The sequence below is a fragment of the Dermacentor andersoni genome, chromosome 10, assembly GCF_023375885.2.
Source record: "Dermacentor andersoni chromosome 10, qqDerAnde1_hic_scaffold, whole genome shotgun sequence".
NCBI classification, from domain to species: Eukaryota; Metazoa; Arthropoda; class Arachnida; order Ixodida; family Ixodidae; genus Dermacentor; species Dermacentor andersoni.
In genome coordinates, this window is record NC_092823.1 from 114,679,078 (window position 1) to 114,962,872 (window position 283,795).

General features: G+C 46.9%; 11 protein-coding genes and 1 long non-coding RNA gene across 12 annotated transcripts; 1 reads left to right on the forward strand and 11 right to left on the reverse strand.

Moving 5' to 3' along the window:
- Positions 1-18,216: 18,216 nt before the first annotated feature.
- LOC126543644 (uncharacterized) lies at positions 18,217-20,880 on the reverse strand. Its single transcript, XM_055078129.2, has 2 exons — positions 20,874-20,880; positions 18,217-19,590 (listed from the first exon to the last, which is right to left on the reverse strand). Exons 1-2 carry the CDS (start codon positions 20,878-20,880, stop codon positions 18,281-18,283), a joined length of 1,317 nt encoding a protein of 438 aa, XP_054934104.1. The 3' UTR covers positions 18,217-18,280.
- A 38,947-nt stretch (positions 20,881-59,827) lies between these two features.
- LOC126543645 (anoctamin-1-like) lies at positions 59,828-68,099 on the reverse strand. Its single transcript, XM_055078130.2, has 6 exons — positions 67,983-68,099; positions 66,873-67,025; positions 65,869-65,921; positions 63,612-63,796; positions 61,741-61,846; positions 59,828-60,911 (listed from the first exon to the last, which is right to left on the reverse strand). Exons 1-6 carry the CDS (start codon positions 67,984-67,986, stop codon positions 60,732-60,734), a joined length of 681 nt encoding a protein of 226 aa, XP_054934105.2. The 5' UTR covers positions 67,987-68,099; the 3' UTR covers positions 59,828-60,731.
- LOC140212815 (anoctamin-4-like) lies at positions 68,045-79,884 on the reverse strand. The gene is made up of 9 exons (XM_072285010.1): positions 79,829-79,884; positions 78,553-78,635; positions 77,210-77,272; positions 76,326-76,400; positions 75,772-75,927; positions 73,368-73,404; positions 72,715-72,826; positions 71,368-71,422; positions 68,045-68,128 (listed from the first exon to the last, which is right to left on the reverse strand). The coding sequence occupies exons 1-9, from the start codon at positions 79,839-79,841 to the stop codon at positions 68,096-68,098; spliced, it is 627 nt and encodes a 208-aa protein (XP_072141111.1). The 5' UTR covers positions 79,842-79,884; the 3' UTR covers positions 68,045-68,095.
- Positions 79,885-83,047: 3,163 nt separating this feature from the next.
- On the reverse strand, positions 83,048-87,021 carry LOC126543646 (anoctamin-1-like). Its single transcript, XM_072284733.1, has 5 exons — positions 87,008-87,021; positions 86,765-86,858; positions 85,928-85,984; positions 85,038-85,102; positions 83,048-83,409 (listed from the first exon to the last, which is right to left on the reverse strand). Exons 1-5 carry the CDS (start codon positions 87,019-87,021, stop codon positions 83,214-83,216), a joined length of 426 nt encoding a protein of 141 aa, XP_072140834.1. The 3' UTR covers positions 83,048-83,213.
- LOC126543647 (uncharacterized) lies at positions 86,923-113,219 on the reverse strand. The gene is made up of 13 exons (XM_055078132.2): positions 112,859-113,219; positions 106,781-106,841; positions 102,645-102,748; positions 100,981-101,204; positions 99,599-100,045; positions 96,130-96,228; positions 94,807-94,941; positions 92,465-92,551; positions 90,831-91,043; positions 89,141-89,239; positions 88,957-89,034; positions 87,885-88,039; positions 86,923-87,222 (listed from the first exon to the last, which is right to left on the reverse strand). Exons 1-13 carry the CDS (start codon positions 113,217-113,219, stop codon positions 87,075-87,077), a joined length of 2,211 nt encoding a protein of 736 aa, XP_054934107.1. The 3' UTR covers positions 86,923-87,074.
- A 7,466-nt stretch (positions 113,220-120,685) lies between these two features.
- LOC126544766 (uncharacterized) lies at positions 120,686-130,255 on the forward strand. The gene is made up of 3 exons (XM_050192236.3): positions 120,686-121,295; positions 122,774-122,938; positions 128,026-130,255. Exons 1-3 carry the CDS (start codon positions 121,211-121,213, stop codon positions 129,318-129,320), a joined length of 1,545 nt encoding a protein of 514 aa, XP_050048193.1. The 5' UTR covers positions 120,686-121,210; the 3' UTR covers positions 129,321-130,255.
- Positions 130,256-135,844: 5,589 nt separating this feature from the next.
- On the reverse strand, positions 135,845-141,879 carry LOC126544771 (uncharacterized). Its single transcript, XM_050192242.3, has 2 exons — positions 141,395-141,879; positions 135,845-137,282 (listed from the first exon to the last, which is right to left on the reverse strand). The coding sequence occupies exons 1-2, from the start codon at positions 141,698-141,700 to the stop codon at positions 136,158-136,160; spliced, it is 1,431 nt and encodes a 476-aa protein (XP_050048199.1). The 5' UTR covers positions 141,701-141,879; the 3' UTR covers positions 135,845-136,157.
- Positions 141,880-143,706: 1,827 nt separating this feature from the next.
- On the reverse strand, positions 143,707-156,605 carry LOC126544773 (uncharacterized). The gene is made up of 4 exons (XM_055077833.1): positions 156,233-156,605; positions 148,799-149,375; positions 145,997-146,215; positions 143,707-145,289 (listed from the first exon to the last, which is right to left on the reverse strand). Exons 2-4 carry the CDS (start codon positions 149,345-149,347, stop codon positions 144,564-144,566), a joined length of 1,494 nt encoding a protein of 497 aa, XP_054933808.1. The 5' UTR covers positions 149,348-149,375; positions 156,233-156,605; the 3' UTR covers positions 143,707-144,563.
- Positions 156,606-157,761: 1,156 nt separating this feature from the next.
- On the reverse strand, positions 157,762-160,327 carry LOC129380310 (uncharacterized). The gene is made up of 2 exons (XR_011890480.1): positions 160,127-160,327; positions 157,762-159,902 (listed from the first exon to the last, which is right to left on the reverse strand). It is a non-coding gene; the product is annotated as an uncharacterized lncRNA (long non-coding RNA).
- Positions 160,328-175,658: 15,331 nt separating this feature from the next.
- Positions 175,659-181,890, reverse strand: LOC126544768 (uncharacterized). Its single transcript, XM_050192239.2, has 3 exons — positions 180,295-181,890; positions 177,792-178,007; positions 175,659-177,041 (listed from the first exon to the last, which is right to left on the reverse strand). The coding sequence occupies exons 1-3, from the start codon at positions 180,853-180,855 to the stop codon at positions 176,316-176,318; spliced, it is 1,503 nt and encodes a 500-aa protein (XP_050048196.1). The 5' UTR covers positions 180,856-181,890; the 3' UTR covers positions 175,659-176,315.
- An 11,669-nt stretch (positions 181,891-193,559) lies between these two features.
- Positions 193,560-198,620, reverse strand: LOC126544769 (uncharacterized). Its single transcript, XM_050192240.3, has 3 exons — positions 198,052-198,620; positions 195,728-195,937; positions 193,560-195,426 (listed from the first exon to the last, which is right to left on the reverse strand). The coding sequence occupies exons 1-3, from the start codon at positions 198,616-198,618 to the stop codon at positions 194,704-194,706; spliced, it is 1,500 nt and encodes a 499-aa protein (XP_050048197.1). The 5' UTR covers positions 198,619-198,620; the 3' UTR covers positions 193,560-194,703.
- Positions 198,621-212,409: 13,789 nt separating this feature from the next.
- Positions 212,410-243,396, reverse strand: LOC126544767 (uncharacterized). The gene is made up of 4 exons (XM_055077834.2): positions 243,277-243,396; positions 228,167-228,741; positions 219,892-220,101; positions 212,410-215,658 (listed from the first exon to the last, which is right to left on the reverse strand). Exons 2-4 carry the CDS (start codon positions 228,713-228,715, stop codon positions 214,936-214,938), a joined length of 1,482 nt encoding a protein of 493 aa, XP_054933809.1. The 5' UTR covers positions 228,716-228,741; positions 243,277-243,396; the 3' UTR covers positions 212,410-214,935.
- Positions 243,397-283,795: the final 40,399 nt, after the last annotated feature.

The window sequence follows — 283,795 nt, forward strand, 5'->3', positions numbered from 1 at the left end:
AGAAAGCATGTGGTCCGGACAATATGCCCAACCGATTTCTTAAAAGGTACGCAGAGTGGTGCGGCAGATACCTTTGCCTTATTTTCCGTAAATCCCTTTCAACAGCAAAACTACCCAAAGATTAGAAAATATCTAAAATTATTTCGATCTACAAATCGGGAGATAAATACATTGAATCAAGTTTGAGACCAATATCGTTAACGGGCACAGCATGCAAACTACTCGAACGTATAATTTTAAAATATTTAACTTTTTTTTTTTAAATGAAGGCATCCTGTCCCCTAACCAGCATGGTTTTCGCAGGGACTTATCGACCATAACTCAATTAACCGAAGTCGTACACGATCTCGCGCTGGGTATTGACAATCACAGCCAAACGGGCATAATCCTACTTGATTTTTCTAAAGCGTTTGACTGTGTTTGTCACAACAAGCTAATAACTAAACTAAAAAACAATATTGAAGACGTAAAAATTGTGGCTTGAGTTCGTGGGTTTTTGTTTAATAGGCATCAGTTTGGTATTTTCGAACATATCACATCAGGTATAGTACCAGTTACGTCAGGAGTGCCCCAGGATTCCGTGCTCGGGCCCTTGTTATTTCTCGTGTATATTAATGATATAGCTACTAACATAGCTTCTAATATGAAGTTTTTCGCGGATGACCATCATTTATAGAAAAATTAAAAATGACCAAGATCCCTACTTCCTTAACAAATCACTTAGTACTATTACAGAAAGGTGCTCAGACTGGCAGATGATAATAAATGTGAAAAATCAACATGACTATAACGAAGAAAAAAGAAGCTTCAGACTTTTGCTACACCATAAGTGGCACAGCTTTGACTAAAGTACAGAAATATGAATAACTAGGCTTAACAATAACGTGAGACCTAAGGTGGGACGAGCATATTCACCACATTACTTCACCTGCTATGCAAAAGTTAATTTTTCTTCGCAAATCACTTCAACTGGCACCCTTATCAACAAAACTCCTAGCATACAAAACATTCGTCAGGCCGATCCTCGAATACGGAAACACTGTATGGTTTCCTCATACCCAGACTAACATAAGGAAAATAGAAACAGTACAAAGGTAGGCCATTCGATTTATCCATAACAAATTTACACGAGAAGGCTCTCCCTCTAACTTTCTAGCTATTTCTGGGCTCCTTACGCTCGAAGCAAGAGCGAGACAGGCACGTTTAAAATTTATTTTTCAAGTCCTGCATAATTATTTCAAAATTGACATTTCAAATTGCATTTCTTATTCACAAAACGACCTACCAGGCACAAACATACAAATACGTTAGTAGAGTATAAATGTAATAATGATGTGTTTAAATATTCCTTTTTTTTTTCCAGTTACCATCCGTGAGTGGAATATGTTAACACCTCTCACAACTAACGCTGAATCACTGTCTCAGTTTGAAATCAAAATTGAGAAAATTTCCTAGCAGGGTAAAATTGCTAGTGCTATTAGCAGATCATACAAACCAGCATGTACTTGTAACCTGTGCAAGTAGTCATGTATGCAGCGTAGAATACCTAAATTGCCATTTTATTCCATCTTGAAAATTAGCAATGTACTTGTATTTGGTGTATACATTGTGTAGTGTAAATTGTCCATGTGTAAAGTGCAAAGCTGATGTCATACATGTATTGCTTGATCCTTAACATGAGCGTTCTTTGTGTATGTACATATATAAAGTGCCCATCTGCTATGGTATCAGCAGAGATTGGCAGTATTGTATATATATATATATCCTCTCCTCGCGTAGGACATCGGTGGCACGTCGTGTCTCAGCAATATAGTCCAAACGATTCCAGTCTGCAGCCAACTTGCTAACGTATACACGGTTAAAACATAACCGCGCACCAATTTATTCGCAGAACTCCATAACATACCCCGCAGCGAAACTGTAACAGCCGCAGGGCCAAACTCGAAGTACGCCTCGGTTGCGTTCAGTTGGACATTAATACTTTCACAGTCACAATTCATAAAAATTGCTTAGGTGTCCTCGAATTTCTTGTCGTTCCGCTGATACCAATGTATGTTAATGTACGCAAGCAAGGGGAACTTCACTGCGAAAGCGAAGCTGTGCCAATTCATTCTTTTAATGGCAGCGCTTAATCAAATACTATGCACAAATATTAAAAAAAAGTGGCCCAGCAGATGCGCAGTGCATGAACAACCAGATCTGTACTTACTGCGCGAAACACCGGACGTCGCCTCACGCGGCGCCGGCCCCTTTAAGTCACAGGCCGACTTCTGGGCGGTGGCCGCGAAGGTCATACTGAGGTCCAGCCCGGAGAGCGCGGCGCTTGTGTTGAAGGCGCTCGTCGATAAGGGCTTTTCGTGGTAGGCTGCTGCGCCCTGTATCTAGAAGCAGAGAATATCCACTGCAAGAACCCTCGGCGACAAGTTTGTAGATGTCGATTCTCGTGATACACTGGCCACAAATTCTTGAACTGGAACTGCACGCCATCGCTGCATCTTCTTCTTCGAGTCGAATACTAACTATATGGGAACTGGTCGCGAGATACACGTGTCGTAGTCGTAAACGGAAGACGACAAAGACACTAGCGTGCGAGAGAGAGAGAGAGAGAGAGAGAAACAACCTTATTCGGTCCACTATAGACGTAAGCAAGCTCCACGTCACCTGGCTAGGCCCACTCGGGGACCATCAGGTGAAACCTGACGGCCCTCTCGCGAGCCCTCTGGACGGCCAGGATTTGAGAGGTGCGATCCTGGGCTTTAATTAACCTCATCATTTCCTCTTGAGTTAAAGGGGGACCGGCAGAGGCGCAGCCCCACAGGACATGTTCGAAGTCCGCATAATCAACACACAGAGGGCAGTCCGGGCTTGGGAACCGTTCGGGGTACATTGTGTGCAGCGCCGCGGGGCTCGGGTAAGTGCTTGTTTGCAGAAGCCTTAGAGTGACTGCCTGGGCGAAGAAATAAAAAGGAAAGGACAGAAGAAAAAATCATCTATCGCTACGATGCTTCCTAATGCGAAATTTGAGCGCAGCTCTATGCGTGCTCCCGTTTCGTGATATATTGAGGCAAAGAAATTGACAGAGGCTTGTGACGGAGGCGGCAATCGTCGAAAATCTGACCTGCGGGTGAAGTACTGTCTTGGTCAAAAAACTTCGACCCGCTGTGGACGGCCGGGGAGCGGCTGCGGTCCGCTATCACGGCGCTGCCACCGTGGGCGTGCGCCGCTGCTGGCTTGTCTGCGGTAAGCATGTCTCTTACTCTCAAGCATCCTCTGATAAGAGGCCTCGTGAAGAACAATTGCGACATTCTTTTCGCCAGCTGCGAGGTCGTCTTGTGGCCGCCATGGTCGGCACTTCGTGCGAGTAAATGCGGTGGCCTGGGCGAAACTGCCCGGCTTCCATGCAGCGCATTATAGTATAAAAAAATTCCTAATAATCGAAATTACCTATTAGAATTTTATCCTACACCTTCAAAGGCGAGAGCCTTCGCATTATGCTTTTAGATAATGTGTTTTTGAGTGCGGTGAAAACAAAAGATAAAAAATCAATTGACATGTGTCAGTGCTCTCTAGCGTTGTTCCAGGTTTTATTGTAGTATGCGGGCAATCTAATCATCGTTCGTTTAGAAAAGAACACAAGCAGTAATTTCGACTACAAAGGCTCTCTTCGGAAAGGGCCTGTGATCACCGTTGTAATATTTCAAATACGTTGACCGCACTTCTCCGTTAAGGACCGACCAAACGCGTGCGTTTGGCGGCGTTGAAGTTCTTTATTTAAATCCACAGTGAGATTATGAAAACTTTTCTGTACTAGAAAACGTTTGCCCTGCCTGGGTAGCCGATCGAGTTAGACCCATTCCCTCGGCATTCTGGAACGTGCCCACTAGCTCGCCTTTCTTGATATCTTCGTGCACACTGCCTCGTTGTCGTTAGGGCCCACTTTCATGCATACATGAGATCAGTGTGAGTTCATCCCGTTTGCATTGGGCATCACGCGTTTGAATCTCGTAATGTAGACCAGCGCCACGAGATTATAGAATTCTCGCATAGTGAAGGCGTGCACACCGGCGCTGCTGTCGCTGTCACGGGTTCACTGGAAGAAGTATTTTGGATATAGTTTACTGAGGTATTGTTCGTCTCTACGAGAGAGGACTTCACAGGCAGTTTAAAAGGAAAGGGTTATACGTAGCGTCCTATCAACCAGAGACCCTGGCTAGTTTACAGTCAAGCACATGGGCAAGCTGCAACTGTTCGGGGCAACCACACACCAAGCCACACACATCGCCTTGAAGGTATGCTCCCCCCTGGGATTTCGTCGAGAGACGCAGGTGCCACCCTGAAGCTTATGCTTTCTCGATTAATTTGCTACTTGTGACATTCATGATTACAAATACGAGATGCTATTGCAGGACGTTATTTAATGCGTCATTAAGCTGCTGAAGTCAGAACTTCGCTACGATCCTCGCAAAGTGCCCGTGTTCGAGCATGCGCAGGACTATTCGTAGCGCTGTTTCTTTAATTTGGGTCTCTGAAAACAATAACTAATGATTACGATACTCGGAATTGTGAAACTTGAACCTATCGCGTTTGACAGCGGTCGCCAGAGACCCCCGCCCGCTCATCCAGCATACGCTGCAAACGGCATGCTAGCCGGTCGTGTGGCTGCCGTTTCGCCACCGTCGCGCTCGCCGCACTAGCATAGAGAAAGAAATTTCAACAAGAGCGGACACTCCCATAGAGCCCAGCCAAGGTAAATACACCTGGTAGCGAAGCTTCCATAGGAGCCCATACGTTAAATCCATGGCGGTCCATCGGTGGTTCATGGGGCTTAGCGCCGTCTGTATGTGTTGGGAACACTTCCGGCGAAAGAAAAAATAATGTGACGCCATGTCCGTTAAACGCAGAAGTGACGTCATATTGTTTTCGAAGGCGCGAAATTTGTTTTGTTGGCCTGCTTTTGGAACTATGTATTCAAATGCCCCGCCATTCGACTTGATCGGCGTTTCGAGCTTTCAGAGCGGAAAGCGATGCAGGAAAATCCAGCAGTATGGTTGTCGAAATCGCACCCCTGCACAGAACATACTTTCTTTGGAGGCCGACGAAAGCTTTAGGTGTAGAGTGGTGATCCTATCGTCGGACGCCAAGCTCGTCGGCCGGCGCAGTCGCACGAAAACAACTACACAATTATCTGGCGGTCGTAACTCACTACTTTTGCCTGAACAGATTAAGAAGCGATGAAGCTACCCGCGTCACCAAATTCAGGCAAACTTCGACAAACAAGATAGCACAAACTGTGAGGGGGGCGTATTTCAACAGGTGAACTTTACGAGTGCAGCTTTCTGCCCATTTAAAGACGTGCATTGCATTGCGAGTGATAGTGGCCTCAACGACCCCTGTAACGATGGGCGCCGAAAATAAATGCATTTATTAATAATAATAAAACTTAATAAACTTGTATTTTCTTAACTCGTCACGAATATATAAAATTGACCAGGAATTTTATTTTCGTTGAATGAACCTAACTGTGTCTCACTTGAATTGAAAAACGCTTTTTACTTTCCCGATGTTTGTTCCCTCCAAACATAGTCGCGCTTCAATCGCTGCTCCCATAACCCCCTTGCTGATGTCGGTGACAATCTGTACTGAACCGCTTTTCACCCGAAGCTTCGCGACTTATTTGGATCGACCTTGGCCCAGTGGCCGAATTGACTGTAGCACACCAAGCGGATGGTATTGACACCTTCCGGTTTCGGTTCTGGGCGCGCGGGTTTTGAACACCAGTTGGTACACGCCGCGCCGGCTATGCTGTAAGGCGCGCCATTTTTTTTTTCGCTTCTGCTGAACCCCGCGTGGCCTTGGCGTGGAATCGTTTCATTATTTAGTAAAAATTATTGCGAACGACCTTTACAAGACTCCACCGAATCCGTCAGGTGCAATTTCATAAAGAAAACGCAAGTCATCTTCTGAAATGATGAAATGTTTATTTTGCTGTATATAAATACTCGTTCCAGGCTTCTACATTCATCCAATGTTAGGGCACCAGGTAAGCAGCAGTCGTTGCCGCACGAAGCTCCACCGGATGCCATCAGCTGAAAGAAAGTAAATTACAAGCATGTATCATTTCGGTATATTGACGTAACAGGAGTATTGCGTGTAGAGGCGAAACGTGCGCAAGTGGTGAATGAGCGGCATTACAGATAAATTCACTTTTACGTACATTTCGCAGCAAAGACTCCTCCCAAACAATGCCATAAAATCTGAACAATACATCCGATTTTCAAGCACCCCTCCCTTCGCGGGCATTATTTCCGGCACTTTAAGTGCACAAATACACGGGTGACTGCGCGTTTCCAAAACAACTTGGCCTCAGTCGACGCGATGGTACGCCAAGTACAGCCGCGGCCACGTCTGTGTAGAGCGCGCGAACAGACGGCCTTGCTCTGCGGGGCGACACCGTGCGGCAGTTGCGGGATCTGACGCAACGTGCCCAGGAGCATGCGCGGCCTAATATACATGCAGAACTGTATTGCACGAGTGGCAACGTTGAAACGGGCAGTTGTTTAACCGAATATGTACGCTTCCTCAGGGCGCTCTCAGTATCGCCATGCCAAAAGATTACGTGTTTCAGCTGATAACACGCGCCCGCCTCTGTCGCTCTTTGGGTCATTGTGCGCCCCATAATAGATATTGCGTGTCGCTCATCCGCTGTGAGTCGGCGAGCCATTGCGAATAAATTCTACGAAAAGGTTTGACTTCTATGTCTAATATAGGCAGCACGCATGCGATGTTGTCATTTCATTGGCCGATAACATTATCTGGGATAGGTGAAGACATAGCTTTTCATGTCAAGTGCCCTGACAGAATCGCACAAGCTATCACTCACGTGCGCAATTCCCTTGTCAACGCGAGTAGTAACATGGCGCCCTCGGGTAATGCGCACAACCGGCAAAACACGTGCGCTTACCAACATAATTTCTGGTTTAAAGCAGCGTGCGCCCACCTGCATGTATATTAGGCCGCGCATGCTCCTGTGCACAGTGCGTCAGATCCCTCAACTGCCGCACGGTGTCGCCCCGCAGAGCAAGGCCGTCTGCTCGCGCGCTCTACACAGACGTGGCCGCGGCTGTACACAAAGGTGGCTACAACACAGGCTCAGCCAGACCATGTTACACGCTCGCAGAATGCCTTCTAGTCGCACTCAAGACAGATTCGTGGGTGCAAAGCCTGTTTTCAGTCGCTCAGAAGACATAAGTGTCATGTTCTTGAGCTCCTCCGTGTTATCTTTTACGCGTCCTGCCGGCGCATGCAACACTCCTGTGTTATCACTCTCGGCAATCGCTCATCGCGTTTTCGACAAGCGTGAGTACTGAAATAAGGTATATGTTGTTGCAGCGCTATAAAATTAGTCACAAACTTGTCCCACTAAAATTCAGTACACGCAAAACTAACTATCGCCAGCTTGCTTTTTTGCCAACAGCTTCACAACCCCAGGCGCGGTGAGCAAGCCTCAAGATATCCCGAAAAGTTACCAAATAAATTACAATACTTTTTCGGGTCATAGAATGCGTCACGAACTTCTACCAGTAAGATACAGTAAACGCGAAACTAACTGCGACACACAGCCCAGCTGCTTTTCCCTAACTGCGCCAGTACGCCGAGCGCGGCCACTGTGCTTGAAAAGTACCCCCAAAAGTAGCGAAATTAGTTACAATAATGTCTTGGGTCAGAGAAAGCGCCAAAACTTGTCCCAGTAAGATTCAGTACACGCGAAACTGCTTCACACGGCCAAGGTGCTTTTCGTCAGAAAGCCAGGTGCGGCGAGCGTGCCCAAAAACTACAGAAATAAGTTTTAATTATGCTTGGGCTCATAGAAAGCGTCGCAAACATATCCCAGTATGAGTAATTAACTCATATTAACTAGGCCTGGACTGCGGAGCTATTTTTCGATAACTGCGTCACTATATAGGTTCAGTTTTGTGCAGTAAGCCTAAATTGGCTTCAAGTGCGTCGCAGACTGTCAAACAAAATTCCTCACCTTGCTGTAGTGCAGTAGAGCAGCGGTGCCGTGTCGAAATGCAGACGGAACACAAGAGAACGCCGGGAGCCCAAAAAACGGGCTACATCCAAAAGCGACGGGTCGCCGAGCCGAACAGGCGAGCTTCACATGCACAGTCGGCCTCGCTCGCTCCTGCGGCTTGTCTGGCGTATGACGTATGCACGCGCGTCTGGCGTGCCGCTAGCTTGTTGCTAGGCAACGCAACAAAAATAAGTTGCAAAGTGTAAATTCATTTACACGCAAGACTTTTTCACTTTTAGTGGGAAAGAATAAAACAAAATAAAACGTTGTTCTGATGCTCGCGTCAACTAACGGATGGAGTTGAAACTAGGCGCGACGTGTTTCCTGTTGCCAGTTTTTGAAGAGTGTCCCCTCTTGTTGAATTTTCTCTATGGCACTAGTTTTTCACGAGCGCTGTTGTCAAACGACGCTTGAGAGTAAGAGACAAGCTTCCCTCGCCCTCTTTATCCTCGACGCAAGCGAGCAGCGGCGCGCGCAGACGGTGGCAGCGCCGCGTAGCGGAGCGCAGCCGTTCCCCGGCCGTTCACAGCGGGTTCAAGTTTTTTGACCAAGGCTGTACGTCATCTTTTACACATGACTTCTCCAAGGTTCCAGTGTAATCACTGGCGCCGCTTCGCTTCCAGAAAGTACCACACAATTCGCGTCGCGCACACAATCAGATCACAAAACAATCGTAAGCCATGACAATCGAAACACGAGCGAACGAGACCAAACCAAGCAAACCAAACAAGCGCAAGCGAGAGCTGAAGCGAGCAGACGATAGTAGGAAACTAGCGATCCGGCTGAAACAAGATGAGAGTACCCATAGAGTGGTCCGGCGGGTCCGCATGAAACTAGTTTCGCCAGGGGCCGCTGTCATTGGTGTCTGCCATTCGCGGCTCCCGTCATCTGCCGCTGCGCGCTCGTTCTTTCATACTTTCATACTTTCAACGCCCGCGTTGCCGCCAATGCGCGAGCACCGGTACGAAAACAAGAAGCGGCGCTGTCGGTCGCGCCGCGTTTTCCGGTTTGCCAGACAACATAACTCTCAACGGCATGCATTGTCTGTTACCGCAAACATAATATGCCCTTAAACTTACAGAAAACTACAATAAAAATGATCTTAGTGTAACTAGACAGCGACATTTTTTCCGAAGTGTATTTATCAAGCTCAACTTCAAGCAGCAATATTGTGTGCGAAACTGCGACTATGTACCTTCCGCATGCTGAGAGGCCGCTGCTTGTTTACAACTTCACATATAAAAACGAGTGTCGGCCGCTTGCTACCGAGCAAAAGAGGCGATTGCTACTATTAAGGGGGACGCTCATACTGAAGCAAGAAAAAATGCGGGGTCAGGAGGTCTATGTGGGTGAGCCTGCATGGTTGACAAGAGAGCGAGCACCATAGACTAGTAATATTATTTCAAATTGTCTTGCTAGAATTAGCGATGAGACGCGATGCTTCTCCACTTCAGTTATTAGGGCCTCGTTCAAGGTTGCTTTGTCAATTTTAGGTAAACACGATGCGCAAACCAACACGATGCGCGAACGAAATCACGGTAGCCCGTGTTCCGTCGAGATGCGCAGAGAGCAGGGCCATCTGGTGGCGAAAAAAAAACCAAAATGCCACGTGACCAAATGCCACGTGACTTGCCTGAACTCTGATTGGCGGACCCGCCGCGCAACGCGTTTCTTTTTTTTCTACTCCGGGCAGCAGCACGCGGCGGCGCGATTTCGTGACGTATAATGCTGGGCACGCGTCAAAATGACGCGCGCGTCCCACCATACGCGCGTCAATCGCGCCTGAAATCGCGCCATGCGGTTCCGCCTTAAGAGGCTGCGTTCTAAAACATGTGATGAAAAAGACGAGAAACCACAAAGCGTCCCATGCTGTGAGCCTGCAACTGGGAAGCGGTTCAATTAGCGGACTACAGGCAAAAGAACCATTTAGACACAAATTAACGAAGACATACACAATTTTGACGTCAAGACCAAATCTGACGTCATCCATGGAACTGCAGCACTTACAATTCCCTCGGAGCAGAAAATTTTGCAAGGTAGGACTGCCAGAAGGGACACCAACAAGACTGCGATGACGATTCCCACCCCTCAACATATACATGCAGCAATCTATCCTGGCAGTTTTCATTTTGTGCCATTTCCGCAGCACATTAAGAACATTGAAACATTACTTACTGGACTCCCGGTGTTTCTACTCCCTGAGAAAGAAATTCGCAGTTTCGCCCCAAAGGCGAAGCATCGATTGCGTAGTCAATTAGCTGACAACCATACGAAGTAGTGACAGTACATTTATCGGCCGTGTCAACTTCTAAACAATCGCTTGCTGAATAAATTATCCCGCCTATGACGGCGGCATTTCGATGGGGGCGAAATGTGCAAACACCCGTGTACTTATATTTAGGTGCACGTTAAAGAAACGCAGGTCGTCCAAATTTCCGGAGTTCCCACTACGGCGTGCCTCATACTCAGATCGGGGTTTTGGCACTTAAAACCACGTAATTTTATTTTATTTTTGTTAATTATTCTACGAGCACGTTGTGAGCGCGCACAGCAAACCTGAACATACCGCAATAGATGACCGCGGACACTCGCTGTGGAAACTCTGCCGTGAGGAAACACGGCAGCAGCAGCGAGCGAAGTACCTTCGTGCTGTCTACATATCAGTTTCAGTTTATTACTTCTTGAAATACAATGAATTGGTCAGATACGACATACAGTAGAGGATCCCAATGTCAAAGACTGCAACGGGACCCTCGTCGGTTAATAATAACAATGTAGAGATGTATTAAAGAAGAGCAAGCTAACTAAAAGAAACAAACAGAATCGCGAAAATAGAACACAGAAAAATAAAATCAACAAAACAAATTGTATGCATACAAGCCTATAGCGCATAAAAAAACTTTCAGTACATGCAAATGGCAAGTGTAGTGTAATGAATGACGTAAACTTAGTTACACATATAAAGCAGCTTAAGGGTATGACTAAATATATGAAAGCATGAAGATTTAATCTTGCCGGGTAAAGCATTCGACACTTTTATAGCAGCGAATGATGGTGTCATCTTTCCATAGTTGCAATGAACCATAGGTAGCAGAAAATTGAAGTTACATGCAAACCTGGTATTATGGTTATTGATGAAGTGCCTGGAATCAATGAATTGGTATGGGGGCTGTTTAGTAAGTAATTTATAAAATGTAATTATTAGATGATAGTTGAACAAGTACGTTACAACAAGGATGTTATTTTCATGAAGTAGTAGAAAAATTAAATTAAATTGTGGGGTTTTACGTGCCAAAACCACTTTCTGATTATGAGGCACGCCGTAGTGGGGGACTCCGGGAATTTCGACCACCAGGGGTTCTTTAACGTGCACCTAAATCTAAGTACACGGGTGTTTTCGCATTTCGTCCCCATCGAAATGCGGCCGCCGTGGCCGGGATTCGATCCCGCGACCTCGTGCTCAGCAGCCTAACACCATAGCCACTGAGCAACCACGGCGGGTATGAAGTAGTAGAGTAGCACTCGTGAAAAACCCACTGTTAGTTATAATGCGTATTGCTTGGCTTTGTAAGTGCTGAATAGACGAGATATGACACTTATATGTGTTTCCCCAGGAAACAATGCCATAATTAACGCGATTGTGAATGAAGGCAAAGTATAATGCTAACAATGCGTCTTTAGAGAAATATGTTCTTGATTTGAATAATGCTCTAATACCGAAGGTACACTTTTGCTTAATAAAGGCAATGTGTTGACAAAACTTATGATTAGAATCTAATTTTATGGCCAAAAATGATACACAGTCGGAGAAGGGAATGTGATGACCATCTAGAGTTATCTCAGGCAAGCCAGGTAGTATTCTTTGGTTAGAAAGGAAAATCATGAATTGAGATTTTGAAGCATTCATAATTAAATTATTGGACCAACACCAAGCAACAATATGGTCAAGCTCATTGTTTAGTCTAAGGATTAAGGTTGTCAAAGAATTGTCACGCAGCGAGGTAGTAGTATTATCGTCTGCGTATAGTACACAATGTGCCGACTTAAGACACCTGGGTAAATCATTAATATAAATAGGTAATTGTAATAACTTTATTATCAGAATAAGCACGTCCCCCCCAAAAAAACTGTTCTCTGTCATGTAGGTAACTCTTTAATGGCTTTAGTACTGGACTGGTAATTCCCAGGGCTTCTAGCTTAGTAAAAAGTATGTTATGATTAATTGTGTCAAAAGCTTTAGTGAAGTCCAAGAATACCGAACCAACGAAGTTACCCGTATCAATCGAGTGACGAATGTAGTCGGTTAGGGATATCAAAGCTAAGTTAGTCGGACTGCCAGCGCAAAAACGAACTTAAGAAGATTGCAACAAATTAATTTTTTTAAATAATTATTTAGGCGCTTACAAAATAACTTCTCAACAACTTTACTAATCGACGATAGAATAGAAATAGGACGATAGTTAAACACCTGCGTTTTATCATCTTTCTTATGTACAAGAAAAACCTAGGCCCGTTTAAGCAAACTGGGAAAAATACCACATTTAAAAATATTATTAATTGTAATACAAAGTGTATCAGAATTAATCGGAGGAACAAGTCTTAGATGAAATACAGAAATATTATCTAAGCCAGGGCTAGTATTCTTCAGAGCTAATACCATGGAACATACCTCATCTGCAGCTACGGGAAAGAGAAAAAAAAGAATTATTGCAGTGATAAGTGGGATAAGTAGTAGTCATATGAGGACTGCTATGTATGTTATAGAAGTAGTCCCTGAAACTATTTGCTATGCTAGAAGAATCAGCATGAGTTTTATTGATGTAGTTTATTTTATCAGCAGTATTACCGGACTTACGTAAGTTCATGAAAGCATTAAAGTTACCATTGTTTTTTGGGATTCGTCTTGTGTTTTGCAAATTGATTTTCGTAATACTGTTATTTAGACTTATTTAGCAAGTTATTCAGAATGTTACAATAAATTTTATAGCGTGCAACTGAGCCTACATTAAAAGGTTTCCTTTTCGTATTTTTGCATAGGTTTTCTTTTTTTCTCATGCTAGTCAGTAAACCACTCGTTACCCAAGGGCTACCGGGAAACTTGGAATGTTTCTTGCATCTGACGGTAGGGGTGATAGCGTGAATGGCTTGTAGAAAGATGAAACAAAAGAGAGCTAGCAAAGAGAGGAAAGGCAGGGAGGTCAACCAGACGAGCGCCCGGTTTGCTACCCTACACTGGGGGAAGGGAAAGGGGGAACAGAAAGAGGAAAGCGGGATAGAGGGAACACTATCTGTGCACGCAGCAAAGCGCTTGGAAATCAGTCAAGTCAAAGCAAGTGCTCCGTCGATACGTTAGGCTGCCGTCATTCTGCGGTCTAAAGCTAATCTTGGTGCTTCATAGCTGTTGATGCACGTTGAAGTCACCAGTAAAGACCAAGGAGCCGTTGGGCGTCAGCTGTACGTTGCAGTGCGTGGCAGTATATTTTTTAAGCTAAACCCCAGCTGTTCTGAGTTCAGTGCGAATATAATGATGCGGATGAGCCGTGATGCTTTGCAAGTACTGAATTGAGAGCATCCAGCACTTGCATTGCACTTCGCGCTGACGGAGTGTGCAGGTTATTTAAGAGCATTCGAAAGGTATTCATCAGAGACCGGAGCATCATAACCACTTGCCGGTCTTCTTCGGGCAATTTGTCATGAACCCGCGCTGTTCGCTCTACAGCCGTGCGCAGCTTTATCACTTGACGTGGCTCCGACTCCGGCTGTGGCATCGGCTGCGGCATCACCTCCAGCTGCGGCATCGGTGGTGGCATCGGCTGTACCACCGACAATGGCATCTGCTTTGGCATCAGCTGTGACTTCGGTTGTGACTTTCGCTGTTGTTCTGGCTTTGGTTGTTGCTTTAGTAGTGAGGACTAAGTTGTATTGTTCTCCGCCATGACCTTGTCTGATTTAGATTGAATCGCCTCAAGCCTAAGGGGCAGAAGAGGCGGTGTTGTCGGATACGGCATACTCTGCATAGAGGCATCAGGATTCTTTGAAATCCGGCGGCGTCGATAGCGTGGCTTTCTAACGGGCGCAACAGCTTCCCGACGAGACGAATGGTCTCTCGCCAACTGCTTCAAGATCGTCTTTTCCATCTTCATTTTGGGGCAGTCCTTCGAGGAAACATCATGGGACCTGAGGCAATTGGTGCATTTGAGAACCGTGGCTGCACAAGAGTGTGCAGCGTGGGGCTCGCTGCAGCGTCAGCAAACTCTCGTGTTCTCGAACGCGGCAGTCACGTGTCCCAGCCTCATATAAGTGCGGCATTGCAGTGGCCTTGGGATGAATGGTCGCACAGGGTGTCTAAAGTGGCCCACCTTGACGTGCGAAGGGAGAGTCTCGCCCTTGAATATAATTTTCACACAGCGGGATGTGCCGAGGCGATACACATGTGTTATGGCGACGCCATCAACGGCAGGCTTCACTAGAATCGGCAAGTCAGCGCTGGAGATGGAGACGTCCAGGTCGTAGATGACACCAGTAGTTGAACCACTGTTCAGGGCTTAACGCCACCTAGTTCGAGCAGAGCTTAACGCCACCTAGTTCTGCAACTTTAGTCAAATTTCTCCGCGCAGTCCCATGTGTGACGTCGATAGCAAGCACATTTCTTCCTGTGTTGACTCTAACGTCTGTTATCTGATTTGGCGCCACCGCTTCAAGTTGCACCGATACGAACTGTCTGTTGAGTCACCTCAGGTTGTCGGTAGCGAGAATAGAATAGAATAGAAATAGAATCGTACTGACTGCAGTATTCTGAATTAGTAATACCGTTGGCGTGGTCGAAGACATGGACGCCGTGGTCATGTGTCTTCGTTTCGCTTTGCGGCTCAGCACAAGCTCGAAGGCGTCATTGGAGAAGTCCTCACTGCTGAGTGAGTAGACGCTGGTGTCATCGCCGTCGGTGTCGGTCTGGAGGCCGGTCCGCTTCCTAGACGCAGCCGCCGCTGAAGTCGCCATTCCCGGCAGAGGCACGGGGACGTGAACTTGTATCCGCGCCACGAACCGTCCCGGCTCTCCAAATATATACACAGAAATAAGGAAAATACAGCTCAGCTAGAAAAATAGCGTCCTGGCTCGCAGACACTTCGTCTTCGTCTCATGAAATAAAAATTTTCAAGAGCTTGATCGGGATCGTGCAGGGAGTTAATAACAGACCAATGAGTATTTTTTTATAGTCTTAACAAAACTATCTCGGTCAAAATTGGAGAGAAAGTAGCAAGGCTCGAACTGAGGTATTTGGGCCTGAAAGGAGACGAATATTGGGAAATGGTTTGTGATCTGAGTATCTATGACCCAATTTAGACCGAGATAGTTTTGTTAACACTATAAAGGTACTCTGTGATCTGGTCTGTCCTCTGAGTATCTATGACACAGGAAGATATCCTCTTCCCCTGTCGTAATTACCTACCAGCCTTCCTAAGTGTTGTCGAGTACCTCGACTCGTCGGGGCTCTCGGCAAGACTATAGGATATTTTTACGAAGACGCATGGCCTAACGACCATCCCACCACTTCGGGCTTCCTGATCCGCCACTACTTCGCTTTGGCTGGGTCACCTCCTATACGGTCTACCTCCAGCCTACTCCTCCGGTCGAACCCACTGGGCCCTCCCGGCCGGGCTGCTCTGATGCTGCTGGGACGACCCTCTAACTTTCTCCCTCCTACCCTCTCTCTCTTTTAATCTCATCTCCCCCAACCTGCTTGCGCTCAGCCGTGCTCCCGCATGGGTTGCAGAAGATAGTGCTACCCTTTCCTCCTTCCTTCCCCACAAGAACCGCTTCTCTCTATGACACCAGAGTTTGGAGTTGTCGCTATGCTACTTAGAGCGTGGTCAAGAAGCGTGTTGGTACCATGAGTAGAACACCTAGTAGGAGAGATAATTAATTATTCTAGTCCGAAACCAGCAAGACAGTCTGTATAAGCTGTTACACTTCCGCTGTCCACGTCAAGTAAGTTGATGTTAATGTCACCGACAATTACGACTTGCTCATTTTCACGCGAATTTTTTTTCAGTACTATTGAGAGTTCACCCAGAAAATCAGGAATAGATGAAGAAGGGGAGCGTTATAGACAACTAAGAATAAAACTGTTACGATTATGAAAATTCAACTGTAAGTCAGTTTCAATTCATACCGATTCACAATGATTTACATTAAGAAAAAAAAGGAAGCCTACGCTTATATTTAATATGAGGTCAAACAGATATAGCGGAACCACCGTATCGATCCGAAATACGATGGCCGTATTCAGCTTGGTATGGACAAAAATCGTACAAATTGCTGTCCGCATTATAAGGCCATGTTTCCGAAACGCAAATAAATGAAAACTAATGATTAAGTAAGTCAGTAAATGCAGAAATGGTATTATGGTTCTTGCGCAAACTTCGCGAATTGATATGAAGAATAGAGATATTAGAACTTGTAAGCAATGGTTTGGCTTCGGCTGGCGATAGCAAAGACACGATGAAAAGTATTCAAGGACGGGCGTGCAATCAGTCCGCAGGACAAGAAATGTCCGCAAACACTCCGCAGGACCGGCGTAGCGCCTGGGCAAAGATGCGAAAATTAGTCTCCGAGTTTATTTGAAAGACCTTGCTATTGGTTGATTTACGGGATTAATCTGGCAATTTTCTGTCCATAAAAACTGCCAACTGTTCTCTTTTTTCAGTGCAAGGGCCTTGCTGAATAAACGTTTGTTGTCGACTGTGAGGTGTACGTTAATGTAAATGGGACTATCTGTACTACCAGAAAAGCCAATCTGGCAGCATCGCATCCGAGCTTTGCGACCGTTGCGAAGAAATTCATTCTTCTTGTTACATAAAAAAAAATTCACAATGATGTTCCTGTCCGACATCTTGCTGGCCACACGATGAACTATGTCAATGTCTCCAGAAGAAATTACAGAATAGCTTATAAATAGCTTAAGAAAGAATAGCTTATACAAGTGTGGCAACTAACAATATGGGAAATTTCCATCCGTGAGCGATTTCCTCCACGAGAGTGGCAGTGACGTCACAAAGAAGAGGAAACCGAATAGCGGTAAAGGTGCAGCCCGAAACGGCGAGCCGGCGTCCCGGCCCGAGACTTCCCTACAACCGTATTAAAGCAGTGTTGAATCCCCATCAACGTCATCACCGTGCTGCCAAAAAATGAACCTGTTTGTACTGCTAATTTCTATATTCACTGAAAACCTTGAAACAAATTGAAACGAAGTGTTCATTTATCTCAATGTATCAATTCTACAATACCCGGGGGAAGAATCTTCTTGCACTTTATACCTCACGCCTCCCATTTTCTCCAAATAAACTCTTCCATTATTATTATAGGCTTACTTGCGCGCCAGATTCAGTAATAGCGATGTTCGGTCAGTCGAGCCTCACAAGTCCACATCTGGCTTATGTTCACAACGACTTGTATTACCGCACTTCAAGGAAATAGTGCTATAAAAATTGTTATGACGGGCAGAATCATGCATGTGGCTACGGGAATAAGAGCGCTGTTGAAAAGCGTGTTCAGAGAAAGTTTGTAGAGCTTACACTGATTCAAATTTTGCTATGGTGTTGGGCTGCTAAGCACAAGGTCGCGGTATCGAATCCCGGCCAAGGCGGCCACATTTCGATGGGGGCGAAATGCGAAAACACCCGTGTACTTAGATTTAGGTGCAGTTAAACATCCCCAGGTGGTCGAAATTTCCGGAGTCCTCCACTACGGCGTGCCTCATAATCAGAAAGTGGTTTTGGCATGTAAAACCCCATAATTCATTTTTTGCCCGAAATTTTGTTTTCGCTTACCTATAGCAACAGTTTAGAGTACGCCATCCGACAATATCACACCACCGTGGTGTGCGCGAGACATGCAAGTAGCCGTCATTTCTTTCTCCAAACTCAGACGCGTCAAAAGAATGTTGTAAATTTTAGATTCCATCGAACGAAAACAATTCTGCATGCTTCCGGCCTTCCTGGCAGCTCTGGGACGTACAGATGTTCGCGTTCTACTGTCTGTCACAATAGCTTGTTGGCATTTTCATCATACGGCAAGAAATAAATGGATCCGATATAATTAGGTTTAAAACATATAGCAGAACGATTCAACATTCCAACATCAAAATATTAGTCTTTATTATTCTTCGTGCTGTTAAACTCCTTAGTAGCATTGAGGGAAACAACGTCAGTGACACGATGAATTCATATTTACACGCATTAGTGTCCTCACTAAAGGATCGCGTTCAATACGCGCAGATAACTCCATAAATGATGTATCAGCAGACAGGCTAGTAACGTTCCAGAAGTGGCCGAGCCTGGCAGCATGGCTCGACTCAGCGAAACGACAGCACTGCCTGTAATGCCTGATGTAGGGCTTGTAGCTATCTAAAAATGACCAAGTATTTCTCGCACAGTGCCTCAGGACTTCGTGAACCGCCGCCTCGCACACTGTTCTCGAGCGAGCGATGTATTTCGTGAACCCCGAGTCTTTTATGTCCCCGGGATGATAGACAGACAGCCTCGTTTGAAGAGGCAAGAGTCCGCGGCTCGCGTATTGCGTGTTTTGAGGGTATTCGAGGCAATGATACCTGCTAGGCACCCGAACGCTTCCCAAAGAACGATTGCTAATGCGCTCCGCCTCTTCGACCATGGCCGGCATGCTGAAATTCGGCATCGGAACCATGAGCTCGTCGATGTCGACGTGCACGTGGTAGTCCATTTTGGACAAGGACCGGAATATGCAGTCGTACAGAGCGGGCATCTGGCCATGAGCGTGGACGTGGGCGTGTTCGACAGTAGTGTCCATAATAAGCTTGAAAGGGATGAAGGTCAGGTCGAGTCCCAAGGATTGCATCCTGGAGACAAGAAGTTTCAGGTCCGAGGTCACATTCAGGTCGTAAAAGTAGAAACTTGTCGCTCCCACGGCCCGGTAATGCGCAATGAATTCAACGACCTTCCACAGGCTTATGGCACCGAATAGAGGCCTAACACATACGGCGCAACACTTCTCTGGGGATTTCTGTGGCGGCCGTTGCAGTCGGAGCCACCGCAATGAACGCGCACGGGAATGTTGTGCCGCGACTGCCACGCTTATGTCCTCATCCTGGAGAAATTCTTTCTTCGGTGGTGGGCACAGAATCAGCGCGTTCCTAAAGCTCGGATTATAATAGGTCCACACCAGCCGGATGTGGGCTCTGAACGTGATGGTCTTCTTGGAGGTTCGAATGATGCACACCAGAGGTGGGTGTAGGATGGGAGCACCATTTCCTTTTGTGTCGTGGCTTCGCACGAGGCTGGTGATGTGAATGGCGTGCTCGTTAGTGGTGACCAGGAACGCGGAAAAGACGTGGATGTGGTCTGTGATGGCGTGCCACGACTCTTGCTCCGTCTTCGGAGATCCTTGAACACGACGACGAAGCCCTTGCGCGAGGTTTTCGTCCCACAAACGGAAGTTTCCCTCCGCTGGAATGTCGTGCTCGCTTGGACAAGCTGTCCCTGCGTGTAATAACACGTTCAGTAAGCGATTGACTTGAATGCGTCAGTGACGCATCGCTGTGAATGCGTGCTCGTGATTGTGTGAGCGAAGAATCATCATTTTTGTGGAAGACCACGCATGAATTCTTACGTAGAGGCCAGACGACGATATGAAATAGGCGGAATAATGGAAATGATGGCCGTGTAATGTTTTTGGAAGCGGGCAGAAGAAAGCTGCAATTAACCTACCCTTCGCGCAGGAAAATTACGTATTGAATTCCCCTATGTACCGAACCTGAAATGCTGAAAATCGGAAACGTCTAGCGAACTTCGTTTAGTTGTGTGGAGCAGGGGAGCGCTGTCGACCCCGGCATGGGTTACCTTCATTAGTGAGAGAACTGTACCTATAAATGTTCATGGACAGTTGAAACATGAACGAGGATATTCTAATGAACCTAGCGATATATTTGAATTAGTTAACACAAGGTCTGGGAATATTCCGGGCGGCGTGACTGCTGACAATACAAGAACGCGTCTTTCAAGAAAGCGTTGATGTTTGAAAATAAAATTTTATTGCATTTGATATTGAAACAATGCTGGAAGAATTTCATTAAGCTAGCGTCAGGACTAGGCAATATCGAAAGTGCATCGATTTCAGGTACTGTCTTAATTTACCTTTTAGTATCTTGTATATGTATGATGATACATTCGGAAAGACGTGTATCAGTGTACGTGTCTTAAATACATCAGTAGATGTATCGTGGATCTTAAGATACAAGATACATCTATCGCAAGACCCACGCAGATGCCCAGGGACTCTGCAGACTAATAGCTTATAGCAAATAAAGCTCCTCCCAATGGTCGACAGTTTTATGTATTCACATATTTCAGACAACCAAACGCTACCAGGAACATAAAATACTTGTCCACCTAGGGACTTGGCTTGATCCAACTTAAATAATGGCGAGTTTCAGGTCGCCTCGTTCTACACGAGCAAATAGATCGTTCTGCAGCGCCGCACAGAATATAAAAAACAAACGTGCTTACCCAAGGTTAAGAGTCGTCATTATTATTCGCCAAACGATCAATCAGCCTTACCTTGTGAACAACATAAAACTAATATCATTAATGTTTGACAATTTTAACTAACTTTTTAGGAAGCGCGTTATTAATTGTAGAATTAAGCCGGCGAGCTATCTAAACGCACTCTTCTGCTAGAAACTCAGTTGAACCAGCTTCGAGGTATATAGACTGAAAATGCGTCATGAATTGCATTCATGTTCAAGTTAAGTGTTTTTTTTTACACTTCATGTTCCACGTTCTGCAAAGACACTACATGGAGCAGCAAAGCATTTTTGGAGCACTGTAATTGGGGGTGAACGTTAGCGACGGCGATTCAGTCAAGGCTAATTGCCTCAGCAAATGCTCTGTAATAAAATACGAAGGGGCGAAATCAGTAAAGCCGAGAATGATACTTTCTTCAGAACTTAGCCCACTAGCGGCGGTTACCCTGTCACCGCTGTTGCAGATGTCCCTGCGCTCGTGTTTTAAGTCACGTGTTCTTGTTCGAAGTCATTAAACTGAACGGACATTTTCTGCGTGATTATTTAACGGTAGCTGCATCGCACTTCGTCATCGCTTTGCCAACAATGTATCTTCGTCCAGCCAAGGCCAGCGCCGTATACTGTTCACATCTCTTTCTTTTTTCCTACTCAGTTTTTCGCAATAGTTAAGACGTATAGGCTAAATTCGGGGTCTAGGTTGCCCCGCGATGGAAGTTCTCGACGTACAGTTCAGGTGGTCCGGTAGCGGGTCGGCGGATGGGGTTGGCGGAGTGGGGCACTTCGTAGTTCCAAATTGCCTCAACGGTTGCGCCACCGGAGACGTCACGTGGGGCGTCAGGTACATTGTAGCTAGCAGGGCAGCAGCGCCAAACAGGACCAGTCGTATCAGCCATCGCACTGCGTCGTGGAGTAGCAAAGAGATTTCGCACATGTTATATGCCAGTCTGTATGCGAAAATTTTCGAGTGCCACTTTTACAGCATATTGTGCGCTCGGGCAGATTTCCAGTGTGAAAGATTACTACGGAGATTCCTTAGTGGGACTTTTCAGATAATGCGGAACTTTTATTTCCGGTCTCGCAATTTTCACTCATGCAGCGAATGATTGATTCATCGAATGGCTGATTTACGCGCACCGCAGCTCACTGTGCCAACGATGACGCAATGCGATGCAAGCATTGCAATGACCTATCCCAATTACCGAACTGGTGAAGCTAATTAGTCGCAATAATTCGTGTTGAGTGAAACTAATTTAACTGCATTTATTCTGAACTAGGGTTAAGTGATGTAGGCGAATTACATTTTTAGTATGCGCAAGTGTGCGCTTAGGCGAGAAGAATGCTATATTTTGTGTGCCTGTTATCGTTCGCCTAATTCCCCATCCAACTGTTGCGACGCCCTACACTATGCCGTACAAAATGGTTAGGTACCCACCTCTCCTATCGCTCTCGTTGGCGATTTCAATTTCCGAGATATCTCTTGGCGCAAAAGCAGTGGTTTCATCGATTTCTCTAGTCACACGCAGTGCTAATGTTCACTTCCTTAAATATACTACCATTACGCTACATGCTCCAGCTCAAATTGGTCTTACTAATATACCGCACCCTAAAACATGAAATCATTTTAGATACATCCAATATACCTGCTTTTACCAACACTAACTATAAGAGATTTTCCTGTAACAACTGTGTACACCCTAAAATAAACACTAATTATGGAATCTTGACTGGCCTTTTTACAGCCATTAAATACTGGAATAAAATACCACCCCATATCTACCCCCCCCCCCCCCCCCCAAATACCACCTCAAATACCGCCTGCCTCCCAACATTAACATTGAAGAGAGATACAAAGAATTATTTACTAACGACACTACTAGCTGAAGACTCATTACCATGAACATATATTGGATACAAATTTGTTTTACAGTTTTCGTTGCTTCTGTATTTGCCCACTGTATGGCTTTTATTATCTATCTCCCATTGCCTTCCTCATAGTTTTTTCTGAGAGATCTTAAGTTTTTCGTTGCATAGCATATATTCGACTTGTACTTCGCATGTTGTAAGCATATTTCTGTTTCTAAGTATCTGCTAGAATAAACGTGTGTTCTTTGATATATGTTGTTCCTATCTTTCATTAATGGGTCAATTACTACATTTTTATTTACCGATAAGCAGCATCTATTTCATTTGCTTGTTTGATTTGAACTTCATTTATTGTGAGCGCTTTTGTTGTATTTGATTATATACTTGACTAACTTCGTGTAATATGGTGTCTATCACTGCTATGTGGCCATAATGTATTAATTACTATATTTTTAAATTACTAATAGGAGGTCCCCTGACAGTACTTTGTAACTCAGGGACCTCCTCCTGTACTAATGATGAGTGATGAAATAAATAAAATCTTTTCTCACAAATGAGATTTTGGCGATGATTGTGTAATGTTTCGTGAGATAACTACACTAGGCGACACACTGCTGATCCACGCTAACCTTAACAACGTCCCAGCATGGTGTACTAAATGCCCAGTGAAACTAAGTGTAAGTAAATTTAAAGTAGTGAAGGTACATCGTAAGAGTAACGCTCCTACCGCTTATCCGTACTTTCTCAATGATGCCTTCCTAGAGGCTGTTGATTAGCTCATATAAATACCTCGGCGTTCATTTATCTACGTTATTATTACTTACAGCGAGCAGTAATAACAAAAACTAAAAAGAGAGACGGAACTTGTTCGAGCACGGACTCACGACTAAAAGTTTATTGCATTTAAACAGCCATATAAATAGGAAAACTCACACAGCCCTATTAGTGCGTGCTGCAAGAAATAATAATGCAGATATACCGACTGGCCCAGCTAGCTACCGTGATACAGTTCATTTATCTAGTACCTTGATATGATAAACTCGTTGACTTCGTGGCTAACAATATTCATCGCATGTTGGGTTTTCTCCGCCGAAAGCTTTCATTAGCTCCTGTTTCTTTAAACTTTTTCGCTTTCCTCTGACATTTCGAATTAACGAAATCGCTGCATTTCTTAAGAGGTTGCATACATAAATAGCCAGATCCCAGATACGCAAAACTCGTATGACGTCAGCAATGAAGGCCTTCAAAAAACCCATATGCGGAGAAAATTTGTATAAATGCACGAAAAGTTCTCAAACGTGTGTAATTGTGTTATTGCAACGTCAGTGCAAGGTCATGCCCGAGGACCTCTCCGAGACATCATCGTCCAAGGTAAAAGCTGCACAAATGCATCCTTCGCATCTGCTGAGGCGCATCCTTATGTGACGTCGCGCACCCGTCCTACTCAACGCAATATGACACACGCGAAGATTATCTCAAAGAGCTATACCAGGCGACAATTTTCTGTGGCAGCCCAACCAAAGCCACGAAGCCAAAGCACAATGTGCTTCCTAAGCGCCTGCATGTAGTGCGCAAAGTAAATATTTTTTGACTACGTAGCGTACACGAATATTGCGCAGTTATTTCTACTTAAAGGTGTTCTTTTTATCATGTAGAATAAAGAACTTCCTTAGAAAACTTAATTTGTCTCTTGCAGTTTCTGGTTTTCTAGTTTTCTAGATTTCTTGTGCCCATTTCTGGTTTCCTGCCGTTGTAAATGAAGATGGCATCCCTGGGTTGCAACAACTCTGCGGCTTCAGCGGCGGAAACTCCGCCGTGTTCGGCGACTGCAGCTGCTATGTCACCACAGGTAATTTCGAAGAAGCTTTAGAACCAGAAGCTCTCCGGACAGACCAAGCAAATGGTGTGTAACGCCTACGCAAAAAAAAAGCCACCCGAAACTCTCTGTCCGAGGACAGTGTCAATAGCATAGATTAGCGTTCAATCGCACAGTGTTTTAACAATTACGCGTAAGCGACATGTCGCGACGCAGGACGCGAAACTACGCGTAGCAGGTACAGTTCCCTTCTCGATACACGGCTTATCGCAACGATTGCGCCATGATGAACGCTGGCGGCGGCGTCAGGCGCGCCGCACCTCAATGGTGCAGGAAATTAAACCCATAGAAAACCGTCGGTGTTGGTCAGTGTTCAAAAAATGTTTGGCTAGAGGTGCCTTAACGTTCAAGAAATCGATGAAATCGATGAAATCAAGAAAAAGGAATGGGCACGGGCAGGACAGGTAATGAGGAGGGAAGCTAACCCATGGTCATTAAGGGTTACGGACTGATTTCCAAGAGAAGGGAAGCGTAGCAGGGGACGGCAGAAAGTTAGGTGGGCGGATGAGATTAGGAAGTTTGCAGGGACAACATGGCCACAATTAGCACATGACCGGGGTGCTTGGAGAAGTATGGGAGAGGCCTTTTTCCTGCAGTGGGCGTAACCAGGCTGATGTTGATGATGATGATGACCTTGACGTTTATTGTTGATCAAATGGCCCACTGAGCGAAAAGCCGGCCTCTGTAGCAGTGAAAGGGCACCCAAGTTTCCATTGGCTGTGACACCACGTCATGAACACCGCTGGACAGAGCAGGGCGGGCGACTAGGAACACCTGCTGAAGCGATAGTGCGCCAGGTGTTCCGTGAGGGGAGAGGGAATCGCTGCGATGCCACGCCACCCGCGCGCCTCGACGGAGGAGATCTGTCGACTCGATGTTTCGGGGTAAGAGAAGTCGTCGTCGGCGAGGGAGACGGGTGACGCGGCGCCGCCGTCTGGCTCAAGAATTCGGCGCGCAGTCCATATATATATATATATATATATATATATATATATATATATATATATATATATATATTACTTCCGCTAGGCTTAGCTGCTGCACGCTCCTGCCGGACTTGGTGGTTGCTACTGCTTCCTCGGTCTCTCCTCAGTTAGGGTATCGGTTGGCACGCGGTGTCCTTCATTTCTCAGCAATACAGCCGAAACGATTCCGGTATGCAGCCAACATGCTGACGAACAAACGGTTAAAACATAACCGCGCACTAATTTAATCGCAGAACTCCATAACACACCCGGCAGCGAAACTAGAAAACAATACTCCCAGCGCCAAGCTCGAAGGACCCCTCAGGGGCGTTGAATTGGACACTAATGCTTTCACAGTCACAACTCATACAAAGTGCTTAGGTGTGCTCGGATTTTTTGTCCGTTCCGCTGAGACCAATGCATGCCAATGTATGAGATCGATCATACCAACGTGAGACCAATGCTTTTTCCTGTTCGCAGCAGTTCAGGAGCGCTGACAAGCCTGAGAAGAACACTCGTGTCAGCAGAGGAGGCTCAACGAGGCCTTCGGTTTAGCACAGCCGATTCAGCGGAGCATCAGGGTGCGTTCGCTTGGCTTCGTCGTTTTTCCATCGAAAGACGATCTGCGTCTCTGAAGGCCTGTGTAACTGTTACGCGGTGGACGCGCTCGTGCCAGGAGAGCACGACGATGATGAGATCACGCCTCGAACGTCCCTGAACTTGCTATTGCAATGAAAAATTGCGGCAGCAATCACCTGGGACGACCATCCATTAGACGAATAGCATCCTTCTCAGAAGAACGCTATTAATTTCAAGAACGTATAAAGCATATTCTTTTACTTAGGAGTGCTCTGAGCCCCCCAACCCCCACCCCCGCGCGGGGGACGCCACATTTTCAGACTGCGGTATCTCCGGTATCGGCCCGGCGAAAAGGGTTGAGATAGACGGAAAGAAAACCAGCCTGATAGTTTCAAAAAACCATTCGCTAAAATATGCACCTGCGAAGACCAGCACTATTGGCCCGATACGTTGTAATTACTTACTGAGCGCACATCCGCGCAAGCAAGGGGAACTTCACTATGAAAGCGAAACTGTGACAATCCATTCTGCTTATGGCAGCGCTTAGTGAAATACGATGCACAAATATAAAAAAAGTGGCCTAGCAGATGCGCAGTGCATGAACTTTTCTGTACTTACTGTGCGAAACACCGGACGCTGTCTCAGGCGGCGCCGGCCCGTTTAAGACAGAGGCCGACTTTTGGGCCGTGGAGGGGAGGGTCATACTTAGGTCCAGTCCGGGTAGCGCTGGCCTTGTGCTGAAGGCGCTCGTCGATAAGGGCTTTTCGTGGTAGGCTGCTGCACCCTCTATCTAGAAGCACAGAATATACACGGGAAGAACCCCCGGCGACAAATTTGTAGACGTAGATTCCTGTGATACACTAGGGACAAATTCTTGGAACTCGAACTGCACGCTGCCACTGCATCTTCTTCATCGAATACTAAGCAGATTGGAACTGGTCGCGAGGCGCACGTGCCCTAGTCGCAAACGAAAGACGACAAAGGCACTAACGTGCGAGAAAAAAAAACAGGGAACGACAGATGAAAAGTTCACCGATCATTACGATGCTTCCTAATGTGAAATTTGAACACAGCTCTGTGCGTGTTTTCGTTTCGCGATATATTGAGGCAAATAATTTGAGAGAGCCTTAATTGTAGCAGAGGCGGCAGTCGTCGGAAATCTGACCTGCGGGCAATCGCGCCGGCTTTTACGCATGACGTCTCGAAGGATCCAGTGTAATCAATGGTGCCGCTTCGCTTGAAGAAAGTACAACACACTTCGCAGCGCGTACACAATGAAATCACAAAACAATCGTAAACCTTGACAATCTATACAAGAGCGAACCACACCAAACAAAGCAAACTGAACCAGCGCAAGCGAGAGCTCAAGGGAGTAGACGATAGTAGGAAACTAGCGGTCCGGCTGAAACAAGATAAGAGTACCCATACAGCGCTCGGGCGGGTCCGCATGAAACCAGTTTCCTGAGCGCACGTCAGTGAAGGGGCCGCTGTCATTGGTGTCTGTCGTTCGCAGCTCCCATCTTTATTCATCTGCCGCTGCGCGCTCGCTCTTTCATACTTTGCTGTTGTGTTGCGCTCGGCTATGCCGAGACTGACGCCCACGCTCGCCGTAGGAGCGGGTGCTTAAGAGCTGCGTTCTAAAACGTGAACATAAAGACGAGAAACAACGGAGCTTCTGATGCTGTGAGTCTGCAACTGGGAAGCTGTTTAATTAGTGTGAAGAAGAGGCATAATAACCATTTAGACGCGAAATAACGAAGACATACACACTTTTGACATCAAGGTCAAATCTGACGTCATCCACAGAAGTGCAGCACTTACAATTCCCTTGGAACAGAAAATTTTGTAAGGCAGGACTGCCAGAAGGGACACCAACAAGACTGCGATGTCGATTCCCACCCCTCAGCATACACATGCAGCAATCTATCCTGGCACTTTTCATTTTGTGCCATTTCTGCAGCACATTAAAAGCAATGAGAAGTTACTTACTGTACTCTCGGTGTTTCTCCTCCCTGAGAAAAAATTCGCAGTTTCGCCAAGGTGAAGCATCGATTGCGATAGTCAATTTGCTTACAGCCATACGAAGTAATGATAGTACATTTAGCGGCCGTGTAAACTTCTAAACAATCGCTTGCTAACTAAATTATCCCGGCGACGGCGGCCGCATTTCCATGGGGGCGAAATGTGAAAACAACTGTGTTCTTAGATTTAGGTGCACGTTAAAGAACCCCTACGTAGTCCAAATTTCCGAAGTTGTCACTACGGCGTGCTTCATAATCAGATCGTCGTTTTGGCCCGGAAGACCACATAACTTATTTTTATATTATTTTGCTCATTAAATTAACATGCACGGTGAGAGCGCGCTGTTACGTTTCGCCTACGACGCGCGGTATAGCCGGCGCGGATGCAACGGACGCCGGGGCTTCGTTCAAAGCGGCGGACCTTTTGGCCCGTTCGGAGCTCCCGCAAAGCCTCCCCGCCAAGCGCGTCCAGGCGTGTTTCAGTGCCACGTGTCTTCGTGTGTGCGTGTGTGTGTGTGTGCCCACGCTTGTCAAAGCGCGGCAGGCGGGGAGAGGAGCTCCCCAAGTGTGAAGCGAGGAGGACTGACAGGCGCCGGCTTGGCGGATGCGTCACTACACTCGTCTCAACGTGTCTCTCAGCCTGTCCGTGCCCGCCGTCACGTGGTCTCGTCACGAGGCCTTCCTCTTGCCCTCAACTCCGAGAGTATAAGAGCAGCTGCCCCCGGACGCCAAGAGAGAGGCTCCGATTTCTTCTGTTGAGTAACGTGCTCTCCCGTCTCTCACTTCGGTCGACCTGACCGCCCGCTCTTTTGCGATGCTAGAATAAACAAGTTGTTCTGTTACCAGTCGACTCATGCTTTGCCGGGACCTTCGGATGCTTCCAGTTGTGCCCCAGGCCGCCAGGCCAACGCTACCCTTGGGGCTTGCGACCCATTTGCAACAACGGGTGTCAGCGCTGAGATTACAACAGCGCACAGCAAACCTGAACACACACACTCGATGACCGCGGACACTCGCTGTCGAAACGCTTGCGTGAGGAAGCACGGCGGCAGCAGCGAGCGAAGTGTACTTCGTACTACCTACTTATCTATGCCGTCTATCGCTTCAACGCGAAGTAAGCGCCGAGAACACACAGCATGCACATAGGTAGGAGCCGCCGGCGCACTTAGAATATGCCCCCAAAGCAGATTGCTCCCAGAATACCGCCATGCGACCACGCGCATTCGCGGCATGCGCAGTTGCATCCGGAGCAGTTGCAGTGCAGTTGCAGCCGTCGCCACATGCGCAGTTGCAGCCGCAGTTGCAGCCCTCGGATCCGCGCTCCACGCGCTTCCTCTCCCGTTTTGTTCCTTTCACGCGGGCGAGAATAAGCTGCGATCGTCGGCCCCCCTCGCACTTTTCACTCGCACATACAGCGTAGGGCCAAAGCCACCTAGAAAAAACTATTTTTTTTCTAGGTGGCTTCGGTAGGGGCGCGGCGACGGCTTTATCGCCCTTACACAAAGCCACCTTGAGGCTTTGCCTTACAGCACGTTCACGCAGGGGAATCCGGCGTCTACAGTGAACGGAATTCTCTTGTTGCCAAAATTTGCGGCGTGCACACTGCTTGCCCACCACGCCGCCGGAACGCGATACAGATCCATCTGCCGTGTAGGACGCTCACCTCCAAGCAAGCGCGGAATATCCCGGATGTTCCCACGACACGAAACTAGAGGGTACTGGAATGGGGGAGTGGGTCCAGCGGACAGCTTAGCAAGCGCGAAAGAACGCTGAAATGGCGGCGGTGCTGCCTCGCCTTCTCCTGAAGTTCCGCCTGGTTCGGCCGCGCCCATTGGCTGAATCTAGCTCACGGGCTGAGTGGCTGTCGTCTGCTCGACGCGCCATCGTTGTCGTGTCGTTAGCATTGTTTCCGCCGCTCTTTCTCAATTTGATTCACTGCAGATCGGCCGGGAAGAAAATCACTGTTTCCGCCACCGATTATCAAAACTAGATGCAACAGAGGGAAACGCCTGCCAAAGCTCCCTGCAGCTGCGGTAGGGTCTCCGACGCGACAAGCATCCGACGGGCGTGCGGAGCCGCTCATTCAGGTGAAGGCGACGGTGGCGCCACTAATTTTTCGATAGAAAACATCCTCAACAGAGAGTCCCCCTTTCCACTCCCCCTTTCTAGTACACCCTATCGAAACTGCCCAGTTATCTCCGCTCGCGTAGAGTTCGCGTGTTTTTATTTTGGCCGCTTCATCACTGCTTACAACCACAATAATAAACCCTGAGCAAGAAGAGGCAGCACTGCTTGGTCTGCCGGCAAGCACCTTTCTGGCGATGCATGACGCGCAGAAGCATTCGACGAAGAGACGACGCCACCGGCGTTTGCGGGTTCGTCCTGCTTTGCAAGAGCGCGCGAAGCTTGGTCACGCCACCTTGTCACGCCACCTTAGTTCTTGTCCTTCACGTGGTACTTGTCGAAAAGGACGGGCTGGTTACGCACCAATTCGATGAGCATTTCCGATGTCGCGACGCGTTCGAAGACTGCCATATGATGAGCGCGTCGGACTTGGCCGCCATCTTTCGAATTGCTTTGTCGCGCTCCGATTGGTCCGCGGTGAGAGAACCCGGTGGCAGCGGCCGCAAAGAAATGCCTGTGGTTTAGCTCTGGTTAACCCTAGTTGAATTTCGAAAGCAAGTGCTGCATGGCTATGCATGTGCTCTCGAGTCTTCTTGCACGTTCTTCCTCCGTTTCCTCGGCACGTCGTCTACGCTGCGTCTCATTCCGACGCTCTCGAGAACTCAAAGCAAGCGGTCTCTTCCGCAGTTGAAGAGTCACTCTGGGACGTGGCACGACTTCTAGCCGCATCTTCGTTACGACGGTTCTCGAGTCGTGCGGCGTGTTCTTCTGGCGTCACTTGAGAGCGTTGTCTCTTGCTCGCTTCGTTCTGTCGTTGTTGCGTCTCTTTCGCGCTCTGCATATCGACTAAATACACTGAGGCGAAGCGCATATATATATATATATATATATATATATATATATATATATACCCCCCCCGCGAGGCGACGCCTCCTCTCCCCCTACCACAGCGCAGCACATCTGGTGGAGCGAGCAGCGACGGCAGCGCCATCTATTGGAGCGCGGCTGCGGCGTTGCTAGGCAACGGCGGCTCAAGGTCGATCGTCGGCCACGGCATATGGCATACGGCATACGGCTGCCTGCATACGACATACGGCGTGACGAGCCGAAATGGCTCACTGGCTGTCGTAGTAAAGCTTTCGCTTTAAAATCGGTCCGGGAGCGATCGGCGCGGAAGGGGCGATTGCGGCGGATTTTGCCGCCGCCGAACTGAGTTCCGCGCCGCTCCAGACGCCGAATGTCTTTGTATGAACAGAACATTAATCTTAAAACGGAACCTCACGGAGACGCCGACTACTGAAATACGCTTGGAGTGTCCGTATAATTGCTATCGCAATAAAAATACATCGCAAATTACAATGGGGCAGCTCGGCCTGCGATTGAACTCTCCGTTGCTTCTGTCCTTGGGAGCTTCTGTGCTTTAACACTCACAGAGGAATGTATGCATCGCCACAAGTAAATTCAATGCTGAAACTGATTTCATTCTTAATGGTAATTTTCATTTCATTCTTCCCTTAGTGCCTCAGTTACGAATATATATATACTTTTTTTCTTTCTTGTGTTCTGTTATAATGACAGTTTACTGAATCGTCTTGAATGTTACTCGTTTTAATTTATTGATCTACATTGTGAATTTGTAAATTTATTCACTAAACGCCTATGTAAAATCTGTCAGACTCTTGGCCAATTCCCATGTCTGGGTATGTGCAAGCGTTTAAGGTCACCATTATCATCATATTTACGTCCGCCCCATTCTTGAGTTAGGCTGTGTACTTGTGTTTATTATGGGCAGCGTACACCCTAAGACATTCTATACTACTGCAAAGGCAATCGACGACTCTTTGTCTTGAACTGCCATGTTTTGTGGCTAATAAAATGCTTTACCTGGAGGCTGACATTATTGCGCTTGAGTCCAGATTGAGGCAACTTACTGTCTTGACTTTCCTGAAGCTTTACGACAAATTTTTCTCCCGTTTGCGATCCGTTTTCATGAATTCTGAATCATTTTGATGCGAAATGGCAAAATAGCCAATTGAGCGAAAAGCGTCTATGGCGTCTATCGCAGTAAAACGGCACGCAAATTCCCAGTGGCTGCGAGGCCACGCTACGAGCGCGCGAGGTGCCATCGTGACGCTGGCTCGCGTTTGCTCGCTGGGTCCTCGACGGTGCGACGGAGAAGAGCGGTCGAAATGGAACACCTGCTACCGCGATAGCGTGCCAGGTGTTGCGGGAGAGGAGAGGCCATCGCTGCGACGCCGCATCACCAGCGCACCTTGACGAAGCAGATACGGCAATGCGACGCCACGGGGCGCCACGTGGATGTCAGTTGACGGCCGCTGCTGCTTCCTCGGTCTCTCGTCGCGTAGGACGCCAGTTGTGCATTCGGCGCCCTTGATTGCTCAGCAATGTCGTCCAAATGATTCCGGTCTATAGCCAACATGCTAACGTACAAACTATACGAAAAAATTAAGCCGCAGCAATTTATTCGCAAAACTCGGTAACATAAGCTCCGACCATAATCAAAATTATTACTCGTAGCGCAGATCTGGAATGAGCACTCTGCGGCGTTCAGTTGAGCGTTAGTGTTTTCACATTAAATGCTCATAAAAGGTGCTTATGCGTCCTGGGATCTTTTTAGGACATGTTGGCGGTGCTACTGAGAGCCACATGTTGCTTTATTGCGATAGCAATTATATAGAAACTCCAGGCGCATTTGGCTCGTCGGCGTCGCCTTGAGGTTCCGTAGAAAGTGCAAGACTGATCGTTGCCGCGCGCCATATGCTGTGCGTGCGAGCGAAAGAGTGCGAGGGTGAGCCGGCGATCGCGGTTCAATCTCACGCACGACAGGGAGGAAAGTTGGGAGGAAGTGCGCCGGCTTTCGTCGCGCTCAAGGCTCTTACGGTAGGGTAAGGAGAGGGGGGGGGCTCATTCTACTCGGGTGGAGCGCGCATCTACCCGGGCCGCTGTATTTTGAAAGCCATCAGCGACGGGGAAATGGCCCGCCGTAGCTAGGGAAGGGGACTTCCGTCCAAAGCTCAGTCATACAAGATGAAAAGGCCCACAACAATGGCGGAATAAGCACTGCTTAGAGACTGCGTGAAGTCGTTTCCATTGATTATGAAGTACTGGCCCTATTCTGGTTTTATGTGCCCCAAGCGTAGATGCCCCGTCTGTCAAATCGGCGAGATAATGTTTGTATAAGAGAGGGAGGCGAACGCCAGAGGAGGAAGGAGCCTGGAGGATGAGACGAGAATAGCCGCGTTCGCGCTCTTAACGTTGGGCTTCGACGCCGCGGTGCTCGCTGTGCATGTACGCGACGGCTGTTCTTTGCATGTGTAGTAATAATGTGCTTCACCTGTGGCACACCAGGCGCCGCACCATCGAGATCAGCGTAGCGTCTGCGACCGCGTTCGCGCCTTTTCCGTTTGTGCTTCGACGTCGTGGTTATCGTGGCTGGAGGAGTAGGTGTGCTGACCGATTCTTCTGGAGCGTAGTTCACCCCGTCTCCACGTCATGGTACAAAAGTGGCACTGCGCTCAGCGCAACGGGTGATTGATTGATTGATTGATTGATTGATTGATTGATTGATTGATTGATTGATTGATTGATTGATTGATTGATTGATTGATTGATTGATTGATTGATTGATTGATAGGGTTTCATGGCGCAAGAGCCAGATGTGGCCAAGGAGAGCCATGCATATGGTGATGGTTTTAGCATGAATCGTTTATGAAACGGAGAATTGTACTTGAATGGTCGAAGTACTATGGCTGTAAGTGGGCCTAAAATCAGTCGTTTTAAATTGCGTGAAATTTACAAGTATTAAAACAATGACAATAACGAGAAATGTGAACCATGACCCTAAATGTTTTGTTCAGCAGGGATGGCGTAATAAAACGTCTAGGTAAACGTAGCAGTGCTGGCTCATCAGGGCCCCTGAATGCAAGGGCCTGGACACACGTGCTGCAGGTACTAGCTATGCCTAAAGCAGCAGTAACCATTGGTGAGAGACCATATTATGTAAATTCTGGACTGATGACGTGCAGTGAAGGAGTGTCGTTTCAAAAAATTAAAACAGATTTGGTGTCGAATAATGGCTTTGTTGCACTGCCGGATGTAAAGGGTACGCTGTCGATGAGCGAAAGGAAAATGCTTTTTACTCTCGATTTGTATTTCCCGACGCTCCACAAGGACGTAGATGACGGTCAGTATTTCACCACATCTGCTACATGTAGGAGGTTCACCACCAGCCAGCAAAAAGTTGTGTGCATCGTTCCTTTCCTGTCAGACAGAGAAGCCACCCTTAAGATCGGGGACCTGACTTCAGACATGATCAAGCTGGGGTCTAAGGGGACGCCACAAGGGGCCGTCAACCCTCTTTAACATGGGCATGATTGGTCTATCCAGGACACTCTCTGCTATCGACGGTATCAGTCATACCATATACGCAGACGACGTTACCATCTGGTGTACAGGAGGTAGTGACGGTCAGGTAGAGACGGCCCTGCAAGAGGCGATTGATGCTACCGAGAGATACCTTGAGTCCACGGGCCTTCGGTGCTCACCGCACAAGTCGGAACTGCTACTTTATTGACCCAAGCGCAGAGGCCCGAAACCAAAGGGATGCAAGCCACTCGCCGAATGCGACATAAAACTGCGCACAAACGACGGAGGCTATATTACGAGAGTGGATGCTATCCGGATTCTCGGCATGATGGTAGAGTCGAGTGGTTCAAACAACCAGACAGTACTGCGACTCACTAAGAAGACGGGCAATGCCATCAGACTAATCAGAAGAGTGGCCAACAGGCAGCAAGGCCTCGGAGAAGATAACCTCGTGAGATCGGTACATGCGTTCGTAATGTGTCATTTCACTTACGTCGCGGCCATGCACAACTGGCAAAGATCGGAGCGGGATAAGCTCAACGCATTAATCAGGAAGACAATCAAGAGAGCTCTCGGCCTCCCCATATACACTCACACGGAACGCTTACTTCAACTTGGCATGCATAACACGCTATAGGAAATAGCGGAAGCACAGGAGAGGGCCCAGTTCGTCAGGCTATCTACCACACAAGCTGGAAGACACATCTTACACGAGCTGGCCGTTCCTCCTACAGTTATCAAAACAAAGTTCTGCAGCATCTCTCCAGAGCAGCGGAACTGCATCACTGTCTTCACGATCCCACGAAACGTCCATCCGGAACACAACGCGGGAAGACGTCGGGCGCGTGCGAAGGCTCTCCTCGAAAAGGCTCGTGAACGGGCTTCGGAGAACAGTTTCGTAGACGCAGCGCGCTACGCCGACGGACAGACCTTCGCTGTAGTTAGCGTAGATCATGAAAGGCAAATAACGAACGCAATCTCCATTCGGATGATGTCCTCTGAGATCGCAGAGCAGGCTGCAAAGGCGATGGCCTTATTGGACGACAAGAGGACATCAATATACAGTGACTCGATATCAGCGGTTAGGGCATTTGCCAAAAGAACCATATCCGAGCTGGCCCTAGGGATACTAGGAAGCAAGAAGATCAAGCCACACACATTGATCTGGTTTCCAGCCCACATGGGACAGATCGAGGGTGCCCCACCCAATCTCAATGAGTCGGCACACGGAGCTGTGCGAGGTATCATCAACCGCGCAGCTACCGGGCAGAGTGACGCTGGGGATACTGACAATCGGGACTATCCTTCCTCGTACACCGAAATTACTAAGCACTTTTACTTGGCTCGGAGGATTTATCTCCTCCCACATTACAAACTCAGTAGACCTCATTCCACGCACTATGTCTTATTCTGTGTATGTTAATGATATGCAGATAGATTTCTAATCATGTAACATTGCTATCTGCGAACGACAAGTGGAGCTTTAATTAAAGAGGTTGTCTAAATGGGCGGGTGTATATGGTTTTAAAATAAACGCCTAGAAAAGTACGTGTATACTCTTTTCAAAGAAAAGAGGTGTGGCACCAGCGCCAAATCTCACGATCATTCGAGAGGAACTATCTGTGCGCAGTGAACACACACTTCTGGGAATAATTCTAGGCTCTAAGCTTACCTTCAGCCCCGAACTTAAATATCTGAAGGAAGAATGTCTCAAGATGATGAACCTTTTAAAAGTTCCGTCGCGCATAATGTGGGGTAGTGATCGAAAATACGTCCTGAACTTTTACAGGAGCCTTGTTCCCTCTCGGCTTGACTATGGTATTATAATCTATCATTCTGCAATGCCAAGCGCGCAAAAATCCTAGACCATGTGTACCATGTGGGTATGCGTCTAGCAACCGGTGCTTTCAAGACAAGCCCTGTAGAAAGCCTCTATGTAGAAAATGTAGAATCAAACGACTGATCACCCCGCCTACAAAGGTCATATTCCAGCTTCACAGATTGTCTGAAAGTAAATTCGAACCCTAAGCATCCTTTTTACGCAACTGAAAACGATGTGTCATGTGCCCTATATTTTAATAATCGGCCCACAGTCAGGGAGCCGTTCTCACCGCGTGTTAGGAACTTCAGTGGAGAAACGTGCTTCCTACTTGTGGAACCGACGAGGAAGCACTCCAGTCTGGGAACAGCCCTGAACATTGAGTTTCGCAATGATGTCTTTTACACCTACTTCGTTATGTGCAAATCTATAATGGCTTTAAATAGCAAAGACGCCGTCTCATTCAGCAGTGAGACGGATTGAAGAAATCCCAGTAACGTTGAATGCACACAAGTGAATTTTTTATTGTTAAGTACCACTGTAGTAAAGACGGGTTTAGCAGTCAAAATAGATGTGGTTTTCTGGTTGACGTTCTTAACAAATATCTTGCATCACTTATTTAAAACGGTGTATCGTTTCTGCGTGCTCGCTATAATAGTAATCACCTGATGTTGCAATAAAACGAAAGAGATATCGCTTTACATGTTTATGTCTGGAAGTTGCACTCGACACGCACATTAAATTTTGATTCATTATTAGATGTAGCTTTCAACAACACAGTGAGTCTGCAGCTCCCGTTGAACAGAGAGAGGGAGTGAGAGTAGGCTCGCAGTGCCACCTGAGAGTTTCAGTGATACGCAGCAGCCCCCAGCTGCGTGAAGCGACGTTTGGGTAGGGGGGCGATAAGCCAGAAAGAACCAGGAATGCCTACACCAAATTCGTGCTGGAGCTTACTGGAAGGAACGGCAGAAAAAGTGAATGGTAAGGGAGGTAATGCAACGAGCTAGGCTAACGTGACTTTGGCCAATTACATAAAGGCAATAAAGTTCCAACCTCATGTTGCATCTTGGCTTGTCATGACAACCGATGGTTGCCAGAGGCAGTAAACAAAAAAACAGAGATGCATTTGTAATGTAACCGAAAAGCTTACAAATTCACAAAATCAGAGGCTGCAACTGAGTGCCACTACTCATTTGATTCAGATTCGTAGCATGAAAACACACCAAGGTAGAAAGTGATTCGAATACGGTAATCGTAGCGCTGGGCTGTGATATAGACGTGTACCTAAGGTGTAGAAATCGGCGGGTTGCGATCTCTCCCTTCTGGTCGTGCTCGTTCGTCCGCGCCTCTATTGGCTTAAATGGGTGTTCAGTACTTTAAAGATCCTATAATTTTTCAGTGATGCAGAGGTGCTATAGTGAACAGCCAGCACCTACTCAAGTGCATGTAACATTTACTTTACCGAGTTATACTTACATGATCTATTACTAATGTATAACGTTCGCTATATTGGACACTAACAACTTGATCACGTGACCTAGCAAAGACTCACAGGTTCCAACAGACGCAGCTTGTAGGCGCACAATGACAGATTCATTCGGAATCGACCTTGCAGGCTGTCTCTTGGGCACGAAAAGACTTTGAATAACACGTGTTTAGGACGTACTAGAACACACATACACCAACTGGGACGCGCAGGAGCTCACTCAGACTCAGACTCACCGATGCATTAGAGTCTCAAGGAGTGGACTCTCAAGTTTCGCGACCTATGTATACTCTAATGTAGTAGATTCTTCAACGACCTCACAAGCGGATCACTTTCAATACGCGCTGAAAGCTCCATGAACGAGTAGTGAATACCAAGCTGACTAATGTTTCGCAGAGGCAGGTTCGACTCGTACGCAGCGCTTTCTGGTGGGAACTCGCAGCAGCGTCTGTAATGGTTAATGAAGGCTACCGAACTTTGCAGATTGACCGATCTGTATCCTGCACAGTGAAGTCTTACACCATGTACACCTGCCTCGCAGACAGTTTTGGAGCGAGCGATGTATTTGCTGAAGCCCCACTCATACAGATCCATAGATTGGTAGGGGAATAGTCTTGTCTGAAGGGGCAGATACTCGTGTTGGGAGTATTCCAAGTTTACGGGGTATTCCGCGCAGTGGTACCGGCTAGATACCACTAGGCTTCCTATAAAACCTTTACTATTTTGTGCCGCCTTGTGGACCAGAGCCGGGATGTTGGAATCCTGCAGCGGAACCAGCAGCTCGTCAATGTCAACGTGGATGTAGTACTCGGTCCTAAACATTGACCGGAAGATGCAGTCGTAGAGACCCGGCATCTGGCCGTGAGCGTGGACGTCGCCAGTGTCGGCGATGAGCTTGAACGGGACAAGAGTAAGGTCGACTCCTGTGGATTGCAGCCTGGCCAGAAGGAGCTTCGCATCAGTGGACATGTCGAGGTCGTAAAAGTAGAATCTGCTCGCTCCCATAAGTTTGTAGTGAGTGATGAATTCGATTATCTTCCAGAGGCTAATGGAAGATCCGAAGGGTGGCCTGACGCATACAGCGCAACACTTCTCTTCGACTCTTTCTGGTGGGCGATGCAGCTGGAGCCATTTCAAAGAATCCTCGCCATAACCTCGAACCGCGACTGCCACTCGGATGTCTTCATCTGCAGGAATCGTTACGTTGGGCGGCGGACACAGGATCAAGGCGTTTTTGAAGCTCGGATTAAGCCAGGTAAAGACCAGTCGGATACGGGCTTCACGCGTTATTGTCCAGTTACGGCTTCGAATTATGCACACAAGAGGGGGGTGTCGGATCGGAGTGCCATCTATCGTCGGCTCGTGGTTTCGCACAAGGCTCGTGATGTGGATCGCGCGGTTCTCTGTGGTGACGAGAAAAGCGGAGAAAACGTGGATATTGTCTGTGACAGCATGCCATGACTCTCGTTCGGTTCGGGGAGGCTTTTGAGCCGAAATGCGCAGTGCTTGGGCAAGCCTTTCATCCCAGAGTCTGAAGTGGCCCGCTGATTGGAGTTCGTTCTTGCTTGAACAGACAGTCCCTGCGAGCAGCAAAACAACCTCCACTCAGGAACGCAGATATAGTAAAGGTCAATTTGTTAGCCGCATCGTGCTATAGATAACCGAGGCATAAGAAACACTGCGCCGTTGTTGGTTGCTCTAAAGAAAATGCGTATTGGGGTTATATACCTTCTGGCTTTACAGTGCCTTTCTGCTAGGCCGTATGGGTACAGCGTTGCGTTAAGTAACGCGTATTGTTTATTACAATGGCTCACTATCTTGCCTGTGACATGTGCGAGTATAGTGAGACGCCATTTTCTCACTTGCAGTGCGTGGAAGCAAACGCACTATCGTATCGCACCTAAGACTATCGTATCGCACCTATCGCAGTATCGCACCTAAGAGCCCATCTTCTTATCAGAATGGCGCACTACCCTGCCTGTGACACCTGCGGCTATGGTGAGACAATATTTTCGCACGCTAGAGCGCTTAGAGGCAAGTGCGACGTTACCATCCACGACAGGCTGCACAGGCACCTACTCTCGGGACAACATATATTAAGAGTTTGGTAAGAACCAATCGGCGCGTCAGAGCTATAGTCAGCTAGTGCGTCATGACTTGTTTACTGCTGTATACTTGGCTAGGGAGATATGCTCTTACAGGGATGTGTTTGGCGTTTTATATTAGTGTACGGGTCAACGTTTCATTGCCCATCTCGTTTGCTTTTTGTCACTCGAAATCCATAGATTTGGCGCATAAAGGTGAAGCTTACACAGAGATCTTATACGCGTGAAGTCTACAAATGTAAAAATTATTCAGTATTTATAAAATAATTGATCACGCTACTGATTTTTGCAGAGGAAAATGCATTTCGAAAACGCAATAAAGAAAGACGCGTGACGCGCATTAGCTAGCACGCGTTGGCCGGGACTACAGATGTGCACATGACCCAGTTTGGTGGCGGAGCCGGGATGTCACGTGGATTGGCTCATTGCTCAACCAAACGAACTGGCTGGAAGCAAGAAATGCCACTATCTTTCAGCAATTATTTCATCACGCATTCATCAACGCTGCGGAGATGCGCGACTTAGGCGTCACATTTACTTTCACTAATGGCCGCTTGTGGATCGCTTGTCGACGTGGGCGTTTTATTGGAGTGTGGCAAGGCATAGCCTTAGCTTCTGCTGTTCTTCCACTCAGACATTATATGCTTTTCACTTCAACATACTCCCTACGTTAAAAAATCTGACGTCAACTAACCTAACATTCAAGTTTGCTGAACTGATCCAACTTTGCACATGGAGTCAATATCGCTTGCTTCTCACAACACCACCGGCGCCTTAGTGTCTCGCTTGCTTGGCATTGGCCATAGGTGTGAAAGGGAGAGCTTCCCTCCGACGATCAGTGCTCGCCACCGGGACTTCCAACCTTCCTTTAGATGCCGCGGAGTCGGGAAGAGCGGACGGAGTGTTAAAAAGAAGACGAGAAGCAAAAAAAAAAGGGGGGGGGGGGGGGCGTTGGTTGAAGGGAGCAAGATTCAACCACGAACTGCAAGGATATACAGAAGCGCTTACTTTGGCAGCGTTGCAAAAGGTTAACACGTGGCTCTATGCTTGCGCTAGAAAATGTGGGCGTGTGGATGAGTGTTGAGGGAGGATTGACATGGTTCCGAGGAATATCATATGGTGTTCTAGGTTATGCAGCCATCACCCGCGCGGCCTGTTCTAACGCTGCACTTAGTGTTTTTTTTTTTATTTGATCATTTATGCAGCAGCAAAAAAGCGCAGGTGGTTGCATATAGATATATATGCAAATGCTCGCCCGGCAAACGGCGCAAAAGCAAGAAATGCTTCAGCAATATCAAGTGTAAATGAGCAGGCAGGAAGATGGCGAGAATCGCTGAACCAAAGTAATAAAGCTTGATTCTTAATGTTATGCTTGAAGAGGGGTAGTAATCAATTACCTCATAAAAAGCGCTTTATTTTAAGTCTGCTTCCGAACATAGTTGGTTCAATCAAACTTGTATCCTCCTAATTTCATGCCGAAGAAAGCATCACAAGTGCGTAAAACGTGGCGTCAGTTACCCCCCGCCTTTAATAATCGGCTACCCTTCACAGCGACTTCACAGCGACTCTTTCTTGAGAAGAGCTATAAATATGCGAAAAAAATTATGTTCTTGCATTTTTAGTTCAGATTTCTAGCTTTTTCTTAACTGATGTTAACATTTGCGCCTTTTAACATTTACCAAATATGGCATTGCTGATAGAAGGCGGCAGGGCTGCACTTTGTGCATCCGCGATGTCGATCATCGTGGCGGCTTGGGCTAGTCGGTATATAGTCAGTGTCGCCAGGTCGAACAAGGCGGCATAGCCTAAAGCTAGAAAAATTGCAGCCCAAATGTAGCTAACACAAAAAGGAGCAAGAAAAATTTATGGTCATCTATAGGTATCTTTATTTACAGTTTTATTTGTTTATACACTTTCACATTCGACTGCGGCAATCCCTATTTGCGCAACCCGTCGTAACAAAATGTCCGTGATACCGTGGCCGTCGACCCTTGACATCAACTACAGCGACATCATGCTTGCCAACAGAACTCTTTGGTTGGCCCCGGAAACTCAGGTTCTGGCAAATCGCTGCACAGGGCGAACCTATCGAAATGAATCTCGAATGTAAGCACGAACAAAAAACTTGAAGGACGCTTCGCCTTTAAGAATGGAATTCGATATCATTAAACGATCCCCCGAGTGCTGCTCGCGCTTCCCGGCAACTCTGCCTCATACAACCGCAATGTTTACCTGCAAACGCTGGCGGCTAACGCTACGCACAAGGGCGAGCAAACTTTGATTTTTCTTTTGCCTTTCCCCCGCAAGACGGGCGCCACCGCTGCCCCGCATGCGAGCGCAATCCGAATGGTGCTGCAAGTATCGAACGCACCCACTAATGGCGAATTCGGTAAGTCGCACTGCTGCACCCCGGAGCTCCCCAATGCGCCGTTTCATGCACTCGTCGTTGCCCCAGGCCAAACAGGTGAGCACTGGTGCGATTTGCCGAATTCGCCATAAGACAGACCTGAAACGGCAGCTGGAAAAGGGGTCTGGGTTTGAATCCCACGCTATCATGTCTGCAGGTTGTGTGTCGGTCGAACTTTAAGAGTTTTCTGGCGCATATTACTTTGAGAAATTCAATTATTGCAGTAACGCCTGTGCGCCAGGCATAAGGCCTGCGTGGTTCGGGATCATTTTTCTCATACGCACAGCGACGCCGACAGTGGGCGCTGACGTCGAATTTTCGGCAACATGAGGCCCTCAACACTGTCGCGTTAAAATTAATCTCGCAAGTAAAGTAAAATGGCAGTAAAGTTTACTGTGAGAAACGTCGAGCAAGTCGCAAGCGGTAGCTGGTGCGATACTACACCAAGGAATGATAGCCATAACACAATGGAGAGTGTCATCTATCCGTGCTTCCCTCCTTTCATGCCAGCGCCATGATTGCCCGACCCTTATTTCTCGCCCTTTCTTAGCATAGCCATGTTAGTACAGTGTACGGTGAAAGACCCTCCACGCCCAGGTTCATTCCGATGCTCGGTGATCGGGTTAGACTGATTAGACGAAGATGATACGATGTTTCTGGCGCAGATGTTAGCATAGTGAAGCGCGGTGTAACTTTAGGTGAATCAAAGATCAAAGCCAACGGCTCAGACAAGAGTGCACTGTGGGGGCATTTCGTGCGCGCTCACACCCACAGCCGCGCTGCCGGCTCAGCCATCTAAAACATGGCCTTCGAGATTTGGTTCTACTCGATGAGAGCCACCTCAAAAGCGTGGGTTAGGGAGCCACGTATAGCCCAAGCAAAGCCAAGCCGCAGATTTTCAGTAGCCCAAATACAGCCACATAGCCAACTCGCCCAAGTCGACGCCACAAATTTTTTTCTGTAGTCAAATTTGGCTATATATAGCCAAACTTGGCAACACTGGTTCAGCGCCGCCCGTATGGTTTGGCTACGGTGCCTCGATGCCAGCGCCGCTTTCGGGAGCGGGCACAGCTTTTGAACCGCCCACCGCAGCTGCTCTGGCTTTTCGGCGCCATGTTGGTCATTTCACGCCGGCTGTCGAGCTCAACGGACGCGCGCTCCCGTTGCTTCCTTTGTGGCGTTGCGGTGCGGGAGCTCGTGTTTTGTGTAGTCCCTTGTGGTGTTCGTGCTTGTTCACGGCACGTGAAGGGCTGTTGAGTCCCTGTGTGCACTGAATACAGCGCAAAAGGGCAGCGGGTATTTCGGCTCCCCCGCAACGTTGAACGAAGGAAGAAATGGGTAGCGCGAGTAAAACGCGATAACTGAGCACTGACGAACATAACGAAGATGTGCGAGGTGAACGTCATGATTTTGTTGAGAATAATGGCCCTTTGTAATCGTTTTGATTTGAGCAGGGTAGCTGCATGTGTATGTTAGCGTGCCTTATGCAGTGATTATAAGACTGCAATGTGGTGTGATCGCCGTGTTTTGCGTGTTGCAACGGTATAGGTTTATTTTATACGTGTGTGAATCGACCTTTTTTTGTAGCGAGAAATGCTGGGGTGCTTGTAAACTCGTTTCCTTTTTGAGTTTGGGTAATGATCTCTTTGTAAGCATGAGGGGTTTATTTATTTCTGGACTCGGGTGTGCGCGAGGAAAGTGCCTTACGATTTCCTTTGCCAGCTCGTCTTTCAATAACATACTGCCCCTAGTTTTTTCATTACTACAGCTCCACTTTGGTCCGGATCAATTTGAATTATATCATCAGGATGGACGACGCCCCCTCAAGGGGAATGCGTTGCCTACTCCACTACAGGCGTACGTGAACGTGCGTATGATGTTTTTTTCTTATATTTGGCATTGTGCAAAGTCTTCTAAAAGGTGCAGTCATGTGCCGCGTGCGTTTTTTCTTTACTTGCTTCTCCTACCGATTCAATACAGTACATGGTTCATGCCTCCATTTAACGCTTTTATTTTCCGCAGACTGCGCTTGCATAAGCTTCGCTCATGAAATGTGCATGTGTTGTATGCATTGCTTATTATAAATACTTTTTACAAAACTTCCACGCGGGTTTGGGCAATGGAAGCGTATATTTGCTTACTCTATTTCATTAACTCAATATTGAACTTTTAGGTCATAAGTACTGCAAAACGTTAGCAAGGGTTCTTGTTCTTGTTTATAAAGTCATGACATACATTCATCATGTCCAATTCCTCAGGAATTTCTATGAGTCCCTTCTGCTTTTGTGGTGCATTCATTGTTGCTTGTATGTATTGATTTTACTAGTTGGTTAGCTAACGGTTTCTTTTTTTCATAGGCGCTGTCCTCTATTTTTTCACCATCAATTCGTGTATTAGATACTGAGGCTGCACAAGCTTCCAAGCTAGGTTGATTTTAGATGTACGTGATAAGACATAGGTGCTGATATGTATATTATACGTTTTCAGCCTTCTCTGGAGCAAACGTCGTCGAGCCAAGGTGGAATGCACTGGAAAATATTGCGTGCTTCAAGCTATGAAACTTCATGTAGATCTGATACGTACTTGTGCACGAAAATGCTTCTTCCTAGTATGTGAATGCATAAGCCTGCTCAAGCTACTGGTGCAACGCAGTATGAAAGGAAGTTCGTGTGTGCATTGTAAAAATAACATGCTCTTTGTGGGGGGACAAATACTAGGGGACGCCACCGTTTGTATACCTGATATGTACATTTCAGGCAAGTTTCCTTCATACCCAAATACTTTCGTAGCATTTTCGTAATTATTACTATTTGTAATTTTTGCAGCTCGGCCCCGCCAAAGAAAGCCTCCACGTCAGCCGAAACTGCCTACAACCTTTGATGTGATGGAAGATGTTTTTGGTAAACTTCTTGAGAGATTTGTGTCCACACGTCTGGGCATGCGTCTGCGATGGCTTAACACTCCTGAAAAGCCAGCTGAGTGTTATGGTAGCAAGGCTGTAGCAGGTACGAGCCTATACTAGGGCAACCACATTAATTTACCCGAGAGCTTATAAAGTGAATTATTTAGTGCTTCTTTTGTAAATAAATTGTTTGCTGAAAACTGTTCTCAGTGCATTTTTTTTCAGCAGGCACCTGAACTGCTGCAGGCCTACTCACGTGTCGTCTCTTAATTTTTCTCCTACTTTCACAAATATGACGGAAAAACCGCAAGAAACAAGATTACTATTAAAAGAGCTTCAAACTGAAAATTTTAGCAGAGTGTGGAATTCTAATAGTATTTCTAGGACGTTTACGAGTGCAATGAGTAAATAAAGAAGGGGGTAACCTCGCTAACAAATAATGCTACTTTCAGGTTGCGATACTCGCAAAAAGTGTCGAACAACATCTTCTGAAACGCGCAATTGATGCAGGCAAACTGCTTATCAGATGGTAAAGCAGAAAATCTGCATTTCAATCGCGGTGGCATTGCTATTAGCATGCCCTCACGCCGTTTCTTTCTGCCCGATAGTTATTCTGCAGCCGCTACAAGCCCAGCGCCTCCGAATCGGAAAGAACCAAGATGGCGCCGAAAAGCGTGGCTGTCCCCACCCTGAAAGCGGCGCTGGGCATCGAGGCACTCTAAGTTTGGCATGTCGGCGGCGTCAAAACCGTAAGTAGTGGCGTCAACGCTAACATCCAAAAGTAAGTTTATAATGCACGCCATTGTGGCGTTCAGTGGGCCGAGCGTTGTGGGCACCGCCCCGTTTTCGCTGCAGCGCTGCAGTGAATGCCGTTGAAGAAGGAGCGGGCACACCGAGAAGGAGAGAACGGGCTATCTCGGGTTGTCGGTAACTGCACCTTCATCGAACACATTGAAGGACTATTTCCTGAAAAATATTTTTCTTTAAGTGCACTTCATGACAAATGCATTTCACGACATGAGGAAAAAGGGTTGCAGCGGCCATTCCTTACGCAGTCTGACGGTACTCCCACTCCCCTCACGCGAGGTGTGACGCCATAGAGTGCTAGGAAGACATCGTCTGTGATAGACTTTACCTAAAGGTTGAATCACCTCCTAAGAATTTTTAACGATTACATCTTTCCTTGAGAAGTAAGAAATAGCAAAGCCAGAAGCACAGGTATACAGTAGGAAGAAGTGAATAACATTTCGGCTGAATGAGCAGCTGGCGAGTAAATTATGTTGATATGGATAATTATTTTTAATGAGGTGAAATAATTCATATTTCCGCGTGGTGCCAGCGTAGCCTCTACCCATCGCTGCACTGACAGCAGCATATGCTGCTACCTTTTTTTTTTGCATCAGGTTATTCCCGCCAAGCCTGCTGGTAAGTTAACAGCAGCACGTGTATTATGCTGTCCAAGCCAATGCAAATCGACGGTGTAAGAAGCGAGCATTTCATATATCGCCGACTTTGTAGGGTTTGGAAATATAAGGTACAGTGACCCAGGCTTCCGACCAATTAGAAAAAAAAAAGAACGGTACTTACCGAAGGGCACGCTCATCTCTCATACAGTTGCGGCTTGTGCAGAGTCTTTCGATCGTTAAAAAACCCGGCGGAAAAGTTGGAATCTCACTCGCAGTGTTTTTTGTAGAAGTCTATGGCGTTATGCGCTCCTTGGAGGCAAGCATGCACGCGTTCAACTAGATCATTTACCAGCTCAGCGATCAACCGCGCACTGGCAGTTGCGGCATTCATTTGCATCAACGGCGGCGTGTTTCTGCAAGAATGTGTTACCGTCTTTTTTCGTTTCATAATAACGCTATTTTGAACCCTCCCCTCCCCCCCCGCATACTGACGTACGTGTTTAAGCATTATCTGGTTCTCCTTTCCACCTCCTTTCGGCTAACGTGCTAGTCGGGTCACGAAGCTGAAGGAAACCGTCATGAATTTTAATTCGGTATTTCTACATTTCGAAATGTAAAATTAAGCTGAAATAACTGCCGTCTAATTATTCGTTCGGTTGACCTGATCTATTCGACCAGCATGCAGCACTTCTCATGAGGTGGCAGAATTTTCGAGGGCCGTAATGTCACTGCGTGGGAGTATCTACTCACGTGGTACCTCCTTTTCTTTTTCGATTCTCGCACGCTTTATTTGGAGCGTAGAGAAAAGGTTGCAGAAGCTAGCATATTGCTGAAGTTAGTTGGAAGATTCTTTATAGGGTCTAGAAATTAGGCATTGAATATCATACGTTTAGAGAAATACTTTTGAAGTTCGTTAATTGTTGTTAGTTAATTATCCAAGCTAAGACTAACAAATACTTCGGGTTTCTCTAGAGGACAGTGAACAAAATGAAGTTATTTGCGTTGTCGATACGCCTACGTGGATTTTTTTAAGACGTGGCACAAGTTAGCTTGAGCATATCCTTGGATTGTAGCGCGAAGTGACACACACAGAGACTAGAAGCAGACAGGACTTCGCGTCACTTCCTGTTACTTCGCGCCACAATCCAAGAATATGTTACCGTAACATTATCTCCCAGCTTTATACCATTTTGCGTTAGCTTGAGCACCCTGTACATACTTCAAACGACAGGCTTTCGGTTGCGCGATGAAAGAGAGGGCCCTTGAATATAAAATTTTATTCCACGTGTCTAGAATTGACACACCGAAGCCGGAGAACGACTCGTACGACAAGTTACACGCTATTGTTCTTATTGCATATGCGACGCTCGCTGACATTATGGAAACTTGTCACAAGGAAGCTTTCAGGCTCTTGAAAGTCAGCATAAAAACGGATTGTAAAGCGAAAACGAAAAAAAAAGAACCCATGTGCTGATGATCAGCTTAGTGCTCTTCGGAGAACTGCATAACTATAAAAGAAAACAACCAAATAAATGCAAGAGAAATCTAGATGTTCGCAATCGTATCAGCCAAATGTTGTCAGTATTGGCAAAAAAAGCTTCTTTTTTTATCTGAGGAGGAGAAGGATAAAGAGGAGGAGGAAAAGAAGGAAGGAAAGGTAAGAAGGTCAGTCAGACGCACGTCCGGTTTGCTACCCTTAAGGGGGAAGGAGTTTAAGGGAATAAAATAAATAATGGAGAGGGAGGAAAGAAGGTGCCCTCCGTGCGAACACAAGCGGCTGTCCATCACTTCACGCCTATACTCGGTCACCGAGGCCAATCGATTTCATAAACCGTTGCAATGGCCACATCGCTTTGTAAGCCTGTGACGCATGGCGCCATGGTCCGAGAATCTTAGTCTCTGAAAATGGTCAGTTGTCTAATCGATCTAACACTCTGAAGAACGTCGCGTTCGATGTCATAAGGATTACAAAAACACAACACGTGCTCGATTGCCTACTCGCAGTTGGTCGGTGCCTCACAAAGGTCAAAGGAGATGGAAACGGGCGGTAGAATATGTTTAGTGTTAATTGATCTCGATATTTCTGTCACCATAAATTATGGGAACACTGCGCGCCCATATTTACTAAAACTGTATATGTAGGTTGACACAGCGGTTTGAAAAAAAAAAGCCCTGACCACGGAGGCCTCTTGCAAAAACGCAAATGGTTCTTCGTGCTCCAGTGCAGCTCACTGACACTGTGCGAGTTTGTCGCAAGGAAGGTTTTACTCATTTGAATGTCCAAATACCGAACAGATTGTAGAACGACGAAAAAAAGAAACACTGCAATGCGGGCTCACAATTAAAGTGACAACCTCCGTAGAATGACAGCCTCACTATAGAAAAAAAACACCAAATAAATAAAAAATAACAGTATCCGCATCCGAAGCAGCCAGATGTTGTGGCTGTTAGCAAGCAAAAAGAAAGAAAATAAAGCTTCGCTGAGGCAAGAAGAACCATTGTCGCTTTTGCAAGAAGCCTCCGCGATCACTGTTCGCTTTCAAACCGCTGTGTCAGCCTTAAGCATACAGTACTAATAAATGTGGACGCGCACTGTTCCTGTTCTTCATAGCACCTGAAATATCTAGATCAATTAACAATAAACATCCCACCCTCCAATTCTATCACCTCCCGTTTCGATCTTCTTTGGCCTTTCTGGGACCCCGACGAACAAAAAATAAAGAAAAAACGCATTTTTTTTCGGTTACAGTTCGTATGGAGTCTCACAAAGGTCAAGGCGACGATAACCTAGAGATAAACAAATGCTAGCGTGGGCTGTTTAGTGTCAAGTTTATCTTCATATTTCAGAGCAATAAAGAAAACGGACAATGCGAGCCCTTATTTATAACTCTATATGTTTATACAAGACACAGCAACCGGAATAAAAGCTTGATCTCAGAGGCCTATTACATAAGCAAATAATAATAATAATAATAATAATAATAATAATAAGGCAGACGTAACGGGCTTGTTCGCACAGTGTAAATGAAAATTTCTTGAACAGTTTCATATAATGCAACAGCGCGACAAGAACTAAGAAAGAGAATGGTACGCCACAGGATACCCACTGACAACCGAAGTTTAAAGAAAACGACGAATAGGTAAAGAATAAGTCTCACACGTTCTTACGATCCTCGTCAAACACAAAAGATTGCTGTAAATGCTCGCCACGTGTTTCTACTTCAAAATAAAAAGAAGATCAAGATTACAAATCCCAATATCTTAACTTGGAAAAAATACGAATAGTAGTATACGGCGGTATAATCTTAAAAAAATCTCATTCTATGTCCGACTACTCCATAAAACCGTATAGCAATAGGTACACTAGAGAACTGTAATTAGAGAACACTTAAAATACAACATGACAGGTGGCACGGAGAGCGGAACCAGATGGCGTACTCTGAAAGATCAAAAGTGAAAACAACGAAATCAGCGAGACCTCCACATCAATCCCTGCTGGCGCGAAATTATGTTGTAACGTCGCTACGCCAGTAACTGCGGAGGCAAATGACTTTGTCGAAAGCATCCTCCGTGCCTCCAAGCAAAGCACTGCGATGGCAGCGTTTTACAAAACACGGCGAGCGTGCTGCGGACATTCACATGTGCCCTCAGCAGTCGCAGTACTCCGCGCCAACTGCACCTGTGTGACAAGGCGAACGTGGCGTTTGACACTTGCCGCCTATCGTTATCGTTCGGAGTCATCAATGCCCGCCCGAACTGTACGTCCAAAAAGCTGAAATTGAGAGATATATCAAATGCTCGGTTCCCACTTTCTCACAGACCGTATAGTTTCGAAGTGTAACTTTTGTAGCAATTACGAATTTGCGATGGCTTGGACGCAACAAATCGTACGCTGCAGTTAGAAACAGTGAATAACCTGATGCAAAGAGAAAAATCAACTGTCTATGAACTGCTGCCAGTGGAATTACGGCGTTTGGATTCGGCCTTTGGCTTCGACGAGTCGGCAAAGCCTAGTATTTGGGTTAGGTTGGTGCATAATAAATCGGCTTTCCATTTAGCACCAGTGAGCGAAAAAAAGAAAAAGAGATCCTAGTTGGAATTCGATTAGATAACGTATTCTCGTAAGGGACACTTCAAGCTTTGTAAGTCAAACACCATTTAGTGTTCCAAAAGAATGGTCGATGAGAATATTCAGAGGCGGACAATGAAGATTTTTGAAAGTTATTCTTAGTCGCAATATTCCTAAATCGTGCCCCTGTTGCAAACGCAGATCGTGGTAAAATAAAGATTACCGTACCACCATGTTATGCTACTGCCGGATAGTCAGCAGATTCATTTAGTATTAGACCTTTGTGACCGGACACCAACACCAAATTAACGAAGCGTATGTCTTCAGACGAAGAAATTTAACACTTGTAATGCGTTTGATAAAGTAAAAGGGGTTACAAAAGAAAAAAGCCTGAGACAAACCTGTTCAACTGACGGCTAGTGGCAAAAATGAATGTAATTTACGTAAAGCTAAAACAATTACCAATAATTCAACTTGAACAATACGTGTCAAGTGAGATAGGTGGTGAGGTAGTCGTATTGAATAAAACCAATTAAGAGATGGCGATACAGTGCCCACACCTTCTTCTCTTCACAGATGGAAGTATCAGTCGTGTCTATTTCTAGTTGTGCAATGTGATCTTCCTCAATAATATCTTGGTATTGATAGGGAAAATGTTACGTCTATTTGGAAAAAAAATATCATGGAGCTCAATCTTAGCGATAGGAGCAGAGCTGCTTAATAAGCTTATCTCAGAAAGGTGAAATTGCAATGGCTCCAATATAGTTGAGATGTGCGCGGGAGAGAACGCGAACTTCGTCTCGGCTTCGATTCCTTGGCCTATCCGCAATGAACCGCTTAAAGGATCTGCCACTGTAACACGCTGAAACCATCACACATTTTCATAACTTACTCGTGTTTTTTTAAAGGACAACGAACACAAAACTTCGAAGCCGAGAAAACTCGTGCGACCGATTTCTCTGGATACACACGAATCATCTTCAAAATACCAACTCTGAATGTGGCTTCAAAAGTATTCAAAATCACTTTTGAAGTGCATGCACGTACCAAACCGCAAGCCGAAATGCCTCGCGAGATTGACGCCAACAAATCGGTGTGTAATCATTCCACAGCATAACATTCACAGCACAATGTCACGAGTTTGTGTTTACGATATCCTCTGTTGCCGGACCCATCATAAGACGCTCTCAAGAAAAGTGTGTGCCCTGGTACACGGGTATCGTGTCCTTCGAAATTAATGCGAAGCTCAACTACAAATACACGACCTCTTGCACAGCGTGCAGTTCATACTCTATGAAAGCCGTCTACATTCACCGGGATGCTTGATCCAATATCGAGATAACAGTAGAAGGCTCTCGCAAATCGACGAAGGCGAAAACCATCACTTTATATAAAACGAAGATGAGCGGAGCATCATCGAGTGTGCGACCTATCCACCATGTTGTTCAGCTCCAGGTCGCTTAGTGTAAACGCATTCTATTAACAGCGAAGTTGTGCTGTAAAGGTGAAAATAATGTGGATTTCTCATGATTGCTCAAGTTTACAACGTACATTGTCATTTCCTCAAATGACCTTCCGCATCCATGATAAGACTTTTCTAAATCCTCGTTTCACTATGTGGGCAATTCGAAATTTATCACTTTGACTTGAAGTGTTACCTGTCACTATTTTTCTACTTAGTTATACTTAGTTATTTTTCGTGTCTCTTTGCTATTAGCGCAATTGACAGATGACTGGAAGTCAGCCCGAGTTCTGCCTACATTCAAGAAAGGCGACCGTCTATTACTACGCAATTATCACCCGATATCCTTAACACCTTCGTGTTGTAAACTTATTGAACGCATAATAGCTCACAAATTACACGAATTCTTAGAAGAAATCTCAGTTTTATCGAATTGTCAACATGGATGTCGAAAATGATTTTCTACTACAACAAAATTGGTTACTATGGTTCACACCTTTGCAGCTTGTCTATATACGAACAGTCAAATTGATGTAATATTCCTAGATTACAGCAAATAATTCGATACAGTTCCACACGATAAACTAATTGCTAAGCTTCGGTTGATTGGCATACCAGAATTCTTCATTTCCTGGATTTCAGCCTATCTAAACAAACGCAACCAATACGTTCAGGTGGGAGAGCAACACTCTGGCTGCCTTCCGGTAACTTCTGGCGTTCCGCAGGAGAGCGTACTTGGCCCTCTACTTTTTTTGCTATATATTGCCACCTGGTGTTATGAGCCAGCGACCATTCAGCATTGCGTGCCCAGCAAAACGGCGAAGAAGACGACGAGGTCAAGGATCCCGCGCCAGCTGGAGAACCGTCGCTTAGTGCTTGGCATTTTTCGTCTCTGGCTGCTCGTACTGTCACTTATTCCTGTGTTAGCACGTGACAAACTGGTGGAGGTGCTGGGTAATCTAATCTATGCACAACACCCCTCCGAGCAGCAGGAGCTCCAGCCCCGTACCGGTGGTTACGCCTGTACACCGCGCCAGCAGAAGGATCCGTGGACAAGCCCCTGAGTTTGGACTCCTCGCAGAGAAAATGGCAGCTCCGACCACGCCAACAGGTATGGAAGGCCCAACGCCGATTCAGTGCACGCTACTGAATCCGCGAACGCCAAATCCCTTCCACGGCGCCATACATGAGGATGTTGAAGACTGGCTGGTCCACTATGAACGTGTTGCCGCGTTCAACAAGTGGGATGACGCAGAGAAACTGAAAAACGTATATTTCAGCCTGAACGATGGTGCACGTGTTTGGTACGAGAACCGCGCAGATGCCCTAAATTCATGGGCAGAATTCAAACGCCGGATTCTTGAGACGTATGCGAGCCCTGATCGCCGGGAGCGAGCTGAGCGTGATCTCCAGTCCCGTATACAAATGCCGAACGAAGGTGTCGCAATGTATGTCGAGGACATGACGCGTCTCTTTCGACGAGCCGACCCCAGCATGTCGGAAGAAAAGAAGGTGCGGTACCTGATGCGCGGAGTGAAAGAGCAGCTGTTCGGCGGTCTCGTGCGCAGTCCTCCCAAGACTGTGTCAGAATTTCTTTCCGAGGCCGTCACCATGGAACAGACGCTTCGGCAGCGGGCACCATCATACGAACGCCAAGTGAACGCTGCCTCACCTACGGACTTCTTCGGAGCTCTCGGGGGCCACGTCGATTTCTTTCGAGAGCTTATTCGCTCCGTAATCCGCGAAGAGCTCCAGAAGCTGTCCGTACCCTCACAGCCGACGCTCAACTCCTTGTCCAGCGTTCTCCGTGACGAAGTCCAGCAAGCGCTAAGAGAACCACCCTTCAACACAGAAGCTCGACCGCTAAGATCTGACAGCTCCCGTATGTCGTATGCGCAAGCTTTGAGGCAACCTGCCCCACCTCCCTCCCCGCTTCGCACCGCGTGCCCGGCCATGCTACAGCCCGTCCAAGCGGCCTCGTATTACCAGGACCACCGACAGGCCCCAAGGAAATCAGACGTGTGGCGGGCACCTGATCGCCGTCCCCTTTGTTTTCACTGTGGCGAAGCTGGGCACGTCTACCGACAGTGCTCCTATCGAGAGCTCGGACTACGCGGATTTTCAGCAAACTCGCCGCGACCTAGGTTCGGCCAGCGTCCTCCTGAAATTGAACAATACGTTGCCCAGCAGTGCGGATCCCCATCAACTCGACACCAGTCACGCTCCCCTTCGCCGCGGCGGTTTTCTCCGACTCGCCGTACGTATTCGAGCGTGGTGCGGGGTCGGTCGCCCAGCCCGCGCCGGGAAAACTAACCACAGCGGCCTTCGGGGGCGAGGCCGCTCAGTCAGGACGTACTCAAGGACCCCTACTGACGCGTACACGGACCGACGATACACCGACGACGACAGTACCCGCTGATTACAGAAAAAGAATTTCCTTGGACATTCCTGTACTGCTCGACGGTCGTGAATTGACTGCTTTAGTGGACACTGGAGCGGATTATTCTATAATCAGCGAAAAACTGGCCACCCTTCTGAAGAAAGTGACGACGCCTTGGAATCAAACGCCAGTTCGTACAGCTGGCGGGCACATCATCACCCCACTCGGCATGTGCACGGCAAGAATACAGATTCGCGGCTCCACGTTTGTTGCCAGCTTAAGCATTCTCCCTCAGTGTTCTCGAGACCTAATCATCGGTATGGACTTTCTCAGGGAGCACGGAGCTATCATCGACATTCGAGAACGCCTCGTCACTTTCTCGACAAAGAGCGCCGCAGCGACGACCAACACCATCCACCCTCGAGCACCTCTTCGTGTCATCGACGACGCTGTCACGTTACCACCACGTGCAAGTGTCGTGGTTCAGGTGGCATGTGACAGACTCTTATACGGTGAAGCGGTCGCAGAAAGCAATCGCTCTCTCCTGCTTTCTCAAGGTGTTTGCGTAGCAAGAAGCCTTATTGATCTCCATGATGGCCACTGTGAGCTTCTTGTCACGAACTTCAGCTACGAACACCGGCACCTTTTCCCCGGTACTGTCATCGCCTACGCCGACCCGATCGCCGATGTCACTGAGTGTTTTGTTTCCGAGGCAATCGACAATGCTGAACCACCTATACGCAACGTCGACATTAGTCCAACGCTTCCTGAAGAGAACAAACAACCCCTACGCGAGCTGTTGCTCGAGTTCCACTCTTGCTTTGCACGGTCGTCGAAGATACGTCAAACGTCGATAACGAAACACCGTATCATCACCTATGACGACGCGCCCCCCATACGGCAACAGCCTTATCGTGTTTCCCCGACAGAACGACATGCGATTCAAACGCAGGTGAAGGAAATGCTTCAAGACGGCGTAATACAGCCTTCCTGCAGTCCCTGGTCATCGCCAGTCGTTCTCGTTAAAAAGAAAGATGGCACGCTTCGGTTTTGTGTGGACTACCGGAAGCTAAACAACGTCACAAAGAAAGACGTGTACCCGTTGCCTCGTGTCGACGATTCTCTGGATAGATTGAGGCGCGCGAAGTATTTCTCCTCTATCGATCTGAAAAGTGGCTACTGGCAAATTGAAGTAGATGAGCGGGACCGCGAGAAAACTGCGTTTGTGACTCCGGACGGCCTTTACGAATTTAGAGTACTCCCTTTCGGCCTCTGTTCCGCGCCAGCCACGTTCCAGCGAATGATGGATACCGTTCTCGCTGACCTCAAATGGAAAAGCTGCCTCGTCTATCTCGATGATGTCGTTATCTTTTCGGAGACTTTTGACGAGCACCTTCGACGCCTTCGGAATGTACTCGAAGCCATTCGATTGGCTGACCTTACACTCAAGCCAGAGAAATGCCATTTTGGTTACGAGGAACTGAAGTTCCTTGGTCACGTCGTGAGCGCGGCAGGTGTTCGGCCCGATCCCGAGAAGACTGATGCCGTAGCTGCTTTTCCCACTCCAACCGACAAGAAAAGTGTCCGACGGTTTTTGGGGTTGTGTGCCTATTATCGACGTTTCATTGAAAATTTTTCGAAGATTGCAGAGCCGCTATTTCGCCTTACACGTGACGACGTGCCATTCCTCTGGACTGATGAACAACAGACTGCCTTTGCGGAGCTACAACATCGATTGTCTTCTCCTCCTGTGCTCGGTCATTTTGATGAGGATGCTGACACAGAAGTACGCACTGACGCCAGCAATATCGGTCTTGGAGCTATCCTGGTGCAACGGCAAGACGGAACTGAACGAGTTATCGCCTACGCGAGCCGCACTCTGTCACGGGCAGAGTCCAATTATTCCACCACAGAGAAGGAGTGCCTCGCGGTTATTTGGGCTACTACAAAGTTTAGGCCGTATCTCTACGGGCGGCCATTTAAAGTTGTGACCGATCATCACGCTTTGTGCTGGTTGACCAACCTCCGAGACCCTTCTGGACGATTGGCACGTTGGAGTCTGCGACTCCAGGAATTTAACATCACCATCGTATACAAGTCAGGTAGGAAACATGAAGATGCTGACACGCTATCAAGAGCACCTGTTGAATCTCCGAATCCTGACGAGGAAGACGACAGCGCCTTCCTGGGAGCCCTCAGCAGACCGGACCTGCTCGCTACACAACGATCGGACGCTGAATTAAGGCCCATAATTGATCACTTAGAAGGCAGCATCGCGTCCATTCCTCGCCCACTTTCGCGACGGTTGTCATCATTTTGCCTTCGAGAGGGCATCTTATACAAAAGAAACACAGGTGCCGGCGACAAACCACATCTTCTAGTAGTGCCTCAAGCCCTTCGCGACGACATTCTATTAGCCTGCCACGACGAGCCGACATCTGGTCACTTGGGTTCCTCAAGGACTCTGGACAGGGTACGGCAACTGTACTACTGGCCTAGACTGACTGCTTGCGTCAAACGCTACGTGAAAGGATGCCGTGAATGCCAGCGCCGAAAGTCACCACCCTTCAAGCCTGCAGGCCTTCTACGACCCATCGACCCTCCGCGTACGCCGTTTGATCAAGTTGGAATGGACCTTCTTGGACCATTTCCCTTGTCTTCCTCCGGCAATGAGTGGATCATTGTCGCAACTGACTACTTGACGCGTTACGCTGAGACGAAGGCACTACCACGCGGGACAGCATCTGAAGTTGCCCAGTTTTTTTATGCATCACATTGTGCTTCGGCATGGCGCACCATCATTCATCATCACTGACCGAGGGACGGCATTTACGGCGAAGCTTCTGGACGACATCTTCAAGTTGAGTTACACGAGTCATCGAAAGACCACTGCATACCACCCTCAGACTAATGGTTTGACAGAAAGACTAAACAAAACACTGGCAGACATGCTCTCTATGTACGTCGATGTGCAGCACAAAACGTGGGACGAAATCCTGCCGTACGTAACGTTTGCGTACAACACTGCCACACAGGAAACTACACGATTTACGCCGTTTCGCCTCGTTTATGGTCGAGATGTTCAAACTATGCTCGACGCCATGATTCCATATGAAGACATCGATCAGCTCGACCAGTTAGCTCCTGACGTCGAGGAGTACATTCAGCGTGCCGAGGAAACCCGTCAACTGGCCCGTGTCCACATACGACAGCAGCAGTGTACCGATGCCATAAGGTACAATCTTCACCATCGACAAGTTACCTATGAGCCTGGTGACCAAGTTTGGGTTTGGACCCCCATTAGACGGCGAGGCCTCAGCGAGAAACTCCTGAGCAAGTACTTCGGGCCATACACGGTACTAAGGCGTGTAAGCGACGTGAATTATGAAGTGGTTCCGGACGGAGACCTACCATCGCCCAAGCGCCGTTTACCACGCGCAGAGACTGTACATGTCGTCCGCCTCAAGCCGTATTTTACACGGTGATGTTAAGTCTACCGGTGAAACAAACTTGTGTTTTTTTGCTGTCGTCGCGTCGTCCTCCAAAGAACTGCGAAGTGTTTTTTTTTTCTTCTTTTTTTGTTCCCGATGACAGAACCCATTTTTTTTTTGCCTCGTGTGCATGCCCGTATGTGTGCTAGCGCGTTTTCCCCTTTTTTAATGTCTTACCTAATGTGCGTACTTTCCGTGTACGTCTTGTGTTCGAGCATCGAGTCGATGCTTCATAGGGAGGGGGAATAATGCCACCTGGTGTTATGAGCCAGCGACCATTCAGCATTGCGTGCCCAGCAAAACGGCGAAGAAGACGACGAGGTCAAGGATCCCGCGCCAGCTGGAGAACCGTCGCTTAGTGCTTGGCATTTTTCGTCTCTGGCTGCTCGTACTGTCACTTATTCCTGTGTTAGCACGTGACAATATTAATGATATTGTCAATGTGGTTAACACACCAGTTCAATTTCGTCTATTTTCTAATGATTGTGTTGTGTTTAGAGAAGTTACCTACCTTTCCGACCAATGTGACCTTAACTCTAACTTAGGCAATGTGTTGAAATCGTGTGAGCAATGGGGAATGCTTGTTAATGCAACTAAGTGTGCCTATCCCCCATAACGTACAAAAAAGTCCCCTTAGCTTACATTTGCAATCTGGCTGCAGCACCTTTACTGAAAGTAGCCTGCTATAAATATTTAGGCTTAAGATTAACGAGTGACTTGTCATGGAAGTTGTAAATAAATACCATCTGCTCTGCCGCTTTCTGGAAACTATGCCTTCTGCACCACAAACTCAAGACTGCTCAGCTTAGTGTTAAACTACTCTCTTACTTTTCCTTAATTAGGCCAAAACTTGAGTATGCTTCCATAGTTTGGGAGCCTCACACAGAAATTAACATTAAGAATCTAGAAAGTATTCGAAGAAAAGCAGTACGATTTATTTACAGTAAATTTAGGGCTACTGACTCCCCCACTGCATTACTAACGCAAACGGCGTTTAACTATTACAAATTCGAAGAAAGAAAAGTCGGCTAGAGTTTCTTTCAAACATAATTATTCATAGGCTAGCCTTAGACACCGCAAAGCACGTATTCCCCTTGATAAGCAGACCAACTCGACACCACTACCTTCATTCTCTAACACCAATTTTCGCAGACTCACACGTTTCAGCACTCTTTCTTCCACAAATAATAGCTGCCGTGAATAAACTAACTGAAGTATACTCCCAGCGTCCGTGAGCTGTATACCATTTGTGCAAATAATCGTGTTATTTCGAGTATTAATTACAGTTCAATTGTAATCAAGCTAAAATTTTTCTTAATCTTCTACCTTATGACCAAACAGTTTGAGTGAAAAACGTGTTACACACTTGTTTTATGTTCTTCCATATTGTATATAATCATTTTGTATTTTGCTCAGCGTGCTTGGACTTCCGCAGTATTGTATAAATAAAATAAATAAATAATAAATTAGTGTGACTTGACCCCAACGGGCTGAAGGGGTGTAAGCCAGAGAAACATCGAGAAGAGAGAGACGTTCTTGCCGTGGGCCGCAGCATCCGGTTTGCTGCCGGCCGTAATCACGACTTTTTAACACTATTTCGCTTTGTTCATAATGTAAATAAACCTTCATTTCTCTAAGTCCCCTTCAACGTCGGCCAGCTCCCTACTACGTATACTTTCTGCTACTACTACATACTACGTAGACTTTCTCTGATGCTGGTCAGAAACGCAACACACCCTCAGATAAACAAGAAATTCAGTTTTTCCTTTTTCCTTGGTAACGCCAAAGCGCTTGAACCTCGTAGGCGCAGAGAATTGTGCGCCGTTTATTTACCGACGATAGCAGAACAATCTTCAAATATCAGCCACGCAAACAGGAAATGCAAACAGATACAAATGCAATATTTTGCAAAACATCACGTCGGCGTGGTTGAACCAAAGCAAGTAAAACGTTGAACAATAAAACATCGTATAAGCACGCGTACGAGCACTACGGCGTCGCACGTACTACTGTCACCGTCACACACTGTAGTACCAGCGTGCGGGAGCGTCAAGGGGAGCCGTGAGCTCTGCGCAGTCAGTCCTCAACACTGCCGCGACCAGCGAGAGCGCGAAAGTCAGAAAATAAATGTTACACCGCGAGCACTTAACTCGCTGGTTCGTTGTTGACACGGTGGTTGGTGCACATGGAACCACGTGACACACAACGTCGTCCACTGTCGATACCATGCTGCCCACTGCAGTTGAGACCCGTAGAAACGAGTTATTGCGGGTGGCCTCGAGTGCTGTTGTCAGTGATTAAACTCAAACAAAAAGCGTGGCATGTTTACAAATGTTGTGGCACGCACCACTAATCAACGCTTAAATCACTCTGTTCAGTTGTCCAGTCTTAGTAATAACAAAAAAAAACTCTTATTGCTGCATTGGGCGTCAACAAAATGGTGCTACGGAGCAGCTAGAAATGTAGGCGAACATGCCAACTTCTTGGACTAACAATTACTTGCGATCTTGCCAGCACATTTGTCAGAAAATACATTTTGACTAGCAAAAGGCATAACACCTTCGAGGCGCAGCGAGATCACCTTAGTATGGATGATAACATTATAAGAAAGGAAACAGGGAAATCACGGTTCTTACACGATCAAAAAGTCATGCGAGGGTCTCGAATCAATGGCTAACGACTACGGCATACGATGACGAGTTTGGAAAAGTTGAGCAAAGGGGATACCACACGACACATAAGAAGTCGTTAGCACTGTCACATCGACATAAGGCGTGCCCGATTGGCTATTGCAGCGGCGGCGGCCGTGTCGATGTCTTGCAGCTTGGCGATGAGGTCCTGAACGACAATCTGCTCTCGCTTCATTCGCTGGGCCACCGACTTGGGCATGGCCGGAATCATGCCAGCTACGACACCAGTGATGAAGAACACCACATGCTGCGAGAAAGCAAACAACAAGAAGGACGCAGCATGGTTGTGAACGCGGAGAAAACAAAACCCGCCGGGTGTTTTCAGCATTAACACAGTCGCCTAAAATGCAGTGATTGCGATTACCTTGCCGTAAGACAGAGGCCTCTCCTGGTGGCTGCTAGCTAGCCCTGTAGTTTGTCAACGTATTTAATGTGCTTCCCTTGAGTGGGCGTGTCCATTACTTTCAGGCCCATTATGTTACACTGTGAGACTGACGGCTATATGCCGAAGGCACAATGCGCGTAATAGTACGGTTCAAATGTTCGCTATATCTCCTCCTCAATTAGGCGGCAGGTTTGTTTCTTCTTTGAGGGTAGTTCGCAGTCAGGCAAAATTTGTTGTATATGTTGCTTTTATAAATTATATATATTCCTTAATTAGGTTAGCGGGTTTACGGCTAATCACAAGTCTGACTACATGTCGATGTCACTACTTCGCACTCGGGTTAAGACCTTTCTTTGGCCATCCTAGACGTGTTGCACGCAGAGTCAACTTGTCGTGAATGCGCGCTTTTGTCATCGCCTCAATTCATGCTACACGTTATAAGATTTCCACCACTCAAATTAAAGGTATCGTATTTGCTGCTTCGCAAGACGAAACATTTACTGTATGTTTATTGTTACATTTCTCGTAGTTTTCTCAGCCACCTCTAGTAACGAGTCTCACTAAGCATTATCGCGTCTCGAAGCTTAGCTATATCGGAGTAACGGCTTCGCACTTTGGCCCAAACTGTTCTGTTAGGACGTCCTATAGAGGTGTGGCACAGTCGTAGACGGAATGAGCGAGCGAATGTCACCTCGAAGATGATGACGAAGCATAGCTGGGCGGTGGTGATGACCCAGAAGGTGCCGGACAACTGGTACTCGTTCTCAGTGCCCGATGGTTCGCGAAACCCCACGTACCTGCACAACAAAGAATTTCGCACCAACACCCAAATTGTCTAGCAGTGACATCAGTAGCTTGTGAAACTCCGAATACCATCCTCTGTCAACCTTCATCTTAATACGACTTGATTCCGTATTTCGCCCCAATGCCATTCAGAGCTTCTGACTCGTAAACAAAAAGCTGCGTAGTAGGCAAACTCTAAGCAATTAGCTATATGATGGCTAGGATGGTTATGGAACGTGGATTGATAGTTTATGTGGGGGCTTAGATTCCTGCTTCTACGCAATTTGATTACACTGCGCAGGCTTTGTAAGTCACGTGTGCACCAAAGGACGCATATATCGAGCAAACGTTAGGCAGCTAGGCGCTCATTGTAAACACAGCGGTGTGTTTGGTTCCAACGAATGAGGCCTGTATCAGCCTCCGCTGCTCAGCATCACTGCTACATGACCGATAGACGCTGCATACATATATGTGTCCAGCAATATCAGTAACCGCTGAGTGATTTCAGGCAGTAAAACCGCCTGTCGGTAATAAAACAATACTGCTGCATCTTATGGCCACCCTGCGCAGGTAGTTTGTTCGCACGACGTCTTCGTCTCTTAGTGTGCACCTATCTTTAGGCGATAACATTCTGCGTATGCGATACCGGATATGGCTTTAAAGCTCCAGGTACGACTATCTCCGGTAACCGCGGATACCCGTTGCACGCGAATCATTCGGAACAGTCAACGCCCGCATCTGCTTTTTTCCCTGTACGCTCTAAGAAACGCTGCTATCCCGTATATTTGAACATAAACGAGTATTTGACAGCACCAAATACTGAATTTCGAACACATACACAAATATTAATACCAAAGACCATTGTGTTTGCACTCGAAATCGCATTCGCACAAGCCCATTGGTGACATTGATAATACCGTATTCTGTATCGAATCACGGTCGCTTAAATACGTAGCATGTAGACGGCTAAAATCAATCAATGTTGTCATCAATCAAACTCTATGTACACACCACACAGCATGTAGGGTATTCAAATAAACTATTGATGTGGTCCGTGGTGCGCGCGCCTAATTGCACCATATCTATGCAGCGTCGCCTTAATATAGACTATGTGACTACATATAGGCACACGGGCACCAGCGATTACTCTGGAACCGTCAATAACTCATGCACAAAGCCGATGCGCTTGACCCACAGTTCACTCTTTCGACGATCGCCAACTGTGCTCGCCGCTATCGTTGTGCCCGGGTGTTGCTTGTCTCGCTGGGCACAAGTTCGCCCAATGAAGATATAAATCTTGTAACTCCCAGTTCTGACATTGTTTCGTTCACCACCGTCACTACAACGTGACAATATAGACAACACGTAGCCTGCCAAACTCGCAGTTTCGACTGTCTTTCGTTCACCACCGTCACAAGTGACAATATAGACAACGCGTAGCCTGCCAAACTCGCAGTTTCGACTGTCTTTCATTCACCACCGTCACTACAACGTGACAATATAAACAACACGTAGCCTGCCAAACTCGCAGTTTCGACTGTCTTTCATTCACCACCGTCACTGCAACGTGAAAATATAGACAGCACGTAGCCTGCCAAACTCGCAGTTTCGACTGTCTTTCATTCACCACCGTCACTACAAAGTGACGATATAGACAACACGTAGCCTGCCAAACTCGCCGTTTCGACTGTCTTTCATTCACCACCGTCACTACGACGTGACAGTATAGAGAACACGTAGACCGTCAAAAACGGTTACGACAAGGGAAAAGTGTCGCACCTGCACTCCCGCACGAGTTCCCCGTTGAGCGTGCTTTTGTTTGGCCGGTGGACGTCGTCGAAGTCGCTGGTGTCGAACGTGGCCAGCGTGAAGTTGACGTAGCCGCTGAGGCTGAGGCCCTTGCTGTGGCGCACCTGGTACACCAGTCGCGGGATGAACTCGCTCGTGAAGGCGATCAGGAACGCCTGCTTTGCGTTAGGTGGGTCGGGGCGTACGAAACAGATTGTTTCAGGGGGGTTAGTGCACTTGCGAATTGCAGCGACATAAATGCAACGAATTGCTGTTGCAGCAACAACATTTAACGTATAGACGTAGAGCATAATATAGATATGGACCTTACTCAAATTCCTTGGGATGCAGTTAGCTACTCTGAAGGAAAATCGCTTATTTCTACGCACCATGAATTACATAGCCTGTTTAGCTGTACTTCTGGCAAAGTTTTGAGATAAAGAAGGCAGCTCCACCATTTTAACCTTGCATTCCTAATTATATACTCCTAATCGCTCGCGATGTATATGTCTATAAACTTTCCTTGCCGGCTATAGTTGCTCTTTCGCAGGTAATGCGAGATATTATTTTCCAGGAATGCATTTTCCAATAGGCCACTTGGCCCAAATTAATACAATGTCTTGAAACATTTGCTATGACAGTGTTTTCCCAACGAAGTACCGTCCAGTGAGCAGTGTTTTCCCAACGAAGTACCGTCCAGTGAGCAGAAATTCTTATTCTTGTCCTTTCCACCAATATTGTAGAACTAGGAGCTAACTTCATCACAGTTAAGTTGTATTCAAGGTCAAGAAGTCTCCTCATTGCCACCTTGTAAAGCTTTCGTCGCGCGTGTAAGGAAAATGTATCTCCGCCAGATACACAAGGCGACTCCGCCAGTTTATTATTGTGTTCCTAATCGAGCTTCTTGTTCATCTCCTCATGGTGTCCACTGGTCGCTAGTCATGTGAAGCGCCAGACTTCTTCCTCTTAATTATGAACAAGATTATTAGCTATGCCGCATGGCTCCGAAAACTATGCTGCTGATTTTTTTCTTTCTTTTTTTGTGTCGCCTACCGATGAACCTGTAATGTTCCATTGCATCGCTTGTTGTGCGGTCCATATCTTTTCCGCAATAAGTGCGTAAGCTGTAGCACCGACCTTTTTCCGGCGCTTGCTTGTGTCGTAGTAGAGCTCGCGGGGCTGACAAACAAATTTTTGCCGTTTTTAGCATGAGTATGAATACAACGTCAAATGCGCTTTTTCGCTAGTAATGAACATATGAAAGTGACGAAGACAAAGCCCGAAATAGCATAGAGCGCATGGTTTTCACAGGTAAGTAATAAAGGAAGAAATAACTTAGGATCTACTTTAGAACCAATAATGTGCACATAATGTGCTGCGACTTCCTCTCGATCCTGCAGAAAGGGTATTGTGTAAGTGGCCACCTAGTCAATTGTCCTTTCCGGCCACCGATGGTTGGATGATTGGCTGGAGCTAAACGAGCTAGAAAGAAACCAACTGTGGATGCCTTTCTTTTTTTGTCTTTCTGGAAGGTATCCAGCCCAACCAATCAGCACTTCAGCAGCAGCCGAAGTGTACATGTCGACTAAGTGGACCAAGCTCAACAGAACACCCTCCTTAGCAAGTGGTTTTGCCGAGAAACATTTCATCAAACATAATACCGTACATTTTGATGCGTTACCACACATGGTATAGTTAGTGGCCGCATAAGTTGCGCTATATTAACTCAAGGTGGCGGTTTCGATCCGGACCGCTGAAGCCTCATTTCCACGAGGACGATTTGCAAAAATGTTGTGTACCTAAAATTTAGGGGCACGCTAACGTACCCCAGGTGGTCACAATTATTCCGGAATGTGCCTGTACAGCGTGCCACGTAATCTGACCGTAGTTCGGGCACGTAAAACACGAGCAGGTTCTCTCTCTCTCTCTCTCTCTCTCTCTCTCTCTCTCTCTCGCTCTCTCTATTTTTTTTTATTTTTTTTTTTGCAGTCTGTCACTTTAACAAGAGTACACTGACGGCAGCCCACGTAAATGGCGCCGACGCAAAAAGAAAAAAGCAGGCTGGTTCTGGACGCTGCGTGGTGGGTAGGCCACTCTCGACACCATTGCACGATATCTGTCCTCGCCAATGTTTCAATGCGAATTCGACGCAGGTCAAGATCCCTGAAGTGACTGGTCCAATAACGCTATTGTAGTAATATTGCTTAGGTGTGTCGCAGGTTTTTTCTTTCTTTTTTCAGGAACTCACATTGCAAATGACGGCACAGCGGGCGAGGAGCCTCAGAATGGCTTGCCACGCACCTACGAGAAACGGGGAACAAACGCAAGAGGTTAGCGTGCGAAATGTAAGCGCCACATATAAACGCATCAGGCGCTGTATAACAGCGCAAGCTTAAGCTGTTCTAAGAATGCACGAGATGAAAGAAACAGCGCAAGCACGGTACAACAAGTAAAAGACAGGTCACAGTGCTACTGTTTTTGTGTTCTCCTGTATTCACGCTGTTTCTTCACCATTTTAAGTGCTTAAAGAATATGTATACCTGAGGAAACAATTCAAGTGTGTTGAATATAAACATCCTTAACATTGCGTAAATATAACTGCTAGTGCAAAGCACCCCAACCAGTGACAGATTCTTTACTTGCAACAGGTCACCTTTACTTGCGCCAAATATTTTAATGCAACTTGTGCACAAACAAAAACTCGATACAAAAGATATTACAATACACAGATCTCTAATAGGAAAGCACAGCAGAAAAGAAGCGCGCAACAGAAAGTTAGCACAAACGCAAAAACAAAGGAACATACATGCGAGTATATTTTCTTTGTTTTGCGTAATACTGCGTTGGCCTTTTTTTTTTTTGCATGATCGCTCTCAGTCAACTTCCTCAACCTTGTCTCTTAGTGAACAACGTTGACTGACATGAATGAAAACGCACGAACAGAGGAAGTGTGCGAGGATTAAGCTTGTCTTTGGGTTCAGGGCGACAGTACTCTAGTGAAAGCTACATTTCTTTTTTTTTTTTTGCTTACGATAGCAGGTTACGCTTAATGTTCACGCAGGCTCTTGTTGCCTCTTTTCAGAAGCCTGTTGTATGTCCTGCGTGCCTCCAAGATCCGTAATCATGGAACATTTCAGTCGTGTTCGGCGACGGATGAGCAAGAACCCCGCGCAGGCTATCCTGTTCTACTGTATTACCTGCACCAATAGTTGTGCGGATGAAGTTTCCGCAACGTAGACAAAATTTCCGTACCGATGTTTGGCGCCCTCTCGGCGACTGGCCGACGTAACCGCTTGCTGTACCGGTACGCGTCGAGCCTGATCTCGCAGACATTGTTGATGAGTGCGAACAGGGGCGCCAGGGGAAACGCGGCCACGAACAGTGTAACGAAGCCGAACTGGATCGCTGCGACGACAGAACGAAACGTTCTTTATAAAGAGATGCCTGAAAGCCGGGTTTGGGTACGGCCTAGTTGGTATTCCATTGCAAATATCACTTACCGTGCATATAGAGGCAGGGACCAAAAGAACGACGAAGACAAGCGCTGTATAGCGCTTGTCTACGTTGTTCTATTGGTCCATGTCTATATATGCGCTGTAAGTGACGTTTGCTTGAAATGCCCCCTCCGAAGGTTTGACCTATGTGACGAAAGGTTTGGGAGCATGAAGGAAAGCTAAACGCTCGGTTATGTTACCTCTGCTATGTTATAAGCTGCTCTATGTGTAGGACGACTTTTTCTAGCATGTAATTTTGTAGCTTTGCGCGATTAAGTTTTTATCCTGCACAGTTACGAGTGTAGTTTGATTTGTTCGCCTTGAAATTGGTGTCCATGCTTAGATGTCTACGTCTAAACCACCACGGTGGTTCATTCGTGGCAGTGGCGTTCTGCTCTGCTGCTGATTGCAGAGCACGCGGTCGCAGGTTCGAATCCCGTATTGACGGCCACATTTGGATTATATACTGCGAAATGCCAATACAGCTGGTGGGTTTATAAGTAGGCACACGTTAAAGGCCTCAAGCCGGCTGAAATGAATCCCTTGACCCTGAATACGGCGTATCTCGTAGCACCGTTTGTTGTTGCTGACCGTTAAACCCGCGACAATTGCGTATTTTGGATAATAAGATGCTTCTATACAAGAAATTGTGCCGATTCAGCCCATCATCTCTCGTGCCACGTCGAACGTAAGCATGTGACGGTCCCCTTATTAGTGTGCGCTAATCACATACGTCAAGTATCTTGGGTGATCAATGCTCGAATACGTCCGTAAGCAAATTACGTAGGTCATGTATTACCACTACACTGCCCTCTCAATCGTTGTTCAGGATGTTAAAACGAAGTCGGCACAATCGCACCGCACTCACACATTTGCAGGTACTCGTCGAAAGGTGCGAGCTTGGGGCACTCCTCGAGGTTGTAGTCTTCCTCCCAACGCGCGAGCTTGGATTTCTGCTCGGCGGCTTCCTTGCCGAGTCGCCTACGACGCTGCCGCCACCACGCCTTGACGATGCTGGATCAGACGCAGGGTTTGAAAGGTTGCACCGAGCCACAAGCTTCGCTGAAAGCTCGTACACGTGTGGGAGGGGTGAAGTTATTGTCATTGAGTGTCCAGGACTTCTCGATGTCCTTAGAGCGGGTGGTTTTCCAAGTAGAAAATCTGCCGATTGCTTGAAGCCGACAGCGCAATTCAAATTCCCAAACACGTTTTCTCGTAGTTGCGTCTACAACTTCCACAATAAATCGAATTGCGTGATTGTATTACAAAGTTTCACTAATTCACTAATTAAGTTTGAACTAATTACGTGACAGTGAATATTGCGAAGTAAGAATTATAGCCAGTGAGCCTGTTAAGCCATATCCGATTGCAAAGAATCATGATTCTCTATGCTATGTGTTAATGGCGAACGTTAGCGATGCGCTGTGCATGGCCGCTAGAAGGAGACGTCACTCCTCTCAATTGGTGATATATAGGTTCAGATGTGCGACACCTTGGATGTAGTAATTACGTGATTCCTTGCGATTTAAATGTATGACATTTACTGTTACAACAAATTAAATGACACATACATATTTATCTCATGTGAGGCGCCACACCATTTTGGTCGTGAATGCAAGCCGTGAGAAGTGTCTCTAGCACTTGTAACGTTCCCTGCTATGTCTGTAACGCGAGTAAAGATGAGCCTTGCTCTATTTGACGGTCCTTTCCTCAATATTGTTAGTAGTGGTACCGCTAACGATTCCCTCTTTGGTGATAACCACATGGAGCGCATTTGAGGCGTATTTCACGCGCTGAGCAGCGTAAAAGTGCCTCCGCGCTGCGTGTAACCCACGCTGTATTCATGGGTCAGTGGTATCCCGTATGATTCCAAGACAGAGGCAGCAACACCTTGCTCTATTTGACGGTCCTTTCCTCAATATTGTTAGTAGCGGTACCGCTAACGATTCCCGCTTTGGTGATAACCACATGGAGCGTATTTGAGGCTTATTTCACGCGCTGAGCAGCGTAAAAGCGCCTCCGCGCTGCGTGTAACTAACGCTGTATTCATGGGTCAGCGGTATCCCGTATGATTCCAAGGCAGAGGCAGCAACACTATAGAGCACATTTCGACCCTTTCGATACAAAAGTGAAGTCATGATGTTTTTTTTTTAGGTAACAGGATGTGGTTGTGAAGAAGCCGCGGAACGCCTGTATCAGAGACGTAAGCTTCTTGATTTGTATCCGAATTATCTGCTATTACTTTGCACTGACAAAGCTTTAAGGCCAGATATGCAGGTCCCATTCAGAAAACTTGGTAGTGATAGCAAAAAAATTCTATAGCATTTAAAAGCGAAGATATCTGTTCCTTTGTTGCTGCTTTATTTTTCAGAACGGAACATATTAGGTAGAACATACGAATGACGAAAGGCGTAAGTGCTAGAACTTACGGTAACACAATGCTGTTCCCGGTCCTAATTGCTTGCTGGCCCAACATGATGGTAGCGAGCTGGACGAAGACTTCGTATAGGCAACCGCCTTCGCACTGTGGCGTGGACCGGTAATTCGGGTGTCGGTGTGACCACCAAATAATACGGAAATCATTAGCAATACGAATAACTAACGTATATGTCTATAAAGTAGCTTTTACAAGGCGCTGAACCAAGACCAACATAGCTTTGCGAGGTTTGTTCCGTAATTGTCAAACCACATATAGTGGAACCACCATTCAGTGGCTTCGCTTCGGGACCTCTAAAAAATACATATGAACAAGCATGGCAATATGACAAAGTTGAAAAATACATTTACCGAGAAAGACAGGTTACTGAAGCGTGAAAAACAGGAACGTGGTAGCGATGCCGTTAAGGCATACTTCAGTAAACAACCAGAGCACCACAGTACGTTACAAATCAACATGTGTGTGTGTTTTTTCATGTGGTGTTTGCGTTGGCCAGCCGACCGTGGCACCTGTACATGTCATCCTTAGTTTTTTGTCAGTATGATTTGCATCTGATATGTAAAAAGTTCTTGCCGCAATTACCACGAAAAGGTCATTCTGAAATGTAAATGGCAGCCTCGGCGAATGCAGAAGTTCTCCTGGGAAGAGTTAGTTCCTGTTGCTAAGACACATGCGCTTGTTTCCACGATACCTCCGAGAACAGTGACCTCATATTCCTGTTTACGTCCCCATGCCACGCTGTACCGTCCTATACGCACATAGGATGATTTCAGACGACTCAAGACAGTGGTAAGTGGAGATTGCAGGAAGAGGCGTTTGTTGACTGCGCAATATTCAAACGTAATGGTGACAGTAACCATGAGAATGTTAAGAAGGATGATAATGGCGGCAGATACATCGTCTTACCGACTTTGAGTGTTGTGGTTGTTCTTGTAGATTAGAGTGGCATCATTTTACATGACCTCACCACTTCACCATCTACATATTTATTTATTTATTTATTTATTTATTTATTTATTTATTTATTTATTTATTTATTTATTTATTTATTTATTTATTTATTTATCCATTTATTTATTTATACCGAGTACAGCCCAGTACGAGGGATATTGCAGGATTTGGTTAATACGGTGGTGAACCAAAAATAAAAGGAATTATACAATGATTATTACAACATTACCAACTCTAAATATTAGTACAACAGTTAAAGCACTGGAAAAAAGAAACTTTTTCTTCCGTACTAAAAGCAGAGAAACAGTGAAATACACTTACATAAAGCTTTCACTAAGCGCAATATAAGCAGTTACACAAACTAGCTTTCAAAAAAGAGCCCTTTCGAATTCGCTTATCGGCAGCGAAAGAAAGCAACCAGGTGAGGAATTCCATAGCTCTATAGTGGAGGCGAAGAATGCGTTCTTGAAATATCTGTACGGGCGTAAAAAGGGATAAGATTAAGCTCCTGGAAGTTACACGTCGAAGGGGCCTTCGCGAAACATAAGCAAGCTGTGTTCGAAGTATGATAGGACTTGTTAATTATGCTGTGCAAACATTTTAATGATTCCACGTCACGAAGTACGGTAAGTGATAAGTTCAGTCCAGTGAGCGCATACATCGGTGAAAGATAGCGGTCATACGGGTGAAAAATTAAGGGGCCAGCTTTTTTTTTTCTTTGTAACTGCTGCTAGTCTCATTACCTAGTGATACGATGTGATGTAGCGTATACAAAAAAAAATTTGACAAGATCCTATAGCCTCCTACAACCGTACAAGGTGTACCAAAGTAAGCTCGACTCTAAGCGACGTAAAGAAGTACTAACCTTATCGAGAGTGTAGCCTCCCCAATGCGCCTCGCGTCCCGGATCGCCTGAGAACCTGAAACGTTGAGCGTACAAAGAACAGTTTACAAAGATGAGGCGAAATTTTACGGTCGTATGATGCAATATGCATGTGCGCATTGTAGAGACAATTCGTAAGAGCTGCAAAATGCAGCAAGTTTCCGTGCAACATTAGTAAGGGTAGCTAGCTGGAAAAACCAATTTTTGCAGGTCCATTATTTACGTAGCCTCATCCTTTAGGGTCGTACTTAGAATCGGAAATTTGATATTGTCTGGGCAATTTCGAAATTAGCTCGCTGCGTCCCTTCTTTATATTACGTCGCCTATGACATCACCGTCCAATAGTTGTCATGTGGTAACCTCCTCGTCCTCATCTTCAACCTCGCCTCAGCGCTATGATTTCTCGTGACCTGAGGCCATGTGCCCTTAAGTCCTCGACAGGCACGCGAATCATTGTGATATTTCGAAGTTTTCTTGCTTGTTAACTTATTCCACAACCAAGGAGCTTGATAAGAAGCTAAGAAGCGTGCAATAGCCGCTAAAGGAGAAAAATGATATGCGTAGCTTACGAAGACAGCGGTGTAGATCAGAGAGCAAAAGGGGTCGCCCACATTCTCATTGACATTCGGAGGAAGGAACTGAGCTGGGCAGGTGATCTAAGCACTACCGCGGGTAACCGATCGTCCGATGAAGTTCCAGAATGGTTACAGGGGAAAGGAAGCGCAGTTCATGAACGCAGATTAACATAGGTGGCGCGATGAAATTCGCAAATATGCGGACAAAGGATTGTGTCACGTGGCTCGAGACAGGGGTAATTGGAGATAGCTTGGAGATTGGAGAATTGGAGATACATTTCGTTCTGCAGTGGGCGTAGTCTGATGATGCTGGTGATGATAATAATGATGATTACGATGAATTCGTGCGGGCTTTTTCTCCACACGCAAGCTATAGAGCGATGGCTTCTGTGCGCGAATTTACAGGAATTCACAAGAGGCAGTATTCTAGCACACCAACTCAACGTAAAGTCATTCTCGAGATTATTAGCGGGTCCTCCAGTGCGAGCAGGCAGTAAATTAAGTTCAGAGCCACAGTAATCGGTGAGGTCCGCTGAAGTCTGCCGCGTACCACTAAGGAGTATGTATATGAACGAATTCAGAACCCTGCCGTCTTGCGTTGCTTGGTTATAAATGGCTTCTCTGGATTATTAAGTTCGGTCCAAATTGACTCAGTGGTCGCCAATAGGGCTAATTATAAGTTTCTAGTCGCACATGTCATTTCTACGGGGTATTGCTGAATTACGATGAGACGGCGGTGTCAACGTTCTCTGACCTTCCTTTGAAGAAGGCGATGTATATGAGGGACGAGTAGTTGTTGAGGAACGTGAAGAGGAACATCTTGAATGCGAAGCTGTACTCGTAATCGCGCTGTGTCCGAGGCCGTTCTGGAAAGTAAGGAGAAAGAAACGGCCTAAGCGAGTGGAGAAGAAAGGAGGCTGGTTAGTCTACAATATCTACAAGTGCCGCAACTTTTCTGCGAATGATTACCTTTTACTAGTACTATATGAAAACTTCCCAAGGATAAAGGCGCCCTACTCTGAGTATCAGGTATTGTAGGCATGTAGACATTGTATAACTGTCAGGTAATCATCATAGAGAAGCGATTTATGATGATGCCAACTAGGAAGAACGAAACAGCTTCTTGCGTCACCAGGAAAGGCCGTCAAGGTCTCAGAAACATGTGAGCTTTGGAAGGGCCTCAATTATATCAGCGTGCGCAACGCTAGACTGTGTTCACTGTTGAGTATAGTGTTGTACTCAGCCGCTCAACACATAATCTCGCCCTTCATATTCCTTTGAGCAATCCATCAAAAGAAGCGTGCTAATTAAGTTCCGTGGCTACCTTTGCACAAACTTTCAACGCTGCCACTGCGCGCACACTGGCGGGGTCACTCAGAATAGCGACAACCAGCACTGCAGACTCACCCAAATCTGTCAGGCGTGTGGCGACCCAGCCGTAAACCTGGAAAGGAAGAAGTGATTCCTTGTGTGGTCTCATCAAAATTGCGTGTGCCAAAGAAGCAACTGCTCGTTGTTGTCCGGTCACAACTGGGTTAGGCTTTGCTCAGTGTCCTCGATGTTTGCGTGTGTGTTTCTTTCTTTGTTTAAATAAATGAGCGTTGTGCTGATGTAAAATTTAAAAGTTGAAATATCCGGTTGACGCGCGGAACTGAGAGAAAAGAACACACGGGCGCCAACTCGCAACTGAAAGTTTATTTACATCCCTCTACCTCGGTGTATTGTGGTGCATGCGCAAAGCCAACCAGAACGACTCCGCCGTTCTCTCGCAAAATATTCTCGCCCCGCTTATTTTACGTCATTTCAATGTCGCGTCGACTGTCGCACTTTAGCACTATAGGCACTGAAACTTTTATACTCCTTGATAGTGGTTACGGGTGACTCTTGGGCATATGGCGTGGTGCTCAGACTAACGCAATGCGGAGATAAGTAAATGAATTACTAAACCGCACGCGCTGCCAAGAGATAACAGGTATTACCATAACTAACAAGAAATGCTTGGTATTGAACTCGCTAAAATATGTCATCTTTTTTTGCTAATTTGATGCACAGCTCTCACTTTCCTGAAGCGGCAGATAGGATAAAAAGAAACGTCAATAGTTTTTTTAGAGCCAACATGTGAATGCGAGGTCCGCAATGTACATATATCGTTGAATAAGAGCTTTACTGGGGACTTTAATAGCATTGAAGTAATACCTGTTACATATGTGACACATATTACTTACCAATAACTAACACATTTACGTAAGCTAGCCCTTTCAACGGGCTCGTTTCGCAGACTTACGCGAGTATGAGTTTATGTATGGGTTTAAAATGTATCTTATGCACTAATTATGAATACGAAATGATTCGGCACTCTCCTACAGTTTTACTAAACCGACTGTACTACAGTTTTACCAAACCGGCAGTGCTTACACGCCACGTGCTGCTTCGCTTACGATGGCACCAACTGAGAAAACTGCTGGGCTAACAGTACGTTCAAGTAAAACTCTTGCTTGGGCTAGTTGCTTCATGCTTGAATTAGTAAAGGCAAGGCGCACAAGACCAGGCCTCAAGAAGAACACAAACGACAGGGCCGGCGCCGGTCCTGTCGCTTGTGTTCTTCGCACGAGCGAGTAAACGGCACGGGAATGCGCATAAAGCGGCGCAGAAAGCCAACGGCGTCCACAGGCGAATCTCACTCTGGTCCGGCCAGAGACTCGCCAACGTGAATCAGAATGCCTTCGCACATTCGCGGCGCACGCTATGAACTCTACCGCTCGCATTCCTGAAGATGAGCGCGTTGCAACTCAACTGGCTGCCCAAGACACTACTCAGCCGGACCAAAACGCTCGCACCTATGGCGAAGCGATTCGGCAGCGGTACCTCGCTAGCCTACAGGAGGTCGCGGGCCAAGCAAATCTGCGACACCGTCGCCGACCCGCTAATCGTGCCCCTCTCGCAAAAAAACGGACCGCAAGTTTACGAAGCAAACATGTTTGTTCCAATCGGGTTGTGCAATTTACTCCTTCGTGTGTAACGATCTGTATATGATGCATTGTCTCCATTTCTGTTTTATTATGTAGTGCATATATGCGATCAAACACATGTGGGATTACATTGTTCTAAACCGTCTGTCACATCAAATGGTTTGTGTATAAGCAACCCGTTAATTGCGTGTTCTGTCTATTATAACTGTCATGTTAAGAGGGGCTGAACGCCTGTCAAGCGACTTTATTTCCCTTTTGGTTCGAGGCTTCCTCTATTTTCTCGAACGGAGAAAACTGTCATCGTTGCTCGTGGGTGGATTAAACCTTTAGTTGTAAGTTAGCTCTCGTGAGTCCTGTTCTCTTTTCCCATTCCTATTCCTTTCGCGCAATTTTCACTTTTTAACGATCCGCCAATTCACTGCAGCGCACAACCTTCTGAAGAACAATGCTTGTTTGACTTCTCGTATGCAGAACAAAGCTATTGCTAAATCGAGAATAGCGGCCCCTTATGAACGCGGTGTTGATGTACCTCGTGCGCTACGCTTCTTAGATGACCTTTTAAACAATAACTAGATGGCTACTTAGCGCACGTGTCCACAGCAGCTGCACGCACGGCGGCTCGAGCCAGCAAGAGATTGATGAGCAGTGCATGGATGTGCTTAGGCTAATAAATAACGTCATCATTTCCATGTAGAAAAGCAATCGCTACAGCCACAGTTCTCGACAATGCATTTGAGCAGGAAACATTTTAGGTTAGGTTAGGTTAGGTTCGATTAGGTTGGCTTCGGTTAGGTTAGGTTAGGTTAGGTATTGTGCGGTTTTATGCGCAGAGTCTCACGCACCTTGTTCATGCCCAGAATGACCGCCAGGTTAATCATGGACGCACTGGCGGTGGTGCCGACGTGAGCCACGAGCCGAGAGAACTTGCTCGACAGTAAGGTCACCATGATGATGCGGTAGCCGATCACGGCCGTCACCGTGCACAGCACCAGCACGAGCTGCGTCGAGAAAGCACGCGCGAGCCGTCCAGTTTTTGTGACGCCACGTTTACGTATGCGTGTACGCAACTCGCGCGATGGTAAAGCTCCCCCACCCCTCCCTCCTAAACGTTCATGAGAGACTGTCTCTGTGAATAACGCTATTTTAAATGCTATACCTTGAGTCTGACATCGGCAATGAAGCCTCTTAAGCTGGTTTGTTTGATGAGGCGGACACTATGCTTACAAGGCAGAGCAGAGCGACGAACGATTTGAGTCACGAACTACAACATCAGCACTTCAGGGCGCATGCAGCAAACTTCAGAATCTAGAGTATGCAGTTCAGTCGTGCACTCGCGGATTGCTTGTTATCGTTTAGTATAGCTGAATAGCTGAAAGCGGAGAACGCAATGACGCACCATGAACAGGAGAATAATATTGGCAGCGGCGACCCGACCGATCCTCTCCCAGAAAGGCACGTGGGGCTCGTACCTCTGCAAGAGAACGTCCGGTTAAATTCAACATTGTAGCGAGAAACAGCGAAGTAGAAAGCTTTTTTGACGGAATAGTTTATTTCAAACTCCGGAAAGAAATCTTGCCTTTGATGAGAATACGTTTAGTAGACAAAGGAACTCTTTCTAGGTTTACGACTGCGCTATGCGCCAGTAAATTATGGTGATCGCTTGGCAACGGGAGGTTAATTCTATCAGTTATCACAATGGCTCACGTTTTGCATGAATGTATACTCACGAGCGTACGTGCAAGTGCTGAGGGTACTTTCGCGTGATGCGACCAAAGTAGTTCCTTCACTCATTATGTTGAGGTTATTTGGTCTCCCTGAGAATTTATGTTACCAATTTTCTTAGTTCGACATCGCTCTGAAATAATATTTTTATCAATATTGATTGTCCGGTCATTTATGGCGATTCGCAATCAAGCTTTCAACTAGCGGTATTTGCTCCATAAGACACCGATGTGGACTATCGGTTGTACCTTTTTGAAATGAAACTAAAGGTGAAGAACAAATGAAAAAGAAATGCGAACAAGAGAACAAAATTTGAACGAACTTTCAAGGTATCGTCAATGTGTCCATGCACGAAACAGTTCCATGGGGTATAAGACCATAGTATTTGATGAAACAGTGAATTTGCTTTTGCGTTTGTGTATACTATTCTTAAATGAAAAGTTTTTCAAGATGTATTCTGATACACCGCTTTTTGTGTGTGTGTGTCTCGGGAGGTTGAACTAACACTTGTGTTTGTCTAAGAAAGATTAAAGGAAAGAGAAACTAGTATTTGCTTACGAGGGTGACGGGGTTAAGCTTATAAACCCGCGCCTTGGCCTCGTATTCCGGATTCACAACCTCCTACACAGCAGAAAAAGAAAAGTAAACGAACGATGAGTAAGCATAAATCCATATCCTTGTCGAGATGTGCTAACTTGAATGACCAGCAGATATACACTGACACTAATAAATACGTGACGGAAACTCCGATACCAGTCAAGCACTTCAAGATGAACATGAAGTACATGCCTTCTTTATATTTAGTTATAGTAAAACGATAGACACCGATGCATTTACTATATTGGGAGGATGATTGCAAGCGAGACCACTCTGAACTTTTTTTTTTTGGCCAACAAGTACGCCACAGTCAAAATTAGTGCATTTGTGAAAGTTACAATGGCGCGAAACAACAGCTCAGGTATCGATCCCAATCAGTCATGCTACAGGTGCATTTCCAATTACAAGAAGAACGCCGCAAACGTAGAGGTAGTGCAGTAGCTAACACGTGTCTCTCAAATGTATAGTTACTGCCGTTTTTCTAAGAGAGCCCCTCTCTGATCAGAGACTGCGCAGTCGCAGTCGCCACCGCACAATAAGCGTGCCTGGCGGACAAAACCGTTCTGCGAAGTGGCCTGATATTCGTGGGAGCTAACGCCCTCTCCATTGGCGATTGCCAGTTCCCCTGCCCACTTCCCCTCGCAACTCACGAGCGTTGGCAAAACGACATGTATTGTGCACAGCACCAAAGCAGACACTCGAATGGTCCTTGGGTAATGAACGGCAATGATGCGCAAGGTGTATCGTAAAGCACACTGCTCACTTGCAGTAGACGACTGGCAGTAGACGCTATAGATATACAGTTGCAAAGCTATCAGTGTTGCAATACAACTTCCGATCGGCACGTCCGTGGGTCTAATAAAATCAATGCACCGTGATGTGACAGATGCTGATGATGACTGAGGACATAATGGAGCCAACGGATCTTGCGGAGCATCAGGATGAACCAAACTAAAAATTGTCGGGGGGACTTAGAGCAAACAAATAATCAATATGTACAGGAATCAGTTACGGCACGATCATCATAAAAGATGCCGCCTGTAAAAGACATGGAAAACAAACAAAACATAATGGATGCCTTAATACATCTATAATGGTAAAAGTTAATATTTAAGTAATTTAACTGTAACGCAGAAGTGCCCCGTAAAAAAGACGACGAAAACGAGAAGCGTTAGGAGCCTTTCACAACTCGGTACAAAACAATCGAACTGCCACTGAAGCAACCCAGACTGAAGGGAGGTGGCTACGTGGCCGGCAGGTAACCTGTGATATCACAGCTATGCATCGCCCCTTCGAAGGCTCACCGTGAGGGTGTCGACGTTGCTCAGATTCCACTCCCAAGCGAGGACGACTTGTTGGCGCTTCCAGAACTCGATGAATATGGTAGCTGAAAGCACGAGAGCATTGGCGAGATGGAACAGTAGATGGAAGAGTACAAAGACTACTACTGACTACGGCACTGCTCTCGTGAGCTCTCGAAGTCTTGAGGTCGATCCCGTACACGGCGGTGGCACTTCCATGGGGCCGAAATGCAAAACCAGTCACGTCCTTAAATTTGGGAACGCGTTAAGCAAACCCAGGTCGTAAAAACTAACCCGGACTCCCCCACTACGACATGGCTAATAATGAGATTGCGTCTTTAGCACGTAAAACACAGGAATTTACTGCGTCAGGATAATGTCACCATGCAATAGAGCTATGAGATGCGTACTCTGGAATTCTAAGGCTAAGACGGTGCTTTCAAATGAACGGACCCAATTGCACGTCGGGTATGGGGATTGGTATAGCCACACAGAGGCCACCGGAGAAGCCGTTTCAGAGAGCTGCGCAATAGCTTTGACCACGAGATGTTCTTTTACGTGCTTACAATGCGTGGTATATGAACTTTTCATTTTTTTTGCATTCCCCACTTATCTGAATGCGACCATGGGAGCCTGAGCTCGCAATGGCGACCTCGCGCTCAAAATTTAAAAAAAAAGCTTGTCGTATCCATTGCGGCGAGCAATGACACGTGCCCCTATATGTGCGACTACTTGGAAAACCTACAAACACAGCAGGCAGAGTTCGCGTCGGGATACGGCGATCTTTTTTTAACCTTTTCACAGTGCAAATGTGGTTCAAGCATTATTTCTCTCAGCACAGAAAACTGCGCAAGCTGTTGTCCTGACTATGGAGTAATTACACGGTACTTGCACTGTGTTGCGTCTAAATTATTGTCCAATGTCACAATAAAAAAAACTAAAAAATTATAAGCCCCATAACCACAATATTGAATATTCTCTTATTAAACATATCGAATCCCATAAGAGGGAATATGTTCCCATATTTCATATGGGATTATCAATTATGAGTGATACGGGGCATATCGCTTATTTCAAAAGGTGGGACATATTGTTCGGTTTATATGTTCAATATTTATCGAAACAATACTTGTCATAGACCAGAGGTGTCTACTCTGTAGAAGCAATATTACTACAAATCAGTATGCGGTATGGCTTGTGGCAGTGCATTTGACGGTTGGTGGAAACGGACATGGAACACAACTTGCAATCGTTAAGATGGAACACGACTTGCACTCACCCCATAGCGACATAAATACCGAGAATCCGACTGTGCCCGAGTTGTCAAATATTGACACAATCTGTGTGCAAGGAAGATCAGAGGAAGTGCAGTTAGAATTCTGTAGGTTCGCTAGCTAGTTTTCAGCGCTGGGACGTTCTTTGTCGTCCCAACAAATTCCTATAACCCACTTAACTCAAGCCCTTTCACACGAAAGCGTCTCCAAATGGTAGCTGTAAGTGAAACAGGGTGTTGATAATCTTCGCAGGGATGTCACAAATATTTCAATAAAAACTTGAGATGTATCACGAGAACTTCCACTGTCGACAGCTCAGTAAAAAGAAAACTCCAAAGCGTGCCACAGTTTCATACATAATTCTGCAATGAAAGTGTCAGAATGAAATGCATGCTTTGCCGAAGATGGCGTCAATATTGCAAACGTGGATTCAAAACACATTTGTTCAGTTAACAAAAGAGTGTAAATTTCATCTCATGTTGTTATAATGCACGTTTCCCTAAACAAGGCCTAGCTGGACTTTCATATTCATCCCGTAGACGTCACGCTCTGAATTTGAATACTTGTGTTGTCTGCGGCAAAAATATTGATATGAACGTCGCCCTTCCGTGGAATACCTTACAACCTGCTCCAGAGACCTGGCACCGCTATCACACATGCAGTTTTCACTACCGTGATACGACTACGATTCCGATAAAGGTATTGGAGGATGATGTAAATGTGCCGCACACTCGCTTAGCGTCGCACTTTGCAGTGTCCTCACCGTTTGGAAAGTTTGTGAAGATAGCTTTCGAGCAAATGCACTATTGAGCGAAATTCAATGGCTGATGGATTTCTAATGCTCAGACTTGCCTGCGGTTGCTGCATGACTTATTTCCGGTCGCATTTATCGACCCCCGTCTTCCCCCAGTTTTATGTGTGACAGCCTCAGTCTGGACCATGCAACTTGAAGCCAACGTTCATGCAAGGTTACTTGAGAGGAACCAGTTGACTTGCCCGAACGCTGGCTTCACGTTAAACGCTCCAGGCTGAGGCTCATATTTTTTGCCCACAGTGTTATTGAATTGAAGTACCTTTCCAAATTGTATGAGCCCTTTAATTTATCTGTGTTGTACCACGGAGTTCGTTTCGGATCTTAGTGACACGATGAATACACGAACTTCGATAAGACAGGCCTAAAACGAGTTCACTAAGCTCACTGAGCCTGTTCCCTGTGATATGAAGTATGAAATGTAAACATCTCGCGCAGTAGTTACGTTTTTTATCTTCGTGTTTACCGAAGTTTATTTTAAGTTACATTAAACTGGGGGGCGAAGCCAGATGACGAGGCGAATATCAGGAATATTTTGTTTCATGACCCTTGGTTTGAAATATTCGTGTTTAATCTTACACAAAAGCGAAAGATTGGTTCTTGTGCCTGTCCACTGAATTCTTAAGACTATGCCAGCACCACTGCTCGAAGAAGCAAGTTTCTTCAGCAAGGTGTACGGCTGACTTCATTTAGGTCCGAACAATCGGATATAATCTATTAAATTCCTACCTCTGAAATGAAGCTTTATTCTGAACTATAAAGGTAAGAACCAAACCCAAACTGCACGGAATTCGTCGCTTTTCCAATGTAGTGGCAGCCATATTTGAGTCTATAAAGAGAGTTTTGGAAAGTCAGCCTGACAATGTTTGAAATACGACCTATTGTCCCTGACGTACGTACAGTTACAAAGAGCTGATCAGGCTTTGTCGTTTGCTCTTCGTTTAGACGCATTCAAGCCTGCCTGCATATATATATATATATATATATATATATATATATATATATATATATATATATATATATATATATATGCCGTAGATTCATCGCGTCACTAGTAGTCAAAAGGAACTCGATGGGACAACAGAAATCATTTCGAGGAACATCGGAATTTCGAAAGGTACTTGAACTGTGCGAAAGGCTGTCGTGCCCAGCCCTTCTCAGAGGAGTCGCACGTGCAGCGTACCCTCGTGATGGTGCATTTGTTCTTCAGCATGTCATAGGGACAATGCTTCATGCAGCTTGGGCACAGCGTGAAGTTCCCGAAGGTGTTGGGGTCACACGCCTCCTCCCTGCAAGACAAGAAGTTTGCAGGGAAGCCGGTGGGCAAGATACTTTTAGCCAAAGCAGTGTCCGTATCTGTAAGCGTGTGACTTATGTCAGTGTTGGCTATTGCACTGTCAGTCATCATCTATGAGGCTCCTGCGTAGCTCTGCAAGCACGAACGCGGTACGCATGCAGCAGGCTTGAGAAGATAGCTGAATGTATTGTTCATGATTTCGCGTAAAAACACAAAACTCTTCTCAGAATCATACATAAGCATTCGCTCACACCACAAGTCCTCGTATTTCTGCTGCTGGAACTGGGGACATTTTTTTTTAAATATCGCTGGACCGCAGTGCTCTGTCGCTTTGTCGGATCATGAAGAGAAGCGCTACCACGAACACCATCAAGTAAACGAACTCTTTTTAAAGTTTCTTTGTTGTAAGGCTGGCGCAGGATTTCTGTTCAAATGTAGTAGCCTAGCGACCGTTGTGTGATGACATGAGAGTAAAGAGCTTTAGGTGGTACACAAGAGATTGAGAGTACAAGACATCTTACCATCGATTTCTTGAATGTTCAGTTACTGCTCTAGCTGCTAGAACCTATATAACCGTAGGTCAGCCAGCTTAATTTTTTTATGAATCAGTTCAACTGTTTTTGACGCTGCTAAGCATCTCAATACCTTTTAGAATAACCGCAAGCGTCTGTACCGCGTTACACGCGCAAGCATATCCCCCCTGCTTGGTCTTCAGATTGCAGTATGCACTAAATAAAGATGTCTAAATTTGCAGCCGAACCGTGCCAGCTGGCTGACAAAGGTGAAAAAGCAGCGTCCGTACAGGCGGAGTGATGGGTCAAGAAAAGTTTAATTAGTCGTTCAAACTTTGGCAAAGAGTGGCGCTAGGGTAGCCTTGCCAGGCAGTTCAATATTTAGACAGGTTAAAACACCCGACACGTCCCCCCCTCCCCCCAGCGGAGACTACGTGGACAAACAATCGTCATTGAAGAAAGCTTTCTTTTTCTAGAAAGCAGATTGTCACAATTGTAAATGTTTATTCCAATTGACGTAAGACGAAAGAGTGCAACACCTGCTGCGTATAATGTAGCTTGAGATATCACGTCACCACTTCGTATTATCGGCGAAAGCGCAACTTGATTTCCTTTTTTTTTGCACACTCAATCGAGAAGAAATAGAAAATTTCGCTCGAAATTGACATTTATTTGCCACAAAGGCACAAAGCTCACCGAGCAATGCACGTGCCCGTATTGCCTTTATTATTCAAAATATCGAGCTGTTTGCGTAATCAGCCGTGTGAATTCTAGTCTATCAGAATTGTGCTCGCTGATTGCATCGATCCCGCCGCAGGTCCTCGTACGCACGTGGGTTTATTGGTGAGCATGTACGCGATCCCGTAGAGTGACGTGAAGATCCCGACGAAAGAAGGCAAGATAAGCATGGTGGTGTAGAAGCCGACCCAGGCGAAGTAGAGGCCAACCTTCTCGCCGAAGTAGCGCCTGCTCAGACCAAAATGTTTGTTATCGCGTGAGTTTTTGTGGGAAAGTCCTCTTCACGAAATAGCGATAGTGAAATTTTGTGTGCACTATAAGTCATTGCAAGTGCTGTTTGGCAGCATTGATACAGCTTCATTCATCGATCAGTTTAGTAACTGTGTTGAAATTTTTTTGATCACACTGTCAGGAATACGTAGATGAGAGCAGCGTCTTTTTTTCTCTCTTTTTGTCTTGCAGCATGTCCGATTCGCGGATTGAAATGTTACAACTTGACATTGTCTATATACGTAAGAGAACTTGCGGATTACACATAGACTACAATCGCAAAGCTGGTCGTACCCTCCCCCCCCCCCCATCTTGCGATATTGATTTCAACTAAAGCACATGAAGCTATTGCCGTGACTGTTTGAATGAATCTTAGGCTGCTGGCGCAAAGGTGCCGGCATCAACGTACTATGAATATACGGTAGGCCCTTTTTCATTACTCTAGAACAGCACGAAACGGTGTTTCCGACTATTCGCAGTTCAGCAAACCGCTTCAAGTTGTCGCTACCGTCGCCGCTGCTGCTGCCGCCCGGGTATCCGGTGTTGCGGTTTCTAGTAAACTGCTTTACGTTCTACGAGTAGTCGCACCCAGTACGAGCTGCAACATGGTACCCGCGTACAAATGGGTCCCAAAGTCGCACAGCGGTGTCCACATAAGAAAGAAGTTCATGTAATAAATACGCATAATTGTAACGGCGTTTAACTATAAAATTATTTGTACCTTGGCCCCACCGTGCATTGTTCGAGCCATATTGAACACGGGCACCGTGTTGGAGCTCATATTCCACGTGGCTGCACTTGCTAAAACTTTATTTTTAACTGTGCGTACCAGCCAACGATGACCACAATTTCACAAAAGGAAAGAACATTTCCTTCCACGAGAACCAAGCAAACCCTTGGTGTTTTTTTTTCGTGATTTTTTGTAGCTTCGTGCTACTTCACTTTGCGGCTTTCCAAAGGACGCATTTGCGATACTGAGTGCTCTTGCGGTTGTAGTTGAGAACACATTCGCCCTGTTCCTGCAATCTGCCAGCGTCCTGGTTTGTTCATGTGATAGAGCGAGCACCCCAGAAACACGTTGGTACCGGGTTCTATTCGCGTACAAGGACGATATTTTTTTATTGCGAAGCTTTCTTTTAGAGAAAGCTACAGTCTTTCTTGGTAGCCTGGTGTTAATTTCGGGAGGATAAGCTTGTTTTTTGTTTTTCTTTCGTAAAATTTCCTCGAGCTTGCGGATTTCTGGAAGACTCACTTGCTCCTAGCTCAAGTTGCTTGGTTTGTTTCTTTTTCTTGAAATAAGGTGTCCACCCGATATGGGGTATTTGGCCAACACATTTTACACTGCCTAAAACAAATAAGAAGAATAAAATAATATAACGAGTTTCGGAAAAAAATGAAATAAAATAAATTCGTACTCTGTACTTTATCAGAAAAAACACGTGCATAAGGATTTGCTTTGCATCGCTTTTTTGTTGCCAAGGTTTTCCTTCGAAGCTTGCAATCCTCTACTCCCCACCATGTGCGTGAGTACTCCAGAACAACTTTTATACAATAATGTTTAGCCCTAATTGAAAAGTAACCCTCACCGGATGAGAAAGAGAGGCTGCTCTTTGTACCAGCAACGGGCTCTACCCCACTCCGCGTACAGCACCTGCGCATGACGGGCACGAAGTGGTGCTTTTAGCACAATTACCTTCTCTCGTGACCCCGAGAAACTTGAACTGCGTCATAGGGAGCTAGAAAGCGATCTCCAAAAGGAAATAAATTCCGAAAATTAGAAGGATGTGGCACGTGACAGACCATGCACAGCATTCCACAAGGCTAAGTGTCTATTTACAGCATTTACTCGCGTACTCACTATACACTTCCCCTACTCATTCATTCGCTTTCTCCATCACCATGAAAGTTACCAGCTCTCGCATTCGGTCACTCGCTTCTTCGCTCACGCAGTACCTCGCTCCTCTGCTCGCTCGATGGTAAACTGATTGTGGCGTTCGCCAGTTTGCTTTCACTCTATCCTGAGTTACTGGTTGACTCCCAGGCCAAACTGCAATGAACTGAGTTCCCTATTATCACTAGCTCGCTCACTTACTAGTCACCTATTAACACATTTATCACTTCTTGAACCATTTGCTCACTCGCTCACTCACTTTCTCACTCGTGAACTATTTGTTCACAAATTCATTTACAAGTTAGCTTACTCAGTCAAACAGCGACAAAATTGTGTATTCGCTCCCGTGTTGAATCTCTTAGTCACTCGTTAATTCGTCAATTATTTATTTACTCCCTCCCATGCTAAACTTATGACGATAATGTACAATAGTTTCTTTTTTGGTGCGAAAGATCCTTTCAGCAGTATGTTGGTTTTCCAAATTGCTAGAGTGTGCGTGCGTGCGTGCGTGCGTGCGCGTGCGTGTGTGTGTGTGCATTATTTAGCGACACTTATTTAGCCGGCTTCAGTTGATGTGAAACGTACCCTGCGCTCCGAGTAGGTCTCCGTGGCCTTGTTGTAACGTCCTTTGCCGAAAGGCCCCTAATTAAATGGAAACACAAAATGAGATACTGAATGCAGTAAAGAAAGAAAGAAAGAAAGAGAAAAATAATCTGGCCTAAAGGAAACTGGACGTGGGCGCAATTGAGGATGCGAAGCGAGGGTCACTGTGCGCTGATAATCCTACCACCATCATCACGATGATAATTTTCTTCACTGTTGCCATCATGTGCACGGCAGACCGAGGTCTCTTACAACAATTCCCAGTTGGCACCACTCATCCGATGTCATACCTCGTAACCGGAAGCCTTCTTGGGGCCTCATGATGTAAGTATTTTGTTCAACCACTTAATACTCTTTTCTTATCATACACAGTAACGAGTGGCCCATATCGGCCATGACATAAGCCTGGGACCCTGCAAGACAGTTGCAAAAGGCAGAACACAACAGAAAAGTGAAAAGAACCGTACATAATCAGCCCCTTCGAGGGATTGAGCTTCCTTTCCTTGATTTCCCTTTTCTTATTGCAATAACGCGCCTATTATACTTTCTGTGCAATACACGAGCTATGCAGATCTGCTTCACCCTGTTATTTGAAATGGAAGAGCATGAGCTGGTATTATGAGGAACAAATGGAGTTTGGCAATCGTGGTGTCACTTTCTTATGTCTCTAGCAATTCCAGCTAAGAACACAGCCACTGACTTTTGTGCACCAGTGCCGGGTCCATTGTTTAATTCCCCACTCCCACAAATTGTCGTGTCGTTCGTGGCAGGAAGCCGCTGAATCAGGAATGTTGGTTGATGGAGAATTGGCGAACTCACGTCGTGCAGTGGGTAAGCTCCTAGGTAGGCCCCGATGCTCAGCAGGTTGTATATTCCTAGAAGGAACCATAGGTTGTGTAAACGCTTCGAAAATCTTTGAATAGAAGCACGTTTTTCCTTTTTTTTGGAGCCACTGGACTCCAAAGTAGTCGTTTTCTCACCTTTGCGCTGGCTATCGCCCGACTCTCGCAAACTAAGTCCCCCGTAAACGTTTTTGCGATGCACGAAAATGAGCTACGTTACCTCGTGTGGATCATTTGGTTAGAAAACGGCTCCGGTAAAACAAATGATGCGGGGAGATCTGGCACTTTCACAAATCCGCCTGCAACATCGTGGGCCTAAGTGACTCGCCTCTCTGGTGCTCCGCCTCGTCGTACTTGGCACGAGTGAGAACCTCCCACGTCATGCGGCTGCGCATGGCTTGAGAGAAGAAGGTCTCCTTGCTAGATATGAGGTACCTGCGAAGAACGGAAAAAAGCTAATTGTTTTGTAACAGCTTTAACTTCCGTGCCTTTGTTGACGCTGGTGGACATTGCCATGATATGCAAAATAATCGACTACGCCTTAAAGCTTGTGGTTCATTCACCCTAATAAACTTTGTTACGCTGTGTATCGGGGCAAAGAACAGAAATAAAATCATAAACCGAGCAGTGAGAAGCGCCAGGCAATATATGTAGCTGCCACATTTCCCAACTCCCTGCCAGAGAGTCCTCCCAGAAACAGTTTGTTTCTAGAAAAGTTAGTAAACAGCCACATAATTACCGGATGAAGTTTAATAAAGACACACTCACACATATCAAAAGAGAAATACAGTCTACTTTTCTGATGCTAGCTCCGATGTGCGCAGCTGCATGATTTATGGTTGCACTACATTGAACTGATATTTTGTACAAGAAAGGAATGGGAAATGAACGCACATTCATATTTTGTTATTCTTTATTCATTTTACTACAATCACACGTAGGTCACTGGTGCATTTCGGTTTATCACAGATCGTATTCTCTTATGCACGTTCGGTACATGGACAAGCACTCAAACAATACATTGTAGCAGAAAAAAAATACAAATTCAAATACTCCGATGACGGTGACAGGACATACAGAGCCCCTCGCCCACTCACATGCGCTCTCGCTGCCGCACGAATTCCGCATTGTAGAATTCGTTCTCGTCGGGAATGAGCTTCTTGTCGTAGGGAAAGGGAGACTTGAGCCGAGACAGCTTCTTCTTGCTCGGCGCTTTGCCCACCACCTCGATCTCCACGGAGTCGCTCTCGAACTGTGATTCGATTTAGAAAGAGAAAGGGGGGCAGCTAGAGAAGTAAGCACTGATAGCCACAATTGTGTTTGGTTCTCTTAACCACAGTGAGTCAGAGAGAAATGGGGACAAAGGGAGGGGCAGGACACGGATATTAAAAGGGAAAAAACACCTAACATGTTGGTCGTGACAATTTTCCGGCACCTTCCGGCCTTCGAAATTGGCTTAGGTAACTTTGATGGAGGCCAAGGGGTGCTATGTGGGCATCATCTGTTGTCTCATTTGAAGTTGGGCACCTCAACAACGGTACGCAGGAAATGAAGTTGGTGAGAAAAGAGGAGGAGACTGATATATGGTGAAACACTGTTAGCCAAATTAGGCGCATAGAAATAACTAATAAGAGCAAGGGTATGATAGATGATATCGTACGCGCTAAATGCATCAGAGTTCACTTTGATGGTGCATTTACTTATAAAGCGGATGCTTACAACTTCTGTGGGGATTCCGTATTTGGCTAACGTTCTTTGCAAATGCAAGCCAGGCTTGTTTTGACTAATGCGTCGGATGAAAATTCTGGCTAGGGCTCCGCCATCTCACGCCTATTCTCGCAAGCTTGGAAAAGGCGCCGCCACTACGACTGACCGTAACTGCAGCACCGCAAGTACGGTGAATCACAATTATCATATGAGCGTGTTCACTTTCGTCCGACAACTTTCAAATTTTTCTTACTTTAAAGGTTTCGCTATCATGGCAGTTATTATTATCGCAACATGAAAAAATGAAATAGGACAGATATTTAGTTACACGACGGAACGCGTTGCAATTTTATGGTCGTATCAATCGGCAGCGTTAGTCTTGGATCCTTATTATTGCCTCCCGCAGTAGCATTCGCGTAAACTGACACGAGCACTGTCATGCAATAATGGGCAAAGACTCACGGCTTTCATGTCTGGAAAGACAGGCTTCTCGCCAGGCTTGATCTTAATCTTGGGGAACGCCATGGCTGGACCTTTTTTCTGCGTCAGAAAAGTGTAAGAAATCGTGTTAAGAATGATGTATTTCACAGCTTGGCAAGCGAGTATGGGGCCCGAAGTTTGACCTTTCTCTTTGAGCGTCACAAACCTTGACGGGCATTCGAAGGTGCAGCTGCTCGGCGTACTTGCTAAGCACGGCCCACGGCGCATGGACCTTCACGAAGTACGTGTACCCGTCCCACGAGTCCTGCAACCAGAGGGCGCAAAACAGCCAACAGCAAAACAGCCAACTAGGTGAAAAATGTTAAGTGTAAGAAGCTTTGGGTGTTTCAGTAACTGGCGCAGAAGCATGGCTTGAGTTCACCTCTCGGATAAGCTAGCATGAATTCGTGCTGGTCGCTACTGTTGTGTGTCTGAGTTTGTTGTGCGCTTTGTTTTTCCTTGTTCTGAACGCTCAGGATTGGAACAACTATTTAGAAAGGGGCTATTGCGAATACACGCAAAATTGCCGCGCGACTGGCCTCTCGAGGGACTTTGCGTGTATTCGCGGGCTTCTTTGGCGCTCGGAAAAAAAAATCACTTTTATGTAGCACCTATTGAACAACAGAAAGCTGTATCAGGAGCTTTTCATGTCCCTCTATAATTTTCTCATTGACACTTTTGATCCAATTTAATTTGAGAAGTTCAATCATTAATTAGGACTAATTATTTAATTAGGCGGAATGAAAAAACTGGAGTACCTTCATGCTGCGGCAAAGAACATTACCTTGGTTGTATCCAGCTACGTGGCATTCGCATATTTTTAAATCTTGGTGCCTGATTGTTTGGACACCCGCCGCGGTTGCTTAGTGGCGATGGTGTTGGACTGCTAAGCACCAGGTGCCGGGATCGAACTCAGGCCACGGAGGCGGCATTTCGATGGAGGCGAAATGCGAAAACACTCGTGTACTTAGATTTAGGTGCCCGTTAAAGAACCCCAGGTGGTCGAAATTTTTGGAATCCCTCCCTATGGCATGCCTCATAATTAGATTAGATCAAATTAGACAGATCGCAAAACCAATTTTCTCATTTTTTTTATAGCTCGCACACACCGTATAATATATATACAAGACAAGTATATCATGTGTATGCGGATCTTGAGCGTTTGCTGTCTTTAGCTAACCTCAATTATATTTTTCATGCCTATGGCATTTCGTCTTATTGTAACACATTTATTATAATAATTATTAACATTACTGTTATTGTTCTTCAAAAGTTATGTAACAAGCAGTCTACCTGTAATGAAATATTTCAGAGTTCATTTCTTGTGCTCTGTACAAGTGTAAATAATCATGTTGTGCGTTTAGCATCTCTTCGCGCACGCATCCTCGTTTTCTTTCTCTCTATTCCTTTCTCTGCCCCGCATTGTTTGGTTTAGCACATTTGTATTTTCTGTAAATTGCGTCTCGCGCATTTCTTTTTGGATGTACTTGTAGAAAGACTCCACAACCCTTTCTTGGGAACTATAATCAGGACTTCATTGATTGATTATTATAATATCCTTATCATAATCCTTATGTGAACACTTGTAACAGCCAGCATTATGGGGCGATTAAATCTCCCATCTTTGGTCTCCTTAAAATAAAGTGCATGGGATAGAACTGGGTCGGAACTCCGGCTTTCTGGCCCCGGCTAGAGTCCCGAGCCGCACTTCAGCGTCTTTCTTGGTGGCACTGTCGCTGCCATGGTCCTCTAGTGTGCCTCTTGGTAACGGTTCCCACAAGATTGTGCTGTTGTCTAGCGAACAAAAAAAAACAAAAAAAAAACGGGGTGGGTCGATTACACGCCTGTCCACTGACCTCTGCGTTCTCAATCTCTATCTCGAGGCCCTCGGCGACGATGTTCTCGTGGAAGATGCGCCTGTAGCGTTCGTGCATCTTGTTGCCCGTCTCCTCGTAGGCGAGCACGATGTCGATGCGCCGTCGGCCGTCGTGGAAGAACAGCGTGCGCTGCTCCTCCGTCAGCACGGGGGGAGTGCCTTCCTCCTCCTCCCCTTCGGTTTTGGCAAAGTCCTGCAAGCGCCGAAACAGCAACAGAGGTGGCACGTCGTGGAAAAACGTTTTGAGCGAACACGAGAGTTTCTGGGCGACCGCGAACGTTGGAAGGGAACCGAGCAGAAGTAAACTTGTGAATTCTTTGTCTCCTTCGCACTTTGCGTGGCAAGAAACCGTCGTTATCGTATTACACAGTCACTTTTTCCGGAGGGAGGCAAGATCGAAGATAATGAGTTCTAGATGAATGAAGACAATGAACCAAGGCCTCATAAATTATGGACACCTGGTGGTACACCATATTCGGGGCGTTTTCTTTAGTCACATCAAGCTTTCAAGAACTGCCTGTGGCAGATATCTCATTTCTAACCCCTTATCTATAGTAGTTGACGAGGCAGCCATTGTATATATATATATATATATATATATATATATATATATATATATATATATATATATATATGCTTTAGTCACCTAGAGAAATCCTGATAGAGGTGGGACTTCTATGTTAATATTGCAGGTTTATTGTCACTGTGTCCTAGAATGATGATCACAAATTACAAGTGCACTTTGTTCAACCCTGTGGGCTCACTACATTTTCTATAGGAAACACTACGTCATACTGAAACGCCTGGTGCACTCCTCAAAAGTAATGTACCGGGTGCGCTGCATTCTGGAAATGCGCGCAAAGTCGATAACGGCCATCATTGTTGGAGGAGACACAGATATACGAACAAAGTGGACTGTAAAACTTTTATAGGTTGTGATAGTCTTACAGTGGGAGATGGGCCAAACGTCTCTAGAGAACACGACGGACAACAAAAGGCAATCGGTACAGTCACAAGGCGCCTAAATCTCATATATTGCGCACAATTCAATGCTATTCTGTCTGGAAGAGCATCAGGAAGGGAATATAGGGGGCACTGTGTTAAAGAAATTAAGTGCTACATGGGTGGCCAGCATTGTGCTTCATTTGTACCCTAAAGGCACTGGACAAAACAATCAGTTTGTGCAGAAACCACCGGAGATGACCAACGTTGTTAGCGACAGCTTGTGTTGACCAGACGCGGTCACGCGCATTGCATGGTGCTCAAATGGGTTCTCAGTGAAACGTTTGGCAATACTTTATCTGCAGCCGCTGTCAAACGTCTTCCTAAAGCCCGTTCATGAGAGCCTGATGTTGCCGTTGCAGCCTGGTCGCTTCCGCGAGCGTCATGGGGACGCCCTGCCGTTTGTCGGTTTCCGTCGCTCTCTCATTGCGGCTTGTTTGGCAGGGCGCTTTCTGATTCAGCACGGAGTGAATTCCTCTCTTCGATTTCCCTGGACTTAGGTGGGTTCCCTAGGGTACCATTTCAAACGCCTGTTTTGCTATGAAGGACAAGTGAGATGTACTCTCCAGCCATCTAACATTTTTTTTTTCGGAAGACTAATAACGCTCTTACCTCCGGTAATGCGTCGCCAGCCGATGCTGTGGTCAATTCCCTGACACTTGTCTCCTCGGCGAACCGGGTCTCCTGTCCACGTATGCTCTGAATGTAGGGCGTAAAAAAGCAGAAAAGTAGTTACCATGAATTAATTTTTCAAAAAAAAGGTGCAATGCATGCTCGTCGGATCGCGTCAAATCTTCAATCTACACTTACGTCTAACCATTAGTTGCTGGGCCTCTACGTTTAGCATCTTCTGTGTATTTAGTACTTACATCCCTTCGGTTTCAACTTCACACAGGGAGCACACGTTGCGCACTCCCAATACGTGGTCCTTCTGATTTCAACAATGCGTCCTTTGTGGATTGCCTGTTCAGCGCATCTCTGACCCCCACAGGACGTCTCTAATGGATGGCACGTCGTGTGGTATCTAATGCTTTATGGGTACTAGCTCGAACAAACGCTTTGCTCTAATGCACGAGTTTGTGTTTAGGGTTTGGTTTCAGGAATGTAGTACAGTATACCTAGCACCGAATAATGCCAGGCATGCTGTGCTTACGATTCATCTTGCGTTGCAATGTTTTACTTCGGTGTAATCACTAATTGAAACAAAAAAGCAAAATATTGAGTAGCGAATCCCACTCTGAATACCTACCTTTTTGTTTAAAGGTTGTATGTTAAATATATAAACTGACAGTTAATGTTTTCTTTCATTATCCGGAAAGAGAACTAAGGAGACAACGTAACAGCATTATGTGACGGCGAGATTTGTGAATACGGGCCGTGATGTCATAGATTCCCTTTTAAAACTGCTCCCTGTACAACGAGAATATGCTAAAATCATCGCCGGTTATCATAGCCGAATTACCGCTAGCATGTGCGGATATCTGCGCGTTATCCGGGTCCACTGATGTCCAGCTATTCTCCAGCGACGTCTTACAGGCTATGAATAAGCGCATCAATATGGCATCCATGACCTCACTAGAGAATTCCCCGTATTGTTCGGTGCCTGCGTGTCACCAGCTCCGTTACAGGCATAGGCAGTGGCACAGGGTAGACGGAGAAGCTTTGAGAAAGAGAAAACATATTAAGGAGACGTATACAAAAATGGCAGAGTGAAAAGCATGTATAGCATAACTGTATAATTCAGGCAGGTTAGGTGACTATTTGTCACCGCCACGTTTCCAAGAGTAAGGCTATAAATAATCATAATCAGCATTGTCGTCGTCGTCGTGTACCTAGCGGAGCACCGAGGTTTTCTTTGAATTTTTTTTTTTACGATCGTACAACAAATTTGGTTTCTTAGTAGGTTGAGTTGTACTTTGTTGCCTGTTGTCTATGCACGACAGCCTAGCCAGTGGCACCGATTGAGCACCAGGAAGAGTAGTGTGCCCAGTTCATCTTGTTCTGTGAGGTGCACGTTAAAGAACCCCAGGTGGTCGAAATTTCCGGAGCCCTCCACTACGGCGTGCCTCATAATGAGAAAGTGGTTTTGGCACGTAAAACCCCCTTAATTTTTTATCTTGTTCTGTGCAGGCATCCGGGTATATAACGCTTTCAGTCCTTGGATCCCAAACCGTGCCACAGAAAGCCATGACAAGCCAATCCGCTCAGTAATGCGTTCTTATCGGCGTTCGGGATCCTCGTCTACACATTTTCAAATCCTGCCATTTTGTCAAATTAAACTATGAAAAAGTTTTGAGCCAATCAGAGAACCGTAGCGAGACTGTGGGCTCATGAAAGCTGAACACACGGCGGATAGGACCGAATGCTGGCATTTGACAACTTTCAGATTAGCATCCTCGGTACACTTTGCAGTCTGCTCTTTGGACCTGCTATATATTGATGCGACGGAACGAAATATCTTAAGCGTAACATTAAGAGACGGGAAGTGAGCGGTGTGGATCAGGGAGCAAAAGGCCACAGCCGATATGCTAGTTGACGCCAGGAGAAAGAAAATGGAGGCGGGCAGGCCAAGTAATGCGTAGGATAAATAACCGGTGGATCGTTATAGTTACAGAATGGGTGTAAAGGGAACGGAAGCGCAGTCGAAGACGGCAGAAAATTGGATGAGTTGATGAAAATAGGAAATTTGCCGGTGCAAGTTGGAATCGGCATACACCTGCATCGGTTGGAAGCGCCAGAAAGGGGTAATTGGAGATCGCCGGGAGAGGCATTCCTACTGCAGTGGACATAAGAATGGGCTGATGATAATAGTGATGATGATGATGATGTTGATGCGCATGAGGCCAGGACTCCACGCGTATCACTCTTCACGTAAAATTTCGGACCCATCGTCGCCCTGTCCTCGGCCATGCGCCTGGCTACGCCGCAAGGAATATCCTTGCGGGCCTCCTCACCAAACGCGCTTGTGATTGCTCCCGTCCTCTCGACTTCGCAGACGGAATCACAGGCGGCTTCATCTCTGGAGGCTTCTCTGGAGGCTTCTTCGGCGGTAGTAGCCTCTTCGGCGGTGGTGGCTTTCTGGGCTCTTCCTGCGCCGCCCAGTTCATAAGAGGCCGAGGTCAGGTAGTTAGTACAAGCTTACCGCTAAACACAAGAGCAGCTTTCCGCGCGTACCAGCAAGCGGTAGCCGCACGGCTTACACATTTTGACCAATGTAATTATCAGTTCAATAAATTCTACGCCAGGAAAAGGATATTTGTCACATTATGCATCGTGTCCCTTTTTTACGGCGCTCTTCAATCCTATGATAGGAACAACTTGCCCATAGTTTATTCCTTTTTTTAAAGCAAGCTTCACCTCGCGACAAACTCACATTTACCTATTGAAATACATTTAAGACACAGATATGCTCTAACTACACAACCACTGGACCAATATGAATGAAATATGTTGCATTTAGATGAGATGAGGGCGTTCTACTGACTACACGATGAAGGATGTGAAAATAGCACTTCGAGTTATTACGAAAATTGCTGAATATCACTACGTTACCAAATCTCGAGGCCCAAAGTTTGCAAATCCATAACTCTGCATCAATACGTACGTCCCAGTTCTGTACTGCATCTCTTGCAGCATCTACACCGAACAAGAGTAACGTATAAACGCACACCTTACGTGAAGCTGTTATTCTACACAAAAGTGTCGCAAAGGTACTACTTACAAATTATGTTGCTAATTTTCTTCGCTGTGTGGAACACATCGTTTTTGTCCTGTTTGTATGGCTCAATAGAGGCACTTTGCGGAACTGCGACATCACTTTTAATTGGTTTGCTAGAGACTGAATTTGACGCTTGTTTTTTTTAACTTGCGAAATTAAATACATTCTTTTCACACGACCTTCATTGAATATATGCTCCCTACAGTTGGTAGATACGAATTCTGTAGTTTATATCCAATAAACTTTGTCTAAACTGATGCAGTGCGTTTCGAGAAAAACGATTCCTTCGTTTCTGTGCATTTGAATAGAATCTCCTGATGTAAAGCTTCCTCTTAACGCAATTCATTCATGTAGGATATACATGGACGTCATCGATGCCGTTATATTGTTCTAGAGCCGGCACGGTTAAAAGCTGCGCTTTATGTCTATCCGCTTATCTCCAGCTGCATGGGGGAAGTTATGAAGAGGACAAGAAAATGTCGTTCATATGTCATATAAATCCTCCCTGTTAATTCATTCGTTCATTCATTCATTTCAATACGACGTGTTAGACACACACCTCCCTTCCAGACTTGCTTGAGGCGTGCTCAGATACTTCTTCGGTCGCTTGTTCTTCCTCCGACTTTTTCGCCTTCGCTGGAGACCTGCTGACCAATTTCTGGAGCATAATGAAGAAAATGAGATTGGAATTTACAACTGCCTGGCCACACTTGCCACCTTCGCTAAAAACAGAACCCCACTAAACCGCATCGCACCTACCCCGTGTGATTTAGCTCTCTACAGCGTAGTTCCTCACAGATGCCGATATTCAAAGAACTTCGCCTTTGCCAACCCCACTAAACCGCATCGCACCTACCCCGTGTGATTTAGCTCTCTACAGCGTAGTTCCTCACAGATGCCGATATTCAAAGAACTTCGCCTTTGCCATTACGTTACGGCTCCTGTATACAGATTGCATTTGATTTGCGTAACGCCGTATTTGAAAACAACCTTCTTATAGATTGTCACCGACTATTGTATCTTTTCCTTCTGTTATTGTTTTTGTGTTTTTTGCTATAAGCACTCTGGGAAAAGTAATAAAAAATAATCGAGTAAAGGAGGCAAATCAGAAGGTGATCGCAGCAGAAACTTAAATGTTTCAAGTCCGTCGGGGCGCATAGAACAAATGTGGCATGACGGCACGGACGAAGCTCTACTGCTAAAAACAGGAATAAGTCTTGTCCAAAACTTGGCGTACGTGACTTGCGATAGCTTCCGTACAAAGCATGGCCTTCGAGATTTGTTTCTCTCATTTGGAGAGAACCGTCGCTGGGGCGTCGATTAGGACACCACCTCTTTTGCTTACACTACACTCATTAAGTTGGCCGTATTATGCCAAGCGGTTACAAACGAGCAACGGTGTGCGCCCAAGACATTTCTTGCTCAACCGCGGCGATCACTTTAGGCGTCTTGCTCTTGTCGACTATTGCTCGTTTGGAGAACGATGCAAAAGCAATTTGGTGATACGAGTAGTCCCAACATAAGCAGAGGCGCATGAAAAAGAACGATAGCTCACATGAAAGTAAGTGCTGTACAAGCGGCCGCGTCAATAATCGCTCGCTGTAGGCGGTGTGACTTTATGTACGCGCTTTAACCAACATTGAAGCTTTAAATTGACATTCAAGGCCAACAAATCTGGTTAGACTTGTAAAACCCTGTTTCCAAACTATCTTCATTAGTTAACTTAGGCGGAAGAAATGTTTATTAGTAATTATCTCTGAAAAGATTAACGTCCAATTTCTTGAATATTTCGTACCGGAAGGAAGGAAATCAACTTTATTCGAGGTCCTGCAGGCCACGAGCTCAATGCCACTACGTCACTTTGACGTCATAGGTGTTATAGCCCGTCACAGTGTTCTAGACGTTGTCGTACAGTAAATCATCATCATCATCATCATCATCATCATCACTTTGTGTCCTTTAAGGACCCCTTTCAGGGTATTACATAATGGGGGGGGGGGGGGGGCCAAAAGCATCAAGAAACACTATGGTCATTATTGTACAACGGTAAACAAAACTTAGTATACATGCTAGTATACTATGGGCAAGAAAAATTAAAAACAAAACAAAGTAAGTTACCAGCCGGCAGTAGAAATGGGAACACAACCGGCAATATATCAGAGAAGTGAAAAAAAAAGTTAGACGTTAGAGTAACAGCATAGTAGTGGTAGGTTAAGGGTTTAAAAAACGTGACAATAGGTGTCTAAATTTATCTGGATTACTTTCATTTACTATGCTGCTGGGTAGCGCATTCTACAATTCAATAGCACTAGGTAAGAAAGAGTTGTTGAAGGCATTACAGGAACCATGAAGACGTTGTAGACTCAGGCTGTTAAAGAGACGCTTAGAAAAGCGGTTGGGCGGAAGTAAAAGAGTGTTCCTGAGATGTGGGAAATTATAATAGAGTTTCTGGAAAAGGGAAAGTTGTGAAATCTTCCTACGAAGTGTTAGGCTAGGGATGCTGAGGGATGATTTAATGCCGCTCATACTTGTATGACAGTCATAGTTTGAAGCGATAAAACGTGCTGCGCGATTCTGCACTGCTTCGAGCGAGTTAATAAGATAAGAGTGGTGAGGGTTGTAAATTGCTGAGGCATACTCAAGTTTAGTCCGAATGAACGTTTCATAGGCGAGCTTGCGTACGAGAACAGGAGACAGAAAAATCGATCTTTTGAGTAGGCCAAGTGATTTAAAACAGTCGTTTATAAGTTATGTGTGCAGACCACGCAAGCTGATGACTGATAGGAACGCCTAGATAACGGTACCAGTCAACTTTAGTCAGGGCTGTGGAAGTAAGAGAGTACTGGTGGTTAATGATGTCCCGCTGGCGAATTACATACATCTACTTGCACTTGGAAACGTTGAGGGACATGAGCCAAATAGAGCACCAATTTCCTATTTTGCTTAGGTCTTCCTGGAGTATTAGTTGGTCATTATGGGAGGATATGCGTCGATACAGAACGCAGCCATCAGCGAATAAACGAATTGTGGAAAGAATGCTGTCAGTGAGGTCATTTATAAAAATTAGAAACAAAAGAGGCCCGAGCACAGAGCCCTGTAGTACAGCTGAGAAGGCTGGACTACTTTACGTTATCGATGACAGTGTGCTGTGAGCGGTTTGTGAGAAAACATTCAATCCAGGACAATACAAGTGGGTCGAGATTAAGACAAGCAAGTTTCGCGGTAAGACGTAGATGGGCAACACGATCAAACGCCTTTGCAAAGTCAAGATAGATAACATCGGTTATTTCCTGAAATCATCCTGAAACATTATAGGTTCAGTTTCCTGTTCGCCTAGAATCCATTGGAGTCCTTTCTTAGCGATCCGATAAGCAATGAGCTAAACCTGAGCTCACGCCGCCTAAAATTCATGACGTGAATTACTGGCGCGAGAACTTGAGGGCGGTGTCACCACCCGCGGTTTCTTATTGCTTCTGGGGGGCTATTCTGTAAGAGTCCACCTAGTGGACTGTCCATTTCGGCCACTGCTGATTGGATGCAGCTGTACGGGAGATGGGGAGACGGGCGGCCCTAGCCAATCAGCAGCGGCCGAAATGGACAGTCCACTAGGTGGACTCTTACAGAATAGCACCCCTGGTCTGGTTTAACATTTCTTTTATCATAACAAAGGCTACTTTGATGTTTAATGCAAATTAATTGCTTTTTCGTGTAATTTGCATGTCGGACCCCACAACGAAAGGCCGCATAGCAGATGACCGAGTGGACAAGTGCGGAAACGCGGCGATGCTTAGTCACATTTGACCACCTTATGATGACTTCATGACCAACTGATGATGTCATGTGACATACACCTCCTGTCGAAACGAGTTCGTAGGAAGGCTATTACAGCACATATAAGGCTCAGTAGGGCTATCTGCGTTTGTTTTGTTGTATTTTTTGGTTTCGAGGTCGATAACTACTTAGTACAAGAAAGAAAACTTGAAAACATCACTTCTCTGCACCTTTAAGGTCGTGTACCAGCTTCTCACCTTGAGCTTAGCCAACGTGCTCGTCTCCGAGCGCGCCTCGGCATCCTTGCCCTTCTTGACTTTCTTGCCTTTAGTTGTCTCTTCCTTGGGCTCAGCTTTTGCCTTGTCTTTCTTAGTAGCTTCGAGCTCGCCGTCTATCTTCGCCTGAGGCAACTGAACCTCATCGGCCTCGTCCTTGCTTGCTTTCTGCTGAGTCACTTTCCCCCAGTTCAGTTTACCCATGAGTGCTTGGTATTTCGTTGGCTTTCCTATGTCATTGTCGGCTGCCGCCTTGTCGGGTTTTTCTTTACCCGCCTTGTCCATATCTAGGATGTCCTTGCCCACATTGGCCTCCTTAGCCACGACCTTGCGAGTTTTTCCTTTTTCTATTTTCTCCTCATCCTGCTCCAGTTCCTTCTTGGTTGCCGACGCAGGTTTATCTGGCTTTTTGTGAACGGTCGGTAACACCTGCGAACGTAACTATAATAATTACTAGTTTCGCGCTAAATGTTACAAAAAGAGCAAAAACTATAGGGTATCCGAATATAGAAGACGAATGGAAATAAATAACGCGACTCTTGTCCGCTTTTGCAAGTTTAATATTGTACACATTCACATATTTGCGAACGCCGCATTGTATGGTATAGCTTAACTTATCGGGAGTACTTGGCGGAGAACCTTACGCAACGATAGGCTAGACGCTTGAAATGTCAATGCTTGACCAATAGGCACCAAAACACTACCCTTAGTTCGGCAATCTCTTCTTAGACGACTCTTGTACGCAGAGTTTCGGAAAAGATGTTGCCTAGAAGCACGCGCTACTCAGTTGGCATACGAAACAGCTAACATATCGCACGAACGCTCGCGCTTACGGAATTCAATCGTGCCTCACTTTCACTATCTATCGTTTCACGCTGTCGTAAGAAATGTTGTGTCGGCGTTTATGAAATAATGTCTTGCCTCGTAGCGTATTAAGTCCCTCAGTGTACTCCAGTAAGGTAAGGCGAACTCGTTCCAGTAGACTTACAAACTACGCTGAAGCGCAGTTCTTGACTTATAAAGAAGATGACCACATGATACGCCACCGGGCTACTGCATTTTACTCCTGTTGTGCCACGAAATGCACATTGGGGATGTAATACATTATCGCGGATGTACTTGCAGTTGTCTCCGATGAACAATTAACGACGATAATAAGCGGTTGTGTGCACGTTTGGTAGTTCTTGACCTACGATGCGAAGTTGCAGAGCATAGTTCTAGCAAGACACACATACATCATCACCTTAAGTATTATTGTTCTTGCGCTGACTGTGTTTATTTCGTGTGTCCTGTAAAAAATTTGCACAAGAGCCTTTATTTATGCCATGATACGGAGAAACAATAAATAGAATGTGATTTCTCACCTTCTCCTTGTTCACAGCGTCAGGCTTGGGCACCTGCTTGGGCACAGGCTTGGAAACAGGTTTGGAAACAGGCTTGGGCACAAGCTTTGGCTGAGGCTTGGACAGAGGCTTTGGCAAAGGCTTTGGCAGAGACTTTCCTAAAACCCTTGGCGGATACTTGGGCTTAGGCTCAGATGCAAGCGGACCTTCGGCACCACCATCGTCAGCTTCCTCTGGAGGTTTTTCTGCGAAGTGTATCGAACGCGGCCAGCTTATTTATGATGTCAATGACGTCACTAGCGCAGGTGAACGTGAGATTGTTCCTATATATGAATGAACATAGGCAAAATATTACACACACGATATATTTGCGGAGTTATTTCTGAAGGAAACATAATGACGACCATAGAACCATTGGCATTTTCATCGAGCGACGGGACAGTTCCTCGCTCGACTGCTGGGCATGAGTACAAATCATACATGCTGCCGCTGTCCCCAACGTTTTCGAGGGCTGGCTAACAATACCTCACAACAGACCAGCGGGCATTAAGGTGACACCGAGGAGGTTCTTAATTTAAATGTCGACAGGGTCCCATAATAACAGACCTGAGTGATCAGATAGACATCCAAACGTTCGGCCCCGCTGAGAGAAAGCACAACGCACGTTCAAGAGAGAGCAAAACTAGACAATATGCCTGGGCACTAAAGATGAAGGGACAAACTTCATGTGTAGAAGCAACGTCACTGCAGACTAATCACGCTTCAGAGCGATTTGCACCATTAACTGGATTGCTAAGACATTCCGAAGGCGATGATTACGCAATTCAATAGTATACTTGGGATAAAACCGAGCGTAGAAAGTAATTTCACCGCAAGTGAGGCCCCGCATCGGATACCACTCGCCTCACAAAGATGCAATTTGACGCAGACCGTGTCGAAGAAAGTTAATGTGGTCTTCGCCACGTCTTCGTAACAGGTCGGCGCTGCCGACAGCTTCCAGGTGCCGCCACTCCCAACCGCGGTGTCCTTTCCCGTTCTGCTGAACCTTAGCAACATTATTATCATTCGATCATCACACACCATCTTCTTGCTTAAGGTTTAGGCACTAGTTATACAATAGGCCAAGTGATTTCCTAAGAAAGGCCTACGATATAAACGCAGCAGGAGCCAGTGATGATGTTCCAGCGCAAAAAAAAATTCTGAGAATTTTCATGTGTACAATGCCATGTGCACAACCCATGATTAAGAACCGAACCAGTGCGGCACAGTTAACTGCTAGGAGCACACGGATAATTTGGTCCTCAATGCTTTCCATCTATCCCTTTCGTGTAAATTACAAAGTATGCCGGATTGATAGTGCCTGTATTTGAATAACTGCCTGGACTGGTAAAAGCAATGAAAGACTAATGCATTCCGTGTGGAATAAAACTTCTCAGTGGCATTCTATATGATAAGCTTGAACGAATTTGGTAGGATACTAATGTTGACAAACGTGAAAGTAGTAAAAGCCTGTAGAGGTAAATCAAGTTTCTAGAATCCGCTCGTGCAGTTGCTTCTAGCTTAACGCTATAGTAGAGTCGGCATATCCGAAACGGCATATTGGATTGGGTTTGACCTTGAGTAATCCGATACCTTTTCCACAAGGATCATATAACCGAGAGCCAAGAAAAAAAAACATCACCCACCAAAACGTGCCGCTGGTCTTGACAAGCGTAACAGGACTTGCGCGGAGTTTGAACCTCTGTTGAACGGGCACGGGAACTTTTTCGTGACTCTCGATGCCGTCCGCCTCCATAAAAAAAGCGCCTTGATTCCAACTAAGCACCATGGAGTCCGCTTCGTTGTAACGCGATATAATTGGCTTTCGAACGCGGTTCCGGTGATGAACAAGCACAAGTTGAGTGGTGACCAAGCGGCGGCTCTGGCGAGGCCTCTCGTGGTGTCCATCGCCGTAAGCGATGCCACGTCTAGGTCACCAGACGTCCCGGTTCTGTGACACGTATTCACTGTGCTTCGGGAGATGGCCAAATTTTGCCCCTTGTCTGGTGCGATCCGTTTATAGTTCGGCCTCGGGTGGTTCAGAACGCGGCCCGCTACAGTCTTCTTCTTCCTATCACGTATGTGGCTCCTGCCCACTACGGGAGATTGGCTAAAACATGGATGAATTATTCCAATTTCTAATGAACGGATTTCCGAATATCTATGGGCTTAGGGCTGTACAATGTAGAATTATCTGTTAAAATAAATTTAGTAAAGCCCGATCGAATTATTAACAGTTAAAAGTACAAAAAGGAAAAGACAGAATTTAGCAGGGCATTCCGTTGGATCCTGCAAGAAATTCTGAGCAGTAGAGCAAGCGTCCCTGTGGCCGAATGCCAAAGCAGTGGCCGCAAAACAAATAATGACAGGCTCTGTCAAGTCCAGGCCAGGTCTTCGAAAACGTATTTCCGATATTCTTTTTCTTGCCGCAGAAAAACGACGATAAAATAGAAGGAACTAATGGATTGTCTCTTCCTCAATACAAAAGAAACATAGAGAGGAGGGAACCAAAACCGACTTGTGTAAGTAGAAATTCAGGGAGACAATGTGGCAACGTAATTTTGTGAGAGAGACCTCAAGCATCGTTGTGTTGCAGGATTCTCTACGCCAGGGAAATGCCAGGTGCTTATAATCTGGAGAAGTCACAACAGGTTTTGATAAGGCTTTAATAATTGATTGTATCCGAAATCTAGCCGCCGTGTTATGTGCTGTCACTGGTAGAACAGCAAGAACCAGGCCGAAAGGTGATGTCTGTGCTAGTGAATCGTCAGTTTCTTTAACAAAGCCAAACCTTTATTACCGAGTGCTCAAATAAAATAAACACAGTGCATATGTGGAGGAACTAGCAAGTGAAATAGCTTTAGCATGGGCGAATGGCTATTAGCGGTAACGGAAGAGCACACAAATAATGAGTCAGTAATAATGGAAGCTGTTGTAGTCTGTTGGACTAATTTACGTAAGGCTAGAATCATTGTTATAAACTCTGCCAGAAAAACAAGACCACAGTCAAGCAACCTTAAGGAAAAAAGACCAATCGAATGCAGGGAAAAATATTCCAGTGCCAGTTTTTTTTTTCTCGCACTGCGATGCATCTGTCGCAATGATAATGCTTGCTGCTTGGGTGCTTGAATGGTCCTGTAATATGCCGTTTAAGATGCCGCAAGGAAGTAGTTTTGCGTGGCTTGGGCAGATGTCATCGAACCTAACTTCCCGGGAATTGGAATGTGTATTACTGGCAATCACATAGCAAATTTGTCCATAAAATGGCTCAACCAATGTTCGCACAAAATATAACCTGTGGTCTATGAAACCTGGGCCAATGAATGGGAAATAATAATTGTTTATCGGAGATAAATATTATTTGCGGACGGCTTAATGGCACTTTATAATTTCTTGAGAAAGTCTAAATGGTCCGCAAGTGAAATCAGCATAAAATGGGTGGCATTCTCGCTTCCAGGTGCAATACTGCATTTGGAACGTATTCCGGAAGCCCTAAGCACAGTCGTAGTGCGTCTCCTTCTGATCAAACTAGTGGCTGAATCTTGTATCGTGGCACACCTGAGAATAAAACACCGCCAACTTCTAATACGGGTGGTGAACGTGCATTTTGTATACCATCAAAAGGGATTCTCTTCGCATACCTAATCTTCGATTGCTCAACTTTCCCCAAATACTCATTGCGCAAGCTTCTTTTGTAGCAATATTCAACGTGAGGCCGCCATTTAAGGGATCCATTATAATAGACTCGGAGGACCAGGTTTCGATCACTGTCGCCTTCTTCGGCTTCTCATGGTCTTCCTCTTGCCCTTGGTGGATTGATTTTCCGTTTTGTAGCGTATATCATGATTTCTGATGGCAAGTTAGGAGCACGTCCGGATAAACAAGTACGGCTGCTGCTTTTGGTACAGGCCATTGTATTGCAGACTGGAAGCGCTTGCCGTGTGTTCTAATGGTGGACCGATATCAATGGTCGAGCACAGTCGATTCCGTGAAGCAGTGCAAAGACGCTGCAGTAAGAGTGGCAGAGTCCGTCACTCCCCGACACCTTGCTTATTCCGGATCCTGTTTTAACACATGTATTGACTTTTCCTCTCAACTAGACAGCGTGCCTTTCGGTACAATCCAGCATTTCGATATCTTGCTTTACACTAGAAGGAGATTGTTGAGTTGATCGCTATGGTTAAACATCCAATTGCAACCTGCCATTGAAATTCCACATTGTTCTATGTCATGTGCGTCCTTGACTATGCGTGAAACGAAATCGTTGAGTTCATGCTTGCAAATTTGCGAGAAATCACACAGTTGTACTTCCACTCAGAAAATTTTTCTGAAATGCTCAGTTTGTTTTCGTTTCCTTTTTTTATATCAGAAGTCGCTAATTTGCTTCAAGCGCACACGAATTAGCGTGGTCACATCATGCAATTTTGATATGCTAGAGTTTATTTTCTGGACAAAAGCTTTCCATTTCGCAATTTTTACAGGAACGCAGCACGTATTTCAGTACAGATGTGATCGCATTTTTTTTTTACTTTCCCACCCTTGTTTTTGTTTCGGATTCGGCTGGCCTTAGTAGGCACTCAGTTTAACATAGGTAATTTTCCTCCACAGAAATTCGCACTTTCAGCAATGCAGTTTTATATCCATTAGCAATGCTTATTAAGTTCTTCTTATGCTTTTTTGTCTTCTAAAGCGTTCTTTCGCGGTCCGCATGTTCTCCGGTCCTGCGGTCGCAATATCACGCTTCCTCAGTTTTTATTAAAGGTCGAATCCTCTCCATTAGGTCAGTAGTTCCTTTTGCGTTTTGTTTTCAGAGTAACCACGTTTTGTATACAGCTTTTTTATCAGTGCGGTCAACATTGGTGACGTTCCTCGCACCTTGTGGTCTTAGCCAGTATGGAACACGAATTGCACAGGCTCCGCCATTGTCAATTAGGAGACATTGCTGCAATTGTATCGCCATCGTACACTCAATCAAATGGAGCAAAAATAATTCATGAAGCACTGTCGTCCAGTCCTTGGCAACATAACCTGTTTCGGGCTAACGCCTGAAATCGATCAGTCAACAATAACTTTTTTGGACACCCAGGCGCAGCTGGATGCGTTGTTTTCAGTAGATCAGATCGCTTCGCGAAGCGCATAGCATTTGGCATAAGACGCCAAGCGGCCAAAATTAGATCCACAGAAATACATTTGCTAGTCCGAGGCCTTGCGAGAACTGGGTAAACATGGCGCTCATTAGAGCTGGCAGACCCATTCCGGGGGGATCATAAGGAGACTTGGCATTTGCAGTCGGTGTTGTCGGTGAACCACACGGCATCAAAGTAGACGCGAGTTAATTGGCTTCAGCGGCCGTATGCCGGCAGGAAGTGAAGTTCTTCACCGTTGAACTGTAGTTCGAGAGCTCGCACAGCGTCCAACCCAAGCAGAGACGTTCCTTTCGGGGCAACATAGAAAGTAACCTGGGATGGCTCTGCGCTGTAAATCACGCGAGCACGCCAGCCAAGAATTGCGACCTTCTGCGTTGAAAACTCAAGCAGCATCCCACTGGACTGCCGAGCCGCATTTTGTCTTGAAAAATGTTCCGAAAGTGTTCTCTGAAAATTGACACGGCAGAACCGGTACCGATGAGAATCGTTGTGCTAGGTGTCGATTCATGGCCGCTCGAAGTCAGAGCAGTGACTTACACATCAATGCAGATGCTTGGGCTCCGAGTAGGTGGGCTGAGGACTTCGTCAGCCAGAGCCACCGTAGCTTTGGCTTCGGTAGTCAAGACGTTGATTACATTTGCTGCATGTTGCTCTTGGACGACTTGCCGCACTCGGGATGGGCCCCCACGGTGTGAGCTACAAACAATGCGGAAGTGGCCCAACGTCCGCAACCGCAACAGGTACGGCCCTGTGCTGGGCACCGAGCATGTTCGCGACACGCTCCTCCAGTTATCGCAGACCGGCAGTTTCCCGCAATGCGGGCCGACGCCGGTATCAATCGGCATTAAAGATGGCCGGAAAGAGCGTGAACGCGACGGTGGATATCGGGAAGCGCCTCTATCGTGAGCGAATGCGTGATAACTCACGCGGGAGGCGTGTCTGTGTGCACCGCGCTCATTTTGCTGTTGCGCAATGACGCTTCGCGTTGAGTTTCTAAGAGATGCGGACTGGCGAGCGACCAGCTCCCGTAACAACGATATCTCGATTGCTCGTTCAATCGTCAACTTGTCACCCTCAAGCGAGTCTCTTACGCAACTACGGAGACGCGATGCCGGTGATAAACTCGTCGCCCAACTTCTCGCCAGCTTGATCGGCGAAATTGCAGGACTTGGCTGATTCGCGGAGAGCGACCAACAAAATCAGCTGTCGCTTCACCCCGGAAGTTGCCGTCTCTCTCAACAACGGTGCCATTCCACGCGAGCGTTGCTGGCAGCAGTGAAATGGCTGCCTAACGCTGCGGTTGTAACCTTGCATACGTTCGTGCAGCCACCCTTGTCTCTGCTAACTTCAGCCGTTGCCGTGCTCGCTGTTCTCGAGGAAAGAGCTTCGAAGACGCGTTCGCCTTCAGATCCAAGGCAGTGGATCAAAAGCGCTCGGTGCTGTTCTGTTCATAAATCATCGGAGCCGCTAGCGTGAAAACAATTCTCGAACGACCTCAGTCAACGGGACTAAGGAATAGACAGGCGCACGTGGCGTAGCCATGAACGGTGGCGGTGGCTTAAGTGCGGTAGCCATCCTCATCTCAAAGTTCTTGCGTCGCGTAGTACATGCTCACACCAAGACAGTCCCAACCAATAACCGTCTTTACAAGGTATATGTAAACTGGTAGCGAAGCTTCCATAGAAGCCGACATGTCAAGAAAATGGGGCTCGTTGTAACCGTCGCCATCTACGTATCGTTGGGACAACAGCAAGCAAAAATGAAAAATAAGAAAGTGACGTTCCAACCGGAAATGGCAGTGACGTCATGATTTTACGCTGCTTGGCGCGAATGTTTGAATTTTTTTAGCGTCCGGCATTACGGCCGCTACGACAACAATTACTTTTCTTTTGAGGCTGAGGCGAGCTTGAGACTCGCTTTAGCTGAAACTCCAGCGTGTCCTTTAACTATTAGGAATGGCGCATGTCTTAATGTGAACGTAGTAAGGCTGTTATTGGCGGCAATTGCTCCAGTAGCTTACGCAGGAAGGTGAGCGAATCCGGTGGAAATAAATGACACTGCCAAAGAAGTTTCAAAATCAAGTTCACTTTTATTAGTCTAGAATAACACAATCACTATAGCTGACCGAACAAAACATGTTTCGATGGATGAAAAGTAGTACGGCCAGAACACAGCCGTAATGCATAGCAACCTGTGCGAATCCTTTTCACAGAATCATTCGTAATTCCTTGCAACACCAGTTATTCATATCCCACAATTATCACACAAGACGACATTACCCCACATTATCAGTAAGAAAACATTCGACTCACGAATTTTGCTGCCCATCAAACACTCAGAGCCCGTGTTACGAGAGTAAACAACCATGGCGCGACGTTTCTTCGCGGGGCGTTCCGCATTTATCGTAACGACGAGACACCGCGCGTCGGATGCCCAACGTGAACTTGCACGATAAAAAAAAACCTGCACTCACACCTTTCCCCAATGAATACCGTGCGCCATGTCAAGCAAACCTTGAAGTGAAGCGCACGCCAAATTCTGAACAAACATGCAAGGAAATAAAAAAAAAAAAAACTTGCACCAAACCACCACATGCGACTGGCTTGCACAGCCTTGCCAAGTCTTGCGCCAGGATCACTGGTTCATAGGGGTCGCCAAGATATAACTACAAATTGTGAAATAGAAAAGAATTGAACATATGTTCTTTTAGCGCAGGAAAAATATCTGAAATGGAAAATTTACTCGTATGCCAGTATTCTGATTAAACATTTTAGAGCATTTTTTTACACATAGGTTTTCTAGTTTCAGCCTTCGTCCCCACCTCACCTAGTCGCGCTTCAATCGTGCACCACCAACTGATATCATTGCCGATAGGTTTTGGCGCGCTTTTCGTTCCGAGGTTCACCACCTTTTTAGATGGACCTTGGTCTTTATCCGAAGAGACGCGCATGTATACATGTGCGCTGGTGACGCCATCTCTTGACGGAAACGTAATGAATAACACACTGAAGACACGTGTTGTCGATGTTCGACATCACAGCCATCAAGGAAGACCAGAATACCGCCCTTTCTATAAAAAAGAATACAAAGCAAATTCTGTTTTTCACAAAAAAACGAAGCAATGCAAAGTTTGTCTACTAAACAAAAGTGTCCGTGCACTGAAGAAGATAGGCTGTGATTTTAGAAAACTGCTTTCTATCTCAGAGAAATGTTAATTCATGAAATAATAGATATCTATATAAGTGTCTATATCGCGCAAGTTAAGCGGTGAAACGTGGTCTCCCGAGAAAGATAAACATGTACACGTGTCAATATGTATATGTGGTGGAGTTTTTCTTCTAAATTTGCACAATTTCATCATGAAGTATTGGTCAAAAAATTTGAATACCGGCCCAGTTCTCGTTTTAATTGCTCGTTACACTCGATAGCCCGTAAAAACCACCGCAAGAAACGGCGATGAGTGCTGCACACGTGCTTGGCCGGTCTTTTCTTACGCCTACCAAGACAGCAGCCGCCGGCTTCACCAGCCCTGCCGGTAGGCAGAGGCCCTCCCCTCAGGAGCTTTCTTTTTAATCTCCTTAGAGGCAACCATGTTTTGTGAAGCGGTGGGAGCTGAAAGCTGGGCGGTTGGCGAAGAGTACGACGACACAGAAGCGGGGAGCGAGGGGTCATCCCAGCAAGGGTGGGTGATTGCGCGAGGAAGTTAGAAAGAGGGCGGAACGAAAGGACGCGCCCGCCACGCCGATGTCACTGGCTTTTCACCCGAACGGTCGCCTTCACCAGAGACATGCCACTCATACGCGCACTCGTTCCCAGAGTGAAATACAGGGTACTTTTGGTGGAGAATCTTGTTTCGAAATGTATTTGTGCCTAAGTACTACGAGTATAACGACACGCTGGGCTGCACCCCCCCCCCCCCCCCCCGCTATGTTTAACGGCCACCAAAAGTTTCGTCAAAACGAAATCATGCCGGCTGATACAGAGTCTTTACGGTTATTCGTCAGTGGTTTTCCGTAGTCGTTGCGGCGCAAGTAACATAAGGTCTGCCGCTTCGCAGTCGCAGTGCGTCTTCGGCACTCTTCCAGTGGTGCTGTCGCCGGCAACACGAGGATCACGAGGCACGTGCGCATGCTTTGCGTATGCACACCATCCAGCCATGTAGAAAAACGTCAGTTTAACTTGAAGATTAATTTTGATCCCTAAAACGAACTCGAATTAACAACGTGTCATTATTAATTAGTCTGCGGTTGCCTTCCAACCCTTCGCTTCCTCTATTTTCCCTCTTACCGCTAACTCATTGATCGGCTTCTTATGTACCAGTTTCTTCCGTTCCCTCCTCAGGTCTAGGCTAGTTCGAGTTCTTAGCATCCTGTGGTCACTGCAGCGCACCTTGCCGAGCACGTCCACATCTTGTATGATGCCAGGGTTAGCGCAGAGTATGAAGTCTATTTCATTTCTAGTCTCGCCGTTCGGGCTCCTCCACGTCCACTTTCGGCTATCCCGCTTGCGGAAGAAAGTATTCATTATCCTCATATTATTCTGTTCCGCAAACTCGACTAATAACTCCCCCCTGCTATTCCTAGTGCCTATGCCATATTCCCCCACTGCCTTGTCTCCAGCCTGCTTCTTGCCTACCTTGGCATTAAAGTCGCCCATTAGTATAGTGTATAGCTTACTGCTAAGTATCTATCTGCTGTCGTATAGTGTAGCTCGGCTAGGGACAAACAGAGCAAAGCACGATCTCCTCCGTAGTACTGTAATATCTAGAGAAAGGATTTTGGGAAGCAGAAGTCCCAAGATGCCTGTCGAGCAATTCACGCATGCGCGCAACGGTGGGAAGAACGCGAGAAAGAAGGTCTCGTCCCTTGCTGAACCAACACCTCCTAGACAAGAGAAGGCCTGAGCGCCCGGCCTGTGACGTCACGGAGAAGGGGCCGGCGGCGTGCTCGGGGATACGGGTTGAATGAAGGGATTGCACCTTTCTGGGCAACGTTAAACAGGGCGCAGTTATTGCTTATTTTAAGGCATGGTTGAGCAGATGGCTCGCGGAGAACAGAGGGTGTTCCAAGATTATGTTATTTATGCAAAACTATTTACGCGCTGCATTATTAAAAAGCCCGTCGATAACAAAATTAAATGGTCCAACCTTAGGATTGAGAACAAATTCCGGGTAAATGATGACATGGAGCATGGCTTATATTGAAAAGAAACAGCGCCGCCCTCTTCTTCAGAGTAGCTTCTTTGTCTTCATCGCCAGCGTCAAAGAGTTTGACGTTCATGCGACCACAAAGTTCAACAAAATGCACTGCACCATAATACATACTTCATGGCAACTTCACTGGTGTGCCCTTCTTCACATTCGGGACACATGTATTTATTCCAGTCTAGATTAGGCTCTAAACGAATAATTTCGCTTTCGAGGCATTATTACATACAGTACCGCAATCCACATATTTACAACACCTCAAATGAGATACAAAACGTTCGTGCAAATATTTACAAAGAAACAGTTGCCTTATTCCGCAGAATTCCAGCTTTTCTCTTCTTTGCCTTAGCATTGGCACCCAATATCCTGTCATTTATCTTACGGAAACATGAACGCATGATTTTTTTACCCGGATTTGTAATTGCTCCAGCAATTGGGCCCGCAGCACTTCTTGGGAATATCATGGCATGAACGTAATCCACATTCCGCGGCAATGAAACCTTGCCGGACACGCAACCTCAATCGCAGAACAAGCGCATGAGACTACATGCACGGTTCACGTCCAGAAAAAGAAAAGTGCGCTCGGAAGCATGTCGCAGCATTCCAGGACTTTTCTAACCGCGAAGCTATCCAAGGAGCGGCAGGGTTCCCGGAACTAATCGAATTGTTATCGCCGCCGTCACCCGCTCGATCTTCCGCGTCTCATTTTCAACACAGGTGCGCCGTTCGTAGCTTCGTAGTGCGCTGCATGGAACTTCTATGTGGGCCTCTTTTGCGTGAGGTAGCTCAAGGGGAGAGGGTACAGCCAGAAGGCCTTAAGTTCTCTAGAGGGTGTTGGCTGAACACGTGTCTGCTCACCATTGAACTCGTCTCTAGGCCCGAGCGCGCGACGCTTCCGGAGCTCTAACGACGCAGTTTCGCCACATAAGCAATTGTAGCAAGTATGTGACGCCCACTCGGACATAATCTTGGTTAGCCCGCCAAGCTCGGCAGGCAACATTGGTCGCCGAGCTTGGCGGGCTAACCAAGATTATGTCCGAGGGGGCGTCACATACTTGCTACAGCAATCACCGTCGCGTCGGATGTAGCTATGGCGCCTGGTGTCCTCCGGGGTGCTGTTTACGCTGCGCGGAAGCAGAGGCCTCGCGTGCTTGGTATGCAGTCATTGCTTCGCCCTTCGAGCAAAATTGTCATTAAATGCTGCGCACATTTATGCCCTCGTATTTGTGAATGTGCAAGAAAGCTGTCACTGCTTCTTCGAATAAACGTTTCCCATTTCGAATTACGACCAATTCTTCTGAAACAGGAATGATCCAACAGGAATCAACCAACTCGTAGTAACGACAGTGCCCTCGAATAGCCGGTGTGCGAGCTAAGAGTTATATGGCAACTATTGGTCTAGATGACCCTAAAAAAAACTACATTGCTTTTTAAAGGGATCTGTTGGGGACGCGCTTGGTGCTTAAGAATTCGCGATGTAGAACCACGGTAAAAGATTGCGGCTTACTTGTCCATAGACTGGCTGGTCTCTCGGCTTTCTTCTTGCTCGTTGACCCCGGCAACGGTTTAGACAGCGGCAGTTGCTTGTCGGCTGCCTTGAAGGAGGGTTTGAGCGAGGCTTTGGGTTTCTCGGACGCGCTCGGAGCCTGCGGATCCTTGCTGCCGTCTTCCGCTTCCCGTTTCTTGGCCTCTTGGAGTTCAGTGAGGAGCGCTTCACTGGGCTTGTTTCGCTTTTGCTCTCCTTTGATCCATTCGTCCAGCTCGCGCCCTTTGTATCCCAGCCGAGTGCCCAACTTGTAGAGCCGATCGAGGTCCTTTTCTAGAAGTTTCTCCAGTTCCTTGCGACCTGACGGCTGTTTGTCCGCCATCTCGGCAGTTACTCGAGACGGTAGACGCAAGCTTGTCGGCTCGTTTGTGAGGCTTGCGAAACTAAAACACTGGCGTCGCGCTTTTAGCTTGTGACCTCTCCTTTTGCTTCTTCTTCTTCTTCTTCTCCTTCTTCTTCTTCTCTTGTCTTGCCTGCAGATACTGGCTCATATCCACGACGGGGGATTGACCAAGAACGAGGCGGTTTCAAGTGCGTTTGTTAGAATTAAAACAAGAACTAAATTTGCACAGCAGAGCGTAGGTTCAAAAAAATATATACTTTACAAATGAGGAGAAAATCCTGTTAAGAATTTTGACATAAAATAATTTAACACAAAGAGGTGCAATAATAGGAAGAAGCAATAATTTTAGAAATTCAGCGAGGTACTTTCTTATGTGTGTGAAATGAAATTGCAAAGTGCGAAAAAAAAAGCATCCCTGCGGCTGAAACCTGCTGAAGTCACCTCAAACGCGAGAATGGTCGACGAAGGTTTCACGGCTAACTTCGGGGACCGGTTTCGCTCTAGACTTCTATAATGTCATTGTCACTGGATGCAGTATACTAGACTCCGCGACCGGCGCAGCGCGGGAGGCACTACATTCAGTACATTGTGCATGTAAGCACCAAGCTGTCGCCCCAGCACAACATAGACGGTGCAATGACAGCCCGCTTAAATGCTTACAGCTGGATAGAATACGTAAAATTCCTTGTAAACGCATCTATGAAGCTTATATTTGTATTGCATAGCCATTACCAAGGGGTAATGGAATATATATATATATATATATATATATATATATATATATATATATATATATATATATATATATATATATAATGAAGCTTTACACTGTTCACCTGTTCACATTTGTTTCTAGCCGTAACTTTCCTGGCAACGAAGCCTGCAATATATGGAGCCATCCAATCTCACAGGCTCTCTGGGTAGCTAACCCTGTGAATGTAGTCATGGTCTTCTGACTGGAGTATTGATGACTTTCTGGTAACTGTGGCCACTCCAGATCCATTCTCCTTAGGAACAATTTCACAAGTGCCCATCGCCGACCCGAAGTCTTGCGAGTGGTTTCCAGATGCTGAGGATTTGTCCTCCATCTGCACAAAGAGACTCTTGTAGGAGGCCGTAAAGTAGGCTGCTGTGAGCGCACCAAGAGGTTATTGAACGAACTTCATCCTCTCAGGGATCCACAAAATGTCTCAGCGTGGTTGGCAAGGGACAAACCGTGGGCATCTTGTTACTTTCAACTGTTTCGACGAACAGCACGTTCCTACCAAAAAAGGTGTCCCGGTATACTTCATAAACCTATACAAAGAAATAAAGATAGTGAATAAAGAAATCTGTGTGCTTTGACGCCGGCAAAACAAACCATGCTAAACCTCCATGAAAAGTGCGAACTCACCATGGCATTGGAATAAATCGTGCATACTTGCTTTCACACGGTTCATATAGCCGTACGCTACGCATGAACCAACCATATCCAGTTTTTTTTTTCTTTTTCACGCGAGAAAGGCGTGCATGCAATTTAAGAAACCCCCGGTCGGCGCCTGTACAGAAGGCGTACGCTGCGACGGGACCGAGGCTTTTTGCCCCTGACAAGATGGTGGCGCGGCACGTGATGCGGCTTAAGTTTCCCGGCGCCACTTCCACTCCAGCGCTTTTAAATGCGAATATCATATCTTTAGCCAGCAAAACGGGTGAGACGGATTCCAAATCGGTGGACAACCTAACCTATGGTGCGACGTCACGCCCTATCTGCCCTTTTCGTTTGTGCAGAAGGTGTCGGCACAGGTGCGCTAGGAGCATGTCTGATGCCACCATACATCATCGTTACTGTCATCGGAGGCATTGCTTAAACTGAGTTTGCAGTGACACTACGGGAACAACACTATATAAAACGGACAGTTGCTGTCTCTGTGGCAGCGTAGGTGGCCTTCCGACTAGTTTTCAAAAAATGGATCCCGCTCGCCGTATCTCTGTACCGAGGACACACGAGCATGCTGTTGCCACGTAGAAGCAGGAAGAGTCACCATGCAGAGTCCCAGAGGCGTTGTTACGCTTAACGGGGCGAGGCCGCAAGGACGTGTCCGCTTGAAAAGACGACGCCGACGATAGTGTAGGGTGACTTTAACGTTGACGTCTCTAAACCGGAAAGCCAGTGGTTCCCACATTTAGCGGAAAAGTCAATAAGCTTCAATATGTGTACCACTCACCGCATACATACGAAGAAACAGGAATGCGTCATTGACGAAGTCTTTGGTCGAGGTTTTGAGGACTTGAAAACGTCTAAGTACGTTTCATACTTCAGTATGCACCAGTCCGTAAATCGGAATCCAGTCCGTAACCCTTAATGACCATCGGTTATCTTCCTTCCTCATTACATGTCCTGCCCATGCCCATTTCTTTTTCTTGATTTGAACTAAGATGTCATTAACTCGTGTTTGTTCCCTCGCCCAATGTGCTCTTTTCTTATCCCTTAACGTTACACCCATCATTCTTATTTCCATTGCTCGCTGCGTCGTCCTCAATTTTAGTAGAACCCTTTTCTTAAGCTTCCAGGTTTCTGCCCCGTACGTGACTAGTGCTAGGACACAGCTGTTATACACTTTTCTCTTGAGGGATAATGGCAACCTGCTGTTCATGATCTGAAAATGCCTGCCAAATGCACTCCAGCCCATTCTTATTCTTCTGATTATTTCAGTCTCATGATCCGGATCCGCAGTCACTACCTACCCCAAGCAGATGTATTCTCTTTCCACTTCCAGTGCCTCGCTACTTATCGTAAACTGCTGTTCTCTTCCGAGAGCGTTAAACATTACTTTAGTTTTCTGCAGATTAATTTTAGACCTACCCTTCTGCTTTTCCTCTCCAGGTCAGTGAGCATGCCTTGCAATTGGTCCCCTGAGTTACTAAGCAAGGCAATATCACCAGCGAATCTCAAGTTACTAAAGTATTCAACAGTAACTCTTATTCCCCAATTCTTCCCAATCCAGGTCTCTCAATACCTACTGGAAACACGCTGTGAATAGCATTGGAGAAATTGCATCTCGCTGCCTGACGCCTTTCTCTATTGGGATTTTGTTGCTTTCTTTATGGAGGACTACGGTGGCTGTGAAACCGCTATAGATATCTTTCAGTATTTTTACATACGGCTCGTCTACACCCTGATTCCGTAATGTCTCCATGAGTGCTGATGTTTCGACTGAATCAAACGCTTTCTCGTAATCAATGAAAGCTACATATAAGGGTTGGTTATATTCCGCACATTTCTCTATCACCTGATTGATAGTGTGAACATGGTCTATTGTTGAGTAGCCTTTACGGAATCCTGCCTTGCTCCTTGGTTGACAGAAGTCTAAGGTGTTCCTGATTCTATTTGCGATTACCTTAGTAAATTCTTTGTAGGCAACGGACAGTAAGCTGATCGGTCTATAATTTTTCAAGTCCTTGGCGTCCCCTTTCTTATGGACTAGGATTATGTTAGCGTTCTTCCAAGATTCCGGTACGCTCGAGGTCATGAGGCATTGCGTACTCAAAATAGAAAACCTATGTGTAAAAACATTCTCAAAAATTTTTAATCAGAATACTGGCATACAAGTAAATTTTCCGTTTCAAATATTTTTTCTGCGCTAAGAGAACAAATGTAATTTTTTTCTATAACACAATTTGTTAGTTATACATTGGCGACCCCTATCAACCAGTGATACTGGCGCAAGACTTGGCAAGGCTGTGAAAGCCAGTCGCATGTGGCGGCTTCGTCCAAGTTCTTTTTATTTCCTTGCGTGTACAGGATACTGTAATAACTGTACTATACTGTACTGTACAGCTTTGAACAAGTGCACCTCAGATGTCACCAACGAATAAAAAGGTGCGAAATTGTGCACCTATAATAATCATAGGTTCCCTGTCGCAGGCTCTATGAGAAATGTTTAAGGATGCATGATAATTACGATTTTCTTACGCGGCGACCCCAACGGGGTTCTCTGTGACCTCTGTGACCCTGCAGCAGCAAAATAAAATCTTATGCCCACTTATTTCATCTCGTCAGTTCTTGAAATGCTCTGCACTCATGAACTTCGTTTCCTTCAATGCATGTATTCCGCTACCTCACCTGGCCAACCGAACTTCCTCTTATCAGCCAGCCGCGTCCGATATCCACTTCGCCGTGCACTTCGTTTCTCTTACTGACACACCTATCATTTTTCCTTTCTCTCATCGCTGAACAGTCCTTAGCTTGCCATCTAACACCTATCTTTTCTACCCGCGTTATTCTGGTCCTATATACGTGAGTTGTGGCAATACAATGGGACGCTTTTCAACAAAAACAAGTTGCTATTCATCACATGGCAGTTTCTTCCATGGGCACAGGAGCCCCCCTTTTTTTAGAGCGCAGCTCTTTGGCGTCCGTTCCTGGGTTTCGCGTCGCCGTCGGCGTTGTCGTCGGCCTCGTAACCAGCTCCGCCCCCCTTTCATCCCCCCAGCGCTAGTGCGACCGACTGATACCGCTGGATGCCGCTGACGCCGCTAGAGAGTCAAGATAACGTGACTGCATAGAACACCGTCGCCGCCATGCAGAAAGAGGAGGAAAGGGTCCCCCCCCCCCTGTTCTTGTGTGGCGGATAGGGTGCTCTTCAGTTGCCGACGCGCCGGTTATTTCACGTAGGCCCCGGCACGTCGACGAATACGTGACCACCTTCCCACGGCTAGACCTGGTTCTTAGCGCTGCGGAAGCGAGGGTATCATATTGTTTGTGTCGGCATCGGCGGCGTTGTCCCTGAAACCAACTCCGCAGCTGGGGTTGACTCACTATCGGCGTCAGCGGCATCAGTCAGTCGCTGCTATCTCTTCCCTCCTCCCTTTATCGTGTTGTCCGCTTGCTGCGCGCGCTTCTGCCCCCATCGTTTGCCGCTGGGTGTACACGCCGCCCCCCTCCCCCCTCTTCCTGCGAGTCTCCGGTTGTCAAAGCGCCGGCTCGAACTTAATTCCTTTCTTCGCTCCTCCTCCAATGCAACCCCTGTGCGGTGGCAATCAGAGAGCCAGATCGGTGGCGGCGGATCTGTATATGTGCACCGCCCGAGCCGAAATTGCCGCTGCCGTTCGCCACTGCGAAATTATCTGCCAGTTCTTTCTGAGCCATGAGCGAGACGACCGATGGAAGTCCTCCGTCTGCTGCTGCTGCTGCTGCTGCTGCTAAACGAGCTGCCAGAGCAGAGGCCCAGCGCCGTCGCCGTCAGAATCCAGAGGTGCGTGCCGCCGAAGCAGAAGCTTACCGTCGCCGCCGTCGAGATGATCCAGGAGTACGCGTCGCCGAAGCAGAGGCTAAGCGCCGCCGCCGAGAAGACCCTGCCGTTCGCGCCGCCGAAGCGGAGGCTCATCGCCGCCGTCGAGAGCAACCAGCAGTAAGCGAGGCTGAAGCAGAAGCTCATCGCCGCCGCCGAGAAGACCCTGCAGTTCGCGCCGCCGAAGCGGAGGCTCATCGCCGCCGTCGAGAGCAACCAGCAGTAAGCGAGGCTGAAGCAGAAGCTCATCGCCGCCGCCGAGAAGAACCTGCAGTTCGCGCCGCCGAAGCGGAGGCTCATCGCCGCCGTCGAGACTTATTTGCTGCGCTCAAATTTCGCATTAGGAAGTAACGTAATCGTCGGTAATTTTTTTGTACTTCTGCAGGCTTTCTACAAAAAACCTCCGAAGGGGCACCAGTACGGACTATTGGAGTCGCGAAACGTACAATAATTTCGTGTTTAGAATGAAAGCTTGCAACAAACACGAAGTTTGCGAAGCAATTTTAAGATATTTCAATTTCGCTCTGAGGTGGTGTCGAAGTGCTGGACCTGACTTCATCATTTAAGTGTGACGCCACGACACAGAGCAAGAGTTTTCTGACATCAATTAGCAATGAGGCTAAGTACGACGACGTTGAAGAAAGAAAGTAAACGAGTACTGAGCGCCTGTCTTCTGCCTATCCCCGCGTGTGGCTGATGCAGTTACCGCGAGAATGAAGCCAACCATACTGGCGTATCATGAAGTATCCATCTCTGGGAACCTAAAAGAACTCTAATTCTCAAAAGCTATTATTTTAATAAATCAGTTAGCCTGCTCCATGACTTTCCAGAGTATTATGTAATGCCCATACAGCATGAACGCTTGATGAACAGGGCAGGGGGACAATAAATTGCGTCAGATGTCCAGTGTAAGTACTCCTTTATTGTGCGGGTAAGCAGACGCGGATTCCGGTATACATGCCGACCGTCAGTTTCGTTCCTGCAGGCCCGGTGCTGGAACGCCAAGAACGGATGCCCCGTGGTGACCGAGGCATGGGACATGGCCGAGCACTGCTACGGCGGCTGCCAGTACTACAACGTCGCCTGCACGCGGTGCCAGAAGAAAGTACTGCAGAAGGACGTCGTGCAACACTTGAGGGACGGCTGCAGTTCCAACATACTCCGGCAGACTCTGGACAACGCGCCAGATGACGAGCCACACAACGACGCAGACGACAGCTTCGGAGAAGCCCATGGTGCCTGGCTAAACGGCAACTGTGATGACGTCACTTCCGCCATGCCTGAGCTGCTGCGGACGCTCCGAAGGCTACTCAACGAGAACGCCTCGCTGCGAGACGAAATCCACTCTCTTCAGGAACACGTGACTCACGAGCGCAAGCTATGCCAAGCGGTGCTCGCTAAGTGCCTCGAAGGCGTGAAGCTGGAAACTCTGAGTGCCATGAAGGACCACGGGACCAAAGCCAACAATTGGCACAACGACACCTACTACCGCGTCAAAGAGGACATGGCCAAAATGTCGCCGGACCTGGGACAGCACTGCGGTTGGACTTCATTGAAAGAGGGAACGTTGAGTACCAGGATCGGCTTCGAGAGCACGTGGCCCTAGAGTCTTCGAGCTTATTGAAGGTTGCCACGAAGACCTTGAAATTTGGGTCGAGCGTTCAAGACTTCCAGAAGTGGGTGGTGCGCGGATGGGCCGCTCTTAAGGGCATGGCGACCGCGCATGGTCAGCGCACGTAGTCGGTGATGAAGTCACAATCTCCGTTTGTCTCGTCTGAGCGCGTCCGCCACTTCTGTATAAACCAACAACTGCCATGGCGTACGTTCGCGTCGAACGACCGCCGTAGAAACCATGCCATTGTCTCCACGCATTCATCTTCAACGCGGCCGTCGTCGTGCTGATGTCGTCACAAAAGGGCACGCTCGCGATCCCCGCACACAACTGCTCAATTTAGACAGACATGTTGGTGCACCTGCTATCGCTCTGCGGAACCAGAAAAAAAAATGCTAGATAGCCAAGTACCTGCAAAATGCTTCGCTTAACCTTGATTGCCACAGTGCTTGGGATGTGCTAAATGCCTGTGTTTAGTTTATTTCGTAATTACGTTTTGTGCGGCTAGCTCTAGTCAGCGGCTGTGTGCCAGAAGAAAGATTGCAAGAAGGCACTTTGTAACCAGCACTGTTACGAATTATCTGCTGTTGGCAATAAAGTATCCGTCCCTTTCGAAGAAGCACTGTGTGTACTACTTCCGCTCAGCCTCTCGGTAAATGGAACTGCTGAAAAACAGAACTTCTTTACTTCGTCACTTGAGTTCCGTTTAACGAAAGTCCGCTGCATCTTTTTTATTCTTTACTGTATATATGTCCTTATCACTGCGAAATTCTACGTCTGACAGCTTCAAGTTTACCTTGTTTGATAGACTTCTCGCGGATTTATTTTGAGATACTTCGAACATACTTTTTTACGTCATCTTATGTTGGTCAATACCCCGCAGTGGGTATGCGTCATAGTTTTCAGGCCATCATCATCAGCAGCAGCGGCATTCGCCGACGAAGATCTGACAGTCTGTGAAACCGACCAACCTGTGATCTCTGCTTCTGGATCGAGTGATGCAGGTACGATCAACATTGTGCGCGCTCTGTACATGATTTCGAAGCTTCTTTTGCGTCGAGCGTCTTCAACATCAAGGGAACCGCAGAATGACCCCAGGGGGGAAGCCGTGCGACCCGGCCCTCGGCTTCGACGCAGCTACAAAGCTACACGGACATATCTGTCTACCGAATAGTAAGCACCCATACATATTCCAACCTATGGTTAATCAAGTAGGCTTATTGGGCGGTCCTTGGGCTAGCGCGTTCTTGGAAACGTATTAGGAAGCACCGACAGAAGCAGAACGCATGGTGGCAGCAACGCGTTCACACTGGCGTTCTCCGTGTTCGCAGCTACGTTGACATACGTAGGTGCAAGTTGTCGTCAGCAGTGGTGCAACTAATTGATAAGGCTTCTTGTATTCTTTTATATAAAATATTTCTATAGTGAATCAATCTCATTTGGCCTGTGCAATGAAGATAGGAAAGCTTTCGTTGCAAAGGGAATCTTTCTTTGCCCACCCACCTGTGATTTTGTCTAAGTACATGAGTACACTAAAATTGTTTACACCCTTAACGGTGTTTGCTTGTTTCATGCGTAACAACCCTAACCTCAGGGCTCTGAAAATTTTATAACACGCGACAACGAGCTCTAACTATAGACGTGCGACGAGAAATAGCGTGTTTCAAAATTGCGTAATAATTTTGACGGTGTTGGACGCACAGAAGTATTCGACAAGATAATTTGGCAGCGAAAGCTTCGAAAGGTCATTCATTGCAATTTTTGTGCCATCTGCGCAGGTATCATCGTTTCTATTTGCTAGAAAAATTCGGCAGACATGATGCTATCTTTGGTCGACGCCAACGATTCGATCTTTCTCCTTCATCATGAGTACGTTAGCCATATAGGACAACCGAGCACCCTTTACACGCACATGAAGGTGTAAACATGTGTAGATGGTATGATTCTCGCCAAGTAGAAGCTTGTTGGCATTGCAATAAACGACTGCCGACGAAAAGTGCTAGCGCGTGCACTTCTAAGACAGTTTCCTTAACACATAAGTGCACTGGTGTACCCCTGCGGCGGGGATCGCAGCATAAAAAGAACGTAAGAGTTTTATCCATAATGTGCACTACGAAGAAACAAAAATCCAGTCCCAATCTTGTAGGCTCTCGATCGTGAGCACTGTACATTTCAGGTAATGCATGAGCTCTGTGATAATGCTGTATTTATAGTTGATACGATAATAGCAGTACTGCCGTATACAAAAATAGCTGAACTCCGAAGGTATTGCCACGTGCAAAAGTGCTGATAGCGGCATTTTCTCATGTTTTGTTCAAAGGAAATGTCATAGAAACCTTATTTTGTCCCGCGAGTGAGTTCGACGAAGGAAATAAAAAAATATGAACGACTCCTGCCCAATAGCCAATATTGGCGCCTTCACGGCATGGGCTTAGCGAAACGTATTCCGCCATTGTTGCACTTAACTGAGCATCACAAGACATCGCCACCAGCTCAGCTGCTCATTTGTACAGCTTAGAATTCCGTTTTTTTTTTTTTTTTTACTTCAGTAGCCTTCCTTAACGCTTCTTTTTTTAAATGCTCCATGAATATTGTCTCATATGCGTACATCTATAAAATTTGTGCTAATACTCTGTTAACTCACGGTGCAGTGCGACGGCTGATACTAGTGGTCCTGTTTGGCGCTGCGGGCTTGCTAGCCACATTGTACACCACGTCTACCGTGGAGCGCCTGGTGACACCGCTGACGCCTAACGGATTTCCGGAATCATCTGCTCCTGCAACGCCACCTGCCGAAGCTTTGTCGGACCTGAACTGTACGTGGAGGGCTGCGAAACTTCAGTCCTAATCGATATTCAGCTGAAACACATTTCTGAGCACGAAAAAACTACGAGAGGATATTCTGGTCGAAAGAATTCGAGAAAAAACTATCAAAGTCAGCGATACGTTTCTGAACGTTCGTCTCGTTAGCGTGGCGGTTTGTTTTTTAAATGCTTAATGCCATCATAATGCAGTGGAATTACAGAAAACTATCACTGACTTTGATGATTAACACGAACAATCTCCCCGGGAATTTTTATGTCCACGTTGACTACATGGGTCCTCAAGTCATCGGACACGTTCGGCGGCAGCCTTCTCACCCATGTGGAACCTCTCTCATGAGAGAATCCATCTAATGATGAATGCCGAAATTGATTTCCTTTTTCAATGCAGCTAGCGTTGAAGCGATTTCGTGACACAACTTATTGCCAAATTCCTCACCTCTATGTGGCCGACAGCTTCACCGACAGCTTCTTCACTTCTGTACAGTTCAACGCTCCTCGCACAGTACACGCTCTGTTTCCATATTGCTTCACTTTACTTCTTGCTGCACGCTGGTCTATTTTTATGCCTACCTCTAAATTCTCTGCATCTGACTTCAACAATTTTCGGTTGTCGACTTCTTTACTTCTTCTTGCCTTTTGTGCTGCTTGTCTGTCGGGGCATCTACATAGCGGCCCATGCCAATTCTTGAGAATGTTACATACCTCTTGTCATACGCCCAGTTACACATACCAAAAAGCCCAAGTTCTCCATTCGGATGCACTCGATTGCTCAAGTTGTCTACTCTGCACGTACTTTTTGGCCACACCCAGTGGCCCAAGCGGGCGGGAAAGAGCTGAGATACGGAAGGGTATACCGAAAAATGCTTGAAGTTCCCAAGCAATGCTAATTGCATACAATAGTCAAAAGGTTTAGGATAGAAGATATGCGCTGTGAATGACATGTTTCACAAATTTTGCTTGCACACTGCAATTCTAAAAAAATTATGATCAATTATTTTGTCAGGAGCATAAAGTTGGTTTGATGTGGGCAACGTCGTGACACTCCACCCGCTTTCACGGCAAAACGAAAATCTGCTGGGATTCTCCCGACTTTGTCACAACTTCAAAAAAAAAAAAAGAATAGTCATGTGTTCTGACGTGAAGGTACTGTGGCCTTCACACGATGAGCTGCTGGGACTGTGTCGCCTTCACTATGCCCTCTCTTTCCGTAATTCATAGTTCTGAAAAAAGCTTCACGGGACCAAGTTTTTCGACTGCGCGGAGCACGTTAGTTATCGCATACTCTTCATCATGTGGTCGGACAATGTGGCTGGGGTCAAATGAGTAGATGCGTTGCCGACCGACTCAGGCAACTTTGTTACAACGTTGAAAACAAAAATAGAGGGTTTCTTGACCTTCACGGCACAGTGAAGGGCTGTGAAATATGTTCTTTTTCTCATAACACAATGGTTGTAGACAAGAGCCGGAACCAACTAACTACAGAGATTATTGAAGGCTTGGTGAAGTTTGGGTTCAAAAGCCATAAATCGCGCTATCGAAAAAAAAAAGAACTGAGTGTGTGAGAGGAGACGTGTAAGCGCCGAGCATACACTCGACGTTTCTCGCGGAATCTGTCAGCTGAAAATTAGGGCTACGTGAACTTCCGCGTAGCTCGCGCGTCTATATATATATATATATATATATATATATATATATATATATATATATATATATATATATATATGTCTGTATATAAAAGCCATATTGGCGCAACATGACCTGCTACGTTTATCCTCTTCAATAAGAGATGCGTGACCACAGTGATCATGTCGACGGCGTAGATATTGCTGATATTGCGCACATTGTCGGGTTGCCCTAACCGTGCTTAGCTTCATCCATCATGGCAGTATAAGTAAGATGATGTGCTTCCGCATCAACTTTCATTTCTTTCTTTTTATTTAGGCATGTCTACATAGGTCTTGAGAACGCATTTTTATACCGACGACATCAGGACGAGGGATGTAAAAGCGCGCGACACACCTGGGAAGCACGCGGCGTGTTAGCGAGCGACAGACCTCAGCTGAATCTTGAGAACGCCAGCGTTGGGCGCGCACGCGTCAATGAAAGGATGTGATGGCCTTGCAGCTTGTGTTGTCGTCCCATTCCAGCCATGCCTGTACTATTGGCCTCGAGCTCCACCACTGGAAAAGCTGGCGCCACTGTCGGCGTGACGTGCTAGGAGGGATCACGTGGACATAGCGGCCGCGTCGGCTGCTTCGGTCGCGCCGAAGCGAGCTGAAAACGAGTTTAAATTCCCTCGTACGCTGCGGTCCTCATTTAGTGGCGAAATTTTCCCGCTTCGAGTGTCTCCTTTACAACGCTTGAAAGCACTACAATGGGTAGTGGCTCCTTTGAAAGCGCGCAACATGGTAGGCTACTGCTCGGTGCCGCAGGGCCGGACGTACGTAACGGAGGCCGGTGTCAGCCTTATTCACACGTAGCCGCAGGACAAGAAGCTGCGTGAAGCTTGGCTGGCGAAACATAAAACCGGCAAACAGTCATCGGCTACAACTCGGGTATGCAGCAAGCACAGACGCGAGGAAGATTTCTGCTACGCCGCCCGGTCTGCAATGTTCGAAAAACACGCACTGAGACGCTCGCCCGAGTCCGCTGCCCGGCTAATGTCATGACAGTTTGGTCTATGAACTTGTCGATGCTATAGATACTGGCAAGTTCAGTGGAGTGGAAAGGCAGCGGTAAGAAGCACATTTAAGGAAAGCATGGCATATGGTCATGTTTGTGTTATGAATTAATGCGCTAAATTACAAAAAAGGAGCAGCGGGAAATTGCACGCTGAGAACACCGATAAACATACAGTGCGACGCAACTCGAGAAATACTATTGAAAGGTCAAAGAATTTAGAAGAAAAAAAAGATTGAATCGTCGCGACGGCACATCACAGTCCCCGTAGGCGTCGAAGTCTCTACAATGAAATTATTTTTGAACAGCTGTGATAGCGCCCACGCAACAATGGTTGCTTGTATACTGTCAAATGCTCATATTCTGCTGCCTAAATCTCATGGCACGGTGCGAAAACGCGCGCGCGGTGAAAACGAAACAGTGCGCGGACAAGCATGCAGACGCGCAGTCGGTCGCTGCGAATCTGCGCGATCGCTGCATTGAGGTTTCGTTCTATTACACTCCATTTAGTTATACAAACACTATAAGAACATATTTCACATACTTTGCTCTCAGCGTTTACCTACCTTTCACGCAAGAAGCCAGTTCGGGAGACTCCATCGCGGCGACCGCGCGCAGTGGCGTTCACTGTACGTATTCGGTAAAGAGATAGCGTCTGTAAACGTTTGTGTGCTTTCAGTTTGCCCAAGATTATTATTTAGACAGTAATGAACTTCTCTCGTTTCGAAAGTACTTACAGAAATGTCCGGAAGAGCTCGCGCATGGTGTTTTCAGTGAGCGCTGACAGCAAAACCTATGAGGAGCGCGCCACGTGATCCCTCATAATACGCCAGCGAGGCGCTTCCGATAGATGGCGACTCCGTAACTCCTCGCCGCCAATACTTGCGAAATGTATACGGCACTACGCCCCGTCAATGCCAGCCCAGCGGCGCACACGCGTTCTGTCTTGGTAATGCCTCTCAGTTCCCGCTGTGCGTTTTCCTTACTCCTGCTCCGCCACTACTCTTGTATTCTGTCCCTCATTTCCGCCTCCCCGGCACCCTGTTCAGATTGCGCCAATACCTCAACGCCTTTCATGTGACGCGTTGCTTGCGAAAGGAGTCTAAGGGGTTTAAAAAGTTCACCCAGGATTACGATACTGCCTAATGCGAAGGTCGAGCGCCGCTGTATACGCGTTTTTATTTCGCGATATTATTCGTTGGCGCGGACAATCTGTCTCGTGCGGCACGTTCCAAACGGAGCGAAGTGTGGCGTGACCGACTCGCTAATCGGGAGATCGCGAGAGGCAGCGCGTGGTTGACGTGTGGGCGCGATTCGCAGCAGCCGCCGCAGACAGACCTGCGCTCATGCAGCGCTTTGTTTCCACACAGACGATGCGCGCTACTCTGACGCCATCTCGTAGCCCTCGCCGCGGCAAAGCCGCCTTGCGCCGCACTGCGCTTTCCTTCTCACGCTTTCGCCAGGCTCTCCTCCTCTGCTTTCCGTCTCATGGTTCCACTGCACTCTCCTCCTCCGATTTCCTCCTCGTGCTCTCTTCGCTATTGCCGAATTTTACCTTCCACTGCGCTCCGCGCTCGCTTTGATCCTTCGCTGTGTTCGTTCCCTCGGTTACGAGGGACAACGCCGACGCTCGCCGCAGGAGCGGCCGCCTAAGAGCTCCGCTTAACGCTTGCGAAAATGCCGGAGAAGAGCCAACGAAATTTACCGCTTCGAAAAAGGAGAGGCGCACAGTACAGTGTGCTAGTTAAATGATCCAATGGCGGCCTCACTACGGCAGCCACAACATTTACCGGAAAAGATTCTGATTTGAAACTTTTGGTACCACATGTACTTCTGTTCGTTGACAGTTATGTCGACCACAATATTCCTAGATGAAGTGATGACTGATGACTTATTCGGGCTGCATTCATTAGAATGTCCTCGTTCATTTTGCAGCTCTTCATGAACGTTTATTGATACAGTTACATGACCAACAAGGGTCACCTATTCTTCAATCGCATGAACTGCTTCCATACTCGGCACTACTCAGCGAAAGTATAAATCCACTGCAGGCAATGAAAATTTGTCAAGTTTGGTAAACCTTCCGAGTAATTTATGGTCCTAGTTACCTATTGGCAGTCATCCCACAGTTTGATTCAACTTAGTGAACTGCTAGGACTGCACCTTCAGCCCCTCCCCCACTTCCAACTTTATTACGTGACATCTGAATTTCAATCGTTTTCATCATTGCGCGTCATTTAAATAATCGTATGGACGCCGTATAAGCTGGCGACATGTAGTCTTCAGCGAATATCGCTTTGTAAGTCAGGCACCGCAAGCACGCAGTTGCAATGAGAGCTCACCGATTCAGACGAATATTCTTATATACTCATTTACTGCATGCTGTTCATTACTCGCAGGGACAGCCTGTCCAGCCGGGAAAGACATTACAGCGGAGCGCCACTTCAGACTGTGGGACGAAAAGCTCGCCCACGCGCTCCGCCTTTCGGCGAAAGGACTTCCGAGGACAGAGAACGAGTCGTGGCACGCCGTCACCGAACACATCCACGTCTTCTCCGCCTTCGTCGCCACCGACAAGAGGCGCAAAATCATAGTCAGCAGCCTCGTGCGGAGCCATGAGCCGAAATCTAACGGCACTCCCGTCCAACACCCACCTCTGCAGTGCATTATTCGGACCTCGAACGAGACAATCACACACAAAGCCCACATTCGAATAATGTGGACCTACTTTAACCCGAGCTTCAAGAATGCCTTGATCACGTGCCGGTCACCTAACGGTACAAGGCCAGCCGATGACTACATCCAGGTTGCAATCGCGGCTAGAGTTTCAAACGCGACATCGTTCCACTGGCTGAAGCTGCATTATCTACCGAAGGAATCTAATGGAACGTGTTGCGCCGTATGTGTTAGGCCGCTTTTCGGTGCTGTAAGCCTCTGGAAGATAGTTGAATTCATTGCACATTACAGGGTTGCGGGGGCGAGAACGTTCTACTTTTACGACCTCAATATGAACTCAAACTTGAAGCTCCTTCTCGCCTGGATGCAATCCATGGGAGTCGACCTGACCTTAGTCCCTTTCAAGCTTATTGTCGACACCACTGCCGAACACCAGCACGTCCATGCGCACGGCCAGATGCCTGCCCTGTACGACTGTATTTTCAGGTCCCTGTCCAAAATGGAGTACTACGTCCACGTGGACATCGACGAGCTAATGGTTGCACTGCCGAATTTCAGCATCCAGGCCTTTGTCCAGAATGCACAGCGCAAAAGCAAGGTTTCTTTCGGAAGCTTCGTGCTACCAAGCAGGTTCCATTGCGCTGAATACCCTCGAAACTTGCGCTACTCCAGCTACAAATTATTGCCCCTTCAGACGCGGCTGTTTGCCTACCACACCGTCTACATGAACGACGAGGGTGTCACTAAGTACATCGCTCGCTCCAGGACTGTCTGTGAGCCGGCTGTTCATCAAGTGAAAAAACACTGTGGACGAGCCACTGAGTACTTAATCGACAGTTCCCAGGCCTTCATCAAGCACTACAGACAGTGCTGCGATTTAGCGCCCTCGAGCCACCATGCCAAGGTCTCGAAAATGTGGACTGTTACTTTGGTGTCTGCTGACTCTTCGTTTACGGAGCTTTCCGCGCGTATTGAAGACGAAACGATAACGAAGGCGCTAAGAAGGCTGATGGCTTAAAGCAACAGTGTCTGGCTGAAGAGATTTACGCGACAGGCAAGCGCTAGAAGCACACCAATAGCAACAAACAAGATTACGTTCCTGTTTTTACCTTGTCAACATAAAATTCTGGTCACCTAAATGCAATGAATCTGCTATAGGTTAGTTACATCGCCTAATAGTCATTTAGTTCATGCGCCGAATCACCCATAGGACAATAAAATACAAAATGTGCCCAAACGCCCGTGGCAGACCGGAAGCATGACGAGGCGTGATTCGGATCTCTAGTTAAACAACTACACTTCATATGAGATTGGAGCAATAAATGTCACGTGCGTACATATTCCCCATGAACGTCATTATTTGAGGGGCTTGAAACAGTTTTTTAATTAATCATACATTGACCTCACTAACAGAGCGCTCCGTCTTACGAATCTCACGCCCAGAAAGTTTTTCGAATACTCCAACACTAAGCACATATAGCATCTACACCCGGCTTTCTCTTTTCGTCTCTGCTTGCGCGCTGGAAGAAACACAACGGAGAAGCCAAGAGGGTAAAGCACAGGCCGTCAGCGCACGGTAACCGGGGAACTAAACGGCCTAGTTTAACGCATGCTTCCTGCTTCCAAGGGGAGCCCAACACTGGTGTATTTGCACAAAAGACGGCGAGCACGTTTCTAACATTTGCGTCTGCTCTTAGCTCTCGAAAGAATTTGCACTAGCTGCAGCTACATCAGAGATGAACGTGGCGTTTGGCACGTGTCGTATTTTTAAACCTCAATATTAACGGCTGCAAAGTGAGTGACACATGGAATGCTCGCTTTTCCTTTGCGGCAGACAGGATGCTTCTAAATCGTTTTAGCTCTTTCGTTATTTTTACAGTACAACGCTATTTTGCAACGGCTCGGATAGCGTTAACCATATGCTGCTGCGATTTCACCAGCAGTACAGCAGTAAATAGCCTGATGCAAAGAAAAAAAACTGCCTATGCTGCTGTCAGTGTATCGATGCGTACAGGCTACGGGACACACTACGCGGAAATATGGATTAATTCTCTCGCTATAATAATTTCCCATATCTATCTAATTTATGCGCAAGCTGCTCATTATAGAGAGAACTTATTTCGCTGATTCCATACAAGCTGGCGTTCTTTATTTCCCGAATGTCCTAATTTTCAAAAAAGATACCACAGCGCCAACTGAAAAGGAAAGGCGACTCAACCTCTAGTTAAAGTCGACCTGGCACGTTGTCATGCTGCGTTCTCGCCGCTTAGTAAGCGTTGAAGCGACAGATGCACGAAGGCCACCTCCCTCGTTGCTTCCGCCGCGCTTCCTGACGCCAGCCTATTGACAGAGACAGCCCGCGGTGATCGAGTGTATTGCTTTCATGTTTGTCTGTGTGTGCTGACACCATGATTGTTCGTTTAGTTAGTAGGCGATTGTTCCCAAGTTTATCCGGCCGATAAAGCTACTAACCTTACTTCGCATAGCCCTCTACTAATTTGCGATTGCAAGCTATGCTTCGCCTTTCCGGTGAAACTGCCTCTTTTTGTAGAAGTCGTGAAATGAATTTCTCAATAAAGTACAGTCTTTTTCAAAACATGTGAAGCGAAAAGTATTTCAATGCGCTCAGTGAAAGCAGAGTTTTCGGCAATCAGAGACCGCACCTTACCTCCTCCTCGGTGCTTCCGATCCTTCTCCAACGGCTTTCATTGCGGGCGCTACAACGGAGCAGAGCTCACAAAGCTCCGCCCACTGAATGTCACCACGGTGCGCCGCATAAAATTTTGATTAGATGTTGACGTGGATGGTCGCTGCTTTCCGTTTCCGCAGCTACGACACGCCAAACAAGGAGGTTGTGCCTCTACTTGCATTTTAGTTTCCGCAGAGTTATGCGCTACACCGGCGTGCACTATTGTTGCGGCATTAAAAGACGACAAATATGACTTGCAGGAAACTCAATCTACTTACTTTTCTATGGTTCCGATACGCAATGCGCCACGCTACGGGTCGTGCAGGATCGGAAGTGTTCCTGACGCAAAGATAGATCCCGCTTTGCGACGGCGGCTAAAAGCGCTTGACGGCGGACTTCGAGTTAAGCGCACCACGGCGCTAAGCAACGCCGACGCGTGACGACTGCGCGTGCCCACGGAAAGACCCGTTTTTAGACTCCACAACTTTCGGGAGTGGCCCAGATGTTTAGAATGCACGCAGCCACGGGAACGGCCCGCACTATGACATTGATACCTTCGGGATCGGCCCCCATTATCAGACAGCATTCGAGATTGGCGCGCTAAAGACCCTAGAAACGCCTACATGCGATACGGACCGCTCAACAGCTGGGTGCACACAAAACCTGGTGCACGCGTTTGTCCGGGTGGAACGGACAACAGCGTGCACGAAACTATGAAAGCTAACGGACTTCCTTCCACGTCTTCTTGTCCGAAATAGAGGCGTTGCACCTGCAGCGACGCTGGCGGCGCCGCTCATTGCGCCCCTGTCGTGAGATGCCAGTTAGTTGACGTGGTGCTGTTTCTCCTGCGTAGCAGCATTTACCTTACGTGCTGCGTCAGTCAAACCAACATGTTGCCCGCAAAATGTTATTGAACACCGTTGGAGGAGCTTCTCTCCAACACTGAACCTTGGAATCCTCTTGAATGCTTCGGATGAAACTACTCCTTTAATTGCGATCGCGATCATATGGACACTACAGGCGCATTCCTGTCATCGCCAGGATGTTGCAAAGGCGATGGCATCGTCATCGCGCACCGTATGCTGTACCTGCAAGTGAAAGCGTGCAAGCGTGAACCGACTATGGCGGCTAAGTATCGTGAGCGCAAAGGGGGAAAGGCGGGTAGGAAGCGCGCCGTCTTCCGTCGCGCCCGAGGTCCCGGTGGGATGTGAGGGTGTCAGTCACTGCACACGGCATTCTGTTGCGTCAGCCTTCACGTGATGGACGAGGAGGAAGAGTAAAAATACGCTTCTTGTTTTTAAGAAGCGTATTATTTAAACCGATTAGAAATCGTAGTTCTCTCTTTTGTCTGCCGGTCCCTCGTGGCTGCAATTCATGAGCCATTGCACTCCATGAAAATGGGTGGCCGGCGAAGCTGTTTAGCACAGGGCACGAAGGTGATACAGAATTTTGAACGAAGGTACTGACATATTTATTGTCCTGATATGTGGTCATCGTGACGATATAGGTACGTAGGCACACCACATTCGCGTATCACCTCTCTTATTAAATGCCTCCGTCACGTAGGACAATGAATGGCTCATATCACCTTAAACAAAGACTCATACCCCTGTAGTAAACGCGGCCTCTCCATTACGACGGCAGAGGAGAAATGAAATTCAACGCTAGAATGATGAGCGGCAACAACACGTTTCAACTGCTTCAAATATTCAGTTTTTCCTAGAACTATAGTATATTGGAATAATCTGGCCGTTAAAACTATAACGCATGACCCATTATCACTTTTCGAGACATATCATTAACAAAAAAAATTTTTTTTGCACTTGCTGAGATTGTTAGTGATAGCACTGTTTGACTGTATGATTGGGAAAGATCGCTGAAGTAACGTTGAAGCGCTTGTTTCTGCGCCAGGTTTTTGCGCTTGTGTGAAGAAAATTTTGAGTGCAGTTCCCTATTTTTTGTGTTTATTTGTTTTGTAAACTTACTCGTGTGCCACGCCTCTAAGATCTTGTTTAAGAACGCAGTATCTATAAATACAGAAAGCATATATATATATAGTATTACGATATCATCGAGCGATACTCAAGAGGGGGGCAGCAGCGAGAACGAAGACGAAGTTGGTCGCAGCTCTTATCGCGAGCGAGGGTCGGCCTGCCTGTCGGGCTCCAGTGTAAATAACCTGTAAATAGGCTCTGTAGTCTGTGTCTTTTCACGCGTAACAATATATATATATATATATTGCGTTCGAAAACCACGGTAATCGAAGTCTGGCATGCCCATGCCCATTTCATTTTCTTGATTTCAACTAAGATGTCATTAACTCGCGTTTGTTCCCTCACCCAATCTGCTCTTTTCTTATCCCTTAACATTACACCCATCATTCTTCTTTACATAGCTCGTTGCGTCGTCCTCAATTTAAGAAGAACCCTTCTCGTAAGCCTCCAGGTTTCTGCCCCGTAGGCGAGTACTGGTTACACTTTTCACTTTTCTTATACACTTTATACACTTTTCTCTTGAGGCCTAATGGGAACCTGCTGTTCATGATCTGAGAATGCCTGCCAAGCCCACCCCAGCCCATTCTTATTCTTCTGATTGTTTCCGTCTCATGATCCGGATCCGCCGTGACTACCTGCCCTATATAGATGTATTCCCTTACCACTTCCAGTGCATCGCTACTTATCGTAAACTGCTGTTCTCTTCCGAGAGTGTTAAACATTAATTTAGTTTTCTGCAGATTAATTTTTAGACCTACCCTTCTGCTTTGCCTCTCCAGGTCAGTGAGCATGCATTGCAATTGGTCCCCTGAGTTACTAAGCAAGGCAATATCACCAGCGAATCGCAAGTTACTAAGGTATTCTCCATTAACTTTTATCCCCAATTTTTCCCAATCCAAGTCTCTGAATACCTCCTGTAAACACGTTGTGAATAGCATTGGAGAGATCGTATCTCCCTGCCTGACGCCTTTCTTTATTGGGATTTTGCTGCGTTCTTTATGGAGGACTACGGTGGCTGTGGAACCGCTATAGATATCTTTCAATATCCTTACATAGGGCTCGTCTACACTCTGATTCCGTAATGCCTCCCTGACTGCTGAGGGTTCGACAGAATCAATCGCTTTCTCGTAATCAATGAAAGTTATATATAAGGGTTGGTTATATTTCGCACATTTCTCTATCACCTGATTGACAGTGTGAATGTGGCCTGTCTGTGGCGACATCAGCACGACGACGACGACGACGACCGCGTTGAAGATGACTGCGTGGAGACAATGGCATGGTTTCTACGCCGGTCGTTCGACGCGAACGTACGCCATGGCAATTGTTGATTTATACAGAAGTGGCGGACGCACTCAAACGAGAGAAACGGAGATTGTGACTTCATCAGCGACTACGTATTATGCGATAGTACGTATCTCCGGTTATTTTGTGCGGCCTATGTAAAACGACGATCACGTTTGTGCGCTGCCCAGTAAATGCTAGAGAAGGAGCAACTTGGGTCATCATAAAGTCGCAACGACATCGCGCGATTTCTACGTTGCGCGCTAGGAGGGAAATGCCGGGGAAAGTGGGCCGGTGCCGCAAATAGTGGACTCTAACAGGACGCCTCAGAGCACCAACTACCACAAAGAAGGAAGACAAAGAAACGAGGTGGGTTGCATGCACCGAGCGTTTTAAAGTGCTTGCTTGCTTTGGAGCGAGCACTACATTGAAAAGTACCGTGTACACAGTGCAGCGTACTTCGTGCATGTTATCATCCTGGTAGAATTGTGCTCCGATTGTGAGTCAGTGTTCGTATCATCCCTTGTTGAAATAAACTTTTTTCTGAACAAGAGATAATGTGTGCGATGCCTATGCCTACTGGGCTAAAGACCTTCCTCTTCAAGCTTCGCAGTGGTGCCTTAATCAAGACGCGGATGTACAGAGAGATAGGAGCAAGAAACGTAGCTGTTTTAAAGTACACGCCAAGCCGTACACAAAGTGTGCTACTAGAGTGGTGTATGAGTTCCCACAGTCTTGCGCTAAGACATATGTCCGCCAAACTGGGCGATGCGTAAATGAGGGGGCGCGGGAACATGAGCTGACACTGAAAGACAAAGACGGAGCACATTTGTCTAAGCACTGCAATTCACATCAGTGTGAGCCACGACTGTACCAGATACGAATTCTTGAAAGAAGTAGGGACACCACCGCACGTGAACTGTTAGAGGCGTTTCATATTAAAGAGCGAGGTTGGTCTTGTATTAGCGGCGCATCAGTTTTACTTTCGTATGCAGAAAGAAGGTTTTTTTGATAGCCGGATGTGATTAGTGTGTTTCCCGACTTAAGCTGCTTTTGTATGTCGCACATTCGGCTGCGTGTATACATTGCATGTTATACAATATAGATTACGCAGTCGAAAGTTGGCGCTCCCCTTGTGCCCTTCCGTATTTTCTCGTTTCCGCCACAGCGCTCATATGTATGGTCTACTCAGCAATATGAACCGACTAGCCCAGCAACATGTACTTGCGTGACAAGATCACGAGAAAATAAAGAGAAAACAAAGGATTGTACATTTGTTCGTTTTTTCGGTGAATTACATATACATAATATTATGTCTATTTACAAGCAACAAAACTCTATAGCAACATAATTTATACCACCAAAGCAGCTTCGCTGGTCAGCCACCTTCACAGGGCAGAATGGCTCCACAACGTTTTTTTAATTTTATTTCATGGTTCCACCGTTAGACAAAGTGCAGAATGTTATTCAAATTAACCACCAGACAATTTGTCTGAGAATTGCAAAGCGCTTGCTTTAGTAACAGCTCAAGCCTGGTGAGGAAGCAACGCGCGCTGCAGTATTAATGATACACGATTTAACCCGTGGCCATTTTAAATCATAGCGCAACGTCGCTCCAGTAACCGCGCATCTCTCGAAGCGGACTTAATCGCTCGCAATGAACAGTTCCAGGACCACTCACAAGTTCGGAACGGTTGCGCCAGTTGTCCTTCGCGCGTTGATACAAGCCGCAGCTTACCGAGCGAGTGATTCGAGAGCAATCACTTGCAGACAATTATGCACAGCGGCACACAAACAATCAGTTCCTGAAACGTTTCGAGCTTTGGCCTCGGGGCCGTGCATGTGCTCCTGGCACTGCATTCTCCTGACCGTCCGTAGTCGCCTTCGCTCAGAATATAACCTCGAACCGGACGCGAATTTCGTCCGCGCTGACATAGCCCTCGTTTTCGAGATCATGCGCGTGGCAAAAGTTCCCCAGCGAGTAGAGCGGTCCCCCAGGCACCCCTGCGTCAGGCCTGGCGAGCTTCGAGGCGAACGCTTCCAGATCGGGCGTCAGCGTCAAGGAGCGCACCCGAGATTTTTCCCATGGATGGATAAAAGTGATCCTGCAACTCCTGCGAAACGGCCACTCGAGATGAGCGTCGTTGGTTCCTTCCTTGAGTTCTAGACCCGCATGAACTTTCAACCCATTGTCCTCGCCTTCTCTGCTGACCAGGAGTGCCGGCAACAGCTGGTAGCCCAGAAAGTACCGCGGTTCGCTGTAGCTCCAGGCTTTACCATGCGCCGTCGCCATGCCCTTAAAAGCGGCCCATCCGCGCACCACCCACTCCTGGAAGTTGGGAACGCTCGACGCGAATTGCAACGTCTTCGTGGCAACCTTCAATAATCTCGCAGACTCCATGGCCACGTGCTCTTTAAGTCGGTCATGGTACTCAACGTTCTCTTTTGCAATAAAGTCCAACTGCTGCCCCAGGTCCAGCGACATTTTGCCCATGTCCTCTCTGATGCGGTAGTAGGTGTCGTTGTGCCAATTGTTGGCTTCGGTCGCGTAGTCCTTCATGGCACTCAGAGTTTCCAGCTTCACGCCTTCCAGGCACTGCGTGAGCACCGCTTGGCAGTGCTTGCGCTCGTGAGTCACGTGTTCCTGAACGGAGCGGATCTCGTCTCGCAGCGAGGCGTTCTCGTTGAGTAGCCTTCGGAGCGTCCGCAAAAGCTCAGGCATGGCGGAAGTGACGTCATCACAGTTGCCGTTTAGCCATGCACCACGGGCTTCTTCGAAGCTGTCGTCTGCTTCGTCGTGTGGCTCGTCGTCTGGCGCGGTGTCCAGAGTCTGCCGGAGTATGTTGGAACTGCAGCCGTCCCTCAAGTGTTGCACGACGTCCTTCTGCAGTACTTTCTTCTGGCACCGCGTGCAGGCGACGTTGTAGTACTGGCAGCCGCCGTAGCAGTGCTCGGCCATGTCCCATGCCTCGGTCACCACGGGGCAGCCGTTCTTGGCGTTCCAGCACCGGGCCTGCAGGAACGAAATGGACGGTAGGCATGTATACGGGAATCCGCGTCTGCTTACCCGCACAATAAAGGAGTACTTACACTGGACATCTGACTCAATTTATTGCCCCCTCCCTTGTTCATCAAACGTTCAAGCTCTATCGGCATTACATAAAACTCTGAAAAGTCATGCAGCAGCCTAACAGATTTTTTGAAATAGTTGCTTTTAAGAATTAGAGTTCTTTTCGGTGCCCAGAGATGGATACTTCATGATACGTCAATATGGTTGTCTTCATTGTCGCGGTTTCTGCGTCAGCCACACGCGAGAATAGGCAGTAGAAAGGCGCTCAGCACTCGTTTACTTTCTGTATTCAACGTCGTCGTACTTAGCCTGATTGTTAATTGATGTCTGAAAAATATTGCTCTTTGTCGTGGCGTCGCGCTTAAATGACGAAGTCAGGTCCGGCACCTCCACGCCACATTAGAGCGAAATTAATGTATCTTAAAATTGCTTCGCAAACTTCGTTTTTGTTGCAAGCCGTCCTTTTGAATACGAAATTAATGTACGTTGCACAACTCCAATAGTCTGTACCGGTGCCCCTTCAAAGGTTTTTGTAGAAAGCCTGCGGAAGTACAAAAAGGGGGGGGGGGCTCCTTCACACGTGGAAGGCACTGCCATGTCATAAATAACAAGTTGTTTTCTTTGAAAAGAACAGTGTGCCATACGTTTGCGACAACTCACCTATATAGGACCAGAATTACGCGGGTAGCAAAATGCTAGATGGCGAGCTGAGGACCGAGGACCGTTCAGCGATGACAGAAAGAAAACAATGATAGGCGTGCCAGTACGAGAAACGAAGTGTACTGCGAAATGGAGATCGAACGCGGCTGGCTGATAAGAGGAAGTCCGATTGGCCAGATAAGATAGCGGAATGCACGCATTAGATTATCGAGTTGGTAGCTGCGGGAACGGAAACGAAGTCGATGAGTGCAGAGCATTTCATGAACTGACGAGAGGAACTGAGTCGGCATAAGATTTTATTTTGCTTCTGCAGGACAAAGCCAACTGGAGATCGCAGAAAGCCCCACTGGGATCGCCCCGTAAGAAAATCTTAATTATCACGTATGCTTAAACATTTCTCATAGAGCCTGCGACAACGAACCTGTGATTGTTATCGGTGCCCAACTTCGCACCATTTTATTCTTCGGTAACATCTGTGGTGCACTTGTTCAAAGCTATCTGTGTGGTTGTTGCACTTGTGTTTATTTGTTCGAGCGTTCGGTGATACAAGTGACGCCCATGCACATTGTCTTTACTATGAGTAGAGTAGGACACTATGAAGGTGAATACTATGAAACGCTTGTGCGGAGTTGTGACAGAGTATATCGTACTTGATCCTCGATAGAGAACTTTGTACTTGTATGCCTATATGTACGCTATATGTTTATACTTGTATGCGCTTGTTGGTCCACATGAATAATTTTGCAGGCGCCGTCCCATTCCTGTCGCCATCGGCTATGCTATGCGGAATGATGCCGTTCTCGTCCGATCACAAAAAGCTACTATGGGCCGGAATAATGCAGCGATTCTCTTCCGAAGCCTTTCCTTCTCACGCTTCGCCGGCGGGCTGAGCTGCGGTTCGCCAACCTTTTCACCGTATCAGGCGGCCATGAATGGCGGATGATGAGAATGGTACAGAATCGAGCAATAAGAAGTATCATAGCATGGTACCGGTTCAGCAGTAGCATCTCTCACAGCTGGGTTTGCAAATTATTCATTTAAAATACGGTACCTAATTTTTCCAAAACTTCTCAGTGTTATGAAACACGACGTTGCCGAGAGTTTCAGGATTATTTTGATCACCTAGAGGTTAATTAACGAGCACCCATAGCACAGGGTGCGAGCATTTCTCACCCCTTCCCCTCCCCCCTCCCGTCGCTCCCTTGGGAATGTGGCCACTATGGTCTAGAGTCCAAACCGCTATCTCGTGCTCGGCAGCAGTACGCCATAAGCACTGAGCTAGTGCGGTGGGTTCAAGCTGGAAATACCGAACGCTGATATTTGCACGTCCGCCGCGGTGAATCGTCCGAATAAGATTTAACGGGGGGGAGGGGCTTATCAGGCACCACTGCGAGCTCTCTATGCGATAGCCTGCTTTCTACACGAGACTTTTGCACATACATCTCAACTTTTCAGGAATAGACACCGACCTTATCTTGTTTTGAGCCACAGCGGCTTCGACCGATGGGCGCACTTGAAGTGCAGGAAAAGTGGCGGAGCCGTACGATGCCCCCGCGCGCTGTCCTGCAAATATTGACAAAGACGCTGAGCCGGCAGTCAGGAGCATGCGTGCGGTGCCTTAGCCCCTTGCGCTGCGATCGCAAAAAAAAATTGCAGCGGACTGTTTTTGGCCTGAATTTAGTCGGTACCGAAGCGTGATAGACGGGGCCTAGACAGATACGAGATAGATAGACGTGGTAAAGCTTTCAGAAGTCACAGGAACAGTTCCCTGCATATGTGTGATTCTCCGGTTCACCTAACTTTTTTTTTCGTTTTGCTTACGTTTTGTTGCTTCCGGAGCTGGTTTTCATTCACTTTTGCAATTTGATTTTTTTACACTTTTGTAACGTATTATCTAACTCGTCTTTTTTTTCTGATTTCTGCCCTCTCGGTTTACAAACGTGCAGGCTTGTTATAAATTCCCAATTGGATCGCCAGAGGGGAAATCAACTATTGTTACTGCGGACAGCATAGTAAATGAATTGCTCTGTAAACTTCCTGCTTTTAGTTTCAGTCTCCTTGTGCCTTATCATATTCAGCTTAGATTGCTTTCGAAAATGAATCACATGTAAATAATTGTATGATTTGGACGCTAGTTGATACAATTCAATGGTTTTGACAACACTGCAGAGAAAATGAATGGTTTAGAATATCAGCTCGAGCAGTCTACAATTCTGGAGGACAGAGGTCGGCACACTTCCTAATGAATTGACAACCTCATACTTACTCAGACTTGGATCATCAACTCGGCAGTCTGAGTGCGACTGGGTAAAATTTGGTCCAGTCTGAGGCGGAGAGAGCCTTAAGCTCAATATATATTTTGTGAGCAAGTCTGAGTGACTTCCTTTAAGTTGGCAGACGCATGCTCGGGGACAACACCACAGATGACGTGGCAACGCTTTCCCAAGTCCCTTTGGCCTCAGTTTGCGGCTGCCCTTGTTCGCCCACAGTTGATCAATTCAAGACTCCCTGTGATCCTCTTTCTTCTCATAATTAGATAAAATGTTAACCCTGCTTTTCGAGACACCTTGCATAAAGGTCTTCGTGCAAAATTCACGCAATATTAGGGCACGAGGTCACTCCCAATGAGAACGTTTGCTTATAATGATCGCGCCGGTTTGTGTTACCATGCATGAACTCTCTCTTGCATGTCTTATGACAAACATTATTTAAACATAAAAAGTCTGAAAGGTGTCAACTAAAATGGACTAACGAGGCCAAAAGTGCACGGACTTCACGGTCCCGGCGTAGAAGAGAGAAGGGAACATGTTATAGTCAAGTCCTTTTTTAGTCAGAATTTTGAAGAACCAAGATTTTTCTTTCTTTTTTCCAGTCACCACGCAATGTTACGTTCTTGTGTACGGAAACCAAGTAAATCCAGATCTTTCCAACCGTCGAATCTGATACTATCACCGGCAGATGAAAATCTGGCGCGGCTGTCATTCCACCACATCAGTAACCGTGCGTAGTCCACAAATGTTACTAGAATTTGGCATGAAATACACAGAGAAAGTGAAATTGCATTTGTATGCTCCTGTTGCGCTTAATGATGTCCTAAACAGTGTGGCTGAGACACACTTTGTGACTTCCCAAGGGTGGAACACACACACTACAACGATCCAGATTCGCTTTGTTTTCTTTATAAAACAGGCACGTAACAGTGTCAAACTTTAAACTGAACAATATGGCACACAAAATGCAAACGAGCAAGAACAGCACAGCGTCAAGAAAACTATTTTTTGTAATAGTTTCTACGACCAAAACGCAGGCCGCTGTACAAGGCCTCCTTGTTTACACAGAAAAAATTCAACTCGTTATTTATGTTAGTTTACGTCTGAACGTGATTGACGGTCTACCTTTCGCTTGGACACGTCGGAAAGCGGGAGGACCCTCCACTCGATGTCGTCGGGGTTGATCCGCATGGAAGTGTGGAGCGGGCAGGCGCCGACGTCCATCTCGCGGCATCTATCGTAGCACGTACGGCAGACCACGTCCCGACACGGCAGCAGCGCCGTCTGCTCTGGCACCACGGCACACAGGCTGCACACGCGAGATGCCGAGAACGGCTCGAGGAAGACAATGGGACGCCGGTCCAAGTCGCGGCCGAAGCCGTTTAGCGTGTACGTGAAGCGGCCGGCGCTACACCCAGACGTCGACGCCATGTTCCGCGAATATTTTTCATGCAGCGCTCCAGACACAGGCTCCGCAGTGCCGTTCGTACGCGAGCTGCCCACGGCTGTCCAGTCGTCTGCTTAAGCGCATCAGCCACGAACAGCTGTTTCAACAAGGAGGCTGGCGTTGCTTGGGGTTCACTTTCAAAGAGTAGCAATGTTCTCGCCCTCTATAGCAGGAAAATAGTTGTATCTGCACGCGAAGCGCGGCTTGTCGGATTGTGGCGCACTGTAGTTCTTTATTCAATTCAATGATGGCGCGACAATCTGCACTGCGGTAAACTTACCTTATCAGAGGGTCCACCATTGAAGCGAGATAAGGTTTGCTGCGGAGAACTTCGCCACTAGTGGGAATCAGGACGGCCGATAATACTGTGTTTGCTTGCTTTGGCGGATGGGCAGATATGGCTACTAAGGAATGCATCTGTCTGTTCCAGTCTTCTAGATAAAACAGAAATAACGAACCTTTCGACGCCCTTCAGGCATGATGAAATGATGCAGTCTTCGTTAGGTTTGAACAAACAGCTTATATGAGGGAAAAATGGAGGTCTTCCTCCGTTCTCTTCCCCTTTCTCCGGCAGCTCTGAAGAGGTAACGGCAAGATAAGAGGTAGTTGATTACGGCGTAGTAGAGCTGCCGCTTTCGCAGGAACAGCGCATTTTGCCAAGGTGTACGAACGTACGCGCACACACGCCCACGTACAGAATCAAAAACTATTCCTCATTTTATGGTATCTAATAAAAAAAAACTGCGAATTACAGTTAGAACGCATCAACTGTAATTGAATTAACGGGGTTTGACGTGCCAAAACCACGATTTGATTATGAGGCACGCCGTAGTGGGGGACTCCGGCAGTTTAGACCAACTAAGGGTTCTTTAACGTGCACCTAAATCTACGTACACGGGTGTTTTCGCATTTCGCCCCCATCGACATGCGGCCGCCGTGGTCGGGATTCGCTTCCGCGACCTCGTGCTTAGCAGCCCGACACCATGGCCACTAAGCAACTACGGCGGGTAACATAAACTGTAATTGACTAAACGCATCAGTTACACTCACCTGGAAATCGTCAACCATTTACAATTATGCAACCAAGCGATGCTTCAGACAAGCTAGCTTCCAACGCATGTAAGGCTTCACGGTTTTGCAAAAAAAAAAAAATTGAGACGCATGATATGAGAGTTGCATCGTATTTGTACGAGCGCTGTCCGATTGTATTGCCAAGAGAAAACGCAGAACACGTGCGCGCGAGCTATCTCACCGCGTTCTTTGCAGAGCACCAACTGAGGTGCTGTCGCTTGCGCGACAACTATGTCGCGTCTGAAGAGAGTGTGAAAATGTTAACGATACGAAATGCAGAGAGGTACATTCTGTGGCTTCTTGCTGCGTAGCATCGATCAAACAAGTGTACCGCATCATTCAAGTATTGCGCATGATCCAGAAAGTGTATAAGAGCTACGCGTCGTATAGGCATTTAAAGCCTATACGTGTTGGGCTCAGTTATGGACGTCCCGCCATTTTCTTTGTGGCGTGACCCATTGGCGGCGCTAAGAAAATAGCGCTGATGATTTCGCACAATAATTACTGAAGGGAAGTCTGGCGCTAGTGTCTACGGGAGCTGCATCGGGGAAATTCTGCCAGCATATGAGTTATAGGAAGTACATATATTGGAAGTACACAATGGGAAACACAATTATCATTGAATGGAAAGTGGATGAAAAAACAAGTGGCCGCAGGTAGGATATGAACCCGCGTCTTCGCATACGCGTAGGGAAAAAAAACTGGCCGCAGGTAGCATACGAACCTACGTCTTCGCATTACGCGTAATGCGAAGACGTGGGTTCGTATCCCACCTGAGGCCTGTTGGTTTTCATCCACTTTCATTTCCATTGATTTAACATTTTTTTTAAATCAATCAATAGAAGTAAGCTCCCTTAGTCTTCGTGTCTTTGTCGGCTCCTTATGACTAATATAAATCATATCTACACCGATACATATCGACACCGATACGAATAACTTTATTAAAATGATCCTGGGAAGCAACCCCTATAGGGAATGTGCCTTCAATTTAGTTATACACATTTCAAACATTCGTATCACACAACAGGCTAACTCACCAAGACTTTTACGATAAAACACGTTTCTGGAGCGAAACCTAGCGGGAACCGTAACGGAACCCACTTATTGGGCAGGCACGTCCAGTTTGTGCCAGTGAGACATAACTTTCTGAAAAGGAACGCCAGGGCACGATGAAACATGGACGCACAGACTTTTTGAGCGCAGTCCCTTTGGCATTCAGCCTCAACGGAGAAGCTGACGAGTCCCGTCACCAGAGTTACATACGCCGATGCTCGTCCTACGCGCGTTTGCAAAGCACTCGCGTGCTGAAGAGTGACTACCTGGCGAATACGGAGAATTGCTTACTGTGATCGTCCTCAGAAGCCAACATGCCGCAATTTAGTGAAATTTTCTAAGATGTGGCTTCTGCACCACAGAGTAGACCCATCCCGCCATGACAAAGACACCCCACCACGAGGAGCACGGTAGTACTCGAAGAACAGCCGCGGGTCATAACTGTCCGACTCCAGGTAGCGAAGCACGAGCAAGGCCGTTAGCACGTGGTGCAAGTCCCCGGGCTTGAGTTGCGACACACGCAGTGACTGTTTTGGGTCGAATAGCACTCCTTTGAGACGCGGGAATGATAGGCGCCGGCCGTGCCACGCACAATACTGCAGGAACTCTTAACACATAGTATCGCCACCGAATCGCGCTGTTCGAAGCTTGTCGCTGTCCTTTACCCGTTTGCGGAAGGCTCACACGCCAAAAACAGCGCACCGCACAACTGTGGAGTATTTCCTACTCGCGAGGGAGCCTACTGTCATTGAGGAATGCCGCAATTTTCTCGCACAACGCTAAATCCGGTTTGTGGACGTTACAGTGGACACATCCACTCCAGGACAGGGACACCCGGCCACGTGGAACGCAGTAGTTCTCCGTGAACAGTCGCAAGTCGTAGCTGTCCGTTTCTAGGTGTCGAAGAGCGGGCAGGGCCTTCATTACGTCGTGCAAGTCTTCCGGATGGACTTCCAACTCCCGTAGCGACAGTTTGGTGTTCAAGGTCAGGTGTTCGAGAAGCGTAAATGGCTGGTTCCGACCGTAGCGGACGCAGTATTGCAGGAACTCCAAACACATGCCGTCGTGGCCGAAGCGCGCGGTGCGCAGCGTGTCGCGAGTGGCAGACAAGAATGCTCTCCATGCGGCCTTCAAGATGCTCACACTCATATTGACGTGCCCGAGATTAGGGAAGGCACCGCCGTCAACAGGAGCGTCTTCCGTCGCTCCCACGCACCTTTCCAGACTCAAGAGTTTGAGCTTGGGACACAGCCTCGAGATAGTGGAGAGTCGCAGACCTCCGCAACTTTCGAGAGCCAGCTCTTCCAGACCCGGCAGTCTTGCGAGCATATTCCGCAGTTGCGAATCCACGTCGCCATACGCTATGCCGGGACTGAGTTCCACCGTGAGACTGCTGAGGTTACGGAACGCCGATATCTTGACGAGTGCGTCCAGCGATTCCACAACCACCTGCAATGTTGACGTGTGTCACCATATTTTTCGAGTTACACTGCGGCTATTCAACACGATTCTATCCGTGTATGACTGTTTGTAATAGGTAACGAATAATCCAAGTAAGGACAATATGGTAGGTCACAATTCACAAAAAGGACAAAGATTGTTACCATTGCCATTGGATTATTCTCTAGTGGACTCGAAACGCTGCCTCAGCATTGATGTGAAGAGCCTGAGGAAATCCTTCCTGGCCAGCTTAAATCATGTTAACCGGAAACTTAACCTACTGATCGATTGAAAGGTGAACGTTATGTTTCAAGTTCTCTACGGAATCCTTACTCATAATATTACCGGTATCAAAGGAAGCTTCTTATATACGTTTCACCATGCGATTAAGTGAACTGTCATAAACGCTGTTTGAATTTTATGGAGGCGATATCTACTGGAACGAAATTGATACTGTGGCCACAGGGATAAACTTATGTGCCAGATTCAGCCATGAATTGGCTGCTACGCAGACTTCCCCGAGCGCTCTTAACCTGACAGTGCGAATGTTAAATAGCACTTGTGCAAATTCACTTCCTAGCATGGTTAAAAGATGTAGTTCGCAGAACGTCATAGAGAAGACATAGCGCGAAGATGGCACAGCAGCTTGAACACATAGGACATTTAGTGCACTCCTTTATTGTTAACAATATATATTGCCAAAGATACCCACTTACCTGCAAATTCTGGACGAACGGAAATTTTCTTGCAGCAAGCGTAACGTCGACTCCTATCAACGGGCTCGTTGGATCCTTCGCCTGTCCACCTGACATGTTGTCAAGCAAGCCGAGCCAGAGATGGGTTAAACTCCTTGCTCTTCGATGCTCCGACGAGGTGGCCAAGCCATACGGAACGATGTAGCATTTTGCGACCCACAAGGAGTCGATGCGACGCAACTAAAGAGAAATAAGACCAACACGATCATAATTGTCATCATCGTCATTACCTATTCCAGTCCATCACTGAAGATTTTCAGACGTCCGTGAACGGGCGTATTCTCAGCCCATGCTAAGACCATGCTAATCTTTCTAATCCAATCGCTGCTGCTAATCAGCTACCGCTGTCGAATGTCTTTTGTTGCAATGTCACTCATCATGTTGCTGTAACAGAACACCAAGGACCTTCCTTACGTGCTGCATAACCTGCGTTCGAACTGCACCTACTACACCCAAATCGCGACAAGCTTTAGGTTATACCGTATATTGGCATACCTAGTACGGATAAATGACATAATATTCAGCACGGCTAACATACAAACAAGAACAGAGGGCGCCGACTGAGGCTTTAATAGAGGAAGAAGGTTAAATATGCGACACCAATACGCATGCGCTTTCACGTAATTACAAAGCCAAAAGGCAAAAAGAAACGGTAACAAAGCACAGAAACGGTGCAACATTCAACTACATGTAGCGTTTGCAACTGTTCTTTACGCAACTTATTTTTCGATTTTTTTCGCTGTATTTTTTTCAGCTTTGTTGTCATTACATCCACGCAAATATATAGAAGTGATAACAAGCTTTTCATGAAAAAAAAAAAAACAGGAACTACGCCCTGGCTGATACCAGGCCTTACCATATTCCCGTGCTATGAGAAGCATCCAGCGGTGTTAAAGATGCCGCACATTGATGGTGCATGCACTAGACGAGACCGACGGAAAACCACCGACGCTTCTCAGCGCCCTGCCAAAGTGCTAGATAGATTAAGCTTGACGATTCCTATCCGTTTAACTAAGGCCAGTGTGTGCACCATGGTGTGACATGTGCAAAGATAGTCGGCAGGAACGCTATCGCGCGTTCGCAAAACGCTCGTGCCAGCAGCTGAAGCCAGAACGCTGCCCTGGTTTCGTCAGAGCTGACTGAGTGCAGCGTGAAGGTGGGTCTACATGGCTTCGTAGCTTCCGCAGCCAAATGTACAGCGCAACTTTCGAAGTCTTCTAAGCCTACACGCGCCGTCCGCGTACGTGCTGTCGATACTGAAAAGTTATCGCTGAGCAGGTCTACGGGCCAGCGGGCGAGCGGAGACGGCAGCGGAGTGCCGCACGAAGAGCTTTAGCTCAGCGATCCCTCGCTCGGTCGAGCCAGAGAGCCTCGCTGCGCTACCTGTTGAACAACGCTAGAGTTACTGTGACGAGATCAGTACACTCGCTTCAGGGTCTCGATCGCGCTCATGCACTCGAAATCGTCGCCAAACGGCCTCGCTGCTGAACCCTCTAACAGGATACAGTGGTCCTCTTCAGTGTGCAAACAGCTCCGAGGATTTTTTGCCTGCAGGCGAGCCAGCGCCGCGCTTGAAGACGACGTCGACGACGTGCCGCTGTTTGTGCGGGCGGTCGCCATGTTCGTTTCGCAAAATCGCTGGTCCGTTGCGCGCGCTCCGCCGGGGAGACTATCAGCGAGCGAGCGGCCCGCTCCGTAAGAACGCTGGCCACCCCAGCGTACCACGCATGCGCATGCACGTCTCCGCTCTCCCTCTGGGCCCACTGGCCCGCAAACCCGCTCAGCTATAAATCTAATACGACATGCACGACCGCGCGAACGCTCCTCAAGTGACCATGTAAATGATAACGCTAAAAAAGCTGTTAGTGTTTCGTCAGCCCCAGTGGGCCCGAGCACCTTTCATGGTGTTCTTGACTAGACTATGGGGTTTTACGTGCCAAAACCACTTTCTGATTATGAGGCACGCCGTAGTGGAGGACTCCGGAAATTTCGACCGCCTGGGGTTCTTTAACGTGCACCTAAATTTAAGTACACGGGTGTTTTCGCATTTCGCCCCCATCGAAATGCGGCCGCCGTGGCCGGGATTCGATCCCGCGACCTCGTGCTCAGCAGCCCAACACCATAGCCACTGAGCAACCACGGTGGGTATGGTGTTCTTGTGTTGGCCATGCTATATTTTCAACATCAACATCGCGCATGCGCAGATTATTGCAAATCCACACTGATGTATGTCCGTATCTTAACGTCAGGGCATTAAGAGACAGGATGAAAGGCAACCCTTTACATGTAATGTCTCGTACTTTGACGTTTAGCTTACCTTAAAGTTCCATCCTATGTGTATTTCCGAGTTCCTGGCCCCATACGTTCGAGAGGCGCAGATCGAAAACTCCGCAATAAATATATATAGGCTGAGCCACGGGACCTGGGTATTGCCATAAGTTTGACGTATTGGAGAATACATTTAATGGCTGATTTTCGGGTTCGAGCTCACGCGATTTCAACAATAACCATTCGTACAACACCGACGTCTATGGTAGTAAGTGCGTATGCTAGAACGTGTATAATGTAACCGCTTCCCTACAAGAATTTGGAAAACAGCTGGAGCCAAGCCTATACCCTACACACCACTCACGAGTCGCACTAATTACTGGTCAACAACAAGCTCTTGCCCCGCCGTCCTGTCTTATTCATACAAGCATACTGCTGTTAAGCGCAGTACTGGGAAGTTTTGAGACGTCGTTCGCCCATGACCACGTTACTTACGCCAGGGCACGTGCGCATAAGAGCCAGAGTAGTCTCGGGGCTCAAGGCGAGGAGACCTCTGCGCAGGCCTCCAAAGTTTCCCATCAGCTGGGTCAGTTGGCATCGCTCGACCAGCGGTGCGGAGCGGTCCCTGCACGGCTCATCAAATTCTATTACGTGTGTGCAGAGATCGTGCGGCAGGGCGAGCACCCTGACGTTCGGAAGCATGCGAACGAGCGTGTACACCTTGTCCCTGTTGTGCAGGATGCATATCTGCTGCGTATTTCGAAGCAGCTCTCTGGCGGCGGTAGCGTAGCGCTCTGAGGAGTCAAAAGACGCGCAACCGCAGAACAGGGCCTTCGAGACCCTCGCGTCACGTAGCAGCGAGCTCTTCACCGCGGAAACCAGAGATTTCTGGTTCGAAACGAGGAGAAGACTGTCATCGTCGGCGAGCGACAGCCCTCCTGGAACCGTCACGTCCGGTGGCCAAGCGGTTTCCAGTTTTAGGACGATATGATCTTCGGCGAGCAGCAGGACTTGAGGATCTCCGAACTCTCTCAACAGCTCCATTATACGGTACACGTGCTGTCTGTAATACCTGGAAGTAACGAGAAACATTAGCTGGTATGTTACGCGCAGCAGATATAAGCCCACTAAACCTCGCTGTAGCGCCTTATATATTGCGCTATATTATCTACAAATAAGCTAAGTGGCAAAACTGGCAAAGCAGGAAGGTCAGTTAGTTGCTGAAGAGGTGAGGTGGATAAGGTCGATGGATAAGCAGAAAGGCAGAAATCGTGATTGATATATTGTACTGCGTCAGTACTGTGCATAAAGAAAAATAGAAGAAAATGAAAGAAACGGAGTAATAAAGCCACCCTGCAAGAAAGCGCTGGAATATTACAGTCATTTAAATAATTCGCTGGAACATAGGAAGCACAGCAGGGCCTCCAACGCTTTCTGGCGAAACGACCATAAAGCCAGTATACGATTCTGCGGTCCGGGATCACCTGCTCCATAAATTACCTGTAATCTGGAAGGGCTACCATGCTCGCGTGACCATCTCTGAGTTCTGTAGCTAGGTCAATGGTCAATACTGAGAGACAGCTTTCTTGCTGACGCAGTTGACAGAAAGCACTGTCGATCTTTCCGATGGGAAGAGCGAAAAAGTTCATAAAGGCTAAACCAAGCCACTGTCTGCTAAGAATTCTTTTAGTCTCGGATAATCCAGGCGGGAGGCGAGGTTGGAGAAGAAGATCCACACAATGTAGGCAGTGAGCTGGAATATTGGTTTTGTTGTACGTCAACCATGTGACATCGTGTACGAGAATGCTGAGAACCGGAGCAAAATTACTGCACAAAGCATAAAATATGACTGTCAAAGTAAACGAATAGCTTTCGTTGACCGCAGAAATCAAATGATGACGGTCACATAATTCCGAGGTACAATCTAACGCTTCTACAACGAACGCCTCCACAGCGACAACATATGGATAGCAAAGGATTAATTACCTCCCGGCCGTTTTCCAATCCTTTATGAGTTCAGTTGAAAGCCTTCATAACAAATTTCTTGGGGCTTCCAAAATCATTCGCTATTAGCGGCGAGAATTAGGAGTGGCGCCCTCTCGCGTATGACGTCACGGCCAGGATGCCGCTCGCTCCGTCTCGCTCGGCGGCCGCGCGCGCTCGTCCCCTTCGTGTATGCTTGGGGTATGGGTGGCTCGAGCCGCACTTACTGAAGGGTATGTCGACTTCTTTCTGCTGCCATGCCTGAACCACAGTTCCTTCTCCTAAAGCACGTGAGTCAATAAAATTTGGGGCTTGGATATCGCAAGCTATGTAGCGTTGAACGGGGCTACTGGTTTTACAATGCATATATGCGCCGTGTTTGTCCATAAATTTTGCGTAAAAAGAATGTCTGCAAATTCAATACGCGAAGTTGTGTACGATGCTTGGCTAAACACTTAACATTCCCTAAGAATTTAGCTATGAGAGACATTGCATTTTACATGAAAGAAAAATCTTGGTAATTAGCTCCAGCACGTTATCCGTGTTAGAAAGACACTGCCCAGCGAAGCTGTCATCATGATTCTTATTACTCTGGTGAGTTGTTCTAGCTAAATATGGCCATTTATTAATACGTAAAAGAAAGAGTTAGGCGTCCATTCTTTATGAAAAAGTTTGCTGCTAGTTTCACCCCTCTCTGAAACAGGCCTCCAAAAAACGAATCGCTCATGGCTGCTAACACGACGGCGCGTCATGTAAAGTATTTACATAGTTAATTCACAAATACCATAGTAGCAATCACCTGAGAGAAAAGTTTCGTTGTTAAGATCGAGAGCCAATAAATTGCAAGCGATGAAATGTTTCATAGTGGCCCTCAGTACCCTTTATCGACAATATGGCACACCCATCACGCAACGGTAGCAACCGACTGTCGGTATGGCGAGGTACGCTTTGTTCGTGAAACCCATCAGTTCACTACAATTTCGAATTGAAACCATAAAGCATTTTTTTACAGCTCCAATTGGAATGGCTAAAATATTCTCGAGCTACTACAGCGCAGCTTAGATTGCCCATAAAAGCAAAATTCAAGCACTTTCTGTCTCACCATGTCTCGATCCAGCGTTGTTTAATTGTGCAAACGGAGAACTATTCGCTTCGTCGGTACATAAAAGAGAACCTCGCCCAACTGCAGGCAAAATAAGGTTTACTCCAATCCAATCGCAAACATTCATAAAGAAAACACCACGAGACTTACATATATATTCACTTGATTTTTGACCCTCCACAGGGGAATTATATCTTCAATATGTCCCATACCACTAATGATTGACGCCTCGACTTCTTTCTGGCTGCAGCATGCGGTCCAACAGGCATATTTCACAAAAAAATTTAGGCCGAGTAGCCTGTGTCAGTTCGCCAAACAAATTCGCCATGCATATTCCTCAAGCAACAAGCACCAGTAAATTTCTCAAGTGAGTTGAACGTGTAGCACAGAAAAGGGAATATATATTGGTACATTCCATATTGTATTCTGTAAACAGACGTAAGCCTTCATTAGCTTTACTTCAAATTGCCGCCGCTTAAGATAAACACGTGAAGAACCGCCTAATTTTAAGAAGCAGTCAAAGAAGCAAGTTGTACTTGTAGAACCTAAATGCAGTATTAGTTAAGTCCTCGTGTTACAGCCGAGCGTTTCTGTGAAGAAACGCAAAAATTCGATATTGCACCATGAACTACTCGTCGTGAGCAAACCAGTTTTAGCGAATTGTAACTGTTGTAGAAGTCATATATAGCCAGCGTCTGGGACATACTTGTTGCACCGCGGCAGGTATGGTATCATAAGTGGATTCTTATTTTCTATATTTTTGTGGTTGTCGATTGAAAAACCCGCAATGGGCTGGTCCGCGCTCCTTCGGCTGGCACTGTAGCGTTGCCTTCGAGAGCTGCATTGTTGTCTAAGAAATAAGCTCTTTGAATAAATTTTCCCAAATGAAGACGTCGTAAAAATATATTTGAGACGACCGCCATAAGTATACAAGCAAAGAGAACGAGGGCGCGCAAACGAAAACACCGCCGAAAGCGCCCGGACACCGCCCGAACTGTAGCAGACGACAGGCGCGAGTCCTTGCCCTGACGTCACGCGAGCGACGCTCGCAGCGCCCCTGTAGTTCGTTCTCGGGGCTAATAGTTGCACAAGCTCTTGGGACAGTTGGTGCATGATGAACTTGCAAAGGGGGGGGGGGGGGGGGTGGTACCAGCGAAACACAAAGGACGCGCACACAAGGAAAAGGCGTGAGACCCGGACCGACGCTTGACTTTCAACAGTATCTTATTGGAATTCAGACTGTCCAACATAACCTCGACGCATGTGCAACATGTACTCCTCCCAAGACCTGTGCATCAGTGTCAGTTTGTCAGCTGGGAGGAGTGAGTATAACTTGCGCATAAGTCGGCTGTTTTCGTGCGGCAATGTACTTTTCGAGGTGTTATCAACGCACATGTCTTGGGATGAGTTGAAAATGTTGGGAGGAGTTGAGCGTTGAGCTACCAACCATTTTGACAGTTCTGACACAATGAGGAGCGGCAGCAGCAAGGAGCACGCGTGCTTGTCCCCAGGATGAAGAAATTGCGTGAAAGGACGGTGACATGCAAGCCACCCTGCACAAGTGAACGTTCCACGCTGGAGCTCCCTTGGACATTACAGTTGCGCGCCTCCGGAGGCATGTCCGAAACCCAGCAGGTCACTTGAGCTCCACATTCGGTGAGCGAGAAGAGCCGCGCACCAAGGCACCAGCCTTCACGCATCAAGTGCTTGCCCGCGCACATCGGCCTAGAGCATGTCGCTCCCACTTTTCTAGGCTACCGCCATTTCAACTCCCCGCCGGGGCGTTGCGGTAGACTCGGTGTTCAAGGACGTCACGAAATGAGATAGGGAGGAAATGGAGTGTCCCACTACGCGGTTTGATGGCTACTGTCCACGTGCACAAATACCCAAGTAAATTCACGGAAGGAGGCTGCCGCCAGTAAAGCACGGTACGCTTAATGCGCAAGATATGAGTGCGCTTCCCACCTGCACCAAGGTGTCTTTTCGTCCACTTTCATTTTCCTTAGTATTATATCTGTATTTGAATTAAAATAGCTGTTAATCCTTCCTGGGCGTTTCATGGCTTCGCAGTATTGCCCTACCGTCAATCTTCGAGGGCATCGTAATCCTGGACAGCCTTCAGGTCGTGGGTTAGAGGCGGTCAAACGGCGCTGCTCAATTACTATCTTTATTTTAAAGCGGCAGCATTGCGGGCGGACCGTTGGACAGAATACTGTTGTTGTTGCCTCAAAACATTACTCCTACCCACAGGGGGCGATTGGCCGCAATGGGTTGATTGGAAAATGCTGCAGACACATCGCCCATGGCGCGCGAGCTTTCTTCTCGTCAACTTCTGGCTACTCTGCCGTTGAAGAAGACGACGTAGGTGGCACATCATTCCCCTTCTCAGAAAGAGTCGGCAGTCTTTTTACTCCCTTTCCGGAGGCACAACGCATCTACCGCTTCTGATGTGGCAGTGCCTCGGACCACTGCATGCAGGTTGCGAAGAGTTCCTGCGGCGCCGGCGATGCAGACTCTGACAAATAAGGCACTGCTGACACTGTGAGGACGGCACACTTATTAGAATATTATTATTATATTATTAGGTTTTATGCGCCCAGACCACCATCTGATTATGTGGTACACCGTAGTGAGGGACTCCGGACTAATTTAGACTACCTGGGGTTCTTTAACGTGCACGTAAATCTAACTACACGGGTTTTTTCAGCATTTCGCCCCCATCGAAATGCGGCCGCGTGGCCGGGATTCGCTCCCACGGCCTCGTGCTGAGTAACACAACACCGTAACCACTAAGCAACCACGGCGGGCGCCATTATACTTTGCTCGTCGGATTGATATCTCGACATGATGGCCAACCACAACTAGCGAGTCCGCGTAGTTGGGAATATTTAGTAAAGCTTGGAACAAGAAATGCTCATGCAACCTGCGTAAGGAAATTTCAATCTCTCCCGCCAACTCATACGCTGTCGAGTCTTTCAAAGGTTATATCTTGAAAGAGCATCGGCTACAGTGAGGTATTTGTCAAGTACGTAGACGTTTATGTAGCCGTAGCGCATCAGTATCATGGTGCATTCGATGCAGTAAAATCTCCGGCAGGCTTGGAGCCAAAGATAAATTAGACGTTTGTAGTCCGTGTCCAGCTGCAAAGATCTCCCGAGCAGGGTATTCGTGAAACGTTTTGCATGTCAAGACGAGACCGAGGCCTTCGCCACTCAGTGAGCACACTCGCAGCGCAGGCGACTGCCTAGAAGCTGCCGTTGAGCTGTTTCTGCTGTAGCACAGCAACTAACCCAGTAGGGAGCAGTGGCGAGCGGTGTCAGCCGTAACACGTGTCTCCTTGTCCGACGATAAAAGTGATAAGCGAGGACCTGAAAGGATTATTTTCTAGTCCGCAAATGTTCTTGCGGTGCCTCATAGACAATGTTTTCGTCGACAACATACGTGTTATTAGGTGCAGGAGTTTGGCCATGAATCGCACAAATCGACTCCAGTAGTCGGCACTACCCATAAGGCGCCGGAGAACTGTTTTCGAAGTCAACCTCAGCCTAAACTTGATGGCTTCTAGCTGGCGTTCGTCAGGACAGACCTTGTTTTCGAGTATGTGACCTAAGACGCCATTTTTCGAGCCTCCAACTTGCACTTGGTTTTGTTGATTGATTCCTGCTTTTCTGACGCGCTCGAAAGAAGCTCGAAGCCGTTGATCCTGCTGTTGTCTGGTGGAGACCCACAAGTGTATGTCATCCTGTATGATTGACGATTTCATCGAAACCTTGTAAGGGGTCGGCCACTGGTCCTTGGAAGTGTTCTGGTATTTAGCTGATGTCGGACATTAGCCGGATCATCATATAGCTCAAGCAGACGCTGCTTCAGCTATATGCGCATAGGCGATGCTGATATTGAAAATACAGCGTGGCTAACAAACCACGACAATGAAAGGAACTCCGTCACACTAGCACTACCAAGTCTTGCTTATGATATCAATTGCATGGTCAGTCAAGGAGCATTCACACAGTCCTCTAGTCTAGTTATCGATGGCAAAAGCGCATCCCACCCATGAAGGTTTAGAAGGCCTCAAGAAACGCACAGTTCATTTGGCTGCAAAAGCGAAGAAGCCAAATGGACGCACCGTCCCGTTCCGCACAATCAGTTATGCTCAAGCGGGGGCAGCGTTCTAGCTTGAGCTGTTGACACGAACGTAGTTCGCACACATTGCCGTTACTGCTGGGGCCCTGTGTGCGTACCTTAACATGGCGCATACATCGGTCGGAGTATGACAGACACTAAACGTCAAGCTAAATCTATTCGATCTCTAATTTGGGTGCTGGCAAGTATTGCGTCGGTACAATGTACTAGAATATAAGCGGTATGCTAGCACACTATAGCCTCAGTCTCAGTTCAGGCATTACCGACATCCAACGCCGGTAACGCCTCTGCCAGCGTCCCTCATCGCACCAGCTTTGTCATACGCCTGTTTGCGGCCAAGGCGCTCTTCTTGCAGCACAAAAGAAGTGGCCTCGCTTGCTGCGTCGCGTCCTGTCGCCTCCGCGTGTTGTTAGAAGAGCGCGTGAGAAGTTTAAGTGCGACGCGAAACATTCCTATGGCTTTACAATGCTTCCCCTTCGGCCTACGCTGCCATATATATTTCAGAAGCATGCGAGAAAGTAGTCGACGACGTTTGCAATGTCATACCAATGAATTAAACAATCAACCAATCAGTCAGTCAATCGATAAACTAATGCACCGGCGCGAACCGAAAGAGTGCCAGTCGAGCCATGGCACGCGCTCAGCTCATCATACGAGCGGACAGTTTTGTGATTGACGCAACAAAACAAGCAGCGACTTACCGTTCCTGTACGGTGTCTAGCACGAGCTTTGACGCATCACAGTGGACGACTACATGCTACTAGATGTGCAGTGTTGAACACTGATAGCCATCGCGAACTAACAAGCCAACGTCTGTTTAACTAGACGGGTGAATTACGTTGACATCGACGATACACAGGCACCACGGAAAGCCACCACGTTCTGAATCAGTATCCACTCCGAACTCTCAAATGCGTACAAGCCCCGTAGCCAGACGAATCCACCGGGAGCAAGCGAAGCTAAACAAGAAACTACAGAAGCAAGTGGGTGCAGCAGATTCGAAAAGTTCGGCACTTGCGTATTAGCGTTGAACTTGCCTCAATCCGACACAGACAGTGCAACATCGCTTTTTGATTCTAGCTTAATTGTGCGCGGATAGGAGAAAAGCCTACATGGCCCTAATGACGCACGCAGGGTATTTAATTCATCCGCTGCCGCACGTTGCCAGGGTTACCAGATAACCACTGCCTTCAATTACGCTTCGCAAGGGTGCGTTTTTTGTAACGGTCTTATCATTCAATTCTTTTGTATTATCATGGGTCATTGCCGGTGGTTTATCACTGCGATAACATCAGCTTAGCAACGGCACACCATCAGCGTTATAGACAATCATTACAGAAAAATAAGAGCTATTTTGCATGGGTGAGGCATTTACGCCGCTAGGGATCAGCAAGATATAACTGCTATCACTCTTGTGATTGAAACGCTGGCGAGAGAACGCTACTTCACGGGTATAGTGTGCAGGTATGTAAGCACGTCCGGTGCATTTATCATTATATATCGACATGTGTCGAAGCTATCTGGGCCACAGTTCAACGTTGCCTTCTTTCCATTCATTATAACCGTGTCGCCCAACCGACATTATAAATAATTTGCAATCAATGCATGATGGCCTTGTCACCTCGACATTCGCCTTCGGCTTTCAGTTCTTCAATGTGACTCTTGGGATAGGGAATAGAAAAACCGATCTAGTCCAAAACCATTTGGACGACACACATTGTTGTCACCTGTTTGCAATCCTACCCTCTACGAAACACCGCCGTTCAATGACATGTGTGCAGTGCTCAGCGATAGCGAGCGATACTCGGAGTGCATCGGAATGGCGCTATTCCCGCCACCAATGAGTGATGGATTATCCCTGGGAGGGGGGGGGGGGGGGGTCGAACGTAGTCACAATGCCTCACAAAGGCTGTCGTTTCGCCGCATACCACAATGCACCAGATCGACGACCCCCCGACCCCTCCTGTGGCGCAAAAAAGCACCCTCAGTCATGCGCTCCGAGTATCGCGTTTGAATCGCTGAGCACCGTAGATTAGTAGAAAATCAGACTAGTAGTAACGAGAGTCTAAGTAAAGCTTAAAAGAACAAGCTACGTAAAAGAACAAGAACGTAATTGATGCGTTTTCCGTCCATCAGCAAACCTTCCTGCGCTTAGAGCGGCCACAACATATTTCACTTCTTAAGCTGATTTGAGAATTGCGAGAATCATTGCAAGAAAAGAGAAGTAAAAATGATTTGAGAACACGCAATGCAAATTTATTTCTGGATCTATCACACAAAAAGAGGACAACAGCTTTTGGAAACAATATCAAGAAAGATTAGAAAACACGAATGAACGGCGGCACGAAAATGAGCGCGCTTCCCGCATCTCCAGTCCAGGAGGCAACGAACTCTATGTGTAACATTTGCACATATAAAACACAACGCGATATGCACTCTACACTGTTTATCGGTGACAGAGAAAGCACCAAACTACAGTTTGCGATAGCAATCACTGTGCCATAATATCGGTGAACGACCGAGGGAACCATAAAGTGCACACATAACGAAGATTCTCACGCTAGAATGATCAACAAAGTTTAAGTTGCATTGCTTTGCACGAAAAAGAACAAGAGCACAACCACCTGATGGAACAAAACAGGCAGTCTTCCAGATGCAGGCTGTACGTTAACATTACATTAGAAATTGTGCTGGTATGCACCAGAGCTTGCAGCGCATGAAATGCTGCTGTCAAAGTGTGAACTCACAGGAAATGGCACCACTCCTGCGGTCGCCTTCACATGTTTGGGACCGACCGCGCACCACAGCATGACAATGCACTAAAAGACGCTGCACGCTTACGCATCAAAGCGGTACGGAACAATTAACGCAGAAAGTTGGGCTAGTTGGTGTTGATGCATTTGCTGTGACGTAGTTACTAGCGCTAACAAGACTAAAGTAAAAAAAAAAGGTGGGACAGAACAGAGCGCTAGGCTTCAACGGCAAGTCTAGCCCTCCGTCCTGTCCCACATTTTTTACCCGCTCTGCTTGTTAGCGCTAATAACTATGTCACAGGAAAGGAGGTAATTGAGCACAGAAAAATACTGATGCAACCTGGTTCGCTGTCTTCAAGCATTTCCCTTTTTCAAGCTATAGTTGAAGCTTCTAGATTTACATTCAATAATCCAAAACCTTATTCTACCTTGCTCAGTAATTCTATTGTCCAATGTTGTCATTCCCCAAAAGTTTAATAGTCTAAAGCATAGCTGAGCTACAGCCTTTGGCGCCACTACTGAGAAGATTATGGGTTCAGTGACGCTTTCCGCGAAGGAAACACGTTCTGTAACGAAACTGTGCTGCTTGCATTTCATACATTTTGCAACATTGTAGTCTAGTGGGAACACTAAATTGTGGGGTTTTACGTGCCAAAACCACGATCTGATTATGAGGCACGCCGTAGTGGGGGACTCCGGAAAATTGGAGCCCCTGGCAGACGTTAATGTTCTTGACACAGTCAAATGTCTGTTAAAATTCATGAATGTTCAGGATACGCGGAAAGTTACGAGTGCAGTACGCAAATTGCCACCTGGCAATGGCAGATGTACCCCGTTTCAGAAACGCTAACACATTGAAGCAAACAAGCACACGTGTCTGGAATTGGAATCGCCCGTCGCCGAGGCGGAGCTAAAATGTCACCAAGCCACCATTCACCCACACCTGGCATTACCCAAGCTTGTGGACTGCACAGTAGACGCAACCGATCCAGGACAAGGACACACGACCACATGGAAGGCCGCTGTCCTCAAAGAACAGACGTAAGTCGTAGCTGTCCGTGGCTAGGTGTCGAAGCGCGGGCAAGGCCTTTGGCAGGTCGTCCAAGCATCTGGGCTCAAGTTCCAACGCGCGTAGCGACCGGTTCGTGTCCAAGCTCAGGTGCTCGAGGCGCAGAAATGGCAGGCGTCTACCAAACTGGAGGCTCTATTGCAGAAATTCGAAGCACATGTTGTCGTCGTCGAAGCACGCAGTGCGAAGCGTGAAGCGGGTGGCACTCAAGAATGAGGCAAAAGCGACGTCGACGACATGCATACACATGGCGACGTATTCCAGATTAGGAAATGCATCCGCCTCCACTGCTGTGTCTTCTCTAGAGCCCACGCAGGCCGTTAGCCTCAGAATTTTGAGCTTAGCACAGAGCCTACCGATCGTGGAGAGACGCAAACCGCCAAATAGCACTAGACCCAGCTCCTCCAGGCCTGGCAGTCTTTTAAGCATCCTCTCCAGTTCCGCATTCATGTCGGTGTAGGCAACGTCGTGAGTGAGTGCAACCGTGAGGCTGCGGAGGCTGCGAAAAGCTGACAACTTGGCGAGTGCTTCCGGCGAGGTAACCATCCCCTGCAAGTACCGCGCGCATCATTGGGACCATTATTCAAGAAAACAAACGTGCTTTATGACACGTCTCCTTTTGCTGCACCGCTGCGATTTACAAATGAGAGCTAGTTGGATTAGGCGAACACTTGAAATTGAAACGGCTGGAGGACAGAGAACACTGTACTGTCATTTGTTCCGTGTTAGGTCCCGTGATGACACCGTTACATAGCATAGACATGAGCTCTTACCTCCAACTTTTCGAGGGAGAGAAAGTTTTTCGCAGCAAGTGCGACGTCAGCTGCTGTCGCTGCGGCCGGTAGCCCTACGCATGACATGGCCCGAGAGCAGAGATAGAGGTGGCTGAAGTCCTTGGCTCTTGGACGCTCCGGTGAGGAGTGCACGCCATACGGCGCCATGACGCAATCCAGGACCCAAACAGAGTCGATGCGATGCACCTGAAGCGTGATAAACAGATAATTATCAGGTATTTGCCGCCGTTAGCATTTTTCAGTTCACTTGAGGTGGAAAAGGCTCCGCACCGGGATCCGCAAGACATTATCCTGCGCATTGTGGGCCTATAACATCCGCCTGTGAATTTCCTAACCCCTTCACTGCCTAGACATTTCGCAGGCGTTTGATAAAGTGCCACACAGGAAGTTTTTACACAAGTTGGAATGCTTGGGTCTTCCGTTAAATATTATTAAATAGATTGGTGCCTACCTTCGGGTGAAGCGGCAGTTTGTACATGTTTTTAATCGCTTTTCAGAAATCTCACATGTTATTTCCGGAGTGCCTCACGGAAGTGTTTAGGGACCGTTATTGTTCTTGATTTATATAAATGACACGGCAGAATTGATTCATGGTGGTGTCTGCATTCGACTGTTCGCGGATGACTGCGTTGGTTTCAAGGAAATCAGTAATCCAAATGATCATGCGATATTACAAGAAAACCCACAGGCTATTGGAGGCTGGTGTTTTCAAAGGGACGTGGAATACAGAAAGTTTACTTTTGCGTGTTACGAGAAAGAGAACACGTCGCACGTTTACATACTCAATTAACAGCGTGACATAGAGGAATTAGATAAAAGCAAGTATCTCGGTATCATTTTAAATAACAAACTTACCTGGTCACCACATATATCGGCTATTTGTACTTCAGCGCTACGAAAATTGTGGTTTCTGAAAAGTAAACTTAGAAGTGCGCCTCCTAACGTTAAACTCCAGCATATAGTACACGCGATAGGGCTACGCTCGAATATGCTTCCATTGTATGGGACCCCCCAAACAAAAATGACATTCGAGAGCTAGAGCGTGTGCAAAGCAGGGTGCATCATATTCAATAAATATAAAATGACTGACTCATCCTCCTTACTTATGCAGCAGCATAACATCCCATCTTTACAATCCCGCCGAAAAGTGTATAGGCCGGTTTTTCTTCAAGACATCCTTGCAGTAAACATAAAAATAAGTATACCAAATTGCGTGCGTCCCCACTATAGTAGGAAAACCAGACACTCCCATAGCAGGACACTTGCCCCAATTTTCGCAAGGACGAATTCATATAACAGTGTCGGACTGCAATGGTCTACCCTCCACTGTTTTTTATTCAGAAGATGTTGTACGTGACCTAGAACGCCTGTATTGTGAATGTAATTAGTGTGCCACGTCTTGCATTCTTTGTTTTTTCTTTCCTGCCTGATTGTTACTTGCTTGTTGTGAATCTGTTTATTGCTCGTACGCCATTCCTGCATGGGTCACACGGTGGTCTGCTGTATAGATAAAAAAAATAATAAAAATAATCGTCTTGCACGCTTGCCTGCGTTGTGCTTCATTTCACACTGATACTGTGACTCCAATGGTCCCTGCGTGTTATATCCATGAGCTGCCCAAGTGGTCTACATACATTTAATTTCTACTGCAATAACGCGTACATTTATTCGATGTCAATTCATAGCGATGATTGCGTCTTCAAGTTACAGAAGGCATTTCCCTGTCAATCCCTCGAAGACAGCCTTCTAGCTGCCATTCAAGATGCTTTGCTTTCCTCGAAGTTCCGATTCCATACGACTGAACCACAGAGCAATACAGCTAGGCAGCATGCTAACGTAGGCACTGCAAAGGCCGATGCGTATAAGGGAAACTTCATGGCAGACGAAAAATTTCTTACTTGTGGTCATAAGGCAGCGTAATTAGAGAAGCAGTGGGAACTATACAATTGCATTTAAATGTGTTTTGCTACTAGCGATGCATGCTAGGAATGTCTATCTTTCGACCATTATAACCCATGCATTTTTTCACATGAGGGAGGGGGGGCGTGCATGAAGCGCGATGGCTGTCCGCGGGATCGAATCCCGGCCACGGCGGCCACATTTCGATGGAGGCGAAATGCAAACACACCCGTGTACTTAGATTTACGTCAATTTGGAAATTAATTCGGAGCCCTCCAAAACAGCGTGCCTCATAATCTGATCGTGGTTTTGACCCTAAAACCCCATAATATTTAATACTTCTCTCGTGCCAGAGCCAACCAGCTGCTTGAGATGGTTGGCGCAGTCGTCACGTGCCGGCATCTCGCGTTTTTTTTTTCTTTTTATATCGCAACATCTACCGCTTTGACACGCCATGTGATAGCAGAACCTTTGAGATCGGCCCACATTATCCGGTCCTTTCCACGTAGCAGCTCACGCTACGTAGGAACGGTGCAGTATTTGACAGCCTTTTTAATTGGCCCAAGTCCAACAGGCTTTAAGTTTACAGGTTTTACGTTTACAGGCTTTACGAACAGGCTTTACGAACAGGCTTTAGCAGAACAGGCTTTACGTGCGTAAGCACACAGCACAAGGCATACCTATTGGTCTATACATGTCCAAGACTTCGTCGCAGATGGCGCCACAATGCTTGTATCTCCAACCTACTCTCGTCCATTATCCACGACCAATGTAGAACCGAACCATGCTCATGCCGTGAACTCGCCTCGAACGTTAGGTGCATAAATCATGAAGTCGTCGTCATGCGATCGTTGTCACCGCCTTCGTGGCTGTTTTTGTCGCAGACACGCTCGCGTCACACAAAACTGCTCGCCTTGCGCGAACGCTTTAGTCCACCTGGTAATGCTTTGGGGAATCACAAACGATGTTGGATAGCTCATGGGGGAAATTAGCCCAGCAAAACGACAACGCACGCAGGAAGGGAAGACGAACACATGCGCTACTCTCAAATGTTCAATTGCGGAAAGTATCTTGCATACAAGTCAAATTTCTAAGCATGCGCACAAAATACACAAAGAGCGCAAGCATAAAACTAGTACGTCAAAGACGGTCGCACAAGAAATCGAACTCTTGCATAAAGCAGCGTGATTGACGTCTCACTTATACAACGGTCTCTGTTCTTTTAATGCGAACAGCATTATTTGCCAGCTTCAGCCAATTGTGAACCTATCTTTCCAACTAGCCTCTTACGCCGACTCAGTGACCCAAGTTGCCAATCTACTTGGGGTACTAGGTGTGTACTCCTGCACGTGATTCCCTCGTTGTCGTTGCATTGTTTCGTTCCAGCTTCGTGATCTTGCTCTTGTCATGTGCCACAGTCGTCACACCTTCTACCCCGACCCAGTGGTCCCAGTTGTATAATACCTTGGGAGGCAAACCATGGGCTCATGGTCGTGATTCCCTCGTGGCCGCTGCATTGCCGTCATTCCAGCCTTGTCATCCGAGACTCGTTACGCCATCGCCGTCCCGCCATCGTCTTCATGCAGATATCATCATCTCGTTGCTCTCATGTTATCGTTACGTTGTCGTCGTCATTCTATCGTAACTACATTGTCGTCACACAGTCACTGTCACGCATTTGTTGTCCTACTGTTGTTGGGATGCCGTTGCATCGCGCTCATCCCACTCTGGTCATGCCGTCGTCGTCCTGCCATCGTCGTCACTATCGTTTCACTATCGTCATGACTTCCGTATTGTCATTCCATTGTCGTCACGCCGAAGTCGTCGTACGACTTTCGTCAATTCATCGACGTCACTCCTTTTTCGCCATTCTATCCTAATCATGCTGTGGTCCTCCAACCATTATTTTTCCTGCCTTTGTCATGCCATCGTGTCATGCCATCGTATCACCTTCACACAAACGCTATCATGCATCCATTTTCATGCCGTCCTCATCATGCCATCTTGGTGTCATGCCATCGTCATCATTCCCGCTTCTCCATCCAGTTGTGATACCGTGGTGTTAACGCCATCGCCGCCATACAGTCGTCGTCAGCTCATTGTTCTCATGTCGCTGTTGTTTTCCCGTTGTCATCATCATACGATCGTCATAGTTTAAGAACGGACACGTCATTGTCGTCAAGCCGTCATCCCTATAGGTTTTTGTCGTTCCATCAGTATCCCTCCTACTTCATCATTCGATCGCCACTGGCGTCGTATAGTCATCGTCGTGCCTCCATGCACATGCGCAACCTTGGCAAGCGAGTGCCATAGCAAAGTGGGACTAAATCGCAAGGTTGTAGGTAGCCGAAGCAACGAAATCCTCAAAGTTACCACTAACGTGTGAAGTAAACGTGACTTCGGGAATATGGCACATCACTGTATTGTTAGATTGCTATTCCCATTACTGTCGGCAGTCATGGTGAGAATAGTTCTGCCGTAATTATTTTATAAAGGCTACCAAAGCAAGTCTTGAGTAAGCGTTACCGCTCCTCCACAGAATGGTTCTCTTCCACAAACAAGGCTCACAACTACACATGGTAACGTGGGCCACCATATGTGCGCCCTAGCCCTCTTTCTAGCTTACTTATTGCGCATGCACTCTCAAGCGGTCGATCAGGCTACGTTCGGTTTGGCCGATATACACATTACCGCAACACATGACGATGGCATAAACCACCCTTGAAGCCCTTAACGAAGGGCTTCTCATGCCTTGTGCCACAGCCTCTTCTGCTGTCAGAGAAAATTCATGGACACAGTTTAGAAAGTTTATTGGGGGCAGAAAAACATCTAGAGGTAAACCATAAGGGATCGCCATTTCCTTAAAGTTCTGTGAAACTTTATCTACATATGTTATAACCTCTGGCCTAAACTTCCCAGGTTTGGCCTCTGCCCTTACCCTCCGTGCTATGAAAGGAAAAAATTACCATCCACCCGAGTGCAGCACGAAGCTAAAAAGGAAGCCCACACAGCTTTTGTTTGGGACTTGGTGCTAAATTCGAGTGGATGACTATTTTTTACCTTTCATGAAACTTCCTCCGCCTTGCGGGATAACTCATAACTGATTTGCCACACTTCGTGCTCCGTGCTTCAGTTATTGCAGCCGTGTCTCGGTTACAACATTCACGGCTGACAAAGGGCTGCCAGATTCCAAAAGGCAGCCTACTTGGCTAGTGAAGCTGCAGCGCATTTGGTATGATGACAATTTGCGGAGAGCAAATTCTTCGCCAAGCGTAGCTACTGCTCCGCTCACCACTATGGAATGCGCAGAATTAAAGGACAATAGTTGCTTGAAAGCACGCAGCTGTTAAGCCCAGAAGACGCGACATTCACCAAAACAAACGTTTAAAAATTTATCGGATGTTGTATGCCAGCTATGGCAAGTGACACTGGATGTCCAGCTACCTTCAAAATGCTTCTCATGACATCAATTCTCGAAGTGTGCGTAATGTGCTTTTTATTTTGTATTTCGCGAGACTAAGGCCCAAACAATGAAACGTTCCTTTCCTTCGAGCACTTCCTAACCTTACGTGAGGCCTCCTTACAGCAAAGGACGGATGGAGGAAGCAAGCGTACTCTGAAAGCTCCCTTCACCCGTCCTCACGTAAGGAGCGGTTGCCGCATGCCTGGGTTCGAGATTATCTCATAAAATCTTTACGCGAACACCATTATTCTATAAAAGAATGTTGTATCGTCGCACAATCTCTAAATTGAAGAGCTAATATAGAGAAGCGTGGATGCTTTCTTCTAGTTTTGTTTACTAAAATTTTAAGAAAGTAGCACATTACCGTGCAAAACTTTATGTGCTCCATCAACGCTAGCACGCCGGCGTCGTGCGACGCCTAGCCACCTCGACGTGGAAGGCTGCATTTCCACGTATGACCGCATAAATTCCCACAGCAAATGGGATCCGACGATTATGTTCGCTAACTTGGTGTTCTGCCGACAAGGTACCGCGACGGTGTGGTATGATAAACGCGAGGAAGAGCATAACGACTGGCACACGTACAAGCAGAAGCTGAGGGACTTGTTCGGCCATCGCACCGGGCGGAAGAGCGCCGCTAAGAAAAAGCAAGCGATCTGCGCCCAAATGTCCAAAGAATCATTCGTCTCTTCCATCCAGGGCGTCTTGCCACTGTGCTGTAAGGCCGATAGCGATATGGCTAAGTCATACATGGTTGGGCGTGTACTCAAGGGGATTGCTGACGATCCTTTCAAACTGATCATGTGCAGAAATTGTGAGTGCACAATGCTCAATTACCAATGTCCATCCACTGCTCAGCGGTATCCTGTACGCTACCGAAATCCAGCGGAGTGGCGAACCGCATACGATCGGCCAATCTGTTTTGCCGGCCGGCGTAACGCTGACGTTGCTCGCCACTATAATAACCGTAATGTATCCTCCCCTCTGACCGCCATTGGCCAGTTATCAGCCAGTGTCGTTACCAGCCTCCATTTCAAGCACAACAGCCAAGCAATGACGCCCGTGCCGCCTGGAACAGTCCCTCGTCGTCATTCCGACGTCACCAGTCCCGTTTGGCACCAGCTGGTCGACCATCGTGCCTGTCGCCGCAGGCTCGTCGGCCACCGTAGCCGATACGGCCCTGACGCCCGTCTCCGGAAAACTAAGCGATGCAGCTTCCGGAGATTACGCTGCATTGACGAGTTGACCGCAAAACCGTGTGATTACTTTACCGACCAAACAGAATTTTATGGGCGTTACAATGGATGGCGTCACTGTCCGAGCACTCATTGACATTGGCGTGCACATATCCAAGATGAGTACCCAGTTTCGCCGACGTCTAAACAAAGATGTCACACCCGTTGCATCACTAACCCTCCGCGTCGCCGAAGAAGGAAGGAACGCCTATACCGTGCTTGGTATTTGCATTGCTCTCATTGGCATTGCGGGGAGATTAACCACTGATTTGTTTGCCGTTTTGGAACATTGTCCCAACTGCGTTATACTCGGCTAAAGACTTCTTATCGTCCCATTCAGCCCTCTTTGGATGCGCTACTCAGCAGTCAGCTTCAACTGCTCCATGACTGCTATAGTCCACCAACCACACAACCACGGTTGTGCTCACCCGAATACAACCGCCTGTCGCCTCAAGCCACTACGTACGCCACTCTAATGTCGTTTCCACCTCTTCCTGACGGCTTCTATGTGCTTAGTCGCACTACCGACATACTGCTTGAAAGAAATTTGGCCGTTCACCATACCATGCTCACTTTTACAGGCAGTCAGGCTTCGCTCCTAATCCTTAATTTTAACTGCTCCACACCAATTGTTCCCAGAGGCATTTGGTCGGGCGACATCTCCCGTGTCAACGATTACGAGATATCAGTGCTTGACGCCGAAAATCCGTCGCCCTCTAAAGGAGCCTCCGATTCTCCGACTCTGGTCACAGATGAACTTGGCAAGATGATTGCACTTCACCTTCTTCCTGCACAAGCTGCTGACCTCCGATGTGTCTTGGAAACGTACGGTGAAATTTTCTACCTTGACGGCCGTCCTTTAGCCCACACATCAGTGGTGAGCCATCGAACTTACACTGGAGACGCCAATCCGATACGCCGCCGCCCGTACCATGTTTAACATGCTGAACGACAAGTGATACAGCGAGAAGTCGATAACATGTTGGCTAAAAACGTTATCGAGCAATCTTGCAATCCGTGCGCGTCACCTGTAGTCCATATCAAGGACGGCAGTTGGCGCTTTTTTGTGGATTACAGACACCGCAGCATATAGATGGCGCGTTGGAGTGCTTGCACGGAGCCGAGTACATTCCGTCCATAGACCTCAGATCAGACTATTGGCAAATCTCGGTTGATGACATGGAACGTGAGAAAACTGCCTTCGTAACGCTTGACCGCCTCTACCAATTCAAGGTTATGCTCGCTCGGCCTTTGTAATGCCCCGGCAACCTTCTAAATAATGATGGACTCCTTACTTCGCGGCTATGAATGGTCCACATGACTGTGTTATCTAGACGATACGATAGACTTTTCACGAACTTTTGCGAGTCATCTAACGCGTCTGTCGGCCATTCCTGCTGTGTTCCGACGCACCGGCCTGCAATTGAGCTCGTCCAAGTGCCACCATGGACGTCGTCAAATTACCGCGGCGAGCCTCTCCTCCTCTCCGGCTTCTGCGATACGGCGCGGCGCTGCTTGAATGTGTTGCCGTCGCGTGCTGGGGAACAATTTGGACGCATTTTAGCTCGTTCCACATAAAATTTACGGGATGACGCTTAATACGAAACAGTCGTAGAACCACTGTGCAGCCATTTGGCGCAGCGTGTTACAGTTGGCGTCTGGCACCACGTGCAGAAAGGAATTTAACCCGACCTTCTTCCACCATGCGTCGTCGAAATGAGGCGCGACTTCGCCTGTTACGGTGGGCGTCCAGCACCACGTGCAGAAAGGAATTTCACCTGACCTTCTTTCACTATGCCTCGTCGAAACGAGGCGTGACTTCTGTTGCGGTGGGCGTGCAGCACCTCCTGCAGAAAGGACTTTCTCTCACCCGACCTTTCACCCACCATGCCTCGTCGAAATGAAACGTGACTTCCTAATTCGCCATGACCATTTCGAATGTCTGCCGGTCGGGCGAAAGCCCCGCAGTGTTTACAGGCCTTTTTTTGTGTGTGTGCGAGTTTAGAAGGACCCTTTCCTCAAACGGTCAAACTCTACAGGAGAACTTCAACGAACCAGCAACGCACAAAAGAGACGGACAAGCGTCTACGATTCCAGGAGGCGGGACGCCCTCCTCCTTGCTAGTCTCGGTATAACCAGAGGAGGAGGGGCCCTCTTTCTGTGCCGGTCACGTGACGTCGACGGAAGCGAGATCCCTCCCACGATTGTAGAGAGCCTATTTAAGGGGCTCCGAAATGTACTTTTGAGCACTTCATTCTCTTTTCTTCAATTTTATCAACCTTCGAATGAACCGTGCAAGTTTCGCACTAGAAATCGTCTCGTCCTTGCTCGGTCGCCATGGTCTACCGGATGCCTGCAGCCCGCCGACAACGCCACGCTACCCAATAGTAATGTTGGTCGAGCTTCGATAGGCAGGCGTCGTTACAACTTGGCAGCAGTACGATACGCTACCCTGGAGTACGCAACAAGCGGTAACTACAGTATGCGGAAATTTCTGTTCGCTGCGCAAACATGCGACGCGTATTATCAGCCGTAATGTGTGTTCGTGTTCTGAACTTTTTGTCTCTGTCGGTTTTCACTCTTCGAAGAGAACCAGCCTCAGTGAATTGCCAGCTTGAATGGGAAAATGGCCTCATTTGTGGTCGCTTGGCGTAAGAACAAAACATGACTGCTTTTGTACGGTCAGGTTAATACAACTTCGAAATCTCTAAGCGCCAATTGTTAAATCTGCGTCAGCGTCAGGCATCATTATCATGGATTTAAAGTCTATTAAACCTGAAATGACTGCGTATGTCTAGGTTAGCCTACTGTTTGACGCCGATATGACGTCGCTTATATAGAGGTCACTTAGCTTCGTAAACCAGCATCATACGTATACGTTTTGCACTTCTGCATTGTTTTCCGCCCCTGAATATCAGTAATATTCAGGGGGATCAGATAAAAAGGATTCGGCGGCTATTTGCGAAGATGAAATTTCCATAAAACGCTGAGAGTATCGTCGAGGACCGCAGGAGGTATACAGAACAAGAATAATGGGTCTTCATCCTTTTCTTTCGAAGAAAGAACACACGCACGCACGCACCAACGCACGCACACGCACACACGTTGGCTAACGCCGCAATAAGACCTCGCATAGTGATGCCGGATGCTTGGACCAGCCGCTGCGTTATAAATTAACAGATCTATAAGCGAGCATGCGCTATTGCTTTCCGCAGCCGCTCGTTTGACCACTCGACAAGTGTGATTTGCATTGTACGGTACGCTGTTATTAGCAACCAACACTATTGTTATTCCTGGACGGAAACTTCGCCCAAAAAACAATGAAGTCACGCGACGTACCTGCAGATAACAGTGAACTCTTGTCAGAGTAAACAGCACAACTTATTCCGCAGCACAACGGCACCCCCGCTATTATGATCATGTTATTACATCGTAACTACTCACTGCTGCTAAAACACTGCTCAGAACGTGATAACGCTGCAGTAAGGTCACATTCGTGGAACCTATATGAAGGAATGCGCGAATGATCCCCGAGGTTGCTTGTAACTCAAACACGCGCGCACACATCGTGCTGGGTTCTCCATCCGCCACAACTTGGCCAGCAGAAACGACAGTCATACCGCCTTAAATCACTTATGTACGTCCCACAGAACCGTTTCCCACTTAGACGATGCCACGTCATACTAGACAGACTACGCGAACACGAAAAAAAAAAAAAAAAGACAACCACCACAGACGCCCGCCGAGCGTATACCCGGCCTACAATACGGAGCGCTCGCCGAAGCCAGCATGCCGACTGCCCATAGATGGCGCCACTGCCTACGCAATACGGCGGCGCCCATCAAAAAGTCAATAGGACCTATGTAGTCATCGAATAGTCTCAAATAAACACCACATATATGATTAAAGGAGAATAGCGCCCGAGCGGCAAACTTTGCGTCTATTCGCGGGCTTCTTTCACGTTCGGAAAAACACTTTCTTGTAGCGCTTATTGCGCAACAGAAGGCTGTGTCGGAAGTTTTTCATGTTAGTGCACAATTTTCCAGTAGACAATTTTTTCATCTAATTATATTTCATAAGTTTATAATTAATGAAGACTAATTATGTAATTAAGCTGAAAGTAAAAATTTATCTGGGTATCTTCAAGCGACGGCAAACAACATTACATTGCTTCTGTCCAGGTGCGCGGCATCTGTACATTTTTAAATCTTCGTGCAGGATAGTTGGGACAGCCGGTATGCATAAATTTCATTTGTAGAGACTCACGACGATGCTCTTTCACGCTCCATGAGCACACAGGCACTTAAGCACGGAATTAAATACTTCCAAGTTGGCAGTGCATCTGCATGATATAGGCAGTAGAGGAGCCAAAAAAAAACCACGGTAGCGTGGCTTCGCATTCCAGCCAGCCAACGTATCGCCGCTTAATAATCAAACTTGTGCATCGTGTCGTTGAGAAACGGAACGCCCGGAGTGAGTAAGCGACCAGTCAACCTCGTATGTTGTTGTCGAGGAAAGCAGAAGCAGCGATTTACCGCTTCTGAGCAGCAACTTCTGCCAGTCGTGACATAGAACAGTCGATCGCGAAACGCTATGGAATCTGCGTAGTCCGTGAGCATTGAAATTGACAGCAAACAAGCGAACTTACGCGTAAATCGTTGGGTTATGACGTCGCCAGTTGTCACGCTGACGAGATGATGGGAGACGTCGGCACCGCGTGGAACAACATGCCATAGTAAATGGCTCCGACCGGTCCACCGCAGAGACGGCAGACGGAAACAACGACGACTCCGAAAGAATGAGCCTCGATTCGAGCACAGTACGAACACTCTATGCCCACTACAGCCAGCCCATGAGCGCCAGCGGTGGAGTGCAGATTCAGCCGCTTCGACAGTTTCTCATCCCGCTTACCACGGTATCGAAGTCAGCGCCTTCGCCGGCGGCGAACTCAATACAAGAAGACATGCCCTTTGAGTTACCGTGGTTGCAGCGTCTGCCATACGCGCTGGCCTTGAATGTGGCATCAACTATCAGACGAGTCGGCGCCACTGCGGTCGGCACCCGTGGAGGTTGGCTGCGTGTTGGCGTCGCGCTCGGCGTGCTCCAAGGCGCAGCGCTTCCCGTTTGCTGCCGAGTGGCAGTAGCTTGAGTATGCGCGCAGCGCAGATCATTCGCGTAGCGCTAATGAATCAGGCTGTGCCTTCTGTTCATCCACTGTGAGCAGCACGTTTATAAAACCGTCGCCATCGTCAAATGGAAATAAGAGATCGCTAAGCACGGCTGGAGAGCAAATACGCTACGCAAAGTAAGGATAGTTACATACTTACCCCGTAATCACGGCGTACTAAAATTCCATTCATATTCAATTCATTGTAGCTTCTTAGTTCTTACTGGCTATCTTTCGGGCTCATAGATCAAAGGCCGCGTCTTCGCCTGTATTCTTCGTCTTCTCTTTTTCTATCTCTTCAACAGGCAGGTGGGCAGAGTATCTGTTTTGGAGACAATTGCAAGTCCGTTTTTCCTTCTCTTCGTGGTGTCAACCCGAAGTGAAGGAAAACCTCACACACCGAAGACAACACCTTCGCTCAGCGCAGGACGCACCTGCATCTATCGATGCAGGTGCGTCCTGCATCGATCCGTACTCCGTATCTATCCGTATCTATATATCCTGCATCTATCCGTATCCGTATTTGCGTCCACAGACAAAGGAGAGAATCATCGAAAACATTCGAGCAACTTCGATAGACCCAGGCGCGTCCTGCGCTGAGCGATAACGTTTAAACTTTGTTAACCGGTGGGTGAAACAGCGGTCACCCGAGAAAGATAAAGACGTACACGTGTCAATATGAATAATTGTCTTCATTGCCAAGCGATATGACTGGACATTCGCATGATGCGTGTTCTTCTTGAGATCATGTGATATAGGTTGTGTGAGAAGAAACAGGTGCCTTTCACCTATAGTCAGCCTAGTGCAATCCCAAATCTCTCGCATCATGGACGCACAGCCTATCGTAGTTGGAGGTGCTGCATTAGATAGCGCACGGACTTATAGTGTTTTTGCTAAGATTGCTGACTACCTCGTTAGCAAAAAAGGCAAATTGAAATAAGATCATCTGGTTATTTGTCATGCAAGCAAATCAGACATGATGTGCAGCTGTTGTGAAATGATTCAAAGCTGGTTGTTTCGTGACCGCACCTATTCTTCGTAATTTCTCCAACCTCGGACTGCGAAGCGTAGTGCGGACTCCAGTCAAAGGGCCAGGTCAAAGGGTCGATGTTCTTTTCTTCTTTCTTAATTTTTTTGCATGAATTGTATAAGTGAGTGACGCAATAAAAAGAGCCCGAGCTCTCCATTTCTTTGACTGTGCAGTTCTCGAGTCATATGAAGGTCCGGAACGCCTAAACCCCAGAAAATAATAATCCACAGCCTGATAGTGACCTAAATAACTTAAATATGATAGCTTTTTCCGCAGACACTTCCGTTTCATTGCTACTGTGTCGTGCCGTCAAGAGGCAGGAGGTGGTCACGTGGGTGCAAGATATTGCAACATCTTCACATTGCTCCGGCTCACCTAGTCATCTGTTTGCTGCCAGACCGCGGCTCTCGCAACAAATGGAAGAAAGGCGATTGAGTATGCATTGGCGAGTGTCAAAACCTCGCAATGTCCCGCTACCAGGGACAAGTTTCTGCATCATGACGTCACGACTCAAGTCTCCTCGGAAGTGAAAACGAAACTCGTAGTAGAAGAGCTGTTTTTTTAGGATTTAGAAGTCTAGGGCCATTATCTAATGCCAAATAAAATTAATGGAAGAGAATATATCATTGCTCCTTCACTGCAAATGCATCCCCAGCGGTGCATGGTGCCGTTCAGTTGCCGCTTGTCTTGCCGTTAGAAGAATCTCCATGCGGAAGCCAACTGATGTAATACAACACATACCCGCATATCAAGCAAGTAGTTAGCCGTTGATTAACAGAAATAGGCAACGGCCAAAGAACATTAAGAAAGGGTTTCCTAGAAGTGACAAAACTTTGCAAACTTCAGGTTGCTTTTTTAAAGCGACCTAATTTCCTCGCATGAAGCACCGTAGACAACCAGCTCTATTCGCGGCTCCAAGTAAACGCTCACTCCCTAGCGACCGCGCAGAGAGACGGCCGATGCAGGTTTGACGAAAGAGGGTGTCCTCTCACGGCATGCGCTGAATGTCTCGCAGTTCTGAAATCATCGTGATGCTGCCGCGCACAAGCCCGGAAATGAAATGGGCGAAAAGACTTCTCGAGACGCTCTATTTCGTCTTGCTGAATTATGAAAACCCTCAGATGGCCACCGCGATCAAACATGACGAAGAGCAGGCAACTGACGACGAGCCAAATACTGCCTGATGCCACGTCGCCAGAGTGTGCAACACTCGATTTAGAATTGTCCCGTACACATAGCGGCACGAGCATGTGACGACGCAACCACGATCAAGGTCTACGAGAGCTGAATCCGACCAGCGGCTCACAATCGGCAATCCGTGCTCACAAGGGAATATTTTTGTGCATGTTAGTTATTCATCCTAATGCTAGTAGCATAGCATAGTAAGGACGAGGGACAAGTCGAGACAGCATAAGCGCTAACTTTCGTGGTGAAAGTTAGAGCTTGTCCTGTCTCGACCTTGTCTATCGTCATTACTGCTTTATGCTACTTGCGTCATTCAACGCCTTCGCCAGCGAGGGCGGCCTCGTGCGCAGTCTCCAGGTCCGCGACGGCAGTGAAGTTCCAGTTTATCTCCTTTATCCTCATCCCATTTCTTAATAGATGCTAAGAAGCAATTCCGGTCTCAATAAATATATATCCGTCCGTCTGTCCGTCCGTCCGTCCGTCAAATCCATCCATCCATCCATCCATCCATCCATTCATCCATCCATCCACACATCCATCCAATAGTGACAAGCGTCTGTTTAAAACAGGAACAAGACAACAGTATGCAATGACGTAATTTCCGCGTTTCAACGCGAGAATCATCGCGCATGGCGGTCAGTACTTTTTGCGCCACAGATGAGCGCTGGATGGTCGCTGGGCTGTCGTATTCAATGACAATGCGTCACAAAGGATCTCGCTTTCATCGTATACCACAACGCATTAGCTGCGTGTTGGATGTGTGAACATGTGCGAACGTTTATAGAGACATGGAGGTGTGGCCAGTCCATCGTGTACGTCTTGCGGTTGCCGCGAGACGCTTCAGCACCCGACATTGGAGTGTCCCGCGTTCAGTGCGTAGCGCATGTCGCCACTGTGACGCTATCATCTCCTTGGTCTGCGGTGTACGACACTCGACGAATGCTTGTACCCGAATGGTCGTGGGTCTCGACGCGATCGGGCTCATCGCGCTCTGCTTACGTTTCTAGGATTAAATAACTGAGGCTCGCATTTGCAGCTCAGAGATTATTACTTCTGTTTAACATTCTGTAGTAGCGTGTCTTTCAGTGGCCGCCCCTAATGTATGTGACCTGTACTGTATGTTCTACTTTATCTTTTTAGATTTGTCCCATTGCTCGTTCTTTCCTCCCTTCTTTCCTATCTTCCATTTCTGTGTTTCTGTCACCTTCCTTCTGAAGAGTAGGCAGGCATTGTGCCCTTCCCTGTGGCAATTGCCAGCCTGCTCCTCGCTTTCCCTTTCCTGTCAAATGCATACGTTTTCAAAACAAATAATAATAACTAGCTGTGCTTCTCCAAAGCCCACCGGCGGCGAAAAAAGCGCCGGTGGCCATGCACTCCGAGATCCACGTTATAATAGCTGAGAACTCTACGTATGCTAACCTTTTTTCCGCCCGCAAGCAATTATGCTCATCGACCGACAAAAACAAAAAAAGCACTTTTTCACCCACACTCACGAGGCAAGGTAAGCGCAGCAAACAAATATTGTGCGCAAAAAAAGGTCACGCAAATTTATTTATATTCGCACGTTTGATTTATAAAGAGCACAATAGGTTTTCTCTTGAAGCAATTCACAAGAACAATGAGGAAAGAAAAAAGACTGAGACCTCAACAGTCGGCGGTCTTACTACAATATCCTGCGTAGCAAGCAAAACCATATATGCGTAACATTTTCACGTATAAAAAATAAATCAATTCATGCGCTGTACACTGTACGATAGTCATAAGAAAGCACTGCAGGGAATAATTATCAGTGGAGTTCAACTTTCAGCACTTTACGTGTGCACCAAAGAGTGACCAATTAAAAATAAATCAAATACTATTTCAAGTAGAAAACCAGAAACGAATTTCACACAACTCCGTCGGTGAAAAGCACCTCTCGGCGCACAGTTCTGAGCCCAGTAATAAAAGTTAAAATGTTATGTAAAGAGACACTCTGCACGAGGTATACACGATGTTCTTGAAACAAAACACTGCTATATGGTAACAGTTTCCCACCGTTACTGCTCGGCCACTGGAACGCCTGTCAGAAGTAAACCTACAGATTGGATTTTAATTTATTCAAGAAGAAACTGGAAATTACGACTACTGACCTGAACGATATCTGCGGATGAGCTTCTGCAAATAGTCATCTATCACACGCTGAATACAGTCTACTCGCAAGGGACGAAACTGTCCTTCACGAAGGCCGCCAGTCTCTCACAAAACGCAAGCTCGGGCCTATGGACGGCACAGTGAACGCACCCAGTCCAGGACAGGGACACCCGACCACGTGGAACGCAGTAGTTCTCCGTGAACAGCCGCAAGTCGTAGCTGTCCGTTTCTAGGTGTCGAAGAGCGGGCAGGGCCTTCATTACGTCGTGCAGGTCTTGGGGTTGGATGTCCAGCTGAGGTAGCGAAAGTTTCGTATTCAAGGTGAGGTGCTCGAGACGCGTAAACGGCTGGTGCCGGCCGTAGCGGACGCAGTGTCGCAGGAATTCTAAACACATGCCGTTGTGGCCCAAGCATGCGGTGCGCAGCCTGTCGTGGGTAGCCGACAAGAATGCGCCGAAAGCTACTGTCAACATGTCCATACTTACGTCGACGCACTCTAGACTAGGGAACCCGTTTCCGCCCACGGGTGTGTCGTCCTGGGACCCCAGGCACCTCACGAGCCTCAGGGTTTTCAGTTTGGGACATAGCCTCGAGATTGTAGAGAGCCGCACACCGCCGCAATTTTCGAGAGCCAGCTCTTCGAGCCCGGGTAACCTTGCAAGCATCTTCTGCAACTGAGAACTCGCGTCGGCGAAGGCTAGGGCTGGACTGATTTCTATCGTGATGCTGTGGAGGTTGCAGAAAGCCGGGACATTGGCGATCTCTTCCAGCGATTCCACAGCCAACTGTAACATTGGCGCGCATCATCAGGTTTATTTTTCAGGAAAGCATGTGACTTTTGTTCACTCCTCTATGTTATACGATTGTTTCCGAAAAAGAAGCTAGCCCTCTCCGCGACCCTACTCATCCCTCTCCCCCCCCCCCTTCTTAGTAGAAACTAAATACAGGGGAACAAGAAAATCACAGTTTTTATCACAAAGACTGCATTTAACTGTAGTACCGACTCTAATAGGCTCAAGATTGATGTCAAGAGTCTTACAGAATCATGTCTTGCCAGGTTAAATATTTCTAACAAAAATTTAGGAAACAGAATAAATCAAAATAGAAGCTTCCAGCATACCAGTTTTTCTCGTCCCAATATTCGCTAAAGGACGCGATGAACCGCATAGTTTTGGTTGTTCAAGGCCAAGACGTCAACTAGGGGCAAACATGAAACTGTCGACACTTTGATAAAGTTAATGTTTGGTTTAATCGGCGCTCGCTCGTCAAGCAGACTACCCCGAGCACCGTTAACACGACTGTGCGAAATTTGAACAACGATCATGCAAATTCACTTCATCGCAAGCCGAGATGAGCTAGTTGGTGAGACATAGTACGGCGAATACACAGAGAAGACAAGACACCACCTTAAAGACACACGACAAAGCACCATCATGTCTACCTTATTAAGGAGCTAAACATAATATACAGTGGGTTGTCTTGGGTCCTCCAGTTCTTGATTTATTTTCACACTATTCGCCATGTCGAGCACGTACCTGCAAGTTCTCCACCGAGGGAAATTTGTCTGCAGCCGTCCTTACGTCGACCGCTATCATTGGGCCCATTTGATTGTGTAGCCTTCCGCCGGACGAGTTATCCAAGCAGCCAAGCCAGAGGTGGGTTAAGTTCTTTGACCTACGATCAGTCGAAGTGGTGAGGCCGCACGGCTCCGTGAAGCATTTCCCGAGCCACATGGAGTCGATGCGGCGCACCTAAAAGGTGATGAGAATAACATGAGCATATATTTCACTCCTTTCGCCAGCATAATAAGGTCCACTACTGAACCAGGGTTTTCAAGTGCACACCTCCGCCAAACCCACGCTATGGCTATAAGCTTTCTACTTGAATCACTGCAGCCAATGATTTCGCGACCTCACCTGTTTTCGCTTGAATTGACGATAAAAATGTTACATTAGAAGAACACCAGGCATCAGCCCTACGTATTACGTGACCTGCGTGCTATCCTTAGTTTCTTCTCCGAAATTTCCACTAGAATTTATATATATCTATCTATATATATATATATATATACATATATATATATATATATATATATATATATATATATATATATATACATATATATATATATATATATATATATATACATATATATATATATATATATATATATATATATATATAAGCGTACAAGCACTTACTCACTAGTCGTGCATATATATATATATATATATATACACCAGAAAAAAAGGAGTTCTGGGTCCGGGTAAATATTCACAGTGAAGCAGACGCGCGTCTGCTTCACTGTGTGTGTGTGTGTGTGTGTGTGTGTGTGTGTGTGTGTGTGTGTGTATGTATATATATATATATATATATATATATATATATATAAAGTGTTGCCGATTACTCAGTGCAATGTCATTCGACGCCGTGGGTTACGCCAAACGTACGTAACAACGGTAGTCGGCAAGGTGGCAGAGGGTTTGCTGAATAAGCTTTACCTTAAAGAGTAACAAAAGACAGAAACGTTGGATTTATCTGTAGCCTTTGTGACTCTTTCAAGATGTGTAGCTTTCGGTCAATTACTAACCTGTTTTTTTTTTTGTCACAGACGGTGGACAGCCTTTCACCGCTGCTGATAGAAAGGCGCAGATGTAAAGGGGGGCATGCTCTCGCGAAACCAAGTTGATAGGCTCATTCGTCGCAGCATGTAAGCTACTGTATGCCTTTCACACGCACGTGCTTTCGTGCGATAAACTTGGGGCACATGACGGTTTAGGTGCTGCGCTGGAAAGCTCAGAACGACGGGAGGGGAGGGCGTTAGTCTCCTCCTACGGCGACGCTCAGGCCGCTGGCGACAACACACATATGAAGATGCCCCCCCCCTTATTTGTATCACCATCGATACTGTCAATTTAGATGTGCTCATGTCGGCTACAATGATACACCAAAAGCTACGAACATTGCTTATTCATTCTTACAGCAACAGGGATATGCTTTCAAGCGCAACATTCATTTAACAAAGGGAACAGTTTTCTAGAAACGTTCGGCTATTTGATTTCATTGACAATTATCGTAAATTATTTCTTGATATTTCCTTTTCTGTAGTTCACTTCCATTCTTTTAATGCATCGTTGAGTGTTGACATAATATGCACTCTTTTCCCATAGTAAACAAATTCTCACGAATGAATTCTCAGCTCTCAGCCAGCTTGACAAAGTGCCTTTCTTCGTCTTAGTCTATTACATCTGGTCTTGATTTTCATCCTTAACTAGAATATAGTCGATCGGCCTTTGATACCTGAGCCACACGCAAGTTTGTCTCGTTGCGTTACCGAAATAATTCAGTTCTGGTGCTTCGCGAGCCCAAACTACAATATGATTGTGAGGCAAGACGTAGTGGTTGTCTCCGAATTGATTTTCACCACCTGAGGTTCCTTAATGAGACCCCCATGCACGGCACACGGACATATATGCATTTGATCCCGGGATTGACCCCGCGTACACAGTTTTAGCAGCGACCAGGTTACGTGACAAGATGCGAGGTAAAGTCCTAGCGTTACGTTTCCTCCCTCGTCGAGCGATATTTAGCTCATTTTCAATTCCCATTTTCTATACGAACGTTAAGGCCCCATACACCTCAGATACACAGAGAATAAACTGCATTGCTTTGTAGCGGGCCCTTCCACAGGAGCTCGATGTATCCTCAACTTCGACGTTTCAAGTGACAAATTTAATGGAATTTTTCCCACGTAGGAGACAACTCAGTCTGGACAATAACAGCGAGTACTACACCGATATATCTCATCGTGCTAACTGTGTACGTTAGGAATGTATATTTGCAACCCCTTCGACCCAAATATTTGTATACTTGAGCGTAGCTCAACCCACAACTTCCGCCTGAGATATGCGTTGCTCTACTGGATGATCTACAGCGGGGGCTGTCCTTGCGTCCCTTTTCACGTGTACTTGTGTGCACATTTACTACGCATTTCCCAGGGACGTTTTAGCAAGTAGCGTGCATAACGACTTTACTTACGTCAGGGCACGTGCGAATAAGCGCCAGTGTAGTCCACGGACTCAAAAGGAGACGGCCTTCGCACAGGCCGCCGATGTTGCCCACCAGCTCCCTCAGTTGGCATCGCACCACCAGTGGTCCAAGGCGGTCCCCGCAGGGCTCCTCAATTTCCAAGGCGTGTATGCAAAGATCGTGCGGCAGCGCAAGGACCTTGACCTTCGGGAACATGCGAATAAGCTTGTGGACCGTGTCCCTGTTGTGCACGATGCATATCTCCTGGGTGCCTCGGAGAAGCTCGCTGGATGCGCTGGCGTAGCGCTCGCAGGAGTCAAAGGACACGCAACCGCAGAACAGAGCCTTCGAGATGGTCGCCTGTCGTAACAACTTGTTCTTCGCCAAAGACGCCAGAGACCTGCGGCGCGCGACCATGAGCTGACCGCCGTCGTCGGCAAGGGAGAGTCCTTCTGGGACCGCCACGTCTCGCGACCAAGCAGTTTCCAATTTCAGGACGATGTGATCTTCGGAGAGTACCAGGACTTGGGGATCACCGAACTCTCGCACCAGCTCCATAGTCCGGTACATGTGCAGTCTCTAATGCCTGAAACTAGCAAAAGGACGAGCGGCTACAATGCAAGCAGCACATATCTGCCCACTAAGCCTCCCCGTAGATTACACTGGAATCATTGCGTGAGGGCGCGATGAATTTGGACTCTCGCTCTAGCGGCTTATATTCCACGACGGTATGCAGAAATAAACTAAACCGCGAAATTGACCGAGCAGAAAAGACAGCTTCATGCTGAAGAAATCACAAGGGAAAGGCAGGTTGACCAGCAGAAATGCAGGCATCCGGATTTCTACTCTACAATGGCTGAGTGGCGTGGGGAAAGAGAAAGAAAAAATCGTAGAGCGAAAGCGTAGAGGGAACGCAGCCGCTCAAAAGAAAGCGGTGGAGCAATACAAACGCTCAAAAAAACCACTTTAACATAGTAAGCCCAGAAACGTTCTTCATTTCTGTCTGGTGCGACGACTGTTTCGGTGGGACCCACCACGATGCTCCGGAATAGCCGGCTCCGAAAAAAAAAAGAAACAATAATCCACAAGGATTAGCATTCCCGAGCGACCGCCTCGTAGTGCTGTAGCGAGTGAGTACAACAGTCAACACTGAGTGAGACGGGTTGTTTGCTGACGCAATCGTCACAGAAAGCAATGTAGATCGTCCGGATGAGAAGGGCGAAGTGTTTCGTAAAAGCTACACCAAGGAACGCTGCTTGCGAAGACGAATTCTACCAGGCTATAGGATACTCCAGATGCGAGGCGAAGCCGGAGAAGAGGGAGCACATTATCCCGACGGGGCACCTTAATCGTGTCGCGTTGTACGTCAACCGTGTGGTAACGTAGGCGAGAATGAGAAGAAACGAAAAAAAAAATTCATGTAGGCTCTATCAGGGACGCAGCCGAAGTGGTGTAGGTGAAACGTTATGCTCCTGCTGCAGAGGGTGCATGGGCACTAGGGTGCAAAAATGACGCGACCAAATATACAAGCAACATTTAGAGCTACAAGTTACAACAAGGTATATGTTATATTTGTTAACGCATGAGAAAGCGTACATGCTTAACTTGCGTTACGACTAGCGCGGTCTTACGGCCTCATTTTGCAACCCATCCGTGCGAGCGACACATGCACGATCGATTAAAGGTTTCTTTTTTGTCTACGCAAAGGTACCAAAGTACAGCGCACGACATCTATTCACGCATTACAAATCCTAAATGCTTAACTTATTACACAGCTAGCGAGTCTCCTACGGTTTAATCTTGCAAACGTGCTCACTCCCTACTCGCGGTGGGCCCGCCGTGGTCAAAGGTGGTGGGCGCGAATTGCCATTGTTCCCTGTCTTGCTGCCCAAGTCCATTCAAGTCATTTGCAGACCCTGCGTGTCGAACGCAGGTGCACCATACCCGAGCAAGCGTGAAATTTCTGCAAGAATTGCACACTTGGAGGCCTTGTAACTTCTGATCAGCACATGCTTGAGCCTAATAAGTTATACCTACAATGGCTGCGTGAGCGCTCTCAAATACCACCCCTCTCGCTTGCTCGGATTAACACAAGTACTGACGCCGAGCGAGAGGCTAAGAGAAATAGCGCTCTGGCTGCCTTTTAGCACACGCGTCAGTTGTCGCCACTGCCCAAATATATTTTGCTCTGACAGTCGCCGGCTGTCAGTGTCTCTAGCGCGATACGCAAATCTACCTCTCCGGATTATAACGTGCCCACATGCACATCGGGTTTGCGATAGCTCCTTAAAAATGCGCAGCTGCCGAATGGCCAAAAATGGGGTTGTCCAAATATGGTAAGTTTAGAAAAATCAACGAGGCTGCTGACTATCACGCGCTAGTCCAAAGGCTTGTCTGCTTTGGAGATACCTGAGCCGCCAACATAGGTACAGGTTTAATGCCGTGATTTATTGTTTGATAATTAATAACAGAGATACGCTCACTGGCACCATTTTGCCTGTCAACGTACGTCGCCTACACGGCGGCATATTTTAATGCTTACGTGCTATAATAAAATTCGACAAAACCGTAAGGGAAGGGGATGTCGAGGCAAGGAATGCTACGCTCGTAAATTCGGCGTATAGCACCACCTTTAGCACCAGTTCCATGAAATGCGGACTTAGAATGTACCATGAAATGCATTTCTGCACCTGTTAAAATTTGTTCAGTACTGCACTTTACTACGGCGCCGAAACACAAAAGTGAGACCAACAGTGGATGTCGCTGAAGATTGAGTCCGTTTTTCTCGAGATCGGTAAGTAGAACTCCCAGCAAAGTGACATGGTTTCATCGCTGTGGACATTCACCTTTTAAACGACAACATTCCGTCTAAAGTGCATAATTTAAAACGAAATCACTGCAATTAAGTTAATGAAAATGGATATCAAGTATATCGCTGATTACCCGGCAAAGAAAATGGGGCTACATGAAGTTTGGTCGACAAATCGTCATTCCCCTTAAATTCACTGTACTTCGTAATCGGAGACAGCAATTGAAGAAACACGCTTGGACAAAAGTTGCCGCGTAGGAGAACGCATAAACGTGAAATCTAATATGCCGCCAAACAACACGCGATTGACAAAGCTCGCTCGCACGCACTCAACAGACACTTCACGTTCGACTATAGTGTCAAACACACGACGTGTGCGACGCACCATGAAAGGCCCCATAAATAATCTTGAAATGAATTCCGGGCGACACATAGACCCGCCGAGAAGAACAGCGGAGATGATGAAGTGACTAATTGATTGATCCATCCATTCCTTCATTCATGAGGCTTAACGTTCCAAACAAACATTGGAGCTATGAGACAGGCAGCAGTAGATTAGCACCAGAATAATGTTAACCACTAGGGGTTGCTGGAGGTCCGCGTCAATATAAGCTCACGGGCGGTTTTTTTTTTTTTTTTTTTTTTAACATTTCGCCCATTTCAAAACGCGGCCGCCGCGACGGAAAATCCACCCCGCGACCTCCTAGCCACGGCGATTAATTTTGAGCACGCGCACATGCACGCAAACGTAAACTCAGTGTCACGCAAGTTTAAGCTCCCAGCACAGGGTCTGCATACTCTGCATACGCACAGTTCAGCTGCACCTAAATCAATACACTTTCAGTTTGGCAGCGCAACTGAGTGCGGCTGCAGAAGCGCCAAAAAATACATTGCATCCATGTTGGCAGGGAATACATCACCCCTCATTGATACAGCGTGCCCACTGCGCATGAGTAACGAAACACCCGGGGTCAGCAAACCAATAAAACTGCTATGTTTTGGCCGACAAAAACAGTAGCAGTGACTTACCGTTACCGAGTGGTTTACTTGAGCTTAGCGTCACACACCGCCGATAGATATCCAATGCTCGCGGATATGTATTCCAGAGCACAGAAAGCGTTATGTGAACAGACGAACGTTTGCTTAACTGTAGTTACGCTGACTGCACCCACGCCGGCGAGACAGCGATGCAGTCACCGCTGAGTTCAACAATCTAATCGATACAAATCCAACCTACAACTTGTCACACGCAATGCTTACAAAGAAAGTAATATGTTGACAACGAAATCAACTCCGACGCGAGTATAGTACGACCACTATAGCATCGACGAGTAAACCTCCGGAACTGGGAAATTAGACGTTTCGATAGTTACGTATCCCCGCAATAGAACTACGCTATCGAATTCAGCGCCCTCGCCGGCCTTTCAGTGAAGAGTATGACCTATATAGTAGAGTGGGTCTAGTAGACTCTAAGCAGGCCGTACTGTTGTGTGCACTGCGAAATGGAAGGTGCGCCGCATGCGTAGAAAGTGAGGCGTAGCAAAAAAATAAAGAAAGAAAAAAATTTGTGTGGCAGCAGCGCGATCAAGGTGGAATTATGCTCACCGGGAGGAGAGGCGGGCCGTCGAGCTCAGCTACGCGTATTTCGCGCTTTTATTTGGGGTTGCTGCATTGATACGGTCTTCTTTTTGTGCGTCAATTTTCTATATACAATGCGAGTAGATCTCGGCTGTTAGACTGTTTATTTATTTATTTTTACACAGCTGATGCACAGTTCGAAACTATTTTTGCAAACTGTTCCAGCTTGGCGAGTCTTAGAACAATCGGACTGCCATGTTTGCAGTCATACTAGCTCTATACGCCTCTTCCAAATTCTGTCAACATATACCCAGAATATTTCGTCCGCTTGTTCATCTTGCCTTTTTAGCCCACATGAGAAGAAACGTATCTTTGATAGAATAACATGCTTGAAAATGCAGTCAGAGTCCGCGCACACCTGCTGTCCACCGGCTGTGTGAGCTCCCTGTTCGACGTGGAAATAATGTGCACGATGGCATCTTTATGATCTGCTGATTTCGCCACTTTCACATTGAGTAGGCTCATACGCGCGATGTTATAACGTCACTTACCACTTACCTTCGTGCGCTGTACCAGCATAGCGCATTTTGATGGTAGAGCAAGTCGCAGTGTTTAGAACGAAGATTCTGCAGCACCTGCTGAAACGTTACCTCAGGGACGGCAGCTCAATTGTTTCGATCTTTGTTGTTTCCCATCGGAGCTCGGTCGATTTTAGAACTTGGCTATGTCATAGGAAGTATTTGGTGGCACTATGGGATGGGATGTCGCTGCGTGGAATAATGCCCAATTTATAGTGAACTGTACGTAAAATAAAACCAAAGGAACTAATATTCTCTCCAGGCAGGATACACGAGTCTTGTAGCCGACTCAAAAATATCCGGATGATTAACATGTGCCCTGTCTGTCAGGGTTATAGAATCCCTGCGCCATTGACATCCCCACGGAGGAAGGAAACTAAGGAGAGGCCCTGACGTCACTCTTTGTGAAGCAAAAGTGAAGCCGGAATTTGGCGTTGCTCATGGCGGTGCTCCGCCTTTTGGGTCACCCTCCTCTCTTGTTTATATCTTTCGCGAAGCCACGCCGCGCTGCGCGTGGTGTCGCGCGCGGAGCGCGCGCGCTCGCGCAACATTTGGCAGAGCACGGTGCAGGTAAAACAGCGCAAGACAACAAGACACGGTGACTAACGCAAACCCGCCCACTCAGCGCCTTTGCCACGGCCCGAAACCTACCAGAGCAACACGTGTGAGCGCTCAAAACCATAACAACGCCGCCATTGTGGGCCAAAAGGCGTGGCCATACAACAAAAAAAAATAAAAAATCAGCAAAAAAATGAGAACCTACTACGTCATTTCCGCCACACTTTTCTCCTAGCGCGCGGAGTGGGTAGGGCCTCTCCCACGGAGGAAGGAAACTAAGGAGAGGCCCTGACGTCACTCTTTGTGAAGCAAAAGTGAAGCCGGAATTTGGCCTTGCTCATGGCGATGCTCCGCCTTTTGGGCCACCCTCCTCGCTTGTTTACATCTTTCGCGAAACCACGCCGTGCTGCGCGTGGTGTCGCGCGCGGAGCGCGCGCGCTCGCGCAACATCTGGCAGAGCACGGTGCAGGTAACACAGCGCAACAAGACACGGTGACTAACGCAAACCCGCCCACTCAGCGCCTTTGCCACGGCCCAAAACCTACCAGAGCAACACGTGTGAGCGCTCAAAACCATAACAACACCGCCATTGTGGCCCAAAAGGCGTGGCCATACAACAGAAAAAATAAAAAAGCAGCAAAAAAAATGAGAACCTACTGCGTCATTTCCGCCACACTTTTCTCCTAGCGCGCGGAGGGGGTAGGGCCTCTCCTTAGTTTCCTTCCTCCGTGGCCTCTCCTTAGTTTCCTTCCTCCGTGGACATCCCCCTGCCACCACGAGACACGGTCGTGTTAGGAATCGCCTAACGTTTGTGCGCAGACGCGAGTAAAAGAGGGTGCGCCAGAAAAAAATTCTGGGCGCTTTCGCTCCTTGAAAACCTGACTTTGCCTAGGTACTATGGAGATCTTCGTTTGCTCGATTCGTATGCGCTTGTCCCTAGGCGTGCCGACACTGCGGAGTGAGGTCGTGCGCTGGACATGCCCATGCGCGAGTTTGTCTACGCTCCGACGCTGGCTGCCGGCGAGGTGAACCACATGAAGCAGTGGGCACTGACGCTACTTTACGTGATCGCTCTGTCTAAATGTACGTCGGACAGACTTTGTCGACGTACCTTGCTGATAACAAGTTCAAATAAATGAGTTGCGCTTACCTGTGCGATCAGTAGTACACTGCAACCCGGAATTCCAGGTGCTTAGCGAGGATGCCACAACATCTAGCTTTTTCTCGAAATCCGCTCCGTTCGCTGAAAACATTTGCGGCCGGCTGTGTATCAGTTGCGTGATATTAAACTTATTTTTGCCGCCCTCCGAAGGTGTCAGAGCCCATCCGGACATTCCTTACCGTGGACGAAGAAGATGATGGCATCCCAGCAGTCTTGCAGAATAGGTCTTATGCAGGACAGCCCACGATGTAGTGACGATAAAGAATCAGTCGTCAGAGCCAATTTCCAAACTGTGAGTCACGAATCCAACACTTTCTTGGGTGTGCTACTGTCCATCTAAAGTAACACTAATAGCACGACGATAGCGGTGAGCACAGTCGTCCAAATCTGATGATCTACAGGTTAAAAACGTCGCTTCCGGTCATTCGTTACAGGTAGCCTAATCTGGCGAACAGTTATCGATTCACACCCCGCATCAGGAAGGTAACTTCCTTTGTTCAGACATGTTGGAGATCAGCGTTCTGGAACAGGCGACATCGCTACGATCTCGTTTGGTAGCTGCGCCCGGGCTTCCACCAGAGCATCGGCCACTTCTTTGAGCACGACGCTCGTGAGCATGACCTCTCGTCAAAACGGGAAGGGGCTTTCCGGTATAAAACGATGCACTTCCGCCAGATGTCTCGTAGTTGTGAGGGTGGAGAATGAGACACTGCCAAAGGCGTGGCTTCGAAAGTTGGGCGACCTTACGCCTAGAAAAAAAAACCAAGTAACACTCGGAGCTCAACGAAGCGGCTAGCACAATCGTCAGAATCGGATCTCCGAGTCAAACGCATCGGCCGTTTGTACACAGCCCACCGCAGATTGCAGCGTAAACGGTGCTGCTCGCGTTCGTTACAGAATTTACTGCGCTATTCGCGTCACGCGCGCAATCTAGCTGATTAAACAAGATAATTCGCTATAGTATCGACGCCAACGTTCGATAAGATTTCGGTAAACGAAAGCGCGTCTTGCCACGATCAGTAACGTTGCAACACTTGCAAGCCAGCAAAAAAAAGAAGAAAAGTTACGACGATAAGGCTACTCCCTAATGCGAAATTTTAACGCAGCTCTACTTATGTTTTCTTTTTGCGTGTCAATATTTTGAAATGTGAATATAAAGGTACACGGTGTCTATTAGCAAGAAGACGCCGTGAGTAGCGCGCTTTGTTTCCAAACAGACGACGCGCGCTACTCTGGCGCCACATCGTAGCTATCGTCACCGCACAGCCCGTCTTGCGCGGACTGCGCTTTTCCACCAACGATGAGAGAGGCACCGCGTAGCGGGAAAATCGTGCGACAACACCTAACGCAACGTTACATCGAGACTTCCGCGTAGCAGTTCACCATCGCCCTTTGCAGGCACATTGATCCCACGCCACACACGCTGGTAACGCGGCCTGACGTCAGCAGCTGACGCCGCGGGAGAGCATAGCCCATCCTACCTGACGCGAACCTGCCCACCCCCCTTCGGAGGCGCAGATGAGATCGCCCGCGCGGCTGCAGATGCCTTAACCGCCGGCAACTCAGCGCATGCACAGGCCATTTCCCCTCCGCTACGGTGGCTAGACCTCAGCTCCTCCTCCACTTTCCTCCACGCGCGCTCTTCTGTCACCTACTGCTGCGCTCCGTGTTCGCTTTCATCTTTCAATGAGCTCGTTCACTCGGTTACGGCGAGGAACGACACCTACGCTCAACGTAAGAACGGGCGCCTAAGAGCTGCGCTCTCAAACAGTAACCAGTAAAATATAAACAATGTGCTCGTGTCAATTCCCTTTCGTTAATAGCAGCGTCCTTATGAGGCAAACAGAACGTGAAAGGGAAACAGTACATGTGACGAACATTGCATGCTCATCACTTTATCCCGTAATTAAATTATTTGCCTACAAGTAGAAAGGAAGTTGCAATGTCGTCGCGAAGCTTGTCGTAGCTCGCGTTATTTATGCATCTCCTTCATTTACTTATAAAATTATATTGCATAGTTTCATGTGCCAAAACAACAATAGACAGTTTTAGTATAGCGTAAAGCAGCAAACGCAAAGAGTTAGCGTTAGCGTTAGCGTTGCGTGCACCACACTGCGCATGCGCTATACGTAAACGCTGCTGGAGCTCTTACGTACGTACGCTATTTTCAAGATTTAGCGTTGAACGCTAACGCACGCAAGGGGAGCCTTACGTACGGCAAGATGGCGGCGCCAGTCGAAGTGAGAGCAGCCCGCTTCGGATCTATCGAGTCGTCTGCCTGCACTGCTAGGCTCTATCCGTCCCCACTAATGCTCGTGTTCGCCTTAGATTTGTGTGATGATGCTTCGGCAGCGGCGCACAGGTGACAAATGGGCGTTGTTTGCGATATACGTCGTCGATTAGCCGGGCAGTAGGCTTAACTAGAGGGTTTGCTAATGTTTGCTCATGTTTGCTCATGTTTGCTGTATCCGCCTCGAGATGGCGCCCAAATGTATTTCGCTCGTTCGCTTGGCGTAAAGCCGCATGTGAAGCCGATGCATGTCATGTTTTCCGCGGCACAATACAGTAGTGTGGTCGGTGCTGTGGTCACAATGCGTGTGCGTTTTACCAACGACGACGATATGAACCTCGTGAAGGAGGTTTTCGCCTTGAGCCCATTCGGATGGACGTCAAGGTGGGCGTCCGTTGCAAAAAATTGGAAAGAAGTGGGAAATCCGCTTTCTGGAAGCGAAATTGCCGGCGAAACGTCCCCTCCGGTATAGCTTCGACGTTGAGTGGATCTTGACGACACGTATAACCTGCGCGGTCGCTCTCATTCCCGAAGCATGAGGGCGTCTATGTCATCCCAACTTAAAAAGGACACGTAATATGGGTCCCACAGAACACTCGATCGGGGCATGCCAAGATTAATCGGTGTGTTTCGCGACTCTCGACAAAACAATGCTCAAACCAAACACCTACATGCGTAATTAACGCAGCGACTGTGGCTTTCGATAAGCTTGACTTAGGGACACACTTGCGGATTCGGCATTGGATAAGCTCGACATTTCGTGTGGATTTGGCTTTCCAGTACTTTGTGTTTTTACATCTAGATGGCGCTGTATTTGTTTGCGTTAACGTTAACGCTTTTCTCCGTTCCGCTATTCTAAAACACTACCTTGTGCCGCGCAGTGCAGTCTTTCTTTGCGTTAGCGTTGCGTCGCACGCTAACGCTAACGCAAGGATTTTACGCTATACTAAAACTCTCTAATGTAATAAGAACATTACTTCTTGAGTCAGTTGGTTCATACTAATAAATGAATACTCGTAAGCGCAGTTTTAAGACGGGGAAAGAGAAGACAACGGCAAACCGGAGAAGCGCTATTCGCAACTAATCTCTGCTGTGAACATTTTGGCTACTTATATACACAGCAGAACAAGTTTGCGCAGGCGCTCTGCGCATCAAGCCACAAATGCGTCATATAACAGAAGCGAACAGATCACTGCATCTTTTCTAAAACTGCTTTTGTTTGCTACGCGACACAGCCGACGTAGCGCTAACACAGGCACTCTATTTCTGATATGCTTCCATGAATTCCCTGCCCAAAGCATTCCCATTCCTGCCTAGAATCCGAACGCCAGTAAAAATTAGCGCACATGCTCAGGACCTACAATCCATACCCACGTGAAATGAAGTTTCATTAGCTACAGATCGCTCGTGTTCCCGTGCCCGACCGTTAACGCATCAGCCGGTTTGTCCGATATAGACCTTTCCGCAAGTGGAATCTCGCACACTACGCCAACAAATCGGCAACACCAAAGTCGCTGCAGATGACACTGTTATCTCAAAGACAATGTGCTGCTTTTCACTTTCTGTTCAAAATATGTTGCGGCTCGTGTGACACACCTAAAGGTAAATCACTGTAATACATACACATATGTATCTCACACAAAGTGCACGCCCAGGGCAAAAAAGAAAAAAAGTCACTGGCGTACCTGTCACTGCGAAATTTTACGAATTCTGAAGCTCACAGGTTTGCAGGCAGGCTAAGTTGCTAATAAGCCCACCAGTCTGTCCGTGTGAGGTATGCTAATTGTACATCTTACTGCGAAAGAATAAGGACCTTTGGTCAGCAGAAGATCGACCAATGCCTCGTGTTCCGTCATACGAAAAAAAAAAAAACTGCGGTGGACGTGTGCGATCTTCGTAAATCTCAACCCATTTTACATCAAAGCTGTTTCTTTTCTACGGTCAAAATAAGAATTTCAGTTGCCTGTAATTAAATCACGTACCTTAAAACGTTGCCCCTATAGTACTCGCCTTTGGTAACCTTGGCCGCGTATAATGCTATCAAGTCCTGCTTAAGAAACTTCACTAAGGTAATTCATCCATACACATTACACTTCGGCAGAACACTGGCAATATGGCCTACGTCTCCTTCTAGTTTTTTCCCGCTAACTCTATCTCAGTTTCGTTCGCAGTTCTACGAGGGCAGCGGGATAAATTCTGGTTGTTCGCAAAAGACAGCTACAACTTTCCGGATCGCTTGCATACGTAGTTTGTGGTTACTGCCATAAACAGACCACACATATTGAAGCTCGCCCATAATATGCGTGTAAAAAATATAAACAAGGCGCTTTGTTTAAGCCACTAGTGAACCAGGGTAACCTGCTACAAACTTCACATGACGCATAAAAAAAACCGTTTAGTATCGCGCGTGACAGGACTGTGTGCTATGATTTTTTTGTCCTAAGCAGTTGGTCCTTTCCTTTCCTTACTAAATATATATTTTATACTGTTGTCATTGCTACGCAAAAAGAGTAGCCATCGCCTTTATAAGGTGACGCCTGTTCCGCTTTTATTCATTTTAATTTTAGAAAATCGGTGTAGATATTACTAGCAAAGCTCCCAATCAGACCAGGAACGCTAAAGTTTCTCCACACAATGGACTAAACACGAACCCCATTTTCGCAAATTATAAACTTGGCGTAAAGCAGAGATACCTCGCGATATTTCCACGCAGAGATTAAAAAAGCTGTTTGAAATTTTCAAACATTTGATGCATATTTTTTTCGGAACCTGCAGTTGATCCACGCGTTTAACTTCACACAGTAGTAATATTTCCCGTTTTTCATAAATACTTCATATTGGTGGCATTTGGTCGTTCTGCCATGACAAAGGGCTGTATTCTGCTCCGGTCATAAGGCACACGCACACGGGGCCCTTAACGTTTTCGCGTTAAAGCTCTGGTCTGCAAAGCGCTGCCTTTCACGCGGACTTAACGGCGTTATGCTTCTCGCGTGGAGACTGGTATCGAACTCAGCGCCATGCAGGAAGGAAAAGACTAGCAGTAAGCGCCATGAGATATAATCGACTATTCTAATCGCATTAAAGTGGTTCAGACTGCTGATTATGCGTAGCTATCCTACGTGTTCATAGACGAATATTATGCTTAAAACACTGGTGGGCTGCATCACCGCCATTATAGTGTCTCGTATCTCGTGCGTGGGCCAACAGCTATGTCTTCAACCACTCTAGACTCGCAGCGCTTCGAAGCTTTCCCAGGCGATCCTTAGAGCACACGACCGAATTTGTTCGGATTAAGGTCGCACAGCCTAAACTGATGCAGGCAATACACAGGGGTCGCGCACGGAGCCGTATTGTGAGCACTTGAGTTGTTCCGTCGACGGTGCCCCGAAAATAACTGTTGGAAGGGCCTGTATAACCACTGATTTTCCAAACTCAAATGAGGAAGATTAGGAAAGCCATGCCACGTACCACGTTACGTGGGAAATGCGGTAGTTAAATTAAATTATGGGGTTTTACGTGCCAAAACCACTTTCTGATTATGAGGCACGCCGTAACGGAGGACTCCGGAAATTTCGACCACCTGGGGTTCTTTAACGTGCACCTAAATATAAGTACACGGGTGTTTTCGCATTTCGCCCCCATCGAAATGCGGGCACCGTGGCCGGGATTCGATCCCGCGACCTCGAGCTCAGCAGCCTAACACCATAGCCACTGAGCAACCGCGGCGGGTAAATGCGGTAGTTATCGGGTATCATTGCATCCTAGGAAGTCCTGCTGGTTTTTTTTTTATTTTTGGGGGGCTGTGGTTGCGTAGGAAACGAAGCGATCAGCAAATCAGCGGCACACGGCCACGTGGCTGGCCAGTGCAATAGTTGAGCACTCAAGCAAACAGCCGAAAATATTCGTGTTGGCAGACGCAAATACACGGTCATTCTCGTACAGATAACGGAAATCTTTTTTTCTGCGAAAATATGACCAGACGGGCGCTTAAACCGCCACATTCCTAAAATTCATTTGCTGATATTAATAGAGAAACACGCGCTAACCAACTTACCCTGATATATTTGGTCTCCCAAGCCTCCTTTCTGTCAGCAGTTCTCCCATGCTGCGACATTTGCATTCTTTACCAGCAAGTTGTGGCTCAAAGTATATCGTTCTTACCCACGCGCTTCATAACGTAGATTAGGGGATCATACAAACGAGTACTAAGTTACGAGCGCTCTAAAACGTACAAACTAGCCAAAAATTACGCTTTGGATGCGTTACGTATTCCTTAAGAGCAGAATGTATGGGCAGTAATTCCGTGTTTAAACCTTTATTCCACCCAGCAAGTTTCGAGCGCCTACCGACTTTTCAACTTCGTTGAAGTGGCAAGAAATCTTTATCAAACAAAAAATGCCAAGGGACATGCAACACTAATTTATTTACGTATTTATGGATCTTGGATGCAAAAGGAGATCAGCCACTCTCGCAAGAAAAGCTCAGAAAAAGGTATTGGGGAAAAAAACGACGACACGAACATTTGCTTGCCTGCTACACACTGGCAGCAAGGAATATATGTAATATCACTATACAACAAAACACAAATCAACGTATACACTTTACACCGCGCTGCAGTTCTTGATAAGAAGCCATCGCGCTTTTTTATGAAGGAGCGGCGCGACGCATGCGCTATGACAAGCTTCAAAATTTATGTCTATATGTAAGCAGTCAGTAGGTAGCATTCGCCCTCGTCTGTTCGCTGTGTCCTTGTCCAAATATTAAGCGCTTAGCTTTACAGTCAACTGAGTACGCAAGCAGCTCACAAAAGTTGAACTGCAGAAACTGACAGGAAACACATTGTTTATAATAAGTTTTTTTAGCGAGTTTGCTGCTGCAGATCCCGCCAGCGTAAACCGCCTGTCTCTATGAACTTTCTCAAAGCAGGTACCGCTCCGGCGTCCTTCACAATGAGACTTCCAACGGAACGCTCGGAGACCAGTGACCGAAACTTTGGCGTGAACTGAATGTAATTTTCGAAAAGCTTGACAAAACATACGTAAATGCGTAACAAGCGCCCAAATGAATTAACTTCAAGGAAACGTCGGGACGGTGGGCATGTATGCTTCAGGGACTAATTCTCACGAAGTTCCCTATTCAAAGGTTTATCTAAGCTGGAAGATGTGATGGGAGAAACATCACGATATTTGAAGCAAACACGATATTTCGAAGCAAGAAACTGCTGCGTGGCAAGACATTGCTGCACCAACCCTGTATGTCGATGAGGACATACTAAGGACGTGAGTGTTCGGTACAGATTCTATTGTTCATTGACATTCATGACAAACAGATAATGATACGAATAACGTGGGCAGAATGACATCTGCAGATGCTCACTAACACTCGTTTGCAAAACACTCACGCGCTGAAGACTGTCCACCACAACTTTCTGGAGCTCTCCTCACTAGGGTCGAATTATTTCAGACGCCATGAAGGGCGCAATGTTCTCAGTCCACGAACGTCCTCCTTTCTCGGCGGAGCAGTAGACGCACACAGTCCAAGAAAACGACAGCCGATCACGTGGAACGCTGTAATTCTCGAAGAACAGTCGCAGGTCGTAGCTGTCCGTCTCAAGGTGTCTAAGCACGGGCAGTGCCTTGAGCACGTCGTGCAGGTCCCCTGGTACGAGCCCCAACGCACGCACTGACAAACTGGTTTTCAATGTCAAGTGTTCGAGGCGTGCAAAAGGCAGGGGTCGAGCTTGATGGACGCAGTATTGCAGAAACTTGAAGCACATGTCGTCGTCTAGAAAGCGCGCGGTCCGAAGGTTGCACTGCGTGGCCGACAACAACGAGTTGAAAGCGACATTCGGGATCTCGACACTCATCTCGACGTGCTCCAGATAACGGAATGTGTTGGCGTCCCCTATGGTCTCCTCTGAGGAGACCATGCACATTGGGAGCTTAAGGACCTTTATCTTTGGACACAGCTTACCAATTGTCGAGAGTTGCAGACCGCCGCAATGTACTAGAACCAGTTCTTCGAGATCTGGCCAGCTTTTTAGCAGTTGCTTCAGTACAGTATCGGTATGGGCGAAGGCATCGCTTGAAGCTGCGAGTACGTGGATGCTACGGAGGTAACGGAAAGCCGAGATCTTGGCGAGCGCTCTCGGCGTGGCTACTGCTACCTGCAAAGTTTGGAAACTGCATTAGGTTCGTTTCTAAAAGAATGGCTTTTTCACATGCCTAAGGATTAGTTTAAAACAGAAAGATTTTGTACTGCTAGACCATATACATGTGAACCACTTCGTGGGTTATCAAGGCCAAGACAGAGCGAACGTTGAAGAAATGATTATAGAAAATGGCCATAGAACTTTCATGCCTTATGGGTTAAAGGCACAAGAAATGACGCCCGATGCCTTTAATTTGTTGCCCCGTGTTCGCGCTGTTTCTTCGCCCCCCTCCCCCCACCCCATGATGAGTTCTTACCTTCAACTTCTGGACAGACGGAAAATTCTTTGCAGCGAGTGCGATGTCAATCGCCACTGCTGGGTTTAATGGCAGTCCGGCTGATACGATGTCCTGAGAATGGAGCCAAATGTGGGTGAACTTCTCTGCTCGGCGATGCTTCTTCATGGTGGGACAGTCGTGGGATTCTATGAGGCAATTCACGATATGGCCAGTGTCGATGCGACACACCTACATAAGAAGGAGGTCATCGTCAGACTGTTTCACTGCTGAACCAAGATTTCTGCCGGAGGGCCCAAAGACACCTGTCCGGCGTCAGCTAGACAGATGCCATGCCTACAGATACGTTGACACCATTTGTGTACATAAACTTCGCACTTGACCACTTTCTCTATCTCTTAATATAATAGACCTCCGCCCATCTACCTTTAATCTCACACGGTGGCTCATAGACCTCCTGGAATATTAAAGCGAGCCTTTCTTTTATTGGTGGGGTGGCGTAGATGTTTTTCTTTTTTTGAAGATTGAGGAGTGAAAGGTAGGGCAGATGCACTAGAGTAACTGTCTCTCAATAGGATGAGCAAAACAAGAACAAGGTGAAAGCAGGAGCCAACATTGCCACAAGTGGACTTGTCTTCTTCAAGGCACCTTAGAGAAGACAAGTCCACTTGTAGAAACGTTGGTACCTGCTTTCACCTTGTTCTTGTTTTGCTCATAGTCTTGAATTTCCATCTTCCGCCTTCCCCGCGTTGTCTCTCAATGGATGCCACCTCAACTGCACGGCAAAGGAGTAGGAAACTTAAAGAGGTAATGAGTAGAGCGCAGCTTTATTGGGAGGTAAGTGCCGATGGCGATTGAATTTTGGAGAGTATGGTGCAGCCCCTGATGACGGGGAGAAATGTGGCACCGTGAGAAGGAAGCCGGGAAGGACTTACCGGGAAAGGGAGTTCGTAAGCCAGAAAAACGCGAAACCTCCTCGAACATCTCGCACCAGCTGTCTCTGACGTCTTAAATTTGAACGGCATGTGTTTGGGCCTAGTGAAGTATTTACCGCTTATTATAGACTGCCATTGTATTTTAAAAGAAAGACTGAACTTAGTGACTTTACAAAACTTCCACTGAGCCACAACCAAAATACGAAAAAATACTATATCTGCGACGTCACGCTGGCTTACCATAGCTGGGGTTACGGAGCGAAATTTATAAAAATGAACTTGTCCTTTACGTGCTTCGTAATGAGGAACCTACTACACCGAAATTAACTCGAAAAAAGTTGTGAAATATTTTATTAGCTTAAACTAAGCGTTTTCCTTCAATAACCTTGAAGAAATAAACAAGATTTATGCGCGAGGAGCACCAGCGGAACAGAATGACTCGATTTTCAACGACGCAGTACTACCACCACAACTTGAAGCGAACAATGAAACCAATCAAACTGACAGCAAGTTGTTTCCTTTATTTCTATTGAGGTGGAGAATGAAATATGAGAGAGTTAAATTTACGGTAACTTCTATATTCTTAAAAAGAAAAAAAATGCAAGTGAACATGGCAGACTAAGGGCTGTCTGTAGGAGCCCAAACAAGAAACCCCGCCTTGCGATTCTGTTGCTACACCGATTATCGGAAACTTTCAGCGTATGATGACAGACCGAAGGGTGATACAAACGTAATAGATTGCCAACTGGCAACTCATTCCTTCCTTATATTCGTATGTGCCGTAAAAATGCTGCGTAAGGATATTCGATTTAGTTTTCAGGAAGGCCAGCTGAAAGGGCTCCTGACCCAATTCTTCTTGCATCAATAAATTTACGCCGAACTACCGATAGAACTACGGTACCGACTGTCACTTTGTCCCTCTATTAGGCATTTGTGTACAGCTATGAAAACATTATAACAGCTGTGTCTTACCAGTACTCACCTACGGGGCAGAAACCAGGAGGCTTACGAAAAAGTTTCTACTTAAATTGAGGACGACGCAACGATCTATGGAAAGCATGATGGGTGTAACGTGGAAGGGGGGGGGTATAAGAAGAGAGCAGATTGGGTGAGGCAACAAACAAATGGCCTTAGCCAGGGCATGTAATGAGAAGGGAAGATAACCGATGGTCATTTAGAGTTATGGACTCGATTCCAAGAGAAGCGTAGCAGGGGGCGGCAGAAAGTTAGGTGGACGGATGAGATTAAGAAGTTTGCAGGGACAACATGACCACAATTAGCACATGATCGGGGTAGTTGAAGTATGGGAGAGGATATTGCCCTGCATTGGGCGTAGCCAGTCTCATGATGATGAAGAAAAGTAATCTTAGAAAACGGCTGATAAGCTCCATGCGTGGCAACGTCACTCACATCAGGGCAAGTGCGCAGAAGCGCCTGCACCGTCTCCAAACTCATCATAAGGCTGCCCTCGCTAAGGTTGGAGGTGCTGCCCACCAGCTGCCTAAGCTGACTGTGCTCGACCAGCGGCGCGGATGGGTCCCTCCATGGCTCGTCCCACTCCAAGGTGTGTGCGCAGTTATCGTGCACCAAGGCCAGGATCCGAGCGTTCGGAAACATGCGAATAAGCTTGTAGACCTTGTCCGTGTTGTGCACGATGCATATCTCCCGAGTTTCTCGAAGCAGCTTGGTAGCGGCCCTGGCGTAGAGGTCCGAGGAGTCGAAGGACGCACAACCGCAGAACAGCGCCTTGGAGACCTTCGCCATGTGTGGCAGCACACTGTTCGCCACAGAAACCAAAGACTTCTGGTTCGCGATCAAGAGAAGGCCATTTTCTTTGGCAAGGGATAGTCCTTCCGGAACAGCCACATCTCGCGGCCAAGCTGTTTTTAGTTTAAGCACGATATAATCTTCGGCGACGAGCAGAAGTGGGGGATCTCCAAACTCTCTCACCAGCTCCATTGTACAGTATACGTGCATTGTCTAATGCCTGGAAGAAATAAAAAGAAAATAAGAGTTAGATTTCATATGGCGCACATTTTTCCACAGCAGCACAAGCCAGCACTCCGTGCCATCAATACGAACATTCTGTGCCATAAATTGAACAATGTGATTGGCGAAATTGCCTATATTTTGTTCTTATGTAAGGGATATTTTAATGCAATGTTTATGCTGTTCCACAACATCCTTGAAAAATGCGAATATGCAAACACGAACTCAGGCGGGAGCACATTATGAGACGTCGACGTAGCGCTGTCACAATGGCGAAGGCATTGCTTGAATGTGTGCCGCGAGGACATTGTTGAGCATTGTCGCGCTGTAGACAAATTCATTGTTGCAGGTTCATGAATATGTTCAGTGCGAACAACCTTATACTAACGCTAAGATACGCTCTATGTCACACACTCACGCATACATATTCTATATATTAAAAGATAATCGTTTGTAGACAAAATAGACAATAAAATGCACCCTGTTTTTTGAAGTCAGACATAAGCCCCGCCAATTATATATAACTTAACATTAAAGATCACGCATCAGCATGGTGCTTTGTGTAGTGTAGCAGATCCATTATCGGAGTCGCGCCGGCGTTGAGTGGCTAGCGGCTGCGGTACTCTAACTTGAAACGCGCCGTCAGGCGGTGCGCAATACGAGATACATGAACGTAACTCAAGGAACGTTAAAGGCAGTGAGGCTGGTTCTGTGCCCTTCTGGACCACCGTTGGCGTACATCCGTTTCAGTGAACCAAGAACCGGCAGGAACCCGGACCACCTCTGAGATCCGAGACATACATAGTCTTGGACCTTTTCGCATAAATGATCTTAAGTCAAGACCTCCTTAAGTAGACTGGGGACCTTGGACGTATCGACTATAGACCAGCTCGAATAGAGAAAGTCCTACGCTGGCTTGAGACAATTCCCGCAATTCACTTCTCTAATTAGGTATCATGCAAGAGGCTTAATAGAAAAGGATCTCGTGTGGACACCCAATGGGGCAAGACATCTCGATAAATTTTTCAGCCACTGTTGCCGAATCAATCACTGGCGTCCGGGTGTCTTGTGGCGAAATCAGCACGGGTCAGTATGTACTGGCTACCCTTAGATGAAACAGGCATAAGGGTTCGATGATGTTCACCGCCACTGGTGCGAAGGCACTGTCGATTCAAAGCGCACTTTCAAGAAGTGTCTTGCTGACCTTACTCTCATGATACCTTACTTGGATTGCACCGCAAGAGAGCATGTATTTTCTCCCTTTTTCTTGACTCCCTGCCGTGAACGCAATCGGCCGCTGTATGTAGCCCTTGCTGCCCCGACATAAGGCTTTCGTGCGCCGAAGTAAGCACTTTGCTACGTAACACTTGAGGCACCAGCATTTGTTGGACCCTTCTCCGTGAGGGTAGTTGGTAATGGCGGTACAATACTACCTTTTCTATTTATGTACTTTAAACAAATAGGAAGTCTTTTTCACGGAAACACTTTACCTTTCCTCTTCTTGCAACTCTCTAACCTCTTCTTGTGCTGTCATAAGGTGCTTTCCACCCATCTTCTAAGCTGTTGTTATGGGCTCCTGATGCGAACCAGTAAGGCTTCGGAGAATAGCCTTCTCCCTTAGTGCCTTCTTCATTCGCTGCACAGTTCGGGGCAGATTTCTATACCGTAGCCCATATTTCCTTGTTTTGTCTCGGTCACGAGCTTCACGTGATCCCGGTACATTTCCGACAACAATGTCATGAAGCAGAGCTGCCATGCGTTTTACAATCGACGGGGCAGAAAGAATAAGATGAATAAATTGCAATTTCTGCTTTGGTAACTGTGATGCTACTGTCAATTACCAAGAACAAGGTAGCCGTCGTAACTGTAATTGCTTCGTCGGGTACGAGGGAGCGACGCACTACCAGCTTCCCGTGTCTCGTAAGACCGAAGCACTCTGGCTAGATTATGCCTTGTGGCACTGACCCCTTACGTGCCTCTGCCTTTGGGTGAGTTTTCCCCACGTTGGTAATCTTCCTCTACCACTCGTATCTGGAGCTTGTATCGGGGAATCACTGGCAAGACACCTTCTTTGCTGGGCCATTTTTTGTGTGCAGGCTTTGATATCGTTCACGGGCTTACGGCAGTATGCACAGTATTGTTGCGTTGGTTTCGCCCGGCAATCTGATACTTTGTGATCCAATTGTTCACAGACAAAGCCGCGTGTTGGATTCTTCGCGGATAGATTTGCGCTTTCCTGCGTAGAACTACTGCTCTACATTTGGTCACGGTTAAGTAACAAGTTTGGCCATCTGTGAGCCTCTGAGAAATTGTTGGTAGCCTCTGCCATGTCATCTAGCTAGCTCCAACTTCTTTTTTGCATAAAAAAGCGCTACTAAGTCGAGACAGTTCAGGAACTACTCCGCTATAAATATCTTGCGAAGTGACAAATACTCCTTTTCAGTTTTCGAGATTCCGACCCATCAAAATAACTCAGGGACCTTGTTACGTACTGCTTGCCAGTTTTACCACCTTGGGGCTTGCTAAAAAAGCAATATACCGTAAAGATTTCAGCATATAAATATACTGAAACTTGACATAAACGTGTACAGAGTCCGATAGTCCGCACAGTCACATTGTGTCGCCTTACAAGAAAATTACCTAACGTCACTGTCTGTCAGAAAGCCACGGTGTGTGCCCCACACTGTCCTTGTCTTGCGCTGTATGATCATTGTCAGTTTAAGCGTGCTCTCACAACAACACCAGCGCTTACACAACGCAGTTTATGAGTAAAATAATGGCAAGAATGTCAAGAAGCGAAGGCCTCCAGCGCCTCTTTGATTCACTAATAAATTACCCCAAACTGCAGTTACAAGCCATCGTAGCTTACCTATGCGACTCTACCATTGATTAAATCACTGGTCAGTCAACAGAGAAGCTATAATATTTCGACGCCGAATGGTATGATACCATCGTGACTCGCTGAGCTGATATGTATTTCCTTTCTGCAGCATGTGCTGATAAGGTATCTCTGCCACTGCCGCCACCGCTATGTGCATTGCGATCTACTTATGAGCTCGTAAATGAAAAACCAATGTACACTTTGTCTCGCAGAGGCGTTCAGTAATACCGTAACATGTTCCTGCTTACACGAATACTAGGGCCATTTTTACAATTTGACTAGTTCCAGTGGCCTCAGCAGCAATTTGTTGATTTATCTTCCCTAATCGGCCCCTGCGTTTCAAAATATTCGCCATGCTTTTCCTGGCCTGTCTCTCGTGCACTTGAAAAGTTCAGGTCCTCCCAGCTTCTTTATTCTTAATATGACTATTTTCTTCCTTTTTGTGAATACGGCGGTACTTATAATTCGTGCGAGTTCTATCATTTCTCCCGACTTCCTCAAAAACCCAGAGCCTTGTACCACATCTAGATGATTACGAAAAAAAGCACACTTCCATTTTCCAGTGTCCTACTGTTCAGATTATTTCATTTGTATAGATTATTTTAAATAAAGATTACCTTCCCTATGCGTTACCAGTTCTCGATTTCCTGTAATTTTTAATATTACTGAGTTGTATAGACGTGCACCTTCACGTCATATACAACGCCCTTCCTAACCTTACAATGTTCCGTTCTAGTCCCAATCAAAAGGTTTGAGGAACCTGCATTACACACAACAAAAGAGGGCTTAAATAAGGACCAGACTTGTAGGCAACCTGCACTGTCGACTGGCGAAGTTTTTTGTTTGTTTGTTTGTTTACAAGTCCACGCCGACCCGAGAAGGCCAGTCGCCCGCGGAAATACTTCTGGGATTACGACCAAGTACTCCCCTCAGTACCTACTTTCCAGAGGAGGAAGAGGCGGAGAATACTATGAGCACAGGGTTTCGATTACGGGGTGCCACCATTCGTGCCAGGAATGCCTGTGTGGACACAACAGTATAATCAGCCTGGTCAAAACGTGGCTACCTTGGCCCATGACGACCGTCAAAGGCAGACATATGCTAACAGTAAACACGCCCACAGGGATGCAGCGACGGCACGTTGATCAACTACGACCACGCGAATCACCGACTCGGTGAAGGAGGAAGATTTCGGCATGCAGTCCATCGCAGTGGATAAGCATCCCAAGCAAGGCCGCCCTGACCCCGCGAAAACCAGTCAACAAACAGTCAAGCCTCGCGAGTCTGTCCCTCAGCTCGTGATGAACCCGTGAAAGGCCACACTGAACCGATAACGAATTCAGAGTAAACGACGGAACAGGTTCTACTCTGACGCTCAAGCCGCGCCTCCGGACATGCGTGAACTACAGCGGGGATGAAGTGCTGCATTGAAGACCTCCAAATGCACGCGCGGTGAACGTGTCGATCATGGCACATCCCTGGAAGCTTCGTAAAGGCGGGTGCATTAGCCTCATGGTCAGATTATTAAAGATCAATACAGTCTTTAAGGAACGTTCTATCTTGTTCCGCATAATCGGGTGTGTTTTGGACGCTTCCTTCAGCTGGCAACGTTTTAGTACCTGTGTACTTGTATTTTCATTTCGTTTTCCCAATGTTCATACATATTTCTGAGGACGCTTGGCAGTCACTCCGGCCTGACGACGGACTGACCGACGTCAAGCTATACAGAGTGGTTCCGCATTGCACGTAGGAAAATATCCCCGCCTGTTAAAACGCGCGCGTAGAGCACATAAACACATGGGGAAACTACAGCGCTGCACAAAACACGATGAAAGAGGACACATAAGATATATCCTAGTTTCCGAATAGTCAATTATCAAGTGTTCTACTTTTACATCTTACTGAGAGAAGAACGAGCGCTTAGGGATCAGGAGACGACCAATCAATGTGTCGTGTTTCGACACTCAAAATACAGGAGTGGAGACTTACTGTTTTTAAGCCATGGCCCGAACGGTGGCACCAAAGCACGGTCGACTACCTAACGCATTTGGATGCCTAGTAATTAGCCTTAAACGTTTTCGATAGGCAAAGCGAGTTACTGCATATATACACACGTTGCTTGACTTCAGAGCAGTGAGGGCGGCGATAAGCTGGAAGACGCTGGCACTTCGGAATCGACGTTCGAGGTTGATCGACCGCTCCAGACTGACAGCCGCACCGAATTGGTAGCACGGAGACGATGCCGGTGAAAGTGGAGTTATCATCCGTGGTATCAGCCATATACGAATGCACGCCGATAGACACAGCCGAGTAGGACGCTTCGTGAGTTTCGTATCACGGGTTTATCGGTGTCGAATTCCGTGCTGCCGGCCGCCAGCCCACACAACACAAGAAACAACAAAAAACTGTGGCCGTGAACGCCCCTTCAGCGTGGATGTTATGGCGTTCGGCTTTACGCGTTCAAACTGGCATCGAACTGATCGCTACGGAGGAAAGTAAGAAGTATCGTTTTTTCCGGACTTTAGTCCGCAGGGACCAATTTGAAGTTCAGATAAGTATGCAGACATCTTACATACAATAAATACGGCAGGCATCTTTCGACGAGAATCTACTGAGTGTTGCCGTAGATTACAGCGTGCTTATAAATGGGCGCGCTTTCAATGTTAACTCTTGCTGCACCGTTTTATAGCGCGCTAGAGTATGTGAAAAATACATAAGTACAAGTACGCAAAAAGCAAAGAAGGTAGGCTAATGCAGAGAGACAGCGCAAAATAGATGACATAGGAAATTCAACGACTTTAGCTAGAATAGAATAACTTTATTTCCAGCCACTTGATGGAGGAGGCTGCAAGTAAAGGCTGCTCCAGTAGAGGTAGCTTGACGAGGCCCGCAGCCCCCCCCTACGGAGTATTAGGCAACAGCATACATGCAAACACATATGCATCATATATATATATATATATATATATATATATATATATATATATATATATATATATATATATATATATATATATACTCTCATGAACCCACATACTCGCATATACACATGCACACCCATATCCATACAGAGCCACTGGTGACTACATCAAAAATACTTAGGGTAGCTTGTGTGGTTCTCGTGGTGAATGGAAATGAAAGAAAACGCAGCTGAACATTATATACACACATATATATACACACACATGCATTCATATACCCGTATATGGATACACACTCGTATGCATGCCTACATATATACACGCACTTTATATACATACTAGCCGAGAGGAAGTACACTTAACTAGTAATTTAAAAATCCTGCACATACAAGTCTCTGAGTTGTTGGGCCGTTATTTGCGTGACATCAACGCCTAGATTATTATATTTATTTAGAAGCATTGGTATTGTGTATAACAGCTTTTCCCTTAAATAATTTGTTCTGGGTGTGACCACCCGCCATATCTCTTTATGACGGGTAACATAAAATTTGTCATTGAGTTCAAGGTTACAAAGTTCTCGTAGAAAGGAGCAGTTCAGTTTTACTTCCCGCCTTAATGCATTTGTTAACTTGCACTGGTATAACTTAAGCACAGAAATTATGTTGACTTCGTGAAATAAGTTTATAGCATGGGAGTTGCAGGGGATATTAAAGAGCAGCCGAACAAACTTCTTTTGCAAGACAAGTAGTTTATGCAAATTAACAAAAGTAGTTGTACCCCCCACCAATAAGCAACAATAGAGGTACGAATAAAAAAGCGAGTTATAAATGAGAAGTTTAGCTTGAAACGGGCCAATAGTGATTTACGCTTCCACGTCATGCCAATGACCCTAGATAACTGGATTGTGACTGCGTCAATGTGTTCGTCCCAAAGCGTATTGCTCGTAAACGTTACGCCGACAGTTCTCATAGTAGTAACCATTTCTATCGTTTTTCCCCGTACATAATGTTAATATTTGAATTCACTGGCTTATTTTTAGAAGCTAGAAGAAATACATCCAGTTTGTCACCCACACTGGAAAGGGAGACGCAAAATTGGAAAAGAGAAGCGCTTAAGGAGACCACACTGACTAGATAGAGCATGGAAGTGTAGGTGTCGTTTAAATAAGACACCCGAACGTAGGAAATGCAACAGTGCGTTCACCACCTTCTGGTGCTGAGGCAACAAAAACTTATTTCAGTATAATATCTGCGAGAAAATAGGCACAGGTATGCCTGAGGGATAGAGGGGACGTCGATAGCACAAGTTCAAGTCTCGTGCATAGGATCAGCAAAAGCAACTTTTTTTAGAGCGATAGCTCTACTAGTCCTGATATAAACCGATAAAATGCCTGGTTCCGCAAATCTGACCTGTAAGGTGAGCCGAGGCTAAACTGGGACTTAGGTCCCAGTTACGGAGCATTAAGGTCACTTCGCTCGCTGCTGCTGCCGCACCGAGCAGTCCGTATGTTGTCTTGTGGTGCAATTGTAGATGCGGTAGTTGCTGACGGCGCCCAGTAACGTCCGTGGCCTTTCCCAAAGCAAGCAAAACCGTGCTATCGCTTGAGAAACTTGGTTTTTACCCGCGTTTCACCATGGCAATTTTTTACAGGGAAGTTGTTAAGGGGTAGTTGCTCCAGAATCGTGTTCGTGTGTAGACAGAAAACTCAGTTGGCCATTCCCGAACATAGTGCGATGCCGGGACCACACGGGGCGGAGGTAAAGCAGGCGTTAAGCACTCCCGATGCGTTGGCTGATCCCGAACATAGTGCAATACCGGGATTTTCACAACGAAGCTGTGAAGATTTACTTGCCCAGGATCGTGCCCGTGTGTAGAAACAAAACTCAGTGCCCCGATCCCGAACATAGTGCAACGCCGTGCCGACACGTGGCGGACGGAGGTAGAGCAGGCGTTAAGCACTCGCGATACGTTGGCCGATCCCGAACATAGTGCAATTCGCCTATACGTTACCCATAACGTGCGTGCAAAAAAAAAAAATATAAACGAGGCGCCTTGTTTAAGCCACTAGGGAACCAGGGATACCTGCTACAAACTTCACATGACGCAATAAAGAAGAGCATTTAGTATCGTGCGTGATAGGACTGTGTGCTGTGACTTTTTTGTCCTAAGACGTTGGTTCTATTGCTCTCTTTACTAAATACATATTTTGTACTGTTGTTTTTGCTACGCAAAAAGGAGCAGCCATAACCATTATAAGGTGACGGCTATTCCCGTTTTCTTTAATTTTAATTTTAGAAAATCGGTGTAGTAGTTACTAGCAAAGCTCCCAATCAGACCTGGTACGCTAACGTTTCTCCATACAATGCACGAAAGACGAACCCCATTTTCGGAAAATATAAACTTGGCGTAAAGCTGAGTTACCCCGCAATATTTCCACGCGTAGATTAAAAAATCTGTTTGAGATTTTCGAACATTTGATGCATCTTTTTGAAGCTGCGGTTGATCCACACACATTTAACTTCACACAGATATTCGTAGTAATATTCACCATTTTCTTTTTTTTTTCATAAACACTTCATATTGGTGGCATTTGGTGGTTCGATCTGCCATGACAAAGTGCTGCATTGGCGCCGCTCGTAAGACACACACATCACACTCAATAGTGCTCGCCTGTAATTCATTACAAAGGCAGCGATTAACCCACACACTTCAAATTTTGCATCTGCATCACCCATTACCTGATTCTTACATTTACCATACATAAACAAGAAGCCTCTTTTGTTTCACCGAGGACACCGGGAGAAGATCATATAACACATAGAAAAGGGTTCAAAAATATTTGTAACGCCCCTAATTGAGTGAGAAACATTAAAATTCCGCGACACATCGCACTTAGCATGGCTCCCGTCGCAATTGAATATAACGTTTCTGTAACGCACAGTTTTCTCGAGACGTTGGAAAATGTAGCTGATGATAGCGGCGTCACTCATTCTAACACTTGGTTGAGGAATTTTTCCCAAACGCTGTACTGGACCACGGGCATTCAAATCCGCACATACATTTGCCATAGTGATAGTGTTCGTGGTTATGTCAGGGCAGCATGCTCAATTTTGCGGTGCTTCTAACATACACCACTAGCGCTTCGGAGCACTTGCACACGTATCTACTTGCAAAAGCGGCAATTCACTCACGCACTTCGAACTCTGCCCACACCATTGCTCAAATCATGCTCCTTGTTTTCTCTATATGTAAAAAAGGTGCGCAGCTTAGTTCACCTAGGACAATAGAAAAAGCAACTGCGAACCTTTTATGGCCCTCGAAGATAAAAACGAGTTTAGGAATTATTTGCAACACTTCAAGTGAAGGCAGGAACGTGAACGTTTCGGAATACATTAAACTTGACATTTACCCTAAAGTTCCATGAATTTGAAGCTGGTAGCTTGTACAGTTTCTTTTGACATTTCAGAAAAATTTTGCGCATAACGCCACTATGACGCCTTTAAAGAATTTTTTTTTCTGAAAAGCAGTGCTTGATCAACGCGTATTTAATTGTCCAAAGAGATTTGCCATACACGTTCCCCCCAGTAATGCGACGGCTGCATGCCACATTTAGCACCACTCGTAAAACAGAATTATATACGCTTAGGGGCGCCTAAATACTTAACTCATTCCACAAGCTGTAGTAAGCCACAAAACTCCTAACTTCCCCTACGCACAACCCACAATCTTCCCCTTATTTCTACCAAAATACAAAGTTTCCCTAGCATAATAGTTCTCTCGAGACACTGAGAAACATAGCTTAAAAATTTAATATAACGCTTTCGAGCACTTGGGACATGTTTTTTTTTATTTTACCAAGGCTGTATTCCCTTCACAAATTTTCCACAGCGGTTTCCCCGAGTACGCAAAATATGACTTTGGTGGATTATGTAGTTCCGCCATAGCAGCATGCTCTATTTCGCGCAACACATAACGCTCCGTAGCACTTGCAGGCATAATTTATTTCAAAGCCCGTAACAAACCAGCTTACCTCTTATTTTGCTTACACATCCCCCATACTATTTCTTGCGGTTGTGCCAAATATAAACAAGGCGCGTGATTTCATTCGCTGAAGACAGCGGAGAAACGAACTACGCACCACTTCTGACGCACGAAAATAGGGGGGAGGGGGCAACTGTTCAGTAATTATCTGCAACGCTTGTAGTTATATGCCAATAATGTGAAAGTTTCGCACCCCTATGAAACTTAACAGTTGCTTTATTTTCACGGAACTTGGAAGTGTGTCTTCCAGAGTTGTTTTAGGACTGTGGGAAACATGGCGGAAACCGGCGGTATTACGCTGTGGAACACTTCAGTAACTTTCTACAAAGGCTGTAGTTAACTAACTTGGTTTAAAAATTTAAACTTCTTCACTCAAAGCCTGCTCCCTTCTTCCACGAAATATCAATATTCTGGCTCACCTATTTCACTGAGGAGTCAGAGGAAAAGCAACTACACGTCTTGTACAAGGCATAAAAATTGGTTGAACAGCATTGAGCATTTATTTAGAAAGCACATAATTAACGTACAAATTTCGAACTTTCCGTACACGTCACATACAGAGTGGCGCCAATTTCCCACCGATACAAATTTCCCGCTGTTTACAGTGCTCCTATGAATACGGGGTAACACTCTTAGCGTCTGTTATAACCCCGCTAATCGGGCCAGGAATGAGGATATACCAATTTTCAATTGAACCCTAATTGACGCACTCGCACTTCGACACTTGCCTGCCTTGTGGCCCCCTAAAAGTCCCCCACTCCCGAAATATGAACTTCGGGAATAATAGTTCTCTCTGTTCCAAAAAACCGTGACAACTGGCTCACAACTTTTCTGAGCAATTATAGTCGCACTATAACTGCTAGCATCGCTATAAAACAGGAGCGCACACTTACCAGTGACTTGCGTGATGTACAGAAGCAGTGGACTACCTCAGGCTATTATTGGATACGTCGACCTTAGCACTGAACGTGCTCCACAGACAAGCGAACTTCCGTGTAGCCACACGTGCTGCTTGCGTTCACAGGAGTGAGGCCGCCGAGAAGAGCGAGGAGTGCCGTGCAGAGCGCCTGAAAGCGTCCTCGACGACGTAACGTTATGGGTTTCACAGTCGAGATCAATCGCCTGTCCAAACTGCCAAATGACCTGAAGCCGTCAGCAGAAAGCTACGCCGAATGCGAAAGTATAAGATGGCATCGCGAAGACCAAGGTTTCACATTATGTAGAGTTCCCTCCACTGGGCCATGCTGCCATCTGGTGGCGAACAACACAATCGGAAAATAGATGCGCTGCCCTTGAACGTGGCCCCCTAAATCGGCGCTGTGACGCAATAATGTATATGTGGATGATGCAGTACGCGAAGTTAAAAACCCAGTGCAACATTCTTGCCTAGTTGCTGGCTGACTTGGGCGCGGAGCGACGATTATTTTCAGGCTTTCAGTTACGCAGGCCTACAGAGCGTTTGCTTCATCCTTTGCTGCTTTCACGGCCTTATGCAGAACAGCTGCTTCAGTCACGTACTCCTAAAGACCGTATTTTGCAATAATTTATTATTATTATTAGGTTCTCTCGTTTTCTTACCGTCCGTCGCTCCGAGTGGCTTTAAGGCTCATCTAAGGCTAAACCCCATGAGCGCGATTTTGTGCGCGACAACGACGAACGACGGTTTCGAGCGACGGATCGGGCCGTGGCGTGAACAGATCGCTCAGCCTTGTCGCGTGATCACTCGGTTCTGCAAATCTAGAATTCGTCGCTCGTCGCCTGGAAGTGCTATGAGCGACAAGCCAATAGCGCGAAGCCGGAACTGGATGTACATAACTCAAGTACTTCCGATTGTCGCACGGAACGAGCAAACGATTGAATTTTTATACGTGCAAGGATAAGAACCTACTGCAAAACTTTCAGAAATATTTTATGCTGCTTTTTACAGTAAAACACATCAACTTAGTTAATAAAGCACGCGTCACGCTAGTTTCGGCGCCTATATTGCTGCCCTCATAACATGACTGACCTGTTCAATAGTTGTGTACTCAAGCAACCAGCCGAAAATATTCGTGTTCGCAGATGCAGATACACGGTCATTTTGGTACAGATCACCTCACAGACGCTTAAACCGTCCCATTACTAGAATTGGTTTTGATATTATCAAGAGAAAAGCGCGCTAACCAACTTGCTCCGATAGACTTGGGCTCTGAAACCTTCTGTAAGCAGTTCTCCGATGCTGCGACATTTGCGTGCTTTAGCAGGAGGTTGTGGGTCAAAGTATGCCGTTCTTTCAACGCGCTTCATAACGTAGATTGGCAGATAACACTAACCAGTACTAAATTGCGAGCCCTCTAAAACGCAACAACTGGCCAAAATTTATTATTCGGATGCGTTGTGTTCCTTACGAGTAGAATGTTCAACTATTATAACTTTCCACTCACCCGAGCACCGAAAGACAGGTCTTTCATTCAGATTACGGTCAATTCTTATAAAAAAAATGTGGGCTCCCATATTCTGAAAGCGATTTGCGATGCGGATGAAGCGCGGCGAGTGGTGGTAGCTTCGGACGCGCTGTGCTTTCGATGCATAGTTCGCGTAGAAGCGAGACGCAGCACGAAGGTCAATTCGCTCGCTGCTGCTGCCGCGCGGAGAAGCGTCTGTGTGTTGTCTTGTGGTGGAATTGTATTGTTTATAGATGCGGTCGTTGCTGACGGTGCCGAGCAGCGTTTTCGTCCTTTCCCAAAGCAAGCAAAACCGTGCTATCGCTTGAGAAACTTGGTTTCTACCCGCGTTCAACCACGGCATTTTTTTTTCACAGCTAAGATGTTAAGGGTATAGTTTCCCCAGAATCGTGTCCGTGTGTAGACACAAAACTCAGTGGAACGATCCCGAAGATAGTGAAATACCGGGCCGACCAGCGGCGGACATGAAGCAGGCGTCATCAGGGCGAACACAGCGCATACATGAAGCTATGAGCCCTCCGCGCACCTATATAATACTGCATACCTATCGCCGTTTGCTTTCAAGATAAGGGCTACGCGGCCGCGCCATACACAGCAGTAACACCGCCACTGCGGCCTTTCCCCCGCTCTCCATAATGCTCGATGTCTTTCTTTCCATCACTGGTTTGAGCAGGAAGCTTAAACGTCTTGTTAAATTTTAAGATAAATTATAACATCCGTACGCCGTCAAACTCATTGTTTAAGCCAGCAACCGCAAGCTTTTGTTTTACAATTGGCCTAGCTTGTATAGTACCTGGCCAAAAGCAACTTAGCCAAGAGCGGAATTGAGCTGTCGCGGCCCTGTTTCAGAGGCGAGTGTGGGCAAGCTATGGCTTCGTCTCTGCTGATAAGAAACTGCGGGCGCTGCTACTCCAGCATTCTTTAAAGATGTTCCTGGTCCCAGTGCACCCGCTTTACCCACGCGAAGCTTCAATACTTTTAATCACTAGGCTGATAGCGCGGGAGTGCAGGTTATCTCTGCTGATAAGAAACGGCGGCGGCTGCTACTCCAGCATTCTTTAAAGATGTTCCTGGTACCATTGCACTCGCTTTACCCACGCGAAGCATCAATACATTTAATCATTAGGTTGATTGCACGAGGAGTGCAGGTTATTTACAGGGCTTACTTTTCTTTCATCTGTTGCTGCTTTTCCCGGTTATCAGACAGAACCGCAAGTTCCAGTGTGCTGTCCACGGAACCGTATCTTCTAATGACTCTTTCATTTATTTCTCTTTGCTATCATGCGTCGTTCACGGCGACTTATAACTGCTTTAACATCAGTTCAGCGACAGCGGCCCAAAAGCGGTTCAGGCAAACATGGCAGATTACATAAAAGACATATTTGGCATCCATGATCCATTCACCGAGCAATGCAGCAGCAAGATACAATTGTTCTCGCTCTTTTCATTCAACGCTGGCTGAAGAGCGGCGATATTTCACGGTTGCTGTGTGCGCAGGTACGAGCTTATTTACTGCTCTTAACATTCTATCACATAGGTATGCGTACGCATCTACCTTTTCTCCCCAGCTCAAATAGTCTCACTTTGCATTCACGATAGCCTTCCCGCCGAAGCGTTACAATACGTTATATGCAATGAAGAAGAACTTGCATTTATCTTTCAACATTTGCCTGCAACATTGTTTTTAAGCCAGTGTTACTTAAACAGTTGTCAAATATCCTATTCAAAACCAACGCGATACAAATAATGCTGTCTTCGGCTCCCAATCCTGCCCTTTGCAGAACAACCCAGTTCATCAACACATTCCCATTAGTAAACAAAGACTTAGGGTAACGAGAGTATAGCTAGAGTTTGAAAGCCGACCTGTGGGCGGCTAATCACGTTGAAGTGTTTGCCGACCTTCTGTAGACGTTTTGAGCGTAGTGTGACAATAGTTGCTCACTTTATAAGCCCCCCTGAGCCGCACTACGACTAAACAAGAAGAAAAAAATGAAATAACATGTTATAAGAACAGGCGATGCAACTTTATTTGGTTCTTTCATACAAGATAAGAGTAGCTTTTTCTATGAAACAATACAAAGAAATAAAGGATTAGGGAGAGAGATAAGAGGACTACATGGAATGTCGCGCGCTTGCGGCATCCCCCATGCAGCAAGCAACGAAATATATTTCTGCATGTAAAACACAAAGCAATGTGCACTGCACGCCGTAGGCTGGTGATAGAGATAACAATGGTCTGCAAATTACAATAGGAATGGCTCTGCTATAGTATCGGCCAATCGCCAGAGAAATGCAAAGCGCATGCGGGTCGCAGGCGCGCACGGAAGAGCACATAACTTATACATAACTCATATAGCATAACTTGCACTGCTTTACGCGAATATTTGCGAAAGCGCGATCAGCTCATGCCACAAAAGAAAATTGACAGGAAAACACTGATGTGGGGAAATAGCACAGACAAGAGGAGGCAATTACTGCGCAGAACTGCAAAAAGACCAAAGCAAAAATATCTTCGAGCTCCCAACCAATGATTTACAAAAACGTTATATATCAGGTGGAACTCTAAAAAAATCTTCGACACGTATTGGAAAAGGCCCACCCTTGGGGCGCATGGATACGGCATTTATCTTTCCTTCATGATGTTTCGCAGGGTGTGAGCCGCGTTAGTTGCATCATTTACACAGTAAAGCAAGTGGTGTAAAGTAGTATAAGCCCTACAATAAATTTTCACCAATGAGCCACTAAACAAAGAAAAAAAAATCAATTATCATTTCACTCCTTCCGAGTGTTGGCGCTGTGTCAACGTATTTTCGTCAACATATTTTGGTTATGGCCGATTCCTCAATTCAACTTTTGCCAGCCATCACTTCACTTGCACAACCTGACCAGCAGCATGACGTGTGCATACTAATGCAAGGACACCGCCAACAGCCGATACGGGATACCGCGCGCAGTTGTAGTCACAAGGTAGCCAAGCTTCGCCAGTTGTCACTCCTTCTACACACGTCATTTTCCAGTGTGTGCACGTTAAAGTGAAACAAAGGAGAGATTGCATTGGTACACTGTCGTTATCGAATTAGCCACTCTTGCGTGAAGAAGGTAGACAGACCATACACTTAGGCGACAAAAGAGACAGAGACATGTTCTAACAGTGCGCTTTACTCCAACTTGTTTCTTGCGGATACCTCATTGTGTCTTCTGGAATGCAATAAACGCACCAACGTATTTACGGAACATTTGAAACACAGCCGGTCGAAAATTGGCGTCGCGTGCAGCAATCGAATTTGCACAGTCAGTCACAGTAGTTCAAATGCCGCAGTTAGCCTTACCGTTGTGTTCCAGCGGATCTAAGGACTACGGCCGCTGTGGTCATCTGCACCAATGTGGAACCATTGTCACGCACGAAGGGCAGCGCTCATAGCGGTAGCTCGCGGAGGTTGGACGCATTCCTGCGCCGGCCTTGATGCGTTTGCAACGGACTCTATACTAACCCATGACAACGCAATAGAAAGACGCTACACTCTTTGCTCAAGGGACGAGTGACACGCTTGGTAAGACAACACAACATGTTTTTTAAGCCGTCAGCAGTGTTCCCGAGAATATTTTTTCTGCCAAGCCGCACCTTATACAATTTGCGCTTGTATTTTTTTGTCTAAACTAGCTTTCTCCGAGCATTCCCATCATTCTGGCATTTAGATTACCTAAAAGAATGATTCCCCAAACGTTGATTGCTCAAATGTATGGCTGAGTTATACGTTGTAGGACCAATAACTAAAGTCTAACTGCTCGGTTAACACGTGCAGGATTACACGATGTTTTGAAACGGAACGCTGTTGCCTGATTAGATATAGCTGCACCGGTTCTGATCACCTCGTGAGCATCTAAGGCACACAAAAATATTCGGAGAAGATTCCCGCACCCAGACATCTGCAGACGGTCAACTGCATATGGCCGTACATACCATTTTCGAAATGCTACTATGCTACAGGCAGCTGACCGAGCGAGAACGAGGTATCCTTTACTGACGCGGAGCCAACAATTTAAACAAAGCCAACAATTCCTCACACTTGGCCACACTTGGATCATTGGCTTTACAGTAGGCGCATGCGATCCGGGACAACGACACCCGACCACGACGAACGCAGTTGTTCTCGAAGAACATGCGCAGGTCGTCGCTATCCGTTTGCAGGTGTCGAAGCGCGGGCAAGGCCTTGGCTACGTCGCACAGGTCGTCGGGGTCGAGTTGCAACCCACGCAGAGAGTGTTCCGTGGCCAAGGTGAGGTGTTCTAGACGCGCAAATGGCCAGCGCCGGCCGTTCCGCGCGCAGTATTGCAGAAATCCGATGCACGCGCCCTCGCCGTCGAAGCGCGCGGTGCGAAGTGTGTCGCGAGTGGCAGACAAGAAGGAGCTGAAAGCGACATTCAGGACCTTGACGTTCATATCGACGCACTCCAGGTTAGGGAACGCGTCGCCGTCCACCGGGGTGTCTTCCATGGATCCCATGCAGCTTGCGAGTCTAAGCCTCTTTATCTTGGGACAAAGTCTCGCGATCGTGGAGAACTGCAGACCGCCGCAACTTTCGAGGTCCAGCTCTTCGAGCTCAGGCAAGTTTCTGAGCAGCCGATTTAGCGTAGAGTCCACGTCGCACCAGGCAACGTTTGGGCCGAGTCCGACCATGAGGCTGCGTAGCTGACGGAACGCCGATACCTTAGCGAGCGTTCCCATCGAACCCACAGCCACCTGCAAGATAATTGAGCGCTTTATAGTTTTTATGCGAAGCATACTAGCCGCACAACCACGCTCTTCCTTGCTGCGCCGCGCGCGGCCGCGTAGCTACCATATGACGTCATAACAGCTGCAAAAGCGGAGGCTCAACTCGTGCGCTCGCTTGCGGCCGCGTAGCTACATAGCCGGGTCTCAGCTCGTGCGCTCGCCTGCATGAGTTGTTTCTTCGTCTAGCCGAACCAAATATAGCCAAGCAACAGCAGTTCACCAGGCTAAACAGTGGTTCAACAACTAAAATAAAGGCTAGTATGCTTCGCATCCTGGGCTTAACCTTAGCTAAGCCACAGCCATTTTTTTGTTTAATTCATCAGCATTAGGAGCGTCGAAGTCGCAACACGCGTATGTGCGTGATGCCGCTCACGTGGTGGAGGTAGGGTGGTAATGGGAGCGCTTACAAGGGTGTGCATATACAGGGTGCCCTAGCTAATCTTAGCCAGAGCTTAAAACTATGCCGATGTACCCTACGACGACGCGACGAAATGCATATTGTTGTCTTTTGTATGGAGTAAGTCACACTTTTTGTATTCCGCTTAATTGCAGAATTAGTCAATATTAATTATCCGATTTCTGAGGCGACGAAGTTAGGAAAAAAATTACAGTTATAAAGTCGGAGCGGCTTGCAAAACATCCGATTAAACACTTTCTAACTTTCTTTCTATTCAGTATTACCTTTTTTTCACTTACTGCAGACGCTAGCGAAATAAAAAAAATACCACGTGACATGCGCGCTTGTGCGCCATGATTTCAGTGCTCCCAAAAGGCGACAGGGCAACGGAGCAGGCGTTGGCTGTGCGATTTACTCCAGCAACCGTTATCGCTTGCGCTGCAACAACTGTTGCCCTGTCGCCTTTTAATCGGCAGCACACCCTGCTCAATGCTATGGTTGTTTCTACGCGCAACATATGAGAGCACTGCAATCACGACGCGCAAGAGGGCATGTCACGTGGTATTTATGTTGTATTTCGCGGGCATCTGCAGTAAACGGAAAAAACTATAGATAGAAAGTTCGAAACTGTTTAAGAGGCGTTTTGCAAAGCGCTCTACGACTCTCTAATTGGAATATTTGGCCCAACTTCGCTGTTGCAGATGTTTATTGTTTGTTAATTATTCTTGACTATATTATTATGTAATTGGGCAGAATACACAGATCAGTGTGATTTACTGCATACAATAGTCAGCAACATGAATTTGGTCGCGTCGTCGTAGAATGCATCGGCAGATTTTTATACTCAGGTTAGCTGAGACACCCTGTATATATGACGTAGCTGACGGTGGTCAGCTCCGGACTATTGTCAGTTTCACTTCGCTCCCAGAAGTGGGACGTACGCCGAATGAGCCCCTGGACACTGTGCAATGTGGTGAACGTGGTTTCAAACACTCATCGGGGACTTCAAGTGGCGTGACGTAATACTGACGTATTCCTCTCGCATTTACCCCAAGATCGCCACTAAATTACTTATTCCCGCGTCTTGACACGCCTCTTTTACGGTTTCAGGAGAGGAAGCGTCCAGGCTGGAAGCAATGTGCCTGTGAACAAGTTCAAAAATAGCCCAAAGTATATTTCCAATAACATTGCAGTCGGCTATATCCAATAACATTAATATAAGTGTAATGAAGACTTGAAACGTGGACTAAACACCGTCGACAGAAGTACGATAGAATTTCGCCAGGTCAGGTATGAGCATGTTGAGTAGTACAGTGAGGAACTGGGAAATTGAAAATAGACGGTAGGATGTTTTTAGTTTCCTACGGAACACACATTCACAACGGCACCGGCAACAAACAAAGCTTCTCCTATAGGTTTTAGCACGCAATGAAGTGAACTTGCGGAAGGCCTGCTTGATATGTATGCATGGGCGTGCCATACGGGGAAGAAGCTGAGATTGGGGACACCGAGGGAAGCTGGGGCCGATTTCAGAGAGCTCACCATTCGTAAGTGCTCCAGTGTCATTGGCCAGTGGGCATCGCTGATCATATGTTCAGCATCGTGATCGGCTGGAGTCCTTTCTTATGAACAATTCTCGCGTAAGAAACTTTTGTGAACACGGGCCCCTGCTAGAATGGACGGCAAGTCGCTCATCCACAAGCACTAATTGCCCAGGAACAGCGCTTGTGCAAAATTGCTTCCATCGCATGCTGAAATGTATCTGACAAGATTCTTCTTGCCTTCTTGCAATTGCGCTAGCACTGTGTTCTGCAGGGGCGAAGGCAAAATGTCATAGCATTACCTTGAAGGGACTAGTAACGGAACTTCGTGCTTACGCGTGTGAACGCTGCAAAACACGAGAGCGCTCTTGATTTCACTGTGTTCTTTACGATAGTTCTTGCTAGAGAAGCACCGCAGTTTCTGATTTTCATATCAAAATGCGAAAGATGCAAAGGAAGTCATCAAGTAGCTGAGCAATTTTGTGAAAGGGGATTTGACATATATAGTGCAATGAGCAAGAAATTATCTGCACTCCTAATCTTTAAAGGCTTGTTGACCGGGTTATGTTGTAACTCGTTATCTGTGCAGGGTGGGTTTCCCTCCAATCAAGTCTGCTTAGGCTGGAGTCGCTAGATCAGTTCAGTGTCAACCGATGCGCAAGCAACACCCTATGCCCTGCCTCCTTGAATTGAGATTGCTTTTATTTTTATAAACATCGACAATATGGGAAGTTTGCCTGCTGAGAAGCCTGCTACTCCGAAAAAGTAGCTCGAAAGAAAGAAAAAGAAATCGAATTGACCATCTCCTGTGCAGAAAACCGATACTTCAGAGTGTCGCAAGCTATTTGCCAATTAACTACGGGTCCCTGCCTATGGCGCAGTCGACAAGGTCGAAGCCGATGCGCTCACACCGGGTTCATGGGGCGGAGCCCGCGAACAGCCTAAGCTTTGCAGCCCGCCATGGGCGAACATTTTCTTTTTATTATTACTGTGGCAGCGTGCCTTCTAGCATAAAGAATTATTTAGAGAGGGCAAACATCCAATCGGGTAACCCTACGGGGTGCGTCGAACTTGTTCAATTCCTCACTGTGTTCTATCGGCGAACAATTCCTTCCACGTATATTCGCTAGCCGCAATTCTTGGGGCGCTATGTCGTAAAAATATTCCAAACTTTTCTATTCCAATTCTGCTATCAGCCCTGCGCGATTGTTCAAAAGCTTTTTTTTGGACGACCCCCACTTTACCTGTCTGTCACAAGACGTCTCGAAAACTGCGATACCTCGATATGACGTGTACGCACTGATTATGCATGAGTTGACCGAAAAAAAAAATAGCTATTTCTGATTCGACGCCCTTTTCAAACGTTTTAGGGCTGCACCCACTTCAAAAAACCGTGCAAACTCACGCGTCGAAGTGACGTGTACGCATTAAAGATGCATTAATATGCCGAACAAAACTGAATTTTCCTCTGAATAGCCGCAGGCTTCCCCGTTCCGAAAGGAATAAAACATGGCTGCTGCTGATCGCTCAGGCGCTGGCTAGTCGCACCTGCCGGAGAGCATGGAATTATTTGTGCATAATAAAACTTCTTGCGTGGCCGTGCAACGTTTTCGAGTACTTCCGGCACGTTTACGACCTCATTCTACCAACTCTTATTCGCTGAGGATCCGTTTTAGCGTCATTCTTAAGCTTCCGTTGCATGCCGCCGCGATTTTCAACCAGCCACCACAAGCTAAGTAAGGGAAAGTGGACCAATGACAGACGCCGGCACCACCCTCTTCATCCGGTTATCGATTTTCAGTGCACTGGCTCTGCCCCATCAAATCCCTGCCCACTTCAGTGTGCCGACAAGCCGCTCAGTGTAGGAAATGCTATTCGTTTTTCAAGCAAATAAAAGTGACCTCCTATCAACGAGGTGAGCGTTCGATTGGTCTGTTCAGACAACCCTGCGGATGACCGCCCGATGCTTGCGTCGGCGGTTACGCAAATTTGCGTCAGGAGATTGGAAAAAATACATATTGGAATATTTTTACGTCACAGGGCCCTTGTACTCAGAAACGATAAATGCCCTTTTTTATAAGTATGCGTTGCATACGGTGGCGCCACACCCTTTGTCGCCCTTAGATTTTCGACCCCACAATAAAGAACCCCCAAAAATAGTAAATTGCAAGGCACAAATTACGGCTGACAAATAACACTGCGAAGACGAAACAACTGGTCATGAACACAGGGCTGGGCGGCTTCGTCGACGACAGCTCTTACCTGCAACTTTTCGATGGAAGGAAATTTTTTTGCAGCTAGGGCGACGTCAACTGCTCCCGTTCCGCCCGGCGGCTCGAAGGCGAACTTGTGGTCCGGAGAGACGAGCCAGAGGTGAACGAAACTCGTTGCTTTTGGACGTTCGGTAGCGGCGCTCAAGCCGCGCGGTTGCATGAAGCAACTGGCGACCCAGCGGCAGTCAATGCGACGAATCTAAATTGCGAGAAAACAGAGACGACCACAATCATTGTCACTGTCAGCCTATTGGTGTCCAATTATTATTTTTTAGCGTTTTTTGAACAGTTGGGCCGGTGGTCACCCAAGTATCCAATCACTCGTCATCTGGAACCACCTCATGAGAAATTTCTTATCGCTGTGTTCTCAGGGGCGGCGCCAGAGATGACCAAAGGACAAAGGAGGGAGCTACCCAATCCCCCAAACTTTTGCCTCCATACCCCCGCCCCTCATCGCCCCCCTAGAGTTTTAGAAAGCTCCCCCTATAGCAAGGTAGAGCTCCCCCTGACGCCACTACACTTTCATATGTAAAAGAAGCACCCGCCTAGCAACTGATTTCATTTGTGTTCTCACAGCGCGATGGAAAGGCCACGCATACTTAGGACGCCTGAAGAGGAGCGCGAATATGATGAGCGACTAAAGGAACCGCAAGATCAATATGTACAGCGGCGTCGTGCACAGGCTCGGCAGGAGCCAGTTCAAGGCTACGTCACGTTGGTCTATCGGATGAGGTGATGCCACAGGCTTGCTAGTCAACCACCTTCACAGCGTGGATTGGAGCCCATGTTTCACCAGATTACCGCTGTTATCAAGTCATGACTCGGCGCGAACACGTGCCTACATAGAAAAAAGGAAACTCCTCACATCAGACAGCGCGCGACTGTAAGTGTCGTATATTCTCGAATGCACCCGAGCACAAGCGACTATTCTGGTACGTGCGGTGAAACATATATAAATAGTCCATGGACTTGATCCGTGAGTTTAGATTTGACCGCCGACGACTCTGCTTGGCGCAGTCACTAGTATTTAAGAGCTCCCTGTCTCAGTAGGCACAAGTTTGCTCAATATTAAGGTGGATGCTTCGCACGCACTTTTGACTGTGCTTGACTCATCACCTCCACTACAGCGCGGCAATATTGTCTACCCGCATTTGATACCTAATCCGCACTGAACTTTAACTGTCTATGTTCGTTACGGCATTTATCCGTTCCATCCATATTATAGTGCCTCTAACTTCGTTTATACCTTTTCACTTTTTCTCAAAATTCTGGCCCCGCCGCAACCAAGTGATACACAGAGCTAAAACTAAGCAATATGCAAAGGTATACGCACTACAGGGTGGAGAGCTGGGCGTACCCTCAACTACGACGTTTCAGAGAAGTTGAATACCGTTTGTGCCTCATTTCAAGCAACTCCATTTTAGTGATAAGAGTGCCTGCAACGTAAATGGAATAACGTATGTTGCTACGAACTGTATATGCTAAGAGCCTATCATACAACCTATTCCAAAGTCGGCCGTCCCACATCTGAAATTAGCATGCAGGATTGCGCAAACCAAAGATGGGGCTCCACTGAGGTTGGTCTTGAGCTCGTATGTTTTAAACTCGAACCGCACATTGCCTATTGTTGGAATCGCACCGCTGGCACGAGTTGTTGGGGTCTCGGTGCTGACGCCCGTTATTGCCAATGGGTCGCAAGCCCCAAGGGTAGCGTTGGCCTGGCGGCCTGGGGCACTGGAAGCATCCGAAGGTCCCGGCAAAGCATGAGAAGACTGGTAACAGAACAACTTGTTTATTCTAACATAGCAAAAGAGCGGCCGGTCAGTTCGACCGAAGTGGAGAGACGGGAGAGCACGTAACTCAACAGTACAAATCGGAGCCTCTCTTGTCGTCCGGGGGCAGCTGCTCTTATACCCTCGGCGTCGCGGTCCAAAAAGGAAGGAGGGAAGGTCACGGGATGAAGGTCACGGGACGGCGCAGCAGGAGCCCACGACGGCGCGAACTGTCGGGCCGAGAGACCCGCTGAACCGAGTGTAGTGACGCATCGCCAACCTTCACCCCCACGACGGCGTGAACAGTTGAGCCGAGAGACGTCCAGGCTCCTCATTCGGGGAACTCCGCTCCCCGCTGCCGCGCTTTGACAAGCGAGGGCACACACACACACACGCACACACGAAGACACGTGGCACTGAAACACGCCTGGACACGCTTGGCGGGTAGGCGTTGAGGCGGCGTCGGACGGGCCAAAATGTCCGCCGCTTTGAACAAAGCCCCGGCGTCCGTTGCATCCGCGCCGGCATTACCGCGCGTTGTAGGCGAAACATAACAGACCGCCCCGCCGGGGGAAGGAGATCCCGATGGTCAGGGGACTGCATCCGCTGTCCGGAGGGATGTCGCTCGATGATGCTCATAACCGAAGTTGGGCGTCCCTGGGCGTTTCTTGAGCGCAGCGCACAGAGAAGGCCTCGTTCTCACGTTCAGGTGCACACAGGACACTGCAAAGTGACTTCGGGAGAGTTGACATTTTTGTTCTCGTTTCCGGCAAGCGTTAGAACCACGCCAAAAGTCAACCGCTCAGTCAGCAAGCACGGCACAACCCTCACTAAGCCCTGCCAGGCTCTTTCCCCTTTTTTTTTACTGCTGCCTAGTTCCTTACAGTAGTTTAGCAGCACTCAGAACGCGTCCACAAATCGGAAAATTTGCACTAAAAAGCACATCATCACTTTGAAACACTACACAAAAGCAATAGGTTAAAAATCCTGCCTCAGGAAGAAAAACATCAGTAACAAGCAATTTTGAGGCTGATTCCCACGTTAGGGGCTTCGACTTAAGCCATCGGCGTTACCGTTGAGACTCCCCTTTTTGTAACGCACCTCAAAGGAATATTGTTGCAAAGCGAGGCTCCAGCGCAGGAGGCGGCCATTTTTGGGAGAGATGGTCTGCAGCCATTGGAGAGGGCAGTGATCCGTTTCAATGATAAACCTCGAGCCGGCTAGGTAACATGACAATTTCTGAACGGCCCACACGATACACGCACACTCTTTCTCGGTGGCGCTATACGCCTGCTCACGACTCGTCAGCTTACGACTAGCATACAGGACGGGGTGTTCTACTTCTCCATTTTCCCGTTGGCACATTACAACGCCCATGCCTCGCTCACTAGCATCACACTGAACAACGAACCCTTTTGTGTAGTCGGGCGATCGTAGCACAGGCTGGCTTGTTAGGGCGCTCTTTAGGGCGCTAAAAGCTCTTTCCTTCGTCTCATCCCAGACGACTGTTTGCGGCTCTGTCTTTCTTAGAGCATCCGTCAAGGGAGCCGCGATATCAGAGTACCTGGGGATGTACCTCTGATAGTAGCCGGCGACACCTAAGAACGACCGAATATCGGTCTTCGTGCGCGGTTGCGGGAAGTCTCGCACAGCGGCCACCTTTATTTCAGAGGGGCGGCGACGACCCCGACCAATCACGTGTCCGAGGTAGACAACCTCGGCCTGTGCTAACTGGCACTTGGGAGCCTTGACTGTCAAGCCCGCATCGCGCAGGCGGGTTAGCACTGCCCGCAAGTGCGCCATATGTTCCGGCCAGGAGGCGGAGAATATCGCTACGTCGTCTAGATACGGTAAAGCGAATTCTTGCTGTCCCCGCAACACTTTATCCATGAGGCTCGAAAAGCAGTATGGCGCGTTCTTCAAACCAAAACTCAAAACTTTAGGACGGAATGTCCCCATGGGTGAAATGAACGCCGCATACCTACTAGCCTCTTCTGTAAGTGGAACCTGCCAATAACCCCTGACAAGATCTAGGGTGGAAATAAACTGAGCGCTACTCACTCTCTCAAGGCGCTCCTCGATGTTAGGGATCGGATAAATTTGATCCTTAGTGATGGAATTAAGCCTGCGGTAGTCGACGCAAGGACGAGGTTCCTTGCCCGGTACCTCAACTAAAATCAAAGGGGAGGTATAATCACTCTCACCCGCTTCAATAACACCGAGCTGTAGCATTTTCTTTACCTCAGCCTCCATAATATCGTTCTGGCGGGGTGACACCCGGTACGCCTTGGATCGTACTGGCTCTGGGGAGGTAAGTTCTATGTCATGAGTAAGGACAGAAGTCCTACCAGGCCTCTCAGAGAACAGACCTTGAAACTCTTGTAAGAGCTGGTGTAGTTCTGTTTTCTGCTCAGGCGACAGCGATGCTTTCCTTATTAAGTCACTAATGACTTGATCGGTGTCTTTCCTGTTCGTCACTGAGCCTAGTCCCGGAAGCTCGACCGGAAGCTCTTCTAACTTTCCCGCATCGGGAATTTCCTCTCCAGTATCTGGTGCCTTTAACGCTACAGGCTCAATTTTATCCCGTTCGGGCGTGCTCTGAATACTAGCTTGCTGCGCCTCTGACCCTTTTTCATCGTTCAACAACGTCGGTCCCGCAACTACCGCCTTTGCAGCGAGCTCCCGAACCTTCGATCTGGTTAAGGCCTGAACGCTAGCCTCACCAAACAAAAGCCCCTTCTCGCGCAGGAGGTGATCGGACCTGTTCGAAAATAGGTACGGGTACTGGGGGGGCAGCATAGATGACACTGCGGCCTCCGTCTCAAGTGCTCCGAAAGGTCCTTCAATAAGCACCTTTGCTACCGGCAGACACACGCTATGAGCTTCCACTGCTTGCTTGATCCATGCGCACTCGCCCGTGAACATATCGGGTTCTACGTAAGAGGGGTGAACTACATCCATTGTAGCTGCGGAATCGCGAAGCACTCGGCACTCTTTCCCGTTCACGAGGAGGTCTCGCATGTAAGGCTCGAGAAGCTTCATGTTCTCGTCAGTGCTGCATATAGACAAAAACACGACTTTTGTTTTTGTTTCTGGGCACTGCGCCGAAAAGTGACCCGGCTTCTGGCACGTATAACACACGCGCGCTTGCCTCGTCTCGAACCGCTTTCTGCGTTCGGCTTCGGTTGCCGCCGTCTCCTTACGTTCGGTCGGACTGCTTTCACTCGCATCCGCACTACGTGTATCCCCCTTTGCTCTCATGGGCGTGAACTTTGGCCTCTCAAACTTGGAGCCAAATTCACCCTTTTGACCGTCCTTAGCTCCACGAGCCCGACGCGTCACAAACTCCTCGGCTAACTCAGCGGCTCTAGCCACCGTACTAACGTCTGGCCTATCCAAGACCCAGTACCGCACGTTCTCAGGTAACCGACTATAAAACTGTTCTAGCCCGAAACACTGCAGAACTTTCTCGTGGTCACCAAACGCTTTCTCTTCTTTGAGCCACTCCTGCATGTTTGACATAAGCCTGTACGCAAACTCTGTATATGACTCACTTCTGCCTTTCTCATTTTCCCGAAACTTCCGACGGAACGCCTCCGCTGACAGCCGGTACTTTTTTAGCAGACTCGATTTCACTTTGTCGAAATCCTCTGCCTCCTCTCTCTCCAAGCGAGCGACTACGTCGGCCGCCTCGCCGGGTAGCAAAGTGAGCAAGCGCTGTGGCCACGTTTCCCGAGAGAACCCCTGCTTCTCGCACGTTCGCTCAAAGTTAACCAGGAACAAACCAATGTCCTCTCCAAGCTTAAACGGCCGCATCAGGTCAGTCATTTTGAACAATACTCGTTCTCCTGCACCGTGTGCCTGACTTCCATTACGAGCGCGTTCCATCTCTATCTCGAGACGCTTCAATTCCAAAGCGTGTTCGCGCTCTTCTTTTTCTTTCTGCTCTATAAGTTCGCGCTCATGTCTTTTTGCCCGCTCCTCAATGGTCTCAAGGCAATCCGACAGCTCGTCATCTTCAGCTTCTAACTCAAGAATAGCCCTTAGCAGTTCTGGTTTTCTGAGTTTGTCTGAGACATCCAGACCCAACTCTTTTGCAAGCTCCAGTAATATCGGTTTGCGCAACGACTTCAAATCCATGGCTGCTCTGAATGCTGCTTTCTCTACTGCCTACTATTGTCTTGCCGCAAACTAACCCGGTAGCAACGACAACCACAATTACCAGCTCTGTTTCTAACACTAACAAAAGCCTGGCAAAACTCAGAAGAAGAAAGTCCCGCACTCACCAAACCTCGCAGCCAAGACTTCAGCGCAGTCGTTCCGCTGCAGGCAACCAGTCATCACACAGGGCTCGTTGCACTGCTCCCGGATGGTCGTTGTGCTGCTCAGCATACAGTCAACCGCATCTCTTCGCTGCTGGCCTCCGTTGTCGCGATCTCACCGCTGGCAACCAGATGTTGGAATCGCACCGCTGGCACGAGTTGTTGGGGTCTCGGTGCTGACGCCCGTTATTGCCAATGGGTCGCAAGCCCCAAGGGTAGCGTTGGCCTGGCGGCCTGGGGCACTGGAAGCATCCGAAGGTCCCGGCAAAGCATGAGAAGACTGGTAACAGAACAACTTGTTTATTCTAACATAGCAAAAGAGCGGCCGGTCAGTTCGACCGAAGTGGAGAGACGGGAGAGCACGTAACTCAACAGTACAAATCGGAGCCTCTCTTGTCGTCCGGGGGCAGCTGCTCTTATACCCTCGGCGTCGCGGTCCAAAAAGGAAGGAGGGAAGGTCACGGGATGAAGGTCACGGGACGGCGCAGCAGGAGCCCACGACGGCGCGAACTGTCGGGCCGAGAGACCCGCTGAACCGAGTGTAGTGACGCATCGCCAACCTTCACCCCCACGACGGCGTGAACAGTTGAGCCGAGAGACGTCCAGGCTCCTCATTCGGGGAACTCCGCTCCCCGCTGCCGCGCTTTGACAAGCGAGGGCACACACACACACACGCACACACGAAGACACGTGGCACTGAAACACGCCTGGACACGCTTGGCGGGTAGGCGTTGAGGCGGCGTCGGACGGGCCAAAATGTCCGCCGCTTTGAACAAAGCCCCGGCGTCCGTTGCATCCGCGCCGGCATTACCGCGCGTTGTAGGCGAAACATAACACTATGAAGCTTCTTCTTCTGTTGACTGCTAAATCGTGGGCTTGTCTTCAAGTTGTCAAAAGATAAGCCATGAGGATAATGACGGCACTGCAACGTCTTATCCCAATTCCGATGATTCAAGAACGTGGAATGGTCTCTGGGTAGTGCATCAAAACACGTGCACAAGAAACGAAGAGAACAGCATGCCCGCCTCTACAAGATGATGGAGCTTATCATCCTGCGCAAAGCAGTTAAAACTGTGCCTTCGATGAGTCGCAGACCTCCGTTCTCATCTGTAGAGAGCCTTACATTAACATGAAAATGAATTAACACCCGCTCAGTGGTTACTTATGTTATCACCAATAAGACAACGAAGCTTTGAAAAAACAATAACAGACATCCTGGTGTGAACAGCGCAAAAGCGTAGAAGGGACACGAGACGAGAAGACGACACCACAAGCGCATCACTACAGCGCTTGCGGTGTCACCTTTTCGTCTCGTGTCCCTTCTACGTTTTGCGCTGTTAACACCAGGATGGAAAACTAACAAGCCCAAGCTGCTGTTCTAGCGAAATAACAGACAACAAAGCAAAGCAATCAGAGGTGCATGAAGGCTCCATATTGGGACCGCTGTTCATTCTGTATACAAATGGCATTCCACAATGCGATTCATACTCACAATGTGTGTTATACACTGGCAAACCTATTTCAGACAGAAATTTACCATCGCTAATTTCTAATTCAAATAGCGCACCAGTTACTATTGTTAACTGGTGTACCACCGATCAATTTATTTTAAATCCAAGTAAAACTAAACTCGTAGCTAGTGTCGTGTTCCGAAATATTGCAGTTCCGAACAGTTCTAAAAAAAAAAAAAAACATTCACGGCCTACGAGATATTGGCGTCGCACAGTACCAGATTGTGACTGTCTTTTCAATGCAACCAACTGCCTCAAATTTGGTGCAGTTGTTGCAGAGAAGGATTTAGCCGTTCCTACGTATATATAGAGATGAGCCACTGAGCTACAACTACCTCTTAATTACGGAAGATAAAGTTCCAAAGACCACTTATTAGCTGTTTTTACGAAGGCTGGCTGTATGCATTTACTTAATTATATTGTGTGACGTGGCAACGGCGCGCGGCAAAATGTTTTCACCCAGAGTATATATATATATATATATATATATATATATACATACACAAGAGTATGAACGGAACCCATAACCTCCGCACAACACATGCGTAGCCCTAACATTGAGTTGCAGCGGCGGCTGCCCCTTAAGCCACGTTCTCAGGCGCGTTAGACCTATTCACGGCAGAGCGTAGACAAGTTCAGTGTATGACGGCGTTACTTACGTCAGGGCAAGTGCGCAAGAGTGCCAGCGTAGTTTCGCGACTAAGATGAAGGCTGCCATCGCACACGCTGCCAGCGTTTCCGATTAGCAGCCTAAGCTGGCTTCGTTCCACTAGCGGTTCGAAGCGGTTCCTGCCGGGCTCGTCCAATTCTAAGTCGTGTGTGCAAAGATCGTGCGATAGGGCTAGGACCTTGACGTTCGGGAACATGCGAACGAGCTTGTAGACCTTGTCCCGGTTGTGTACGATGCATATCTCTTCGGCGTCTCGGAGCAACTTGCTGGCAGCGCTGCCGTAGCGGTCCGAGGACTCAAAGGAGGCGCAACCGCAGAACAGGGCCTTCGAGATCTTCGTCTCGCGTGGCAAGCCGCTCTTCGCTACGGAAACCAGACATCTCTGGTTCGCGATCAGGAGGAGACCATCGTCGTCGGCGAGCGAGAGTCTTTTGGGGATCGCCACGTCCCGCGGCCAGGCAGTGGCCAGCTTGAAGACGATGTGGTCTTCCGCGAGGACCAGGACGTCGGGATCACCGAACTCTCTTACGAGATCCATGGCACGGTATGCGTAGTCAGCAGTGCCTGAAAGTAGCAAAGAGGTAAGCTTTTGAAATTTCACCCAGCATATATCTTCAGACAGCACGCTGCGAAGGGTGACCGTAGTTTACACTCCACTATTGTGCGCGCGATTACGAGCGCCGGCAGAGGGAAGTGTCTAAGCGCAGATTCCGCACTTGCACTTCATTTAGCATTTCACCATCTCCAACACCCGGTCGCGCCCAAGCAACTCAGCACACCGTGTGACCTCCAGAAGAGGAGGAGTGAGGACATCGCGCATCAAGGTACCCAGAGCCTTCACTGCTTTCCCTCGCACCTTCCGTGCAGATCACGTGTCCTATGGTCGGTGACAACCCAAGAATACAATACACAACCTCCACTCAGACAAACGGAGTGCACCTGCCCTTACATTCTGAAAGAATGCAGTAATGTGGAAAGTTGGGTGAGTTGGCTGATTCACCCACACGATATGATGAATGCAGAGCCAGCTGGAGTCCGGCTAGAGCTTAATGATTTTGCTGCGCAAATGTAGGCTCATTGGAAAATAAAAGACAGTTGTTCCAAGCTAAAATATTACCGTAGGCTGAGCACGGATACTAGGATCACGGTTAAATTTGCCGAGACTTCTAAAACCAGTGACACAAAACCAAATATGTACGGAGGAAACAGCAGTTTGAAACGAAAAGGCGCAAATCCACTTGACATCAGGGAAATAAGCGAACGTAATTGGTTGGAACATCTAGGAAAATTGCGCTTCAGTTGAACAACTTATTTTCACGGTTATCATGGACTAAATAGTCACACCTGGTAGAAAACGGTGGTAAGAGCGACATCGCAAACATGCCTGGCAGTATCCGTGTAATTGCTATCGCAATAAAAAGACAAATAAATTCGGTACAAATGATCCGAATGTCATTGCATTCGACGTAGGCGTGCCGCTACGCATGTTAGACTCGTTCGGCCTGTTTGGTACATGAAGGTCTAATCGAGAGCACGGAGAGCCTTGTGCAATCGGTGAAATCAAACAAAGTATAGATAAAACATTATGCAACAACCTTCGACGATGATTGCCAATGCAAGAGAACAGCCGAACGCTTCGAGAAATTTGTACAGTTGAAGGGCTGCGCTTGTCGCACTAAGGATGATATTTAGGCAGCATTTGATGTTTCATGAACGACTTCGTAGAGAACAGAGCCGCTAACCAGAACATGTTAAGCGGTAGGACAGCCCTAGTGCCCCACCGCAGCATCTAAACCCTAGCTCTTCGTTGCTCCGCGCACCGGAAAGCTCGCGTTGGGCGCCGAAATGGGTGCGCATTATGCGCCCTTGTTGGGATTAACTACACCTATCAAAACAGTTTACACCCATTTGCTGTGTATCTTGTCCCCAGATAATAATCATGTCTTGGTTGCGTCTCTCTTCTTCGAAGCTGTACGCTCGCTACCTCCTCGTCAAGAACGCTATGCCACGGTGATAACGCGAATACATTAAGTGACCTCCAAGTGCAGGGCGCGCAGCTTTATATAAAGGATAAGGCAAGCAAGGTAGATAACGATTATTTCTTGCAGACTAGATAACAAAGGGTACAAATTTTGAGTGCACGTCATTTTTTTTCCTTGCAAGAAGGAGTGAATGGGAAAGGCCAACAGTAAATCAATTTGCTTTACTATTGCGACAGAATTGATGGTAAAACTCCAGAAAACTTTCGCTGCCAGAACCACCGTAATGGCCGTATATGTACATTTATGGATACGTATGCTATATATATGCCTGTGCCATATATGCAAGATAGATTGCTCAGACCAGGTCTCATGTTCTTGCCCCAGTTACTCGTCAGAGCATTCAGAATTGCAGCCCGCACAAAAATGTTACCGAACATTCCATTCACATCGCATGCCTTTTATCTGAAAACTTTTCAGGCTCTTGAAAAGTACAAAAGAATATTTCTGCTGGCAATATGAAAGCGATGCAATTTCACTGGCGCCGCTCTTTACGGGCAGCGTAGCGGCGCCGTGTGCGATGCCAATACAGGCCCTACACGACGTGTTAAACAATCTAAGGGTTTGAGAAATTTTCGCCCAACAACGCATGTAGCATGTAAACATGTAGCATGTAAACACCGTCTCAGGACTTGAAGCGCAAATTTATACCTTGCTATCGCTTCACCCTTCGGGCGAAACTGCCAATTTTTTATCTCACATTAAACAGAATTTTTTTTTTATGAGACATTGAAATATAGAATTGAAACTCGAAAGCTGAGGGCACTCGCTGTCAGAACGCTGACGTGATGAAGAGCGGCAGCAGCGGCGAGCGAATTTCCTTTCGTGCTGCCTCTCGCGGTAATGCGTATTAGGCGCGTGAGAACACAGTGCACACGTACCCATCACCTCTTATATCAGGCCGCCTAGACTTCGAACCAACGGCAGTCAACCTTCAAGACAGAGCAGGCTTGCTGCTGCGTTCAGCCACTGCTGCCGGAGCAGAAGAGGAAATGCGCGCTAATTTGCCTCTTCCCCCTGCACTTCCTCGCGCCGGCACACCTCCCCGCTCACCCCATTACGTGCGTGAGAAGACGGAGCGCGCCCTCCCTCCCCGCCTTCCTCACTTACGCGCGCGCGAGTACACGCCGCCGCATCAAGCTAGCATCCTTCTCGGCTTACCCCTGCGCCTAGAGCTTACGGCGCATCGTCGCGAAGTTATCGCAGTTGGATCTTATACGAAACATAACGGCGACGCCGACATTCGTCTGGAGTGCATACAGCCAGCAACAAAAATGCAGGTGTACGTAAATCCTAGCAATTTATACACAAAGGACATGCAAATTATATGTAAAAAGCTCTCACAGGTTTTGGACGTTCAATGAGTGGTTTGTCACCGTCACAAGCACGCCAAGCCTTTGCGTACGTTTCACTATATACCATATCCGACTTGAGCGCTTCCCTACTTTTCGCTATATCCTACGCAAGTTCCTGTACGCCGTGCCGGCTTCCAGGTGCATGTCCCTAGTGTCTGGCCATACGGATTCTTCGAAGCTACCTTGCTGACTACTTTGCGGACCACCGCGAGGAAAGCATTACGGAACTCTTTTAAACAGCTTAGCTGTTCAAAAACGCTGCATGGCACAAAAATAATTAAAGGCACAACTATTTTGACATTCCCGCCGAAATACGGATCACCACAGCTTTTATTATGACGTTGCGCACTTTCGTAGTGTTAGAGCCCATACGCACCCTATCCCCTCCTGTTGCACAAGAAAATCATGAGTAGTTGCGAGATCCAGTAATTGGTCGCTTCTACGTACATTGCGACCTACATTTATTGGTAAACAAGTACGACCGAACACAAATTGCCGCGACCTACGAAGTCACGGAAGAAAGGAAGGAAAAGAAGAGCTGAAAGGCAGATAGGTTAAACAGATCATGTATCCGGTTGGTTACTCAGCTGCACGTTGGGAGAATTTCGTGGTCATCGCCCACCGTTTCTTTTCGTGTGTTGACTGCATCACAAAAGACACTGGCCGCATAGTACAAGGCTCTACGCAATATACTAGGGGCGTGGGAATACGCGAGTTTCGAATGCAGAACGAATATCGTGCTGTTCTACGTCGCCTTCGGATGGAATATTCATCATCGGTAAATGCGAATGTTTTTCTTGAATATTTATTTATTACCAACTCCGCTCAAAGAGGCATGAAAGCAGAGAAAAAGTGCGATAAATGTCACTCCTGCCGCCACAGTAGGTATAAAACATGAGAAGTTACGCAGCGGAACAGGCTATGTACTCGTGAAGCCAGACTCTACCGACTAAACTGCGATCATTTGCACTCTCCGAAGAGTCCTGGTTATGCGAACAAACTACCTATTTGTTCGTGATGCTCACTCCATGTGTGATTTTAATAATAAAGCCCTCAAAACGTGAAATGTAGTGACGGATACTTGCTGAAGTTATTAATATACTGCTATGTGAAATTGTTAAATTGTTTTATTAGCAGTGATAGCGGCTGCTCTCTCTCTGAAAAGAATGTGAAACGCATTGTACATTCGATCGCATCCGTTTCGCTTTGCTTCCGATTCGTTCTCAAAAATCACTACTCACATACCCCTAAGATCTCCTAGAGCCAACTCGGTCAGTTTCAGAACATTTGTATTTACATTTAGTGACGATTAACTAAAATAGAATTAGCTCTTAACCAACCAAAATATTAATGCAAATAGCATAATTTTCCTACTTCAGCCGTTTTGAGAATATCTATCTATCTATCTATCTATCTATCTATCTATCTATCTATCTATCTATCTATCTATCTATCTATCTATCTATCTTACGCCGGCCTGGCGGCCCAAATTGTCTACCTGCGTGTGCAACTAGGTACGTGCTCCTAGTGGTGACGCCATCGTGGTCCTTCCATCGTCATTCCAGCTTCGTGACTGCCCTCGCCATTCCGTCGTCGTACACCTTCTCCCTCAATCCAGTGGCCCAAGTAGTCTAATAGACTGGGCCACTAACTAGTTACGGGCTCGTGGCCATCCAGCACTCGTCGTGCTGTCGTCGTCGTGCCATCGTCGTAATACAGTCGTGATGCATTCGCTGTTACACAGAGATACTGATGCCCTCCTCGTTAAATCGTCCTCATTCCAGCATCTCGACCTGACTCTCGTCAAGCTGTTAAAAATTAAATTAAATTATGGGGTTTTACGTGCCAAAACCACTTTCTGATTATGAGGCACGCCGTAGTGGAGGACTCCGGAAATTTCGACCACCTGGGGTTCTTTAACGTGCACCTAAATCTAAGTACACGGGTGTTTTCGCATTTCGCCCCCATCGAAATGCGGCTGCCGAGGCCGGGATTCGATCCCGCGACCTCGTGCTTTTGTCATTTAGAACTTTCTGCATCCAAAAACCGGGTAATTAGAATGCAAAAAAAACATATTAAAAAATTTCAGGACTGAAATTGTGAAATGCACTTCGTTCACTTCAGTAAAATCTGCGTGTTGCAGGGATATGAGACCACCTTCCTCCCGCTAGAAGGAATCGTTAATTTTTATATGTTCCTTTACCAAAGTAACAAATATTTTTGTGTTTTCATATTCCATAATGGTCAACTTCTTTTGCTCGATTTTTCATTTGGAAGAAGCAGAAACACGTTTAAATAGCTGCGCAAATTTCGAATTGTTTGCAGCAAGTGCAAGTTGAGATATTCGCCAAAATCCAATAAAGTCATCTGTACGGGCTCCATCCCCCCATAAAAACAACAATCTTATTGTCGTCATTCACCTTTGTTTTCCCATCAAAAACATTTTTTCTTCGTCATTTTATCGTCCCTGCGTCGACGTCAGAGTAGTCTTCAAATCTCCATGCTCAACGGCTACCTTTCCAAGGGAGTGCCATAGCAAAGCGCGACTATGTAGGAGTATGTGGCATACAGCCGAACCAACGAAGGTTTCAGAATTACCACTACACGTGTTAAAAAAGCGTGACTTCAGAAATATGCTATGCCTTTACAGTGCTTGACCGCTATTCGCCATTACCGTCGACAGTCAACGTGAAACGAGTTCTGCCGTATTTCTTTTCCCGACGCACCTACAGTGCAGAACTTCTGTATGATATAAGTTGAAAAATGCGATTGAAATCGCTCGATTTTAAAATCAGACTTTCTCGTTTTTTTTGAGCGGTTGACTGTCAGACCCTTGTTGTGGGGGGTAAACAGGACGAGGAGTGATCATTCACAACACAGAGTCCAACAAGCTTCGCAGAACACGAGGCATAAGCTGCCACGGAAGCGAGGACATCGTTAAGCACGAGAAAAGCGCGACAGTAGTGACGTATTGTCCACGTGACATCTAGAGTGGCACACTGCGAGAAGTGACCGCTCGACGGAAGATACGTGAATAAGAGATGATAGCGATCTAAAGAAAGGAAGGACGCTTGATTCTGCAACCCGTGAGGGAGCACGGCGAAGCGTCGTCAGGGGAGAGGGAGTGGGAAGTGAAAGATGATAGAGAAAGAGGGAGGATGTGGCCTAATAGACTCCACTATGCGCGACAGCTGGCCGTCCTCAGTAAAGTTGCCAGCGCTGTAGCGGGCGCTTATAGGGTGTCTATTCCCGTGGAACTTATAACACCAGCAGGCTTCGCAGCGCACGTGAATAAGAGGGAGAAACGAGGCAGCGCGGCTCCCCCTCCCCTCTATGCACTCTTTCGCCTCTACCTTTTTAGAGCGCAGCTCTTTGGCGTCCGTTCCTGGGTTTCGCGTCGTCGTCGGCGTTGTCGTCGGCCTCGTAACCAGCTCCGCCCCCCTTTCATCCCCCCAGCGCTAGCAGCGACCGACTGACACCGCTGGATGCCGCTGACGCCGCTAGAGAGTCAAGATAACGTGACTGCATAGAACACCGTCGCCGCCATGCAGAAAGAGGAGGAAAGGGTCCCCCCCCCCCTTTTCTTGTGTGGCGGATAGGGTGCTCTTCAGTTGCCGACGCGCCGGTTATTTCACGTAGGCCCCGGCACGTCGACGAATACGTGACCACCTTCCCACGGCTAGACCTGGTTCTTAGCGCTGCGGAAGCGAGGGTATCATATTGTTTGTGTCGGCATCGGCGGCGTTGTCCCTGAAACCAACTCCGCAGCTGGGGTTGACTCACTATCGGCGTCAGCGGCATCAGTCAGTCGCTGCTATCTCTTCCCTCCTCCCTTTATCGTGTTGTCCGCTTGCTGCGCGCGCTTCTGCCCCCATCGTTTGCCGCTGGGTGTACACGCCGCCCCCCTCCCCCCTCTTCCTGCGAGTCTCCGGTTGTCAAAGCGCCGGCTCGAACTTAATTCCTTTCTTCGCTCCTCCTCCAATGCAACCCCTGTGCGGTGGCAATCAGAGAGCCAGATCGGTGGCGGCGGATCTGTATATGTGCACCGCCCGAGCCGAAATTGCCGCTGCCGTTCGCCCTGTGCGGTGGCAATCAGAGAGCCAGATCGGTGGCGGCGGATCTGTATATGTGCACCGCCCGAGCCGAAATTGCCGCTGCCGTTCGCCACTGCGAAATTATCTGCCAGTTCTTTCTGAGCCATGAGCGAGACGACCGATGGAAGTCCTCCGTCTGCTGCTGTGCTTTGCTGCTGCTAAACGAGCTGCCAGAGCAGAGGCCCAGCGCCGTCGCCGTAAGAATCCAGAGGTGCGTGCCGCCGAAGCAGAAGCTTACCGTCGCCGCCGTCGAGATGATCCAGGAGTACGCGTCGCCGAAGCAGAGGCTAAGCGCCGCCGCCGAGAAGACCCTGCCGTTCGCGCCGCCGAAGCGGAGGCTCATTGCCGCCGTCGAGAGCAACCAGCAGTAAGCGAGGCTGAAGCAGAAGCTCATCGCCGCCGCCGAGAAGACCCTGCAGTTCGCGCCGCCGAAGCGGAGGCTCATCGCCGCCGTCGAGAGCAACCAGCAGTAAGCGAGGCTGAAGCAGAAGCTCATCACGGACAGGGAGCAGTACATTTCGGTTCTCCGAGCAGGTACACCTCGTCCCACCGTCATGCTACCCCGTACCGTGCAGCAAAAGCGGGTTAAAGTATGGGTGGCGTCCGTTCTAGATTCAAACATGGATCTTCAGATCGTGATAGCGCATACATGTGTTGCTCGATTTCTTTGCCTCAATCTATCGAAAAGGTGAAACAGCTTATTTGCTGCGCTCAAATTTCGCATTAGGAAGTAACGTAATCGTCGGTAATTTTTTTTAACCCTTTCCCCCGCCCGTACAGCGCTTTGGAGTGCCCTCGCACGAGAGCCAGTAACGGTGCTGTACTTGTCTTTTCCTTTTCTCGTTTAAAATCCCTCATCGACTGCATTTAAGATCATCCATAACCATAATTATAAACATACTAATTAAACAATTTTGCAGCTGCATGTTCGTTGTAGACTCGTACGCAACTGCCACTATGGGGCTCTTGCATTGCCCAGGCGGCGCTGCGAGAATGGTGCTAAAAAGCGCCCTCTCTCTTGAACTGGTTAGTACCAAGCTCGGTCGTATGCTTCGGAAAGCACGTTTACAATATGGACCCGCCACTTTCGGTTATGTTGTACCACGGCTTGCAGCGAATATCGGGCGCCGAAGATTTTTTCAGGGGTGGCACGCTGCGTAAAGGGAAGAAATTATGCAACGCCGAATACGTGCACGCCGTTCAATAAGCGGCGAAGATTTAGCGCAGTGTCAATCGCAAGTGGAAGCGAGTCGCGTACGAAGTTGAACTTCAGGTAACGTTTGCACGCTGCTAGATTCAGGCGCACAAACGCGAGGAAATCCTTGCTATACATGAATTCACAGCAGCGATAAGCAGACGTGTACGGAACTGCTCGAGCGCATTATCGCACGCGCCGCGACGGCCGCGGTATTTCGATATGCCGCGAAACGGCGGGCCTCCTGCTATCTTTGCTGACTGCTTGCCGCTAGACAGCACTTATGCCTGCACTGTAGTAGCGGCCATCTGTCCCTTTAGCAACTGATAAATAACTGTTGCAATGCATATCAGCTCGCAGTAACGTACGTGCGAATCGCGCTGCAGCGCGAGCTCGTGCGCTGCTCGCTTGATGTAGCTTTTAATGACAGCGCTCGAACATCGATGTGCTGCAATCAATACTACCTTGCTGCGCTGCCTCATCGTGCTGGCTTGAGCTCAAGGATGAGCACATTTAACTCTCTAGCCTCTACGTGCTGCTCGTTGTGGGGTAGTGAATTGTCACCGAATGAGCCCGACCATTTGTGATCATTTGCGCACACCTGGTCACTTCACCACTTAGCACCGGTCGAATTGTTCATTGTCGCTGTGGCCGGGTCTCGAATCGTGAATCACCAGCCATGCCTGCTGCTATGCCGGTCTGCCGTCGGGACTGTAGGTGCAAAAGACCGAATTTTATAACGCAGATAATCAAGCAAGCTTCAAGACAGGCGAAGCAGTCAGCATGGCGCGAAGTTTCTCTTACTCAGCGCGACGAACTGCAGCTATCCAGCTCGCCCGACGCTCGGCTTCGCGAGGCCTTGAAGGCAAACGATAGACTCTGGTGTTGGGAGTCAGGCCTTCTTGTTCGTGGCAGCCCACGACGCAGCAGTAACGACGGTGACGCTTTTTCGAAGCTGAGCTAGGTCTCTCCGGATCGGCGTCGCCGATTCCTTCTGCTTCCAGCATTACGTCCCACGGCACACGGAGGGTCCGTTTTCGTTAAACTATATATAGGCTGCGGCTAGCTCGCAGCGTGGTCGGCGTGACCTGCGAGAAGTGACGAGCTTTTTCGCACTCGCAACAGGGCAGAAAAAAGTGCAAATCGACGCAGAACTCGGGCTCGAGACGAGCTTCGCCACAGCCAGGGCTCAATACTGATACTACCGAGGCACCGTCTCGCGCGCCGCCACCAGGCGCCGCTACTTACCTCAAAGTCCAGGGCAAGACGCCCATATAGTAAATCTTCTATCTCAGAGTGGGTAAAGGGCCTTTCTAGAGCTTCGGAGTGATATTTAGCGCCGAGCACCGGATTCGAGAAAGGCGGACTCAAATGGCTCCGTGAAATGCATTCCTGTTCAAGTTAACACGTTTTCTTAGTGAATTTTTCTACACTGTCTAAACCTACTAGCTTGAAGATCAATGTATATCGTTACAGGTTATGGGTTCCGTATTTCTCGAAGCTCGTGCTAGGCGCGGCTTTCGCAGCGGGTTATACATCGGATGCTATCTTCCAAACAATTATGAAGAACATACTCCATCAGTGCAATATTAAAACACTTATTAAGTGAAATTTTATTGACGAGCAGTCATACAGGCCGTTGCAGCGGAAATATTCATGTGCGCCGGTGCGATAATCATGGAACTTTTGTGTGAACTGCGTGAGGCCGGGACAAAGAAGGAAAGAAACACGAACGTTGTTCACCCAAAAGGTAATGTGCACCAACAAGCCTAGCCAAGAACCCTTCTTTGGTAAGGGAAAGCTACGATTCCGCCTATAATTACTCGTTTTTAATACTCTTAGGCAGCCGTCGCGGAAATATCGAACAGATATTTCTAGTATGGAGACAAAAAAAAGTATCAACAATACGCCCAAATATATCGACAAGACAAACATTTTGCAGGCGCCCCGCTGATAAAGGCGTTGATAACGTGAAGTATGGGCTTCCAAGGCTACAAAAATTATATGAAAAGAACACCTGTGCCACACAGGCCCCAAAGGTAGCCGCGAAGACGATAGCACCAGCAAGTCTCATGCCACAGAAGCAAAAGAAGCAAAACATTTCTGAGCGCAACGAGGACTCCCCTTCCTGTTCCCGAAAACACATACTTCTCGTGCACTGAACTAAATGCATTTCAAGCAAGTCGCCAGCGCAATCGACACACGCTGGGCAAACGACAAGAACACGGCACCATAGTTTCGCATTGGGCGCCGTGTATTGCCGGCAACTAATATAGCGACAAACACCGTTCAAATTTTTGTGTTGTTATTGAAATTAAAGAGGAGCAGCTACTTACCCATACTGTACAGAGAACTGTCCAGCCTGCCTTACAGCACCGTCAACGATCGGTTTCGCAATTGGGATTAATCGCAAACACAAAATGTCAAACGAACCGAAGCGCCTGAAGCTGTCAGCACCACGCGACGCCGAATGTGAAGGCACACGCTACGGCGGCATCGAGGCGACGAGACGACGACAGTTTCAGAATCTTTGAAATTCCAGCCTGGTGGGTGCTGCCACCAGCCGGCGAACAACACAACCAAATAAAAAGCGCTGCTCTCAAACATGGCCTTCGAGATCGGAACTGTGTTGCATGGTCTCGCGATCGCAAACTCGGTGCAAACCGCCACGAGAGGTTCACTTGAGGGATCGCCAGCCGTTCGTGCGCAGGCGCGAGTAAGCGAGCGCGAGAGAGAAAATCTGGGGGCTTTAACTCCTTGAATAGATGACTCTGCCTATGCACTACGGAGGAGGTTTCTTGCAGGCGTTTGTCCCTATAGGCGTGCCAAGTACCTGTAAACATTGAGCGTGGTGGCATCGGAGAGTGGGGTCGAGTTTGTTTACGCTCGGACGCTCGCTCCCACCCGGTAAAATATAGTGAATCAGCGTGCACTGACGCCCGATTTGGCGACCGCTGTATCGGACAGACTGTCTCACACCTGCCGCACTCGTGCTAAGTCAGTCGTGGCGGATCATAGCTTTCTCGCGCCTCACGGCGATGTACCTTGTAAATAACATCGCCAATCTCTCTGTGGGAGCAGTACCGACCGTAGTAGAGCGCGGGCCGCATATGTTCAAGATCTAGAAGGCAGAGTGCCTTAGCAACCGAGGTTGAACGCAGGTGGTTGAAAGACTGCCGTTGATGATGACTGACTGATGATGACTGATGATGACTGACTTCACCAGCGCCGGAGGCGCGAGAAAGTCTGTCCAACGTACCTACAGAGGCAAAGTTCTGACTGCAGTGTTGCAGTAGTCGCGAGGCGTGGTGGCGCTGAACTTAACGTGACAAGCTGGCGGCTGGACGCAATTATATTCAATCATGTTTTTTACTAATTGTAACAACATGCCATTATTTTGCATTATTGGCGGCGCCTCCAGGACACAGAAGCGGCAACGGGGACACCAAAGCTTGAATCCGGACTCCTTCGTGGGTTGGGGCTCGCCGAGGCCTGCGCGTGCCAGGAGTGTATAACATCGGCTGTGCCAATTTTTTATGCGAAGACCCCCTGGCACGCTTCGGCCTCAGCGGCCCCAACCCACAGGCCGCCCTGCTTCCAGCTTTGATCCCCCCGCTCCCCCTTGGGTGCCCTGGAGATCCTGCACCGCCTGCTTTATTATAACCTCAGGTGCTCTCCTGAGGCCTCCATTTTCCGGTTACATGTGCCCTCCTAGAGGAGCAGTGCTGGTAAAAAATATAATCTATCGTCGCGACGAAAGAAGCGACCCGCCACTAGTTAGATGCCGTAAGGTTGTTCAAAAGGTTCTCTGGAAGCTGAACGGAACGTTAAAAAATTTATTTGGAAGACACTGCGCAAACGCATATCGCCCCCTATTTGTAAAACGTTGCACATTGGTCAGAAGATAGTCCCGCAACATTATTGTGTGCAAGTCACCTAAAATATATATATATACATATATATATATATATTCATGGTTGGTGCTTCGCAGCCTACAGCTTGCTCTAGAAAAAAATATTGGATCATTTCAATACTTCTTCCTACTTATAAACTCTTTCACACTCGCAACCAGGCATCGATATTATTTTCCAAGGGGCACTTACGTTTCAAGTGCTCAGACATTCTCACAAGATTATCTTGTGAGAATGTCGTAAATGTTGTAAAGCTTCTTGGGCGAGTCGTTTGATATGTTTTCAAGCCATTGTAGCGCAATAAAACACGGAGAATAAAGAGGAGAGGGCACCACGGGCGCTATGGTGTCCGTCGTGTCCTTTGTCTTTGTTCGAGTTTCGTTGCGCTTCAATGGCTTCAAAACCATAATGTTGTTGGTAACCAGGAAGGTAGCTTGAAACTTCAGCGCTTATTTCTTTTTTTGTTGGTATTCCGAAATTGCAATGCTGCTGTTTTTCTTAGATATGTAACATTATTTCTCCTGTGGCTCTCTCATGTCTAGGAGCGTTCGTAGGAATTGAAAATACGACACCAGTATACCGCCTGCATGTCGTCTGTATTTTCAAAATGAACACCCGTCTTCTAAAAACATCCTGTTGCAGTGCAATTCTGCATCTTCAATTAGATCACGTGAGGCAAACATTACGTGCATGACAAATGTTGATGTTTGATCACCTAGTTACTTAATTGTTCTCATAAACTCCTTTATTACGTTGGAGCAGATGTTAGTATTCAGGAATTTAAGCTAGGCTGTAATAACGTTGCTTATTAGGTGAAATCCTGCGATTAGCCAACATTTCGAGACATCCTTCCGCAAAATATGCTACATATTAAAATGGGAATTCCGCTTTTAATTTGGTAAAGCCTGCCTTGTCCATGGTGGGACAGGACTTGTGTAACACGACCATACTTTTCACTACTATCTTGTGATTGACATCTGAAAAGTAGTACAAATTTCTTGGCACTCTTTGGGCATACCTGGCCCAAAACAACACAAGTTTATTCATTCAACACAATAAACAACACAAGTTTATTCATTCCTTGAGAACAAGTTTCTGGTTTGTTGCTTCGTTACCGCGCAACTTCAATTCACCCGGTATAGCATGTGGCTTCACCCAAACTTACATGTAACAAATAGCATGAAATTATTCGCTTGTTCAAAATCACAGCTTTGCTTTATTTCGGCAATTTATCGATTACTTTCTCACTCAATGAAGTTGACTGTAATTTAATAAATTTTTCACTAATCAGTGAGACGTAATTAGTTGCACTGCTAACAAGAAAAGCCGTAACATATGGCACAGCTGCGAGCAATTCAGTTTGTCGGGAAGTAGAGTAGAATGCTCGCGATTGTGTCACGATGGTGCCTCGTGGACGTGCACGTTCAGGCAGCTGAATCCCGGCATACAGTGATTGTTTCTTCCTCTTATACTCCCGCCACATTTTGGCCAACGAACGGAAGTCGTGACTCTGTGGCTCCATAGCGATGGTAACTTCGGGCATTGATGCCAGAAAATCACCTACGGGCTATGTTTCTAGCTTTTCACTGTCCCTAGCGGGAAAGCCCTCTACGAGCACTAGCGATAATAACGCGCTGATCATCCTAAAAGTCTTGGACAGCAGCTTCGCAGCGCAGGGCCACCTCAACCTTGTGCGGAAGATGTATGTACAACGCTTTTTTCCCGCAGCGTTCACATATAAAAAGTTTTCAATGTCGCCGCTGATGTGTTTAGAAGAAAAAGAGAGAAAATGAGTGAAGGTATTTCTGAAAGTAATTTTTAGTGAAACCATAGAACATGTGAAGCTGCAAAAGACGCACTGAGAGCCAGGAGAGCTGGTTATGTTTGCTGCATTTTTGCAATGTTAGTAAACGTTGCAGGGCAGTAATTGGTCAATGTAATCATTTAAATTTCTGAGTGAAGTACGCATAATGATAATCGGAACTTTTTTCAGTAACGATTGCCCGTCTAGCTAAAACCAATAGACAAAATTTCCTGGGAACAGTTGCAGTATTCTCCCTGAACGTTACAATTTATATTGCGCCTAATTATAGCACCGTCTCGCAACCTACCTATAAATTAATCATTGGCATATACATTGGTCGCAAGTAAAAGAATCTCCAGGTAACATAAACTTGAACCGCTCGGTAGGTTCGTTTTAAATTCTAGAGGACCAGCGCTCAGGCGAAGCATACCAAAAAGTACTCAGCGCAATCAACAAGTCGCTCTTTTCTCTGTGCTTCGTCAGAACACTGGTTGTCAATAAATTAAGCAAAACATATTAGCTACGGACACCAGGGACGAACTTACGCTACAGTGCGAGCGAAGATATTACCGACAGCAGTAACACGTAACTAATTTATGTTAAACAAGAAAAATGTGTTTGTTGGTTCACATCGCTCGGCATCACTACCACTGTGAGCAAGACACCCACACACTCGTTAAAACACTAGGATGACGACTTACCGAAACTGCGCACTGCTTCCTCGGCGACACAACAAAAAAGCACGGCAACTCGAGCAACGGATTTCACCTGTCGGAATGGGAAGTTCGGCAGGAACGGCGCAGCATAGCATTGGTACCCACGTCTACCATTTCATTTACACGCTAACGACCTGCCACATCCAAACGGGAAACACGGCCTTCTTGTCACTTTCTGTGGTACGCAGGTTACGGGACCGACTGCGCACTGCTGCAACTCAATGCGCCTGATAACACCAGCTACGCCGATATCAAGTGACGTCATAATTGGCAAACGCAGTAGCTCCGGTGAGGAAACTGTCACTCCTGCCACTGACGGTAACGCTACGTGACTGGTTCACACGCGGGCTTCGGAACGAGTATTTCAAGCAGCGTTTCCTCCCCAAGAAGGTTTTCATTTTTGTCAGGGCTTACGCCCTGGTGGCTTCAGTACAGAATGGGATCAGTCACCAACAAGGAATCCGAGACCAGAAACTTCAAATGAAGAAAGACATGCAATACCCGAGCGTCCGGAAAGGTGACCAACAAAGGGAAAACTAATGCGGGACAACATCGCTGGAAATGTGCCTACAGATAAGGTCCAATATGTTGCAAATAAAATCAGGATTTTATTATTGTGAAATATATATATATACAATGTAAGTGACATTTCGTCATATGGATTAGCATTACTGCTTGTCGTGCGCTCATTTGATTGGTATACAAGCGCTAACTCAAGCACACATTTTCTCGTTAACGTGTAGATAGGTAGAAATAAAGACAGGGGAAATATATTGAAGGATTTTTCACATACCCTTACATGCACTCGAAAACTCAAAGGCACAGTATAGGTATACCATGTTGAACAGTGCAATATTATAACACCAAAATAATTATTTACAATCGAAGTTTTCATGATACGAAACGCAAGCGCATTGCGCGCATCATGTGTTTTCGCAGAACCTTCTATAATTGATCACATATTTGAAAACGCATGAAAAGTTGTTACTTTCTATTATCGCAAACGAGAAAACATTCAATCAACCAATCAATCAATCAATCAATCTTTATTTTCATTCTGTCAATAATACAGAAAGAAAGACTGACAAAAAGCTGTTTTTCAGCAACAGCTTGACTAGGCCACAGCCCCATAGAAAAATTTCGGAGCGGTAACAGCACTACCGTAAAATAAATAAAAAAATTGAAACTTAACAGACAGCGTAGTACTATAGGGCACACACTAAGTAAAGGAAATGTTAAGGTAATACAGAAGGTAAGGCAGTTTTTACAGTCGTCACAAAAGTACATACAAAACAGTTTCTTAGAAAAAATGAATGTCTGAAATGCTATCAAATCACAAATGTCTGGAATAAGTACACTGAATGTACAGGAAAAAAGGATATAGAAATCAACTTGTTACAAACAGTTACATACAACCAGATGAAACAATTCGATACGGTTATGGATTTGATAAACGAGACAAAGTTTGTAATAAAACCAGTGTTAAGTAGTAGAAATTTCAGAGCTATACATCACTGTATAACTTGCAGATATCCTGATATGAACAATCAAACAAGTCAAAATTGTTAAGGTCATAGTGATTGAGAAGGGACGGAAGAGTGTAAGACAAATGCTCTTTTCCGCAGTTTAATCTTACTATGTCTACTTCCTAATTTTCTCCATGACGCGTGGGATAACTTAAATGCCTAATTCTTAAATTGGCCAGAACGCGCAAATTTGTTATGTTCTTACAAGTTTCAGGTTTGAATTTTCTGCTTAACGTATAATTGTACGTCTGGTGTATTTTAACTATTCTTGAACTGCAGAATAAAACATTAGTAGATGCCGGAAAAGGTGCATTGAAAATATGCCTAATACATTTTTCCTGAACCAAGTATATTTTATTTAGATTAGTGACCGTCGTTGTACCCCATACTAGTTGGCAATAATTTAAACGAGAGCTAAAGAGCGAGTGATAGATTAGAAGCTTGATTCCTTTTCGAAGTAAGTATCGAAGCCGACCAATTACACCTGTCACCTGAGCTAATTTTGCAGGACATGTCTTATGTGGTAATCCCAACTCATATTCCCAGAAAAAGATATGCCCAGACATTTAAAATGGTCAACTATTTCAATAGTGTGAGTACTCAGTACTATGTCTTCATGAGGTGGAATAATTTTATTTTTTGGTCGGTATATGACAGCTTTTGTTTTATTTTCGTTAATACACATAGCATTTGCTGCTGACCATCTCTCTAGCCTTTTCCCTGTGTGATTACAAGTTCTGATAGGCTCGTGAATATCATGCCCTGAAAAAAGTATGCTGGTATCATCAGCATATATTGTGTATTTCGCCTCGCAATTAATATTTACAATTTCATTAAGATAGATATTAAATAATAGTGGGCCTAGAATACTGCCCTGGGGCACTCCACACAGCAAAGGTTTCACTCCGGAAATAGAGTCGCTTATCTGAACGACTTGCGGTCGGTTCGATAAATAAGAGTCGATAAGCGTTAAGGCTTGTCCACGAATACCATAGCAATGCAATTTCTTTAACAATATTTTATGGTTTACTAAATCAAAGGCCTTTGAAAAATCAATAAAAATACCGAGAACGAGCGCCTTATTTTCAAATTGTTTAAGAATATACTCTTTTTGCTCCAGGAGCGTTCAACTGATTTATTTTTCCGAAAACCAAATTAATTAGGTGTAAATAAATAATATTTATCAATGAAACTTGAAAATCGAGTGTGCAGAATTTTTTCGAAGGCCTTTGAGAACACAGGCAAGATAGACACCGGTCTATAATTGCCAAAGTTATTTCGGTCACCTTTTTTGTAGAGCACGGTCACTTGCTATTTGCATATTTAAAGGAAAGACAGAATTACTTCAACAAATGTTAAAGATATCGGCTAAAATCGGCGCGATAACATCAGACACGTCTGATACATGCATTAGTCCCTATATAGTATAAACATGCATTAATCCCTGTATAGTATAAATATATTTCACTTTCCCGAAAACGTTAGGCATTGGTAAAAACGTTAAAACTATTTTGAATCCGCATAAAGTGCTACTGTGAGGCGTTAGGAAGATGTTGGAAGAATAGGGGTTATTATTAGATAGATATAGGAGATTTTTAATGTGGCGGCATTTTATATATTTTATATGAATAAGCAATTGTCCCACTTGGGACTGTTACAGGAGTGGGTTTATAAATAAGAATGTATGAATTACAACCCATAATAGATTAAAATAGCGATCAAGTGTAAAAAGACAAGAAATCAAAGCATCAATAAGCTAACAAATCGAGTGCGGGACCTGAGAGCCACCAACTTTGATCATCAAAACAAGCATTCACACACATCAAAACGCACTGATTCATCATACATTCATGCAGCAGTGGAACCAATTTACACTCGTCCATGACAATGTATTAAAAAGGAACACTCGATGACCGCAGTTCAGCGAAACAACGCCGTGCATCGTGAGAACACTAAACATGGCTTGAGCCCGAGGCACCGTCATTCGAACGCATCCTCTTTCTAACCCATGACTTGCACCTCTGCTTTTTCATTGATTTATTACAACTAGCCTCATTCGAATTATTCAGTTTTCCAGATTTCGTATCAGCTAACCGATTATGTTACGGAAATTATTTATCGCGCTTACGAACACGTTTACGAATGAAAGCTTCTAGATTTTACAAAAACGCAATTATACTTCCAGCAGAGGAGGCTGTCGAGCGGTATGCTTACATGATCAGCATGATCAGGTAACGACAGCAAGATTAATCTATAGGACAGTCTTGTTCTCGTACCAATTGTCAAAGTGTTAAATCATTTGCGCGAGCTTGTACGCATTATTTTCCCATCAGCAACAGAATTGTTTTATTTAAACGTGAATAATATGCCTACCAGGATTTTCGCTGCTTGCGAAATCGGTACTTTCAGTTTGGTGGTTACGTGTCAGTAGTAGTGAATGAATACCTCCACTACAATACTTGCATTTATGTTTTCTGTTTCTCTTTGTGTATGCATATTTAAAGAAATATTGATGTGAGGTTTCCTTTTTGACAAGTGGTTGCGCCATATTAGAATGATTATATTGAATGGCAAACTGCTTAAACGTTATCCGTCAGGCTTTGTCAGGTTTGTTGGCTTCTAGCTGCACAGCGAATTTCTGTACATGACAGAAGTAAAGTGCTTCGTCTTTTTCAAAAAGCACGCTTGAAGGCAAATGCTTGGGGAACAAGCATTTCGCGGCGGGGATAAATTGTATCATGTGTCGTGATATTGAGGCCTGATGACACAGTGCTGCTCAGCTGTGTTTGACCTGTGAGAACGTCCGGTACACGTATGTCGTCAAAGAAGATTCAGGTGTCTATTGTAATTAGGTGCCAACGGGAAACGCTGCGACAATGGGAAAAAGACATCCACCGGCGGTTATCCTATGTATACACGAATTCACAAAACGCTGTCGCTTTCGAAACTGCCCATCACACTGATGAGTAGTATCCTTTACTTGCCCGGAACCGAACCGGCTGTGCAGGTGGCCACCATTTTTTTATATCCCCGAGCCAGATCTGGATTGTGAGTATCGCAGTACACACATCCGACCCAGGACAGGGACAGCTGGCCACGTGGAGCGGAGTAGTTCTCGAAGAACAGTCGCAGGTCATAACTGTCCGTCTCCAGGTGTCGGAGCGCGGGAAGGGCTTTCAATACGTCGTGCAGCGCCCCGGGCTTAAGTTCCAACACACTCACTGACAGTTTCGTGTCCAAGATCAGGTTTTCGAGGCGCGGAAACGGCAGGAGCTGGCCCCAGAGAACGCAGTATCGCAGAAACTCGAAGCAGGCTTCATCGTCGCCGAAGCGCGCGGTGCGCAGCGTATCGCGGATGGCCGACAAGAATGAGATGAATGTGGCCGTCAGCATATTACACGTTATCTCAACACATTCCAGTTCAGGGAATGCGTGGGCGCGCACTGGAACGTCATCGACAGTTCCTACGCAGCATCGGAGCTTGAGGACCCTGACCTTCGGACACAACCTTGCGATTGCGGAGATCTCAACGCCGCCGCAATTCTTCAGGGTTAATTCTTCGAGCCACGGCCACCGTGTGAGCAGCTGCTTGAGTTCCGCATTCACGTCGGCAAAGCGAAAGTACGGATATAGTGACAGCCTGAGGCTGCGGAGGTTACCAAACGCCGAGACGTCGGCGAGCGCTTTCGGCGTGCCTACAACCACCTGTAAGGTTTTAACACTTTGTTACGCTGTGAAGGAAAGAACAGTGGAAGAACAGTGGAAAAAACAGATACACAGACGAGACCAGTACAAAAGACTGGCGTGTACTTTTATGGTCCTTGTTTCTTTCGCGTAGCTGTTTTCCTTCTCAGTTCTGAACCAACTCACGCAAGAAAATGTTTTACTAAGCCACATTACGGTGGTTTTCTAGGAAATAGAAGTTACGCACATCGGACGCACATATTTGAATGTACATGAAGCGAAGCTTTAGTTATTGGTGGTGGCTACATTACGCTATATAAAGACTGGTACAGTCATCTCTCAATGCTTGTTTTCGAATTTCTGCGCTACATTATAATTATACTTAGTATCAGAACAAAAATTTGTTAGGCGTAACGTTGACACAGGAAGAGAGCGGTGTGGATCAGAGAGCATATGTAAATAGCCGATATTCTAGTTGACATTAGGAGAAACGAGTAGAGCTGGGGATGCCATATAATGCCTAGGGCAGATAAGCGGTGGAACCTAGATTTACAGAATGGGTGCAAAGCGAAGGCAAGCTGAGCCGAGGACGGCATAAAATTAGGTGGGGTGATGAAATGACGAAATTTGCGGGCCCAAGTCGGATTTGCTTGCGCAAGACAGGGGTAATTGGAGATCGCTGAGAGAAGCCTTCATCCAGCAGTGTACATATAAAAAAAAATTGGGCTGATGGTGATGATAAAATTTTGAGTCATTTAGCAGCAAACGTGCGAGTTATTTTGTCTATAAGATGCGACTTTTCACAAGGCATCTCATCGGATGATTACATGAGTGAATCTCCTTATTGGGGACATGGGGTATGTAGGACAGTGAGAGGTCTCTGAATGGCGAAGTATGAAAAGTAAAGGTGAGGTTTCATTGCGCTGATACCTGGTTCTAAACGTGATCCTCTTCGCTCCCATAAATTACAGCCAGTGGTCACACGCTCACACAACGCCATTTTCGGTCGCAGCAACGTGTTCATACTTACGTGATTCACATACCCAATGGCACATACCCAGTAGGTGAATATTACAGTAGGCAAAATGTACTAAAGAATAAAAATAAAAAACCAAAGAGGGCGTGGAATGTAAACTTGTGTTTAAGTAAAAGTTATGGGGCGTAAGTGAAGCAACGGAGCTATTGATTACAATGAACTTGTGTTTCACAATGACACATATTCGTGATAGTTAGGGCTGCCATACCATAATCTTTCCCTCATTTTGGAACATGCTTATATTTTAGGACATGCCAAGAAAAGTCACACAACCAGTGGCAGATTCTGAATGATAAAATCATAAATTCTCAAAGTAATGGAAGAACCCGCTCAATATCACGCGCATTTCTGTTAACTGGACTGACAAGTGGCCATAATGTATTTTGAGACGTTGACGGGAATGAAATGACCATGATGTGTAGTGATAGAATCCAGCACGTTGTTTGTGATTTAAGTAGAAGTTACAACTTTAAATTAGCAAAGAAAGCCTCAATAATCAGTAAGTGGCCAGGCCTGCCTGTGAAATCTTGGTACTCCGGATGTAGTCTATGAGACTGCTGTAGGTAAGTCGGCTGTTATTCGGTATAACATAATCACTTCTTGAAATTGCGGTTGGTGTGTTATGAGAGGCTTGCGCTTTATTCTGTGCTTCGGAAATCAAAAGCACACACATGGCTAAGCCACACGCTAAAGTACGTATCATGTGTAAATGCGTCATTTCGTTTTCGATCCGATTCGTTTTGAGTGGTTAAATACCGAAGCAGTTGGACAGAAAACCACGAAAACACGTAGGTATTGTCACAGAAATACTTTAAGACTTTGGCAAACATGAATCGCAGGGACATGACTTCATAAACTGCAAAATATTTCTCACAGCTGTGACCGCACTTGTCGCCTGTCTCCCACGAGTGCTGGCTTATAATCGCTATCGCGCTCACCTATCACCGTTTTCAGCACGCTTCCAGGGAACGACTACGTCTTCAACGCCGATGGAAAAATTGTGATAAAAAAATGTTCCACGGCATTTTCCGCATTACCACTTCAGATTAGACATTCTGACCATTGAACACCACTGCACTAAAGAAGAATGAGTACCATAAAAACTGGTTGTCAGTTCCTGTAAGAGATGCATGCTGTTCAGCTGTACACATGATGTGATAAAAATTGTGATAAAAAAACCAATATCACAAATTGTGATAAAAAAATGTTCCATGGCATTTTCCGCATTACCACTTCAGATTAGACATTCTGACCATTGAACACCACTGCACTAAAGAAGAATGAGTACCATAAAAACTGGTTGTCAGTTCCTGTAAGAGATGCATGCTGTTCAGCTGTACACATGATGTGGCACTTTATGTTCACATTTTACATATTAGTCCGCTACTGAAGAAACCCCGTATTCTCCATAACTCCTACATCCAATAACGGCATATGACATATTGCAAAAAGAGGTTTTTGTATAAAATCCATTATATTGGATTATTGGATATGGGGGTTATGGGGCATATGGATTTTTCAATAGGGTAATACGCAAGAAAGGAATGCGTGAACTACCACTCATTTGTCAGTCTGCATGCGACTTGCATTTAGCGCTCATGTAACCCTCGTACATTTCTCCACAAATATATTCGCCGAGACCCTTACCGACCAAGCAGCCCCTTGCCGCCCCGCCAAACTCGAGATACGAGACCCAAAGGAAAGCTTCGCCTCATAATGGAAATTTTCGACACACTCCTTTACTGAAGTGGTTGATGAAATAACAGGTCTTACCAGCGCAAGGTACGTGAGCTAAGCAATAACTTATTATGGCAAAGAGGCAGTGCGATGATGGGACAACTGTTTGAAAACATTCGTTCTTGTCCCCGCCGTGTCCGGTGTCCTTAAGTTGTTTCTTAATGCAACCCTAAAGAAGAACACTAAGTCTGTTTACGTTGATAATGTATCCTTTACTCTAAGTAATGTCGTTATGTTTAGCAATAACTGGTTGACTATTAGAGGAGAAAATGAAGGTCAGGGTTCGATTTAAATCTGGTGCTAAAACCCCAACGCTGGTGCGTCACGGATTTCAAAGTATATATATTTTTAAATTGGGATGGCAGCGTTGGCTTAGTAAAAGCTCCCGAAATTTCCAATGTTCAGTCCCTGGATCTTTTAGAATGCTATGCAGGCAGTTGGGCATTTTCATCATCATTATCATCAACCAATTTTAAGTTCACTACAGGATGAAGACCTCTCCCTCCGATCTCCCGTTACCCTTGTGCTGCGCTAATCAATTTCAACTTGCGCCAGCCAATTTCTTACTTTCATCACCCCATCTAGTCTTTTGCATCCTCGACTGATTTCTCTTCTCTGGGAACCAATTCTGTAATCCTAATGGTCTACCGGGTTATAATCTGTGCCTTACATGCCCTGCGCAGCTCCATTTCTTTCTCTTAAATCATTTAGAATATCGGTCATGCCCGTTTGCTCTCTGATCCACACCGCTCCATTCCAGTCTGACACCTGCCATCCATCGCTCTTTGTGCGATCCTTAACTTGTTGTCGAGCTTCTTTGTCACTCCCAGTTTCTGCCCCACATGTTAGCACCGGTAGAATGCACTTATTGTACATATTTCTTTTTAGTAATGATGGTAAGCTTCCAGTATGGATCTGAGTATGTCGGCTGTATGCGCTCCAACCCAATTTTATTCTTTTGTAAATTTCCTTCTCATGATCAGGGTCCCCTGTGAGTAAATGACCTAGGTAAACGTATTCCTTTGCAGATTCTAGAGGCTGAATGGCGATTCTGAAATATTGTTCCCTTGCCAGGCTTTTCATCATTATCTTTGTTTTCTGCACATTAATCTTCACTACACTCTTGAACTCTCTCTGTTAAGGTCCACTATAATTTGTTGTAACTCGTCCCCATTGTTACTGAACAGGAGAATGTCATCTGCAAACCGAAGGTTGTTGAAATATTCGCCATTGATCCTTACACCTAAGCCGTCCCAATTTAATAGCTTGAATATTTCTTCCAAGCATGCAGTGAATAGCATTGGAGAGATTGTGCCTCCTTGTCTGACCCCTTTCTTTATAGGTATCTTCCTACTTGTGGAGAGTTAGGGTAGCTGTAGAATGTTTCTAGATATTTTCCAAGATATTTACGTAAGCCTCATGCACTGCTTGATTATGTAATGCCTCTATGACTGCTGGTATCTCAACCGAATCAAATTCCTTTTTATAATCCATGAAAGCCATCTAGAGACACTCATTGTATTCTGCAGATTTCTCGATTACCTGATTGATTACATGGATTTGATCCACTGTACAGTATCCCTTCCTGAAGCCAGTCTGTTCCCTTGGTTGACTGAAGTGTTGCCCTGATTCCATCAGAAATTATCTTAGTGAATATTTTATACAATACTGGAAAGTAGGCTAATGGGCCTATAATCTTTCAATTCTTTAATGTCTCCCTTTTTGTGGATTACTATAATGTTGGCACTCTTCCAGTTTTCTGCGACCCTTTAAGCCGATAGAAACTTCATATAAAGGGATGCAAGCGCTACTGCTAAGATGTTAATGAAGCCCCTTGGCAGATGACGTTAAAATTTGAGACGTCACGAAGGGCTGGTGCGGGAGCTTCAAGGTAAGGATGCCACCCACCTTGCCTTTTTGCGTATTTGCTTGCTTTTCAAATGTCTTGTTGCGGTAAGGCTGGTGTTTTTGGTATTCATCATCATCATCATCAGCTTGGTTATGCCCACTGCAGGGAAAAGGCGTCTCCATACTTCTCCAAGTACCCTGGTCGTGTATACTAATTGTGGCCGTGTTGACCCTGCAAACTTATCTCATCCGCCCACCTAACTTTCTGCCGCCCCCTGCTAAGCTTCCCTTCCCTTGAAATCCAGTCTCTAACCCTTACTGACCATCAGTTATCTTTCCTCCTCTTTACATGTCCTGCCCATGCACATTTATTTTTCTTGATTTCAACTAAGATGTCATTAACTCGCGTTTGTTCCCTCACCCAAGCTGCTCTTTTCTTATCCCTTAACGTTATACCCATCATTCTTTCCATAGCTCGTTGCGTCGTCCGCAATTTAAGTGGAACCCTTTTCGTAAGCCTTCAGGTTTCTGCCCCGTATGTGAGTACTGGTAAGACACAGTTGTTATACACTTTTGTCTTGAGGGATAATGGTAACATGCTGTTCATGATCCGAGAATGCCTGCCAAACGCACCCCAGCCCATTCTTATTCTTCTGATTAAGAATGGGCTGGGGTGCGTTTGCAAGCATTCTCAGATCATGAACAGCAGGTTGCCGTTATCCCTCAAGAGAAAAGTGTATAACAGCTGTGTCTTTGGTATTGCGTAAGGGTAATTTAGTTATGAAGGAGGAATCATTTTTCTCTTTAATGTCCCTCTAACGATTTTGCCATAATTAGCTCTTACCTTCAGTGTTTCGACAGAGGGAAATATTTTCGCAGCAAGTGCCACGTCAGTAGCCATCGGTAGGTGTCCGCTTGGCAATTGATCCCGAGAGTACACCATGAGGTCCTTGAATCCCTTTGCTTTTGGAAGTCCCGTCGAGGTGGTCCTGCTGCGCGGCCCCATGAAGCAATGCGCGACCCATACGCTGTCGATGCGGCACACCTAAAAAGGGACAGTAATAAATATCGCTATCGTTGATGTTATTTTAAGTTCACTGTAGAGCGAACGGCTCTGCGGGACGTCTGCTAACACCAATTCAGCCGAACTTAATCTATGGTAGAACTTGTGTAACCTTATAGTCTGGCATGGCCCTCTTGGAACCTCATGTAGGCTTTCCGTTCTTGGGAAACTTTCACTCTAATAGACAATAATTGCTCTCCTTTCCGCATCACACGACCTGTCTAACCAAATTTCTTACACTTACTTGCCACTAAAACATCAGCTACACACATTACCACACTGTTGGTTTGTGTATTAACGTTACGGCTATTATGTCAACGTTCCATTCTTCGTATCACAACATTCAGCTCAAATTCGCAGATCATTGTTTCTCCCAAATTTTGGTCCACTACGAGTTATGCGCCTTGCTTCCGTGGCAGTGAAAAACGTAACAGTAGTTAAAAATCTGTATATGGTGTAATGCCAATAATTGCTGACGAAATCTTTCTCAAGCCAACAAAGCCGTAATCAGTGGCAATAATTCAGGGGATCCAAGGCACCAATTTTTCTTCTCCCAAAGCAGGCAGGGAAGGACAATCTAAAAAAATATGTTTTGGTTACATCAACATAGAATTAAGTGCGAAGATGAGTTTAATCTGGAATATGCTTCATAATTTTATAACACAAAGGGAAATGAAAGTTTAAGGGACCCTATAGAGAAAAATTATTTCTTCTGAGTCGGTAAATTACCTTTCTTTGACACCAAAAGCACCACTTTCACCACGCTTGGTAAAGCAGAAAAAGCGCACGAACGAAAGATGGGTGGCGACACCTCCTGGAAGTTTCCACACCTGGTCGCTGTGACGTCATGGATTTTGATGGCATCTTCTAGGGCCTACTCAATTTAATAGCGGTACGGATTGACTACATGGTGTTCTGAAAGAACCAAATATTAAATATGGCAAGTTTCGGGAACCTTTATTCAGCCAACGCGGCCCAAATGCGAAAACAATACCTTGGTATCCCTGACGTCACACTGACGTACTGGCGTCGGGGTTTCGCCGCGAAATTCAAATACTGATACTTTGACCTTCATTTTCTCATCTAATAATCAAACTATTATTTTGAAATCACTCCCGGCAGGGTTCTCAGACAATGCTTTATTAGTCTCAACTGATTTATTATTTCATTTTAGCATCCCTTTACACAGACAAGCTGCTGCAACGTCGCCATGGGTCTTTGTAATCAACTCATTCGTAATGAGCATAATTATTCGCCACTGTAGAACAAAGGCCTCTGCCAGCTATCTCCAGTTACCGCTATCTTGTGTCAGCTGAGTACCGACTCCAATTTATGTGTGGAAATATCCTAGCCTTACGATACTGCACCATTCTGTGCTGTAATTGATGTGTCTCCTTTTTGTTGGCGGCATTTTGTTACTCTTGTAAGCAATCCATTTTGCACTCTATGCGTTAAGTGTTCTTCACAAATTAATGTCTGTCTTCTTGTCTGTACCACCTTACTCCCAGTTAGAATATACACTGCTCTTTTCTACTTTTTGTTCATCGCTTGTGCCACTATACTTGACTCCTTCTGACGCTTCTTTGTTAATATATCACGTTCAGCCACACAGTTTAGCGCCGGTAGAACAGAATGAGCATACAGGTTTCTACGGACATGGTAAGATGCTGACTGACTTGGTAGTGTTTGTAATATGGAAAGATATTTTCATTCGTTAGAATATTTCCTTGCTGCTAAAAGAGTCCCCCTTGCAATTAACTGGCCTACAGAAGTGTCCTCTTGCAAAACTTCCAGATAATCACTACCAATCACATGCACTTCAAGTGGGTCAGTTGGTTTGTTATTCACATTGTGAACAGCGCCGACGACACGACAAGAGGAAATACGGTACGCAGTGATATTCAGAGCAGGTGTTAGGAACAGTCAATGCATGCGTTCCATTTTTCTTGCCTAGTTGTCTGCGATGTTCCCCCGCCCTATTCAAGAACACTTTTATTCCTTGCCAATTAAGCCAGTGAACGCGTCAAGGCACGCATTATACCTAACCCTGGCAATGTTAAGCTATGGCTATGACGACGTCACTCACGTCAGGGCAAGTGTGCAGGAGCGCCAGCGTGGTCTCGCGAGACATGGTAAGGTACCCGTCGCATATGATGCCCGTGCTGCCGACGAGCTGCCTCAGCTGACTTCGCTCTACCAGCGGCGTGGAGTGGCCCGTGTCCGGCTCATCCAGTTTCAAACGATGATCGCAGTGATCGTGCAGCAGAGCCAGCACTCTGACGTTCGGGAACATGCGAACGAGCTTGTACAGCTTGTCCCTGTTGTGCACGATGCATATCTCCTGTGTGTCTCGGAGCAGCGTGCTAGCAGAACTGGCGTAGACATCCTGGGAGTCGAAGGACGCGCAGCCGCAAAACAAGGCCTTCGAGATCCTCGCCTCGCGTGGCAGCCCTCTCTTCGCCGTGGAAACCAAAGATCTTTGGTTCGCTACCAGGAGGAGACGGCGGTCGTCGGACAGCGAGAGTGCTTCTGGGACCGCCACGTCCCTCGGCCAAGCCGCGTCCAGTTTGAGAACGACGTGATCTTCGGCGAGAACCAGGACACGGGGATCTCCGAACTCTCTCACCAACTCCATAGTACTGCACATGCGCAGAAAATAATGCCTAGAAGTCACAAGATGACAAGATGTTAGCTTTCACCCCGCACACCGACCGACTGCTCAGCGTCTTGTCACGATGTATAAGAGCCAACACACACACACACACACACACACATATATATATATATATATATATATATATATATACCAGACATTACCAGTCGTGGAATAGGAAAACTTTTGGAGCTGCCGTAGCAACAAAGATGTCACTTCGTAGCAGACATTTTGGTTTTTAGTACCACATACTTTTGGATTGTTACACGAAGCAAAAAGATAAATTATGACCCCACACCATTTCTGTTCTATGTAAAACGCTGTAGAAAGCAAAATAATGCACCTATGATCTCCTAGTTGAGCTGGCAGAACGTATAAACATATTTACTTACACATATGCCCTGATAAGTTCTCTAGAGCAGCACATAAATGGGCAATAACTTTTGATGCCTTCAAGCCAATGAAGCGTAGCGCATATTTTCTTTTTTTTTTTTTTGCAATGCCTCCTTATTAAAAAGTCTCTCTCAGCTTCTTATTTCTCTCCTGCAACAGAGCTTTACCACTCTCGACATCAGAAAAGAATATTGCCTTCCTTCACTTTGCCAGGAGTAGCTCCGCATTAATCAGCATCTTGGCTGAGTTAATTTTATTTTGAAGCTTTTATTTTTCTGCTGAAGTACCTAATTCACTGAAAATATGACACGTTGCTTTCCTTGCACGTGATAGCACCGAAGCCTCGTTTACAGTTGTTTAACCTGTCGTTTGCACGAAGCTTTCACTGTTTTGATCAGGACTTGGGTCAGGACAATCAATTGCGAATCTCACCCAAACATTCACGAATACGACATTCATGTTGGCTATCTTCACTAAGGCCTCTCTTTACATCTTTATTTCTGTGTGACAGGCACGAAGAAGCTTTCACAAATGTGAACACAAAAGAGTTTTTCTCCTTCCTATCGGCCAACCTTAGCTGGGAAACGTTCTGCCAGAAGTCCTTCAGACATTGGGGAGGGGGCAATGTCCACATGATGAGAATTATTTTGCTCGAGTGATCTATTCTTAAAGACAGATACGCGCTGATGACTGTCTCATTCCGCGATTCCGCGAGACCGAAAATGTACGTTATGAGTATGGCATCTACAGCAAAAGTGTTGTACATTATTGTTGTACATTATGTCATACCTGCCAACCTGTGAACATAATATTTTGTAAAAGTGCTGCACACTAAATTCTTTGCTGGGGACATAGGACACATCTTTTGAAAGATTGCTCTCAGCTCCCACATTGTTGCATACATACACACTATAAATAAAGGGAAAATCAGACATCCACCTGCTCGTAGCAATTGCTACAAAGAAAACCCGTACGGGTTCCTCGAAAGGAAAGCTTCACAGTTGAAAAATTCGTCCTGCTCCAGGACTCGAACCCGGGACCACCACCTTTCCGGGGCAGCCACTCTACCATCTGAGCTAACCAGGCGGCTAGCCGATGGCAGGGCGAAGTCGAATCTGTCGACAACACGAAGCAAAGACAAGGGTCTGACGTAATAGTTCTGCGGAAACCCGCAAATGGACAGAAGTAATTCATAAAGGGGGAAAAAATTATGTCAAACCATTACCTGTGCTTCGTGTTGTCGACAAATTCGACTTCGCCTTGTCATCTGCTAGCCGCCTGGTTAGCTTAGATGGTAGAGCGGCTGCCCGGAAAGGCGGTAGTCCCGGGTTCGAGTCCCGGACCAGGACGAATTTTTCTTCAACTGTGAGGCTTTCTTTTTGAGGAACTCATACGGGTTTCTTTTGTAGCAATTGCTACGAAAGGGTGTATGTCTGATTTTCCCTTTTTTAATTGCTACTCTCCACCTCATGGGTTTCCGCAGAACTATTACATCCCACACACATAATCAATCATTACTAAACTTGTCGTGCAGCACAAAAAGCAGCAGCGAACTTGGAACCAGTAACTGACAACATTGTTTTTTTTAGATTACAGAGCTTTTTCAGTGTGTTTGCTGCTGCCACTTTAGGTTGCTTCAGGAATTTATCTGACCAAACTTCCGTAAAGCAAGTGCCCCTCTGATGTTCTCGTTAGAGATATTGCATTGCTAATAATAAAGCAGTACAAGTACCATTACAATAAATTTTTACATGCATTTTAATGTCATGCCACCCATCTCTCGACAGCTTTAAAACATCTTAACCAACACCACTTCATTCTCTTTCTAAAGTGACATTCATAACATTGTAAAATGAGCCCACATTTGTAAACCCACGAAGAATTCAGGAGAGTTTCCAAATATGAACGATACCAACAAAATCTGCAGCTTGTGTAAGTGGCAGCGATTGCTTTGTACACACCTTGTCGCAGCATGCCCATCAGATACTTTGCCGTGCTGTTGAGGCTGCAGAAGTCCCGCAGGTGCATATGTGGAGGTGCCTCTGGTTCACAAAATCTTTACATCCTTAAACAATAGGAAATGTTTAATTTATTGTAATCCCTGATGAAACTGTAAACTTGTGATATAACGAGATCATGTTACATTTTGAAAAGTCTCATACAGCCAGTTACATGAAGCTGCATCTGGTTGTGCGAATATCTGATTGTTACATCAAAGGCGGTTACGTAACACATAAATCGAACTGTAGCAAATATGAATCTACTATGAAAAGCTTCCCACAAACCTACATCTGTATAAAGTGAAATGTGAATTGTACTATCAAGAAAATTCCTTAGGACATGAAAAGCATTGCAAAACCTAATTTGTTTGTGGGCGGAACAAAGCACTGTCAGAAAGGACTATGCGCTCAAAATTACAACAGACCACCTCCTTTTCTGAAGAGACAATACAGAAAAGAGAAAGATTTTTCGATTAAAAAGAAACATTGCTGTTGTAATTTCGTCTTGTCTGCAAGATTGGAACCCCTTACAGATACGCGAAAACACACACGGCACTAATACACGCCATCTGACGACACTCTATAAACAGAAGAATTTGCATACAAGCTAAATATCTGGCCATGCGTCGACACAGCAATCGGGTGATATCTGACGCAGCTGTTAGCTGTGAAGACGACACATCGCCGTACTACTTTTATAAGTGCCTATACCATTTCTCAATGAAAAATTGCGTGCACAAACAGTAGCTTTCCTTGGTTGAATTTTTGTGCCCATTTAGATCAAAGAATCACCCGCGCTAGCGTGCTTCATAGGAGAAAGCAAATACACCATACATAAAGCTGTTGGCAACATCAATACGTTTTATGGCAATTTCCGTGCAACTTTTTGCTAAACATGCACTGCGACATCAAGAACGAACATCTGAAAAGCATATTTATAATTCTTGTTGCTTTACTAATCCGGATTCGGTTGTTGCACGGATCTTGCGATCCGTACAACAACGCACACTTCACGAACCATAGACTAGAAGAATGCGCGCAAGCGCCGGACTTGCCTTTCTAGGCGTACTCGGGAAACGCTGCTTTTATGGTATCTGCGACTGGTCGTCTGTATGCCCCGAAGCAGAGTCGGGTAGAAGTAGGTAAAGGCAAGGCGCAGAAGACCAGGACTTAGGAAGAAGAACACAAACGACAAGACGGGCGATCGGGTAGACAAGAGTCGGGTAGATCGGGCGTTTCCCGAGCCCAAAGGTAGACGACAAGCGCGCAAGCCGAACGTGCAACTAGCTCTCGGAGTAAGAAATTGCTGATGCGAAACCATGTGACTAGTGCCAACGTCCGATGTTTCGCCTCTCCCGGCGCTGCCGGAAAAACCGGCGGACGTGCCGGCGGCACGAGCGTTCGTCGAGACGCCAGCATGCGGTGGCCTCGGTTGCCATGGTTACGGTGGGCCGTCGCCACAGAGTTTCTAACTATAACACCTAGAGGGTAATCTGGCGCCACCGTCTATGGGAGTTTCTTAAGGGGGCACCGTGCCGTCATGGGAATGACGGTATATGTGTCTGCGAGGCTCGTGTTGGCTGGTGTTGTAAGAGGCTTCGTCAAAAACGTGGATATGGCTACGCAAATAACGCGTTCTTAAAGTAAAATCTTCATAAAATGTTTCCATTCACGCATATTACATCTTTACTCACCCACGATGCATGACCAAGCGAAGAAGAGCAAGAACAGACGAGCAACTGTTTCAAAGCGAGCGCGAGCCTTGTCGTCTGTCCTCCAACTTTAGCGGCCCGCTGATACTTTTTACGTAACATGTAGTCGTACACACAATAACAAGTTCTCACAGTTAAGCAAAACATGTTCTCGCGTAATAATAAAGCTAAAAAAGCTTTTCACGTGCTGTTCTAGTAGAAAATGAATCATTGTGACAGACGGAACAGTACTTGCCAAGCGCGTCTTCAAGGTGTCCTGTCTCTACGAGAACGATGCCAATCCGAATCCACAATATACCGGCATTCCCCTGCATACCACAGCGCAGCAGCGCCAGATTTCCCTCTAGGTAATGTAGTGAGAAACTCTATGGCCGTCGCCAACAGTAGCGACGCGGCGCTGCGATGACGTTTCAATCTCGATGACTGCTTCGACGACAGGGCTCGGAGCCCCTCAGAGCGCTCCAAGATGGAGGAGAGCAATCGAGAACAACCAGCCGAACGCAGGGCGCGCACCCTCTTTCAACCAGCAGGAAGACAACGCCACTCGCGAGAGCGCTCCAGAGCGCTCAGAAACGACCAGCCGAAGAAAGCATTAGTGTCACAGGTGCCGCGGCATCGACTGCAATGACGGTCTTTCCGGAGCACACACTGTTCAATTGCGGATCAACTACAGGACGTAATAGCACAACTTTCACCAAATTCTTTCGTACAGTGTGATACAATGCGAGAGTGCCAGAGGAGGAGGTTCTTAAGACAGAGGCTTTTCATGAGCCCGGAACAAAGAAAGCGCGAAGAATCATATCTACAATATTCGACATTGGCGCACCACATGAAAGATAGTGCGAGCTACATTACGCGGTCCCAGGGATTTTGCGATTCTCAATGCACACAAAATGCATCACAATTTCTCTCGGCACAGCGTACACACGATTAAACAACCACATGGACCGGCATCAATCCAGAGCGCACTCTCGTGTAGCACGAGACGTTCGTTCGAGGGATCGCCAGTCGTTTGTGCGCAGGCGCGAGTAAGAGCGGGCGGGAGAGAGAAAATCTGGGGGCTTTTGCTCCCTGAATATATGACTCTAGTGCCTAGGCCATATATGAATATATGGCCTAGGCATGCGTTTGCCCCGTAGACGTGCCGGCATTGCGGAGTGCGGTCGAGTTTTTTACGCTCCGCCGCTGGCTGCCCGCGGGGTGAGGCAGTGGGCACGGGCGCCCCATTTGGTGATCGCTGTGTCTGAAGGGGCATGCTAATTTCTGACTGGTGTTGTATAAGTCGCGGGTCGCTGTTTTCGTCGCGACGACAGATTGGATTTTTTACAAGCACTGCTCTAGGAGGGCACATGTAACCGGCAAATGGAGGCCTCAGGAGAGCACAGTAAAGCAGGTGGCGCAGGATTTTGAGGGCATCCAAGGGGTAGCTGGTTCTTTATTCTATGGGGTAGCGGAGGGGCATCACGGCTGGAAGCAGGGTGGTACGTTGGTTGGGGCCGCCGAGGCCGAAGCGTTCCAGGGGGTGTTCGCATAAAAAACTGCATGTCCGTGATAGCGGACAGCCGATCTTGTACACGCCTGGCACGCGCAGGCCTCGGCGAGCCCTAACCCACGGACCAGTCCGGGCTGCGTATATGGAATTGCTCGTAGATACAGCGGGGCGTGCCACTTTTGACGGAGCTCGACGTCTCTGCGCAGGCGCGAGTAACAGCGGGCGCGAGAGAGAAAATCTGGGGGCTTTTGCTCCTTGAATATATGACTCAGCTTAGGCACTACGGAGGAGGTTTCTTATAGCGTCCTCGATCACCTGCACCGGTGCGCACCGACCATCTTCGATCACCGGAAGCGCACCCTGTTGGAGCGGTTTTCCGTTGCCCCGTCTCGCACCGAGAAAATCGGCGGTGCACCGGGGTGCAATCCCAGCAAGCACTGCGGGACGCGCGCGCGCACAGCCTACTGCAGAACCGCAGACGCTCTGGCCCGATAGCTGCGGTTGCAACGGAGTTGACGGAGTTAGCTAGTGGAGATGTCGGCAATGAGAAAGGAAGCGCTAGTAGTTGCCGCAATCGATGAGCTTTCTTCTAGTTCGTGTGAGAGCGAAGACGACGTACATGCTGATCGACCTCGGCCAAAAACAATGTGGTGAAGAGCGACCGAAAGTGGACAGGTTCGTTGAACGGGCCGTCAGGATTAATTATAATATCCATTGGTGTTTGCTTGCAACCAGGTATGTCGGAGCACGCCGTTTGACAAGGTTCGAGCGCTGGCCGCGGATGCTCAGCACCTGCAAACAATATAATGTGCGCGCGCGCGGGTTCGCGCACGTTTTGCGCGCCAGGGGTAAAGTGGCGCTGCATGCAAATGACTGCGTCACTATATAGGTTCAGTTTTATGCAGTAAGCCTAAATGTGCTTGCATGATGTGCGTCGCAGACTGTCAAACAAAATTCCTCACCTTGCTGTAGTCCAGTACTGCAGCGGAGCATTGTTGAAATGCAGGCGGAACACAAGAGAACGCCGGGAGCCTAAAAAACGAGCTACATCCAAAATATACGGTTCGCCGAGTACACGAGCTTCACATGCGCAGCCGGCTTCGCTCGCTCCTGTTGCATGTCTGGCGCATGACGTATGCACGCGCGTCTGGCGTGCCGCTAGCTTGTTGCTAGGCAACGCAAGAAAAATAAGTCGCAAAGTATAAAATCCTTTCCCCGCAAACCTTTTTTTTAGTTTTAGTGGGAAAGAATAAAAAAAGATAAAACGTTATCTGCAAGCTCATTTCACATTCTCTTTTTCTGACGCTCGCGTCAAATAACGGATGGAGTTGACACTAGGCTTGACGTGTTTCTTGTTGCCAGTTTTTACCGAGTGTACCCTCGTGTTGAATTTCTTTCTCTATGGTTTCCCTTTAAACATTACGTTTACTGAAGCTACAGTTGTCCAGAAGCAGTCAGGAATCTTTAAATGCTATTGCGTTCCATTCTTAAAGGCGAAGATGAAGCGTTCTCCAAGGTTTTCTTACAGCGAAGTTGTTAGTGCGATTAGAAAAGTTTGATATCGTTGTATGGTAATTTTCACGGTGTCCTGAAAGAACGAGATTAACTGGCCAATATTATACGCAGAGAGGATGAAGGTATGCAAGGGGGGATACGCAGGCAACATTTGAAGTGCGTGCGTCCATTCTCGTCCCACTGCCGTGAAAGAACCCGAGGTGGTTACAGTTCTATATTTGCAGGAAGTGGGCGCCGTATTATTGGTGACGTGCGCTGATATTTTGAAGACAGGAGTTTAAGTAGTTGTCCTTGCGACAAATCACTTATACAAGCCTTCCAGAACCATACATGCGTCTGTGAACAACTGCATGGGTCACAATGTTTAAATTTCGAGCACACAGCAAGCATCCCATGCGTGATGCTTCAGACAAATGGTAATGTACGACTGACACTAATTCAACAGAGATTATAGCATCGGATTGTAACTTGAACATACGAGAAAACAATTCTGGTACGCGGAAACCAAAAACACAGACCCCTTCTCCAGCTGCCGTTTGAAGTGTGTCTTAGGGGCCGCGGACGCTAGGTGTGGATACTAGGGCGACACAGTGAGTGGTTTATTGCCTTTAACTTAATTAAGTGTGTTAGAGACATGTACTAAGGAACGCTATCACGTTCCACACTTAAAGGCAAAGCTTAAGCGTCCTCCAGGTTCCTTCTAGTGGGTTCTAGTGTCATTGGTTACACACTGAATGAACCTGAGCCACAGCGTATGGATATCCATGCAGCTGATACATAAAGATTTGGAGAACGGCAGAAATTCATGGAATAAATATTCGAGTATGCTGGTGTCATTAGCTTTACTATAATAAGAATACTCGATGGCTGGTTGAGAAGCAGTTACAGCGCCACGATGTCATGAAATGTTACATTGCAAAAGTCTTGATCAGAAATGTCATCTAGTAAGCTAATTTTAGTTCCCTCATTCGTGAAGTGAGGAAAAACTAAACCTAGCTGGAACAGCTGCATACTTGTACACGCTTGGGCTCAGTTAATATCTGGAAAAGGTCGAACGATAAAACATATGTAAAAAATCCCACCCTCGCACTACGCATACCGCAATGTCTGCAAGTTCACTTCAGGAACGTAATATCTCTAGCTATAAATAATCTAGACCCCGACGCACCATGTTCTGTGTACTCATGCAACGGGCGTACGAAATTGGGGCCGGAGGAAGGACTGTGATAAATCCAGTCCACAACCACTGTACAAAAAGCAAAGCACAATTGATAGAATATAGAATATCGCCTCAGCGCCCACAATATCGGCTAAGGTTAGAATGTAATTATTTATTACTCGTGTATTTGGTTATGCCCATTTTTGTACCCTAGTGCCCATTCACCCTGAGCAGCACCTACATTCACCCTAAGAGGCACCTACACTACGGCGACGGGCCCAGTCCAGCCTGCCCAATAGTTCTTTACAGCCTTTAATGCTGTAACTGAAAAACTAAGACACATATCTAGATTAGTTGGTTGGTTAAATTATTTATTTACCAATTCTGTAAGCCTTGAAAGGTTTATACAGAAGCGTCATATTTGCGCAGCTACAGAAAGAACATCTGAAATAAAAATTTCAGGTGTACTGATCGTTACGTCATATCCAGTTTGGGCACGCATCTCTGCTCAAAACAGCCTGCATTTCCCTGCATTCGCAATAGTATTGTAGGCCGAACGTAACCTTAAAAGTAATATACTGTAATGTTACAATTCCATTCTCTGCGCTTACCTCATTTTCTTTTATTCGGCGCGGTTTCCAGGCGGTATACTGTCGGAATGAAATCACATGCCAGCATGCAGGCCAGTTTCGTGGATATACTGCAAGGGCCACTTGCCTGCAAGGGCCACTTCTCCCTGGCTGACTCAATGGAGTGATTAGGTTGATGAAATTATGAAAACGAATAGCCCTACTGTTTGAAACCGTCTTAAGTAAACACGTTGCGCTCATCGACATGCGTATTCATCTGACCCATTGCTGCACAGCACAGTTCAGCAACATAATTCGGTACTCATATAGTCAAGGATTACTGATAGGGGGCGTACAGTTAAAGGCTGAAAGGAATGCAGTTGTGGGCACTGAAGCTTATCAGTGTTTTTCGTTCTGTAGCTAACTATTTCCCTGGGGAGCGACAACACAAAAATGCACATTTCTAGGTATGGCAGGAGATATGAACACATAGCATAAAAGCCAAGCCAACAATCATGAAAATATGTTTTAGTTTTATTTTGCGTTTATTTGATTCTCATACAGTGGCTGAGAGGCGGCCAAGGCTAAAGGCGCTTGCAGGCTAACAGCGCCTCGCCTCCTTTACAAATTCCAGAGCAGTTACAAACACACAAATATAAATGAAAAAGAGCACAGAAACAGTCTACATACGCAAACGAAATATACCTTCGTACTAAAATGAAAAGGTCAGGGCAGGCCCTCTACGCTATAAGCAAACAGAAAATGATTGCAAATAAAATTTAACAACGGTAACAAAGTCATAATTTGTACATGACAACAACCAGTTGTCATTTTTTGGGTCTAAAATTAGACCCATAATAGGAAACCTATCAATTTCTTGAACAATCTTACCCCTTTGGGGGAATTAAAGCTGGTTGTGCACCTTTTTCTCTGATGGAAGCCAGATTGCTATGGAATTCGTTTTTTTCAAGATAGTGCGTTGGCTTTTCATTGAACACTCGTCGCAATATTTCCGAAAAACTGGTAGCTTAGATATTGGTCTGTAGTTCCGAAAGCATGAGTTCCAAGTAAATCCTTCCACTCAGAGTTGGCGCAGTTAAACTTTCTTGCAGTTCTCTGTACTCCAATCGGCCTGCTCGTAGGACCCCAGATCAAAGCTTGCATCGCACAAAGAGCAGCAGTCAGAACTGTAATATACAGGAATTGGCACCTTCTGGCGGCGGTTACACAAAATCAAAAGACGCTGTACCTCCATAACGTAGAGCAGCAGTGTCGTGCATTATCAGCCATAAAAACATGGCTTCCCCTGCCCAGCACACAAAGCTTCATCCCATATTCTTTTAGAGGCCGTAACATTCATATTTTACTACTTAATTCTTTGTGAAAACAAACTTTGAGTTGCCAACATCCCTCCAGCATACGAATTACGTCAGGAATTAAATCCACAGGACGTCGCTGGCACAAGTGGCAGTGTTACTTGTCACTTGTGCATCCAGTAACACTGCGCTGTTAAGAGATATTCTCACGCCGGTCTGGCCAGACAAATGCGAACGTCCAGTAGACGTAAATATTGAGAAACTATTAAAGTTTCCAATTGCGTTAGGGACAAATCAGAAGTGCTGCGAGCCATGACATCAGCCCATCGACGTCCAATCAACGTTTACGAAAGGATTCAACGCCAGAGGCGGCAGCTGACTGTTAAATAAGGAGGCAACGAATTCCTCAAACCCATAAACATCTGGATTGTGCACCGCACAGTGCACGCATTGTAACCAGGACAACGCCAGTCGACCACGTGGAATGCAGTAGTTCTCGAAGAACAGTCGCAGGTCGTAGCTGTCCGTCTGCAGGTGTCGAAGAGCGGGCAGGGCCTTCAGTACGTCGTGTAAATCCTGAGGCTGAAGTTGCAGTACGCGTAGCGACTTTTCCGTGTCCAAAATTAGGTGTTCGAGCCGAGAAAATGGTCGATGTCCACCGTGCTGGAGGCAACGGTTCAAGAACACAATGCAGACTTCGTCGCCGCCGAAGCGCGCGCTGCGAAGCGTGTCATGCGTGGCCCACAAGAGCGAGTCAAAAGCGCCCTTCAAGACATTCATTGTGATATCGAGTTTCTCCAGATAAGGGAACGCGTCGCCGCTTACAGGGATGTCATCAAGTGTCCCAACGCCATTTCGGACACACAGGCTCTTGAGCTTCGGGCACTGTCTCGCGATTGTGGAGAGCATCAGGCCACCGCAGTTCTCCAGGACGAGCTCTTCGAGACTCGGTAACGTTGCAAGTAGCTTTCCTAGTTCCCGATCCACCTCGCGGAAGGCAACATCTGGGAAGAGTTCCACCCCGAGGCTGCGGAGGTTACGGAACGCCGAGACCTTGGCGAACATTTTCAGCGAGGCCGCACCAACCTGCAAAGTTTACGGTCGTTATTGCTAAAAAAAGTACAGAGAACAGGAAGGAACCTCTGTGAAACGATTGCTCCGCGGTACATCCTTCCCCAATCACCCGGTGAAGGGAAATGTGCGAGCATGCCCAGGTTTAGCGGAGAAATTAGTGGAAGAACATGAGAAGGTGTTGTAGGTGCACTGCGGGAAGACCGGCCGGAGTAACTTAGCGCCCGACACGTCTACTTGGGCCGTACCAACGCGACGACCTCACCACACGTCGGTCTCCCACAGTTACCCGAATTCAGCTGGACAGTCCCGATTTGATAGTAAATGTTCCGAGTCCCGCACTTACCTAGTCGGGGACGGCGAAATGTCCCGACTTTCATTTTTTTCTGCACGATAATAAATACACCAGATTTGCACTTAATTATGCCAGGCTGCATGATTGGACATTCTTCGCTTTTGGCTTCTTCTGCATTGTCGTAAATGTAGGGACGGATTTGTATTTGTCGTGGTTCTCCTGCTGTTATAGGCCGTAACCTTCAACCATGCCCTATTGTACAAGTAGCCGTTTTATCTATTCACCTTGTTTGTTGTATATAGCAACACGTCAGCACTAAAAATATTTGTGCAACTTTATCACGCGGCTCTTGGTAGAGATAGGGTCGCTCATCACCAGTCACTACCCTCCCTCACCCCCTTCCCGAGTTTCTCCGCTCGAGAGTTGGCAACCTGACGTGCGGCTCTTCGCTTGAAAATTTTATTCGTGATGTCTATCGGTTTTCAGTTATTATCGAGTCTACCATAATGTTTCCATGTCTTTTTCGAATGTAACATTGCAAATGCCCCAGTGTCTACGCTTTTTATTGAAGCGCGGTCTCGGCAGGCATATTGCTGCCGGTTTCAAGAGGAGCAACCCTACATTTCAATAAACGCAAATGAGATAATTGGCGACTGATGCCACCAGCTTAATGTCTGCCCCACACCGATGTGCTCAAGCTTTTTGTTGCAATGCATTATTACAAAATGCATAATGTCCTGTTTGTAACTTTTTATTCACTTTGTTGTTCTGTTCACTATGTTGAAGAAACATATACTGCTCTCTTCTAGTTGCACTAAATCAAGTATACACGGAATGTGGCTTGGCAACGTGTCACGTATGACAGTCTTTGAAGGTCCCCTCTGTCCTGTGCGTAGTATATGATGCACTGATAATAATATTGGCACCGATATCTTTATTTTTATTGATGTTGCGGAAAAGCAGCGCACAGGTGGGACAGATTAAGTACGCAGTCCTGCTTTGTTGAGTTGTTCTATGTGCATTCTGTGTTTTGCCCTTAATGAGTTCTTACCTGCAACGTTTTAACAGATGGAAACTTCGTAGCAAGCGGGATGCCATCGTCTACCGATGCGCTCGGTAGCCTTCGACTTGGCGTTAAGTTATGAAAGACAAGGGAGAGCTGGATGAAACTCTCCGTTCTCGGACATCCCACCGAAGCGGGCAAGCCACGCAGTTCCTTGAAGCAGTTCAGGACCCAGATAGAGTCGATGCGACGTACCTAAAGGACAGTGTGATAAGACAGAGACATTCGACTTTATCAGCATCAACAGCGTATTTGAAACGCTTGCAGCAAGGAAAGGCTCTGTCGGATGCTTTCGAAATGCCCGCCATGAACCTCAGCTGTACTTGCAATGTGCCCAATCCCCTCACTACGCGTAATCACCGAGTTGCATTTGTGAACATGCGTTAAATCTGCGGATTGTTGACAAGCTGCCTGTACGATCACATTACTTACGTCAGGACACGTGCACATTATGGCCAGCGTAGTCTCGGCACTCAGAATAATGCAACCATCGCGGAAGTTGCCAACGCTGCCCACCAATTCCTTCAGTTTGCTCCGTTCGACAAGCGGCGCGGAGCGGTCCCTGCAGGGCTCGTCCAATTCCAAGTCATGTGTGCAAAGATCGTGCGGTAGAGCAAGGATCTCGACGTTCGGGAACATGCGAATAAGCTTGTACACCTTGTCCCTGTTGTGTATGATGCATAGCTGCTGGGTTTCTCGGAGCAGCTTGCCGGCGACCCGGCCGTAGCTCTCCGAAGAGTCGAAGGATGCGCATCCGCAGAACAGGGCCTTCGAGATAGTCACTCCACGTAATAAGCCTGTCTTCGATGCAGAAACCAGAGATCTCTGGTTCGCGACTAGGAGGAGGCCATCCTCGTCGGCGATCGCGAGACCTTCTGGAAGAATCACCTCCCGCGCCCATGCAGTGTCCAGTTTGAGTACGATGTGGTCTTCGGCGAGCGTCAGGTCATGGGGATCTCCGAACTCTCTGACCAGCTCCATTTTAATATGTAGACGCAGTAGGCAATGCCTGGAAGGATGAAAGAGGGCAATCTGTTATGGTTCGCGTTGCAGACCTTTTACAACATACCGCTAAGCCTTGGCGCAGACTGTTGGACTATTGTATTAGCGAGCGCTGAATAAGAACTCTCATTGTAGCGCGTTCTGTGGCGCCGATGTATGCAGAAGTAACCTAAACGGATACGGTGAGTGTTGTGTCAGTGCGCTTGCGTCAACGCGCGTCAACGCGCGTGCGAGCAGTGTGGTGTGTGTGCAATCAGCGCGCGTGTGTGTGACGCGATTTGAGGTCACCTTCAGCTTTATCGTGGCTACTACCGACATCTATAAGGCAGCCAACTTATGTTCAGACACTTTCCCTTTGTAAACGTTACTGACAATAAAGCCTTCTTCATGCGTAAGCCCACGCATTGCGCGCAGTCCCTGAGATTACAACAATGAGAAAGGAAGCAAGTGGGGCTGAAGAAGGGAAATGGAGCAGTGATAGAGAATATAATGACATGGGGAAAGGGGGGCAAGGAAGTGCATACAGTTTGCTAGCCTATCCTGAGGGAAGGCTAAACAATAAGCAGAAAGGGAAAGAGAAGCGAATAAGAAACGCACAGACACTAGGCAAAGCGAGCAAGTGTTGGAGACGTTTAAAACGTGACTTGAACATTGGACACAGAGTTGTGCCTTGATCGCCCCTTAAGGCGTAGCTGTACCAGAATGCCATCAATAAACGGCAAAAAAGCTAGGCTGTTGGCCAGCGACCGCAACAGTTTGCTGCAGCGAGGACAGCAGCAACGACCGGGTTCTGCCGCAATCGTAATATTAAAGGCCTACTGCAACGAAATTTTGGGCCATGTAAAAAACCCCTTTTCAGGTAATTTAGACACGCAGTAGCCTCTGTGCAACTTCTTACTCTTCAAGTGTATGTTTAATGCGTCACAAAGAGCTCGCAAAAATTGAATCCATGTTTTTCTTAACTAAAAAATAAAAACGCCGCCATTATCGCCCGGCGGAAGTGACGCGAAGTGAAGAATGTGGAAAAGCAGCGCCCGTGCTGTGTGCGTTCCCAAGGCCTCCTCGAGAGCGAACAGAGGGCGTATTAGCGAACAGGTCCCGCACATCTGCTAGCCACAGAGTCGGTATGCTTTGTGAGATGCTTCGTGCACTGTGACAACACCGTTGGGCGCCCGCGGTCTTCTTCTAATGCGAAGTATTCCCCGAATCTAACCGGTTTTCCTACCTGGTCGTCTACGTTTAACAGGAGGGCCTCGATGCGTTCTGCCTCCGCTCGAAGAAGAGCGCATTGGGGTGGCCCAGCTAAAGGACCAGTATAGTCCGGCTTAACGAAGAGGCGATCCACGTGTGGTGCAGTTACGCTAAATCGGCTAAAATTGAACCCGCTGCAGTCGAGTGTGGCTGGCGCGGAAATATATTGAACATGTCCTAACGCCCACCGGAGCAGCTGGAACAGGGTGCATCGCGCGCTAGCTTCTCTGACCAGCAGCATGCTGCTCGGGTTCACTGAAGCAAGCGTCTTGCGTTTGCGCCTCCGACAAACAAAGAAGCACTCACTCGGCGCGCACTTGTCCCACTTGTCCGCTAGCGCTGCGGCAACAACAGATCACCGCGCTGCTACGGGTGACGTTTAAAGCGCAGGGTAGAATTTTAGCTCATTCGACTTCACCGGTCGCTGCCTGGCACGCTGGAAGTGCCGGACTCGTCGACCAGTCAGACAACTACCGCCATCTGTAGTAGAGAATGTTAAGTAGCTGAGCCTTGACACGGCCGGCTCAGAAGGGCTCGGTGCTAAGTGTGCATAAACTCACGGCCAGAAAGGCGGGACCCTTAGTATAGCTTGCACAGCATCTGTTTGAATGTGCCATTAAATTGTTCCACCAGCCAATTACACATGGGATCGTAAGGCATCGATCTGATATGCTTGGTAGCCAGCAAGCGATTCACTTCTCTGATTGGGTCCGATGCAAGAGGCTTAATCGAAAATGATCTCGTGTGGACACCCAATGCGGCAAAACATTGCGATAAGGTTTTCAGGCATCGTAGCCGAATCCATCGCTGGCAGGGCCACCTTGTCCGGGTGTCTTGTGGCGAAATCAACACCGGCTAGTAGGTACCGGCTACACTTACTTGAAACGGGCTTTAAGGGATCGATTTCTACCGCCACTTGTGCGAATGCACTGATGATTAAAGGCATACGTTGAAGAAGTGCCTTGCTGACCTTACTCTTTTGATACGTCATTTGGAACGTTTCACAAAAGCGCATGTATCTTCTCACTTCTTCTTGGACTCCCCGCCAACAGCACTACACAACGCAGTCGATCACTGTATTTAGTCTTTGCTGCCCGACATCAAATTTTCGTGCGCCGAAGTGATCACTTGCCTGCGTAATATTTGAGGCACCAGCACTTGTCGGACATTTCTGCCTGAGGGTAGTCGGTATAATGGCGGTACAGCACTCCCTTTTCCAGTATAAACGAATAGAAAGTTATTGGTTTTTATTGAAGGAACACTTGACATTTTTTTTCTTCTTGCAAGTCTCTAAGGTATTTATTTGTTCTTGTGCTGCCCCAAGACGTTCTCCAGTCACCTTCTAACTGCTTAAAATGCCATTGGATGGCTTCAGTTGTTGTTACGGGCTCTTCATGCCAACCAGTAAGCATTCGGAGAATCGTCTTCTCCCTTCAGTGCCTTCTTCGTAGGTTCCACAGTTTGGGGCAGAATTCATTCTGTAGGCTCTCTTTTCTTGTTTTGTCTCGGTCACCAGCTTCACGCGATCCCTGTATCTGTCCGACAATGCCATGAAGAAGAGCAGCAATGGATGTTACAATCTACGTACCAGAAAAATAAGGTCAATAAATTTCGATTTCTGTGCCAGGAACAGTGGAGCTACTGTGGACGGCCAAGAACAGGGTAGCCGTTGTACCTGTAATTGCTTGATCTGGTACGACGGAGCGACGCACTGCCAGCTTGCCGTGTCTTGTAAGGCCAAAGCAGTCTGGCCAGATTATGCCCTGTGGCACTGACATCTTTCGTGCCCATGCCTTTGGGTGAGTTTTTACTACGCTGGCAATGTCTTCTTGTGTATATCATTTGTACTAGCACATTGCACTGGGGAACACCTGGTAAGACACTTTCTTTGCTGGGCCGTTTTTTTTCGTGCAGGCTTTTACATCATGGCCCGGCTTATGGCAGTATCCACAGTATCGTTGTCTTGGCCGAGCCTGGCAATATGATACTTTGTGACCGATTTTGCCACAGAGAAAGCATCGCGTTCCATCCGTCGCCGATGAAATTCCGTTTTTTTTTTCGTAGAACAACTGCTCTTCATTTTGTCACGGTTATGTAACAAGTTGGGCCTTCTCTGAGCCTCTAAAAATTGTGAGCACTCTCTGCCATTTGATAAAATTAGCTGCAACTTCTTTTGTACAAGAAAAAAAAGCGCTACTAAGTCAAGACTGTTGTTCAGGAAATATTCCGCAACAATTGGGTTGAAAGAGATTTGCGATGTGGATAAAGTGCGCCGTGTGCGGGTAGCTTCGTATGCGCTGCGATTTCGACACGTAGTTCGCATCGAAGCGACACGCAGCATGAAGGTCATTTCGCTCGCTGCTGCTGCCGCGCCGAGAAGCGTCTGTGTGATGTCTTGTGGTGCACTAGTCGATGCGGTAGTTGCTGACGGCGCGAAGCAGCGTCTGTGTCCTTTCCCAAAGCAAGCGAAACCGTGCTATCGCTCGAGAAACTTGTTTTATATCTGCGTTCAACCACGGCAATCTTCAGCCAAGCTGTTAAGAGGTAGTTGCCTCAGGATTGCGTCCCTGTGCACATGTAGACAAGAAACTCAAGTGGGCCGATGCCCAAGATAGTGCAATGCCAGGCCGACTGGCGGCGGACGTGACGCAGGCGTAAAGCAGTCCCCATACGTGGGCTGATCTCGAAGTTAGTACAATATCGGGCCGACCCGCGGCGGAACTGAAGCAGGCGTTAAGTCCTCCTCATACGTGAGCCGATACAAAGATAGTGCGATGCGGGGCCTATACAGCGGCGTAAGTGAAGCAGGCGTTAAGCACTCCCACTACATGGGCCGATCCCGAAGATAGTGCAATGCCGGGCCAACACGCGGCGAACGTGAAGTTCGCCATTAAGGGGCCCACGTACACAGCGTCGCTGGTCATCCTTCTTCACAGAGTGGAAGGACACTAAGTTTTTTATTTAGGGTTACGAAGACTTGCTTCAGTGCTGTTTCCGCATACACAAACTTCTCCACCGAACTAAATTCTTTCTTGTACAGCTGGGCCCAGCAAATGAGACGCCGAAAACACTGCGACGAAGTTTCACACTATGGGTCATGTAACGCCTGTCCTTGATCGAGCGCCACCACCGAATGACAGACGGCGCAGTCGAGACACTAGAAAAGCGGTCGAACTGTCATGCTGTGACTAACAAAAAAGTGCAACTACTTACCCTCTTGAAAAACTAGGTCTTAGCGAGTTACCACCACTTTTCTGTATTGGGCACGTTTCAAGCCTCTTTCGCGGGCCAATCCAAGAGATAGTGCAGCCTAAGAATGTGGGCCGATAAATGCCCCTTGCACCACTGGTTGGCGTGATGTTCCGTACATATATTTTTAAAAATAGCCACAAATATGAAAAGTAGTAATTTCTCCCGAAAACCAAAGTATCGATCGCGATTGCAAATTATTAGACAGCTATATATACGAAGTAAGGATAGCAGTTTTATCAGCCGTAGAAATTCATAAACACTCGCTAACTCAATTAATAAGCATGCTGTGGCACGCGCACAGGTTAATATAAGTACACGTAAGTCGATGACCACCGACAGTGTGCTGGAAAAGTGCGGGCATGAGCAAGACCGGCGGCAGCAGCAGCGAGCGAATTTACCTTTGTGCTGCCTCCCGCTTTAACGCGAACAAAGCGGCGAGAACACCCCGAACATGAAGCTATGAGCCCTCGGAACACCTATACTCTACACTTATCGCAGTTTCAAGATAAGGGCTGTGCAACAGCTCTCGGCCGCGTCATACGCCAACGCCGCCGGATTAACCGGCCCCCTACTCTCCGTATTGTTCAAAGTCGTTCTTTTGTTGACTTGGTTGAGCGGGGAGCTTAAACATCTGGTGAAATTGTACGATAAAACGTGACATGTGTACGTCGCCAAAGTCAATGTTGTAGTCAGTAGCCACAAGCTATTGCTTTATTATTGGCTTATCTTTTATAATGTCTGACAATAATCAATCGATCTGTCGCGGCCCTGTTTCAAAGGCGTAGTATGGGCGAGCTCTGGCTTCGTCTCTGCTGATAAGAAACTGCGGGGCCTGCAACTCCAGCGTTCTTTCAAGGTCTTGCTGGGCCAAGTGCACCCGCTTGATCCACGCGAAGAGTCCATACCGCTGTATCACTAGCTTGATTGCGCGAGAAGTGCAGCTTATTTACGGGGCTTGCTTTTTCTTCATCTGTTGCTGCTCTTCAAGGTTATCACGAATAACCGCAACTTCCAGTTGTGCTGTCTATGGAGCCGTATTTTTTAACGACTCTCATTTATTTCTGTTTGCCATCATGCGTCGTTCACGCTGACTTATCACTCCTACGAGACCGGTTCAGAGACGCTGGCCCAACTGCGTTGCAGGAATCATGATAGATCACGTCAAGGATATATCACACCGGAGCTGTCTTAGACTAGTTTCCTGCGTTTCGTGATGTGCGCAGGCAAAAATTTCCATCATGTGGGCCGATCCTGGTGATAGTGCAGAAAGAGTCCCAGCTCAATGGCACATGCCCCTGTGGGTTCGGGGACCTTAACGTACATTTGAACTACCCTTTTCACACCTGAGAGGTCCCAGGGACAAGGGTAAGAACCGACGTTATTGAAGAAGATGTTCTGTACAACTTTTACAAAAATAGACTGTAGAAACCTCGCTAACGCGCTCGTGCCACTGATCACGTGTTTGTCGTCGTCGTCTTCGCGATCACAGCTGGCGCTGCCATGCAGAAAACTATCATCATCAGCAATGAATCGAGTGTCGTCTTCTTTCACAGCTGGCTCCGTTGTTGTTGTTGTTGTTGCTTGCCGCTCATCATTCCAGTGTATTATTTCACTTCTTTTGTCGTCGTAAAGTGGAAGCTACGTTTACGGTGGTACGAGCCATTCATTATCTTAACTGACGGACACATTTAATAAGAGAGGTGATACGCAAATGTGGTGTGCGTACCTATATCGTCACGTTGACCACAGATCAGGGCAATAAATGTCCGTACCTTTGTTCAAAATTCCGCGTCACCTCTGTGTCGTGCGCTATGCAGATCCGCTGGCCATGCACCTTCACAGAGTGGAATGGCTCAGATATTTTTGGTATTAACACTGAGCCCTTCAGCGAGAAATGCACCAACTAGGTACAATTGTTCTTACCCTTTTCATTGAAACGCTAGTTAAAGAGCGCCGATATTTCACCGTTGCGGTGTGCGCGGATGTGAGCTCAGCTAGCGCAGTTAGCATTCTATCATATCAGCATGTCTACGGCTGTGCAAGCAATATGCACTGCGCGATGTATGGCGGTCACCAAAAAAGCAACAACCTAAAATTGTAATAAATTGGGCTCTACCACAAAATCGGCCAAGGGCGAGAGAAATACAAAGCGAATGCAGGGGGAAGGCTCGCACGTTAGAGCATATACAGGGTGTTTCAGCGAACACTTTCAAATTTTTTAAAGGTTGCCTCTGGCAGATAGCTTAATTCTAGATTATGAGCCGGTCTACTCGAAGCGGCGGACACTACTTGCACAAAAAAATGAAAATGCAAAATTGACTAATTATCAAAAATTCACTAATTTTGTTTTAGGTAATTATCTTATGACCCATATTGCAACTTGCAAATTCGACCAGTGGACTTCGCAAAGGCCGATCGAGCTGGAACGAATTCTGAGAACGACACCAATTTCGAGATATAAATTCCCGACCTTTGCGGAGAAATGCATTGGCGTTCCAGTTACTTTGTGCTTCAGTGCATGAAGCGACATTTTGTTAACAAATTAACTGGAACGTCAATGCATTTCTGCGCAAAGTTCGGGAATTTATATCTCGAAACTGGTGTCATCTTGAAAATTCGTTCCAAGTAAATCCGTCTTGCGAACTTCACGGCTATAATTTGTAAATTGCAATATGGGCCATAATGTGATTAGTTAACACTTAGTGAATTATTATTAATTATGCGTTTTTGCACCTCGGTTTTCTGTGGAAGTATTGTCCGCCGTTTCAAGTAGGCCAGTAGACCAGCTCATGAACAAGAATTGTGATATCTGCAACAGGCAACTTTTCAAAATTTTTGAAAGTGTTTGCTGGGACACCCTGCATAGTAGGACACAAATTAAGTCTGCAGTGAAGCCCCGCCCACGCCTTTATAACTACCAGCCACTGTTCCTCCGCGAGGGTGGAAATAGTTCGTACTTTCCCTGCTCCCTGAATAAGGCGGTGACTAAAAAATGAAATTACGAGCGCGTTTTTTATACCACTTCAATCGTGTAATATAGTGGAACGGTGGACGCCTAAATCTTTATTGAACTGAAATAAAACGCTTGCTTCGCTGGAACTATTTATTGTCAAGTTTTACTTCTGTTGGCAACGAAGTTTCATGAGTAAAACGGTGTCAACAGTGAAATGAACTGTACCGCAGACATTGGAAGAGTGAAATGCTCTGACTCCATACACTTTGTCCACGTCTGTTGCACAGCTCATCCCTTCCGCCGATGAAAAGACTCTTAAAGAACAGCAGACGCGCTCCTGAGGTATCAAGTACGACGCCATTTTGAAATGGTCGCATGACGACGATTTTGTTTGCTTACGTGATTGGCTGGCGGAGTAACGCAACCCCGCGAGGTCCGTATGCTTTGGATGCCAACAGCTGTTTTTTTTAATTTGTATCACACTATAGCATAACTTATAACCTATATAGTACCTATATAGTATAGCATAACTTGCACTGCTTTACGCTAATATTTGCGAAAGCACGATATATATAGTGTAGAGGAGGATTGGAACGGTATAGTGGTTCGTCCTCTCTAGCACTTTCTAGTGGGCCGCTCTCTTCAGCGCTCTTGCTCGGGAAAACGCTGCTCGTGAAGAGCACAGAGATCACACTGCCAATAACAAGTAACCAAGCGAAAGTGCAAAATAAACATGTCTAGTAGCGTTTCTTGAATTAGCTCATGGAGAATTACAGACAAATATCTATTTGCGGAACAATCACAGTTCTTTTGTATCCCTCGTTAACTGATCTACCAAGTGCCAAAACAGAATTGTATTGTTATTTCAGAAGTTGCGTAACGATGCGAGGGCGCCAGTGGGGTATAACCGCGTAGAGCGCGGGACGCTGCGGTTCTAGACGTATGTACTGCGCCCACCGCGGAAGGCTAGAAAAAACACCCGCGTAAGCACAGCAGAGAAGTGGATACGTCAGGCGGCGCGACTGATAACTGTAGAAGCATCATTCATAGCACACGGAATTGTTCGCCACTTCCAGAGGTGTTTTTTTCCACCTCCTTTTTAAATAAAAAGATGTTGATCTATAAATATTCCCACAAACAACGGTTATATTTGTTCATTTTCGCTTTTCCTTCCTGTTTCGTTGTTGCCTTGGCTCTCTCCCTTAGTATATCGCTTAATTTCTCAACTCCTTGAGACTCTTGTTTCCAGTTGTTAATTTTGCACGAGAAGTGCTTTACAATTAGGGAAAAACCAGACAAGGTAACGGGTGACAGTTATGTTGCTTATGGGTTTAAAGGTTTTCGCAGGGTTTGATGATGGACGCTCTTTCGCATGGTTTTATTTTCCACCCTATATAACCCATATCGCGGGTATATGGTTCCGAGGATCTGCCAGCGTCGCGGCGAGCCGTCACTCGAAGAAATAATGAAGCAAAAAGAAAAATTAAATGCAACTATCGTTTTCTCCGGCAGCAGCTCGTTCCACGAGCATACAGACCAGCTGACTACGAACCAAATGCCTTTCCTGGTCCCTTATGTCTAAACAAAGAAGGTTAAACTAATGAAGCAACACTGATGCGGGTAACCGTTGAATAGACGGTGACAACCGAACGCATGTCTATTTAATCGCGCGGGCACCCAATCGATGAGAAAACTGGCCTTCACACCCCATGACATGCCGATAACTACCGCCATACAACAGGAGTGAAAAAGGCAGCAAAAGGTTGGCCCTCGATTAGCTGTCAAGTCTCAAGTTTGATTTGTCGGCACTTATGGAATGTGCGAGGAAGGGGAGGGGCGCCCCCCCCCCCCCCCCCCCCCGGCGTACCTACGTGCCTGTAAGGAGACCACAAAGAGCGATGCCGGACCTCGTGCACCGTTTTAGCCACAAGGTTACAAAGCTTGGCCAGTAGTCTCTCCTTTTACACGGTTTTCCAGTGTGCGCGTGTCAATGTGAAAAAAAATATTCGTCCTTTTTTCTTGTCGAACTAATCATTTTTGCGTAGACCGTATAATTAGGTGTGAAACGAGAGAGAGATAGAGAAAGAGAGTGAGAGAGAGAGATCTAACGATGCACTTCCAGATAGCTTGTTTCCTGCGCAAACCACATCGTGTCCTCTTATGGACTGCAATGAACACATCAACGCACTCAGAGACCATACGACACACAGCCATTCTAAAAGTGGCGCCGCATGCAGGGTTCGAATCAGTAGTCATAAACGTGTAAATGCCACAGTTTTCCTTTCCGGCGTGTTCCAGCTGATCTAAGGACTACGGCCAATATATAGTTTTTCTTTCATTTTTCGGAAAACAGTGAAAACTGGCATATAATTTGCAAGAGCTTCTACTCGGGCTAGCAGCTTCGCTATCAAATAAGAGCCGTTACCTACCGTTTTTGAACAGCCGCTTCAGAGGGGCACAAGAGCACAGTCCACTACCCAAGGCTGTTGGATAGTCCGTAGCACTGTTTGTGCTTGACAGGCAGGCGAACTTCCGCGTGCCTATGCGCGTTGCTTGCGGTCACGGCATTGAGGACGACGAGAAGTTGGAACAGTCCAGCGCAGGCCGCCTGACAGCGCCGTCGACGACTAGACGTTATGCGTTTCGCAGTCGAGATCAATCACAATTCCAAACTGCAAAATGACCCGCACGCACCAGCAGCTAGCGACGCCGAATGCGAAAGTATAAGGTGGCGGCATCGTGGAGAAGACAGTAACAATTACTTCAACTCCCCAATCAGGCATGTGCTCCCATCTAGCGGCAGATAACAAAATCAAAGAGAGGAGCGCTGTGATTGAACGTGGCCCTTGAGATACGAAATGTGGCGCGAGGTTGCACGTCTGGATGATGCTGTTGCAGTCCGCTAAACCACAGGCCAAGTGACAACCCTTTTGCCCGGTTGCTCATGCCTACAGTGCGTTTCGTACATCCATTGGTGCTTTGAGGGGCATTATGCGGCAAAGCTGCCTTAAGTTATCATCTATTAGGCACCGTATTTTGTAACAACTTCTTTTTATTAAATTCTCTTGCGTTCTTGTCGCACGTTTCTCTCAGAGGCTTTTCAAGGGACGCTTCACCAGGTTCGTATCACGGGTTGAACGGGGTCCAATTTCGTGCCGTCGCCCGGTAGCGAACAAAACATATAGTAAAACTGTATACTGTATAAGTGTATTAAACTGTACGCCGTTAGGTTGCACGCATGGAGGCTGGCATCGAACTCGGCGCCATTCAGGAAGAAGACTATGAGGGAACGCTACGAAACATAATCGACATTTCCATTCACATGAAAATTGTTCATAGTGTAGATTATGCGCAGCTGCCATGCGTGTTCATAGGTCGCGGGGAAAACGTCTTTCAATATCAAATAGTGGACTTCGGCCGTAGGTAGTTTATTTCTGAAGTGAAGACATTTTCACCAGCACCTATGAATATGTAGGTTAGCTAGGCATAGGTAAATATTACCCTTACATACGGGTGTGTTGCATGGCCGTATTTTGTGTGTGTGTGATATATCGTACAAGGGAGAACAGATGTCTTCAACCGCTCCAGACTCACAAAAATTTTTCCCAGCTAGTGATTTCAGCACATGACCGAATTCGCTCGCATTATGGGCGCACAGCCTAAAAATGAGAGAGGCATTATACATAGGTCGCACACGGGATCGTAGTGTGGGCGCTTGAATTACTGGCAGCTTAAGCATAAGCAAGAAAGGCACTTTGCGTTGATCTGGAGACAGTGTCCGGAAAACAATTTTTTGGGGGAGGCGGGGGGGGGGGGGGAGCAGCGTGTATAGCGCTGATGTTCCTAACGAAAACGAAGAAAATGAAAAAATAGTCGCAGTTTCGCCCGAAAGCCACGCTCTCGATAGCGACGGAAAATTGGTAGGGAGCTAAACAAAGTAGGGATTGCAGTTTTATCAGCCCTAAATATTCGGAAGCACTAATATATATATATATATATATATATATATATATACAGTGGACTCTCGTTAAACGGAATCTCAACGGACCGGGAAAACATGTTCCGTTTATCAGGAGTTTCGTTTAGAAAGAGAAGGTTCAGCATTTCGCAATCCGTTCCAGACTGCTTGGTCCCGACGAGGCAGGCGTGCGCGCAATTGGCAGTCTCCGCTGAAGCGGATCTCAGATGCAAAATCTAGGTATTAAAGAGGACGGTACGCTATGGGCACAAACTTTATTGCACAAAAGCGGTAAGCAGCGAACTTTTTTTCAGAGCACTAGTAAAATTTTAAAAAAAATCTCAATAGTCCACTTATTCCGCGGAAATCAGTGGGAACTGCGATTTATTGGCTTGCGAAAAAGGACTTTATGTTTGCTTGTTTGAGCTCTCGGAACCGTTTTCTTTGAAAGGCACCACTCATACTAGACAGGCTGCTCAAAAACAGCTCAGATCCTTCTTCTCGTTGGAAGAAACTCTTCAGCATTTGTACTGCCGATTCCGCCTGCGCAGGTGTCAAGTATCGTTACGGTATCGTTGCGTTTGTATTGTTACGCTTGTTACGGGAAGTATCCTGGTGAGGCTGCTCTTGGTGACAGCAGCTTCGTCGCAAGCGCTGTTTTTGTGAAGCGACGACTCTCGAAGTCGTCGATTATCTCCATCTTCCTTTCCAACGTAAGGGCATTGTGAGGTCGCTATCTGCGCTGCCATCAGGTGCTGACTTCGCGACGAAATGTCGCAGACGACGCTAAACAGCAAGCGACGCGGTTACAGTGTGCGAGAAAACCGGAAACGTCCAAAGACAGAAACCAAGAAGTAGTGGGGAGACAGTGATGCGTACCGCGATGGGGCTCTGCGTGAGCGTCAAGTGGCAGTTTCGAGTCATACGGTGGTCAGTTCCGATTAACGGGATTTTTTTTACATTGCCTTAATACAAAACCAACCAACTGCGAGGCGTTTGTTCCGTTTAAGCGTTGATTCCGTTTAACCGATTGCCGTTTATCAAGATTCTAGTATATATATATATATTACATGTCCTATCGTTGGTTTCAAACTTGGTTACCCCACACAAAAACCGATGTTCTCATCATTAGCCACACCAAAAGCATACGACTACCTAAAGAAGTGACATAAAACACGTTTACTAATTTCCCGCATGCAAGCCAGCACTTTGAGACGCTTTCAGCGTTAAAGGGACACTAAAAGCAAATGCTAAGTCGACGTGGACTGTTTAAATATGAATCCAGGGACCTCGCAAGGCTTCTCTCGTGCCAAGAAAAGACTTAGTTTACGAGAAAGTTGAATCTCAAGGGTCTGAATACTTGGAGACGTAGTATACGTCATCGCCACCATTTGCTGCCGTCGGTGAGTAAAACGGCAGCCGACAGACGGCGGTGCCGAACCAAGGCAGAGCGGTGGATTCGCCGCTGCATCTTCTTTTGGTCAAGTGGCACAGACCATTCGGGCATTCCGCGACATCGCATGGAAGTTGGATTCCCTGCTACTCGCAGTTTGTGCGAGTTTCGTGAGGCAGCAAAACGAGCACAGCCCTGCATGATAACAAAGCTACTGAAACGCAAAAGCGTGGGCGGCGCGGAGTCGAGCGAAAACGAAGCTTTTTGACCGCCCGCATCGTTGTCAAGGGAAATTACAATGAGTTAGTTAGTTAGTTAGTTAGTTAGTTAGTTAGTAGAGCTGAACTAAGAGCGTTTTATTGCGTCTTATAACACATGACCGCTCGTTGTAAAAGCATCCTTGTATTGTATCAGTACGTAAGCAGACCGTTTGCTAGAATACATTATTTCATGTTGATTAGTGCATTCTTAAAACGAAAAAGGGGAACTTAAATTCTTAAACTCAGAACTCGTTAGGCTTCTTTTAGTCATGAAAAATTTAAGTCCGCCATGGTTACTTTATT

Excerpts from the sequence above, each read along its gene's own strand:
- LOC126543645 (XM_055078130.2), bottom strand. Across the intron at positions 61,847-63,611 it reads GAACTCGTGCGGGAGTGCAG|GTACGTGGGGTTTCGCGAAC; the intron begins GTGCGACACTTT and ends TTTGTTGTGCAG. Across the intron at positions 60,912-61,740 it reads GCTTCGTCATCATCTTCGAG|CATGTGGTGTTCTTCATCAC; the intron begins GTGACATTCGCT and ends GCTTTCTCGCAG.
- LOC140212815 (XM_072285010.1), bottom strand. Across the intron at positions 76,401-77,209 it reads AGCTTAACCCCGTCACCCTC|AGGTACGAGCCCCACGTGCC; the intron begins GTAAGCAAATAC and ends GTTCTCTTGCAG. Across the intron at positions 71,423-72,714 it reads ATCGCCTTCTTCAAAGGAAG|GTTCTCAGGCGATCCGGGAC; the intron begins GTCAGAGAACGT and ends TCAACGTTTCAG.
- LOC126543646 (XM_072284733.1), bottom strand. Across the intron at positions 85,985-86,764 it reads GAGCTTACCCACTGCACGAC|GGGCCTTTCGGCAAAGGACG; the intron begins GTGAGTTCGCCA and ends CCATTTAATTAG. Across the intron at positions 85,103-85,927 it reads AGACCTACTCGGAGCGCAGG|GTGCTGTACGCGGAGTGGGG; the intron begins GTACGTTTCACA and ends CGTCATGCGCAG.
- LOC126543647 (XM_055078132.2), bottom strand. The coding sequence starts at position 113,219 with ATGGCGGACAAACAGCCGTCAGGTCGCAAGGAACTGGAGAAACTTCTA. Across the intron at positions 102,749-106,780 it reads AAGAGCAACATGCAGCAAAT|GCGGACGGCATCGAGAGTCA; the intron begins GTAATCAACGTC and ends TTTTTTATGGAG. Across the intron at positions 101,205-102,644 it reads AAGACCAGCGGCACGTTTTG|AAAAACCTCCAGAGGAAGCT; the intron begins GTGGGTGATGTT and ends TACACTTCGCAG.
- LOC126544766 (XM_050192236.3), top strand. The coding sequence starts at position 121,211 with ATGACCCCAGGGGGGAAGCCGTGCGACCCGGCCCTCGGCTTCGACGCA. Across the intron at positions 121,296-122,773 it reads ACATATCTGTCTACCGAATA|TGCGACGGCTGATACTAGTG; the intron begins GTAAGCACCCAT and ends CTCACGGTGCAG. Across the intron at positions 122,939-128,025 it reads AGCTTTGTCGGACCTGAACT|GGACAGCCTGTCCAGCCGGG; the intron begins GTACGTGGAGGG and ends CATTACTCGCAG.
- LOC126544771 (XM_050192242.3), bottom strand. The coding sequence starts at position 141,700 with ATGGCGTCGACGTCTGGGTGTAGCGCCGGCCGCTTCACGTACACGCTA. Across the intron at positions 137,283-141,394 it reads CCGACGTGTCCAAGCGAAAG|GCCCGGTGCTGGAACGCCAA; the intron begins GTAGACCGTCAA and ends TCGTTCCTGCAG.
- LOC126544773 (XM_055077833.1), bottom strand. The coding sequence starts at position 149,347 with ATGGAGCTGTTGAGAGAGTTCGGAGATCCTCAAGTCCTGCTGCTCGCC. Across the intron at positions 146,216-148,798 it reads TTATGCGCACGTGCCCTGGC|TTGCGTCGCATCGACTCCTT; the intron begins GTAAGTAACGTG and ends ATTTCTCTTTAG. Across the intron at positions 145,290-145,996 it reads CGTTCGTCCAGAATTTGCAG|GTGGTTGTGGAATCGCTGGA; the intron begins GTAAGTGGGTAT and ends TCAACATTGCAG.
- LOC126544768 (XM_050192239.2), bottom strand. The coding sequence starts at position 180,855 with ATGTACCGGACTATGGAGCTGGTGCGAGAGTTCGGTGATCCCCAAGTC. Across the intron at positions 178,008-180,294 it reads TTATTCGCACGTGCCCTGAC|GTGCGCCGCATCGACTCCAT; the intron begins GTAAGTAAAGTC and ends ATCACCTTTTAG. Across the intron at positions 177,042-177,791 it reads CCTCGGTGGAGAACTTGCAG|TTGGCTGTGGAATCGCTGGA; the intron begins GTACGTGCTCGA and ends CCAATGTTACAG.
- LOC126544769 (XM_050192240.3), bottom strand. The coding sequence starts at position 198,618 with ATGCACGTATACTGTACAATGGAGCTGGTGAGAGAGTTTGGAGATCCC. Across the intron at positions 195,938-198,051 it reads TTCTGCGCACTTGCCCTGAT|GTGTGTCGCATCGACACTGG; the intron begins GTGAGTGACGTT and ends CTTCTTATGTAG. Across the intron at positions 195,427-195,727 it reads CGTCTGTCCAGAAGTTGAAG|GTAGCAGTAGCCACGCCGAG; the intron begins GTAAGAACTCAT and ends CAAACTTTGCAG.
- LOC126544767 (XM_055077834.2), bottom strand. The coding sequence starts at position 228,715 with ATGGATCTCGTAAGAGAGTTCGGTGATCCCGACGTCCTGGTCCTCGCG. Across the intron at positions 220,102-228,166 it reads TCTTGCGCACTTGCCCTGAC|ATTCGTCGCATTGACTGCCG; the intron begins GTAAGTAACGCC and ends CTCGCAATTTAG. Across the intron at positions 215,659-219,891 it reads CTTCCATCGAAAAGTTGCAG|GTGGCTGTGGGTTCGATGGG; the intron begins GTAAGAGCTGTC and ends ATTATCTTGCAG.